The 288,358-nt window shown below is 39.4% G+C and overlaps 3 protein-coding genes across 5 annotated transcripts; 2 read left to right on the forward strand and 1 right to left on the reverse strand.

Moving 5' to 3' along the window:
- Positions 1-26,291: 26,291 nt before the first annotated feature.
- On the forward strand, positions 26,292-46,670 carry LOC127573669 (magnesium transporter protein 1-like). The gene is made up of 10 exons (XM_052022079.1): positions 26,292-26,493; positions 32,102-32,271; positions 32,378-32,495; positions 36,128-36,268; positions 38,031-38,171; positions 38,832-38,921; positions 40,039-40,102; positions 41,265-41,339; positions 42,957-43,047; positions 45,145-46,670. Exons 1-10 carry the CDS (start codon positions 26,410-26,412, stop codon positions 45,158-45,160), a joined length of 990 nt encoding a protein of 329 aa, XP_051878039.1. The 5' UTR covers positions 26,292-26,409; the 3' UTR covers positions 45,161-46,670.
- A 10,007-nt stretch (positions 46,671-56,677) lies between these two features.
- Positions 56,678-210,072, forward strand: atrx (ATRX chromatin remodeler). Of its 3 annotated transcripts, none has more exons than XM_052020767.1 (35): positions 56,678-56,784; positions 73,161-73,273; positions 89,604-89,656; positions 91,923-91,969; positions 94,809-94,939; positions 95,570-95,686; positions 96,760-96,869; positions 97,656-97,723; positions 98,639-101,556; positions 104,388-104,463; positions 115,941-116,074; positions 117,388-117,576; positions 117,782-117,893; positions 119,264-119,360; positions 123,607-123,813; positions 128,733-128,877; positions 134,402-134,511; positions 136,469-136,615; positions 138,654-138,831; positions 147,310-147,447; positions 150,931-151,106; positions 152,919-153,036; positions 159,571-159,701; positions 162,938-163,026; positions 165,653-165,819; positions 166,175-166,328; positions 167,766-167,866; positions 173,989-174,097; positions 175,532-175,709; positions 177,449-177,643; positions 192,570-192,719; positions 197,180-197,305; positions 198,124-198,219; positions 204,039-204,167; positions 205,506-210,072. In XM_052020767.1, exons 3-35 carry the CDS (start codon positions 89,642-89,644, stop codon positions 205,809-205,811), a joined length of 7,164 nt encoding a protein of 2,387 aa, XP_051876727.1. In that variant the 5' UTR covers positions 56,678-56,784; positions 73,161-73,273; positions 89,604-89,641; the 3' UTR covers positions 205,812-210,072. The 3 variants fall into 3 exon arrangements, with proteins under 3 accessions (XP_051876727.1, XP_051876726.1, XP_051876725.1); XM_052020766.1 differs by lacking the exon at positions 56,678-56,784 and adding an exon at positions 57,182-57,282; XM_052020765.1 differs by lacking the exon at positions 56,678-56,784 and adding an exon at positions 57,188-57,293.
- A 17,964-nt stretch (positions 210,073-228,036) lies between these two features.
- Positions 228,037-236,868, reverse strand: fgf16 (fibroblast growth factor 16). Its single transcript, XM_052021959.1, has 3 exons — positions 236,450-236,868; positions 234,714-234,817; positions 228,037-228,282 (listed from the first exon to the last, which is right to left on the reverse strand). The coding sequence occupies exons 1-3, from the start codon at positions 236,733-236,735 to the stop codon at positions 228,037-228,039; spliced, it is 636 nt and encodes a 211-aa protein (XP_051877919.1). The 5' UTR covers positions 236,736-236,868.
- Between the last annotated feature and the right edge of the window lie 51,490 nt (positions 236,869-288,358).

Raw genomic sequence — 288,358 nt, forward strand, 5'->3', positions numbered from 1 at the left:
GGGCTCTTGCTCTCTTTTCTGATTGCTGCTGGGGTCGAGACCACAGGTGAGAGGGTGCACTTCCACAGGGGTCTAGGAGCGTCCTGAGTAGATTCCCAGTAGCGTAGAGCCATTGTTTGTCCTGATTCAGGGGGTCCAGACAAAATATTTGTTTGTTCCCTGATCGTTTGTACTAATTCATTGTGTGTGTGTGTGTGTGTGTGTGTGTGTGTGTGTGTGTGTGTGTGCGCGCGCGCGCGCACTTCACCCCTGTTGCAACTCCCCCCATGTTTTGCGATCACCCTAGTGTGAGCGTGCATTTGTTCCTTCACATTCTGTTCCCGCGTCAGTCTTTGTGAATAAAATCCTCCTTTTAAAGTACAAAGATTGTGTGTCCAGATACCTTTATCTTTAAGACATCAAAAGAACCTTTCTCATAACAGCCTCCAGATAGCAGTGTGTTCACAACTTGCTTTTATCCTTTTTTCAATTTATGTTTACCTCCAACCAAAATGCTGGAAATACTAGACATTATCATACAGCATCTGTGGAGAGAGAGAATGTTTCAGGCCATTGATCTTTCATCTGAACGAGGTACAGGTAAAAGGTCATTGACCTGAAAAGCAAACTCTGTTTTTCTCTCTGTGAGTGCTGCTTGACCTGCTGCATATTTCCAGTTTTTTCTGATTTTATTTCAAGTTTCCAGCATCCACAGTATTATGTCTTGGCATATATTTCCAAGTCCCTGGAAGAGTTGAAATTTATTGCATCCTGATTATGTCCAGTTCAGTTAGAGCTAAATACAATGAACACGATGATTTGTTGCAAATTGCCCAATTCCAGGATTTAGTTCCATGTAATGGATTTCATTAAATGAATCACTAACTATGCAGTGATGGGGAAGCAGAGAGGGTCTTCCAGAAGTAACCTGCTGACAAATTCCTTGATTTTGTCTTAAATGTAACTTTACTGTAAGCTTTGTAGAGCATCATGGGAGAACATACAATATTCTGGTAGTTGTTTAAGCATTTCCAGTAGGCATCTTATGTTGTACTACATTTCTGGTGCTGCCACATCAAAATACAGTAAAACTCCAATAATCTGGCACCCGTAGGACTTTGGACTGCTGGACCAGTAGATTTTTTTAACAGACTATTGGATGTTACTCCTACTAATACCTAAACTTCTATTTTAGTTTGTTTTCATGTTACATAGAGGTTTAATAAATTTTCCAGTGAGTGGGAAATGTACAGAAACTGTGAAACCCAACTCTGGCTGCAAACTTAGTCATATCCCTGATCCCTAGTGTTCTGCACTTCAACTCCCGTTATGGTTGCCCATCCAGTGCACACTCCGACCATGGCTCTGGCCGCACCCCTGACTCATGTTCCAAACTAATGAGTGAGCCAGATGCCAAACCATCAAGATTTCTAAATAATCAGATACCTGCATTTCAGAGTTTTACTGTAATTATCCAGTATCTCATTAACTGTGGTAAATGACAATGTCAACATCCGTGGAAAGCACATTCACAGACATAAACTAGGTAGCTGTTCAGCTTATCACATGTCACCTTTCTATCTTAATACAACCGACAAGAATAAATGGAAATTGAGTGGTTCACATTTAAAATTCCGCATGCAATAAGTATTGTAATATGTGTAATATTAGGTTAATGTAGCACGTGACCATCTACTCTCTGTACACATTGCAACAATGTTTAAGGGAGAAGTTTCCAGAAAGTTGCTGCTTGTCTTTGTGCATTAGGCACACAGCAAAGAAAGGAATAATGTTTTCCTCAAGTACTCATTGGGATCTCTTCTGGGGAAGGTATGACCTGTACAAAAGGGACAGGTTACACCTGTACTGGAGGGGGACCAATATTCTTGCGGGCAGTTTTGCTAGAACTGTTGGGGAGGGTTTAAATTAGTTTGGCAGGGGGATGGGAACCAGAGTGATAGGTCAGAGCTTGGTTCATTTACTGTACAAGTAGGTGCAGAGTGTAGAAAGACTGTGAGGAAGGATAGGCAGTTGAAAGGGCAAAATTGCAGTCAGTTGGATGGGCTTAAGTGTGTCTACCTTAATGCCAGAAGTATCAGGAACAAGGCTTATGAACTTAGAGCATGGGTAAGTACATGGAACTATGAGGTGGTGGCCATTACAGAGACTTGGCTGTCGCAAGGGCAGGAATGGCTGCTGGATATTCCGGGGTTTAGATGTTTCAAAAGGGACAGGGGTAGAGGTAAAAGAGGTGGGGGAGTGGCTTTGCTGATCAGGGACAGTGTCACAGCTGTAGAAAGGGAGGACGTCCAGGAGGGATCGTCTACTGAGTCAGTGTGGGTGGAAGTCAGAAACAGAAAGGGAGTGATCACTCTATTGGAAGTATTCTACAGACCCCCAAACAGCAGCAGAGACACTGAAGGGCAGATCGGGAGGCCGATTCTGCAGAGGTGCAAAAATAACAGGGTTGTTGTCATGGGTGATTTCAAACTCCCTAATATTGATTGGCACCTCCTTAGTGTAAAGGGGATAGATGGGACGGAGTTTGTTCGGTGTGTACAGGAAGGATTCCTGACACAGTATGTGAACAGGCTGACTAGAGGAGAGGCCATACTGAACCTGGTACTATGCAATGAGCCTGATCAGTTTTCAGATCTCTTGGTGGGAGAGCATTTTGGAGATAGTGACCATAACTCCTTGACCTTTACCATAGCCTTGGAGAGGGATAGGAGCAGACGATATGGGAAAGTCTTTAACTGGGGGAGGGGGAATTATGATGCTATTAGGCAGGAAGTTGGGAGCGTAAATTGGGAACAGATGTTCTTGGGGAAGTGCACAGCAGAAATGTGGAGGTTGTTTAAGGAATACCTGTATGGGGCTCTGGATAAGTTTGTCCTATTAAGGCAGGGTAAGGATGGTAGAGTGAAGGAACCGTGGTTGACACAAGATGTAGAATATCTTGTCAAGAGGAAGAAAGAAGCTTACCTAAGGTTTAGATAGCATGGATCAGAAAGGGCTCTGAAGAGTTACAAGGTAGCCAGGAGGGAGTTTAAGAATTGACTTAGGAGAGCTAGAAGGGGGCATGAAAAGGCCTTGGCGAGTAGGGATAACCCTGGGAATTACAGACCAATGTGTCTTACTTCAGTGGTGACAGGATTTATGGGCATTTAGAGAAGCATAGGCTGATTAGGGACAGTCAGCATGGCTTTGTGAGGGGCAGGTTGTGCCTCACGAGCCTGATTGAATTCTTTGAGGATGTGACACATTGATGAAGGTAGAGCAGTGGATGTGGTGTACATGGATTTTAGTAGGCGTTTCATAAGGTTCCTCATGGAAGGCTTACTCAGTAAGTCAGGAGGCATGGGATCCAGGGAAACTTGGCTGTGTGGATTCAGAATTGGCTCACCCATAGAAGACAGAGGGTGGTGGTAGATGGAGCGTATTCTGCTTGGAGGTCTGTGACCAGTGGTGTTCCGCAGGGATCTGTTCTGGGACCCCTGCTCTTTGTGATTTTTATAAATGACTTGGATGAGGATGTGGAAGGGTGGGTTGGTAAGTTTGCTGATGATACAAAGGTTGGTGGTGATGTGGATAGTGTAGAAGGTTGCTGTAGATTACAACAGGATATAGACAGGATGCAGAGTTGGGCTGAGAAGTGGCAGATGGAGTTCAACCCAGATAAGTGTGAAGTGATACACTTCGGGAGATCGAATTTGAAGGCAGAATACAAGGTTAATGGCAGGACTATTAGCAGTGTGAAGGAACAGAGGGATCTTGGGGTCCATGTCCATTGATCCCTTAAGGTTGCCATGCAGGTCGATAGACTTGTTAAGAAGGTGTATGGAGTGTTGGCCTTCATTAGTCAGGGTATTGAGTTCAAGAGCTGCGAGGTGATGTTGCAGCCCTATAGAACTCTGGTCAGACTACATTTGGAGTATTGTGTTCAGTTCTGGTCACCTCATTATAGAAAGGACGTGGAAGCTTTAGGGAGGGTGCAGAGGAGATTTACTAGGATGTTGCCTGGGTTGGAGAGCATGTCTTATGAGGACATTATGGCTCAAAAAGAAGTGTGTAAAATGTGGATTGAAAATCATTTCTACAAACTGTGCACAATGAAGAGGATATTGAAAGTCCCTGGAATGAACAAAATGAGCTGTGCAGAGATACAGACAGGGTCGGATTCAGAGTACAAGTTGAACACAGTGTTGATGCAAAGGCAGGCTGTGTTTTTTCAACTTTATTTTAGAGTAACATGTAAATTTCTTCTTAAGAAAATCATCAATCCCGTGATGGTGCTGTTAAAACCAACAAGATGAGACTGAAGCCGACTGGGAGGTGCTCTGAGAGGTTAGGAAACTCAAAGAATCAAGATACTTATAATGTGGATTTCATCATAGTAGACCAGAAATACATCACTCCTGTAGTTGGAAGTAGTATGTTGAGCATATGAGGTTGATCAAAATATATCGTGGCAGGATCCTGGAGGTGGCAAAAAGAAATCGGGTACACTACTACCACAGACCTGCCACTGTTGAAGATGAAGCCTGAATCATACCAACTAGAAGCGCTAGAAGAGAGTGGTGGCTCAAGCCACACTACTCCCTAGATTATACCAGGTCACAGTGGGGGAGGGCATCTATGATTGGAGGAATGGACATTGAACAGCATCTGGAAGGATAGTCCATCAACCCATGTATCCAGAGGAGTTTCTAACAAAAGAGAGTACATTGCAACTGGACAGTTATTGTGGATATTTGTCTCTTTTTGTTTTTCATCATTAAAGCAATGTAATATATGTGGCTTCTACAACCTTGGCTATATATTCCTTCAAGGACTGGAGCATGTAACAAACAGCTTTCTGTATTAATTACAACAATGCTTAGGGAAAAGCTTCCGGAAAATCTCTCCCACTGGAGAAGCTGTCTGCTAGTCTCTGTGTAGTAGTCACACAGCAGAAAAAGGATACAAGTTTCTTTGTAAGTTCTTATCTTCAATAAAGCACTTAGTAAGTTTATCTTACTAGCTCTCCTCCAGTATCCTGGAAAGAGATAGTAATGAACAGTGCACTATAGCAGCAGTTCTGAAAATTAGACTACAATCCCAAATAATCTGGGCAGTGGCCTTACATCACAGGACATGCACCACCAACAACAGGAGAATTAGAGTTGGGAAAATAACTTACATTATTATAAGTTTCTCCATCCCCAGCCACTCAGACCCTCAACACTCAAGGATCCAGGAAAGCAGAGGGATACCACCATACCACTACCTCTGGCCTCTTCATGTCAGAACTAAGGCAGATCTAGTCTAGGACCAAAAATCTCTGAAAAAGACCATTATTAAAAGGAGTTTTACAATTGCCCCTTACAGTTATTATGAGCTTGGCTCAAACTTCCTTCTGAGCAAGCAATTGTTTCTTTGGATTACTCTTTTAGCTCTGCCACCAATTCAAGCTGGCTACCTTTTCCAGAACCCATCGCAATGCTGAAGGCAAAGTTCTAGGAAATGCAGCATAAAGTAACCATCTGATTTAGCTTGGGCAGGAATTTCAGCAAGACACCCTTATAAGTTGTGGTATTTAAATATTGGGCTGTTCCACTAAACCGTGGATCCTCATTGTAACTCTCTTGTTTAATTTTTGATCAAAGGGTTAATGAACCAAGGTTCCAGAGGCATTAGTCCCATAAACTCATCCTTGGGGAATAAAGAATTGCTGTCATGGACAAATAACAAATCAGTTTACATGATGCAGCTGGACATTACTGGTTGCTAGATCTGACAGACATCGCTCACTGTTGCTGGAAAAATTCAACAACATTAGTTCATCAAGAACGTTTCACCTTGATGCTCAATGGCAGTCACTTTCCAATTGAATCAAACAACTGCAGCTCTTAGTGGGACTTTACACTAATGGAGATGGTTGAGAGGGATTAAGTGAAGGGAAATGAAATTTAGAGTTGAAGAGATAGTGCAAGATGATAACGCAGGGTAACAAATTGGATAATGTCAACAAAAGTGTGACAATAAGGGAAAGAATGTACAAACTTAAACAGTACATCTGCAAGTAGAATTAAGAGTAGGAAAAACTGGTAAAAAGACTAATTAAAAGCTATTTAACCGAATGTATGCAACATTTGTAACAAGACTGGTAAATTGATGGCACAAATATAAAAACAAATGGATCTAATAGACTTTACAGAGACATGGTTAAAAGGTGATCAAGACTGGCAATAGAATATTCCATGAATACTTGACATCTTGGAAGCATAAGCAGAATGGAAAATGAGGTGGGATAACTCTGAATAAAGAATGACATCCCTACAGCGAAAAGAAATGATGTTGACAGAAGACTAAGATGTAGCATTAGTTTAGGTTGAGATATGAAATAGCAAGGAAACAAGATCATTGGTCGGAGTGACCTGGAAGCTTCCTAACAGTAGCTGCACTGTCAGATAGAGTATAAATCAGAAATAATGTTGGCTTGAAAGAAAGATTTGCACTAATCATCAGTGACTTTAATCTTCACATTGATTAAAGAAAACAAAGTGGCAAAAGTAGCCTTGAAAATGACTTCATAAAGTATATTCAGGGCAGATTACCATTTGTGAAATCAACCTAGTAACAGGCTATCTTAGATCTGTTCATGTGTATTGAAACAGGATAAATTAATGATCTTGTGTTAAATGATCTCTGGGAAGAATAATCAACACATGATAGACCACATTGAGTTTGAGAGTGATAAAGTTAGGTTTGGATAAAGTCAACTACAAAGGTATTAAGTCAAAGATGGGCCAAGTGGACTGGGAAAATAGATTATAAGGTAAGATGTTAGACAAACAATGATGGATATTTAAGGAATATTTCATAACTCAAGGAAGATATATTCCACTGAGAAATAACTTAGCAAGAAGGATGACCCAGTTAATTATTGTCATGTGCACAAGTACACTGAGGTACAGGTATAATGAAAAACTTGCTTGCAGCAGCACCACAAGCATGTAGGTACAGACAACACACAGAAAATAAATTATACATGTTGTACAAGACAGTGAAAAAAGACTTGCAAAAACAAGACCTTAGTGCAAAAAAGACAAAATCAAAGATATCCATGGTAGTGCCAGAGGTTATCCATTGTGTTCCATTGCTTAGGTAGAGTTAGGGTTGTGCAGATCACTTCAAGAATCTGCTGATGGTTGTAGGAAAGTAGTTGTTCCTGAACTTGGTGGTGTGGGACTTCAGGCTTCTGTGCCTCCTGCCTGACAGTAGCAGCGAGAAGAGCACATGACCTAGATGGTGGGGATCCTTGATGATAGATGCCGCCTTCTTGAGGCAGTGCCTCTTGTAGGTGCTGTCAATAGTGGGGAGGGCTGTGGCCATGATGGACTGGGAAGTGTCCACTTCCAAGAAAGTAGAGGCGCTAATGCACCTTCTTCGTGATTGCATCTATGAGCTAGGCCCAGGACAGCTCATCTGAGATGTTGACACCCAGGAATTTGAAGCTGCTTACTCTCTCCATCTCTGACCCACTGATGAAAACTAGTATGTGGTCTCCCGACTTCCCCTTTCTGAAGTCAAAGATTAGCTCCTTGGTTTTGTTGACGTTAAGCGTGAGGTTGTTATTGTGGCACCACTCAACCAGACGTTCTATCGCACCCCCGTACGCTGACTCATCACCACCCGTGAACACACACCAGCCTTCACTGAGGGGTCAGTGGTGGAAAGAGTGAGCAGCTTCAAGTTCCTGGGTGTCAGCATCTCAGAGGATTTATCTTGGACCCAACTTGAGACCAATTATCTTGATGCAATCATGAAGAAGATACACCAGCAGCTCTATTTCATCAGGAGTTTGAGGAGATTTGGTATGTCACCAAAGATTCTTGCAGATTTCTAGATATATGGGTGGAACGCATTCTGACTGGTTGCATCACCATCTGGTATGTAGGCTCCAATGCGTGGATCGAAAGAGGCTGCAGAGGGTTGTAGACTCAGTCAGCCCCATCACGGGCACAACCCTCCCTGCCATCGAGGACATCTTCAAGAGGTGGTGCCTCAAGAGGGTGGCATCCATCATTATGGACCCTCTTCATGTTACTACCATCAGGGAGGAGGTACAGGAGGCTGAAGACCCTCAGTCAACATTTCAGGAACAGCTTCTTCCCCTCCACTATTAGATTTCTGAACAGTCCATAAACCCATGAACGCTACCTCATCATTCCTCTTTCGCACTATTTTTTTTATTTTTGTAACTTATAGTAATTTTTATGTCTTGCACTATATTGCTGCCGCAAAACAACAAACTTCATGACATATGTCAGTGATAATAAACCTGATTCTGATTATTTGATTCGACCAATAACAGTGGTATCATTGCTGGATTTATAGATGGTATTGGAGCTGTGCTTAGCCACACAGTCATGGGTATAAAGAGAGTAGAGCAGGAGACTAAGCACACAGCCTTGAGGTGCACCTGTGTTGATGATCAGTGAGGATGAGATGGTGGTACTGATCCTTACTGATTGAGGTCTGTTGGTGAGGAAGTCAAGGATGAAGTTGCAAAGGGAGGTATGGAGGCCCAGGTCTTGAAGCTTGGTTGGTGATAAGTTTGCAGGAGGTGATAGTATTGAACACTGAGCTGTAGTTGATGAACAGCAGCCTGACATATGCATTACTGTTGTTCAGATGATCCAGAACTGAGTGGAGAGCCAGTGAAATAGCATCTGCTGTTGACCCCTTGTGACATCACATTGAAAGAAAATGCATATAATGTGAAGATTAATGGTACACCAGAAGATTGGGAAAAGTAAGAAATCAACAAAGGATGACTGAAAAGAACAGGGAGAAAGTAGCTTATAAGAACAAACGAACAAAATATAAAAACAGTAAGAGCTTCTTCAACTATATAAAATGGAAGAGAACAGCAAAGGTAAACATTGGTCCCTTTGAGGATGTGACTAGGGAATTAATAACGGGAAATAAGGAAATGGCAGAGACTTCAAACAAACCATTTATATCTGTCTTCAAGGCAGAAGACACTAAATACATCCCAATAATAGCAGAACACTTGGGGAGTAAAGGGACAGAGGAACGTTCACTATTGCTACAGAACAGATACTAGGTAAACTAATGGAACTGAAAGCTGATCATCTGTATCCTGGTGTCTTAAAAAATAGTGGTTGCAGACAAAGTGGATGCATTGACTGAGATTTTCCAAAGTTTCCTAGATTTACGAAAGGTCTTACTGGAAGCCTCAAAATCTTAAAAAAGCTCAAATGTAATGCCCTTGTTCAAGAAAGAAACAGAAAACAGGAAAATATAGCCAGTTAACATCTCTCATTGGGAAAATAAGAAAAATAAATATTGATTAAAAGATTTTAAACTTTAAAATGCTGCTGTGCAGAGGGAGCCGGGCATTCTCGGACATGAAACATCGAAGTCAGCATGCAGGTACAGCAAGTAATTAGGATGACAAATGGCCCTTATTGCAAAGAAGATAGAGTATAAAAGTAGTAATATCTTTCCCAATCTGTACAGGGTGCTGGTGAGACTACACCAGGAGCACTGTGTACTGTTTGGTCTCCTTATTTAAGCAAGGATCATAGTTCAGAGAACTTCACTTGGTTGATTCCTGGGATAAAACACATGAGGTAAGGTTGAGCAGGTTGAGCCTATACTCACTGGAGTTTAACAAAAGGAGAGGTGATGTTATTGAAATATATAGGAATCAATAAACTCAGAAACTATGCACCCATGAGAACACCCCATGGATCCCACATGGTGTTTGATTTCAGACTGATGCACAAAGGCTAAATTTCATTGTTTCATTATTCCCACTTTTAACACCACACCATGTCCCAGTAAACTGATCATGTTCACGTACAAAGATATTTAAGGACAGACCGAATGAATATTAAGCCAACTTATAGAGAGAGATGCATCATTGCTTTTCTGTGTGCCTTCTACACCACAGGCAAACCAGTTTTGCTAGTTCAGAACACAGAACATAGAACAGTACAGCACAGTACGGGCTCTTCGGCCCACGATGTTGTGTCGAACTATATTATCACCTCCTCCATGATCAATCTAACCCTTCCCTCCTGCGCAACCCATAACACTCCATTTTTCTTACTTCCATGTGACTATCTAAGGGCCTTATCAATGTCCCTACTGATTCAGCCATGACAACCACCCCCAGCAGTCCATTCCAGGCACCCATCACTCTTTGTGTAAAGAACCTACCCCTGACATCTCTCCTGAACATTCCTTCTCTGACCTTAAATGGATGTCTTCTCGTATTTGTTATTACCCCCCCGGGGAAAAGGTGCTGGCTGTCCACTCTATCTATGCCCCTCATAATCTTATACGCCTCTATCAAGTCAACTCTCATCCTGCCTCACTCTGAAGAGAAAAGCCCTAATTCGCTCAACCTTCCTCATAAGACATGTTCTCTCATCCAGGCAGCATCTTGGTAAATCTCCTCTGCACTCTCTCTAGAGTTTCCACATCCTTCCTATAATGAGGTGACCAGAACTGAACACAATACCCTTAGTGTGGTCTAACCAGAGTTTTATAGAGCTGCAACATTACCTCACAGCTCTTGAACTCAATCCCCTGACAAATGAATGCCAGTACACCATATGCCTTCTTAAGCACCCTATCAACTTGCATGGCAACTTTGAGGGATCGATGGACTTGGACCCCAAGATCCCTCTGTTCCTGCACACTGCTCAAAATCTTGTCATTAACCTTGTACTCCATCTTCATGTTCGTTCTTTCACAGTGTACCACTTCACACTTTTCCAGATGGAAGTCTATCTGCCACTTCTCCGCCCAACTCTGCATCCTGTCTATATCTTGTTGTAATCTACTACAACCTTCTACACTATCCACAACCCCTCCAACTTCATGTCATCCGCAAACTTACTAATCCATCCCTCCACCTTCTCATCCAAGTCATTTATAAAAATCACAAAGAGTAGGGGTCCCAGAACAGGACTCTGTGGAACACCACTAGACACCAGCCTCCAGGCAGAATATTCTCCATCTACTACCACCCTCTGCCTTCTGTGGGCAAGCCAATTCTGAATCCACGCAGCCAAGTCTCCATGGATCCCATGTCTCATGACTTTCTGAATGAGCCTACCATGGAGAACCTTGTCAAACGGTGTACTAAAGTTTCTAGCTATTCTACACTGTAATATTTGTATTAATAACATAGAGCATAGTTGGTCATATGCTACAATTCTTAAAGAGGTACACTCCCAATATTACATAAAGCATATATGTTACATGCGATTTAATCTGTATTTTATGCAAGTACTTGCCTTTGCCTATTCACTAACTTGGTACAGAGATGTGGATGTACGATTAATACAAGTGAATCAGAATCATCAAACCAAGGAATTGGTGATACTTACCCCTTTCTGTCAATAGAACAATTAATAAAAAAATAGCTAGAGGACACAAAGATGATAATGAATATTGTAGACAATGTACAATGCAAGGCAAGAAAATGATAAAGATTACAAAATATGCCCCTGCAAATATCAAATATGAGATCATAGATGTTCAAACAATACAGCATGATTTCCATTCTAAATTGTGGTGTAAAAGAAAGCTTTCCTTTTAACAATAGTTACTTCAGAAAAATCTTTTGCCTATTACGCATATATGTCACTTCAGAATCTGAAAAATTATTATTGCCAGAATAGAAGAGTTAATTTAAAACTTGGCAAGAATTTATCTTTATGTGTACTGGCTTATTTTGAGAATGAAGGATCATTCTAGATAATTTTCTAATTCTGCAATGTCCATTTTTCAAATATTATAGCAAACCATTTCTGCAGATGTTATACGCAAAAGATGTATCTATCTGGAAGCTGACAAGGCCTTCCGGCTCTCTAAGATTTAAAGGCAACATACTTTACTGTGCAGTTACTGCAGTTAAGAACTGTTTACAGAAACTTCCTTAAGGTTACCCAAGGGCCATCATGAATACTAAGAGTACCGTCACATGTATCCATTTTACGTGTATCTGTGTATACACATACTTTCATTGCAAAATGCTTTCCCTCTTTTCAGCAGATGAAGCACAATCTCTTGGAAAGTGATTACTGAATGTCTGTTGCAGGTGACATAAAAATTTCAAATCTACAGTTAGTTCAGATTTATATTTCTGATACCTGATAACAGTCCTTAAAACCAAACTGCATTGAATTGCATAAGAAAATATCCCTCTTTTTCCCACTAAGAGGAGAGGCAGTGGTAGGCGAAAGAGATAAGTGGAACAGGATCAATTTCTGTTACATCTTAATAAAAGTTGTTAACGAGTTGATTGCCATTGAAGAAGCTTGACAGCATCCAAGACAAAGTAGTCTGCTTAAGTGGCATCACCCAAAAGCCGAAACATATCACACCATTAGTAGCAGGCAGTGCTTGCAGTGTATGGTATCTACACTTCCCAGGCCTGTGACCTCAACCACCCTAAAGAACAAATAGATGTGTGTGGGAATGCCATCAGTTTTCCATCCTTGCCAAGTGAAATTTTGTGCTCTGTACACATATCACTCTTCTTCTATATTGCTGGCTCAGAATTCTGGAACTTCTTACCTAACAGCTTGGTGGGGAGATACCTTCAGCAATACAGACAACAGAGATTCTAGTATAAGGCTCAGCACCACCATCTCAAGGGTAACTAGGAATGGGCAATAACTGCCAGGCATATCAGTGACATCCACATCACAAATTAATTCCTAATAGACCATATAAATAGATGATAAAAAAGACCAATTGCATAATTTTAAATAGGTGACTGAATTATGCCTGTAGCCTGGCACAAGATTTGCTTAAAGGCTTCCATTGAATCAAGTCTCTTTGTGCTATAAATGTCCTGGGGGTGGGGTTGACATATTTGATAAGCTTTTAAAACTTTTCGGCAAGAGAGAGTGCAGTATAATTTGGTTATGAAATATTGGGCGTGTAAATGTTCAAAATCAAAATCTCCTTTGGGGCAGATTTCTTCTGACCACCATGTATTAGTGACATCATAATGACAGTGGGAATTGTTTACCCTGGTTGTTCTTTCAGAATGAATTTGCAGTTTAGCTGGAAATAATGACACAGGAAACCTTGCTGTTTCCATTATGATTTTTTAACACAATGTGCTCAATGGAACTTTTTTTCCTTTGCATATAGTACAAAGCTCCCACTTCACTTTTGGTAAATATTTAGAATTATTTAATCCTCACCCAACCTCATAATTAAAAATGGGATTTAATTGTCCAATCTAAAGTTATTTTGAGAGTTTGTGATTATCACCTATAATTCACAATTCACCCACCATGAGTTAGTTTTTGTACTTCTACAGCCCGTTTCCTTTTTTTAGAGACAAAGTTGGAACTGTTTTTGATGTAACATAATGCCCCAGAATTGTATGAATTGCGATGAGGTTTCTCAGAGGCTTTAACCTTTTAAAATTGGAAACATCTGTAAATTTTCCACTGGGACGGCTGCCTTCACGGAGAATGAGTTGATCAGTCAAGAGCATCACGTACCTTTTCTAATACCAAACATATGCTCAAGCATTTGCAAAAAGCTTCACTTGAGCTGTGATAAAATAATTATTTGCTGAAAATTGCCAGTTGGTTTGCTTATATAACTTACAGGTATGAGGCAAATAAATCATGTGAAAAATGTGTGTGGTACATAATGTTAAAATTTCTCCCTGCAATTTATCATCACTTTCAGTTTACTTTCATGCATTCAAGTCAAATAATTATTCAGAACTTTGCTGGACTGGGCAATACATCAACGAATTGTGGCAATAATATCCAAACATTTTACAGACAATTAGTATGAGTGATATTGTTACTGTAAAGTTCAGTAAAAAAGACCTGAACAGCAAAGCTGCAAACAATATAAATAGCTGCTAAGCTTTACAGTCTGGAATTTCTCACTTATAGGTAAGAATTACATGCTCGAAAATAAATGGCACAATTAAACATGGAAACATAATTCATGAGACTAGTTTTTCTTGGAGGTTTGTCACAACAAAAGAGGAAACTGTGGAGTAAGTACTTAAGTCATTCCTTATGAATCTCCGTAACTTTCCTGGGACTTCTGTCGCTACCCTTTTTGAAAGCAGTCACAGGTAATTATCGCGGCTCTCTTGCAATTAAATTTATGACATCTGCAATTTTCCTGGCTTAACACTGGTTTTCACACCATAGCCACTTAGATTTAAGCATAGAGCCATGGCAGCAGGCTGATTTATTGACTTTAAATGCATTTTCTGATTACACTTAAATGAACTTCTACTGCGTTTGTTACTCAGTGCGTGTTGAAAGACAAGTTCTTAAACCACTACATTACTAAGGCAATAATAATGAATTATTTGAGATTCATTTCATTTAAGTACTATATTAACATAGTTTCTGTTTAAACAGTAATTGTTGCTTTGAAGACTATAATTATTTTGAAGCAGTGTTAAAAAGACTGGCACAAATTGTTGACCACCCAACTTCCTGTGTTATCTTGTATTGTTAACTTTTTTTTCTCATCTGCCAACATCACCCCTTAATGTGACCTCAAACCCAAACTTGTATCCATCGTTCTCAAAATGTTACAATCCCTATAATCCCATTTCTAGCTCTGCCATGACACCAAAAGTCACAAATGATATCCAATGTGTCACCTGTAGCAACTGTGTTTTCCTGGCTACCAACTCCATGCAATTGTCTGAGATTGAATCGGGCCGTTCACCCGGAGATAAACTTCAGGCTACATAGTTGTACAAAAGTTACCTACTCCTTCTTATTCTTGTCAACCTGCCTGCAGTATTTGATATAATTGACCAAACCCGCCAACCTTGCCAGCATTTTCCAGCTGGATGGGACCACACTCACCTACATTCATATTCTTGCATAGCCAATTGTAGTCAGAAGTTCAGTCTCTAAAACTTCGTATCCTGATTCTGCGTCAGCTACCTCCAGTGTTTCCTACAGGTCTCTTTTCAGCCCTTATTTCTTATCCACTCAGTGTTTTCTGAAATCAGAAGTGTTTTCCAAATGTACTGAGCTTTACCTTACTGGCACTCTCTAAACCCTCCACTGCCTTTCTAAACCACCAGAATACTTGTTTGGTATCTAGTACTGGATGTGCAGAGAGCTCCTACAACTACACATTAGTAAGATCAAAACAAGACCTTGGTCCCTGTCACAGATTCCATTGCCTAGCCATTGACCCCTGTCCCTCTTCCAAGCAACTGTTCTCAGCTTTGGTGTCATCTCCTGGCTGTTGTCTCATGTTCCATAAACTTAGTGGGGAGGGATTGGTTCTCCTATCTTATTATCTCATTTTGTAGTTATAGAAGAGAAATTTAGTGGTGTTCACAAAGCAATATTATTTCTTTATGACAGTCATTTGTCCTTTCTGTTAAGCCAGGTTTTATATATTTAAGCTTTCTTGTTTAATTAATGGAAGTTGTTTCATTTATACTACTGGTTCTGAAAGGCACCACACCAGATCACAACTCCATGCAAATGCACCTAACTAGCTTTTTCACCTTTGGTAGGAAATTTCAAAATGAGATGGGTGAATGAAGGGGAGATCTGAAACATTGGCCAGCATAGATGACAGAGTGAGATGATATTTTTTCCTCTCTTAGCTTTAGGTCACTGAAGCCTTGTTACAATGCCCTTCACCTCACCCAAACAGAACCAGTGATCAACGTGGAATTTTGCTGTATTATCTGTATCAGTTCCACATTGCCAATAGATTCCATTGCCACTGATGAGGCCATATTGGTTTCAAATCATTGGGCATCATGATTGTTTAAATGTGTATGAACTCAGGAAAGAGGAGATCCCTGTTGCAGATACAGTGAAATATGTTATTTAGCAGCGAGGGGTCAGTAGTGATGTTGGACGTCCCACATGGCAGAGTAATAAGAAAATTAAAATCTCATGGGATCCAAGAGAAAGTGGCAAGAGAAACTGGATCCAAAATTGGTTCTGTGGCAGGAAGCAATTACTAGTGGTTAATGCTTTAGTGATTAGAAGACTCCAAGTAGTAGGGTTCCCCAAACTCAGTACTAGGTCCCTTGCTTTCCATAGTCTATACCAATGATTTAGTCTATACCAATGATTTAGTCTATACCAATGATTTAGGGGCATGATTAAGTGATTTACAGACGATGCAAAAATTGTCATTGTAGTTGATAAAAGGAAGAAAGCTGCATACTGCAGAAAGGTATTGGCAATTAATAATAAAGATTATGCAGTTTTAGCATATATGGAAAGAGAAACATGGTTAACATTTCAGGCTGAAGGCCATTCATCAGAATTCTCTTCACAGATGCTGCTTCCTTGCTGAGTATTTGTTTGTGGAAGATAGGTGTCCAAAAGAGTGGCAAATGGTATTTGATCTGGAGAAATGTGAGGTAATGCATTTGTGAAGGGTAAACAGGGCACACGGATACACAATAAACAGAGGACACTGAACAATGTAGAAGGTTCGAAGAGTGCATCTGCATAGATCCATGTAGGCAGATAAAGGGATTAAGAGCAAACATGAGACATTCTCCTTCATTGGCTGATGAAAAGAACACAAGAGCAAGGAGATCCTGCTGGAACTATACACTACACTATTTAGACCACATTTAGAGTTCTGTATGCAATTTTCAACACACCATGCAGTGGACGCAATAGCACTAGAATTAGGACATCACTGGGTATGAACAAGTTCAGTGATCAAAAATAGCTGAGCTTGTCTTCTTTGGAACAGGGATGGTTGAGATGAGATTTCATTGTTTTATGTAAAATTATAAGAGTATTGGATAGGGGGAAGAATGAAGGAACTTTTACCCTTAGTAGAAAGGTCAGTAACCAGGGGCATACATTTATGGTAATCGGTAGAAGCACTTAAAGAGAACTGAATAAATAAATTTTCACCTGAAAAGTGGTGGTGGCCTGAAACCCTTTAAGTGAATTGGAGGTGAATCACATGAAGGTGCCTGAATAAGTATTTCATGAAAGTACCTGAATTTGATGAGTTGTAACAAAGCTATTGATCAAGATTTGGGAAGTGGGACGAATCTCAAAAGTTCATTTCCAGACAGCATACTGGAACAACTTACCAAGTAGCTTCATCCTTTGTTATAAGTTCTATAATTAATTATTCAGTGGCTGGCTAGGTTTAATTTTATTGCCTTTATTATAAATTTAATACCACCAGCTGTGTTTAGATGGTGTTGCCGAAGATGGACATGGAACTGGAAATCTAGGGATGAATGAAGGCAATGGAATGAATTTCAGAGGCTGAGAACAGCACACTGAGATTTATCACAACTAACCAGGGATGAATTTCTCAGCTTCAACTTTCAACATGAAGCTGGAACATTTCCACATGTTACAGCACCCTCATCTGGCCAACAGGTGGATTTACCTATTCATTTTTACAATGAGCACCAGCTGAAGGAACAGGGGGAATTACATGGCTGACACAGGTGCACATGGTTTGCCTTCCATGGTTTTATTGACAATTACTATTAATGACAAATATGCTGTCAATGCAATCTGTTTTTGGTTAACCTTATGTTCATTGTTTGGCAGAACATGCTTACATTTTTCTATGCTTAGTGAGAGAATGCTAGATAGTTACACTACTGGGTTGATGTAGATTAAAGCTCCTTCAGTACTAACCCAACAATGTGTATTAATCCCTAGTTCTGAAAAGCCCCACTGGTGCACTTGCATGGCATTTCCATTTCACACTGCAGCTGTCCTGTTGCCTCTTTCAGTGATGCCCTGTTTATAGTAACAAATGTGAGTTAAATTTACCAAAAAATCATCTGCTGTTTGCTGCTATAAATGACCTGAATTATCACCTTCCGAATTGCATTTGGATCAATGAAGACCGCTGGAAAAATGGCTTCAGTCCAGGGATGTGAGAGAGATCAGTCCTGTATAAACAGACAGGTGGAGTTTGTTCCTGAATTCTTGGCCTCGCAACAACATGGCCACTGCTAACCCTATTGCTACCACCATCCAACAACAAGGTTGCTTTCTCATTTTGTTTTTTTTTTTAGCACCTATGCAGGCAACTTCTGTTGACCCAATAAATTTAAATTTGAACTTAAAACAGCCTAAAAATTCTGTTGGGCAGGAAAACATTTGTGTGTGCTAAGCAATAAAACTTTATCAGAAAAATCTGGGGCTAGGCATGCAGTGGATATCACTCACACAACTGGTGCAGTCTCCTGCATGGTGCTGCTTTAAAGCACCTGAATTTGTAACAGAGTCTGTATGCCTGGATATTTCACTATCACTTCATTTTCAGTTTTCAGTTCAGTGGTAGTATTCCTATTTCTAAATCAGAAGGTTGTGGGTTCAGGCCCCACTCTGGAAACTAAAACATGTAGTCTAGGCTGACGTTCCTGTGTGGAAGTGAGAAAGTGCAACACTGCTGGAAATGCCATCTTTCATATTAGACTTTAGAATGAGGCCATGACTGCTCAAGGTGGATATGAAGGATCCCACTGCATGATTGAAAAGAATAGCCAGACCACCTTTCCTTCATAGTTCAATGGTTTTAACAGCTTCATTTATATTCAGCAACTGTTCTTAATTCCACAATTTAAATCTTGTCTTTACATAGAATAAGCTAGCATAGATCCACAGCACAAGTATTCCAGATCTACATAAATAACAAGGAGAATAGACTTGATTTACTCAAATTGCTGTTCCTATAACTTATTTCTTATTGGTTCCTCACAATAACGGAAGGGTTAAGACCAGAAAGTCATTGACGTCGCCTTTAATTAAAAACAGAACATGATGATCAAAGAGATCAGGCTGCATTTTATGAAGAAACAGAGTTAATATTTCAGTGATACCTTTCATCAAATGAAATGTATACTCATTCCTCTGGAGTGTAAAGAACTGTTCTTCAAAAACACTGCAATACTTCCTTGCCAACAAGAAATAAAGGCAAATCAAAATATTTATTTTTTGAATTACTTCAAGATTAAGGCAAAAGAGACATGGAATGAACATTTAAGCCTTGATTATAACACAGTCAAGTAGTGTAGTGGTCAGCATAACACTATTACAGCGCCGGTGACCCGGGTTCAATTTCTGCCACTGTCTGTAAGGAGTTTGTACGTTCTCCCCACATGTCTGCGTGGGTTTCCTCCGGGTGCTCTGGTTTCCTTCCACATTCCAAAGAAGTACGGGTTAGGAAGTTGTGGGCATGCTATGCTGGAGCCGAAAGTGTGGCGACACTTGCTGGCTGTCCCCAGAACACTCTACGCAAAAGATGCATTTCACTGTGTGTTTTGATGTATATGTGGCTAATAAAGACATCTTATCTTATCTTATCAGTACGAAGTGAGTGAAGTTTAAACTTTCAGGCTTCATTTCACCTTCACAACACTTACTCTTACTGTGAAAATGGTCCTCGGCAAGATAAGTAACAGCGAAGGAGTGGGGAACAGAAATCATCCTTGAGAAATCAGAAGCAGCACCAATGATTCATAGCTACTTCTCTGGCCCATACAGAACCATGAAGAAGTGAAAAAAGTAACCAACTTACCTGGGCCTCTTGTGACCAGGATACTGCCTTCTGCATTCATCACAGCCTAACTTCACCATGTAAATTAGGACCCTATTTAGCTGGGAAGATCCCCTATTTTCAGGCAAGTTGGAGAAGGGGATAAATGGGCTGGAGGGAGGAAAGCATTCAGGATCTAGTGCAATCCACACTCCTCCTCTGCCTTCTTAACCACTCACCCACACTATTCTACCAATTTGCAGTGGAGTGGAGGTGGGGTTGAGGTATATAAACCAGACCTCAAAATATACCTCTTAATTTATATTAAAGTCATTTAAGCTTAACTTGTTTCTACAATGCTTGTTTCTAATTTTAATTTCAAAATTATTCCAGGATATTGCCATTAAAGACACAGGACATGTCTCGTATCACAACTTCCTGAAGAGGAGCAGGAATCACCACAGTTTACAAAGATGCAGCAAACATTTCATTCTGAGAGACGTACATTAAGTGCAAAACCTAAGAATATAAATTTTAGAAAAATCCAGAGGTCTAACAAATGCCTTTTTGATAGATTACCTCTACCCGTCTGCCTAATCACCATAACCCTTAATCCAATTGCTTCTTGAATTTACTTACCCAGCCTGATTCAATGGTTTTCCTTTGTAATGCATTCTATAAGGTTATTGTAGTTTAACTGTCATGATTGTAACCTATCAGTTTTTTATAATCCTAACTACCTGATGTTATTCTCTTTCCCAATCCAAGTTAACTCGTGGCCATGGGATGCATCTCCACTTTGGAAAGTTTTAAATTTGGCAGGACAAAATAAAATCTTCGGTGTGCAGTTATTTTATTTCTGCAAAGAACTTCAAAGAAACAAACAACTTTAAGCTTACTATAAACAGTTTCTTCTAAATAAAATTAAAACACATGTAGATCTCAGTGAAACTTGACTTATGTAAAGTAAAACAAGTCAATTTAGTAATGTTGATTGAGCAATGTTTAGAAAACTCTATTTGCATTTCCACTAAATACATAATAATGTACAAACTTTTATCTGATTAAATGTGCTTCTAAACTGACTCCTGTCCCAGCTGAAATAAAAACAGAAAAATATTGGAAAGATCCAGCAGTTAGGCGTCATCTTCAGCAATAAAAGTGGGTCATCATTATGTAACGTTAACTCAGATCTTCTCTCTTCACAGATGCTGCCTAATTGACTGAGCATTTCCATCATTTTCATTTATTTCAGATTTCCAGCAAGTGGAGAGTTTAGCATTTCACAGTTCCAGCAATCTATTTCTCTTTTGTCCTTATTCATCCTCTATCTACAGCTCATCCTGATCTATCAACTGCAGTTTTCACTACGTTCTGCCTGCCAGCATCACCAGCTTTTAAGCTATTCAGTCTCCTCCATATTTTTTTCTCTCCACCCTACCCCCTTGTTTGCAGTTTAAAATTTGTTTCTTTCTAATTCTTTCTCACTTATAATGAAAGGCAATCAACCCAAAATGTTAACTCTGATTCTCTCTTCACAGATACTACTTGATGATTTGCTGAGAATTTCTGGCATGTTCTGTTTTCATTTCAGATTTCCAGCATCTGAATTGTTTTGCTTTTTTATTTCTACCCAGGTGAATCTTTAATTTTTTTTTGAATTTAAAGATCTACCTGGGTAGAAATCAAAAAGCAATCAAGATTACATTTATGGGGCAATGATAAATAAGACTCTATGGTTGAGTTTGTGGGCATCTTGCCATTTGTTTAATTTAGGACACTTTACTGGTAAACAGTATTATCATGAGTTTTACCACATGATGATCTCACACAGCCAAATCTCTTGTCTCCTGCACAGTTGTTTTTTTTTAAACAGCAGACTGGAATGTCTTAAATTATCATTGTAACAATAAATCATTTGAGCTATAACAGTTTATTTAAGTGAAATATTTTTCAAACTAAATGAAAAAGATTCCACATGCAAAATTTTTTAGTGGTGTAGATATCAACAAATTCCATGGTTACTATACTGATACAATATTGGTGATATTTCTGTTCATTTTTATAAATGGTTGAATTGAACAAAACAGTAACAAGGCCAAATCCATTAGATATAGCAAAATTTGAGTGAAATATCACCAAATACCATGACAAAATATGATCCATTGGATGGATAAAACTGTTTAAGCAAATTTTTATGCAGAACAAAGCATTTCTAATGTCTAACAGGTGCAGAGTTCCCAATGTCCTATAAAACTTATCATGAGGTTGTCATGTGCTGCAATGCACAAGTATTGCCTGCAGTTCATATTTAGGACATGTTAGAAATTTGTGCCATAAAAGCTATATTTGACAGGTCAAATTTATTAACTCTATCATCAGGCCCACAGCTATTCTGAAATGCACAATCTTGCTACAAAACATAGATATTGCATTTAATATAATCAAATACTGATTAAATATTGTAACCATGGAAAATTATTAACTAAAGCAATAGCTTGCAATACAAAGCTTTTCATTACCACAAAGCAGATTATAGTCAGTGACGCATTTGCACTGTTTATACTTTCAAAGTGTAGTCATTGTTGCAACTTAGGAAACTTGATTGAAAAATGTAAGTTATTTAACAATCTAGTATTTAAGAATATTGTACTAATAGTTAAAAGAGAAAATGGACCCAAGATGTCAACACTGAGCCCTATTAAAAATATTTTCAAAGTTTGATCCTCAAACTTAACTCAATTAGCAGATATGACATTGATATTATGTATATATTATTAATAGACAGAATCATACAGAGAATTGAAAGGACAACCTTTTGGACTTTATGACAAAAAAGGGTTATGAAACAAAACTGTGTTTACCAGTAACATTACCAGACATTCAGAAGTGCCATGTCTCTGATATCTTTAATGATCCTGCGCATGCAAATTTTTATTGTTATTCAAATAAATTGTGGGACAGAAGTGCAAATAATTTGCCTGGAGGGGTGGCCATTTGACCTATGTTGCTTTCACTGAATTTAAGCTCTTTGTGGGGTTTGGCTTTCTATTGACCTGTCTTTTTATGTTTTCTCCCCAACATTTTTTTCCTGATTTTTCCTTATGCTCTTTTACATTCAATTCCTACAGAATATATAGAAACTATCTTCCATGTTTAAGAGCATATTTTAAGAGCAATCCATGTTCAGATTGCTCTTAAAATAGGAAATTTTCTGCAGTTTTCTTTAATGTAATTAAACCAGGAAAGTTGGAAATACTCAGCAAGCCAGGCAACATCAGTGGAAAGACAAAGTTTGAGCATCGACTACTTGATTGGCATCCCATCAACCTTCCTAAGCATTCATTCCCGCCACCACAGGTACACAGTAGCTGCAGAGTGTACCAGCTACAAAATGCACTACTGTTACCAGCCTAGGTTACTCTGATAGCACCTCCCAAACCACGACCTTTATCGCCGAGAAGGGCAGCAGACGTATGGGAACACTATGCTGGCAATCTCTCAAGGATGCTGAGATGGATCATCACTCATCGAATCTGGATGAGCATGTTTGCGAAAGCTTCAGCCTTATCTTTAGTACTCATATGCTGGTCCCCGGCAGCATTGAAGATGTGGATGTTCTTGGAACCTCTTTGTTGCATTAACTGTTTCACTGTATACCACCACTCATAACTACGTGTGCCAAGACTACTGTGCTTTGATCTGATGCATTGATTGTGAGTTTACTTACCTGTATCACCTGCTTTTTTTTGTGTAGTCCTATGTTGCAGTTAATAGTAGATTTCTAAGTATGCCTGGTGTTGATCCGAACTGTTAGTGCTGATTAACTAATTAACCTAGTAATTAAATGCCTAACTAAACTAATCCCTTCTGCCTACACAATGCCCATATCCCTCCATTCTCTGAACATTCCCCACACAAAGCCATGCTGACTGTCCCTAATTAGGCCATGATTTTCCAAATGCTCATAAATCCTATCCCTAAGAATCCTCTCCAATAGCTTCCCTACCAGTGACTTGCAATTCACTGGTCTATAGTTTCCAGGATTATCTCTATTTTCTTTCTTGAATAACAGAACAATATTAGCTACTCACAAGTTCTCTAGGACCTCGCTTGTGGCTAGAGAAAACATGAAGATCTTGGTTAAGGCCCCAGCAATCTGATCTCTTACCTCTCTCAATAACCTGGGGTATATCCCATCAGGCCCTGGGGACTTATTCACCTTAATGTTCTTTCAGAGGCCGAACACTACCTCTTTTTTACCTCAAGATGCCCTAGCACATTAGCATGCTCCACACTAATCTCACTATCCTCCACATCCTTCTCCTTGGTAAATACTGACACAAAGTACTCATTTGGATCTCAGCCACATTCCCTGCCCTCAAGCACATGTTCCCTCCTTTATCCTTGGGTGGTCCTACCCTCTCCCTAGTTATCCTCCTGCTCTTGATGTATGTAAAATGTCTTGGGATTCTCTTTAATCCTACTTGCCAAGGACTTTACATGGTCCCTCCTGGCTCTCCTAGTTCCCTTCTTGAGTTCTTTTCTAGCTTCTTTATGATCCTTAAGTGCTCCACTTGATTTTAGCTTCCTAAACATTACCTATGCTTCCATTTTATTTCTTGACTAAATTCACCACCTTCATCTTATAGAGCAAGGGATGTGCCAGGCCATAACATTACCAACTATTGTGGTGTACATTGCTGCTGCTGCTGATCATCCACTGCACTTCATGGAGGTTCAGTTTTCAGTGCAAAATGTTCTGAATCTATCCCATTTAACACAATTGTAGTGCCACAAAAAACGATCTCCATAAACTTATTACTTCTACCAATGGACAGACACATCTACAACAGATAAATTGGTGAGGATGGAGCCAAATAGGTTTATTCTTTGTGTTGGTTCATTGACTACCTGCTGCAAACCAAGTCACTCAGAATTTAGCCAGTTTTATCAGTAATATTGCTTCCAAGTCAATCAGCAAGAGTGGCTTGAAGTTCCCCTTTCAGAGAAGCTTCTGGGTCCTTACTACTTTCAGTGCACCTTCAAGTGTTCTCCAACATGGGGGTACTGATTTACTGTTAAATAAATGTATTTTACTGCATTCATTCACAGAGATTCCCTTGCTTTTCCCCCTTATTGCAATATGGTTTACAAAATAAGTAATCAATTCAGAAAGAAATATTGCCTTTCGCAGGGGTGCTACAAACATTGCAAATGTTTTCTGTACTGAGGGCTAGATGGAGGGAACAAATCAGGTGTAACTGCCAAAACCATGACATTGAGGATATTGAGTAGTTTTGCAACAGAAAGCTCAAATACATAAAGAAGACAATCAGCTGACTCAGCATCACTGTGAAGGATGAACTTCAGTTGCATTCAAGGGCATACGTTGCATTGACAGTGGCCACATAGGTGATAACAGCATTCAAATGCTTCACATGTGGGACTTTTCTTTCTGGCACTTTCCTCTTTAAAAGTGGAGCTGATATGTTAAGTTTTTAGTCGAGTTAAAATACTAGCCAAAATCCATATTTACACTTTGTTACCACTAGGTTTGCCAATTCCATGCTCTCCTGGCCAGCCTGTCATCTTCTCCTCCATTAATTTGCACCCATGCAAAACTCTGCAACCCATATCCATCAGGTGTTGTTTACTTTTCACCCACGTTTGAGGCCTACATTGACATTGGGACTGGTAATGCAATGATTTTAAAATTCATATCCTCATTTTCAGATCCCATCATGACTTCAATCTTCTTTATTTTGGAAGCTTTCTTCAGTCTCAGAAACCTTTGATATTGCATTAATCTCCAATCCCAGCCATTTTTTATCTTCTTTCATTTCTGGAGGCAAACGTGGACTGAATTACCTTTTACCATAAATTTCTATGGTTCCATAAATGGAAATACGGTGGAACTAGGATGGACACACAAAATGAACTTCATAAGGCTGTTAAAAATTGCATTGCACCTTTTGTTTTATAAGTAAATAGGTAAAGAGTAAAACCATGTAGGTTATGGGAAACCTTTAGAGCTTATAAAGACATATCTATCTCCAGCCTCACACTGTAGGATACCCAGGTCTCAGAGAGTACAGAAGGAGAAACTGGAGAGATTTAGGTTGTTCTTCTTGGAGCAGAGAAGGTTAAGGGGAGATTTAGTAGAAGTTAAAAAGTCATGTAACTGCCCTTATTTCATCTATTAGCTAAACAGCACCAAAAGCATTGTACCACCTGCACAATCTTGGATTCCACTTGATCGAAGAGATTCCCTTTGTCCTCTCTGTAATTCAAAGTACCCTTGAGTTTGCACTTTTTTCCAGTTCTGAGGAAGGGTCAATGACCTGAAATGTTGACCCCACAGATGCTGCCTGAGCTGCTGAATGTTTCCAGCACTTTCTATTTCTGTTTGTTTAAAAAAAAGTAACAGATTTCAATACAATAGGCAGGGAGCAACTCTCTCCTCTGGCAGGAACTTCTGGTCACTTCTTGAACTCCTCCAATTTCCAGCATCTCATCACTGGCATCTGTGCACTCAAGTTACCGTAATGCTAAACTTTGGAATTTCTCTGCAAACCTCGATACCTCTTCTTGAAGTGCCTTACAACCTACCTCTTCGACCAGTAGCTGCATTTAGGGTTAATACCAACTTGCTCTGTTGTTGCTATAGCATCCCTCAACTCTTGAGAGCCACAGGAAGGAGCCAATCACAGACGTTCAGACGAGGTGACCAATCGCATTGCCCCCCCCCCCCCCCTCCTCTAACCGACGGAGCCAGTCACAACATGCCAGGGAAACAGCCCCATCGTGATTGCGTGCGTCTGACATCACGGCGCTGATTTGTCGCCCATAGCGTGGCCGGGTCGAGCAGGGCGGGAGGCGAGGATGGGAGGTGGTCGGCTCCTGGTGGTGCTCGTCGTGTTGTTTCTGTGCTGCGGGGTTCCGTCCGATGGACAAAAGAAGAAAGAGGTTTGGAAAGCGTGGGGGTTCATTCGTTACTTAAAACAAGTGGACAGGGAACGAGTGGGGCAACCGGAAGAGGCGGCACCGGTGAGATGGCAGCAGGCAGGAGGGGCCGAGTGAGCTGCCTGAGGGACACCAGGGTGTCTGGTGGTGGAAGCTTCACCTCACCTCTCCTGTCAGACACTGCTCCAGCACTTCTCCCTATTCTGGATATTTATAAATAAAAACTGTCGAGTAAGCGGGGCAGGAGCAGGAATGAGAGAATCCATCTTGCTTTTCCCTCCAGCAGACTTCTCACATTTTTTTAAAGATCACTGATTAAAAATTCCCTATCGAGATCTGTGTTTGCTGTTTGCAGATTCTGCGCTGAACAAATATTCAAAATGAAATACAAACAAAATCCTGGGAATACTTGAGGGGTGTTCTATGCAGAGAGAAACAGTATTGAGTCATAAAAGTTAGAAATAAACCGGCTATAAGATGTAGAAAAAAAGAGAAAGAAAAATATAGGTTAATGGAACTTGATAAAACTGTGAAATTATGTTCAAACTAATGTGCTGAGTGAAGTGACAGAGTAATGACAGAACTAGTTCAGACTCTCTCTAAATATTTGTATTTCAAGGAAAGTTTTGTTTCCTGCTACAGTATTAGTGAAACTAACAGGGAGTAGGGGCGATTAGCCTTCTACCATTGAACTTAAAGTAGTTATGTAGGGATTATCTTCTTAAGCAGTCCCTCAGGGCCAACAATGTCTTGCTTCTGCTCCAGTTTTGTTGTCCTGAGCTGGATGAAGAGTCCTTTGTGGGATATTCAGACTCTGGCATGGGTGGGGTGCAGGTGGTGTTTAATGGGAAATGTACATCCCTAGTTTGGGATGTGTGCCTTTTCCGTTATTGTGCATGGCCTCTGCATGTGGCTGCCAGAGAGACTTCCCGGATGATCTATTTTTGAGAATGTTCTTGGGGTCTTATCTTTCTCCTCCTCCTGGAAATCTCTTGCTATGTCAGAGCTCTGAGCAAAGTGCTGCATGTGTCAAGCATGCAGATGATGTGGTGTGTTTATCAGAACCACTTATGCTTGTTCAGAGCCTTGTACTGGGATGCTGGGCTAGAAGGAGAAACTAACATTTGTTTACCTATCTTGCCACATGGATTAGGAATTATTTTCAAACATAGATTGGTGATAGTTCAATGTCTTGAGGTGCTTACTGTAGATCACCTATGTCTCCAAAGTGCACGGAACTGTGGGGATCACTGTTCAGTGAACCATGAGCTGGTTGCTGGGTTTGAGGCCTTGGTCTTCAAACATTCTTTTCCTCTGATGGTCGAAGGTGAGCTGCATGCAGGAGACTATGATGAATTTTGTCATCAATGTCTTTGGGGCTCCAAGACATGAACAGTGATTCACATTTTCACTGGTTTTACTAGAGATCTTTATCATTGGGAAGCTGCTTAGTAAGGTTCCTACATCCTAGCAAAGGAGTCATTGGTGACTTGGAGAACTGCATCTCTGAATGTGTACATATGCAATCATTATTCATTTGCTTGTAACTTTATAGGGTCATAGAGCAATACAGCATGGATTCAAGCCCTTCAGCCCAACCAGTCTATGCTGACCACAGTGCCTACACAGTTAGTCCCAATTTCCTGTGTTTGGCCCATATCCCTCTAAGCCCCACCCCTCTATGTACCTATCCAAATGCTTCTTAAATTATCCTATTTTACCTGCCTCAACCAATTCCTTTGGCAGCTCATTCCATATATTCACCACCCTCTGCGTGAAAAAGTTGTCCCTCGGGTCCCTTTTAAATCTTTCTCCTCTCACCCTAAACCTATGCCCCCCGCCCCCAGTTTTGGACTCCCCTACTTTGGGGAAAAGACTGTTACCATCCAACTTATCTCTGCACCTTGTAACTTTAAACATTTCCATAAGGTCACCCCTCATTCTCTTATGTTCCAAGGAACAAAGACCTAACCTGGCTAACCTCTCCCTGTAACTCAGGCCCTCTAGTCCTGGCAACATCCTCATAAATCTCCTCTGCACTCTTTCCAGTTTAACCACATCTTTCCTGTAACAGGGTGACCAAAACTACACGTACTCCTAGTGCGGCCTCACCGACGACTTGTACAACTGCAACATGATGTCCCAATTCCTATCTTCAATGCCCTGACTGATGAAGGCCAGCGTGCTAAAAGCTCTTTTCACCACTCGTGATTCTGCTTTCAATGAACTCTGCACTTGTACTTCTAGGTCCCTCTGTTCCATTACACTCCCCAGTGCCCAACCATTCATAGTACAAGTCCTACACTCATTTGACTTTCCAAAATGCATCACCTCACACTTATCTGTATTGAAACCCATTTGTCACTCCTTGGCCCACTTCCCTAACTGATCAAGATCCCCCTGTAATCTATGATAACCTTCTTCACTATCAACAACACCTCCTAATTTAGTGTCATCTGCAAACTTGCTGATCAAACCTTGTGCATTCACATCCAAATCACTTATAAATAACGAATAACAATGGCCCCAACATTAACGTCCTGTGGCACACCACTAGTCACCAGACTCCATTCCAAAAAACAACTTTCAACCACCACCCTTTGCTTTTTACCTCTGAGCCAATTTTAAATCCACTTAACTAGCTCTCCCTGGATTCCATGGGACCTAACCTTCTAGACCAGTCTGTCATGCTAGACCTTGTCGATGGCCTTGCTAAAGTCCAAATAGTCAACGTCCACTGCCCTACCCTCATCTACCCTTCTAGTTACCTCTTCAAAAAAAAACTCCAAAGGATTCGTCAAACATAACTTCCCATGCACAAAGCCGTGCTGACTCCTCCTAGTCAGACTGTGTATCCAAATGCTGGTAGATCCTGTTCCTCAGACTTCCCTCCAGTAACTTCCAAACCACTGATGTCAGGCTGACTGATCTGTAGTTCCCTAGTTTGTTCTTACTACCCTTACACAATGGAACAACATTAGCCACCTTCCAGCCTTTGGGAACTTCACCAGTGGCTAATGATGAAGCAAATATCTCTGCAAGGGCCTCTGCAATTTCTTCTTTAGCCTCCCACAAAGTCCAAAGGTGCACTCGGCCAGGCCCTGGGGATTTATCCAGATTAATGCACTGTAAGGCTGCAAACACCTCCTCCCTGGTAATGTGAATATTCTCCAAAAATCTCCACGTCTTTCCCTTATCTCTTGAGCAACCATGATTTTCTCCTCAGTAACACAGAGGAGAAATATAACATTAAAAATCCCACTCATCTCCTGTGGCTTGATATTGGCAGCCCTGCTGATTATCTAAGACAACCTACTCTCTCCCTGGCCACCCTTTTACTCTTAATTTGGCTTATAGAACCTCTTGGGGTTTTACTTAACCATACTTGCCATCTCATATTCTCTTTGCCCTCCTGATTTCTCTCAAAAGAGTATTCTTAATCTTTTTATAGTCATCAAGGGATTCATTCGTCTCCGACTTCCTAAACCCAATGTGTGCTTCCTTTTTCTTGACCCGAGCCTCAATATCAGCCAAGGCCTCCTAAACTTGCCAGGTTTACTCTTCACCTTAACAGGAATGTGCTGACCTTGAACTCTTGATATCACACTCTTAAAAGCCTCCCACTTGCCATTCGTTCCTTTCCCTTCAAACAGGCTTACCCAGTCGACCTTAGCTAGATCCTGCCTAATTCCCCCCAAATTAGCCCAGCTCCAGTTTACTACCCTAACCTGTGGACCTGTCCTATCCCCTTCTATCACTATCTTTAAAACTAATAGAATTATGGTCACTAGAGCCAAAGTGTTCCTTGACTGCCACTTCAGTTACCTGCCCTGCCTCGTTCCCTATGAGGAGGTCCAGTACTGCACCTTCCTGAGGAGGGCCCTGTATTGACTCATGAAACTTTCCTAGACACATTTCCCAAATTCCACCCCATCCATGCCCTTAACACTCTGGGTGGCTCAGTCAATACTGGGGAAATTAAAATCTCACACTAATACAATCCTATTACAACTACAGGCAATTTCTCTACACTCCTGCTCCTCAAGTTCCCGCTAACTACTGGGGGGAGGGGGTGTCTATAATACAGCCCTACTAGAGTGACACTCCTGTTCATTTTTGAGTTTTACCCATATGGCCTCCCTGGATAATCCCCCAAGAATGTTGTCTCTAAGCACTGCTGTTATATCCTCCCATATTCCTTACCATGTAGCTTATGTTGGGTGATCTTGGTTCTGGGGTGAAGATAACAAAGGTTGAACAGGTTCCTGCTTGTCCTGTGGAGTTGCACCATTTTCATGTAAAACATGTTGGAGGTGAAGTGTAGTATTGTAGAGAGAGATTGAGAAGGGTTTTGGTGCAAAGTCACAGCCTTGCTTGATTGCCTTTAGCTGAGGAAGCCATGAAAAAATTGTCCCCTAATTAGAAAAAGTTGTCTCATAAGGCCACTCACATTTCATAGATGAAATATTGGAGTTAATAACTATCTGTATTTAATTAGCTACAAGAACTTTAAATCACAGGCTCTAGGTACAACAGTAACTTGCATTTGCATTGTACATTCAATGGCTCAGCAAATCCAGAGTGAGACATTTTCTTGTGGAGCTGATAATGCAATAAGGCAAAGTTTGTCCAGAAGGTTCCTTGGAATATTAAAGTGCATAATGCAGTTGGTGTATACATTGATTCAAGTTGATGACAGCTCAGAATTGCACCATTTTGCATCATTTACAATATCTGTCTGATAATGAATAACATCTTGCCACCAGTGCTTGCTGCAGATCTCAAATGCTGGAAATGTTTTTAATGTATTTGAAGCTCTGATTTCTTCCTCCCTATGCAGCACAGGTAAAAGACCAATTATGGCATCGCCTACCTGTATGCTTGATATATTTTAAGTGAGTTTACTTTGGTTTACCCAGACTTATATAGTTGTGCTATGTTCTGACAACTATGGAGAATATAATTTTGAAGATTTAAAGGTACATCGGTTAAGTAACGAAAGAATCTTTACTTTGAATTGCCATTCAGAAGGATTAAGTGTTTGCAAACCAGAAACCTTCCAGCAGAATGTGATACTTGTAATTGATGGTAACCAGATAGTTCAAGCTTGTGATGATGATTTTGGATATTTCATAAAACTAGGTTTAAAAACTTAAAGCCAAAATGAAGGAACAAATTTGACATGCCTTTCTTAAAGTTATTCATTAAAATAAATAATTTGCTCATTATTTGGTTTTCTGATTCAGCCTTTGAAAATGTTAGAATTATTAACTAACCAAATTAGAGAACACAATAGTATCAGTTTATAAATGTTTAAAATTTTTCACTTCAGTGTCAATGATCAAATTTTAAGTTTGTCTCTGGAGTTTGTTCCAAACCATATTCTGTGTCACCCATAAAGTTTAGAGCCACTGATGATGTGTCTGTGATACTTGTATCATGTAGAAGATAATTACCCAGTTATGGTATTTAGTCTTTATGGGAAGAGATACCAGTCCATAAGATTAAAATGGCCATTTCTTATGCCTATTCAGTTGTTTGAAGATTTGCATGTTATTAATTAAATAAAGATTATTGACACGATTGTACATTGTCATTTTTGGCTTGTTAGACACTTCTATCTGAAAAAGTTGGGCAGTTGATGGAATGGGCAAACAGACGAGCTGTAATCCGGATGAATGGAGATAAGTTCCGTCGATTTGTGAAGGCTCCACCGAGGAATTACTCTATTGTGGTGATGTTCACTGCTTTGCAGCCACAGCGCCAGTGCACTGTTTGCAAGTACGTGACTACCTTTTTTAAATCATATTGTAAATGTACTACAATGAGATATCTATTATGTTGAACTTAACTGAGGAAATTTATGTCTTATTTTAATTCTTGAAAGGCAAGTGGATGAAGAATATCAAATCCTGGCCAACTCCTGGCGTTACTCAAGTTCATTTGTAAATAAACTTTTCTTTGCTTTGGTGGATTTTGATGAAGGATCTGATGTATTTCACCAGGTCAGTTCCAGTTTTATTATTAAATTATTTTCAATATTTTGAACAATTGTTATGGTATTTGAAATAATTGTTGGTATTTCCCTTGGAGTCAATGTAGTAGCTTGTGGAGGGCAGCTTTATTCTGACATCAATTTAAAATTCATGTTGAGATATATTGACCTGATCATCACCTTTAACATTTTTTGTTTTATTTTTAAAAATCCATTTCTCTTTGACTGAAGAGCTTTGCATTCAAATGGAAAATGCCAGAAATTCACAGGTCAGGTAATATCTGTGGTTCGAGATATAAAGTCAACATTTCAGGTTCGTCCATGACCTTTCAAAACTGTAGGAAACTTGGAAATCAAATATGAGAAGGGGGAGTGGTGGAAGGAATGCAAGGAAATTGAGAAAGTGAACGGCTGGACCATGTGAAAATGAGAGCAATATAGAAGATGACAGAAACTGATGAAACTTTGAGTTTTGTATAAGCAGGGAAGCACCACTGATGTAGTAGTCTTTGTAATTCTGATTTGGAGTAAATGAGTGAGGCTGTCTAACGTGAGATTAAAAATAGAAAATACTAGAAACATTCAACATGTCAGGCAGCATCTATGGTTAACACCTCAAAAGAATTCAATGTGAGAATAAGTTCAGCCAGGCAAAGGGGAATAGTAGTGGAGGGGGAATCAAAGAACCCTTGGTTATCCTGCTGTGGGATGGAGAGATTAGATTAAATGTCCAAAGTGAAAATGAGCCAATTGTGACAAGGCAACTGGAAACTGATAAAATAGTCATGGGTGTGATGGGTGTTAGAGAGGTATGTGGGAGCAGGGGGAGACTGAACAAGGGGAAAGAATAGAGTCAAGGCAGGAAGAAGCAAGGGTTTTTTTTATTTGGGACAAGAATGGACTGAAATGATGTGTCTAGCTGGACAATCCTGCATGTGGATCGTGAGGAGGGGGTAGAAGTAGGCTGTGTGTGACTGGGAGACTGAGAATGAGGCTGTGGTAGGGGGGAGAGATCACTCAAAGAAATGAGCTCTGTGTCTGTGGGAGTCACTATGGGAGACTAATGGACTTCTTAGCAAGGTAGCGATCATGTCACCAAACAACGGCACTGCTCTTGTCATCAGGTTTGATGACAACATTGGGGTTGGTCCTTGGTGTGTGGAGTTTTGCAAGTTCAGGGGGAGTTGGATCGGAGTACATGGCGTGGAATAAATTAAGGTGGGCAATTGTCACTTTGGCAGTTTGTGATGAAAAGATCTAGAGTGAGTAACTGGCCAGAGTAAGGTCTCCAGGTGCAGCTGGGTTTCTGAGGATGGGAGAAAGGGTCCACAGTCTGGGAGGAAAACCTCAAAGCAAAAAAAATCGGCCACTTGTACTTCCAATGCCAGTATACTACATTTGGTGCACACAATGTGACTTTCTCTATGTTAGGAAGCCAAATGCAAATTGGGTCACTGCTTTCCAGAACATCTTCATTCAATCTGCAAAGATGACCTGGTGTATGTTGCTTGTCACTTCTCCGTTCCACTCTCACTTCAACCTCTGTCTTTGGCCTTACCTTATTCCAAGGAACTAAAAAGTAATTTGGAGGAATATTATCTCAATTTTTGACTTGGCATAATACAGTCCTTGGGACTGTAACCAGCCTTTCCAGTTGTGTCAGTAGAGGCCAGTTCTGATGAAAGGTCATCCACTTAATACAGCAACTTCTTCTCTCCCCGCAGATGCTGCCTGGTCTATTACATACACTATTTTGGATTTGCAGTATCTTCAGTAGTTTGCTTGTCCAGCATATTTTTCTTTGCAGTTCCAGGATTAATTTTTATCCTTTTCTCTCTTCCTGTTTTCAATCATTGCTATGTATTTACCAGTATTCACCAGTGAGAAAGACCTTGACGTTTGTGAGGATGGCGTACAACAGGCTGATACGCTAGGGCATGTTGACGTGAGGAAAGTCGGGGTATTGAGTTCAAGAGCTGCGACGTAATGTTGCAGCTCTACAGAACTCTGGTTAAACCACACTTGAAGTATTGTGTTCAGTTCTGGTCGCCTCATTATAGGAAAGATGTGGAAGCTTTAGAGAGGGTGCAGAGGAGATTTACTAGGATGTTACCTGGATTGGAGAGCATGTCTTATGAGGATAGGTTGAGTGAGTTAGGGCTTTTCCCTTTGGAGAGAAGGAGGATGAGAGGTGACAATGAGGTGTACAAGATGATAAGAGGCATAGATTGAGTGGACGGTCAGATTTTTTCCCCAGGGCAAAAATGGCTAACACGAGGGGGCAAAATTTTAAGGTGATTGGAGGAAGGTATAAGGGAGATAAGTGGTGGGTGCGTGGAATCCACTGCCGGCAGAGGTTGTGGGGGCAGATACATTAGGGACAATTAAGAGACTCTTAGATAGCCATGTGAATGATAGCGAAATGGGAGGGAAGGATTAGATAGATCTTGGATCAGGATAAAATGTTGGCACAACATTGTGGGCTGAAAGGCCTGTATTGTGCTGTTATGTTCTATGTATTTACATTTCATCCAGATAAATCGTCAACAGTTCCCAAACCTTCAGCACTCTCAGCCAGCATTAACACCATTTGTGGTATTCATTTTCTCTTAGTCAAGAGCCCGTAGCAGACGGTTCCAATGTTTTCTCTACCTCTCTCCCTGCAATTTAAAAGTTTTATCTGATCTGTTCTGATGAATGGCCATGAACTTGAAATGTTCACTTTCTTTCACTATCTATTGAGCATTTTCAACATCTTGTTCTATTTCAGATTTCCAGCATCTATAACTTTTTTGTATTTTGAGCCTTGTAATTTTTTATGATGTAGAACACTTTATCTGATGTAACATAACATTTTCTAAGTTTTTTTGCATATAAACAGTTCAGCATTGAGAAATAGATTGTGCTTTATTGATCTTGTTAATTGAGCATAACTTTTTTCCTTCTCTGTCAGTACAGTGCATATAGGGAGGGAGTTTGGAGTCCACTGTCTTTGTGATAGTGTAACTTCTGTAGATTTTTTTTTAGTCGCCATCAGTTTTTTTTGAGACAGGCCAGTGGAATAGTTTGGTAGATAGCTCTGCCTTCATTTAGCTGACATTCCTTTTTAACCCACTAAGTCTCACTAAAGTGCATGACAGAGATCACTATCATGAGCAAATTGGTGGGGGCAGAGTCCTGTACCTGCACGGTAGCGTAGTGGTTAGCGCGATGCTATTACAGCGCCAGCGATCGGGGTTCGATTCCCGTCGCTGTTTGTGAGGAGTTTGTACGTTCTCCTGTGTCTGCTTGGGTTTCCTCCGGGTGCTCCGGTTTCCTCCCACATTCCAAAGATGTACGGGTTGGTTAATATGGGTTTAAAATGGGCAGTGCGGACTCGTTGGGCCGGAAGGGTCTGTTACCACGCTGTAAATAAAATTAAAAAAAAACAGACTCTTGGGCTGAATGGGCTGTTTCTGTATTGTGAATTCTCTGTGAAGAGTTTGCTGCTGTAGCTGAGAATGGCTACTTAAGCAAAGTGCTGAAGGGCTGCAGGAACAGAGGAACTTCAGGTCGGGAAATGTTATTGCAGTTAGAGAAGGTGGAATATAGTCTTAAAATGAAGAAACTTAACTATTTTTAACTTTTATCTTTCATGTCCAGCTCAATATGAATTCTGCTCCAACATTCATGCACTTCCCAGCTAAAGGGAAACCAAAGCGAGCAGACACTTACGAGCTTCAAGTTCGAGGATTTGCAGCTGAGCAGATTGCACGCTGGATTGCTGATCGGACAGAGATAAATGTAAGTGTATGTGTGTCTCTGTATGTGTGAGTATGTCAATCTTTTCTCCCAATTATCTCTCATTCCAAAACAAAACCCTGAAATATTGGGAAAATTGCACCTTCAAAATCAGCAGCAGAACAATATAATTTCCTGTACTTCCTCTTTTAGCTGAATACCTGCTATGCATTTCCCAGAGTTTATTTATTCTGTGCTTTTTTTATTCCCCATTAAAGCACTAACTTATCTCTAGAAGCTGTTTCTGGTCTGCATTAAAAAGCTAAAGAGGCCTTCCCCAATTCAGTGAGTGGACGAGTCTTTCAGACCAAAAACAATCCAGGTTTGAGTTAAGGTGGAGGAGTGTTTGTGCATGTCAAATGAATACACAGATGTCCTCCTTACTGAAACCTCAATTGTCCTGCAGTACTTCAATCAAATTCATGCTTGAATGACAGACATTTGACTGAGGTACTGGAGAACAATTGATGTTTTGGGTAAGGAAATTGGTGAGGAAACAAAGAAGAAAATTTGAACCATTTTATGCATCTATGACTATATTTCTCCAATTCCCTGAGAGTAATGACTTGCATTAACATAAAATGCCACACCTCTACTGTGCTTGGGTAGTCATTCTTGGTAAGTGTCAGCAGGATGTTTTGCAGCAATACAATGTCTTTGATTGCACCTCCCAAATTTATGACATCCACCATATAGAAGGATGAGGAGGCAGTAGGTATACAGGAACACCGTTACTACTGGGGTCACACAACCTCTTGACTCAGATGTGTGTTTCTGTTTTTTTTATTATCACCAGATTAAAATTCCAGAACTTCTGTGTTACAGCATCGTGGGAGCATTTCCCCTTCACACTGCAGCAGTTCCAGGCAGTGCATCACTATCTTTATCATACTAAGTAGGAATGGGCAGTAATAGGCAAAAATGCAGGCCTGCATGTGGATATAAATCAGTTTTTGTGGTGCCCATGAGACTTGTGATGCTCTTTAGGAAACGTTTAGCGATAAACCTATGCCAAGGAGATTAGTATTCGTAAGTGTGTTTTTAGCAGATATTGGGTAGGTCAGCACAAACCATGTATGCATTGGAGACTTCTTTGAATGGATCAATAGCACACTGAACAAGCTCACAGACGTGCAAATGAAATACAAATTACAGTCTTTGAGGATTCTTGCTATTCAGTGTCAGTAAAGAGTTTGCATTTATATAGTGCTTAACACATTCTTGTGCATTTAATTTTTGAATTGTTTTTAAAATGTAATCACTGCTAAGTTGCACATGGTAAGGTTTCGCAAATATCTATGAAATAACCAGTGACTCTGTTTTGAAGTATATTAATCCACACATTTAGATAGCTCTATGCTATAGTAGGGAATCTATTATGTTCACTTGTGCAGGCAGACTTAATTTGGTATCTCATCTGAGAGAGAAATGAGATGTTTAATGTTATTAGTATAATACAACAAGTTGTTCATGGTGTATCTCAGGAGAGACTAAGTTAACAATCCAGGTTGATGATCTTTCAACAGAATTCTAAAAAGTTAGAAATGAAATAAACTTTAAGTTTAATTTCTACTCCACACATGCTGCTTGACTTGCTATGTAATTTAGTTTTTGCTTTTTATTTCAGGTTTCCTTTTGGGTGTAATTTGACACATTGATATCATGTATAATTAAATGGAGTACTTTAGTTTGTAATAGATAAAACTATTACCTCAATAGTTGTAATGTCATAGCAAAATGAAAATGAGTTTTTTATTTGAAACAGATTCGTGTGATAAGGCCACCTAACTATGCTGGTCCTTTGATGCTGGGATTTTTACTTGCCATAATTGGTGGACTCGTGTATCTAAGGCGGAATAACCTTGACTTTCTCTATAATAAAAATGGCTGGGCTTTCGTTGCTTTGGTAGGTGAAACAATTTACTTTTATGTTTTCCCTATGGTTGGCTGTGAACAGCTAGATAATACAGCTTCAATTCTGTTGAAATTACATGACTAAAAATAATTCATTAAAAACATTAGTGCTTTAAGAATAAAAATGAGAGATGCAGTACATTGGACACTGGCATTAAATCCATGAGATCTTGTTTTAATCTAGTTCAAATTGAGAGGATCAGTAGTTTCTTCATCCACAACAAATATTCAGTATCTAAAAATATGAGTTTCCTGTGAACGAGTGCCAATCAGTCCCTAGGGCTATAAAAATTAAAATGTGGCATTTCATCCTCTGGAAAATTTGGATGATAGAATATAAAAATATTCAGTTTAAAATTTTTTTTTTGTTTCTACAAACTTGCTGTCCAAAATTATTTTCTCTCATTCCTCTGTGCTCGAATTATTGTTTGAATTTGCTCTGTCTGTTTCTTAAATTACACTGGTTAAGGAGATACTGTGTTCAACTTGGGTCACAAATGCATTATTTCCCCTTGCTGCGCATTGTCAGCTTCAGCTTGTAGTAACTTTGTGGGCAAACATTTTTTGATCTGAATGTTGCTGTGGCAAGTTTTAATTAATGTATTGTATCAAAACTTGGCATATCCATTTTCTGTTATGTTTGTACTTGCAGTGTTTTGTACTTGCAATGACCTCTGGTCAGATGTGGAATCACATCCGAGGTCCCCCATATGCACATAAGAACCCTCATAATGGTCAAGTGGTAAGTAATTCAATCTACCTTAATTTTCATTGTATGCCTGTTGGTTGTGTTGGATTGTTACAGCTTTCAATATAAGTGTTAATTTTCAATATGTGTGTTTTTTAATTCTTCCTTTCCATGATTGGAATGGCATATTTTTAAAATTTTATTTTTAGTCAAGCCATTTAATTTTTGATACTGTTATCTACAAAGTATCATTGGTGATAGAATCTACATAATAAGATGCTCTACCATCATTATGTTTCAAAATGGGGGAAATCATGCCACATAAAAAATTCATCTTTATCTTCTTGGAAAAACGGAAATTTAAAAAATAGAAAAAAATTCTGTCTTCAGTAAAGTTTAACATTTGACATTGATGTAACTCACCACTAGGTGGTGCTCTAGAGATTATCGCACTTTTTTGGCAAGAAATAACAGCGGGACTGAAGTTCTCCGGGGGAGTTCAAATGCTGGCTATTATTGCATTATTTCTGGTATTTCTCAGTGGAAATTCTGGTAGGTTTTGGCACTGTCACATGAATATAGAAGCTCCATACCTACCGACTGAGCTCTGGAAGTAATTTCATTGTGGAAGGGGTGCTTGCTGAGACTCTTCAATGTTTATGCTGAGGGGGCTACTTTCTGATCCTGCCCCAGTTTAAACTTGGTGGAAGATCTGAGAGCCCATTCATTTGAATGAAGGTTGGGAGTTGCAGGAAAGAAAAGCATGAACAAAAGTTACATTTTTTAATTGAGGTTTAATTTTTTTTCAATAAACTTTTGAGTTTCTTGGTTGATTTTTTTTTAAAGTGGTTCTAGCATTTTAGTCATTTTTTTAAGATTTTATGTTTCTTAAACATTGGAACTATTTTGTAGAAGTGTGATGAAGGAAGAAACAATGTGATCTGATGTCAGTTTGTTCTGATATATTAACCACACCCAGACTTGTGTTATATGTTCCTCTAAACAGATTGGATGGGGGTGGGGGGGCGGGGAGCAGGAATGCTTTCAGGCTGAAGAGAAATTTTGGACCAGATGTACTCTACAGCTTGTAGTGAACATTGTAAAGTTGCAAAATGTTTGAAACTGAAATCTTATTGAACCTTTTGATCCTTATTGCCTTTATCATTTTCAGAGTTACATTCATGGAAGCAGTCAAGCACAATTTGTAGCTGAAACGCACATTGTTATTTTGCTGAGTATCCTTTGCCCTTGATTCTGGAACATCTTTATAAATATTGAAGAGCAATCTGCGTTCTTCTGGGAATAGGAAATGATTCTTAAAATCTAACCGTCATTTGCACTTCAGTTGAAATTATTACCTATGTTTGCGGCAAGATGTATTTTAAATCTAGATGTCATCATCGCTATAAAAATGCGCATTGCTAGCAAGCCTGACACTCTGGGGGGGATCTCTGGTTATACTATCAACCTGAGATTGTGTGCTTGATTTGCTGATTGATTGATATTGGGATGGTTCTGCTGGAGGACTCTGCCTATATTCCTGTTCCCATTGCTTTTTATTCACGTCTCTGATCTGTTTTCCTGATGTCTCTTAAAATTTTCCTCATTGTTTTATTACATTTTCAGGTTCTGGCATCTGCAAAGTTTGAAATTGTGCCTTTGGAATCTAAGTCCTGGTCATTGAAATCTATTGAAAAGAACAATGGTACTAACATCAAGTCCACTGTACTTCCTTCAAGTCTCAAAAACAGTTCTTCACAACCACCAACCCCCGCCCCCTTCCTGCTTTTTCTCTGGCTCTTGGCAAACTGCAGCTCCACTTGAGTACTGTTCCTTTAATCCCATGAAATTTATTTTTAAAGGTATATCTTTTGAAAGTCCACATATATATTTCTGCCCCTACTCTACTACTGTCATAACAATTAGTTTTTAAATAATTACTGCTGCCTTTAACTTTGCTCCCTAATCTCTCTCCTCCTATTCAGTGGTCTATAGAATACATCAGCAGAACAGCTCCTCTATTGTTAATTCTAGGCACATAGATAGTGTTTTATCCCTTCAACTGTTTCATCCCCCTCTGATGCTATGACAGGTTCTGTGAAGATCCATTTTAAAAAAAAGTTTGTTTTCCTTGTATCTCTTGAGGAAATTAGTAATATCAATGCATCAGCTTCATTTTGTCACAATTATGACTTTCTCATTTTGATAAATCTAATGCCATGTAGATCTCACTACATGCAGGTGTGTTTTGCAATCATCTCACCTTGTCTTTAGTAACTGGTAATTTAGCACTTGAGGTTTTGAATGACAGTTGTATTTCTGTAGCACAGAACTTGTCTTTATCAGTAAATGCATCCAAGGAATGTTAAGGATGTTATTACTTAACCAACAATGCAGATGCCGCTATAACATTAGGTATGGTATTACTTCATGAAGCAGCCACATCTGATATGGATATAGGCAAACGAAGAAGTAAGTACAGAATCCTGCTGTGTGATCAGTTGTTGCTTTATTGAGGATAATTGTTTGATTCATCTGTCTATTGATGAGAATTAATTTATTTTACTTTTACTGTAAATCTTTGAGTGTGAGCAAACTATCAAAATATATATTCTCATTAAAATCTAGCTTACCAATTATGACAGATTTGCAATCATCCAAATGTACAGTGCTATTTTAACCATTCTTGAGGACTTTGACTTCAATTGACGTTTGAGCGGTAGTGAGTTTTACATCCAAATGAGCATGTTTACTGCAAATACAGAGTACGCCATATCTTAAGTTGATGAATACACAGGCACAGTAGATTTAATGATAGTGTGCACCTGCAGAGAATTGCAATACTGAAAGTTCTTGTGATTTTTTTGTTTGCATCAAAATGTCATCTATTATCTTGTCAATCTTAGTATAAATGCAGAAAATCCACTCTCATGGGTAGACTCATTCTAAGCAGCAACATTTCTTCACAGTTAGCCTTTCGTTCACAGATAATAGTGGTAAAGATGAGCATTTGTTTGAACCTGTAGTGGCTGCAATATGTATATTGTAATGGATTTAAAATTTGATTAAATTTCCTTTGGCACTAAATGTTAATATGTTTTATGAATAGAAGGCAGACATTTTGGCTGGGAAGAGATGTTAAAACTCTCATCATTGGCATGCTGTTGGAAAAGGGAATACAACTATTTGGTTTGGTCACCACTGGCAGTTTCTCTTAAGAGCTGGCGGTATTGCAGAGTGCCAGTCATCTTAAATATGTTAGCCCCAAACTTGCATAATAATTATTGGCCCTGATTTTCCACTGAAAGAGCAGAACTATCTAGATCTGTTGGCTTTTACCCATTTGACTGAGCAAAACTCAGGACTCCTGAGCACAGACTGAAGTCTAGCCTTGCATTCCAGTTAACTGTCAGCACACACACTGTACCAGTGGGCTTAACGTGACTCCATCAGAACAAAGTGCGATCTTAGCAGCATTTAGGCAGGGAAATTGCCTATGTAAATCAATGGAAAGGAATTTTTGTTCGCAGAACAGAAGCGATTTTCCTTTTTATTTTTAATCCATTTAAATTTTTATTTTTTTAGTATCAGCTTTGATCATGAATCTCAGCACAAATAGTTAATTTAAATGATAACCTTGATAGTCAGTCAGCCTTGAGGGTGGAACTAGTTGTTTATGCTCTAAGGAATCTGCACTTGGCTTTGCTCAGCTGGTTGCAGCAGTCCTTGCTATTAGAAGACTGTGTCAGGGGCACATTGAAAGAAATGGCAAGCTCCAAAAGGCTCAGGTGGCTCATCGTGTTGATGAAGTTTCAGTCCAATTATTTTTGTTACAGGACAACTTTAACTTCACCCTGTTGTGCTGCTCAACATCTGAAACCCCATCTTCATTGTGTGTGTGATTCCAATAAGCTATATTACTAATGAAGCTGCAGTGATTTGTGTATGCATTGTGGCAGTGCAGTTGATTATGGGGAAAATGCGTGATATTTCTGCTGAAACAGTTCAATTGCTGGTCTTGTGAAAGGAACTGAATAGGAACATGTATCTAACCTGACATTCAAATTTGTTTCACTCTTTGCCCTGCAGTTTTATGTGTGGCGGGACTAGGACTGGTTGTGTTTTTCTTCAGTTTGATGTTGTCCATTTTCAGAGCTAAATATCATGGATATCCATACAGGTAAGATGTTGATGCATACAGTTAATGTTCTGAAGTTACTGACTGCTTAATATAAAATTAAAAACCTGTGTTTGTTTGACATGTATTCATAATGTGCCATATTCATTTTAAAGGGGAGTTCCAATTGTGATGTCATTTCCATAGCAGATTTCCTTCAACCAAAAGACACCAAAATTGGTGGCCTAGTGGACAGTGAAGAAAGGTGTCTAAGATTACAAGTATCTGGATCAAATGGGAAAGTGGGCCAAGGAATGGCAGATGGAATTTAACTCAGACAAGTATGAAATGTTGCATTTTGGGAAGTTAAACCAGGACAGGATTGACTCAGTAAATGACAGGGTGCTGGAGAGTGTTGTAGAACAGAGAAGTAGGGATACAAGTATATAGTTCCCTGAAAGTGGTGACACTGGTAGCCAGGCTGGTAAAGAAGGCATTTTGCATGCTTGCCTTCATTGGCTGAGGCATTGAGTACGGGAGTTCAGACATCATGTCATAACTGCACAAGACGTTGGTGAGACCACACTTGGAATATTGTGTGCTGTTCTGGTCGCCTAGCTATAGGAAGGATATCATTAAACTGGAAAGGGTGCAGAAAAGATTCACAAAGATGTCACTGGGACTGGAGAGCTTGAGTTGTAAGGAGAGACTGGATAGGCTGGGGCTTTTTTTCCCCGGATCAAAGGAGGCTGAGGGGTGATCTTATTAGCTTTATAAAATCATAAGGGGCATAGATGTGATGAATGGTTATAGTCTTTTTACTGGGATGGGGAGTTTCAAAACAGAAGGCATTGATTTAAAGGGGACTTGAGGAGCAACTTTTTCCATAGAGGGTGGGTATGTGGAACAAGCTGCCCAATGAAGTGGTAGAGTTGGGAATAATTACAATATTTAAAGACATTTGGACAGTTTCATGGATAGGAATGGTTTAGATGGATATGGGCCAAACACAGGAAGTGTGACTAGTTTCAGGAAGGCACCTTGCTCAGCATGGATAGAATTGGGCTGAAGGACCTGTTTCTATGCTGTATAACTCTGACTCTTATGACTCCTCCGCCCTCTCCCACTTTCTCCCCCCCTCACCACCAATCATTATGTTTGGTAACTGACCTGGGGCTAATAAAAATTGTGCTATTATGCTCCTGATATCTGATAAGAATGGAATTGACCATTGGTCCTTTTACCTATTTTTAATCTGAAACTTGAGCTAGGTAGTGCTTCATAGCACGGATGCTGATCGGACAGACAATTTAGTCTATAACGTGATTGGAGGGCTTGGGCAAATGGAAATTCATCGCATTCTGGTCTGAGTGGTTATTATCTGGATAAAAAAGGGGAAAATTTACCACTGCCTCTGTACTGGTTTTGGCTGATTAAACATCAGCACAGAAGTACATGAGGACAACCTGGACCCGAGCTCTGGGCTTTAGATAAGGGGATGTATTCCTACGTGATAGCAATTGAATGAAATGTCAAAATCTGCTTTTCAGTGATTGTTAAACATGATTGCCATATATATCACATATCCAGATAATTTTATAGTTTTTAACAAAAAGCATATTGATTCATGAAGGAGGCTTGTAAATGTTTGAGGTTGGAGGAAAAATAGGCACATCATGAGTTTGTAATTAAAAGGATAAAGATATCCTAGCAAAGTTTTTGAAGTTTTCTTTATTTTTGTAATTTTTTTTTTCCTGTGAGAATTGTGATCCATTCTTTAAAACAAAACATCAATTTACCACCAATTCTTTGGCTGGGACTTCGTTACTACTGGGCCAGATTGTTGCTGCTCTACAGGAAATGATAAGAGCCAGGGTTTAAGATGAGAAATGAGGGATTTTAGGAAACTCTGTTGCCAGCTGCGAAGTCCATAAAATTTTCGAGTCTTATCACACCTGCAAACTGAAGAAATACTGAGCAAATAAAAAGTACTCCCTGAAGTTTCATCTGCTTTTATAATTGCACTGTGGCATATGTTTAAAATATCTTTGAATATTTTTTGTCTTAAATTTGTTTTATTGTGCTGCTAAGCTACCTATTTGCATAATGTTCATGGAATTTGCTTTAAACTTTTCCACTTTATTATTTTTGCCTTTTTAGCTTTCTTATAAGTTAATCCTGGAGAAACGGGCAGAAGCTGAAAGAACAGCACAACACCGCACCGTAGTATGAGAAGTTGAAATTAAACATCAAATTGAGCAGTTTGTTATATTCCAGAATACCTCCTAATATAATTCCATTTGAGGTCTCTCAGAGGAAGACTTGAACCAAAGAGAGCCTGTGGTGCCTTAGGTTTTTGTTGGCCAACAAAAAAAAACTTTAAAAAAAAAGTAGGTATTTACTAATAAGATTTTGGGTGTTATTGGGGCAAAATAGAAAATTATCAAAAATTAATCTGCAGCTTTTTTTTAAAAAAAAAAGTAATTTCTGTTGAATGAAGTGCCTTAAATGGAATTGTTCCAAGATTCAGGTCTTAAAGGGCTGATTTGCATATGGTTGAACTTGTGAAGTGTGATTTTTGTTCTGAAATATTTTAAGTTGACTTAATATCACATTTCATGGTGTATATTATGTCAACTTCTTTAGCATACACTGTGAACTTGGCTATTATTAACATTTACAATAAAGTGATAACTTGATGCCCATAGTATTTTAATGACCAGGTCAGTGCTTCAATCTCTAAAATTTAATTTTTTCACAGTCCACTTTGTGATCATCTAGGTAAAATGTTAAGACATTGAATGTTGATTCTGTGAAAAATTTATGATGCAAAATGTTACTACAACTTGGATAAAAACAAGAAATGAAAACACAAAATGCTGGAAATACTCAACAAATTGTCAACCTGAAATGTTGACTCTTTCTCTCTCCATGGATGCTGCCTGGCCTGCTGAGTAATTCCAGCACTTTGTTTTTATTTTGGATTACCAGCATCTGCAGTTTTTTTATTTGTATTTTTCAGAATAAAAGTGTGCATGTGTGGTGCATCTTGATGTCTGGATTCCTAAACAAAGATGTTAGTTGCTAAAAGATCATGAAAAAGCAGAGTGAAATATAAACTTAATCCTCAACTTTTATATTAGATGTAATTCATATAACTAGCTACTTCTAAACATTTTAGTTAGATTTAATTTTTGTTCTTCATTTCTGAATGCATTTGTGTTTGCTATGTGAAGCATCACAGGAATGAAATTAATTGTTATACCCAGTGCAAATCATGCAATACCGTTTCAAATATAGCTGAAGTTTGCCACTTCACAACATAATACAGTCAACACTGCTAGAAGTATACATTTTGATGGAATCTAGCTGAGGCGTGAAGCTGCTCATGTTGAATTGTTTCCCAATACTTCAGGACTCCATCAAGGAGGTGGTGCATTCAGAAGAAAAGGGAAGAGGAGTAAAACTGGGCAAAAGTTATTTCTAATTAATCTTTATGTTTAAAATATAGCAGTAGTGTGCTTTTTGACTCTAAGTAAAAGCTGCTGGTCCTCTCAAGTTGCTACACTGGATTGTAGCAAATTTGTTTTCATATTTGTGAGCCAAGTTTTGTTGCTACACATGTAGTGTCAAAAATAATACGTAACCTTCAGTTCCCAATAAAAACTGTAAAACTTTGGAAATGCTGCCAACAGAACAAAAGAATTATTTCATCATACTTGTTTTAAAATGACCATGGGCTTTTCCTTGTTTGTTGATTTCAGTTGGGGTGGTACTGCGTGTATCATTTGCCTTGGACTTCCCAGGCTTGGGAAAAGCAATTCAGCAAGGACTCCTGTTTCTGATATTTTCCTGATGTTTTGCTGTAAAATACATGTAAATGCGGGTGAGCAAGATGAAGAATGGCAGTGGTCAGGTGGCACCAGAGTTAAATAGTCAAATCCTGAAATTATTGATGCATCTGATTTTTCTTCTATTACTTAAGAATATATTGAACAATAATCTAGATGGCCATACGAGATTCAAAATAGTATTTTAGGAGATGGCCTTGACATATGGCTTCTCCTGCGATTCTTTAGTTACAGTTTGGCTTCTCGTTGATAGTTTCCAAGCCATTTCCTTTACACTTATTTGATTCTGCATTTTTAATTATAATTTTCTGCTGTTTGATTAAGATGCAGCAAAGTAAATATTAGACTTACGGGCAACACTATAGAAAAGACCACCAGATGGCTTTTTAGTGAATTACTTTCTCTTTCACAAGACATGGGTGTAACAGGCAAGGCCAATATTTTACTGCCCATGCAGAGATTCCCTTGAACTAATTGCTAAGCTACCTCAGCCTCACATGAGTCTAGTTCAGTAATAACCACGATGTCATTTGGACCCTTGCATTGTGACCATTACACTTGTGAGTTGGAGGGTAGATTTTTGCTGGTGATGTGTTTATTTTAAAAAGTGCAATTAAGGAAGTGATTACAGGAAGGTCATGCTGCCTTCCCTTCCCTCCGTCTAACACGCCCTTTGACTATAGTCATGTCATCTGGTTTCTTTCTCTGGGCTGTCTCCTTATTGCTGACAAATGAGGGTTCCTGACTTTACCCTCTAACTTCCCCCCAACTCCTATACCTGGCCACTAGCTGACCCACAGGCAATCTCATTTTCCTAGTATTATCTTTTCCCATACTCTAACCATTCAATTCCTGCACCAGTGACGGAACCTAATAAATCATGCAACATATTCCACTACTATTTCCAAATTCCCATTCCCCAACATTGTTATGATCCAAAACCACAGCCCATTGCTATGAAGGATTAATTCTCCTGTTTACAATTGGTCTCAAACTACTTTTCCAGCCTTGCTACTGCTAAACCCCACATACCATCAATCTTTGTTATATGTAACTTTTCTGGGTCTTATGATTTTTTAAAAAAAAATTAGAATGAACATATAATTTTGGTTTTCATGCCAAATGGGCAGAGTAATGGAGCTCCAAAGTAATGCTAAAAGCCACGTAATACTGCGTACTAAAATTGCCTCAATAATTTACGGCATTATATTCTTAAGATGGTGAGTCAACATCCATAGGATGTAATAGTAGATAAATTACCTTTCTGATCAATATTTAAATGTCAGGCCAGTTCTGTAAAATGAACATTTTTGAATTGGACTGTTTGGTATCATGATAGATCACCTCATTCAGGTATATGCAGCACAAGTCTATTGAATTGCATTAAATGAAAACCCTACTCTCCATGTGCACTCCTCCTAGCACCACTTTCCTGTGTATTCAAATCCCTTGTTCACATGCATTGTGCATTTTCACTGCCTTGTATTGCCTGAATTTTGGATGAGTTAAATTGTAAGGACCTGGAAGTATCTATTAAATTGAAGCCATGTGAATACTGCCTTCTACTGGGTGGGGTTGGGGGTTTGGGGGGTGGGTGGGGGGAAGAGGGAGAGAAGATGCATCTTGCTGGGAATTATTTTAATTATGTATTTTGTATTTCCAAAAAGCCAATATTATGGTACTCTTTACCATGTGATTTTAACAATGCATTGTCGATTGCTTTTTTTTGGACATAAAACAATCTATTTGATTTATAGCAGCTTTGTAATTGTGCTACAGAAATGCTTTCAATAACTGATTGAATATCTCTTCTAAACTCTCAAATGAAATTTAAATTTGCTTCAAATGGTATTATATGCAATGCTACATACTAATTTTTAATTTATTTTCCCAAATGACAATTTTTTTCTATAGCTTAATTACTACTTTAACACTTGCCTTCATATGTAATTTAATATACTATGCATGTTCAGTTCATTATCATCTGAAGGCCAGTAAAAATAAGGAAGTGTAATGGACCTAAATTGCTCTGGTACCTTGTTCACCATTTCACTCCTGCCTGCTAAGCACCATTAGTAATTGGGTTTGCTTTATATTTTTCCACTTTAAGTTTTAGAATCAGCTGTATACACTTTGTCCTTTCTAATAAATCATGGCAGGATTATTGTCAGTTGTTTTAATAAACCATACGGGCTTGTACAAATTCTACTGAATTATTCTCTAAATTTGCTGTATTAAAGTTGCATGAAGTGCTCAAAAATCTCATAATGTTCAACACAAACTTTTCACTAATATTTGCAGAACCACTAGTCTCCAGACATCAATTTATTGAGAATAAAATTTGCAATGAGGCAAATTCCAAAACCAGAAACAAATTTCTGTTAATTCTGCTCCTGCTTTTGTTTTTTTCTGCCTATGTAGGACTGATAATCTGATAATAAAATTACTTGGTTTACATGTTTTGTTGCAGAGACATCTTGTAGAGAACAACTTCCATTTATACAGTATCTTTAATGAACAAAATATATCCTAAGGTTTCTTAACAGAAGTTGATACAGAGGTATTCTAGGAGATTTTAGCACAGATGACCAAATGTGGAAGGATTAAACTGGAATGAGCGATGAACCAAAATTACAATGGCTCAAACATGTCAGAAGGTTCAGAGCTGAAGGAGTTTAGAAAAGAGCAGAAAGGCATCATTATGCTTAAGAGCCTTCAAACTAAGCTATTGTGAAGTTGTGTATTTTCAGTTTGTCCAATATGGGTGATTCCCTTTTGTTTTGCACTATTTTTTAAATAATTTTATAGATTTTTGTGTCTTGCACTGTACTGCTTCTGCAAAACAACAAATTTCATTTCATATGCCAGTGAGCTGATTCTGATACACCTGAGAGTGTGCATGCTGCAGGTTTACAGAGACAAACCACATGAATCTCCAGACTCTAGGAATGTGACCTTCAATATCCCTAGAACTTGCTGCTTGGTGTATTTGTTTGTTAGTATATTCTGTTTGAGTTTTGTGGGCCTGGAGGTTCAGGAAGAATTGTTCCAAATATATTTCTGCTGTTATGTGATAAATCCTAAATTGGAAAATGAGATTCATTCATAATAGCAACTCAAAATATATATTCACACTAATGAGAATAAGCATTACATTTTGTGATCTAAAATTTACATGCTACCTATAATAAATGTTTGAGTCTAAAAGCCACAATGAATACACACCTCTGTCTTATAGGACTTTAACTAATTAAAATGATGCAGCTTATCAGCAGAAAGCTGGTACTCAGCCTGCTGTTGCTGTATTGGAATGACTATAACCATTAGAACACTGGCTGAGAAGATTTTATGATGCTGAGTGCTAACTCATTGTATCTTCAAATAGGATGACTTGGCCAAGCTAGCTAATTATTGAAAACCATTGCCATGTAATATTTTGGATTTGATTAGCACAGATTTTAACTCTAACATTTGGTCACTTCCTATTTTCTATGTTCGATAATGTCAATGAGAAAGCCCTGCTTAGCACTCTTGCATTTGAATGTGTGAATTAGGAGCAGACCATTCACAGCTGCTCTACCATTTAATAAGATCATGACTGATCTGATTGTAACTTACCTCTGCATTCCATCCACCTTGTTTATCAAGTATTTAGTTACCTCTGTCTTAAAAAGATTCAATGAGTCCGCTTCCATTGGTCCTTGAGGAAGAAAATTCCAAAAGCTCTCAACCTCTGGTGTCCCCTTATTTTTGAACACAAGATTCCACTAGGAAATATGTTCTCCACTGCTGAGAGGCCTCAGGTTCTTTCACGTTTCAATCACATCCCTTCTTGCTCAGCTGAACTTCAGTGGATTTAGGCCTAACCTGTCCAACCTTTTTTCATAAGGCAACTCACCCATTCTAGCTATTAGACCAATAAGCCATCTTCTAACTGTTTTCAATGCATTAACATCTGTAAATAAGGATACCAATACTGTACATAGTATTTCAGATTTTTTTTACCAATACCCTATATAATTGAAGTATAATTTCCTGACTTGTATTTAATTTTTCCACAATAAATGATAACATCCTGATAAATTTCCTTGCCTTTTGCAAATCATGCATTAGAACACCCAGATTCCTCCCCAGACCTCTGCAATCTCACACCATTTAGATAGTTTTTTTTACTTTTCCTACCAAGACAATTTCACATTTTCCCATATTGTACACAGTTTGCCAGATCTTTGCTCATTTATTTAACCTATCCATATCCCTTTGTAGCCATATATACTCTTAATAACTTGCTGTCCTACCTATATTTGTGTCATCAGCAAATTTAGCAACGATGTCTTCAGTATCTTCAATGAATACACATTAGACTGCAGTCACTCAAATTAGAAATACTTCTGATCAAAATAATTTTAGATTATTTGTTCCATATTGATTTAAGTTTTCATAAATGTCATCAAAAAAGTTGGGCAACTCTTGTTTGCATCAGGGTTGTTTTAAATTGCATCCCATCCTAATTTGGCAATGAGTCTAAATCCTGAACTCCCTACTCAACAGCACTTTGTGGGTATATTTGCCAGAAAGACTGCAGCAATTTGGCTCACCACCACCTCAAAGGACAGTTATAGATGAACAATAAATTGTTGTCTTGCCAACAATGCCTGCATCCATTTAAACAAAAAGTGGTGACACTTGAGAAATTGTGGTGTTAAAGATATTGTTAGCCTGCTTTCCTGAAATCATAGGAGTGCAGGGCATGAAGTGACATAACTGGAAGTGATAAATTGTGCAGTAAGTTCCAATTCACATAAGGAACAGCAGGAGTAGACCATTTGCCCCCCCCCCCCCCTTTGTCAGCTATGCCATTCAAAAAGACTATGGCTGATCTTTCACCTAAGCACCATGTTACCTCAATAAACTCCTTTAGAATCTAAAAATGTCATCCATATACTCGAATATATTCAGTGACCAAACCCCCAAGGCCTTTGGGTAGACAATTGCAAAGATTGCCTATTTCTGTCCTGACCCATTTATTCCTTCTCTGTTTCCTAACACTCTCTATTCCTCACCAGTACATACTCCCAACACCACCCACTCTAATTTTGTTTAATATTCTTGCGTAGGGGATGTTATTGAAGGCCTTCTGGAAGTTGAGATGCACTGCAGCTACTAGTTCCCCAAATCTGTTCTTCTAGTTCCCCTTCTCATTACAACCTCAGAATGCTCAAACAGTGGTCGAGAAAGGTTTCCCTTTCACACATCCACATTAACAATGTTAATCATTATTTCTAAATCCCCAATTACCATTTTCCTAATTACAACAGATTTCAGTACTTTCCTTACTACTGATACACTTACTGGTTTATAGTTCCCTGCTTTGTCTTGTCTCTTAAATAGCGTGGTTATATTTGCAACCCTCCAATCTCGGGAATCATCCTAGAATTTGGAATTTTGATGATAACCAGTGCATCCATTCATAATCTTAGGATGCTGCTTATCAGGTCCTGGGGATTGATCACTTTTCAATCCCATTGACTATAATATTAAATTATTACTAATCTTATTTTCCTTCAGATCTATATTCACTCTCAACCTCTGGCTTTTGTAGTTTGCTTTATTTAGATTTGAGATTGAAACAAATCACTTTCCATTTTTATATAAAATCCTATTATGTTGTGACCACTTAACTACCAGATCATAAATTAACTTTTATTCATTGTAATTACAAGATCTAAAATATCTTGTTCCCTTATTAATTCCTTAATGTAATAATCTGGAAAACCATCTCTTATACATGTAATAAGAGTCCTGCTAATTTGGTTTGCCATTCAATATGTAGACTGAAGATCTCCATAGTTATTGTGTTATTCTTATTGCCTGCACCTTTTTGTTTGATTTACACCATCTTCTGTATTACTGCTACTATTTTGGGGCCTATATACAACTCCAACCAATGTTTTCTGCTGTTTCTTTGCTCCAACAAAAACAATTATACCTTGATTTTCTGACCTAAGATCATTCCTCTCTACTGCCCTTATCCAATTCTTTAACATGAGCATTTGTATTCTCCTCACAGCTTGCCTTCCCACCTACATTTGTATCATCTGCAAATCTGGCTACAGTATATTCACTTCCTCGAAATCATTAATTCTGATCCCTGAGGCATCCCACTGGTTACTGAACATGACTCCCTTATCCCCATTTGATGCTTCTTGCTAGTTAGGTAACCCTCTATCAATGCAAATATTTTATCTCTAATGCCATGAGCTCATATCTTAACCATTTATGTGGCATCTGTTTTGCCCTCAGTTTATCTTGCTCTTTCATGACTCATCCTTAATCCTCCTTTGCTGGGTTCTGAATTTGCCCAAACCTTTGGGTCTCTCACAACTACTTATTTCATCTCTTATTAGCAGAGCTATACACTACCTTTTTCTGAATATTGAGTTCCCAGTTTTAATCTCCTTCTAACCATGTCCCTGTAATGGCAGTCATGTTGTACCCATGTATCTCTATTAGTGCCGATAGTTCATTGATTTTGTTTTGGATACTGTGTGGATTTAAATACAGAGTTCCTACATTTTTTTCCTACTTTTTATTGCATTAAACCATTGTGTCAATTGTGTCTCTACTTCCTTCTTTCTCTTGTCTTTTTTTCTTTCATTTCTATCCTTGTTTCCCTCTGCTCTAGCTTCCTGCTCAGGTAGCCATCCATCTGGTGTACTACTTTACACATGATATTTATTCTAGTCCTGCGTGGGTGTAACCTCTCAGCTAACTAAAGTCCCCATGCTAATTTTGCTTCACATCTCGCTATTGCACCATTTTAAGAAAATGCATGTATTGACCAATCCTTGTTAACTATGTTGAGAATATTAGTACGTTTAAGGAAAAAGAACAGATTGCTGAACAAACAACCTAATCCTTGTTCCTGAACCCAACAACTACTGTACCCCCTTTCATCCATTAGCCCCCCCAAAATGCTATCCGTATGACCAAGTTATTTTGAACCCCACCCCATATCTCCTAATGTCTCACTGTTGTAATCAACATTTTTATTTTGTCTAATTACGCTTCTAAACAAAAACTTGCTTCGTTTTTCTACTTGAAGTAAAGTGGGGGTGGACATTGTTTAAACCAACAAGAGTGGTGAGGCAATACATATATTATTCTGTTAAAATCAAGTAAATCAAAAGCCTAATGTAAGTACACACCATATTTGATATTTGCATGGTTTATTACATAAAGACAGTATCAGTTGAATGAGGTGAATTTGAACCTAACTGTACCTTTGTAGGATTACTAACTGTGGAAAAACAACATCTGCAAGACAAAATGTACAAATGACACTAATATCCAATTCATATTACAACCAGATATTACTGTTACCTTCTTAGTTTAGGCTACATAGCTCTGTATCGGGTACCATGAGGGCATTTGAAGGCCCCTAAGCAAAGATGCTCAGAGCACCTACAGAGTTGATCACCACTATTATACCACCTAAGATCACCCAAAGCGAGGGATCTAACAATCGATCAATAACTGATTATGAGGATGACTTGTCTGAGAGTAACCGAGAAATCATTGACAATTTCTCACATTTGGATGCAAAGGTCTCTCTTGATATATTTAATGGATACCTCTGCATATAATTCCAGCCATTTCAGAGCATTATCATCATCATTGTCTAAAGCACAAAGGGCATTAGATAGTTGTTGGGCATGGTTCAACATAATCCTCATCAACTTCTTTGTGGATTGACCACTGTGAATATATTATAGGTGACATAGATTCTGCCATCACACTTGGCAATAATTAATTAAACTTTTAGAAACGTTTTCCATTTGCAAGACATGAATAAAACAAAAACAGAATCAGGCTAAATGTCAATGGAGGTAGAAATAAAAAATAGAAATAAAGGAGTAATAATAAAAGAGTTCATATTAGGAAGATGAAACTGGCAGTATAGATATCAAAAGATATCTGGTCATCCATTGTGATCCAATCTATTAGAAACATCTAGAGTTAGTCAACACTTTATTCAATATCTTTTCTGTTGTGAAGGTTCAAAGTTCTTATGGGAGAGAACAGAGAACAAAGCTTCTTATAAATTTGAGACTTTAAGAAGTTTATCAAAACCTCAAGAGGAATATTGAGTATTGTAGGCACAAGGCTCATTTTTTGTTTACTAAAATAATGAATCTGGTTTGCTTCCCTGTTGATCTGTACCCAACCTTACCCAACAAATCCAGGGTTGAAGGTCGCATATTCAGTTAATCAATACCCCATTGATGATCCATTGGTGACAGGTCTGGACATGCTCCTCCTGTAAATATTTTATTTTTCCATTTAAGTATTCATAAATTTAAACTCTCCTTTGCCTCTGACATCACCAGTTTAATAAAGCCATCCTTTTTCCTAGTTTTTCTTAATTCATACTAACCATCTTCTTCTGTGCTGTCAATAAATTCCTCTGCTCATTTATACCTTCCCTACAGTTGACTACTTGTCACTACCATTTTGAGGCAATTGCTCTTGGATTACCATTTAAATTTCAACATGTTGCTTCTCTCTCATCAACTGGTGCCACACTCAAGTATTTAAAGATACGCATTAATCTTTCAAAAACTGGTGCACATAGTGGGTTTAGGTCTTAGACTGGCTTCCTGAGAGAGTACAAGAGAGATGCTGATTTGCATCTGCAAATAGGGATCTTCATAGTACCATAAAATGCTTATGAACCATGCCAATATTAATAGACATCATGTATGGTGCAGCAGGCAATTAGGAAAGAAAATGATATGTTGACCTTAATTGTAATAAGATTGGAATTCAAGAGTAAAGGTGTCTTACTATAATTATAAAGGGCCTTGGTGAGACCATACCTGGAATATTTTGTAGTAGTATTGGTAGAAGTATTGGTTTATTATTGTTGCATGTACCAAGATACAGTGAAAGGCTTTTGTTTGCATGCCATCCAGTCAGATCATGTCATACACGAGTACATCAAGGAAAGACCTCCTAATCTAAAGAAGGATATACTTGCTATTGAGGGGCTGCAATGAGGATCCACCAGACTGGTTCTTTGGATGGCGACTCTGTCAATATGAGGAGTAAGCTCAGCCTCTATTCCAAAGTTTAGAAGATAGGTGACTTCATTGAAGCATACGACGTTCTTAGAGGCCTTGACATGCCAGATATCAAAAGGATTTTTGCTTTGGTTGAGATGTCTAGGACTAGAAGTCATGACCAGGGTCAAAATAAGGGTTAGGCCATTGAGGACTGAAATGAGAAGACATTTCTTCATGCTGAATCTTTGGAATACCTACTCCAAAGGGCACAGTGTCACAGTCATTGATTGCATTCAAAGCTGAGATCAACAGATTTTTGGTTATCAGATGAACTAAGGGAAAAGGAGACAGGGCAGGAAAATGGTGTTGGGTTAGAAGTCATGTGTTGAGCGACAGAGCAGGATTGATGGGTTGAATGGCCTACTTCTCCAAATATGACCACAAACAACACAATAATGATTAATTTGACCAAAAATGCAAAAGAAATGTTGAATCCTCCTCACATTATTTATATCCCATGAATCTATATTTTCAAAAATTGTTCTAAAATTCCAAACTAGACTTTGCTCCATCACTGAACATCCCAGTTGCCATAGCAACACGGTTACCAGGTAACTTAACCACTAACCAATCAATACATTGAAGCGGCGAAACCAGCCACTAGCTTGACATATTACTGCCAAGAAACCATCTATCCGTGACGTCCTCGTTAGAATCCCCCTTCCGATTGGAGCAGACGGCTCGTCACATGACGTTTCTTCCTCGCTGACAGCCGTGGTCGCCATAGGAACAAAGCCTTCCTTTCTTCACGGTAATGGTGGGACCCTTGAGTCGGGAATGGACCGGACTAATTAGGGAAGGACTGCGGTTGGGGCGGCGACATGGTGAGTGGTGGGGGGAGGGACATTTCCCAAGCTGCCGAATGGACCGTTGTCCGGTGCGCGGTTGAGACGGAACGGAACGGGAGGCTAGGCCGCAGAGTGAGGCAGGCACATGCCCTTGGGAAAGGCCAATGGGCGAGGAGGATACTGGAGGCGGCGGGGCCAATTGGAAGGGCAGTCGGGGGTGTGGTGTTCGCGCCAGGATTGCGCGTCGGCGGCGGCGAGGGGGGCAGCGGGGGGGGGCGGGGGCCGAGCGATGGCGCCGCATTGTGTGTCCGGGGCTCTAGGCAGGCGGCCGGCCGGCCGGGGCAGCGGTGGGGGGGGGAGGGACGGGACGGGACGAGCCTCCCGCAACTTCGGGGGGGGGCGGGTGGGGATGGAGGGGGGGGTAACGCAGCAGGCGAGCGAGTGAGTGGAGTGAGTGAGCCAGCGCCGCCGATGAGAAGCAGAGCGCCGCACCTTCCGGGAGCCGCGGGGAGAGATGACAGCGGAGCCGCGGAGGTACTTTCTAGGTGAAAAGCCATACGTTTGTCGGGGGTTGTACGGCAGCGGCGGAGGAAGTGGTGGTGGGGAAGGAAGGAAGGGAGGTGGGGGAGGAGGAGGAAGGAAGTAAGAGCAGGTGCCGCCCCCCTCCCCCCCGCGGCAGGCCGGAGCGCCGCTTATCAGGAACGTCGCCATCCCCAGCAATGTCCCCACCCCACCTCCCCCCTCCTTCCCTTCCCCCGGCAGTTTGTTCCACTCCAAGGCCCCATCTTCAAATAAAATGGCGACGTTACCGCCTGGTGTACTCACCCCCCTTTCCACCCCCCTTCCCCTTCCCCCCCCCTTTCCACCCCCCTTCCACCCATCCTCAACCCACATTCACCGGTTACCACCCCTCTCGTTATAAAACACATCCGGGAGGGAGGGAAGGAAGGAAGGGGGGGGCGACCTGGAGTCTTGGAAGGAAATCCCCACTAGGCGCCCGTGTAGGGGAGACACACACACCTGTACGGAAGTCTTAAAATGCTGGAAATCTAAAAATAACAGCAGTAAATGTTGGGAACACTCAGTAGGCCAGGCGGCTGCTGTGGAAAGAGAAACTGTTTACGCACACATACATAACGGATCTTGTGTCTGGGCCTGCTGTTCAACAGCAATCGGCAGGTGAATCGGCCGATTCACCATTTTGGATCCTAAGTGGTTGCCGCCAGGTAGGGGCATGCAGGTTAGGTTTCTGTTGGTTGGCCCTGCTCTAAACCCATACAATATTTTTGTTTGAGTAATCAAAGTTAGACCTTCGTTGCACTTGTGTGTGTTCTTGATCACGGGAAGTAAGTAGCCTTGAGCAATTTGCAATATTAAAACTAAACTGTAAATAAATGTAAAATTCTTTCATTATCAGAAATGCGCTACAGTCTTTCTGTGAGATCGCACTAAAGCATACATGCTATTTATTATTGCCCTTGTCTATTGTTTGAAAGACCTCAGAAGATCTTCAATCTATCCCAGGGATAAGTTTGTTGTTCAAGCATTCAAAAATGTTGAATTTTGACTTGGCTCTCTTGTAAATGTCCTTGATTTTAGGACCTCCAGTAGCTGGAGGGTGCAAAGGTGTTGTTTACATATGAAGTGAACATTATAAAGTTGTAAACGTGCATTTTTATTAGGAAAATGTTGTTAGGGAGTTCACCTACAAGATTTTCAATGTAATACCAAGTGACCTTCTGTAGGATCACACACAAATCAAAAACAGCATCAGATAAGGTTGCATTTGAATAGGAGAAATAGGATGAGAAGAGAAATTACCTTTAATCTAAATCTCCATATAATTTTAAAATTTACAGTTCAATAGAACCATTCACACAACTTAATATTTGTGAATCTCTTTCTACTCAATCTACATCCCATCTTTTGCCTTGTATCTCTTACCTTGTGTATTTATCAAAAAAAGGGTGCTCTCTGTGGCAGTGAGTTCAGCATACTTGTGCTTCCAAATGATAAATGAAGCTTTAGTCTGCAGTCCAGTATATGCATGGGATCCAAAGAAGAGTCCAGGAGTTATCACCTTAGATCATGGCCAGAATTTCACAATCAGCATTAGTAATACATATGATTGTGCCCAGATAATATTTGTGGGAACTTGTGTAAATTGGCTGATTTATTTGCCTCCTCAGAATCGCAACTCCACTTCAGTAGGCATGTTGTCATTATTGGAGTGTTTTGTGACATAGACATGAGAAACACCATATGAATGCGATTATATTTTACACTCCAGCACCCACCGAATGGAATCACTTCCACTTCACATTGATTTACTTGATCTACTTAATGCATAAGTGTACTTCTCGCTCCCTGTGTTTTGGTGCAGTATTGCACATTCATTAGATGTGCCCTCAGTTCCATAGATGTAGTTTGAGTCCACATGTTTTACATGTATCGCAAACAGTGCTCCCAGCACAACTGCTGGCATTTCTTAACACTTCTTGAAAGTTCAGAAAGTTTCCATTAACTGCTGCTCGAGTTCATTGTGGTACACGTCCTTTGATTAATATCATGTATTTTTTATATCACATGAAGCACTTTTGGAAAATTCATGTGTACCACATCCATTATAATACCCTTGTTTACTCTTACCACTTCTAACAACTCAGTAAGCATGACTTCGAAGTGGTTGGTGGTTGGATGAATGTTTCCATACACTATCTAACAAATGGAATTACAATGGAAAGCTGCAGAAAGTTGTGTTGTAATCAGTTGCTGCAAGTTATTTCATTAATAATTTTGTTTTGTTTTGCTGTTCTTTTCGATCTCATGGGGGTTGTAAGTAGCTGTTAATGGTCTTTTTAAGATAAATTGTGTCAAATGTATAGGATTATTTTTCTTGGGAAAGCATTATTGCATCTGTCATCTATTCAGTAAGGAAATGGCTAAAATGTAATAAATTACTATTTAGTTATTTCTGAAGCGTGACTTCAAAAATGACTGATTTATGTTGACCAATAAAAAGAATATCTTGAAACTAGTGTGAATATCTAAGTCTGACTTGGGAATATATTTTGGCCAGGGGTTTAGCATTTGGGTTTTTTTTGTTTCATTAGGACATGCTGCCTTTGCTGGCAAATTTATCTCTCATTTTCTGATTATTCTTGAGAAGATGGTGGTGAGCTGCTTCCTTGAACCTGTAACCTATGTGATGAAGGTATTTCTGTGGCACTGTCAGTTGGTAGAAGCTATGAAGGAACAGTGATTTATTTCCTTGAGTATGGAGGGCAACTTGCCAGGAAGGTTTGCAGGTGGTGGTGCTTCCTTTGCCATACTGACCTTCTGAACAATAGAGGCTGTGCTGTTGGAAATGTCTTTGTGTGAGTTGTTAAAGTGTAGATGACACATCTAGCTGTGGTTTGCTGGTGTTGGAGAGAGTGATGTTTATGTTAATGATAATCTCAATCAAGTGGGCTGAATTATCCTGAATGTCATTGGAGCTGCAAACGTAGACAGTGGAGGGTCTGCTATCACATTGCTGACTTGTAAAGGCTTTGGTAAGTCTAGAGTTGTCGTTGTTGCAGAATACAAAGCTCTAACCTATCGAAGGACATGTCGCTGATTGAATTTCCAACTGTGATATCCTTAATGTTAATTACTGAGAGATTTGGAAGTTGTATTTAGTGGCACATAAACTTGTTTGAAATGTTCATTTCTTGTATATGCTGGGTGTGAATTTTTTTTGCTGCTTATCAGCCCAAGCCAGAATATTATCCACATACAACAGGACCTGAACATTTGGAGACATAAGACTGCAGATGCTGGAATCTGCAGCAAAATACGAACTCAGCAGGTTAGGCAGCATCTGCAGTGGGAACTGGACAGTCGATGTTTCAGGTTGTGACCCTTCATCTGGACTAAGTGAGTGGAGGGGAGATACCCAGTATAAAGAGGTAAGGGGTGGGGTAAGAGCTGGCAAGTGATAGGTGGATCCAGGCGAGGAGGGGTGATTGGCAGATGGAGGAGGGAAGTGTGGAAATGGTGACAGAGGCTTGGGGGATGATGGGTGGAGGCAAACAAAGGGCTGCAGATGGAATTTCACAGGAAAGGAAGGTGGAGCATGGAACTAAATAAGTTGGCAGATGGGAACAGTGAAGGGATGGGGCCCAGTAGGAGGAATGTGATGGGCAGATGGAGTTGGTGGAGGAGGGGAAAGAAACGGGGTGATGGGGGATGAGAGATGATGGATTTGTGCAGGAGGAACTGGGTGACTAGGAGGAGAGAGAAAAAGACAGAAGGCACAGGTTAACTGAAATTGGAGAATTCAATGTCCATGCCATCAGGTTGTAGACTACCCAGAAAGAACATGAGGTGCTGTTCCTCCAGTTTGCATTTGGCCTCACCCAGGTAGTGGAGGAGGCCGAGGCCAGACATCTGATGGGTTGAACTGCAATCACAAGCAAGCATCTCCACTTCTGGCCTTTTAATGGGGGGAGAATCACTGGGGCAACTAAAAATACTTCAGTATAGGGGATGGCCCTGAACATCATCTGCAGTGATGTCCTTGGGTGGAGGTTGACCTCCAGCAGTAACAACTGTTTTCTTTTGCACTGGCTCTGCCTCTCCAACTGGAATCTGTCCCTGATTTCCATATTACAAGGGCTCCTTGACATTGCGGGTGGTCTTGATTGCCACTTTTCTGAAATTCTACTGTATTGTCCATGTTTGGATAAAGACTGATGAGGCCTGGCAGAACATAAACTGAAAAGTAGTGAGCAAGTTACTGACCATTAAGTGCAGCTTGATGGCATTGCTGATGTCATCTTCTCCCATTCTGCTGATTGAGAATAGATTAAAGGACCAGTAACTGGCAGGAGGAATTATCAAGCATTTTGTGAACAGGACATGGGTGGTCAATTTTCCACTTCATTGGGTAGATGTCAATGTTGCAGGACCTGAATAACTCGATGCATGGCTGGTTCTGAAACTGAATGCAATGTCTTCAAGGCTTGCAGGCTTTGTGTCCAATGAGCTGTGATTCTGTAATTTCATATGAAGTGCAACAGGTGGGTTGAAGACGGCTTCTGTAGTGACAGAAGCTGAGATGGATTATCTACTCTGCAATTCTGGTGGAAGATGCTTGTTCTTTCTCTTGAGAAAAGTACTCAGAAAAAAATCTGACCAATTAAAGATTGATAATGTGCCTAGAAAAAAAATTGTTAGCTGTAGTTCTAGGTGACCATTTTCATGAGCTTAAAATGTAATTCTTGTCCCCTTAACAATGGGGTGTATTACAACTAAGATGGGTATTATGATCAGTTCTTTCAAAGAGCTAGTCCAGGCAGCAAAGCTTTCCTTACTGTTCTGTGGGCATACTTTGTAATGAAAGGTGGAAGTACCAATTGTAACTTCACTGGAAATCATTGTCTTCTGTTGTTTAAGAAGTACATGCTCTGCAAAATGCTTTCCACATGGGTTGTATTTTGTGAGGAAAAGAACCGCCCAATTCAGCAAAGCATCACCCAGTATGTGAAATCGATTTCAATTACACTTACTGGTTTGTATTTCAAAATAAACATTTCTAGACATGGGTTGCGGGACTGAAGCATGGAAGTTTGTTTTCCTCAATTCCTCTTTAAGCTCCTGATCTCTTGGGAGAGTAGAGTTCCATGTGTGCCTATTGTCTTCTGTTATCTTGTTCTAGGTGACCATTTTCATGAGCTTAAAATGTAATTCTTGTCCCCTTAACAATGGGGTGTATTACAACTAAGATGGCTGTTGTCCATATGTCCTCCCTGCAAGAATCCAGGCCTTTGTAGTCAATCTGCAGGGAGCAGGCAAAGATAATGTCCTTTTTGTTGCATTTGTTGCTGTCAGCTAATTTAGTGTAGAATGAAATCTGGAAGTTTTCTGATTATTTGTGACCTAAGCTAAATATCCATCAAAGGAGTTGTAACACTTCTGGCATTTGTTTCTGAACTGAATGCTTGGCTTGGTGGTAATAGTATTTTCAAGTTTGGTTCAAGCTTTATTCTTGGGCTTAACTATATAGACAACCAGACACTACCACTGCCTCTTGTTGGTACTGTTTTGGATGAGATGTTGAGCCTCCGTCCTGGTCAGCTTGCTTCAGTGGATGTAGAAGATTTTGCTGTGCTTTTCATTGAAGAATGGGGAATGTCCTTGTTGTAATGTTATCCTGCAAAATACCCATGGAACTTTTTTCTGTTAGTATATTTTATATTCTACCATTTCAACATTAGATAGTTGAAGTATTCTAATAATTTAGTAGTTTAAAATGGTTTGAAAGATTTTTAATCCTGCTTAATTCAGCATGTATTACTTGTTCAGAAGAAACACTTGATCTAAAACTGTAAAATGTTCAATATTAAGATAGAAATTTCTTCCTTTTTGTATTGTTTTATCCAACAGGACAGGCATCGTCTGTGGAAAGAGAAATAGAATTAATGTTTCAGGTTAAAGGGGCTTCAAATCTGAAATAATAACTGTTTTCCTTTTCACAGATGCTGCATGACCTCCTGGGTGTTTCCAGCAGTTTGTTATTGGTTTAGATTTCAAGCATCTGAAATTATTTTCCCCCCTTAATTTTTACCCATGAAGGACGAGCATTTGTCTGACACCCCCGCCCCCACCCTCCAAGTTTCTGCTGTCCTTTAGTTAGTGACTTGCATGTTCTTAATTTGTAAATGCAAAGGGACAATTGGGAAATCTGAAAACACAACTTAACCTGCACTTTGCCTTGCATGCTGCCAGGAAATTTTCGGTGTTGCTTGAGCAAGTGATTAGTAGTAGATTTATTTAGTACGTCGGTGTCAAAATTCCCATGGGGAAACCGGTATTGACACTAAAATTGTAGGAACTTTGCACACATTCCTGTTGCCACAGTTGCTATAATTTTGTTTCCTGCAATTAGATTTTGGTGTGTAATAGTTGTAGATCCTAATTGCAGGGAAGATGTAACCATCTTTCACATTTAAGTGAAACTCAAATCCTATTTCCACCTCAATCAAGTTGTCAGCCACCTCTGATCTGTTCCAGGGCATGTGGCCAGCATTTATGCAGACACACCAGATGCTGTGACTTGGCTCTAAAACCTGGATATCACTTTACAAGTTGCTACCATCACCGTGTGACAGATAAGAAAGAAATCAGGCCCACTTCCTGTTGGTAGTGCTATTGCACTGCTTACCAAACAAATCTCTTAAGATTCTTTTCCCTTTGTCATCCTGCTGTGCAATTAGATTCTTTAACCTGCAGCTAAGCTATGGGGTCTGCTGGCTGTTATTTGTCATTCATGGCTTGCCTTTCTTGTTTCTTCCTTATCGATCCAAAAACAAGTTACAGTTGTTTTGAAGGGGAAAACTAGTGGTAAATGAATGCGAAATTAGATATTTGGGGGTATGAGTTGAATGAAAGTTTAGGTTGGGTTACAAGTAAAACTGAAAAGGAAACTTGGAAGTTACAGGAGAGTTTGGTGAGAAAACAGTAAGTGAGGAGCTTGTAGTGGAATTGAACTGGATGAGCGAGAGGTAAAGGAGGAAAAAGGGAAGGCAAGGAGAATTGCATATTTGGGTGAAGCAAGTCCTAGGGGATTTGGGAATGAGAGACATGGATTACATAGCGAAGAAGCAGAAGTATCAGAGGGGTATGTATTCAAGAGGAAACTAGATCACGAGATTTGCCTGAGAGTTGAAGGCAGCATGAAGTGGATTGTAAATGTAGACATTGAGTTACAAGAAGTAGATGAAGAGGTGAATGAGGAGACAATGACATTGCGAGAAAAGAGCAGTGGTGTGAAGTGATGCAGAGCAAGATTAATAAATGTGTATTGAGGATAATGTTATTTTCAGAAGGGGTAAGCTAATAGAGGACTAGCCAAGGCTCTGCTGAAAAACCAGGTGATATAATCTTCATAGAATTCTATCCATTTCCTCAACTAACAATGAATTAGACAGTGAATGAGGACAAAAATCTGGAATTTGCCCTCTATCAAACCATCTATGGCTCAAATGTCCCAGGGCCCATGCTGCTCAGTGTCAAGAAAGGATAGATGTAGTCAGCACCTACTGGAAGGAGTGTTTCAAAGAAATCCTCAACTATGTCTGTCCTTTACGTACATGTCCTTGACTTCACCCCGAAGCAAACTATCTAGTCAAGCCTCACTGCCACTCCAGACCAACAAATTGATAAACCCAGATATCAATTGAAAATTAAGGCCTCAGGAGCAGGAAGTACCCCTGCTAAAGTTCAAAAACTTGGAAGGGGTGAACTTCTATAACAAATTCTCAGCCTTGTCTCCTGTATCTGAGCAGAGGGGATATGCCAGGGGACCTGGAAGGTAGTATAATGGATGCATCTGGTTGTAATATTTTCAGAAAGGCCTGTCTACCATCTGCCACAGGGAACATTCTCTCCAGGTTCCTTATCAACCATTGCCTCCCAGTGACCCAAGTGTTGCTCCCCGAGTTGCAATGTGAAATCTGTCCATCTAGAGGCAGAGTAAGCATGATTATCACCATGTATCAACTACAGGGGAATATAGGGAACAACATTAACCACTATACCTGCCCTTTTGTGGCCTCAAATTTTTGAGACTCCATCAAGATGGATCATGGCGCATCCTTCTCAAATTTCTGTCCTTTTAGAATTTGTATTCATCTGGTACATGATGGCATGCAAGTTGTGATTTTATCTAAATGGTCCATAACAGACTTTTTATTTCAGACTGATTTCAAGTCAGGCTGTGATCGGTCTTGCTGTAATTCCAAACCTTCCTTCCAACAAGATTTCTGCTGGAATGGAGCAAATCTACAGGATAGATGCGAGTCTTTCGTGCCATGTTGTTTCCACCACAGAACCAAGACCACTCCAACCTCTATCCAACTACAATATGCAAATGATTCCTGCTGATGTGCACATTTGGATGCAGAGTTTCAAGTTATTGTAAAGTCTGTATGCTCATAGAAACATGAGAATAGACAGGCTTTGCACTAAAGACCTGCAAAATAGAAGGCCCTTACCAACCTGTTCCTGCTGAGCAATGCAGCCTGTTCCCTCAGCCCAAGAATAAATATCCACATCAGGGCCTGAGAAAACATGGGCCACTTCCCATTTCTTAATAGGGGCAGATGTTGATAATGAAATTCACTATCCCTTCAGTGTGCCAGCACAGCCTTTGCCAACTGAAGAAAGCTGTTTCAAGATCAAGACCTCAACTCCGCACACACAACCACACACCCCCAGGTCTATTAGCAGCAATGATTCCCACCTCCTTCACATCTGAGACCGGAATACATACGGTAGGTTCCCCCAAATATTAAAGAGTTATTGCTAAATCTGTCTCTGCAAAGTCCTAAATCCACTGGCAGGATAAGTGACCCCATGTTGGCATCCTGTTTCTGGTCCACTTCCTCAGCATTGGGGCTGGAATTGTACTCAATTCGGTTTGACTTACTCCCAAGTTTGTCATTCTTACTCCCAAAACGGGCATCCCAAGCTCCATGGAAGAGATTACCAGATTGATGCAGGAAATGTTTCGAGGATATTCTGTCTCTTATGAACTAGTGTAATAACCCTGCTGACTTGTGGAAATCCACAGGCCCGTGATTGTTTTCAAAAGAGGAGCATTTGGAATGGGACTGAGAATCGAGGCCATTTGTCCGCAACACTTGGAAGTAGCGATTAGCGTAATGCTATTACAGCGCCAGCGACCCAGGTTCCATTCCCGCTGCTGTCTGTAAGGAGTTTGTACGTTTTCCCCGTATCTGCGTGGGTTTCCTCCAGGTGTTCCAGTTTCCTCCCACATTCCAAAGACGTACGGGTTAGGAAGTTGTGGGCATGCTATGTTGGCGCCAGAAGTGTGGCAACACTTGCAGGCTCTCCCCAGAACACTCTACGCAAAAGATGTATTTAACTGTGTTTCGATGTACATGTGACTAATAAAGATACCTTACCTTAATCAGAGGAAGGAACATGACCAACTTCCAAACAATCTGCCCTGTCGAGCACCACCTGCCCCACCTTTAACAGTGCAGCTCCCACATTGGTCTCGTCAGCCATCTAGAACTGGAGTAACCTCAAGGGACTGCCTAAGGAGAAAACATCGTTAACATATGTAATACTCCAAACCTTCCTAACAAAACCTCATTGTTTCTTTAACTATCTGCTGTCTTCACTTATTAACCCTGTCCTATCCTCTTAATCACCAGAGCAATACCATAGGTGTAATTATCTAACTGTAGTGAAGAAAATCTAAATACAAACAGCAATAGCCTAATTTTTGTGTTGGGAACCATTATAAGGCTATTGATGTTCATGGTAATGAAATAAATCATACAGCATTGATCCCGAGAAGTTCAAATCCTAGATCCTGAAAATAATACATCCCCATGTGCACAAATGAACATGGAACTCTGGAAGTTTTTAGTTTTTCTCCACGGGCTGTTGTCTAACAGTACATTTCATCAGACTGGCTTGAAATCTGCGTTGAATAAATAAATTTAGTGTCCTTAACCACTTAGTGTAGCACAAGTGCATTTATTTGTAAGTGAACATTTAATCCCATGTTTTCGTTTCTCTATATCTGTCCCAAATTTCTCTTCCCCATTTGCTTTTCATATGCAGTTTTTACAATGAATATTTCTACATCCTTTTGTTTGTACATACTTCTGATCTCCTATGGAAGATACCATGCTCAAAATGTCTCTCTGCATTTTGTTGTTCAAAGATCTCTAAATGTTTGTGGACAGCTGTTGATGTAATGAATTCTGAGTGCAATTCCTTTGCTATTGAAATAAAGTCCAAGTGAAGGTTTGTGATGAACTTGTTTTGAAGAAAGAATTGCGAGGAAAGGATATTATTCTTTACTGGGGATTGACTCTAATTCATTTAGCACATAGAGCAATACAACATGGATACAGGCCCTTAGGCCCAATGAGTCCATGCTGAGCACGGTGCCCACCCAACTAGTCCCAGTTTCCTGCATTTGGCCCATATCCCTCTTAAGTCCCTCCCTTCCCTCTACCTATCCAATTGCTTCTTAAGTGATATCATTCCTGCCTTAACCACATCCTCTGGCAGCTCATTTCTTATACTCACCACCCTCTGTGTGGAAAAGTTGCCCCTCTAGTCTCTCTTAAAACTTTCCCCTCTCACTCTAAACCTATGCCCTGTAGTTTTGGACTCCCCTACCCTGGGGAAAGACTGTTACCATCCATCTTATTCATGGCTCTCATAATTCTAAACATTCCTATAAGGTTGCCACTCATTCTCCTATGTTCCAAGGAATAAAGACCTAGCCTGGCCAACCTCTTCCTACAACTCAAGCCCTCTGGTTCTGGCAACATCCTTGTAAATCTTTTCTGCACTCTTTCCAGTCTAACCACATTTTTTTTTATAGCAGAGTGACCAAAACTATGCACAGTACTCCAAGTGTGACCACATCAATGACTTGTACAACTGCAACATAATGTCCCAACTCCTATACTCAGTGCCCTGACTTATGAAGGTCAGTGTGCTAAATGCCTTTTTCACCACCGTCTACCTGTGACACTGCTTTCAACAAACTATAAACTTGTACTCCAAGGTCCCTCTCTTCCATTACGTTCCCTAGTGCCCTACCATTCATAGTACAAGTCTTACGCTGGTTTGACTTTCCAAAATGCATCACCTCACACTTATCTGTATTGAAATCCATTTGCCACTCTTTAGCCCATTTCCCTAACTGATCCAGATCCCCCACCCCTCCGTAATCTGTGATAATCCTCACTGTCAACAACCCCTCCTGATTTCGTGTCATCCGCAAGCTTACTGATAAAGTCTTGTGCGCTCGCATCCAAATGATTTGTGTAAATAATGAATAATAAGGGTCCCAACACTGACCCCTGCAGCACACCACTAAGTCACTGGCCTCCAGTCTGAGAAACAGCCTTCAACCAGCACCATCTGCTTCCTACTTCTGAGCCAAATTTGAATCCACCTAACTTTCTGGACCGGCCTACCATGCAGGACCTTGTCAAAGGCCTTGCTAAAGTTCCAGTTCATAGAAGGCTGATGGTCTAATGTGTACTTTTTGGGATTCAGTGCCCAATAATTCTAAGAGAGTTTGCTCCATATGAACCAGATGCCAGTAAGTAAAGGTAACCATTTCGCAGAACACCTGTGCTCCATCCATAACCACGATCTGCATCTCCCTGTTGCCAGTCACTTCAACTCCCCCTCCCACTCCATCACAGATAATTTAGTCTTTGGCCTCCTCCACTGCCAGGAGAATTCCAAGCGGAAACTGGAGGAACAGCACCTCATTTTCCGTCTGGAACCTTGCAGCCTAATGACATGAACGTTGAATTCTCCCACTTCAAGTAATCCCCTTGACCAACCACCCCTGCCTCCCCCACCCAACCATGCCTCTTCTTTTCTTCCCTTTCCTAGCCTATCTCTTTTTACTACTCTCCCTTTTTTCCCGTACCTTTGACCCATCCCCCAGAGCATCTTCTCTCTCCTCCTCCCCCACACCTGCCTATCACTATCTCTTACCTGCATCTACCCATCACCTTGTGCCCACCCTGCCTCCCCTCTTTTGTCCACCTATCACTGCTCTACTTTTCCCTCCTATATATTGGGCTTCTCCTTTTCCTATCTTCAGTCCTGAAGAAGGATCCTGACCTGAAATGTTGACCACCTGCTTTTCTCCACTGATGCTGCCTAGCCTGCTGAGTTCCTCCAGCATAATGGTGTTTTTCATCTTTGACAAAATAAAGTGCTGATTAGATTTTTATCTATATTAATTTGAAAATTAATAAAAAGATTGAAAAAGAAAGATTTTTTGGCTTGTGCACAAAATTATGAGCATAACAAAATATCAGAGTTGTATTTCATGTTTGCATTAAGCACAGATCTAAGAAGGAATTTGGTTCCATCAATTTCCATGTGCAAATTTAAGATCGTCAATTAGTAAAATTTGGTTCTGCTGAATTTGAAGTTGGAGAAAGACATTTATCTTTGCAAAGCAAAATCTTTCCATATATTTATAATTTTTTTCTGGATTTTCTTTAAAAACAGAACTTGCCAGCCCTTGACTATAGCTTTGGGGGGGGGGGGGGGGAGGTGGTATTATATGAGTGTGAGTTTTTCATTTCATTCTGCTTATTGCTTCTGAATATCTGACTTGTCTTGCAGTTTTCTAAATTCCTGTTGGTACATTATTTTCAAATTGCTGTCTTGACACTAATTGCTGTTGTGCAATTCAGTTTATTAATGTGTGAAACCACTATTGCAGAAGAACATAAAAATGACAATTTCTAAAGAAAACATGAGAAATAAATAATGAATGAAATGTTTTAGGCTTTTAAGATTCTCTACTACAAGTTTGAAAATGTAGAGGCACACATGGGTGTATTACAGTTGAATGTGACTTTGTAAAGCTTGTTGACTAGAGTTGATCTTTAGATAGGACAACAGATAACTCAAAACAGCTGAAAGGAACTTCGCAGATAAAAGGCAAAACTTGTTGCCATGACCTAATAACACTATAACGGATCCTGTTCTTCCTTTTGAGTTCACCTGGTTCACTGGAAAATTTATTATACTACTGTGTAACATTTTGTTTTAAGTGAATTAGAAGAGTGTTGGGACATTAATTGACATAACATTCAATAATGTGAAAATCTGCCAGTCTGGCACCACCAAAATCCCTGGGTGTGCCGGATAAATGGAATTTTACTGTATCAGGAGTTATAAACTGAAGTGAAAAGCAGACCTGGATTTTGGTAATCTCTCTTGCTGTTGGATCCATTTGTGCATTTGAAGTTAAATAAAGCAGGAATGTTAATGCGTGCCTGAAAGTTTAACATGGGAGGAGGGGTTCTGTCTAAGGAGACTCGGGCATGGGAGCGAGGGGTTCTGTTTAAGGAGACTCTAGCATTTCTAATCGTTTGGGGGGGGGGGTGAGGGTAGAAGAGAAAAGGTATTCATTTCAAATAACTCGTTTCCTTACTGTCCATAACAGCCTCTAAGAGTCTTTTGACCCTTTCAGAACTCTGTATATATTTGAATATTTATTGTTAGCTTTGATAGCCTCTCGTTGCATTCAGGCAAGGGTATTTTATCAGCTTTGTGCTGTTTATTTATCAACCATGGTTCCTTCAAATCACAAGTAGAGACTTAGCTTTTTGGGGATATGTATCTGTTTATATTGTACTAAATGGCTTTTAAATACTTCCAGTGTTTCCTGTAGCCTTGGCCATCATCAGCTCAGTTGAATTAACAATGTCAAGTTTAAGTTTGCCTTGCCAAAATTTAATTTTAATACCTTGATTTGTGATTCAGCCTTTTCTCTCTGAAACCTCTCATGAATTTTGTTGGTATTGTGTTCGCCATTCATAAGATGTTTATTTTTTATCTGTAAAAGCAATTTCCTAGTACTCATAACAGAAGTGATTCCCTTTTCAGTTATGTTGTAAGCTGCCCTGTCTCTTGGGCTGTGCATGCTTGGCTTTTCTGATTCTACCCATAATACTTCTGTCTAATTCACGTGCTCCAGTAATGGTTTTCCTCTTGCATTTTGACTCGGTTTTTATTATTACTGATTTTCTGCACATTTCTATAGGACAATTTGATTTCACAATGATGGTTGGCATGGTAGTGTAGTGGTTAGCGTAATGCTATTACAATGCCAGCAACCCAGGTTCAATTCCTCCCGCTGTCCATAAGGAGTTTGTATGTTCTTCCTGTGACTGCATGGGTTTCCTCCGGGTGCTCCGGTTTCCTCCCACATTCCAAATACTTACTGGTTAGGAAGTTGTGGGCATGCTACGTTGGCACCAGAAGCGTGGCAACACTTGTGGGCTGCCCCCAGAAGATGCATTTCACTGTGTGTTTCGATGTACATGTGACTAATAAGGAAACCTTATCTTATTGGTGATCTCTATTATTGGGAATGTCAGATTACAGTTAATGGACTCTGCGGATGGTCTGATTTATCATGCTTCTAATGCATTTCACTTCACTGGTTCCTTGCAGATGGACCCAACACTGGAAACCCATGTGGGTCCATGAAATTGTTATCCTTACCTACCACTCACACAAAAAGGTTTAAAGCTTGTATGTGCAACTGTGGTGGGGGGCAGTCAATCTCTCTGGCACTGAAGAATTTTCTACGCTGGAGTTGCATTCTTTTATAATTTGATTCCTATAGGGATAGGAAAACAGCTCTTCAATCTGAAAACACAATCCACATAGTCATACACCATGGAGACGAGTCCTTCAGTCCACCATGTCTATTCTAGCCATAAGGTACTCAGTACTACTTCCAATTACCATCAGCCTATGCCATGGCCCTTCAAGTGCTCATCTCTATACTTGAGTATTGTGAGAATCTTTCTGCACCACCAGTGTGCTCCAGATTTCAGTCACCCTTTGGGTGAAAGATTTCTCTTATCCCCTCCATATATCATTCATTGGGTACATTCTAGCATTATTTGGCCTCCCAAAATACATCGCCACATTTATGTTTTCAGAATTAGATTCCATCTGTCATTGCTGTGTCTATCTTACCAACTCATCAGCATTTTCATGTAGCTGACGACTACCCTCCTCACTATCAATAACACCACCAATTTGTGTCATCTGCAAACTTACTAATCTTACCTCCTACATTCGCATCTCTTTCCCTCTAACTTTCTGCATGTGATTTTACAATTAACTATCCTAAATTACACTTCCCTGAATAGACTGTCAATAAGGTTACTTCAGTCCGTTTGCTTGCTTTTTTCGTTTTCATGCCTTTTAGAAGGCATCAGTGAGGAACCATCCTCTATGAATGCTCAAGTCCAAGAAGAGTCCAGGGGAGTTGTGATCTTAGTAAACAGTATCCATTCACTACTGACCTCAAAATTTGGGCCAGTATTTTATTTTTGATCACTCAATGGATTTTTTTTTAATTACAACTGTTAATTATTCAAATTATTCTGTTCTTGTAATGTTTCATATTTTAAATCTTTGTAGTTTGACCTTTCTACTCTTGGAGGCTATTTTCACATCTACCCACTCCTTTGCTGGCTTTGAGGTATATTCTGCACATCCATTTATTTTTCCATTGAGACCTTTGTTCCATTTCATATGTAATTCGTTACAGTTTCAGGTTCAGAGTATTGTGCCCAATTTAAGTCACTATATTTTAGGAAGATGTGAGCAAATGGAGAAAATAGTGATCCAGAACCTGCTTACTGTGACTCGATGCCTGCACAAACACTGAGATCTATATTTGTCGACAGTTAACTCATTTGTATTTCTCTGCCCACATCTGCTTAATTTGGGTGTCTGCAGTTGCACGTTTAAATACAAATAGATTGGATAACATAAGCACGTTTTAAAAAAAGAAAATCTTATCTTTACAGTGAAAGCAAGCTGAATACATTAGTGCAGAAGCTTCACGAATATCTGGCTCAATCAACAGAACAAGCTGAAGAAACCCTGTCTTCTCCAGACCTGTGTGTAAATCAATTTTCAGGTAAATCATTTAAATTGAATTTATCAACTTTAATGTATCAGACATAATAGGGAAGTTTGTGAATGATACAAAGTTGGCTTTGTGATTGATGGGGTGGGGCAGAGAAGCTTTTAACTTCGGAGAACGTAGATAGTCTGGTCAGTTGACATAATAGTGGCAAATGGAATTTAATCCAAGGAAGCAAGTTCATTTGAAGATGTGCAACAAGGCAAGGGAACGTGCAATAAATTTGGGAGTATTGAGAAGTCTGGAGGAACAGAGGGACCTTGGAGTTTATGTACTCAGATCTTGAAAGATGGCAGGACAGAGTGGTTAACAAGGCTTATGGATACTTTTTATTTGTTGAAGTGCAGACCTTAAAAGCAGGGAGCAGTGCTAATTTTGCCAGAGCTTGAATGTTGAGTACTGTTCTGGTCACTACTGGAATTATGTGATTGTACTGGAGATGATATGGAGGAATTTTGCTAGTGTATTGCCTGGACTGAAAAAATTTAGCCAAGAGGAAAGATTATTCCAAGAAAACAAGTCTATCCAGAGGAAGCTGAGGGGAGACTTAGTTGGTGTGTTCAAAATTATAAAGCATGGGTTGTTTTTTAAACTCTTATTTCTTCTAGCTGATGGCTTGAAAACCACAGCTCGTATATTTCAAGTTTGTAGTAGAGGAATATAGGGGAAATGAGGAAAAGACTTTTTCGCCCAGACGATAATCAAGTTCTGGACCTCTCTCCTGAATGATGATGGAAGTAAAAATCCTCACCACAGTTTTTTTTAAAAAAACCTCAGTGTGTAAAGGCTGTGATCTGCAGGATTACAGATCATGTGCTGAAAGGCGGGATTAGGTTGGGCTGCACTTCAATTGGTACGGATAAATGGGCACCTTTTGTTAATTTTCTATGAAATCATTAAGGTGCAGGCTGATCCTGTTAATTTATCACAAAAATATCTGGTACTCACTAGGTTGCAGGTAGGAAAAAGTTTAGCAAAAGTTATTTCTTATTTGGAAAGTTCCATTGAGATGTTGGTGTTTTTATTTAAACCTGATTTTTTTTCTTACTTGGGCAATATGGTTCATTGTTTCAAAACTGAATAGAAGATTAACTTGGAGTATCTGGCTGCACAGAACCAAAGGGACCAAAGTAAGAGATATTGGTGTTGGTTAGTTGGATAAGGAATAGCACGTGCATGCTAGAGTTCTGTACAGTCTGAAAGGAAAGCAAAACCTGTTCTGAATTTAGCATACATCCTGGAGATTCTAAATAGTTTAAAAAGGAGCTGCTCTTGCTTCCTTTGGAGGGTGGAATGAAGAATAGCCAGAGGTTGTAGTCCATGTTTGAAAGAGGAGTTGAGGTCCAGTCATCTGAATCTCAGGATATTTGGAGAAAATTTTAGATCAGGGTTTCCAAAGATAATCTCTGGATTATTACCAGCACTAAATGTAGTGTGTATTGGTGAGGTAGGATAAAACATCCAGTCCAGCTGGAGAAAATGGTGCTGGAGGGAGGACTGAGGGAAAATGGTAGTGTTATCGCAAAGTTGATAAAAGTGCAGAAAATATTGTAAAGGTGATTGTTGTTTTGAAGTTTGGAGAATATGTTAGGTTCCCCAGGTTAATGGGACCACTGTTTCTCTTGATGAATGGGGCATGCAATTTTCTTCTTTTTCACCCAATTTACTCTGCATTTAGGTGCATGTACCCTGACTTCATGTGCCCAAACCCTTGCTATAAACCAGTGAGATGTGCTCTCTTCAAAGGGTCTTTATATAGTCTCTAGAGTCGTACAGCATGGAAACAGGTCTTTCAGCCCAACTCGTCCACGCTGATTGTGTTGCCCAGCGAGCTAGTCCCATCTGCCCATGTTTGGCCCATAGCCCTGTAAACATCTCTTATCCATGTATTTATCTAGATGGCTTTTAAATGTGCCCCCTTAACCACTCATTCCAAATACTCACCACCCTTTGCATGGAGAAGCTGCCCCTGATGTCCCTTTTAAATCTCTCAGCTCTGATCTTAAACCTATAGCACCCCCTCCCTGGGGGGGAAAACCTGTGCTTTCACCCTGTCTGTGCCCCTCACGATCTTGTATTTCTCTATCAGGTTACCTCTCAATCTCCTACATTCCAGGGAATGAAGTCCTAGTCTGCACAACCTCTTTGTAAAGGCCCCCCTAAGTCCAGGCAACATCCTGGTAAATCTTTTCTGCACTCTTACTAGTTTAATAACATCTTTCCTATAACAGGGTAAACAAAACTGTATACAATATTCCAAGTGCGGCCTCACCAATGTCTTGTATAACTGCAACATAATTTCCCAACTCCTATATTCAGTGCCCTGATTGATGAAGGTCAGCATGCCAAACATCGTCTTCACCACCCCAGCTACCTGTGATGCCACTTTCAGTGAACTATGCACTCGCACTCTTAGGTCCCTCTGTTCCATAACACTCCACAGGGCCCTACCATTCACTTTATAAGCCCTACCGTGGTTTGATCTCCCAAAATGCAGTACCTCACATTTATCTAGATTGAAAGCCATTTTTATCATCCACAAACTTACTAACCGTGTCTTGTACATTCACATCCAAATCTTTTGTGTAAATTACAAACAACAAAGGTCCCAGCACCAATCCCTGTGGCACACCACTAGACACAGGCCTCCAGTCCAAGAAACAACCCTTGACAGTCACCCTCTGCTTCCTACCACTGAGCAAATTATGAATCCAATCAGCTTTCTCCCCCTGGATCTAAAATCATAGAGATTTCCAGAATCATGGATTGAATTTTCTGCCATTCTATCAAATTTGCATTGACTTTGAATGGCTACAGTAAGGAAGGGGCTATTTGACCTGTCAATTCCATATTTGTTTAAGAGCAATCCAGCTACTCCCACCCCCCTTCACCAATGGAAACAGACTCTCTGAATTTATTCTAAGTGCTGCTTATCAGATCTGGCAACCTTTTCTGTTCCAAGGAATAAAACCCCAGTTTCTCCAGCTTAAGCACATACCTGAAGTATCTTGTCACAAGAATAATTTTGATAGACCTGTTTTGCACCCAATTCAAAGCCTTCACATCTTTCTTAAAGTGTGGTCCCCAGGATTGGATTCAATACTCCATTTATGGCAAAACCAGTGTTTTTTTAAATATATAGTTTCATCATGATTTCCTTACTCTTGCACTGAGTGCTTTTATTTATAAATCCCAGGATCTTTTACTTTTTAACCATTTTCTCAACCTGCTGTGCCATTTTCAATGTTACTGTGCCTGTCACATATAGAAAGAGGTCATTCAATGCCATTATCCTACTCTCACATCTAATGTGTCTCATATACCCATTAACATCTGCTTGATTCTCCCACTACCTATTTGCAGTAGCCCGTTAACTTAGGAACCAGCATATTTTTGGGATGTGGGAGGAAATCCACATGGATACCAGGGAAAAATCTGCACAGTCCACACCCATAGCACTGGAAGTCAGAATTGTAGAGTGGTTACTGGAGCTGAAACAGCTGTATTACCTGCAATGCTATTCTGTCACCTACAGTTATATCCACAGGTTCTTCTCTTGAACACCTTTTAGAATTGTGCCCTCTAATTTTTTTTTGTGTACCCTTCCTACTAAAATGCAACACCTTGCATTTTTTTGGCATTAAATTTCATCTGCTATTTATCTCAATGCAGTCTATTACTAGCCTTCTCACAGTTCACTATTCTTCCAAATTTTGTTTTGTGTGTATTTGGAGATTGTGCTCTGTACATCTGTGTCCAAAGTATTAATAAAAAGGCAATGACTTTAATATTGATCCTCTATTTGCTTCCCTCTAGACCAACAAGTAACCATTCACTATGATTCTGTTTTCTGTTATTTATGCAATTTTCTATCCATGCTGCTGCAGTCTCTTCTATTTCGTGGTCTGCAAAATTGATACCTATAAATAGCAACTTATCAAATGCTTTTTGGAAGTCCAAAGTCACAAACAAGGGGAACATAACTGCAAAATGAGGTGTTAGTCATTTACAACGAGTGCATAAAATTTTCTTCTGTCAGAGGGTAGTGAATCTCTGGAATTCTTTGTCCCCATGGGTGTTGGAGGCAGGATCATTAGATATATTTAAGATGGAGATAAATATTTGAAAGGTCAAGGAAATAAAGGTTATGGGGAACTGACACTTATGAGGAACTGGAAAGAAGAGAAATTGAGGCCAGCGTAGATCAGCCATGATCATATTGAATGGCGGGACAGGCTTGAGGGACCAGGTGGTCTACTCCTGTTCCTATTTCCTGTGTTTTTATATAAAAATATACCTAGTCATCTACATTTCCCTCATCAACTTATGTTGCTTCATAAAAAAAACTCTATCATGCAAGTTAGACATAATTTGCCTTTAACAAAGCCATATGGTGGCTCTCTCCAATCAATCAATACCAATTCTGTCCCTCATTATTAGAACTTTACCCCTCATCGAGCTTAGTTTTTATATTCATCCACGGTTTGGGTATTCCTACAAGATTAGCATTTGGAAGCTGACAGTGCATTGCCATCTTGAACTGCTGCAGCCCTTTTGGGTAAGGTATTCATGTAGTGCTGTTGGGGAGGGAGTTTGGACTTGGACCCAGCAATGATCAAGGACCATGATTTATTTCCAAGTGATGTGAACGTTGTACAACTTGGGGAACTTGCAGTTAGTGGTGTTCCTGTGTAGCTGTTGTCCTTGCCTTTCTTAATGTTAGAAGTCGCATATTTGAGAGGTTCTGTCTGAGTAGTTTGGACAAATAACTGCATTGCATTTTGTATATGGTACACACTTCTGCCATTGTCTGCCAGAGATAGAGGGAATGTATGTTAAAGTGGTTGATGGATGCCTATCAAGTCAACTGCTTTGCCCTATGTGGTGTTTAACTTGAGAACTTTTGGACTTGTACTTGCCCAGCAAAGTACAAATGTTTCATTATGCTTCTGAATTGTGCCTTGTAGATGGTGAAAGGACTTCTTGCATGATACTTGGTCTCTGACCTCTTGTTGTAGCAACCACATTTGTATGGTCAGTCCAGTTGACCTTCTGGTTGAGGGGGAAATTGGTGATTCTAATACTGTTGAATTTCAAAGGTAAGTGGTTAGACTCTATAGTTGGAGGTGATCATTGCTTGGCACTTGTGGTGTAAATGTTACTTGCACTTATCAGCCTGTGCCTAAATGTTGTGTAATTCTCGCTACATGTAGGCATAGACTTGTTCCTCTGCTGAGGAGTTATGAATGGAATTGAGCATTGTGCAACATCCCCACTGTTGAACTTATGATGGAAGGAAGGTCATTGATGAAGCAGTTGAAGATGGTTGAGCTTGGGACACTGCCCTCTGGAACCTGTGCAGTGATGTCTTGGGGCAGGGTAGATTGATCTTGAACAAGCACACTTGTCTTCCTTTGTGTGAATTATAACTTTAGCCATTGAAGTGTTTTTTTTCCTTTAATGTCCATGGACTTCAGCGTTGTCAGGAAGCCACACTCGGTCAAATGGTGCCATGATGCTCAGGGCCATCACGTTTGCTTCACCTCTGCAATTCAGTTCTTTGGTTCATTTTTGGACCGAGGCTGTGATGAGGTCTAGAGCCAGGTGGCCTGGTGAAAGAAAATAAGTGTAAGTCAAGATATTGTTAGGAAAGTGTTGCTTAACTTAGTTCCATGTCCCACTTTTTCCTCATTCCTGCATTTTGTTTCTCTTTTTAATATTTAACAATTTTTTTGGACGTCCCTGTTGACTCTGTATTCATCATGCTATCAGGCTGTGCATTCCAAGCCCCATTCATTGGCCTTGAATCTTTTGTTTAACCAGTCACCTTAAATTGGTGCCCTCTTGACACAGCACATAGCAGTGGGGAGGTTGACTTCACACCTGGTTGCTGACACTGTAATGCCGTTATTAATGCATCTCTCTATATATAATGCTGTTATGCCCCCTTTTAGTGCTGATCCGTTAGCACTCTTGTGTATTGGAATGCATCCTGAGTGCTAAGCAAAGTACTAGTGTATTCTTTATTCCATTTAAACTATCTCAATATCTTCTTGCAACTGTTTTTCCCCTTACTGGTATCTCGGGAAACTGAGCAACATGCTCTTCAATACCTTTAAAAGCCATAATTATAATGTCCCTAGAGTTGAACAAATTACTCATTATAATCTAGTTGGTGTACCTTTTACAACTGATGCTTGAATTTTGATGACCAGATAGTGAAAATTAGTTTTGAATGCCTTCTGTAAATCACTGAATACTGCATATACAGCATTGCCCCTGAATTTGAATTAGTCACTTTTTTTTAAAGAAAAAAACACTTGCCTTGAGTAGTCCATGATTAAGAATTGTATTGATATTTACAATATAAGAGTTATGTTTTTATTTGTACCTCCTAGGTGCCTTTCTACAGCCAATGATTATGGTGTCTTCAGTTGTACTTACTTCTGATTCTGTGTTAAGTTGAAACTGGCACCTGTCTGCCAGTTCTATTATCTTTGTCTCTGAAATACTTTGGGTTTCTGTTTGCCCAACCTTGTCAGCTAATTTTGAAATTATTTACTGATTTACATAAGAGCAAATGGGTGGCACAGGGGCACAGCTAGTGAAGGTGTTCATTCACAGCTCCAGCAACTTGGGTTCATTCCTGATCTCCAATGCTGTCTTTGTGGAGTTTGCACATTCTTCCACTAATTGCTAAGGCCAATTAGTCATGGGTTTAATAATACATTTTCACTATATTCTGTACTGCCAACTTCCTATTACACAAGTTTATATGCTGTTTAAGATCTTGATATGTAATGATTAAAAATAAATATACAGTTTCTTGAATGTTGATTTCATATGTATAAAACAATTCCTTTAACAAGCAAGTATTTAAACTAATAATTGAAGGAATGGAAAACATTTAGATCCCTTTTTTTTAGAAAAGAAATCTATTAATGGGATGTGGGTGAGGCTGACTGCTACCTACTGCCTTCCTCAGCTGATGAATCAGTGCTCGTCCATGTTAAAATACACTGAAAGAAGCATAAAGTATAAAAAGCACAGAATATACTCTGAGGGCCTTCAGTATCCACCAGCAACAGACAAAGTTGGCTGAGTCCTGAAGGATATTGCTGCCAGGTAGGGTCTACAGCAGGAAGTGACTGAACCAAGGTGAGGGATAAACCTGCTCACCCTGATCTGTCTATGATAGATCTGTGATGGTGTTTGTAGAAGTGACCACCACACAATCCTGGCGGAGACAAAATCCCATGTTCACACTGCGGATAACCCTTTGTGTTGCGTGATACTGCAAACTTACTAAATGGGATCAGCTTGGAATACATCTGGTAGCTCAAAACTGGGCATCTATGAGGCAGATATGTACACTATTACAACCTGTAATCTCAATACCTAACATCAGCATTACTGTTAAACCAGGGGAGCAACTTTGGTTCAGTTTGGATTGCGTAGAGGCTTGCTGGGATTAGTATCAGGCATAGCTTAAAAAAGGTATAAAAAGGTAAAAATAGCTTAAACCAGGCCAACCTCAAGAGTGTGCTAGCAAAGTACTACCAGCACGTCTCCTGTCCCACCAGGGGCCCTAACACCCTTGACCATGGTTATATAACCATCAAAGATGCCTTCTGAGCCCCTCGCCCTCACTTTGATAAATCAGACCACCAAGCTGTGCTCCTTCTCCCTGCATACAAATAGAAACTGAAACAGGACGATCCAGTACAGAGAGTCATGCAGTGCTGGTCTGAGGAAATAGATGAGCTTCTACACAACTGCTTTGAGTCAGTGGACTGGTCCATGTTCAAAGACTCAGCTGCCAGCCTTGATGAGTATGTCACCACCATCACGGACTTTATCAGCAAGTGTGTTGAGGACTGTGTACCAAAGAGGACAATACGGGTGTTGCCAAACCGGAAACCATGAATGAACTGGGAAATCCACTCCTTACTGAAGTCGAAGACTGCTGCATTCCAATCAGGTGACCTCCGTAAAGCTATGAGGAATGCCAAGAGACAATACTGGTTCAAGATAGAGTCTCAGTCCAGCCGTCAGTTGTGGCAGGGCTTACATGCTATAACGGGCTACAAAACGAAGTCGGGCTGCATAGTTAACAACAGCGCATCCCTTCCTGATTGGAGGCACATTCTATGCATGTTTTGGACAGAACGGGAGTGGTTTGTCACCACCCACCCTGACAGCCTCCAATGCAACTGAACCTGTGGTCACCGTCGAGGATGTAAGATCAGTCTTCCGGAGCGTGAACCCAATGAAAGCATCTGGCCTGGATGGTGTCCCTGATCGTGTGCTCAGATCTTGTGCTGATCAGCTGGCGGGGGTACTTACAGACGTATTTAACCTCTCCCTGCTTCAATCTGAGGTTCCCACCTGTTTTAAGAAGACTACTATTATCCCGGTACCTGAGAAAAACAAGGTAACGTGCCTTAATGACTACTGACCTGTGGCTCAAGAGACTGGTCATGGCATGCACGAACTCCAGCCTCCCAGACTACCTCGACCCATTGCAATTTGCCTACCGCTGAAACAGGTCAACAGTGGACGCCATTTCCCTGGCTCTACACTCATCTCTGGAGCATCTGGACAGTAAAGAGACCTACGTTAGGTTATTGTTTATTGACTACAGCTCCACCTTCAATAATATGATTCCAAGCAAACTCATCACCAAACACTGAGACCTGGGGCTCAACACCGCCCTCTGCAACTGTATACTTGATGTTTTGACCAACAGACTGCAATCAGTGAGGATGGGCAACAACACCTCCAGCACTGTTATTCTCGAGACTGGTGCCCCACAAGGCCATGTCTTCAGCCCTCTACTCTACTCCTTATATACACTTGACTGTATGGCCAGATTCTGCTCTAACTCCATCTACAAGTTTGCAGATGGTACCACCGTAGTACCGTGTTTCAAATAACGATGTGTCTGAGTACAGGAAGGAGATAGAGAGCCAAGTGACATGGTGTCATGACAACAACCTTTCCCTCAATGTCAGCAAAACAAAAGAGCTGGTCATTGACTTCAGGAAAGAGGGCGGTGTACATGCACCTGTCTACATCAGTGGTGCTGTGGTTGAGAGCTTCATGTTCCTAGGAGTTAACATCACCAATAGATGCCACAGCCAAGAAAGCTTGCCAGTGTCTCTACTTTCTCAGGAAGCTAAAGAAATTTGGTATGTCCCCTTTGACACTCTCCAACTTTTATCGATGCACCATAGAAACCATCCTACCTGGATGCATCACGGCTTGGTATGGCAACTGCTTTGCCCGGGACCGCAAGAAATTGCAGAGAGTTGTGGACACAGCCCAGCACATCATGGAAACCAGCCTCCTCTCCATGAACTCTGTCTATACCTCTTGCTACCTTGGTGAAGCAGCCAGCATAATCAAAGACCCCACCCACTCAGTTCATTCTTTCTTCTCCCCTCTGGCAGAAGATACAGGAGCTTGAGGGCACATACCGCCAGGCTCAAGGACAGCTTCTACCCCACTGTGATAAGCCTGTTGAACGGTTCCCTTCAACGATGAGATGGAGACTCGACCTCACAATCTACTTTGTTATGGCCTTGCACCTTATTGTCTACCTGCAATGCACTTCTGTGTAGATGTGACACTTTACTCTGTATTCTGTTATTGTTTTTACCCTGTACTACCTCAAAGCAGTGTGTAATGAATTGAGATATACGAATGGTTTGCAAGACAAGTTTTTCACTGTACCTTGGTACAAGTAACAGTAATAAACCAATACCAAAAGATTAGTTGCCGATTGTGTGAATCTGTGATTCAAGGCTGCTAGCCTGCTAAACAATAAATCAGAATGTAGCTCTGTAATCCTGTCATAAAGAGTCAAGAATTGGGCTGCACAGTTAAATGCTTACCAGGAAGAGGAGGCTCTATGGACATCCATGTACTCAGTACTGGTGGGGCCCAGCATGCGAGTGCTAAAGAGAAGGCTAAAACATTCAGAACCACTTTCAGGCAGAAGTGCTGAAAATTTATGGGATGATTTATCTCTGCTTCCTTCTGCAATCTCCATTACAGAAGCCAGTCTCCATCCAAATGGATTCACTCCAGCTGATATCAATAAATGACTGGGAGCATTGGCTACAGCAAAAGCTATAGGATCAGACAACATTCCAACTGTATTACTGAAGACTTGCATTCCAGAACTAGCTATGCCACTAGCCAAGCTGTTACAGTATTGCTGCAACACTAGCAACTACCTGACCATGTGGAAAATTGCCCAAGTGTGTACTATTTGCAGAAAGCTAGATAAATCCAATCAGGCTAATTGTTGCCCTGTCAGTCTGTTCTCAATCATCACAAAGTGATGAAAGCTGTTGTCAAGTGCCACCAATAACATTCTCACTAATGTCCAGTTTAGGTTTTGCCAGGACCACAGTGCTCCAGATCTCATCAAGGCCTTAGTTCAAATGTGGTTCAAACAGCTGAAGTCTAGAGGAAAGGTGAGAACGATGGCCCTTGATTTCTGTTCTGACAAAGGACCATGGATCTGCATTGTTAATTCCTCTTTCCACAGAAGTTGCCTGAACTGAATATTTCCAGCATTTTTCTGCTTTTATTTCGGGTTTCCAGCATCTGGTGTAGTTCGGTTTGCATTTGACAAAGAATGGCATTAGGGTGTCCTGATGAAACTAATTTTTTGTGAATGAAATGGAAATCACTTCAGTAATTGGAGTGATAGCTGACACAAGAATATGGTTAAGGTTGAAGGTCAATCATCCCAGCCCCAAGACATCATTGCTGGAGTGCTCTTGACCTTCAAAGACCTTCCTTCCATCGTAACATCAGAATTTGAGATGTTCACTAATTATTTCATAATATTCAATTCCATTTGCAATGCTGTAGTAGATGAGGCAGCTCACCCCTGCATCCAGCAAGACTTTGACAATGTTAGGGTAGTGGCTGATAAGTAGCAAATAATGTTCTTGTCACGAAAGGGACTCTGACTTTGTAGAATTTAACCACTTACCCTTGATGTTCAATGACATTGCCATTTCCTGATTTCCCCACCCTCATAGCCTGGAGTCACCATTGACCAGAATCTCAACTTGACCAGCACATGTATACCATGGGTACAAGAATTGGTCATTGGCTGGGTATCTTCTGATAAGTGGCTTTGCCCCTTGGTCTTTCCATCATCTGCAAGGCGTAAATCTGGAGAGTGATGGAGTGTTCTCCAATCAACACCATCCATGACAGCACCCTGTTTGATTGGAACTTCATCAACCACCCTAAACCTTCATTCCCTCCACTATCATCATACAGTAGCAGTAGTATGTGCAACCGACAAAATGCACTGCAGTTGCTTGCCCAATCTACCCTGACAGCAACTTCTAAGCTCATGAGCTCTACCACCAAGTAGGACACAGGAATGTCACTACCTGAATGTTCCCCTTCAATTTGCACACTGATTTGGAAATTGTATTGTCTTTCATGATTGCTGTATCTAAATGCTGGAACTCCCTCGCCAGCACTGTGGGGAGCACCTTCATAAGAAAGAATCCAGTGGTTCAATGAGGCTGCTCACCACCACTTTGTCCAGGGCAGTTAAGAATGAGCAATAAATGCTGGCCTTGTCATTAACAGTGATATCCTGAAAAATGAATATAAAGAGAAAAAATTCCCTTTTGGTATTAAGGACAGCTTTTCTGTGGAATTCAGCTCTTTAACCCACAGAAGCATGGTGAGTGGATTATACTGATTACTGCTTGATAGCACTTTGGGTTGTAATTGGCTATTTTGTGTTTATCATTCTCTTTGAGGAGAAGGACGTGGATGATGACTAGATTAGGGAGAGGTTTGTTGATATTTTAGGGCATGTCAATATTAAGAAAGAGCTGGTGTTAACTCTTGAAAACACTTAAGGTGGATAAGTCCCCAGGGCCTGATGGAATCTATGCCAGGATACTGAAGGAGGCAAAGGAGGAGATTGCTGGAGACTTGATCAAGATCTTTCTATCCTCTAGCTGCAGGTGAGATCTTAAAAGACTGGAGAATAGCTAATGTTCTTTTGCTTAAGAAGGGCAACAGGGACAAACAGGGTAATTTTAGGCCTTTCATCAGTGGTAGGAAATTATTGGAGAAGATCTTTAAGGACAGGATTTACTTACATTTGGAAAAGCATGGACTTGTAAGGGAAAGTCTGAATGACTTTCTGCGGGGGAGGTCCTGTCTCTCAAATTTGATTAGGCTTTTTGAGGAGGTGACCAAGATGGTTGACAAGGGTAGGGCAGTAGTTGTTGTCTATGTGGACTTTACTAAAGCATTTCACAAGGTACCTCATGGTAGCCTGGTTGAGAAGATTAAGTCACATGGGATCCACAGTGAATTGGTAAACTGGGTACAGAATTGGCTTCATTATAGAGAACAGTAACAGTGGAGGGGTTTCACTCTGACTGGAGGTTTGTGGCCAGCAGTGTTCCACAAAGATCAGTATCGGGATCTCTGTTAATGATCTGGATGAAAATATAGGTGGGCTGATTAGTAAGTTTGCAGACATTACAAAAATTGGTGGAGTTATGGATAGTGAGAAAGGTTGTCAAGGGACACAGATCAGTTGGAAATTTGGGTGGAGAAATAGCAGGTGAAGCTTAATCCGGACAAATATGATGTGTTGCATTTTGGGAGGTCAAATGGAAAAAGAGAAGTACTGTAAGTGGCAGGGCACTTAAGAGCATTAACTTAGAGGGATCTTGGGATGCAAGTCCACAGCTTCCTGAAGGTGGCAGTACTAGCGGATAGGGTGGTAAAGAAGGCGTACAGCAGTCTTGCCTTCAGATGGGCAAGCAGTATAAAAGTTGGGAAGTAATATTGCAGCTGTATGAAACTGCTTCGGCCACATTTGCAGTATTGTGTGCAGTTCTGGTCGCTGCGTTATGGGAAGGATGTAGAGGCTTTGGAGAGGGTGCAGAAGAGTTTCACTGGGGTGTTGTCTGGATTGGAAAGTATTAGTTATAAGAAGAGGTTGGACAAACCTGGATTGTTTTTTTTCTGGAGTGTCGGAGGCTGAGGGGTGACCTGATAGAAGTATATGAAATTGAGGCATAAATAGGGTAGATGGTCTTTTACCCAGGGTAGAAATGTCAAATACCAGAAGGTATAGGTTTAAGGTGAGAGGGGAAGTTGAAAGGAGATTTGCAAGGCAAGTTTTTTTTACACGGTGATAGATGCTTGGAATGTGCTGCTCGGGAGGTGGTAGAAGCAAATTCAATAGCAACATTTAAGAGTCATTTAGACAGACACATGAACAAGCAGGGAATAGAGGGATACAGACCACATGCAGGCAGATGGGATTAATTAGATTGACATCATGGTTGGCACAGACACGGTGGGCCAAAGGGCCTGTTCTATGTAGGTTGCACGTTGTCAGTAAGTGTGGTTGTAATACTATACTGAAACAGCTGGCTAGAAGCATGTCTAGTTCTGAAAGCAGTTGCTTCAGTGTTATAGCTGGGATGTTGTCTGACCCCATAAGCTTTTCCTGTAACCAGTGCTGCCTGTCATTTCATGAACAAGTTCAAATCAAATTGATTTAGATCAAATTATCTGAAGACTATGGCATAGAATAGTACACCATGGAAACCTGCCATTCAGTCCACTGCACCTACGCTGACCAGTGGACACCCATCTCTATTTAGCCAATAATTCATAATAGCTATTTGTGCTATCCATCTTCCCACTTCTTGGGCTATATCCCTGTAGAATACAGCACTTCAAGTACTCAATCAAGCACATGTTACTGTGATCGGGTATTCTGCCTCTACTTTTCCATGTGGTGAGTTCAGATGCCACCATCCTTTGGGTGAAAAATATTTTCCTCAACTTCCACCAGTTACTTTAAATCAAACTTTTTTCATTTAATACAAGCAGTAATCTTAGAATTTTATTTTGCAATGACACAAAGTTCAACTTTCACTCAGGCTTAACTCCATATGATTGAATCTTCTCACTCTCCATGAACCTCTCAGCTTTTAAATTTCTTGCCCAGGATTCTGTGTGCCCAACAGATTTTTGCAGCATTCTAAATCGGCACACTACATTGCAGAAGTCAGAGTCATAGAGAGCACAAATTGGTCCTTTGGCTCACCAAGACTCTGTCGACCATTGAGCACCCATTTATACTAATCCCATTTTATCCTCCTATTCCCATCAACTTCCGCCTGGATTCTATTGACTCGTCTACACACTAGAGACAATTTACAGTGGTCAATTAACCTAACAATTTGCATGCTTTTATGATGGGGGGCAGGGAGGGGGAACCCATGTGGTCACGGGAAGAGCATGCAAACTCCACACAGACCACCTGAGGTCAGGATTGAAACCTGGGTTGCTGGAGCTGTCAGTCAGCAACTCTACCTGCACTACTGTGCCCCCTCATTTGTGGGGGCCTTAGGAGGAAAGTAAAAGTGATCATCCACTTCTCATTTTTGGCTGAAGATTTGTTGCAAATGTTTCGGCTGTGTCTGGTTCCTGCACTATTACGGATAGTGCTGTTCTTGGAGCTCCTGCCTCCCTTCCCTAACAGGTTTTTAATTGTGCACTGCCTCTGAATAGATGTAACAGGATTGCAGAATTTAGATCTGATGGATTTGCTTATGTATTTCTGTTTGGTACGGCTTTTGTTGTTTAGCAGACATATAATCATCTGCAGCAGTGACTGAAAAGCAAAAGCTGGAGTTCAGAAATGGACAGAAAAAGCTGAGAGTTCGCAGAAGGTCATGCAGCTTCTCTGGATAGAGATAAACTGTATTAATGCTTCAGGCCAATAACCTTTCATCAGAGCGAGGAAATGGTAGAAATCAGATTTTAAATAGCAGAGATGGAGAAGGGGTAGTGAGAACTGTTGGGTGTGTCTGTGATGGGTGAAGACCAAGAGAATGAATGACATAAAAGGTGTGGTTGAGATGAGGGAATGTGGTGAAGACTAGTTAAATCTGTCTGAAAGTGTTAAATGCAGCCAGAGGGGTAGAAACTGTTAAGGAAGAAGGAAGATATCTCAATCAGGTTTATTATTACTGAATGGTATGTCGTGAAATTTGTTGTTTTGCGGCAGCAGTATAGTGCAAAAATGTAAGATTACAAAATATCATGCAAAAGAAGAAGGAATAACAACACACAAAATACTAGAGAACTCAGCAGGTCAGGCAGCATCTATGGAGGGAAATAAACAGTTGATGTTTTGGGTCAAGACCCTTCATCAGGACCCTTCATAAGGAATAAGGAAGTAGTGTTCATGGGTTCATGCACCATTCATAAATCTGATGGTGGAGGGAAAGAAGCTGTTCATAAATCATTGAGTGTGGTTCTTCAGGCTCCTGTACCTCCTCCCCGAAGGTAGTAACAAGAAGAGGGCATGTCCCAGATGGTGAAGGTCCTTAGTGATGGATACTACCTTCTTGAGGCATCGCCTCCTGAAGATGTCCTTGATGGTGGGGGAGAGTTGTGCCTGTGATGGAGCTGGCTGAGTCTACAACCCTCTTGCAATCCTGTTCATTGGAGCCTCCATACCAGGCTGTGATGCAACCAGTCAGAATGCCCTCCACTGTATATCTATAGAAATTTGCAAGTGTCTTTGGTGACATACCAAATCTCCTCAAGCTCGTAACGAAGTAGAACCACTAGTGTGCCGCCTTCATGATTGCAACAATTTGTTGGACCCAGGATAGATCTTCCAAGATGTTGACGCCCAGGAACTTGGAAGCTGATCACCCTTTCCACTGCCTATCCCTCAATAGGGACTAGTGTGTGTTCTCCTGACTTTCCCTTCCTGACATCCACAATTAATCCCTTGGTCATGCTGACATTGAGTGCGAAGTTGTTGTTGCGACACCACTCAACCAGCCGATCTATTGTAAGCCTCGGAAGATTGGCATGGAAAGCTTTATTATCAGAATGGATACAATGAAGTGGGAGAATGAATCCTTGGAGGAAGTATTGGGATGTTGTGTAGTCAAGGTAGTTGTGGGAGTTTGAGCTCAATGGATTTTAGTCAGTAACTTACTCTCTGAACAGATATAGAGAAGTCAGGGAAGGCAAGGATAGAATGAGATATGGGCCATGTGAAAATGAGAGCTCGTTAGAAAATGGTAGCAAAGTTTAATTGTCTTTGCTGCCAATTAGCTTCATATTAAAATATCCCTAACACACCTAATTTTGGAAAAAATCAAACTTTTTTATGTTTTAAACATATTTAGCAAATATATTTCCTAGAAGATGGTTTGATTTCAACAAAACAGTTTTTAAAACTTTCTGGTTGAATGTGGGTGACTTTTTTGTTTTTCAGGTAAAGGGAACACGGCTCTTATTTCTATTTCAACACATATGGAGCACAAAGAGGTTTGTTCTACTTTTACTTCATAAAAGAAATGCATGGAAAATCTAGTGGCTTCTTGCATATTTGATTTAATTGCAAATTTTCTTTGCCTAACGACTGATTTTGCCACTAATTATGTAGTTTGTGTGATTTTGATTGCTTATTTTTAAATTCTAACCCTATAGTCCTGAGTTGAAAGGAATTGAATTAAATGCTTACTCACTCCTTGTGTTACATGCTGTTGCAGAGTTTTTTTCAAAACTTGCCTCTCGCATCATGCTGTTAATTCATTTGTGAGACTTGTGTGTCATACAGTTTGTTCTTTATGTTGTTATTATTCTGTATGCATATTTTTTCCAGGCTGATCCTGAGAGTTGATTACATTTTGTGTGTATTTCTGTGGATGATGTTTATTTTTTATTCTTTCTTACGTTCTGACGCATTCATTAAAAAATTTGTCCAGATAGACCAAAAAATCTAACACTTGCATTGTGATTGTTTTATTTAGCTCATCTACGTTCTTAACCTTTTCCTGCTTTTGGTTTTTGCATCTTGTTGACTGCAATGTTTTTTTAAATAAAAAATCTGTTGTTGGATTGGAGGGCAGAGGAACCTGTTTTAAATGGGAAAAGCAAGAATGTAAACCATGAACATAACTTATATAATAGATTGTATTTAGGGATTTGAAGATATAAAAGCAGAATGTAGGTGGCAGCAAACAAGTCCTACCAATATTTTAGTTTATAATTCATTTTGGATATTGGAGGATCAGGTCCATTTTTCTTTCATATGAGCCTTTGCAATAAATATAGAACTCAAATGGAAAGGCTCATCAACAGGTTGTAGTTGAAATAGTGGTGAATCTTTTGAAACTGATTTCTGCACACTTACTGACAGGAAAACATCCAGTAAGGAAAATGCTCATTTTAGAACATGCAAATGGAATAACTTTCTTCCTGTTTTTTCATTCAGTGAGGATTTGTAGTAGGAATAAAAATAAAACGTGAAATGTTACCAACCAGGGAATAATTTTTTTCTTTCCTTTCTCGTCACTTAAAAAATGGGTTCTTTTTGGAAGAATGAAATCAGGTCAAATGTTAAAAATGAATATAGACAATGTATGTGTTGTAATTTTGGGAACTGATTGTAAAACTGCCAGTAGTTTTATTGTTAGTAGTTGTAAACCAACTATGAACACTGATGGAGATTTCTCCAAGCAAACACAGAATTTATTTCTGTATTTTGTGTTAATACATTCAAATTTGAAGTTAGAACTTGCTGTCATTATTTCGGTGGATGAGGGTCTATTTATATCATGAGTGGAAGATTGGAAAAGATCCATTCATGACCTTTCCAAGCAGCAACGGCCATAGGAATCATAACTGATTTGGTATGTGCTTTACTTTTTGTTCCGGTAGATGTGGAGAGAGGGAATAAAAATGGGAATGCTTTTGAACTGGTCTAATGTACTCTGATGTAGCATTTCCAGATGTGTATCAAGTCATAGATAATTGAATGAGAAATTATTGACTGACCTTGTAGTCCTGCAGAGCAGTATTATTCAGGGTTGAGGTGATGAATTAATAAGTTTCTAGATAAGAAACCTTGGTTGGAAGAAAAAGTAGGGACATGCCTTTATTGCCAAAAAAAAGTGGGATGTCACAACAGGATGATTAGGAGGATTTTTTTTTAAATAGTTGAAGAAAATCCTTTGAGTATAGATTATTTTGTCCGTCAAGAAGTCTGCTAACATTTCTGTGGCAATTGAATACTGCAAGGATGTTTCCCTCTGTTCCGAGTCTTGAGAACTGAAGTTGTGTCCTTCAAATCCCATCCTCCCTCACTATAATGAACTTCCTCTCGCAACGTCATGGTCCCCATGTTCCATCATTGAGTAACCACTTGTGTATATGTGGGCAGAATTTTTAGATTTGTTTATCAGGCAGCATTTTGCATCTCTGCATTGAATATCTTTATTCTGCTCTTGATTTGACTACCTTTTGATGCATCTATCCTTTGTCCCCATTGGAAGATCCCTAAGATGACTAAACTAAATGGAATAATTTTGTGACTGTTTCCATCCTTGATATTTTGCCTAGAATTCAACATTTACTTTGTCTTAATCTTAATATTTTTATAAAAATGTTTTTTTACAATATTATTCTGAAAGTTAATTATCCATAGTTACTTTCTAAGTTTTAACTTATTAAAATTCACATCAGTTCATTTTAGTTACTTTGTGATGAAGCATTTATAAGCCTAAATTTAGTTGTCCCTTCTTGTTTAAAGGTCTTCAGTCAAAACTCAAAGTCTTCGGGATCATCCCGTTCAAGAAGGTTTGTATTTTAAAAGTACATAAGGAAATAACATGCAGAGGAACTGGATAAATATTTTCCATTCAATTGCACCATTGTGGATTGATGTTTCTATATAGTGATAGTTATTGACTGGGCTACTGCTATGTGTTCCCTAAGATTTTGGCTAAAAAACTTTGTCTATAGTGAGGCGTGGAACCATGTTTGTTGCAGGATGGACCCTACGTGAATTGAAGGGGAAATGAGACTTTTGGGGGGGAGAAAAGCTTTATTTTTCAGTTATGTAACTTCCATTAAATGTAAACATTTGCATGTCTTGAGCAAATGAAATTTACTTTCTGATGAAGCCTGTGGATGTGTCTAAGACCGTGCCAGAGGAAAATGAAGGCAATACAAGTGACACACCCCAAGCTTTCATCATGATATGAACCAAAGCTGCTGCTTGCACTGTTAATACAAACAGCTGCAAGGTATGCCATCTATACGAGGATAACATATTAACTCCCTTTGCAGATGAACAAATTTATGGCAACATCAGGTTCCTCCCATACCTATTATGGACTAACCTGGATGAGCCTAAAACTCTGAAAGTATTAGCCAGTGCACTCTTAAGCATTTGAAAACTAAGTTAATGATGCTGAGTAATACTGACCAGAAAGTTCATGATGTTATTTAATTGCAGCCATTGTAGTCTTAGAGTTCTTTCTAAAGCTTGCCTTAAAAAGTGAAAGTTTTAATTATTCCTTAAACATACTTAATCTGGATAGTTAGCAAAAAGATCTGGGTCAGCTGTGATGTCCTTGTTTTGACAGCTTGCCAGCAGATACTATTTGGGCTAATACATAATGCTACTTCACAGCCTGGCAGGGTCTGGATTCTGTGGAGATGTGTTGTGTCAATTAGTTACTTTATCAAAAGGTAGAACAGTGATGTAGGTAACAGAGCTGCTACCTCAAAGCTCCAGCGACCCAGATTCATTTCCTACCTGCAATGCTGTCTGTGTGGAGTTTGCGCTTTTTCACTGGGTTTCCTCTGGGTGCTCTGGTTTCCTCCCACATCCCAAAGATACGGGTTAGTAGGTTAATTGGCCACTGCAAATTTCCCCTAGTGTATAGGTGAGTGTTTGTGTTTGGGAGAATAAAATGGGTTTAATGTAAAGGGGTGCTTGATAGTTTGCACAAACTCTGGTTGAAGTGCCTGATTCTAGAACATAGCACAGCACAGTACAGGCCCTTCGGCCCATGATGTTGTGCTGGCCTATATAAACCTATGCTATGATCAATCTAACCCTTCCCTCCTACACAGCCCATAACCCTCCATTTTTCTTACATCCATTTGCCTGTCTAAGAGTCTTCTAAATTTCCCTGTTGTATATGTAAAAACAAATTACCTTTGACGTCTCAATAAACTTTCCTCCTCTGACCTTGAATTGATATCCTCTGGTATTGGCCATTGCCGCCCTGGGAAAAAGGTGCTGGCTGTCCACTCTGTGCCCCTCAATCTTATACATATCTATCAAGTCTCCTCTCATCCTGCGTCGCTCCAAAGAGAAGAGCCCCAGCTTGCTCAGCCTATCCTCATAAGACGTGTTCTGTATTCCAGGCAGCATCCTGTTAAATCTCCTTTGCATGCTCTCTAAAGCTTCCACTTCCTTCCTATTAATGAGGTGACCAGAACTGAACACAATACTTTAAGGGTGGTCTAGCCAGTGTTTTATAGAGCTGCAACTTTACCTCGTGGCTCTTAAACTCAACCCCTGATCAATGAAGGCCAGCACACTGTACGCCGCCTTAACCACCCTATCAACTTCTGCGACAGCTTAGAGGGATCTGTGGACTTGGACCCCAAGATCCCTCTGTTCTGCCACACTAAGAATCCTGCCATTAACCCTGTACTCTGCCCTCAAGTTCGTTCTTCCAAAGTGTGTCATTTTTCCGGATTGAACTCCATCTGCCACTTCTCTGTCCAACTCTGCATCCTGTCTATATCCCGTTGTAACCTACGACAACTTTACACTATCCACAACACCTCCAACTTTCGTGTCATCTGCAAACTTACCAACCCGTTCCTCCACTTCCTCATCCAAGTCACTTTCATTAAAAAAAATCACAAAGGACAGGAGTCCCAGAACAGATCCCTGCGGAACACCACTAGTCACCGACCTCCAGGCAGAATACTCTGCATCTACTATTACCCTCTTCCTGCTGTAGGCAAGCCAATTCTGAATCCATGCAGCCAAGTCTCCATGGATCCCATGACTTTCTGGATGAGCCTACCATGCGGAACCTTGTCAAACGCTTATAGTCTATATATGCTGCATCCACTGCTCTACCTTCATCAATTTATTTTGTCACCTCCTCAAAAAAAAAATCTCAATTAGGCTCGAGAGGCACGACCTGCCCCTCACAAAGCCATACTGACTATCCCTTATAAGACTGTTTCTCTAAATGCTCATAAATCCTGTCCCTAAGAATCCTCTCCAATAACTTGCCCACCACTGACGTAAGATTCACTGGCCTATAGTTCCCAGGATTATCCCTATTACCTTCCTTGAACAAGGGATTCTGTGTTGTATTATGCTATGACAAATTTTTATAAGAATTGTCACATGTGAGATAGTCTGAGGACTGCCAAACAAAGGTAGGTACCTTGGCAGATTCGGTGAAGAGAAGCATTTGAGGTTTCTGGTGGTTTTCAGCTAAGTAGAAATACTGGAACTGGCATCTCCTATACTAATCAAAGTGGCAGTGCCAAAATGGCATGCCATGCACATTCCAGTGATCCATGATGTTATCATGCTTCTGAAGGTGAAACATTTTACAAACCTTAAACATGGTACTTAATTTTCTTTTGATTGTAGGAAACCCTCGTTTGTAACAAAGCACGTTGTATCAGATGATGAAACTTCAAATGAGAATACATCTGACTGTGAAAAACTGACTTCAAATATCGAGGACACAGATGATTTAGATGTGAATTGTCTGCCTAAAGGTAGGTCACACAATGAGTTTTACTTCCACACATTTCTTTTAAATGTTTGGGAAATACTGTAAGCACAAATCTGCACTTTTGGTAACTCAGTGCAGATTATAAAATGTTAACTGTTTGATAAATCTAATTTGAATATCTGGCACTGAAAATTGTAGAATGCTGCCAAGTTTTTTAATCAGAGCACTGAGGGGAAATGTAATATTAATTACTTTGTCAGAATAGATATCAAAAATGTTTATAGATTTTATCCAAATAGTAATAAGTATGGCATCTCTTGCTTTAAAGTGTGTAGAATTTGAAGCATTAATCTGTGGTGTGGAGTAGTGCCATGCAATTTCCGTTTGTGCTAAGGTCCTGATTTTAATGGTGCCTCAATGGAGACTTTGGCCAGACTATTCTCCACAGGACGCGGGGAACATCAAAAGGATAGTCCAATGTGGGTTCCTCTTGTCCTGCTGTGTGTAGCTGGTTCAGTACAACACTGACATCTGGCTAGGAGTAAGTCACTAGCTCCTTCAGTCTCCTGTTAACTTGCAGCTTTTCTCTTTAAGAAAAATATGTAACAATAATTGTCTATTTTTATATATGTTTAATATTTTACATATAACATTTTAAAAATCACCCTTTTAGGCACAATAGTTGTACAGCCTGAACCAGTATGGAATGAAGACAAAGATAACTTTCGAGGACCTGAATTTAGAAGCAGAAATCCTAAGAACAAAATGGAACCATCTAAGAAACGTGGAGGTAGACAAAATATTTTGTTTAACTGATAAAATTCTAATGACATTGCAGTTTTCTCTGAATAGTTGACTAAACTATTGAAATTATTTTGTCTTGTCTGGCCTGGTCATGGGGAAATAATGGTTTGGTTTCAATTTTAAGTTTGAAAATAAGGTTTAAAAAATTAAGGAATAATATTAAAACCTGTGATTGTGGTTTTGGACAAGAATGTGTCCAACAGGATTTGGTCATTTAATCCCTCAACCCTGCTCTTTTTATTGAGATCATGATTGGTTAGGAATGAGTCACCAGCTAGGACTGAGGAGGCGCAAGTTCTATGTTCACTTTCCTCAGCTCCATATCTTTTTAAAACTTTGTCTAGCAAAAACCATGAACCTCTGATTTAAGATTTTTAAATTAGCTGACGTCTTCTGTGTAAGTAAGTTCTACCATGGAGGTGTTCCCAACTTCTCTCTCGATTGTCCTGGCTTTGATTTTATGTATTCTTGTCCTAGGCTTCTCATCAGCAGAAAAATGTCTCTCTGTCAACCCTTCAAATTCCTTTAAAAATTCACCTTTTTGCCCTGAACATTCCAACAAATGTAAACCTTGTAATCTATCCTCGTAATCAATACCTTGGACCGGCAGTAATAAAAATGTGATTTTGTGATGGGCTTCCTCCAAAACATAAGTATCCTGTTTAAGTTTTCAGTACCCAAAATTATGTGTACAACTTCGGATATAATCAGACCAGCAGCCAGTATAGCCATTGTAATACTTCACCCCTATTACATTCAAGCCCTTGTTTGTAAGGGCTAGCATACCACTAGTTGTTAATCTGATTACTATGTTTCGTCATCTGTGTACATGGACAGCTGCTGTTTGGTGTTTTAAATACTTGATTGTTCAGAATGACTGATCTCAGACTTGCCTGCATTTACATGGGTCTTCAGTTAATGTTTTTAAAAAATGGTGTATCCCATAATTGCCTTGCACTGTTTGGTTATTAGTCCAGCAGCTAAGTGTGATGCTCATCAAATGAGGACATGGCGATTGTTTTATTGCTTCCACCTGAATCTGAATTGCTTCATTGCCAGATGAGAATCTGCATGGAATAGTCAGCTGCACTGCTTGTGGGCAGCAAGTAAACCACTTTCACAAGGATTCAGTTCAGCGGCATCCTGCACTGAAAGTTCTCATTTGTAAGGTAGGTGTTCTTCAATTTGTTGAATTTACGCCCTGCTCTAATGAAACATGAGCAACTATTTCTGATGTGATGGTCCGATATTTAAAGTAATTAAGTTAGTAGTGAATCTAAACGTGATTGAGAATGCTTCTGAGGGTTAATCAGGTTAATTTTATTTGACTGAAATGGAAGGCCAAGTTATTATTATGCATTACATAAAGTGTTGAAATCCATAGATTTGGATCAGTTTTTAATTGCAAGGAGCTGTTGGTGGATAGGCACTTGCTTTATCTTGTTGAGAATCTGCTATATAGGCACCATCCTAGGCCCAAGGAGATTTTGATACTTCATAATGTTGATTATGCTATAAAGTTTGAAGGTCTGAGATATTTCTATAGGAATACTGCCAAAACCTGGAATGAGACTATTGGTAGCTACTTGCTTAACAGAGCAAAATCCTGTTGAAAAGATGCTAGATGCTTGATTGGACTTGATAACCAAATGCTGACATTATCACTTAGAAGTCAATAGAAGGTTTTCTACCTCTAAATATAGAGCATGCAATGAACCTATTGGAATAAGTTCTGTAATTTTATTTTTTATTAATGAGTTTCTCAAAGCGTTGTCTCTGATCGAAATATGCCTCTTTGGAGCAAATAAGGGCAAGGGCTACAGTTACTGGGTACATTGAATTCAATCTACTTGGCAATGCATTGGCATAACTGAGTTAAGGATTTTAATAATACAGCTGTTTAAACTTCTTCATAATACATGTAACCATATTGAGTTCTAATGTACATTTTACAGAACTGCCATAAGTACTACATGAGTGATGACATTAGCAGAGATGCTGATGATATGGATGAACAATGCAGGTGAGTAGTGTTTTATTTTCCTTTGCTCATTGTATTCGTATGCTTAAAACTTGAATTTGGGTTGGATTGATTGGGCGGTTTATTGGTTCCCTCCTTGCACTAATTTAAAAAAAATGAAAATTTGAAACTAGAACTCTTAACAAACCAACTGAGTTTTTACATTAACAGTGCCTAAAACATCCTTGCACAAATATGATTGGAAAAGCATAATTGTCTAACTTTAAGGATCAGATAGCTAAGACTCAGGATGGCTCATAGATAATTGTTGGAACTTGGCTGATTCAGTTCTTGGACTACTGCAATTCTGGCAATGTTATTGTTTTACTTTAAGGCAGTCCTAGGTTTGTCCCACCCCTTTGGGGTATGTAGTCAGGATGCCATCTAAAATGTCCACTCGTGCTGGGCTGCTAAGAATGTTGTCTCAAAGTCACAGGAGATTTAAGAGGATTAGGGTGGACAGATCCTACCCACCTTCGTTACCGCTAGATGAAAGACGACCTTAAGTTTTGAACCAGTAAAGCAAAGGTATAACAAATCAATTTAATGGGGAATTTCTATTTCAAACTTGAGGTAATTATTTGTTTTTTTAAAAATGGTTTAAGACTGAGCTATCTTAGATATGACATTTATCTTCACAGGGCTAGGTGCTTTTGTAGCTCAGCACTTGGAAACAGGTTAAGTAGGGAGAGGGAATCAGATTCTTATTTCTAATTCTTAATAGTTTCAAGAAGGAGACTAATGTAATGTTTTTGTACTGAAGCTGCATGTACTGACAAAGATCCTTGCCATGCTGCTCTTGTTGCAGCTGTTGGCATGGGTCATCTACTAAAGAAAACCATTTCAAGAATCTAGATTATTATTTCTCCGATGCAGTCTTGTTTTTATTGTACTCACATTTGTTCTTCTGTGCTGCAGATGGTGTGCTGAAGGTGGAAATCTGATTTGTTGTGATTTTTGTCACAATGCATTTTGCAAAAGCTGCATATTGCGCAACCTGGGTAGAAAGGAACTATCCAATATTATGGATGAAAACAAAAAGTGGTACTGCTATGTGTGTAATCCAGAGCCTTTACTGGATTTGGTCACAGCTTGTGACAGTGTATTTGAGTGTCTTGATCAGCTATGGCAACAAAACAAGAGGAAGAAAGACTTTGAAAAGTTTAAATTTGACAATGAAAAATGTAAGTCTCCAGGCCCTCATGATAGTGACAAGTCTGTAGATCATGATTATAAAAATACTCAAAGAATTTCCAGTAAAGACTGTAATGGACAGGAAAAAGATACAAGTTCATTAAAGACGCTTTCTTCAGGATCTGGGAGTATTACATATTCTTACAAGGCATTAAAAGTACCAAAAGACATTCTGAAGAAGGCTCGCAAACTAATTGATACAACTGCCAACTTGAATATCAGCTTTGTTAATTTTTTAAAACAAAAAGACTTGGGTGAGTCTGAACCTAATGTAAACATGAGACAATTGAAAGCTTTTAAATCTGTGCTTGGTGATCTAAAGAAAGTGCATCTTGCATTGGAAGAGGTTGTAGATAAAGAGATTCAAGACTTGGAAATGGAACAAAAAATATCTACTGAATCCTTACAAGAGTGTGTTATCAAAGTTGAAGCACAAAAGTCCACTAAAAATGAGAATTATGTAGTACCTGGTAAAATAATTGCAGAAAATTCTGTTTCGGCAGAAGACAAATCTGATCAAATGGAAGTGACTCTGGTTTCAAGTGAACTTGATAAGGCTACTGAAGATGAAAAGATATCAATAGAAAAAACTAAGTTAATGCTTAATTCAGTGATGGACAGTGTTGAAAATGACAGTTCGTTAAGTCATCCTTTGGTCAAAAGTGAGTCTGATGCTGCACATGGGAGCACTAGTGTGGGGCTAGAATCAGAAATGGGTGAAGCAACTTTGCTTAACAGTTTAGATGAAGCTTTGCAGATGGGATGTGTTTCTTCACTAACTGGAGGTTTGTTTGAGACTTCTGACTCATTGCTACCAGATTTGGATACAGTGAATAATTCTGCAAGTCACTGTACAATGCTCGATACAGTGTTACCTAACGCACCTGTTGAAAGTCACAATAATTCTGGAAGATCTTCAGAGCTTGACTCCGATTCTAGTATAAAATGTCCAGTGAAACGTGAACTTTTAATAAAATTGACCCCAGTTTCACTGAAGAGGTGTAAGAAAACAGCGCAGGGTGTACGTAGGAAAAAATTGCTGAAGAGGCGTAAACGAGGTGCTGCTGGGGATGATGATAATGAAGTCAAGGCTGCTGGGGACGGTGACAGTGAAGCTGAAGCTGCAGGGAATGGTGACAGTGAAGCAGGGGATGGTGACAGTGAAGCTGAGGCTTCAGGGGATGGTGCTAGTGAAGCTGGGGCTGCGGAGGATGGTGCTAGTGAAGCTGGGGCTGCGGGGGATGGTGCTAGTGAAGCTGGGGCTGCGGGGGATGGTACTAGTGAAGCTGGACCTGCGGAGGACAGTGATAGTGAAGCTGAGGCTGCAGGGGGCGGCGATAGTGAAGCTGAGGCTCCTGTGGGTGATGGCAGTGGCGTGGAGGCTGTTGGGAATGATGGCAGTGAAGTTGAAGCAATGAGGGGTAATAGGGATGCTGGTGGAGTGGATAATGGGAGTGGTGCTCATGTCGCATCAGAGTCCGATGCAGATGATGAAAACCATGACGCTGGAGAAGACAGCAGTGGTGATGTGGGAAATGGTAGCCATGTTCATGCAGGATTTAGAGATGGCATCAGTGCTGCAGGCAATTTGATTAAAAACAAGAAGATTGTAGAGAAACCTCAAAAGAGCAAAGCAAATTTTTCAAAAAAGAAGAAAAAATCTAATGAAGAAAATGTTGAAAACGATACTGCAAATGATGCATCGGTTCTGTCAGAGGACACTGATACAAAGCGGTCACCTCGTATAAAGACTACCCCCCTGAGACGTCCTGGAGGGGCAGGGATTGTCAACTCTAGATCGGAGGAAGACACTGATAGTGGTGGTGGAAAAAAACGTAGGAAATCAAAAAATAAAATTAAGGACAATGAGAAAGTAAATTCTTCAGGTAAAGTCAAGGCTGGCCGTTCAAAAACATCCAATAAAAGTGTCAAGTCTGAGATAGAAGAATCTGATCCTGATAAATCAGATACATTGCATAAAGCTGGTGAGCAAATTACCTCTGACTCTGATGAGATACCAGAAGTACTGAGAAAGGCAGCAGGGAAATGTGATAGTTCATCTGATGCAGATAACAAAGATAGTGATTCATCCAAAAAGATTATTAAGAAGGCAAGTTTGTTTGGTCTGAGAAAGCGAATGCCACGAGCAAATAACACAGATGGTGTTAAACGGAAGAGGAAATGTTCATCCTCCAGCTCAGATTTTGGTGGAAAGGAAAGAAAAAGAACTAGTAAAAGAACTTGTGTTGCTAATAAAAAAAGACGACATCATTCTGACTCCTCGAACTATGATTCTGACCTAGAAAAGGAAATAAAGAACTTGAGTAAAATCAGTGCTGCAAAAAAATCATCTTCAAAGAAAGCAAAAAAGCAGGCAACAGAGGAAGATGATGAGGATGATTCATCTAAAGGTGATGAGAAAGTTGCTGCAAAATCTGTTCAAGAAAAGACGAGATTAAAACGCAAGAAAAGAGCAATGGAAAGAAAGCAGACCTCTTCATCCTCGTCAGATGGTGATGAAGCAGCTGAACAAATGGACAAGCACGATCTTCCTGGAGAAGGAAGCAGCGATGAGCAAAAGATACAGCCCATCATGGAAAACATTGTTCTTGCTACTGGATCTGGATTTTGCCAGTCATCGGGTAGGTGAATTTTTATTAACTTTTCTCAAGTGTTGTTTGTGTGCCTTGTATTTATGTCCTCATAGCATGGTACATTTAGCTGCTTTGGCTTTCTCCAAACACTTAGCAAGAACCTTAAAAACTGAAAATCATTTCTCTTAGTACAGATAGAAAAAAAGATGAATTTCTACTGAGCTAAAGTTTTGATTGAACTGTATGTTGAATGTTATTTTTGGCAGGTGGAAGAAAGTCAATGCTGGATTAAATACTTATTTTTAAAACTTGTTTTCAGTATCTGAGCATTGCTGGCAAGGCCAGCACTTATTGCCCATCTCTGATTGTCCTTAATAGGGTAATGGTGAGGCACCATCTTGAAACACTGCAATTCTTTTGGTGAAGATACTCGTATGGTGTTTGGTAGGGATGATAAAAGATTGGTGATGTAGTTCCAGGTTAGGATGGTGTATGACTTGAAGGAGAACCTGCTGGTAGCAGGTTATCCAAGTCTCTCTCTTACGTACCTGGTGCTTTTGTCGTCCTCAGTAGTAGAGGTCACAGGTTTCGGAGGTGCTGTAGGAGTTGCTTGGGTGACCAACTGTAATGTATTTTGTAGATGATACACACCGTGGTCACTGTATGCCACAGGTGGAGGGAATGAATGTTTAGGGTGTTGATTGGGTGCCATTCAAGGGCAGTCACTCTCATCTCGTGTTTGGAATTCAGGTCTTTGGTTAGTGTTTGGACCAAGGTTGTGATGAGATCTGAAACCAAGTAATCATGGCAGAACCCATTTACAGATATAATGGTTTGCTCTTGTGTATACATTCCTCACTTGGTAATAAGTAGTACATCAATTCGGATGAAATCTTTTCAACTCCTCAGGCTATTTACAAGGTGGTCTTTGATAACCATGTGATCTCTGGATATGAAGTTACTACTAAATGCTGGCATTAAGTTTTTTTTTAAGGATCTTTCCTCTTCATTTTTAAGTAGCTCTTTGAAGACAATATTGTTGATTAATCTTGACGATATTGAGTGTCATTGTAGTGAAGGATTGATGCTAGTGTCAAGCCAAAAAAAAGCAATGTGTTCTGAATGTCGATGTGTTCCAACATTTGGGAATAGACCTTTACTTTTCAATTAAATTTATTGTAATGTTCTGATACTTGTACAAGTAACTATACAAGTGAAAATATTTGTGTACAACTGTTAGTCTTGTCATCAAGATCCTGAAGGCTCTCAATGGGGTAGATTTGGAAAGGACACGTCATCTTATGGGGGAATTCGGTGATCTGTTTTTTTTAAAAAAAGGAAGCCACCCATTTAAGATGTGTGTGATTAATTTTTTTTGATAGTCATGTATCTTTGGAGCTCTCTTCCTCGAAGAATGGTATGAGCAGAATTTTTGAATATTTTTAAGGATTGATTGCTGATGTGCAAAGGGATGAAAGGTTGTGGGAACGCACAGTTGTAGTTATGATTAGGTCAGAAATGACAGTAGGCTTGAGGCCAGATAGCCTAATCTTGTTCTTAATTTATGTATTTGTAACACAGGTGAATATGAACAGTGTTGAACTGGAGAAGACCCTGCTCTACCTAGCCACTTTTGCAATTATGATAGTGTACATATTAATATATAAACTCCCCACAATACAAAAGTCTTCTCCTGATCAGAGCTTTGAACTTGGTTAAAAACTCAGGCTATTCCTTTCTTAGGCTGTGCTGAACATGGTGTTATCCATGACTTACTCAGAGGCAGGTGTGGCAGAGGAATCAAAACTAGTGCAGAAGAATAATATGGATCTGATAATTCTGTGCTGTACTTGTATTTTGTAAAAAGTAATCTTTGCCCTAGCCAGAACAGAAGGTACAGCTTTCCCTTAACCTTAGTCGCTTAGGCCAGATATATGATGATGCTTGGGAAAAGGATCACCATATAACATCTAATCTAGAACTGGCCTTGAACAAATTGAAATTGTGACAAGCACTTGAGATCAACTGAAATGATAAGATCTGTTTCGTAGAGTATCAGGTGCCTTTACATTATAGAAGCAATTTTGTTTGATTTATTGTTGTACTTAACTAATCAGCCACCATATCTTTCTCTGACCATATTTCTTTTGATATTGGATGCCTATTTTCATTCTTATTCTACATATATACTTAGTGTGGCCCATTAATTGTTTGTGTCTTTTTCCATTAATCGTCGTTTGGATCTGCATGACTATAAGTATTTTGACAAAAGCATCTCCATCATATTAAACTTGGGTCTGGTGATGTGTGCATACTGGATGCACAATGGTTACAATCATCACTCACTTATTCCACATATTATTTCTTTTCAACAGTTTATATTACATGGATTGTTTTTTTTCAGTTTCTGGGTTTTTAAATCATTTAAGTGCTGAAGTCATGCAAGTTCTTTATAGCCACTTTCAAATTATGGATTAACATGAAAAAGGTATTTTTGCAATTTTGGACTTAAAATCCTATTACATTTCTGCCACTAAGATTACAAATGGAACACTTTAAAACATTGTTTTGAAACTGAATGTATTAGGCTAAGCACACTCCAGCCATGTGTTTCTTTATGGTCCCCGATTCCATTGCCAAGAATCCTCTGGCTGCAGCAAGTGAAGCAAGTATTTAGGTGTGCTGGTTTGACCTCCAGCTTACTTTTGACTTCCACATTGCAATGTACAATTATGGAAATTGGGAACGAGTTGCCTTGTGCTCTCCAACATGCTGGCAGTTCTCCACAAAGCTGCTGGCCAGTGAACAGGACAATCTGGCCTAATGAAAGCACTGTAATTTTGTATAATGAGTCATAACTTAGTCTTGTGTCTTTACAGGTGATGAAGCAGAAGGCAATTCAAAAAATGTCACCCAGTGTGCCAGTGATGACTATGATGATGATCCTGAGAATAGGTAATAATTTCTACATTGTGAACTTTACAAAAACTTGCTTATTAGAAATGCATGTTGTGTAGTCATGGCCATTTCTTTAAGCACCAAAATTTAATTATAGCATTTGTTCCTTTTGTTTTAAACCTAAGCCCTGTTTTATGTTTGTACGAACACCTGAAATAGGTTCAAGCCTTTTAATTTTCACAAACCTTTTTTATAATAAAAAATATTTGTCCCATATTTTTAATGAAACTACGTGGTTCAAAATGTTAAAAATGGAATTTACTGTTCAAAACTCAGGTTATTTGTCACTGTTTAGTGCTAGTTTGCATGCATGTTTTATTGAATATTATCCATAAGGTTACCACATTTTTTGGAAGTACCTGGGAAAATTTGTGTTTCAAAATATGTTCATGGTGTTTTCTACCTCTTAATTAGATGTGCTTGCATCATGCCAGTAAAATTGGCCAAACTTTAGCTAATTACTAGATGAGGACTTTTGTTTAGAGTTTCATTGTGGACTGGGATTTCTAATTTTTTTCTTTGATTTGGGAAGAGTAGAAGATGTTTCTCTACTTAAAATTGTGTTATAAACTTGTCTTTTTATCTTCTATACATATAGAAAAGCTCATTTAACATTCTAATTTTTATAAGGTGAGGAAGATTGAAAATGTAACTTGCTCATTGTGATGCTGTTTTCGAGGGAGATGACTAGGTCATAATGCAGGCTATTAAAACCATTTATCTAATATATTAACTTGGGAAGAGGGAAAGGCAATTTGGGCCAACAAAGCTAATCATTTTCTTTCAATCCCAAGAATAACGCACAAGCTCTTAAAAATATTTTAAAAATCATATTTGGTAGCTTCTTGTGTAATTGTCACAGAGACTGGAGGTGGGGGCTTTGCTGTTCATGAGACGAGAATGAGAGTTCTGTGTCCCCAGTTTCTGAATTTGGGTTCAGGATTCTTTGGTATTTTGAAGACCCTGCAGCCTCTAGTATACACCCCACAGTTGTTTTATCCAGATTTTTTGGATTGAACTTTATTTGGTGGAGAGGGAGTTATTGGCCAATGAGCAGGACAATCTGGCGTGATGAAAACACTGTAGTTTTGTAATGAGTCATAATTTAGTTTCATCTTTGCCGTGTGTGTTGGTTGGGGCAAGTAGAAAAATTGCTTCCTACTAGGTGGGGGTAGGTTGTTAGGAGATTGTTAAACAGAATCACCAAATTAATGGGGCAATCAAAACTGAGCAGAGATATACCTCTCAACAGGCATTTTTGTGGTTGTTATAACTTCTGTCTGCACAGTTGCATGTGCATTCACACTCTAGAAACGTTACTTCTGGCTTATCTAACCACTAATTTAAATTTTTCAACAAAGGTGCTGGTTAAATTCAGATATAAATAAAGAAATGAGGGTTATCATTTGATGCAGCTGTTAACAGTAAATAGTTTTAATGAATACTAATGATGTCTTCCTGATGAGAAATGGGATTTGAATGCATCATGACCCCATGTGACTTTTTGACAGTCCTGACTTATGTTCAGCTGGTTAGAATATTGGACAGAATGGTCTAAAATATAACTTAGCCATCTTAACATAATTTTAAAATTATTATGTAGATTTAAATCTCGTCATTATCAGTGTTTTGTGGTATGCTGCCAAATACTTTGTATTGTATTAGATATTAATATTTTGTATTGCAAATCAAAGTAATAAAACAGTGCTTGGAAGCACTCAATTAAAATTAGTCTTACAGTGAATGTGTGCAAACTCGGACTGTTTTCAGGGAGAGAGACGAAATTGGCCAGATTTGAAGCACCCAGAAGGCATTCCAGGAAAGATTTTGTAGAGCTGTGAGTTAAACCACATGAAGAGTGGTATTCAAATGGGACAGACCAACTTCCATAATTTAAAACAAAAAATAATTCAACAGCTGTTAATTACTAAGCCATGAGCAGTTGTGCCAAATAGTAAAATTGACAGAATAGCTCAGTTTTTTAAAAAAAAGAGATTCAGTTTTGTGACTTTACCATAGCCTTTCGAACGTTTTCACATGGAGCTGCTTCAGTATATGTTAACCTTTTTGCTACGTCATATTTTCCACAATGTAAAATGATGTTTTAATGTTATTTTATGTTAACTATGTATTTCTAGACATTTTGGTGCTTGTTTTTTTTAAATTGTGCATAAAACATTTGCATTGGAAAAATGTAGAAAAGGCTGTCGTTTAAAAAGGCAGCTTTTTTTTTGCCTGGGACTGCAGATCTTAAGAATGCTATTATTGTGTTTGATATAGGGTGCAAAGATGCTGCTGGAAGTTTTTTTCTTGTTTACAGAAGGAAATAATTGAGATGTAATCACTGCCATCCAAAGTGAAATCAACCTACATTTTAAATTTTTAGCAGAGATTTTGTAGTATCTAGCTGAATCATACCCATGTCATTTGCATATAATAATCAATGAGCATAAATATTCAACCTTGTACTGTACATCTAATGGATTTAAAAATCTTCCACAGCATAAATGATTTTAATGTTTTAACATCAAATATTTTATAGATTATTTTCTGACTTCAAGGGGGTAAATGAGATTTAAGTCATTTCTTTGCTGTAATTCCTTTATTTTGATTAGAACATTGTCAAGATGAAAGTGTTCCACTTTTGAGTTGTTTTTGTTATGAAGTTTAGATAGGCTTTTGAACAAGAGATTGACTGAAAATGTTAAAGCAACTTTTAAAGCACACTAGCAGTGCATAATTTAAGAATTGGACAAACATAATACTTTTCACTGTAATAAACTGGAGTTTAAAGTTTTTCTTGACGTTTGTGTTACAAGTACCCTGCGTTTTCAGATTTCTGGAACTGCTTCAATATATGACAAATTTATTCTAGCTTGTATATAAGCAAGCAACTTCCTACTTTTAATGGTATGCAGTGAACGAATATAGGTACAGGGTCAAGTATGTTTCTAGTTTTGCTGCATCGGAATGTGAAGATTTTCTAAGGTATCATCATATTTCCATGTATGCGGAGTTAAAATTGGGCCAAAGCTGTTGTCTTCAGTTGATGCTGCCTCTAGACTAGTAAAAGTAAATGTAGCAATGCATTCAGATTTGGTCTTAATGAATTTTTTTTTTGCCCTTTGCATTAAAGTGACTTTCAGCCTCCTGCAATTAAAACGTCTTATCTAGTGCTCAAGTTCTTTGCATTTCTGATGGTTGAAAAGCATACTTAAAATTGACAAAAATGTAGACTTTTCTGTTGGAGAATACTATTTCCCTTTCTGATTGGAAACATGCATGAACCTGAAATATAAACAGGTTGGCATGAACAGCAGAGTTAAATTTAATCTGATGGAGCTCAAAACAAATGATGATCGCCTCCTATTTCTTGTATTCTTTTGCTTCTGTTACGTTCTTGTCAGAAGCTGTGAATATTGGGCAGCAAATGGAATTAAAATGCATGATCATCTGTGATCTTATTGAATAGTGAAGCAGGCTTAAGGACCAAGTGGCCTACTTTTCTTTTTGTACTTGTGCAGCTTATGACCAGTGGCATGATATTTGTTTGCTATTGCAGCAGGTAGAGAACCATTCACTTTGTCTTTTACCTTGACAGTGTTGAGATAGACCAAATATTATAATCTTAAAACTGGCACTAATTAACTTACTGGAAGTAGTGCACAAGCAATGTCAATCCACATGAATTTATACCAGTATGTTGCAATTGACTGTTGAAGTTGCAAAAGAGGACCTTAAATAAGTTCTTCCATCTTGATGAGTTTTGTTCAGCAATTCAAAGTGGTGCTATGTCCCTACACAGAGTATCTGGTCCATGGACGTGAAAATGTCTCCACATTCACCACTTCCCCCTCGTATAATTCAGTGGGGTCAGATAGCACTCACTTGTCAATAATAAGCGCAAGCAATCTTGGGCATTACCATCAATTAATATTCTATTTTTAAATGTTGGCATACCTACTTTCCAGCAAAATTTATTGATTACCAGATTTTCTAATAGAATTAGTTGAGTTTTGGCATTTTCAAATTTTTTCCCCAAAGCCCAGGAGTACTAAGATGCCTTGCATCCCTCTTGTTAATAAAGCAATTGTGAAAAATAAAGATGGGGTCACTAAGACATGGAAGTAAGTTTGTAGCAGGGAGGGAAAGAATGGTGGAAATACCTTGCCTTCATTCTACAGAGGAATTGTTGAATATTTGACTTGCTAGAGGCATACAAAGGCTTGTCAAAGTTGTTATTCTTTTGATAACACTTATCTGAAACAGTTTGTGATGTTTAAAGTGTTATAGAAATACAGACTGCTATTAATGTTTTGGAAATGAGATTTAACCAGTGAATCACTGGGATTTTGAGATAGCAAGGAAATAAAGGTTTTGATTAATTAGCTTCCTTTGAGGAAAATTTGCCAATGGACTGATGTGTGGCAAACATGATAAACCTTTTTTAAAGTGGCACTCGATTGTAAGGCATATCACTCAACTGAAAAATAAGCTAGTATGAATGGAGACTAGACTGTGACAAGATCTATAGGCACTCAGGAAAATATTGACCTAATTGGGACCACAATCTATTTAAAATTTTGGCTCTGCCAGGAGTAAGGGATTCCAGTTGTAAAAGACATTAAACTCTTCAGCATAGGCTTCAATTTTATGCAGTTTGAGGGTTGAGCTAAGGCAAGTTGGGCTACATTGATTTCATTAGTTGGTAAGTTATCACAGAAATTCAAGGTAATCATACAAGCATTGTAACGGATTTTGCAAGTGGTTGGAATATATAGAATTCCAGAGTATTGGTGAAATTAAATTACTAAAGAGAATTAATTACTGAAAAATTGTAAATTTGTAAGTGGAGAAGAGGTTAGTCTTGAGGTGAATGGCTTCTTTCTCTGCTGTAACGTTAAGTGATGCATTGTCTGCACAGCTGATATCGGTAAAGGCTGGAGATACAAGCTATCGTGGTTCTATTTTCTATGGCTCAGCATGATGCATTTACTAACTGAATTATCATGAGTCTTGGGGGCCCTAAAGTACTTCCAAATTATTTCTCTCTGATTGTGTTAGGATAATTTAAGTGGAAAATATTAGCAAGTTTGTTTTAGGTATGTCTAAAACTTAAACTAAGTTTTTTTTCTGAATTCAAGTCTCTGAATAGAGCGGTAGAGTTCAAACGGTTGATTGATTGAAAAATTGCATACTTGGATTTGCGAAAATGCCGTACCAAAAAACTAATACGTGTTTAAGCTGTTTTACTATCTATGTTTTGCATACATGGTTCTAAGAAGTTCATCAATATTCATATCTACAACATCACAACGTAGTGACCAAGTCTTTTATAAGTCAAAATGTCAATTAGAAGCTCTAATTTGAGATCAGCTGCATTGTTGAAAATTTTTCATTTTTAATTAAATATTTTAATTTACAGTTTGAAACAGACAATTGTAAACTGCAAGTAACTTATGGCTTCATTTCATCATAATTTATAGGGTTGAGTGTTGAAAACTTTGGTGCTTTCATCAAGTGCACAGTCAAGGAATTTTCTGTTAAAGTGGTTACCTGAGGTGGTTGTGCTCTCTTAGTTCAGTTCCCTATTCTTATGGGGCAAAATAGCTTTATTCATAATGCCTTGCCTTGTGCAGACTACATTACTGTGCTCTGTGTACTGTGCTTCCTGACCTCTTGTGTTACTTGGTGAAACCTGAAGATTAGATATGTTAACTTGATTGAATTTGTATTTGATTCAATTATATCAAATATATCAAATCTTTTGTAAATTTGTATAATTACAAGATGAAAAAGCAATTCTCTTGTGAAATCATTCAATGGTGAAATGCAGTAAAGAGGGTTGAGTACTTCAAAGTTCTTAATTTCTCATCATTTCTGCATGTAATTAAAATTTAAGACTTATCATTTCACATTTTAGGCAATGCATTTTACACAAGCAATTGAAAATTTGAATTGTGCATATTGAATTATTGTCAAGTAATTCCAGTGAATTTCTTTGATACTTCAATATTTGTATACTGTGCTGTGTATCTGCTGCTTAAATTGATCCATTTTTTTTGTCTGCAAATTATTTAATTGAGGAAATATGAGTGGTACAACTTGATTGAACCTGATCTGAAGCAATTACTTTTATAGTCTGAGGTTGTACCCACAAAAATTGTTTCAGTTCAGCCTGTGTTGAAGATGAGGACTTTGGCACTGATCCCGGCTGCTGCATCATTCCCTGAAAATTTTTAGAAAAAAATCTTCTCTGTTTCATCTGTGGGTTAAACTTGCATTCCTGAAGTAATATAGTTGAAAGGGGAGGGAAGCATATTTCTATTATCTTGCACAGTTGGCCTTTGTACAATGGATTTGCAACAAGGAACTTGCACAGGATCACTGATTTTTGAAATGCACAGTATGCTACCTGAAGTGCTTAAATGAACCTGAAACCAAATGGACGATGATTGGGTCAATTGACTGAAGAGTGACAACTAACGTTTGTTGCCCAGTGTATTGCCATGGATTGGGTTCTAAGCAGCTGATTAGCTGACTTGAAGTGAAAGTACCAGCTTCAGTCTGGTGGCCAGCTCAGGAATCGGAATATGCAGAAGACCAGAAGATACTGCACATCATCACACTTTAATACAGTGTAAGTAAAGAAAGCATAAGACAAAGGAAACTCAGCTATTTTTATCTTCAGGTGTAGACTTAAGTAATCAGACCTGTCTCTTGATTTAAGATGCTGCATGTATTTGTGTTTCTTGGTTATCAAGATTATCAGTTATCACTGTTGATGCAGTGGTCAGTTCTGTATTATTATGCAGCAAGTCGTCTTCACACAATTCTAAATGTTTGGATGTGAAATCTTTAATTTCACTAATGTATAATGAATTCCTCTGATAGATTTATTGAATTACATTTAATCATTATCCACAAGAGGGGCACAGACTTCTCACAGATGACAAAAAAGGTGGATGCTACTAAGGTCCTCTCCTTTGTACCCAATGTATTCCCCAAATAAATATACATATGCCCTATAATGTTCTAAAAGTATTAATATTAATAAACATTAAGAACACATTGACATTAATAAACACATTAAAACTTCTAAGTACCTGAAAGGAAGCATTAGGTAACATAGTTCTTCCATTAAAAGTATTGAAACTTGCAAACAATGATTAGTTTTGAAATCACATGGTGCAGCTGCATAAACGCAGGCTGCTTTCTATTCCAATAGTGCACCATAGGAAGCAACTTGACCTTGTGGTCTCAAAACTGATCACAGTATTTATATAAACAATGCTTGGCTCTTCCATGTGTACGTGTATAGAGATATATTTGTTCTAAAGAAAAATAGAGATTGGGCTTGGGGCTGACTGTGTGCAAGTACATAAATCAGTGGATAGCAAATCAATGGATAACGAGGAATGAATACAGCGGTAGTAAGATTCTTTTAAAATGTTGAAATGTCACAGTCGATCACTAGAGGCTGATAATCTACTGTTTAAGTGTCGCTCCTTGGTTAAAAGTTCTGCTGGAATTTCACTGCCTATTTTCTCTGGAACAACAGTCTGGGTATTTTAACCACTTTTTTTGTTTCCCAAAATTGCAGTCTTGTGTTGCTGGACTTGTTCCTTCATGTTAAAAACATCTTTATGTAGCCTTAAATTTTTGAGCTAATTTATTTTTACATCTCCGATAAAAAAAAATAATTGGTAAGCTTAATGGCAAATTGCACAAAAGTGATTGAAATTGTGATAAAGCTAAAAATGAAACTTGTATTGCCACTATTGTTAGCAGAAGAAAATGCTCACATGATCTGTCTGCTCGAGCTCTCAGAACTACTGGTGTCTAGGAAAAACTTCTGTGGCTGCTGTTCTGTCTCAGACTGATTACTTTGAAGGGCTAACTCGATAGCGTCCAGATAGTACATTGGATTAAGTATTTCCTTCCCACACACCTTTCTATAAATATTAGTGCAAATTTACTTGACTGTAAAAGCTGAGTTCAAATATTTTAATAGATATAGCCATACAGATGTTGAAGATGTTTCAATAATTTGAGGGTTTTTTTTCTTGCCAAACTAAATGACAGCAAAAAAACAATCCTGCATAGAATTGAATTTTGTGTGTCTACATTATGTGTAATAACTATGCAACACATAGTGCTTTATGGTAACCACAGGATATATTGGCTAAATGTTCATGATTACTACAACTGAAAAATGCAATAGTATTATCAATTTATTGCAGAAGTAGCTTAAGCTGTAAGAATTTGTGAAGAAATATCACGCTGAACAAAAGTAAGTGCTCATCAGTGGCAATGGATTGTGTGGAATGTTGAGCTTGTAGTGGAAAGAGAAAGTATCCTCAGGCTGAAGAAGGTTGATGAAAATGGGTATGGGAGGAAAAAGCTACAGATAATTTATAGCTTGTCTTACAAGAAAAGTATAGTGAAGTGATTCTTTACTGTGGCTGGTAACTGCTCAAATTGGAATTCTTTCTCGTTGGGAAAGTAAAACAAGAGACAGCTGGTTTTTTTAGGTTATAATTGAGTAGTGGTTAAGTTGTTTTGAATGTGAAGAGTGTGACAGCAGCTTCACTAAGTATCATTTTTGGAAAAACTCAACAGTAAGGAACTTAAAGTCAGACTTGTGGCTACATCTACTAACCTGCATGGTTGAATAAGCAATATCTTTCCCAATGCCTCCCCAACGTCAAAATCAAAAAAAAAATCTGGCACGAAGGACAGATCTTAAAAAGTGGTCCCTTTTGATTTCAAAGGAAATAGATGAATAATGGTGCCAGATACATGAAAGAGAGCCAAGTTGTTGCTCCTATTTATACTTGAAAGAAACATGCAGAAACCAACTGAAGAATGGAGATAGGCAAGTGAAGGTAGCCAGATTTTAGATGTGTAATGTAGATGGCATCACCATTGCAACAATTAATGAATTAAAAATGAACATTGACACAAATAACAGTGAAGGTTTTACAATGGATGACACAATAGTGCAGCTAATGGGGCTTCACCCTCGAAGCTCCAGGAACCCGGGTTCAGTCTTGTCTGGTGCTATTTGTGTAGAGTGTCTTCTCTTTGTGACCTCATGGGTTTCCTTCCATATCCCGGTGCATTGGAAGGTTATCTTGCCACCGTAATTTGAGTTGATAGGAATGTATGGAGAATAAAATGGGATCAGGGTAGGTTTAGTGTAAATCGATGCTTGATGATCTGTGGAAATGCTGGGCCAGTGCAACTGCATCTGTAGGGTATGATTATATAATGCTAGCAATAGAACTGTGGTTAGAAAATGCAGCAGTAGTTGCCATATTCAAGTAGTTGATTAACTCACAGCAAAGCATGAATGATCAGCAATTTGAAGGGACGATATAATAAAACACATTATAGAGCATGCAAGTGCATCTTTGCTAGAGGTTTGACTCCCTCTTGAGGCTGTTCCAAGATACTGCATGAGGAAAGATGAACAGTTTTCTATAATCAATTTTAAATTGTATTGTTGTGACAATGCCCACGTTGTCTTAAGTTTATTTATAAATTTATAATTTTTAAAAAGTTATTCTTTTGCATAACTTTGTTCTTTGGACTGGAATGTATAAACTCACTAAGAGCAAGAGTAGGACATTTGGTCTCTTGACCATCATCAACTATTTAGTAAGATGATAGCAGATATGATTGTAACCTCTACATTCCCCTTGCTATCTTCCTTCCAGCCCCCCTCCCCACGCTTATCAAGTATCTATCTTTTTCTCCTAAAAAAAAATGAAGACTCTGCATCCCTTTTTTGTTTTAAGCAGTGACCTCTGTCTAGGAAGCACCCACAAGGAAGCATCTTGTCCACACCCTTCCTGTCAAGACCCATCAAGATTTTTGTTTCAGTCAAGTTCTCTCTCTAAACTCCAATGAATACAAGCTAGCATGTCCAACCTTTCCTCATAAACCAGCTAGCCCATTCCAGTGTTAGTCCAGTAGACATTTTCTGAACTGCTAATGTCATAACATTCTTCTTTAAATAAGAAGACCAACAGTGTGTATAGTACTATTGGTGTGGTCTCAATGTTCTACATAACTGGGGCAAATCCTCCCTACTTCTAAGTTCAATTCCGCAGCATGACATTATGTTAGCTTTCTTAATTACTTGTTGTACCTGCCTGATAACCTTTCATGACTCATGTGCTGGGACATCCAGAAATCTCTATCTCAGTTCTGCAATTTCTTAGCAGTAAGGTAAACTAGATAGAAGTAGGTTTTTATTTTTTTAATTAGTATTATTTGCAGTATCCTTTTGCAGTTTTAAAAAGAAAAATCAGTTGAAAGTACTCTGTCCTTCCAATTAAGCTGTTAAGATTAATTGCATAACTATTGCCTGTGCTTTAGTGCATTCCTGGGGGCTTGCATTCTTTGGATGAACTGTTTTATTAATGTTTGGTACATGTTAAAGATCCCATTACACTAAGTAGTGAAGGATTTCTTGACCACCTTTTTTCTGTTACTGGCCCCTTACAAAATATAAATTGGCCAGTGATCTTATTTATTCTGAGATCTTGCTATTCATAAGTAAATTTCTATGTTTACCTGCACATGAAAAAGTGTACATTATTGTGTAGCTTTTCAGGATAACTTGAGGATCTAACAAATTGCTAGATAAATTCACTTATATCTTTGGTTGCCTTCTCTTTTTCCTGCTTCTGGCATTGCCTCCCATTTGGCATCCACCTTTTTAGTGGTTGGTGTCTATATTTTTTGAAATTTATGAACAATTCATTTAAGCGCTTCATTGAACTAAAACAAAATTGAGCAGTACAGGAATAATGAATTGTTGAAATTTTACAATGTATAACTGTAGCCATTGGTAAAATATAGTCAGTCAAACTTGAATGAAAGTGGAGAAGGACATGAACAGGGACCAGAGTGGGATTGCACTGTTTTGGAACACACGTCAATTTACTTGCTGTAATTTTAAGCTTATTTTAAATAAGTTAATGTGAACATTTAATTTTGATTTTATCAGCATATTTCACAATCTCTAATATGTTTACTTGATGGGTAATTGTAATTTTGGTAACTTCATATAAAGCAAAAAACCCAAGTATGCTGAGGAATGTTCCTTCATTTTGATTTTGGATCTTTTTTTGATTAAGCAGCTTCATTTTGATTAAGGTGCTGCTGGGTAATACCTATGGGTATTACTTGAATTACCTAAGAATTATTAGTGATTAGTACAAAACTTTTTGAATTTGTGTAACATTTAAAAATCTATACTCTATTCAAATAATTGTTTGCATTCACCACAACCCCCATTCCTGATTATTAGAATTTATGTAAAATTTTAAATTTGTGAAAATTAACTGTGTGTGATTTAATGAAAATCTTTGCAATCTGGTTACAAGGAACTGCTTGAGTGGTGCTGTTCACGTAGGTTTCAATATGACATCTTCAACTTTTTTTTTCCCCTCTTTTGGCAGAATTGCCAAGAAGATGCTGTTAGCAGAAATAAATGCAAATTTATCATCTAATGATGATAAATCTTCAGAGGAGGAATCTGAAGAAGAAAAGAAGAAATCTGACCAAAGAAATGAACAAGATGAAGAAGAAAATGGTAAGCAAAAAAAATTATCTGGAAGTGTGAAGAATATTCAGTCAGTCCTACATGCATTATTTGTCCCACTTTCTAGGACAGAGTTCTTGCATTAATAATAAGCTACTTGAGGTAAAATATCATAATGCTTCATTTGTATAGTGAGTCCGAAAAATAGCTGAAAATTGACAATAAGTTAGTAGTAGTACATAAAAGAAGAATTTATAAGAATACCTTTTCAGGAATTCCTAAAATGCCTTGCAGCTTTTGAATTGTAAAAATTATAAGTTAGTAGACCAGGGATCTAACTTTTTCACAACAAATTCCACAATTGTTCAAGATAAATGGCAGGTTGATTTATTATTACGATTAATTAATGGAAGTTATTTGTGATACAGGACAAATTCTCATTTGAACAATTCTTTAAGGTGATCTATAATCATCAGTGGGTGGGTGGACCCTCCAGTTTGAAAGACATTATCTTCTAGCCGTTGAACACTTCCTCAGCACTACATTAAAACATCTGTCTAGATTGGGTTCTTGCTTCTGTAATGTTTCAAGAGCCTGCAACTTGCTGAGTTGGAGCCCAGAGTGCATGTCTTTTTTTTTAAACATGTATTGAAAAATAATAGGGCATTTTGACTGGGAAATATTGTTCATATTTCAATGGACTAAAATGATATTTGACTTAGTGCTCATCATTTAATTTCAAATTTAAAAAAATGAAGATTAACATCAGATTCAGAATGGGGCTTGTATTTTTAGAATTAAAATACGACATGTTAAAATTTGCTTATGACTTACAGAAAGAGTTGGAAATTGAAATGAATGAGCAACATCTTTCTTGGTTAAATTGTCATGTAAAGCTAACAGTTCACCACCTACTTTGTATATGCAACAGAAATTAACATTTAACCCATCTTCCCCTTCCTTTAGGGGAGGAAACCAACATCTTTGCCCCCACTGGAGACGCATAATTCTGATTCCACAACTCTCATCTTTTGATCCCACATGCCTGATTTTTGTTTCTTTTCATATTTTGTTTTCCTTTCCAGTTAAATGTTAATTATTCCAGCATTTCTTTGGTTGAGAATTTCCTTTTCTTTTGGATGTTAAATGGTTGAATGGACCAAAATGTAGAAAACAAAATTTTACACTTGATTCCCTGGATCACAATCAAAGCATAAATAAAATAGTCTTCCATACGACTTAATTCTAAACAAAATAACTTAAACTACCTGTGTAATTGAGACTAAAACTGAAATTAATAGCTTAAATCCAAAATGATGCTTTTGAGTAACACCGAATATTCAATTGGTCCTTAATTGAACTAGATGAAGAGGAGGAAGCTGAAGCTGACTCTGATTCGGACTCTGACTTCGAAATGACAAAGAAGCCACGCTACAGGCATCGACTCTTAAGGCATAAACTCACAATGAGCGATGGTGAATCTGGAAATGAAAGGAAAGGAGCTAAAGTCAAAAATGGAGCAAAGGAAGGCACACGCAAGAACCGAAGGAAAGGTACATGGATAACATTTTATACAGACCATAAATGTTAGAGATCATAGTGTTGCTTTAGCAGGAGTCCTTAAAAGCACTGGACTAGTACTTTGATTTATTGCCTCTGAATTGATTTTGGTATTCCACATGATTCCAATAGGGAATCTCCGTATCTCTTTTTTTGCTAAATGGTAAATTTTACGATCTCATTTAATTTTACTTTCAGTAAGTAGTAACGAAGATACTACTGAACAAGAGAGTGACTCTGATTTTCAGGAATCTCAATCTAGTGAAGAGGAAAGTGATTCTGATGATAAACGGAAACGTCCAAGGACAAGGTAGATGATCCTTTTTACAATCAAACTTAATTGTGCAAGAAAAAAGTAAAATTTATTGGTCTTTCAATGAATCGTACAGACCCATCCTTTGTATTCCTTTCGGTGATTTGTGTTGTAGTGTTTCACTGACCATACAAGCCATATAATCTCAGGTTAGAAACTGGTCTTTGCTGCTTTCAGTCAGACTCCCAGTAAAGTGCAACTGTTCCTGCACTAGAAAAGGGAAAATTTCCATTTATCCCTAACCCTTGTAAGAATGTCTCCATTTTCTGACTCCTATTTAATGGAACACAAGCCATGATCCCAATGAATGGGTTTGCCACAGTGCAATCCATAGTGCAGAAGGAGTCAAGCAAAGATATGTCATTTCTCCAAACCTTTATTGCTGCAATATTGCACCTCACTTCCAATAAACATCCCATTGGTGTGGGGTTAACAGGACCAGCTGAAAGCTGCTCAACCTACGTAATTTTCACTCCAGAACCAAGGTCACTTCAGCTTCAGTTCATCAAGGTGCAATATGCAGACATTTCTCATCCTTGCCCTTATTTAGCTCCAAGTCGTCGTCAGCTTGTTCCCTGAAATATCTGAGAGAATTTTCAAGCATTGGCAAAACTTAAGTGCCTCTGTTACCTTGGCTGAGCTACATAACACCATCTCCTGACAAGCAAGATCCTGGAAAATGAGGGCCACTTTCCATGTCTCAAGAACAGCATTTCAGTGAAGGCAGAAATCACTTAAGCACACCAGCACATACCCGACTATCTGAGACAGAGTGCTAAAGATCAAGACCTCGAATCAGTACAAACTTAAGAGTATATCGGGTAGCTGTTATTTTGCCCCCTCCCACTATCGTGTGCTCCATTAGTGGGCCTCACTTGTATGAACCACATTAGACTCCAAAGACAGGAACTTGACTCAAACCTCTATCACATTAGAAGATTGCCGTGAGGCTTGGAGGATGTTCTCAAAGGTTCCTTTGGGCAGGGGTTGGGGGGGGTGGGGTGATGGTGGGAAGAAATGTAAGATCTTAAACTTGTGGGAAAATCTAGCCTGAGGCAGCTCAAAGGATGACATTGAGAACCTTTAAGTTTATTGAACCTGCCCTTTATATTTAGCCTTTCAGGCCTTGGCCTTCCTGTTGAATTGAATGCAAAATAATACTTTGAGGTATGACACTCTCATTATCGAAGTGCCTGTCCATCACCCCTTTCTCAATTTTCTTTACCTCATGCAGGTCCGAATTCTTTGTAGGTTTGCCACAGCAGAAATCTGTAGTTCATTGCTTAGCAGAAAAACTGTACCACCAATGTAGCTAAAGTTGAAGGTTCGAACAAAATTAAATGCATTGTTTTTGCATTCCTTTTCAGGGCATCTAAGAAAGAGGCAGAGGAAAACCAGCGCAGCTACTTGCAGAAAAAGAAAAGAAGGCGAATTAAAGTTCAGGAAAACTCATCAAGTGAAAAGGTAATTTTTATGCGTGCTAATTGTGAAATAAAACTACTGAGTTGTGCTGGACTGGTTGCTTGTATAATATGAACACTTTCTGAAACTCTGCATTTTAACCCCCACAGCACTGTAGTCAATATGTTGCAAGAATTATTGTTTCATTGGCATCTTTTTGTGAGAAACGACACACAAGCTCAACAAATTATTAATTTAGCTACGGCAGTCACTTATTTTTGAATATTCTAGGCTGTTCAAAAAATATTTGCTTATAAAATTAACTCATGCATTTAAATACTATGTAAGTGGCATTATTAACTTTCTATAATGTATCTATTGAGAGTTTTCCTAATATTCAGCTGTGAAACATATTGTATAATACAGCCACTTAATCCTTCAAACTGGTTATTCATAGCTGGAGAGAAACCATTTGTAAATATAAGAATTCTAGTAGCTTGAAGTTACCATACATTCCTGTACTCTTTTTAAAGAATCTAACAATCTGCTGTCCAGAAAAAAAAGGGTGTAAAAAGAATAGGAATAGACCATTCAGTCTTTCGAGCCTACGCTGCAATTAAATATCATGGCTAATCCTATATTCCATATTTCCTTGCAACAAAAGAGGTGCCCATTTCTGCCTAGGTTCTACCATTGGGGCAATTTGCAATTGCCAATTAACCTACTCACCCACACGTTTTTGGGATGTGGGAGGAAACCAGAGTAACTAGGAAAAACCCATGCAGTCACTGGGAGAATATGCCAACTCCACAAGACAGCAGCAGTGGTCAGGATTGAACATAGGTCACTGGAGCTGTGAGGCAGTAGCTCCACCAGCTGTGCCATGGTGTCGCCAACTCGTAATTTCAAATTTGCAATACCAGAGCCATTGATGGCTTTTGTCTATAAATCTCAAAAATATTCAGACTTACTCCATTGCTTTCTGTTGGTAGCAAATTCCACAGGTTTACCATCTGCTGAATTTCTCATTTCAGTCCTAAATATTTTGCTCTGTATCCTGAGATTGACTCCTCACTGTAGAACCCCCAGTCGGCAAAACATAGTTCCTAAAAACAGCCTGTCAAGCCATGTCAGAATTTTGTACACTTCAATGAAATCTCCTCCTTGTTTTTAAACTCTAGTGAATGCGGGCCTACTTGACTCAATCTCTCCATTTCAGGAATCAATCCGGTGAAATTTCGTTGCACTCCCTCTGACAAGTATATCCTTTCCTGTTTAAGGAGACCAAAACTGAACACTGCATTTCAGGTGTGGTCTCAACAAGGCCCTAAATATGCTGTGCAAAAATTGTTCCTTGGGCCTATTATGTCCCCACTCCAAGGGAAACAAACCCAAACTATCCAGTCTCTCATAGCTGAAATGCACCATTTTGGGCAATGTTATAGTGAAATGAAAACAGTGCTGGAAATACTCAACAGGTCAGACCACAGATGTGGGAAAAGAACAATGGCTAACGTTTCGCATTCTTGATGTACATCCATGACCTGATAAAGGTATTAAAAATTATTTGCCCTGATGGAGGTGTATAAAAGCTACAAGGGCCATGGATAGGGTGGATCATCTTAGTTTCATATATACAGCCCCTTGCACCCAACTAATCTTTGCCACCCAAGATGCCTACCTAAGCTAATCCCTGCATTTGACACACATCCCTCTAAACCATTCCTGTCCATGTGACTGTCTAACTGTCCTTCAAATATTGTAATTGTACCTGTCTCTACCACCACCTCTGGCAGACTATTCCATATACCTACCACCCTCTATGCGGGGGAGAAACCTTGCTCCTCAGGTCCCCTTTAAATCTTTCTCCTCTCACCTTAAATCTATGCCTCTCATAATTTTATAAACCTGTAAGGTCACCCTTCAGCTTCCTTCTTTCCAGGAAATACAGTACCATCCTATCCATTATCTCATTATAGCTCAAGTCCTCCAGTCCAGCCAACATTCCTATGTATCTTTGCTGCACACTCTAGTCTAATCACATCCTTTCTGTAGTGTGGCAACCAGACCACACAATATTCCCAAGTGTGCTCTGACCACTGTAACATGACATCCCAGATCCTGTACTCAGTGCCTTGTCAGATGAAGGCAAGCATACCATCTGCTGCCTTTACCATCCTGTCTACCTGTGTTGCCACTTTCAGGGAACTATGCACTTGCACCCCTAGGTTGTCCTGTTCAATGGTACTCCCCAGGTCCCTGCCATCTACTGTATGTGTCCTGCCCTGATTTAACTTCCCAAAATGTGTCACTTTGCCCTTCTGAGTTAAATTCCATCTGCTATTCCTTTGCCACTTTCCAAGTTGATTTAGATCCTGTTGTAACCTTAGACAATCTTCCTTCACCATCAATTTTGGTGTCATCTGCAAACTTGCTAATCATGCTACCCACGTTCTCAAATATAAATTCAAATAACAGGGAACACAGCACTGATCCCTGCAGCTCACCACTAATCTGGCCTCCAATCTGGGAAAAACAACCCTCTACCACCAGCCAATTTTGTATCCATTTGGCTAGCTCAGCCTGGATCACATGTATTCTAACCTAACAGATCAGTCTGCCATGTGGGACCTTGACAAAGGCCTTGCTAAAGTCCATGTAGACTACATCTACCACCCTGCCCTTGTCAATCCTCTTGGTCATTTCAGAAATAAACTCTATTAAATTTGTCAGGTGTAGTTTCCCATGCACAAAGCCATGCTGACTATACCTAATCAATCCTTGCCTTTCCAAGTGCAAATAAACCCTGTCTCTCGGAATCCCTTCCAGTAGCTTTCCTACCACTGATATGGGGCTCACCGGCCTGTTGTTCCCTGGTTTGTCCTTGCAGCCCTTAAATAATGGCACAATATTAGCCAACCCCTGGTCTTACTGGACCTCGCCTGTGGCTAATGAAAATTAAAAAAAAACCTCTACTAGGGCCTTGGCAATTTTTTTCCCCCCTTGCTTCCCACAATGTCTTGGGATACACCTGGTCTGGCCCTGAGTATTTATCCACCTTTATGTGCTTCAAAATCGTCAACACCTCCTCTTTCATCAGTCAGAATCTTTTTTTCCCCACTTTTGAAACAGAAAGGAACATACACCTGTTGTAGTTCCTCCATTTGTTACTTAAATATTAGCTGTTGCCTTTTCATTGAAAGACATGAAGCACCCTGATCTATCACAGACAATTCAGTAGTTTCCTTTTAGGACTTCTGTTTCGGATTAAACTGCTTCACTTGCCAATTTAATGACACATTCTATTGTGTGCAGGATCTTTAGGGAAGACTATACATAACACAATAGAATGTGTTATGTATACTCTTCCCTAAAGATCCTGCAGAACAAGATTATCCACTAATCCCTTTTTTCCACAGTACCCAATCTAGGATAACCTGTTCCCTAGTTGGTTTGTTAACATGCTGGTCAAAAAAAATCCTTCTATTCACTTTAGGAATTTATCCTCCACATTATTATTGCTAAATTGATTTGGCCAGTCCATATGTAGATTAAAATCACCCATAATTACTAGGTCCTATATCACCTTATTTATATGCATCTATTTGATGACGTCCTATATCACCTTATTTATATGCATCTATTTGATGACGTCCCCTACGTTACCTCTACTATTAAGCCTCCTTAAGACAACTCGCACCAATGTTTTCAGCCTGTTGGTGCTTCCTTGCTCCACCTAGACATCTAGATTTTTTTTGTCCTTTCTCGCCAAAAGCCCATGCTTAGTACTCTACAGAAATATAACTTTAACTTTGTAGAACTGGTCTCTGTTAGTGCAAACCTTCTCTAACTCTGGGCATTTGCTCACTTTTAATTTGACTGCTCCACTATTGCCAGCTGTGGCTTCAGCTATGAAGGCAACTTCTAAGGATTTCCCTTCCTGCTCGCCCCTCCCCCCCCCCCAACCCCCCTTCCCCCCTCCATTCTCCCTTTTTCAAAATGTTCTTTAGATTCTATATCTTTAAATAGAGTTTTTGGTCATGTGCTCCTTATCTGGTTGGGGTCTTTTTTTTGCATGATAACATTCCTTTGAACCATTTTTGGCTGTTTTTGTTCTGTTTATGAAAATTTTTAATGTTGTAATAAGGCTTGTCTCCTCAAGGAGAATAATATGAATATTTAGAAAAAGAGCAAATGGGAAAACTCCCAACACCTAATAACACTGTTTTTCTTGTAATTGTGTGCCTTTTTTTTTGTTTGCAGAATTGGAATGTATTTTAAACCAGATAACATTCATTTTATTATACAGAGCAACTCGGAAGCTGGTGGTAAAAGTAATAGTGATAATGAAGAGAATGAAGATGACCTAAAATCTCCTGGAAAAGGTCGGAAGAAGATAAGGAAGATTTTGAAAGATGGTAATTTGCGAACAGAAACTCAAAATGCCTTAAAAGAAGAGGAAGATAGAAGAAAACGCATTGCTGATAGAGAAAAAGAGAGGGAAAAGTTGAGAGAGGTATTACATTATCGATTACTTGTTTATACACATTGTTAGTTGTTTAGATGTAGTGTATTGAATCCTCCTACAATTGAGGTGAAGCCAACAAAGTTTGTCATTTAAGCTGTTTGTACTGTTTGTATTTTCATACTGTTTGTAATGTATTTCAAAATTTAATTCTGAGCAAAACAAAAAGGTTCTCTTGTTCTACTTAAGTATTTTCTATTTGAGGATAGCAAGTAAGTTAAGACTGGATGCAAGTTCAGATCTTTTGTATCTCAGATACTACCCTCAAGTACGTGAAGGGTAGGAGGATGGCTAGGGTAAAGGTAGGTCCGATTAAGGACAAAGGTGGGAGAATTTGCCTGGAGGCGGCAGAAGTGGGAGAAGTTCTCAATGAGAACTTCTCTTCGGTATTCACCAGGGAGAGGGGTCTTGATGACGTGGAAGGGAGTGCTGCTAGGGGTAATGTTCTCGAGGTTGTAGATATCAAGAGAGAGGATGTGTTGAAGTTGTTAAATAATATTAAGACAGATAAATCTCCGGGGCCTGACGGGATTTTCCCCAGGCTGCTTCGAGAGGCTAGGGAGGAGATTGTTGAACCGCTGCTGAGGATATTTGAGTCCTCGTTGTCCACGGGGATGGTGCCGGAGGATTGGAGGGTTGCGAATGTTGTCCCCTTGTTCAAAAAAGGTAATAGGGCTAGGCCAGGGAATTATAGACCGGTGAGTCTCATGGCTGTGGTGGCTAAGCTGTTAGAAAGGATTCTAAGGGATAGGATTTATGAACACCTAGAGAATCATGGACTGATTAGGGACAGCCAGCATGGCTTTGTGAAGGGAAGATCTTGCCTCACAAGCCTGATAGAGTTCTTTGAGGAGGTGACCAGGAAGATTGATGAGAGCAGTGCGGTGGATGTGGTTTACATGGATTTTAGTAAGGTGTTTGATAAGGTTTCTCATGGTAGGCTTCTTCAGAAGGTCAGTGGCCAAGGAATCCAAGGAAGCTTGGCTGTGTGGATTAGGAATTGGCTTGCATGTAGAAAGCAGAGGGTTGTGGTGGAAGGAGTGCCCTCGGATTGGAAGGCAGTGACTAGTGGTGTCCCGCAGGGATCGGTTCTGGGACCTCTACTTTTTGTGATATTTATAGATGACTTAGATGAGGGGGTGGAGGGCTGGGTTAGTAAGTTTGCGGACGACACTAAGATCGGCGGTGTTGTGGATAGTGTGGAGGGCTGTCGGAGCTTACAGAGGGATATTGATAGGATGCAGAGCTGGGCTGACAAGTGGCAGATGGAGTTCAATCCGGAGAAGTGTGAGGTGGTACACTTTGGAAGGACAAACTCCAGGGCAGAGTACTGGGTAAATGGCAAGCTACTTGGCAGTGTGGAGGAGCAGAGAGATCTGGGGGTTCATATTCACAGTTCATTGCAAGTTGCCTCACAGGTGGAAAGAGCAGTTAAGAAGGCCAATGGGATGTTGGCTTTCATAAGTCGCGGGATTGAGTTTAAGAGCCGCGAGGTGATGATGCAGCTTTACAAAACTCTAGTTAGGCCACACTTAGAGTACTGTGTTCAGTTCTGGTCGCCTCATTATAGGAAGGATGTGGAGGCGTTGGAGAGGGTGCAGAGGAGATTTACCAGGATGCTGCCTGGATTAGAGAGTATTGAATATGAGGAGAGGCTTAAGGTGCTAGGGCTTTATTCACTGGAAAGGAGGAGGATGAGAGGAGACATGATAGAGGTATATAAAATATTGAGAGGAATAGATAGACAGTCAGCGCCTCCTTCCCAGGGCACCAGTGCTCAAGACGAGAGGGCATGGCTTTAAGGTTATGGGTGGGAGGTTCAGGGGAGATGTCAGGGGGAGGTTTTTCACCCAGAGAGTGGTTGGTGCATGGAATCCACTGCCTGGAGTGGTGGTGGAGGCAATTGGACAGGTTCAAGAGCTTGTTGGATAGGCATATGGAGGAGTGTGGGATGGGGGAATATGCAGGAGGAAGGGGTTAGGTAGTGTGAGGGTGGTTTGATGGATGGCACAACATGGTGGGCCGAAGGGCCTGTTTTGTGCTGTATGGTTCTATGGATACATCATACACTTCAATTTTTTACTGATCTAACCTGACAATTAGTACCTTCTCAAATTTTTCTGGTGTTGATCAGTGATAAAAGTACAGGATTATGTATTTGATTTCCTACCCTGCCATCTGGCTTCTTCCAAGCATCAAAGGATTTGCCATGAAGGGTAGAAAATAAATTGTGGACATTTCCAAAAGGTTGTAAAGTGCAAGATGTATTTTATTTTTAAAAGCTTTGGATATTTATGGTTCTCTATAAATGTCTACATAAGAACATAAGAAATAGGAGCAGGTGTAGGCCACTTGGCTTGTTGAGCCTGCTCTGCCTTCAATAAGAACATGGCTGATGTGGCCATGGACTCAGATCCACCTACCTGCCTTCTCTCCATAACCTTTCCCCTACTATGCGAAAGACTATCTAACTGTGTCTTAAATATATTTAATGAGGTAGCCTCTATTGCTTCCCTGGGCAGAGAATTCCACAGATACACTACTCTCTGAGGAAAGCAGTTTCTCCTCATCTCCGTCCTAAATCTATTCCCCCGAATCTTGAGGCTATGTCCCCTGGTTCTAGTCTCATCTACCAGTGGAAACAACCTTCCTGCCCCAGTATTATCTATCCCTTTCATAATTTTATGTTTCTATAAGATCCCCTCTCATTCTCTGAATTCCAGCGAGTATAGTCCCAGGCAATTCAGTCTGTCCTCATAGGCTAATCTTCTCATCTCTGGAATCAACCTGGTGAACCTCCTGCACCACCTCCAAAGCCAGTATATCTTTCCTCAAGTAAGGAGACCAGAAATGCATGCAATACTCCAGGTGTGGCCTCACCAGTACCCTGTATAGTTGCAGCATGACCTCCCTGCTCTTAAATTCAATCCCTCTAGCAATGAAGGCCAATATTTCATTTGTCATCTTGATAATCTGTTGCAGCTGCAAACCAACCTTTTGTGATTCATAATTTTAACTATGTTAGAGATATTAAGGTAATTGTAGTATACTGTAAATAGCGTAGTTAATCCAGGAAATCCCCTGTCAAGTGCTGTCACTTTTGGGACAGTTGCTGAAGAGGTAATAGAATTCTGATTTGTTTCTGGTTATTTTGTAGTTCATGTCAAAACATTGTTAAAGGAGCAGATGACACTTGAAATTAACATTTTAAGAGTAAGGTTAATATTGACTGAATAATTTGGATATTATTGCAAGGAATTGCATCTTCATAACATTTGGAGATTGTTCATGAGATGTGGGCATTGCTGCTAAAATCATTTATTCTCTATCCGTAATTGTCATTGAGAAGAAACCAATGCCCATTCGCCTAGAAACACTGCTATCCATAGTGTGAGGATACTTCCACAAGTGAGAAATTCCAGGCTTTTGGAAGAAAGGGTCATTATTTGTATAATATAGGATGTTGTTTGACTTGGGCAACATGGAGGTGATAATCTCATGCGTTTACAGCCTTTTGACTTAGATTTGTGAGATGCAGTAAATCTATTAGGGATTCTTCTTCAGCACTGCATCTTGTAAATGGGAAATATAGCAGTTGTATTGCTCTGGTAATGGAGAGAATGAATGTGTTGGTTAATAGACAGGGTACCAATTAAATCAGGTGTTTTCTTCTGAACGGTGTCAAGCTGCACACGTCCAGACAAGTGGAGATCACCTATATGGTCTTGGAGAATGTTCCCTTGCACTGCCTACTCCTGACTTGTAGAAAGTAGAATGGCTTTGAAATGACAGGAATAAACCAGTTGCCAAAGAATACCTGGCTTCTGAAATTCTCTTGTTGCTACAATTTTCAAATAGCTTGCTAAGTTACATTTGAATTGTGACTCCCTTAACCCTGGTCAGAGCATTGGTGATAGGGAACTTGCTAATGAGAATGCCATTGATTGTCAAGGGGAGGTGGTTAGGCCGTTTTATTATTAAGTAGTAGTCATTGGCCTTTGTGTGGCCTGAATGTAACTTGCCTCATGTCGGCCTAGTCCTGAATTTTGTTCAGTATTACATGTGGGCTCAGACTTTATCATTGCAGAGAAAGTTGCAAATGGAACTGAGTGCTCCAGAATTGTCAGTGAACCTTCTGGTCTTCTAATGGACAGATGATCACTGAAGAGCATAAAACAATGCTGGAAAAACTCAGCGGGTCAAACAGCATCGGTGGAGCAAAAAGATGCATGTTTTGCATCAGGACTGAGAAGGAAGGTAGCCAGTATATAGCAGTACAAGGGAAGGGTGGGACAGAGGCCAATAGGTGATAGAACCAAATGGGGAAGGAATGATGGGAAAATGGAACCAGTTGGGGGGAAAGGTCATTGATGATGCAGCTGAGAACACTACCATGAGAAAGTCCTGCAACAATGTTCTGGGATTAAGATTGCCTCCCAACAGCCAAACCAGGAGACAGTGGAGAATTTCCCTTGATTCTCATTGACTTCAGTTTTACTAGGATTCCTTGATGCCAGACTCTGTCACATGCACTTTAAGCGCACTTTGGCTCTGGAGTTCAGTTCTTTGGTCCAGGTTATGAAATCTGAAGCCAAGGATTTGGATTTGTCCTGTTTTGTATGGACAGGATATAACTTTTTACAGGGTGAATGACAGTGTTGTGGTTGAACTGGAACAGCTTGGACAGTTAACCATAAAGTAGTAGTATTAATTCTGAATATTTATGGGTTTTATGCAATGGTAGCTTCATTGGTGCAAGCTTGCTATTAAATATAGCTACTATAAATTGCTTGTTTAAAGGCTTTTACCCTGACACTTTGTGAAACATTCAATTGATGAAAATTAATAAATTCATTTTCAGTGCACATTGTATAAAATCAAATATATTCACCAAATTTTAAAATTCACAGCAGGTGGAAGTATTGGAAGGTATGTCACCTATACAGTGTCCAATAACCACTAAACTGGTCCTTGATGAAGATAAGGAGACAAAGGAATGCCTTGTCCAAGTCCATCGAAATTTGGTGCGAAAACTGAAACCCCATCAAGTAGACGGTGAGTAAATTTATTAGTAAATAATAGTTAGTTGAGAATATGTTCCTTATATTGAAGATCTAAGATCAGATGTTGTCATGCTGATGTTTCTATTGACAAAGACTATTCTTCTGGTTTCTAAGGGCACCATACCTTTCCCAGTTATCACAGGGCATTTTCTGAGAAATATATAAATGGGTGCAAATCTTTGGCGTTCTCTACCTCCGTGCTATAGGTGCTCGTTCATTGACTATATTCAAGGCTGATTCAATAGACTTTGAGAAATAAGGGAAATGGAGGAAAATGGACATGAGGATCAGTCATAATATTGAATGGCAGACTAAGCTGGATAGCTCATTTGGCCTAATCCCCTCTCTGATGTACCTTGAAGTAACATCAGTCCAAAATTCATTACTGTGTACAAAAATCTAGTGTCATATTTTTCAGGAAGTGTTGAGGGGTCAACCATTATCTTCTTGCCAGAAGAGGATACTAAGAAATAAAGAAGGCAGAAAATTTAACCATGCACCATGAGTGGATAAGATCCATCCACAATATACCTGTGCATACGTGAACAGGAAGGGACACTATCCATTGCTTTGCAGGTGGTTTCAGACCAAATAATGTCAATTGCCTAGAAAACATGAGCAATGATTTTATTCTTTAACAGTTCACATCTCCATAATTTCGTGTTCAGAGTACATAGTGAAGGTGAATCTTTGCAACCACCATTCATCACTCTGTTTAATAAAATGCAACAAATAAATGCAGCCATAGAAAGCTCCTGAGATGCAGTGGAGTGCACCACTGGGTACAGAAGTAGTACTGTAAAACTCCAATAATCCTTGGGACTTCGGTGCTGAACTGGCTGATTTTCAGGACTATTGGATATTAATACACCAACATTGCTTTTTCTAAGGCATTACCCAGAGTAGTAAAATTTTCCAGTAAATCAGGTGAACTTAAAAGAAATGGAAAGTTTAAAACAAAAGGGTTAAAAGAGTGCAGAAAAGATGTAAGAGGATGTTGCCAGGACTAGAGGGCCTGAATTAAAGGGAGAGGTTGGCCAGGCTAGGTCTTTATTCCTTGGAACGTAGGAGAATGAGAGGCGACCTTATAGAAATGTTTACAATTATGAGAGCCATGGATAAGGTGGATGGTAACGGTCTTTTCCCCAATGTAGGAGAGTCCAAAACTAGGGGGGAATAGGTTTAGAGCGAGAGGGGAAAGATTTAAAAGGGACCTGGGGGGCAGCTATTTCATGCAGAGGGTGGTGAATATATGGAATGAGCTGCCAGAGGAAGTGGTTGAGGCAGGTTCAATGGTATCATTTAAGAAGCAATGGATAGGTACATGGAGGGGTGGAGCTTAGAGGGATGTGGGCCAAACGCAGGAAATTGGAACTAGCTGGGTTGGGCACTGAGGTCAGCATGGACTGGTTGGGTCGAAGATCCTGTATCTGTGCTGTATTGCTCTGCTCTGACTCAATGACTAAATGTGAGAATGGGACCCTGGTAAATTAAAGGGGAGCATGGGAACAGGCCCTGGCAAGCCTGGTACTGAACTGTCATGACTTCTGGATGGAAGATTTTCAGAGTTTTACTGTAGTTCATTTTATCAGATCTCTGCTTGTTAATAAACTGTATATGTAAGGAAAATTTATTCTGTTCTGCACAGCGCAGTTAAGCATTCAAATTAAGATGCAGAGGACAAGGGACAGCAGAACAATAAAGCAAGGAAGCAAAATTCATTTGGGGAATAGTTCTGATCAGGATAGTTGACTAGTTTGAACTCAATTCAAGTGAGCAACACCCTCATCTTCTTTCCATGATAGAATGCTTAAAACTACCCCTGACCTGTCAGCTATTCTAAATTTAGGATCCTTCTACTTTCCGTAAAGTAGCATTGCAATACCATTTGAAGTGGTAAATATATTTAATTATTTGTAAAAGTGAAGTGATCTGATTCTGATATCTATGCTTTTGGTTAACTGTATGTTCAATAATTCACTTGATCTTGAGACTGTCGGGGCATCTGGGTGGGAAGAGCAGCTGTCATGTATTTTTCTTTTAATAGTTGTGCTTGTGGAGGGGGCTCTCGGATCCAGATGCTGGAATAAAAATTTGAGCTATGCATGACATGCAGTAGTTGGTTCCTGCTTAATAATGACAAACTTGCTCAGTCTAAGGATTGTTTGAAAATGTGTAGCCATCTTGAGAGAAGGCCACCTGTTCAGACCATGTTGCAGGTACGCCAGTAATGCTGGACACCACAGCTAGAGGTTTGGTATGCTTGATGAGAGACATTGAGAATGTGTTGAATGAGTTGAAACTTAATGCTCATTGTAAAAGCAGTTATGATTTGACATTGACCCTTGCAACTGAGTGTCCGAGGTTCTCCGGTATTGCTCTTAATATCTCTGAGAGACATTATAATTCTGAGTGTGGTTCCTTCCTGTTTTAAGGCTGTTGTGGAGATGTGATTTACTGCATGGTATTTTCTGAAATACTATGATTGACGTGACACTAAAAACATGGGTGGTTCTTCAGAAGTATAGAGTGTAAGGTGGTGCTTAAAAAAAGAAATTAGGAGGGCAAAGAAAGGTCACAAAATATCCCTGGCAGATAAGATAAAAGAAAATTCCATGTTATTTTGTATACATTTTAAAAGTAAAAGGGAAAACCAGAGGAAAAAGTGGGGCTCATTACAGACCATAGAGGCAATCTGCACATTGAGCCAGAGGAGAGGGCGAGATTTTGAAGACTTTTCATCCATCTTCACTAAGGAGAAGGACATTGGTGATTTCAGTTGGGCTGGTGAATTTCTACAGCACAGAGATTTAATAAAGTATTGGATAACTTAGTGGACATAAAAGTGGACAATTGACAGAGAAATTAAGTACCTGAAATTGTAGACTCCAGATCGTCCATCTGTGATATTGATTCAGCTTGTTTTTATCCCCCTCTAGGACTGGGGGACATGCTCAGCCTGACCTCCTCGGCATATGTCTTCCTGCTCTGTATTTTGCATCCACTACATTCTTTTGTCTATGCTTTCACTAACTGCCCCCATTCACTTCATAGATAAGAGCTTATTCCCATGGTCATCCAGTTTTGCCCTATCAGAGATGTCCTTTTCTCCACCCTCCCTGCAGCATAACAAGCTTCTTTTTCTTTTTCAATCTTTTTATTAGTTTTCAAATTAATACAGATTGATATATAGCATCAATATTTATACATGTAATACAAAGAGATCAGGATAACAATCATGGCATAGATAATCATAAAGAACAATAAAATATAAAAAAATCTGTAGATCCAACAATCTCTTAGTAAATGAATATAATATAAAAGAAAGGAAAGAAAAAGATTTATTATATAAATTTTAAAAAAAGAAAAAACCCAAATCAATAAGAAAAATTATAAACAATATAAACTAAACTAAACAGAAAAATTTCAAAAAAAACGAACAACAAAAAAAGGGGGAAAAATGGGCTAAAATTTCTCAGTAGAAACAGAGCAATATTATGTTGTCAACTCCATTACTCTAAGTTGGAAAGTTATTGAAAGGGGATCTACATCATGTGAAAATAGTGAATAAATGGACTCCAAATATCTTCAAATTTAAGCGAAGGATCAACAGTACCGCTCCTAATTTTTTCCAAGTTTAAACATGATATAGTTTGAGAAAACCATTGAAAAGTAGTAGGGGGTATTGGATCCTTCCATTTAAGCAAAATGGATCGTTTGGCCATTAATGTAACAAAAGCAATCATACAGTTAGCAGAAGCAGATAAATGGCCAGACAAGCTTCTATTTCCTTTCCAGTTTTCCCCACAGATGTTCCCTGACCTGCTGAGTATTTTCTGTTTTTATCACATAGCCCTGCTACTGCATTAATATGTGCAAGAAAGTTGTGAAAGTGGAAGCTTGTTCTCTCTGTCTTCAGCTGAGCAGATCAACAAATGATGTGTGTGTGAAGAAAGAAGCAGCAAGTGTGCAGAATCCATTTGTTTTTGTTATTTGCTACATTTTTAGAACAGGAAATTTTAGAATGTTGGGCATGGCCACACCTACTAGCCCACAGAACACATGAAGTTTGCAACTCTAAGGCAGACATGACTTCTATGCATTTTTATTGCAAACGTTTCACCTTAAGAAAAGGAAAACACTAAATATGTACTGGCCACATAGCTAAATAATGCTGAGGCTGCATCCTGTTTACAGGTCTTGGAACTCTGATTATATTGGTCTTCAAAACTAACCTGAAAGTTATCCAGCAATCCTTGTAACCACCCATAAAATTCCTCATGAGTACAAACAATTACTTGGAGTTCTGATTATATGTTTACCCTACCCTTGAGATGGGAAGAGTGAAGTGTTTTGACACTTGGTCTCCTTACAGAATCTTTAACTTATTCCAGAAGCTGAATAGTGCCTTTGTAAGGTCAGATATAACCTTCCCTAGGAGTGCCAAATTGAGATTTTATAGTTGTAAATATGGTTGAAAAGTATAAGGTACTGCATCCCCTGCTCACCGTCAAGTCGTGGGCAGGACTTTTCCTTTAAGGAAAGCAGTAATAGACTCCAGTTCTGCAGACATATTTCTGACATTTCTGACTAATAACAGTGCACAGAGGCGTTATTAGGCTTGTCTTCAAGTTTCAGCTATGCAGTGAATTTTTTTGAATGGTTAATTAGTATTTGGATGGATGGAATTTACACTTTCTAAGTCTGTTCCTTCAACACTTTTATATTTCAACTATCCAGTTGCAAGGTCTTCACAAAAGGTGATACAATGAACAGAGAAATTCTGGAAATTTGAGATCACATTTCAATAGTCCACTATGGCGCATATTCTTCTTCTAGGTGCTCCATCTGTTGCAGCAATGAAGAGTTAATGCAGCAGTACGTCGCCATTTTCCACTGCTTTGCAAAGTGTATTCTCATGTGTAATAAGCATGCCTGTGACATGGGCCCTATATTCTTTGGGGAGATGGAGTGCACCCCATGTGTACGCACTGCAGTGGTTAAATGTAGCCTAACTGCAAAGGTCTGATGTCATAGTCCTGCTCTACAGTGCATGCTATATGGATAATATGCCAAGATTAGCGGGCAATGTGTATTGAATATCACTGTCCCTTCACCCTGAGGTCATGTAGCTGAATAAATAGTAGCTCCCAAACTTGCAAAAGCTTTTTGGTTCTCTTGCATTGCTATGAATCTCGAGAGCTGCAGTTGAACTGCAAATAAACCACATGCAGTTTGCGATGCACAGTCTGGCTATCTCTGAAATATATAGTCAAAGGAGAAACTTAATTTAAAAATATCAGATTGTTGTATTGCAACAAAGATGGAAGCCATTTTTATACATGGCTCATACACAAGCTTGTACAAAAATAAATTAAGAAAAATGTATATGTACATTAAAATGCATTTTATCTAAAGTATAACCTTTCTTTAATATAGGTTATGTTGTAGAAATATAGATGTTGTATCAGATTGTATAGTTTTTTGTAATTAAAACTGCATGTTCATTTATGCAGGTGTGCAGTTCATGTGGGACTGTTGCTGTGAGTCAGTGAGCAAGGCCTTAAAAGAACCAGGCTCGGGGTGCATATTGGCACACTGCATGGGACTTGGAAAGACACTGCAGGTAAGTGTAGAGTCTGAAATAACAAAACTTTTAACTAAGGAGCCCATATGGTTGTTTGCCAGATTTCAGCTTTTTTTTTATAGTCCTTTGCTTTCATCAGGATTTGAGAAACAAAACTTATAACAATGACATTACAAATACAATCCAGATTTACAATTAGGCTACAGTTCCAAGGTATCTTGAAGTTCTTAAAATCTGGCTTTTACAGAAAAGCTTTTAAACCTCGACAAATGAAGACCATCTTGCAGCTAAATTAAGCTGCTTAATGCATAGCATTTTTGAATGTAAATATGCACTGAAACAGGTGTACATTGTCATTCTAGTATTGCATAATGCTTGATTGATGATAGATTTGAAACTGTAAACAGAAAAGGCTGGAAAAATTCAGCAGGTCATGTGTGAAGAGAGAAACAGAGTTGATGTTTCAGTGATCTTTCTGATTGAATTAATGCATTAATTCTGTTCATCACTCTGCAGATACTGTCAGGACTGATGAGCATTTCCAGCATTTTCTATTTTACTGTGGTTTTATTGTATTTTGCTTTTGGCTTTTGTTCTTGCATTGAAGTATACAAGTGTGGAACAATACCCACGTACCTCAGATGCAGAAAGGAGCTCAAATTTCATTTTGTAAATCCCAGTTTTGTAAATCAGAGCTGCTTTGGCTAATTCTCCTGGTGTAGTTCTCAAGGGGGAGCAGTTAAGATAACAAAAAAAAATCCAATGTTTTCTCCTAATTGCAAAATTATAGCAATTGATTTCATATCTGTCATGAATGTAAATATCCAGCAGGTATTGCATGCAGATTTCAATACTAGGTTGGCTAAATGCAGCAGAGATGAGGCAGAAAGACCCCATTAATGATTTGGCCCCCTAAAAATATAAACACAGCATTTTTTAAAAAAAAGTTGGATCAGCCAAGTTTATTCAGAACAAACATCAGCTTACTACTGAGAAATGTTGCATTGAAGCAACAGATGAAAGGGAAGAGAACATTGGTTATATAAAACCAATTATTTTTTGTGAATAGGATAGCTTTTTAACATGAAAACTTGGGTGGTGAGCAGTGATGTAAAATGTTCAGAAAAAGATTAAGTTCATATATGGGATTAAAATTGAACAATTCAATCAATTGCAGTTTACAGGAAAGCTTTTTTTTTCCACTGGTCTTAACTATCCTACATGTAGCCCGATCAATATTTAAATTAGGATGTCAGTGTCAGCACCCACTTCTCAAGCAATTATCCAAAAACACATTGCACTGCATCTTGTCAAATGTTGTTACCCTGACTTTTTAACAGCATCGGTAGGCATCTAAATTGTGAAATACAGTATTTTTGTTTTGTCGGTATGAGATTTGGGTCATAGCGTCAATCTGTTTCTGACCAAAATATATGCACTCTTAAGCAGCACGTACATAAACCTGAGTGCATGACATTGAGTTCATAATGGAGCACTTTAGATCTTGCATAAAATTCAAATGTTCAGTGCACTTAATTGGACTTGTATAACTGCTACCATTGAAATTAATTTAAGTTTTAGTTTTATTTTTGTATTTGTGAATGGTTGAGTTCATCTTGGTGCTACAGCAAGTTATTCAGTGACTCTCAATCAAACTTATATTGAGGCGATTTGTTGCTTGATATGTCTTCCCCTCCAGAGGAGAGCAAGTTTAGCTCCAAATAAGATGTCCTCAGCATTGAAGTCATGTCAGCACTTTCAACTATTTCGATTATAACGAGTTCTACTTTAGTATATCTTAATTCATCCTTCCTTCCTTAGCAATTTTAGCTGTATTTTTTGTATCATTTTGAGTAACATTAAATATGATCCTGTGATTTTTTATATCCTGACTTTGCACATTTAGAGTAAAGACTTGAAATGGAAAATAGATAAAGTTGTTATGAATTAAGTTGGTCTTCTAAAATAGTTTTGTTTTGTTGTGGGTTACTTACAGGTTGTGACCTTTTTGCATACCATGCTGTTGGCTGAGAAACTTGAATTCAGTACTGCTTTAATTGTTTGTCCACTTAACACTGTTTTGAACTGGATCAATGAATTTGCAAAATGGCAGGAAGGACTGGATGATGATGAATGTTTAGAGGTATTTTAAATTTTTTTAAGCTTTATCTTCTTTTGGTTTTATTACATTGGATTAAAAATGTAAAATTTCTTTTCAAATAATTTGATTCTCTCATTTCTAATGATCAACAAAACAGAAACAAATGCAAATGAGATTACACTTTGAAACTATTAGTATGATAAAACTTTGGTTTATAAATCTAAATGCATTTTAAATTATTGCAATTGTAAAGAGCCTCTATGTGATATACTAATATAAATCAGTTGAATTGCTAGGGAAATTCTCAACCAACTTTTGTATGTGTTAGTTTCTGGTTTTCGCTTCTCTTTCCAACACCCCCAGATTAATCTTCCACCACTTTGCTTAATCTGCTCAGTTTCTCATTACGCTGGTTTAGCATCAGCTTCACACTCTTCCTGCCCTGCTGCAGATATTCCATGTCATTCTCTCCTCCCAGTTGGTTTCCATAGTTTTCAGCTTTCATTCGGTTTGGTCAATTTGGCAGTTGGAAGATAAGCATCAAGTAACTATTTCAACCTATTAAATAGTATCTTGGTTGCTTATTACAAATGTAATTCAAATTTTGACTGGTTTATTTGTGAGATATGATATTTTTAAACTTAATTAATAGACACCTACTGCATAGAATATACGGGATAGAAACAGGTCTTTTAGCCCAAATGGTGTGTATAGTGTTTGAGCTTTATGCTAGTTCATTCTCATTCCATCCACCTTATAATCAGGTATTCCCCATCCTTATTTGTTTCCTCTAATTCACTTCCTTTTAATGTAATTTATTTCCTCCTTTGATAGCACATTCTACATTTTAGCTACTGAGGGAAAAAATTGTTTTGGATTTCCCTATTAGTTTTATAACAATTGTGTATTTACGGATTCTTGTTTGGTGCTATGATCACAAATTTGAGTTTTAAAAGATTTAGTGGACTTTGTTGTATATATTTGAGGCTCCCTGAAGGCAACAGCACGGGTATATAAGATGGTTAAGAAAGAATATGAGAGCGAGGAACTATACAAATTATTAGTAAGGCCACAGCTGGAGTATTGTGTGCAACTCCATCTGCCACATCATATGAAGGATGTGATTGCACTGGAAGGGGTGCAGAGGAGATTCACCAGGATATGCCTAGAATGATGCATTTCAGCCATGAGGGTGGACTGAATAGGCTGGATTTGTTTTCTTTGGAGCAGAGAAGGCTGAGAGGTAAACTGATTGAGGTGTTCAAAAGTATTAGAGGCATGGATAGTGAGCAACTTTACCTCGTAGCAGGGGTGCCTGAGCAGAAGGGTTTATATTAGGTGCAGAGATTTAGAGGGGATTTGAATTTTTTTCACCTCAATCCTGAACCCGTTGTCTGGGGCGCACGGCAGAGTCGAACATTCTCTCAGCATTTAGGAAGTGTTCAGATGATCACTTGAAATGCTGAAACATAGGTCATGGGTCAAGTGCTGGGAAATAGGATTAGTGTAGATGGATACTTGATGGCTTGCATGGACACGGAGGGCTTGTTTCTGTGCTATGTGACACTCCATTAAACCTGTGTTTCCTATACATTCTAGTAATAAATAGGCATGTATTTAAAACTTTTAATGGGTAAAGTTGCTTCATTGGGAACATCTGATCTGACTAAAAATGTGCAAACACGAATATCGCCACAAGGAAATTACATAGAAAATGCTCTGAATTATTGGTTTATTGTGGTGAATTATTGGGTCTGCTGTTCAACACAAAACAGATGTAGCTCTTGCAGTCTTGTATGATAGCAAAAGTATATTTGAAAACCTGTGAAATTCCAGTTTCATTCAACACTAATAATTACCCAGGTAACTTGCCATTGTGTAATGTTGCTGCGCAATTAAAAACGTGTTTTTGTATTATATCCATTATCTTTTGTTTATTAAGTTGTCCTTTTAGAATATGTACTTCATTATTACAAAATGTTTTGATAATTTGTCTATGTATCCTTCATTATATTAAATCCTTGAAACTTTGGGATTTTGACAGATGTTCAACAATACAGTTTTATTTTCTGTCTTAAAGGTAAATGAATTAGCAACAGTTAAACGCCCTCAAGAAAGAGCCTACCTTCTTGAAAGATGGCTGGAGGAAGGAGGTGTCATGATTCTAGGTTACGAAATGTATCGTAATCTTGCACAAGGCAGAAATGTGAAAAGCAGGAAGATGAAAGAAATATTCCAGAAGACTTTAGTAAACCCTGGTGAGATTTAGTTTGATTTATTCCTCCTCAAACAAGTTTTGATAGCCTTGTAATTTTTCAACTACATGATGTAAGTAGTGTACAGATCCATATAGTACATCAACGTAGGATGCAGATTAGTCTATTCAGTGCTGGAGCCTGATCCACCATTCACTTAGATTGTGCTTGGCTTAACTGAATATACTTTTTCTCAATATTCCTTAATATCTTTGGTTAACAATATCTCAGTCTCAGATCTGTAATAAATAATTAACCTTTTATCAGCTGCTGTTTGTTGAAGTGTCATATATTTTCCATCCTTTGTGTCTACCTAGTTGTAATTTTTAGCTTATCATTTTGATTAAATCATGTATATCCTTAAGATGTAGTACCCAAAAATGTGCTCAAGTACTGTAGGTGTGGCATAACATGGGGTTTGTGTAGCTGCAGCATAAATCATAAATGGTTTTCCATTTACGTAGACATATGGCCTTTTATTAACTTTTATTTTCTGTACCTGTCCTTGAAATTTTAATAATCCCTGTACATAGCTACCACCTCTACCCCACCACAAAGACTTTTCAACTGTATTTGCTTGTTTTTGCTAATTAGAAAGTACTCTTCTATGCAAATTCAGAGGAGTGTTGAAGCTTGGTCACTGACTAGAAAGATGTTTTGACACAAAAGATGTTTGGGAGGGAATTTGGACTTGAAACAGTTTCAATCAACTGAATTTATTGAATGGTGAGGTAGTATTTAAAAGATTATGTCATGTCATACTGCCATTGTGTTCTGGGAGATTGTTAATGAAAGTTAGCACAAATTAAAATGCTTTATTTTATCAACTTAAAAAGATTTACTCAGTATATTTTAAATTGCCAATGCAATTGTAGCAATCCAATATAAAAAGAAAAATATGGTTTTTGAGACCAATGCTAGAACAGTTTTGGATTGGTGTTTATTATGTCGAGTTCTTTTACATACCGTTGCACTATGTAATGCTTGTATGAGCTGAGAGAAGAAAGCCTATTGGTGCAGTCAGTAACTTGGTCTGCACTGATTTAGTGCTGTTATAAATAACCATTTAGGCTTGAGTTTAAGTGCACATGTAATATTGAAATTAGTCTTAGCAAGCATTCTGCTAACACATTTTTTCAATTTGGGGATAATCCTTTTTAGACAGCTGCAAATTGTGGGAATATTTAAATGTCATACCCAGTCACGTCATTGATTTTGTTGTAACTAGAACTGACTTGCCACATTCTTTTGGTCTGTTTAAAAATATGATGTACCTTGTCACTGCATCTGCAAATGTAATTTTGTGTTCCGCATTATTTAAAATTTAATTTTTTCAAAATTCCATCTAAATCAGATATACTTTATATATCCGGAGTTTTGGTACTTGAATTCAAGAGAAGCTTTCTGATGGTCTCCATTCTAGTGCAGCTTAACTGCAGTTTAATGGTTATGCATTTGTTATGCATTCATAGCACTCCCAAGTCCAGATGCAGAGACTAAAGCTAAGCATTTCCCATATTTCTTACAACATAGAAGGAAGCCATTGAGTCTATGCTAGCTTATCCAGCCTATCAGTCTAGAGCACTGTGGGAATGTTGCATTCTTGGTGTTCTTTCAGACAAGGTTTTAAACTGAGGTCTGGCTTAGTCTGAATGCAAGATCTCATAGCATCTCTTTGAAGAACAGAGGAATTATCCATAGTGTACCAATATTTATCCATCAGTCAGCTTACTACAGCAGGTTATCATTATTTATTAGAATATCTTGTTTGCAAGATGGCTGATGTTGCTCCTCCTACATTCCAGTAGTGATTTTGCTTCAAAAAGTAGAGTGCTTCATTGACTATAAAATGCTTTGGAATGTTCTCTCAAAGGAAAATGAAAGATACCATGTAAATGCCAATAGGCCTTTCACAAGTATTGATTAATAAAGTTCAAGAAAGTTACTCCTTGCATTTTGAAGTGATCAAATTTTCAATATATCACCATGAAAATTACAGTTACTACAATTTCAGTTTAGTCACTATTTGATGAAATATTTTTACAGTGATGTGATCATAGCTCCCAAGCACATAAATCATAGTTTCATTTCAGTTGTACAAGTTCTATAAATCTGCTCTTCATATTTCTTGAACTACAGATTTTCCATTGGGTAATAAAAACATGTTGTCATCTAGTTTATCGTAATTTTGGTTTTGTACCATGCTAGAACCATGTATTTAATTCGTATTTCTAATTTTTCATTCTGTAGTTATGCTTATGATATTTCTGAATATTTTCAGTTTTAAAATTTGAATTTTTTGTGTATTATGCAGTTAGTTTTTGATACTCTTCAATGCTAGAGAGCAGGTTAAGAGGTTGCAATATGTATCACCTTACTTTCCAAGTTTGTGAAGCAACATTCCTTAGCTGCACATCAGCCATCCAATTGTCCTGATCTCATTACAGTTCTTGGAAAATAAAAAGGTTTGACAAAACAAACTATTTTCAATAGCCTAGAAAATATCATGATATAAACTTTAAAATATTGAACAAGTAATCCAACTTTGTTTGCCAGTGGCTGTAGCAGGGAAGGATATTAACATCATTTATAATTGCAAATGGTTGCCAGATTGCAGTAACTTTTGCAATGACCTTCATCTCCATAAAGTTGAAAAGTCAGCTGGTTCTTATCTTGAAGTTTTGACTTTTTCAAAAAAAAAGTTGCTTTTTTTTTGTCCAAAAAACGTTTTGAACTCTTAAAAGTAATTGGTCTTTTAAAACTTGATTGCTGTGATTGCTTTTCTCTGTGCACTAGCGGTGTTTTAGATAAAGGACTTTTTTTGATTGAACAATAGATTTTAATTTTATTTTCCTTTCCCTCTCCATCCTTGTTATTCATCAAAATAGGTTTATACATATTTTTCTCTCATTTTTCACAATAGGACTAGTTATTTTTGGAATATTGGAGTTGCTCTGTGGATTGTTATACATGAAATTTATCAGGAGAATGCAAAATGTAGCACTCTCTCCCAGTGTCTTATGCACACCCCAGACCATGGTAGCTTGACCAGCAAAACTTTATTGGAGTTCAGCTAATGTTGTTTCATTATTTAAGAAAGGCAGCAGGGATAACTGCAGGTTGGTGAGCCTTGCATCAGAGATAGGGAAATTATTGGAGAAAGTATTAGGATTTTAGTGGCTGATTAGGGATAGTCAGCATGGCTTTGTGCAGGTGGGATTCTTGCCTCATTAATTTGATTTTTTGAGGAGGTAACTAACATTGAAGACAGGGCAGTAGATATTGTCTATACAGACTAAGGCATTTGACAAGGTTCCACGTGGTAGACTGGTCCAGAAGGTTAAGGCACATGGGAACCAAGGTGAGCTGGCTAATTGGATCCAAAATCAGCTTGGTGATAGGAAGAGGATTGTAGTGGAAGGATGTTTTCCTGATCGAAAGACTGTGACCAGTGGTGTTCCATGGGCTTTGCTGCTGGACCTCTGTAGCTTGTGATTAACAAGATTTGGATATGAATGTTGGAAATGTGATGAGTAAGTTTGCAGATGACACAAAAGTTGGTGTGTTGTAGGTAGGGTAGGAAGGATATCCAAAGCTACAGCAGGATGTAGATCAGGAAAATTGGGCAGAGTGTTGGCAGATGGAATTTAATCCCGGCAAGTGTGAGGTGACTCATTTTGGGGTAGGACATGAACAGTCAATGGTGCACTAAAGAATGTTGATGAAGAGGGGGACACTGGAGGGTTCAAGTTCACAGCTTCTTGAAAAGGCAGCTCAAGCAGAGAAGGTGAAGGCATATGGCATGCTTGCAACTTTACAAAACAATGGTTAGGTAGCACTTGGAGTAGCATTTCTGGTCACCACACTATAGGAAGGATGTGGTTGTGCTGAAGAGAGTGCAGAGGAGATTCATGGGGATGTTGCCTGGATTGTTATGGGGAGAATTTGGATCGGCTGGGTTTGTTTTCCCTGGATCAAAGCATGCTGAGGAATAACCTGACAGGTTCTAAGAGGTGTAGATGGATAATCAGAATCTTTTTCCCATAGTAGGGGTTTTGAAAGCCAGAGTGCATAGGTCTAAGGAAGAAGAGAAGATTTTAAGGGGAATTGAGGGTAAGTTTTTTTTTACACAGAATTATTGATATCTGGGAAGTGCTGCCAGATGAGGTGGTGGTAGAGTCGGCTACAGTCATTACATTTCAAAGACATTTAAACAAGCACTTAATGTCCCTCAATGTCAACAAAACAAAAGAGCTGGTCATTGACTTCAGGAAAGGGGGTGGTGTACATGCACCTATCTACCTCATGGTGCTGAGGTTGAGAGCTTCAAGTTCCTGGGAGTGAACATCACCAACAGCCTGTCCTGGTCAAATCACGTAGGTGCCATGGCCAAGAAAACTCACCAGCACCTTTACTTCCTCAGGAGGCTAAAGAAATTTGGTTTGTCCCCTTTTGACTCTCACCAGCTTTTACCGATGCACCATAGAAAGCATCCTATCCGGATGTATCACGGCTTGGTACGGCAACTGCTCCGCCCAGGACCACAAGAAGCTGCAGAGAGTTGTGGACACAGCCCAGTGCATCACGGACACCAGCCTCCGCTTCTTGGACTCTGTCTTTACCTTTCGTTGTCTTGGTGTAGCAGCCAGCATAATCAAAGACCCCACCCACCTGGGACATTCTCTCTTCTCTCCTCTTCCATCGGGTAGAAGATACAGGAGCCTGAGGGCACGTACCACTAGACTTAAGCACAGCTTCTACCCCACTGTGATAAGACTATTGAACGGTTCCCTTATACAATGAGATGGACTATGACCTCACGATCTATCTTATTGTGACCGTGCACCTTATTGCACTGCACTTTCTCTGTAGCTGTGACACTTTACTCTGTACTGTTATTGTTTTTACCTGTACTACATCAATGCACTCTGTACTGACTCAATGTCACTGCACTGTGTAATGAATTGACCTGTACGATCGGTTTGTAAGACAAGATTTTCACTGTATCTCGGTACAAGTGACAATAATAAACCAATACCAAATAGGTACAACAAAGAAGGATACAAACCTAATGCGGGCACATAGAATTAGTGCAGATAGGCAAAAGGGTCAGCATGGACATGGTGGGCCAAAGGGCCTATTTCTTCGCTGTACAACTCTGATTCTACTACTGTGAAAACAATGAGATTTTTTTTAAAAATTGGAGTGTTAAATGAAACTTGCTAATATCAAAATCAACATGTTTTAGTTCAAGGGAAAATGAATAGTCAGGGGTAATGTGCGCTCTCTGAAAACTGATAAATTGAAATTAAGGACATAGGCAAGTTAAATTACCTTGAATCAGAAGTGGCCATCATGCTGGACTTCTCAGGAGAACTATAATGTTGGGCAGAGACTTAGCAGAATTAATGCAAGCAAAATAAGTGATGAATAATGACGTTAAAGAGTGACAAATTCCCAGGATGCAATGGTTTTTATCTCTGGATTTCTTTCAAATGGAGAACTTTTTAGGTTGGAAAATATTGCATGGCATTCGGCTACTTTAAGAAACATATGGTTTCCTGGTAATTATAGATCAGTTGACCTAATTTCCACTGTTGAGAAATTTCTGGAGTATATTATTATAAATACTTACTGACATTGGTTTTCAAGAAAAAAAGCAAACTGCTGATGCTGAAAATCTGAACTAAAAACAGAAAATGCTGGAAATACTCAGCAGATCAGGCAACATCTGTATAGCGAGAAAGAGTTAACGTTACAGGTTGATGACCTTTGATCAGAATTAGGAAAAGCTAGAAATCAAATGTTTCTTTTTCCATAGATGCTGCCTGACCTGTTAAATACACCTTTTTCTGTTTTCTTGATTTGAAATTTTTAGTCAGACAAAATTGTCTTTATATATTTATAAATTTTAAATGAGATGATTTTGGGTAGTGGACAGAAAAATGTAGTCTGAATTTTCAGAATGCATTTGACATGAGTCCCTTATAAGTAATGCTACCCAAAGGTGAAATTCAAGGAATTGAAAACAACTTATTGACCTGGTTATAGCTCTTGCTGAGTGCAGGATAGTGTTGAGGAAGCAGGGAGACTGCAGAAGGAGTTGGACAGGTTGGGAGAATGGGCAAAGAATTGGAATACTGTGTAGGGAAGTTTGTGGTCATCCATTTTGGTAGAAGGAATAAAGGCATAAACTATTTTCTAAATGGGAAGCGAATTTAGATATCGGAGGTGCAAAGGGACTTGGGAGTCCTAGTGCAGGTTAACTTGCAGGTTGAGTCAGTAGTAATGAAGGCAAATGCAATGTTAGCATTCATTTCAAGAGGACAAGAATATATAAACAAGGATGTAATGCTGAGGCTTTATAAGGCATTGGTCAGACCACATTTGGAGTATTGCGAGCAGTTTTGGGCCCCATATCCAAGGAAGGATGTGCTGGCATTGGAGAGGATCCAGCAGAGGTTTATGAGAATGATCCCAGGGATGAAAGGGTTAATGCATGAGTATTTGATGGCTCTGGGCTTTTGTACTCACTGGAGTTTAGAAGGGGGGGGCGGAGAGAATCTCATAGAAAACTATTGAATATTGAAAGGCCTGGATAGAGTGGACATGGATAGAATGTTTCCAGTAGTGGGAGAGTCTAGGACCAGAGGGCACAGCCTCTGAGTAGAAGGACATCCCTTTAGAACAGAGATGAGGAGGGATTTCTTTAGCCTGAGGTGGTGAATCTGTGGAACTCATTGCCACAGATGGCTGTGGAGGCCAAGTAATTAGGTATATTTGAAGCAGAGGTTCATAGGTTCTTGATTAGTAAGGGAGTCAAAGGTTATGGGGAGAAGGCAGGAGAAGGGTTAAGAGGGAAAAATAAATCAGCCATGATTGAATGGTGGAGCAGACTCGATGGGCCAAATGGCCTAATTTTGCTCCTATGTCTTATGGTCTAGGATACATTAAGGATGATGGCATGTGATGGATGATGACATCTGCCATATTTACCCCTGGTCCCAATCCACCTTCCACTCCTCATTTTACATGCTAACCACTTTACAATGTCATCTACAGAGATAGAATCAGCTTCTACGTTTATGCTGCTAACACCCAGCTCTAATTCTCCAGCTGCCTTTGTTAACTCTAGCAGGTAATTGAGACACATTCAGTTTTGGGAAAGATCTGATTTCCTTCAGCTAAAATATTGGCAAAACCATAATTGAATAATTTGAAGCATTAACATCATGCTCTGTTAAAGAATGTTTAGTGAAATATTATTAAAATCATTTTCAAAATATTCTAGTGTTTAAAAACATGTTGCAACTAAATTTTGTTTTCTGGGTTATAACGCAATTGAAATGGAACATTGGTTTCTATTACCTAGAGAGGACCAGGAGAGAATGTGGTGGGGGGGAGACAGGTACAGACATTGTGCCACACAAAGCACATGTTGATAAGATGCTGATGCCAAGTCACTGTGAAACATCAAATGACATTGATTGCAGATAAGCAGTATTTAGTGTAATTATCTTTATGAATCATATCTGTGGGGGGCAGGGAGGACAAGGTTGGGGCTTTGCTCATCAGAGAATTCAGATGAGTTTTGTGGACAGGTCTTTTTCTGGAATATTTATGAAAAGGTTTAATTTGAAATTATGTACTTAATCTGGCTCACTAAACAGCATGAAAATGGCTGCTTGCTGACAGATGGGATGCACTACATTGCCCCTCAGTGGCCAAAGCCTGTAAGTTCGTGAAATAAACTCTTAGTTGTATGCTGTATGAAGCTGCAGCTGACTTAGAACCTAATACTACCTCTTTAAATTGGAGGGGGGGGGGGTGGCGAAGTGGTGAAATAACTACAGTACCATCTGAAGTTTAATATGTTGATACTTGCTAAAAGTTTTACCATTTAGCCTTTTCATTGCTTATTGTAATAGAAATATATGGATGTTAATGGTTCATAAAACTTTCTTTTAAATATATGCAATTAATGTGTATTCAATTGTAATAATGTTTATTGTAGATTAAATATTAATGTATTGCTGGAATATATTTGTAGCTTATTATTTACCACATAATAAATTAAACCTTTATATTTAAATTATTTGTTTGCTAGAAGGCCTGTCAATCAGGTTTTCACTGCTAGCTCCAGTCCTATAAACTAAATGGAGGGAATAATTTAATGGGCATTTTACATAAATGAAACTGAAATTAAAATATTTTGATCTTTCTAATGCACTTATGGAGCTCCTCATCCTATTAACATACTACGTGCTAAGAATTTGTATTGGGTAAATTGATGCAGCAAGGTTGTATCACTAATGGTTCTTAATCAATGTCCTCCCCTAATGCTTAAAACAGAAAAAAACAAATGATGAAACATATGAAAATTCAAGACTAAGTTTGTTTCACATTACAGCAGTGATTTAATTCTTGGTTCTAGGATTTACAAATGTCTTGTGCATTATTTCAAATTACTTTCTCTTGCAGGTCCAGACTTCGTGGTCTGTGATGAAGGGCATATACTTAAAAACGAAGCTTCAGCAATATCAAAAGCAATGAATTCTATCAGAACAAAAAGGAGGATAATTCTTACAGGGACACCATTGCAAAATAATCTTGTTGAATGTAAGTGCATTTGTTTTAACATTTTCTTAATAAATTAATATCTCTGAATTACAGAATCATTTTAAACATGGAAGTTAATGCTTTTAGTTTTATGTAACAGATACAGCACAGAAATGAGCTAATCAGCCTAAATGGTTTTTGCCTGTGTTTGTGTTCCAAGTAAACCTTCCCAAAACCTAACTCTTTCAGCTTAACCATCTATTCCTTTCTCCTTGTTTATCCACTTATCCTTATAATCTGATACTGTACTTACTGCACCATTGGTAATAACATTGTGGCTAGGCTGAAGGCAAAAAATTGCTTTAAAAAAGCCTCTCATCATATAAATCCCAAGTTGCTGCTGGTATAGCTGAACTCATTATTTAAATTAATCCACTTTTCATATGTCGGGAATTACCACAATTAGATGCTAGGTCCAACTGATTTTAAAATGGTAAATTGGTTTATTATTGTTATGTGTACCGAGGTACAGTGGAAAAACTGTTTTATATGCCATCCGTACAGATCATTTCATCAAATCAGTACATTGAGGTAGTACAAGGGAAGACGAGAAGGCAGAATAAAGTGCTTCAGTTACAGAGAAAGTGCAGTGCAGGTAGACAGCATGCAAGGCCATAACAAGGTAGATTGTGAGGTCAAGAGGCCATCTTATTGTACTGGGGGACCATTCAGTAGTCTTATAACAGTGGGGTAGAAGCTGTTCTTCAGCCTAGTGCTATGTGTTTTCAGGCTTTTGTATCTTCTGCCCAGTGGGAGGGGGGAGAAGAGAGAATGTCTGAAGTGGATGGGGTCTTTGATTATTTTGAGAGCAGTATAGACAGAGTCATAGAACATAGAATAGTACAGCACAGGAACAGGCCCTTCGGCCCACAATGTCGTGCCGAACCAATTACATTAATAGTAAAGTGCCCAAACAAACTAATCCCTTCTGGCTACACAATGTCCATATCCTACCATTTCCCTCACATTCGTGTGCCTATCTGAGAGCTTCTTGAATGCCCCTAGTGTATTTGCCTCTACCACCACCCCAGGCAGCGCATTCCAGGCACCCACCACTCTGTTTAAAAATAAAACTTGCCCCTCACATCTCCTTTGAACTTCCCCCTCTCACCTTAAGTGTATGCTCTCTAGTATTAGACATTTCAATCCGTATTAGACATTTCAATCCTGGGGAAAAGATACTGGCTGGCTATCTATGCCTCAGATCTCCCTTCAGCCTCCACCACTCTAGAGAAAACAACCCAAGTTTGTCCAACCTATCCTCATAGCTCATCCCCTCTAATCCAGGCAGCATCTTGGTAAATGTCTCCTATACTCTCTTCATAGCCTTGACATCCTTCCTATAATGGGGCAACAGAACTGAATGCAATGCTCCAGATGCAGCCTAACTAAAGTTTAGCTGCAGCATAACTTCCTGACTCTTGTACTCAATTCCTCGACTAATGAAGACAAGCATGCCATATGCCTTCTTTACCACCCTATCAACCTGTGTAGCCACTTTCAGAGAGCTATGAAATTGGACCCTAAGATCCTTCTGCTCATCAACACTTAAGGGTCTTGCCATTAACAGTGTACTCTCTTTATGCATTTGATCTCCCGAAGTGCAAACCTTCACATTTGGCTGGATTGAACTCCATCTGCCATTTCTCTGCCCATATCTGCAACTGATCCATATCCCGCTGTATCCTTTGCTAGTCCTCTACGCTATGCACAACGCCACCAATCTTCATATCAACTGCAAATTTACTAATCCACCCATGTACATTTTCATCCAGTTCATTTACATAGATCATAACCAGTAGAGGTCCCAGTACAGATCCAGGAGGAACACCACTAGTCACAGACCTCCACCTAGAATAAGTCCCATCGACCACTACCCTCTTGTCTTCTATGGACAAGCCAGTTCTGAATTCAAATGGCCAATTCACCTTGTATTTCATGCATCTTAATCTTCTGGATGAGTGTCCCATGAGGGACCTTGTCAAGCGCCTTTCTAAAATCCATGTAGGCAACATCCACAGCTCTACTGTCATCAATCACGCTCGTCAAAAACCTTAATCAAGGCACGACTTGCCCTGCACAAAGACATGCAGACTGTCCCTAATTAGGCTATGGTTTTCCAAATGCTCGTAAATCCTATCCCTAAGTATCCTCTCCAGTAACTTCCCTACCACTGACATGAGACTCGCCAGTCTAAAGTTACCAGGATTATCCCTGGATGAAGGGCATGGTGTTTTCCGTAATGTGTTGAGCTGTGTCCACGGTCTTGCGGTCTTGGGCAGAGCAGTTGCCATACCAAGCCGTGATGCATCTGGATAGGATGCTTTCTATGGTGAATCTATAAAAAATTGGTGAGGGTCAAAGGGGACATGCCAAATTTCTTAAGCCTCCTGAAGAAGTAGAGGCACTAGTGCACTTCAATACAATGTAGAGTATGTGTAACACAAGTAGAATATCAAATAAAAGATTCTCTAAGAATTTATTGGAATATTTATAGTGCACACTAAAAATTGAAGCATTGAAGAGTATTAAGTGCTTCCAGTAGATCATTGAAAGTGGATAACGATAAAACAATTCTCCTTCCAACTTTTATGTGCAAAAGCATAAAACCCACTTCAACTGTGGATTTTACACACTTTTAGTACAAAGTAAATTCCCAGCTTGTCTGCAAAATTTTATATAGAAGTCATATTTTCTGGCATCTCACTTTAAAAAAAAAATTTATGGAAAACTAGATTGCATCACATTCCCAGTATCTAGAACCAGCTGCACTCTGACACAAAGTTCCATGGATTGCTGTTGCCTTTTCAGCATCTCATTTTGAATTCAAGTTGATTATTTTTTTACATGTTCAATATTAGAGTCATAGAGTTACACAACACAGAAACAGACCCTTTGGGCCCAACACTTCCTCACCAACCAAGCTGCCTTCCTGAGTTGGTCCCATTTGCCTGCATTTGGCCCATATCCCTGTAAATCTTCCCTATCCATGTACCTGTACAAATTTCTTGGACCTAGATTGAGGTAACATTCGCATTTGATTGCAGGTTGTTTGGCTGAGAACGGGGGCAGGGGAGGATTGGGGGGTGGGGTGGGGGCGGAAGCAAGTTGTATTTTTTTTTGTTTAGTAGTTTTAATTATTGAGAATGTATTGGAGTGGTTTTCATTTGAACTCTTTCATACTTTGAAAACTGGAATAAATATTTAAAAGTTTTGAAATGGTTCTGAGTGTCAAGGCTAGGGCTTTGTTGGATATCAAAGACTTCAGATGAGTTTCGTGGACAGTCCTTTTTCTGGTTCCTCAGCTTAACTCAGGTTACATCATTGAAGCCCTGTGCCACCAAAGGCCTGAACTACTAGCCCTACAGGACCACCTGAGATGGGAAGATTGGCCCTCCAAGTCAAGAGTAGCTGAGTTTGGGGATTGGGCAACTTGCAGTGTGGGAAGTCTGGGTCTAAATGTTTGGAATGTTTCTCCTGCAGATCATTGTATGGTGAATTTCATTAAAGAGAATCTTCTTGGCTCAATAAAGGAATTCAGAAATAGATTTATGAATCCCATTCAGAATGGACAATGTGCAGACTCGACTTTAGTGGATGTAAGAGTAATGAAGAAACGTGCCCATATCTTGTACGAAATGTTGGCAGGTTGTGTGCAGGTAAGTGCTAAAGTGAATTGTTTTTATCTTACCTACCCTTATTCCAGTTTGGGTACACATTGGCGAAGAACATAAGTAAATTAGAAGCAGTAGTAGGCTCTTCAGCCCCTTGCGAGTGCTCCGCCATTCAATAAGATTATGGCAATCCTTCTACTTCAATGCCACTTTCCAGCAGCAAACCCAAATTTCTTGTTTCCCTTGTATTTTCTATTCACCAACTAATTTTAAGTTCACGACAGTATGTTACACTCATTACCACTGTCATTTTTTAACCTCTTTTATGATAATTTGTTGAAGGCCTTCTGAAAATCCAAATACTCCACATTAACTGGTTCGCCCTTAAATAAAAATCAAAATATTGTAGGTGCTGATAATCTGCAATAAGAACAGGAAACACTGGAAATATTTAGTAGTTCAGGCAGCATCTGTGGAAAGTGGAAACTAATGTTTCAAATTGAAGACATTTTGTCAAAACTGGGAAGAGGAAATGATTTAACATCAAGCTGCAGAGAGGGTGGGGGGTGGGTGGCAGGGGATGGATAGAACCCATCCTCCGATAAGGTGAGGTCAGGATTACCATGGGGACAAGTTGTAGAGGGCATCTGGACGATGGGTTAATGGAGACAGTTAGACAAGAAAAAATTAATAGAATCTACAAAATGAGGGCAGTTACAGAGTGAAAATACAAACAAAAGAATGTTGAAAGTTGGGAAATGCATGACAGTAAGATGTCCTAGCAGATTAGATTGTTCTAATGGTAAGTGGAAAAATTGAGCCAATATCACAGACCGATGACTTCAACAGAAATGACCAATTCTGATACAGACAAAGAAAGCGAGTAGTTGAAGTTGGAGAATTTGATAACATCTAGAAGTTTGCAATACCCTGGATGGCAGTGAGTGTATTGCTGCTTCACTTGGAAGGACTGTTTAGATTCCTAGATGTTTGGAAGGGAAGGAGTAACAGGACAGGTGTTGCATCTGCTGCAGTTGCATGGGAAATTGCTATATGGGGAGTGGTTGGTGAGATCAGTAGAACAGATCAAGGAGTCACAAAGGGAATGTTTTTTTTCAAAATGCTGATAGGAGCAGTTCATCCTTTTCTCCTGTTCATCACCTCAAAAGGATTTCCAACAGATTTGTCAGATATGATTCCTGTGTCATAAATACAAGTGCTTTGTTATTTCTTCCTTAACAATGGAGTCCAACATTTTCCCTTTCAGTCATGTTGATCTGATTGGCCTATAGTTCCCTACTTCCCCACTCCCTCTGTTCTTCAATAGTGTGACTACTCTCTTTCTGTTTATTGTTTAACTTTGAAATCAGCTTTGTATGCTGCTATTTTCTGTGCTGTCTGCCAAATGTCTCATCTAAACATCCTGATGATTTTTTTTTAATGTGTTTGTCCCCTACATTCAAGAACCTCACATAAATGTTTTATACAACATATTGAGATTTTGTCCAGTACATTAAAGATTCTTGCTCTTCTTGATCTCCTTTTTGTTCATTTTTTTTCATTTGGATAATCATCTTCAGCCATGTATATCTGAACTCTCTGATGCTGTGCTTGATAAGGGTACTTTCTCCAGTGAAGGGGAAATGCAAATCACATATGGGCTGTTCACTTATAACCCTTGCACCTTTTCCTTTCTCAAATCAGAAAAATCAAGAAAGATTTCTTTATTAGTCACATGTACATTGAAACACACAGTGAAATGCATCTTTTGCGTAGATCTTGTTCTGGGGGCAGTCCGCAAGTGTCACCATAAAGTCTGTTTTGTTAATTTTGTGAAACCTGTTTTTCTTTTCACAGCGCAAAGATTACACTGCACTTACAAAATTCTTGCCTCCAAAATATGAATATGTTCTTGCTGTGAGAATGATGCCCATTCAGTGCAAACTTTATCAGTACTACCTTGACCATTTTACAGGTATGTGACACAACTTTTTAAACATTTGCAATTTTGATTCTTATAGCAACTACCTCTAATGGTTTCATTCAGTGAACATAAAACAGTACAGCACAGGAACAAGCACATCACCCCACAATGTCTGTGCTGAACATGATGTCGAATAAACTAATTCTCTTCTGCCTGCACAAGATCCATATCTTTGCATCCCTGCATATTCATGTGTCTAACTAACAGCCTCTTAAACACCACCATCATATCTGCTTCCACCACTCCCTCTGACAGCCCGTTCCAGGCACCTACCACTCGGGTGGGTGTGGGGGGGAACAAGTGGTTAACTTTGAAAGAATAGGAGCTATGCAGTATCTGATCACTTTTGCATGTTACACAAGATTTGTTTAATAACAGGAATCGTGCCTATTTGTAAAATGAGTGAGCTGCCTTTCCCAGGAAGAACAATGCTATTCAATAACTTGTGTATTTTCAGAATCACAGAGGAATTGTACTGTAATGTGTGGTGAGCTGGAGTTGGGTCTTCCTGCTGTCTAGACATTGTGGAGAGAGTAGTGGAATGTGGCTGTAGATCCAAGAGTAATTCTGTAGATCCAAATGTTTCATTGAAATGTTGGCATTTTTAAAAAAACAAAAATTATAGGTGATTTTGCATGTATTCTGGGCAGACTGGGTGTGAGTGTGGTGGCTGCCCAGCAGAGTCGGTGTGAGACCCAATAAATTTTCATTGGCCCGCATCACAATTGTGATTGGTGAACTGCCAGTGAAATATGTTTCCCAACCCCATGAGTAACAGGCTGATTTTTGAGGCAGGATGGTGCAACTGCTTTTTAGTAGCCCACAGCAGAGCTTAAACGCAGGAGTACTTAGCATCTGATATAGAAAGAATGACAGATTCTACTGCAACATCTGCAAGGATTTCAGATTTGTTAAGGTGATAAACCCATAAACAACTGCCAGAAACTTCTTCTTAAAAACTTACTTCAGATTTAACATGGAGAGGAGGATTTTAAATCTCTATAAATGGGCTGCTTTATGATATTTTGAGCCTTTGGGTTAGTGATAGAAGCAGGAACAAGTAATAGACGAGAGCAAAAACAAAGGTAGTTTCATTGTCCATTTGACTTCATTTGTTGTTTTGCATGAGGCTCGTACCTGGTTTAGTCAAGAATACTGGTCACTGGAATTGTCCACAGTGTGAATGAAGGAGCGAATGAAGGAGTTGGGGGACGTTGGAAACACATGTACAAACAATGAAACAAGTCTGCAATAGGTTGGAAGAGATGGTGTTCAGAGAGCTGCAATACTAAGGAGTGGATAACTATTGATATTGGTTTATTATTGTCACTTGTACCGAGGTACAGTGAATAGCTTGTCTTACAAACAGATCATACAAGTCAATTCATTACACAGTGCAGTTACATTGAGTTAGTATTGCACTGCAAGTAGGGCATGTATACGTTTAGCTGGAAAATTGGGCAAGTTAAACAGTGGCATTAAATGAATTTTTAATTTCAGAATAATGCTGCAGTATTCAAGATGCAAGAAAATGAAGGTGTTTAGTATTACAGAGTACTTTTGGAGAATTTGTTTACTATGCAGTGTCAGTATGAATGGGATAAGTTACACTATTTTGAAGTTAAATTTGAGGCTCCTGCAGTGTGGTGCTGACTCTGTTATCAAAATTTTGCCAAGTTGGTAGATATCTATCAATAATTTTGTTACGGTCTGTTTGTGATAAATGGATTTTAAAACTCAATTGATTAGCCAAAAGCTTATTGTGCAATCAGTGAACACTTTGAATCTGAGGCCACAATTACCTAATCAGCATAACTTGTGCAACATTTCACAAAGCTCTTTGAGGACAGTAACTTCTGAGCAAGATCTACTTAGTAATCTTTAAGAACTACAATGGAGCATTCATCTTGTGGCTTTTACTTAAATGATGTTTCATAACTAAAGTTGAACTTCATTTTCATTCAAGTTTGCTATGATATCATTGTGCATTTTAATGGCATACAGAGGCTTAACTATGGTGAATTTGAACCAGATGTCTGGTTTATACTGTGAAACAAGGTCATTTTGCCCAACTAGCTTGCTTAAGAGTATGGTGTGATTTATTGAAAACTGACTCAGCTTTTGGATTTTATTCTTTTTTATAGTCATTCCAACTATTTTTGTTCTGCTATTAAATAGTTACCTTAATAAAATATATTGTTTATACCAAACCAGCAACATAATGCATGGGAATTTCGGGCACACTCAGGGTTTCAATAAAAATTGTGGTCTGGTGTGTTGGGTGAGACTGTATTGTACCAGTGCCCTCCAATGCTTGTACTGCTGATTTTTGTGATCATTAAGGACATCTGTTATACAATGATTGCACTTGGGTCTTGCCTCACAGCTGCTGTAGATTTAGTGCTTGCCATACATCTGTGAGTGGTGCTTAGGGGTTCCTTCACTGACTATCTACATTTAAATAAAGCCATATTTATTTGTATTTTCCTGGGCTCAACATTTCCTAATGTTCTTCCAATCCTCCAAGGATGTAACTGCATTTTTTTAAGCTTGGGTTTTTATTCATGAGGTTGGGACAGAGTGTGAAAGACTTGTAAGGGCCAAATGAAGGCTTCAATTCTTAAAGGCTGTGTGAGATTTTCCAACTAAAAGGGTCTTGGTTTCGTACCCTGTGCTTTGTTTTTAAAGAGTAGACACGAGTCTTATTCAAAAAAAGACAAGTTGACCAGTGGACTTTGTCTGCTGTTAAACCTGTACTTGCACAAAGTGCTGGCAGCCTATGTATTTCAGAATGGGAGTTCACTATTCAACCTTTCGTGGACTACCAGTGGTAGCTGTTGGATTTGGTTCCTATTTAATCTTGTTTCTGTGTTCTTTGACTCCTACCTTGTATTCATTTTTATATATACTCAGCAAATTTGCTTTCAACTTATTTTAGGATTTGTCTCAAAAACCACTTGTGGTAAAGTATGCCATGTTCAAGTACTCCTGTGTGAACTGACTTCATGTTTCTCTATCTCTTTTGTTGCTAATCTTAAATAAGTGCTCATTTAGTATTCACTCATTAGGTACTGGAAGGTACCTTCATTACTTATTCAAAATCTCAACATGAAACCCATCAATGTACTTCCGTCATCCTCTCTAGCATTACTTTCTCTGCAGCATGTTTTTGAGCATTTAATGGTTAGATCTCTAATTCTGGAATCATTTCTAATCAAATAACCTAAAGCAACAAACAATTTGCTGAAGAAGTTCAGCAGGTCAGGCAGCATCTGTGGGGAGGGGTGAGGAATTGTCAACATTTCGGGTTAGAGAGGGAAGACAGCCGGCATAAAGAAAGGGAATGGTGAGACAGGCCAGTAGATTGATGGGTGAAGGATGACCATCCTCTCCACACAGTCCTGATGCAGGGTTTCGACCCAAAATGTCTCCACCACCCCACCCACCCACAGATGATGCTCGACCCATTGAGTTCCTCCAGCAGATCTTGTGGCTGCAGATTCCAGCGTCTGCAGTCTCTTGTGTCTCCAAATATCATTAACGTTCTTTGCTAGCTCTATCTTTACTATATTAGGCTACCCAGAAATGGATGACTACAATTTGTACAGTTTAACTACAGTAAAACACCGATAGTTCGGCACCCTTGCGACTTTGGTAGTGCTGGACTAGCAGATTTTTTGGGACTATTGAATGTTACATCTACTAATACTCACTTTTATTTCACTTGCATATTTCTCAGTAGTATAATTTTCTTATGAACCCAACGAGTTTAAAGGGAGTGGGAAAAATACAAGCCCTCAGCACTCCAGCTCCAAAGGCAAACCTACCCATTTCCTGGCCCCTGGGGTTCCAGAATCCAACCCTGACTCTGGCCACACACCTGTCCACAGTCCAGACTCTAGCCCTGGCTGCACTCAAATAATGGTACTTAAATAACTGAACGATCCTGGGTAGTTGGAATGCCTAGTATGGTTTAAGCAGTACCTCTGTAATTGTTGTGACAAATGTTAATGCCATTCATTCATTGTGGGTGGCTGTTGGGCTTAAAGGGAGCTATGTAACTGTTTCTGATGGTGCCTCATCAGTGGCCTAACTAGTGTTTTAAAATACAATGTTATAGCTTTGATTCTGTATTCAGGGGATCTAGATATAAAAATCAGAATCCTGTTTATCTTTAAGGCTTTGCCTTGAATAGATCCAGTTTCAAAGACTTTTATTTCTGCATCTCCCAGATTTCTGTCCCTTTGTGTTTAGTAAATCTTGCTGTTTAGTAAATACTTAATCGCACTTAATATTTTCTCTGGTTTATTCTAAATACATTCCTGCTCATTTTCTGGAATTTCCGACATTCTTCCTCAGTTTTACATTTTCATTGCTTGCTTTGATAGCATCAGAATACTTGAGTGTCCCATCTTGGGTACCCATGTTCAGATAACTTGTACAAAAGAAAATGAGAAGTCATACCTGGGGCACACTTCTATCTTACATTCTGCCATTATGAAAAACTTAAGCTATTTTTTGCCTTTATAATAACTCCCATATATGTGGCACTTTAATGCTTTCTGAAATTCTTTGCATTGCATAGAATCATTGCTTGCATTGCAGTAGGGACTTAATTAGTCCATTGTGTCTGTGACAGCTCTTCGAATGAGTTTTGGAGTTCCGTAAAACACCCCAGCTTTATAACCTAATCGTAACACTATAAATTTTTTTCTACCACTCCACACTAATTTCTATTGAATTATTATGAACAGTAGAACAAAGCCATTAGGAGCAGGAATATGCAACTCCACCCCTTGAGTTTGTTGGCCATTTAATGAGATCAAGGCTACTATGATTGTAACATCAACTCTGCATTCCTCTCCCCTCACTTATTAGGTAGCTATCTACCTTTGCCCTAAACAAAAATTCAAAGATTCTGCTTCAACTGTCTTTTGGCTGTTGTAAGCCTTTAGAAGAGAATAAATTTCACCTTGTTTGTCTTAAATGGGTGCCCCCTTATTTTTAAACATTGACTGCTAGTTCTAGACTCTGACACAAGAGGAAAGGTGCTTTCCACAGCCTTTATTTCAAAAACCCCTCAGGATCTTTAATGCTTCAGTCATATTCCCCCTTTACCTTCTAATCTCCGGTGAATAGTAGCCTGTTCCTTGTAACACAGACTGCCCATTCCAGCTATTGGCTTCCAGCACATTAACATTATTTCCTAAATAAGGGGACAAATTTTGTGTACACAACTTCATACGTTGCCTCACCAACTCCCAATATAATTGGAGTATAGCCTACCCCTCATTTTCTAATTCGTTCCTTGGCAATAAATGATAACATTACTAACCTTTCATGAATCATTCACAAGGACACCTAGACCTCTCTGCCTCCAAACTCTGCAAGCTTTGTAATATTCTTTTCCATTTTAGCAGGACAAATAATTAATCTTCTCACATTACACTCCATTTCCCAAATTTTGCCTGTCCAGTCTATCCTTAGTCATTCTTTCCAAGCAAGCAAAAATGACCATCTGCGCTTATGATTTTTTTTTTAAGAAAAGTAACTTCAAAGAATCCCAATGAAAATTAAAAGTAATGTCAAGCCAAAAGATTGAGGGATCACTAGAATCTTGTACAGAGGGGCAGTTTTGGAGGGGAGTGGTGGAAATAGAGAAGAAACTCACCTGTATATCTAGATGAAGATGATATTGCTCTTGGTACATAACAATGAAAGAACAAACTTGATATGCCTTTCACTACCTTGGAATGTCCCAAAGTGCCTTGTGTTCAACTTTTTTGTAAGGTTTAGTCACTGTTGTAGAAAATACGACAGTTAATTTGTCCATGGTAGTGTACAGTCAATGTGATGAACATATAATCTATTTTATTGAGGTTGGTATAACAATATGTGTATTAAGTCAGACAGTAGGGAGAGAGAAGGGAAATTTGAATGCAATTGATGGTAAAAAATTAGAGAGTTTGTAGTGGGAATGTTCACCTTTTCTCATTGTTTGATGGAGGAAATTGCAATTTGTTCATGGATGAACATTGAACAAGAATTCTGATAACATAAGAGAAATGGAGGGACTGATGCATGTTAGGAAGGTACTTTTGGATGTCATTTACATGCATTTGGGAGCTGACTTCATATTTGCGTGATACTACCAAGGGCAGCATGTAAGTGGGTGGCTGCAATTAGATGTCTGAAGAAATGGCGTGAGGGCAGTTGTTTATTGATAATTTTGGACTAAATAGTATATCAATTTCAAATAAATACTGATGTTATCTTCGAAGTTTTCTTGGGAATGTAAATTGAGTTGGCACTTTTTCTAAAACAAAAGCCTGTTACATAACTGAATATTTAAACATGATTACATAATGATTTTAAAAAAACTCATCATCATTTGGCAGGTTAATATATGCACAGAAAGATTTCTTTAGTTGGTGCAGTGGAAATTAGATATAACTACTTTTTAGTCTTTTTGTTTAGAAGTGTGGAAAAATGTTAATCTTTTAAAATTACAAATTTTGCTTTCAGGTGTAGGAACTAGTAATGAGGGTGGAAGGGGTAAAACTGGAACCAGACTCTTTCAAGATTTTCAGATGTTGAGTAGGATATGGACCCATCCTTGGTGTCTGCAGTTGGACTACATCAGTAAAGAGAACAAGGTAGAGTAAATGAATACAGTGAATTCTGTTGATTTTCATTTGTAACGTTTTCCAATGAAGTTAAAAAATTATTGCAGTATACGGTAATAAGTTGATTATTGCATATTTTAAATAGCCAAGTACAATCTCCTCTGACGCCCGTTTGATAAGATTAAATCTTGTTGCAACATGTAACATAGCTTCAAATTTGTCATATTTAGAGCTGTTTGAAAAAGAAATATATGTAAAATTAATGTGTTTGCTGTCATTCAAGGTTGAGTTTGGAAGCTTGCAGTAATGCCAGTGAGTTATGTGGCAGAATGATTTCATCATCCTGCCCTGAGTTTTTAACCAGAATACACCAATTTCCATTATGGTTTGCAATGGTGATAAGAGCAGTAATTTAACCACTGCATAATCCAGAGGCCTGGACTAACAATCCAGAGACAGAATTCAAGTCCCACCATGACTGCTATGAAATTCAAGTTCAGTTAATTTGAAATTTTAAACAAAAATGTCATTACCATTTTTTTAAGTAGTGAAAGATTTGGAAAAGTTGATTTTCAAAAGGACCTACGTATCCTTGTGCAAAATTTGCTGAAAGCTGTTGTGCATGTGCAAATGGTATGTTGATCTTTATTGCTAAGAGGATTTGAAGACCATTCTTACTATCGTTATAAAGGGCTTTGGTGAAACCAACCCTGGAGTATTCTGTAGTGTTTTATTCTCCTGATGTAAAGGAGGGTGTGCTAGTGTAGTGGGAGTGCACTGAATATACACCAGTCTTGTTTCTGTGATGGCAAGTCTGTCACATCAGAAAGAATTCATTTGACCAGACCTATGTTCTCTTGACTTTAGAGGAATGAGGGGTATCCTTAAGGAGAAGTACACATTTACTTAGAGGACTTAAGAGGGTAGATGCAGGGAGGATGTTTCTTGCTAAGGAGTCTTAATACCTACATCACAGAGTGCTGGACAATGGCCTTCTGCAACAAGAGTCTAATAACTTACCCTTGACACTCAGTGGCATTGCCAAATTGCCCACCATAAACATGGGGATGGCATTATTGAACAAATTCAACTGGCCCAGCTACATAAATGCTGCGACTACAAGAGAAGGCCAGTAGTTGGGCATGCTGTGGCAAATGACTCCCACTGATCTCCCAAAGCCTTTCCACCATCTGTAAAGCATCTGTGAGGACCACGACAGAATTCTTTCCATTTGCCTGGATGAGTGCAATCCAGACAACATTCAAGAATCTTGGTGTCATTGAAAGTAGCCAAAGTAACCAGTTTGATTGGCACCTCGTTCGCCACCTGAAACGTTCATTCCCATTGCACAGAGGCTGCAGTTTGTAGCATTTGCATAATGCACAGCAGATATTCACCTGGGTTATCTGACAGCACTTCCCAAACCTGCAAACTCTAGTGCCAACTAAGGACCAGTGTTTTAAGCACATGAGAGCACCACTGTCTGCATCCTTCGTCCAAGTTGCACACCATTGCTGTACCTTTATTGATGTTGGCTCTAAATTCTGGAACTCCTTCCTTTGCACCATATTGGGATGATATCAGTACCACCTTTAGCAATTAGCATCAGCAATAAATCCAAGCCTTGCCAGTGACATCAACATCCTGAAAAATTAATACATTTGTTTAAGTTTTTTGAGATTGGTGTAGTCAATATGTAAAAGGAGTTTCAATTTTGTAGAATTAAACTAAAACCTTTCCAAGACATTTTAAATATTAAAAGTTTTAAAGCTGCCTACACTTATCAAGTGAATACTTCTATATTATTTGCATCATTTTCATTTTTTAAAAAAAATCAGGTTATTCAAAGTTGATAGACTAGTCATCCAGTAGAACATCCTTGCTTTTTCTGTAACTGTTTTAAATTGCACTTTAAATATATTTGTAAATATTTTTATCAAAAAAATAAATTCCTTTCTAAGTAGCTACAGTAGTATTTGGAAGATATTTATTGATGGAGAAAACTGAGTGCAAAATATCTTCTGAAAACTTGCACAACTTTGGTACTTTGCTGCATTTGCCAATCTGTGAGCAACTGTGGCAAGAAATGTGATTTGATGATTGAGAAGTTTAACATGTTTAAAAATGGAAAAAAGACAAATAGAGTAATGATCATGTAAGCAGAAATCTGAATGTGGAGTGTGGGGTCAAAAGAGTGCCCTCTCCAAATCAAAAATAACATGTAATCTAACTTGATGGGAAGGAAAACACCTTTTCCCATGTCCATTCAGAATTGGGGTTGCTGTGATACTTGGTAATAGTTGGGTTAGTCACAGTTAAACCTGATCTTGTCCCACCTGATGGCTATGCCAGTGTTCTTCGAGCTGCAGTCACTATTACTGTTCAGAAAGCGGAATCTGAACTGAATATTTTTTTTAGAAGAATTAATTTTGTATATGAAAGCAGAACTCCTGAATAAGAATATTTGCATTAACTTTTTAAAAAAGTCTTTAAATTTGGAGAGGAATTCTATGTTAAAACTATTAGTTATGTTTTCATGGCCTTTGATGACTTTTTAGCTGATCGATGCATTAGCACAAAGTGGAGGTGGCAGTCAATCTCTAATTTGGATCTGAGTGTCAAGTTGGAATTTTGTTGAATTTCGGCTTGAATGTTAAACAGACCATATCTAAATGTTTAATGCAGCAAGATTATATGAAGTTTTTATTTGGAATTACAGGCTTCAGATATAGCATTTTTAATTTGCCATATTTGCCACCAGGTGTATTTACATTGCATGGGAAATGGGGTTCTTCAGATTCATGCATTGCACTGTATCTTTGTCATTTATAATCTACATGTGTTCACAGTAGTATTATTTTAATTATAATGGTTCCTATGCTAAAAAAGTGAAATACATTTTCTAGAGCTTTTCAAACAACTTTTGATTGCTTTGTCAACTTACCGTTAAGAACTGAATGTATTCAGCTTTTTTCATTTATTTTCTACCATTTGAATATCACTGACAGGTCCAGCATTTATTGCCCATTCCTAATTGCCTGTGGGGATGGTGATAAGCTGCTACCTTGAACTGCTGTAATCTTTTTGGTTGAAGGTACACCCACTGTGTTGTTGGGTAGGGTGTTCTAGGGTATAGAACAGTAACAAAGGAGTTCTGAAGAAAAAGTTGTGTGATGGAGTATAAACTATTGCTCATTGTTTTCAGTAACATTAAATATAATTTTCTTAAAAGTTAAAGGTGAATAATCAATCTCCTATTTATTCAGGGATATTTTGATGAGGACAGTATGGATGAATTCATTGCATCGGATTCAGATGAGACTTCAATGAGTCTTTCCTCAGAAGATGAGAAAAGGTTGTTTTTGCTTACCTATTTGCTTACAAAGGACATCTTGAATTATGTATGCAAATTCTTTTGATTGCACTGAATACACAATCGTATTGCACTTTCATAACATTTCAGTTCAATGTGACTGCAACTTTGCCAGTTCTTGACAAATTAAACCTGGTTATTTTGTTCATAATGCAGAATGGTGAAAATTTTAATAGTTCATATGTATTATGAGCATGCTTATCAGATGGTCTGTAATCTTTAAAGTGTGATTGAATGCCGAAAGCACTGATTTTAAACTATTTCTGGATTGGAGGTAGAGAAGAGCAAAACTACTTGGATAGTAGTGAACAATATTCTTATGGCAACAAGAACAGTACAAGTTAAATAGTAATTTTAGTACAGGAAAGGCCTGTTTGGGCCACCGACTGTGCTGTTGTTTGCTTCACATAAGTTTCTTGCCACTGCTATATCTAACTTTAACTGCATACCTTTCAATTCCTTTCTTAATTGTGTACTTGCCTAGATTTCCTTTAAAGGATTTGTGCTATTAACTTAATTTGCAGTAGCAAGTTCCACATTCTGAACACTCTGAATAAACACATTGTTTCTGAATTTTCTTGGATTGGTATTTTTAGTGATCAACTTTTGTGTCCTAATTTTGGTGTTGCACAAATGGAAATAGTTTCCTTATTAGTTCCCAATCTGACCCACTCATGTCTTTTGGAGAAGTAAATCTTAGTCTTAAGTCTTTTCTGATATTATAATGCTTCAGTCCCCTTAAATCATCTTTTTGATCATCAATATCAATTTTCATCAGTCACTTAAGTCTTTGATTGATGGAAATGAATGTGGTCAAGACATTGTGTCAAAGGTGAGGTTCTGAAGCTGATAGGTTGGAGAGAAACAATCAGAGAAATAATGGCTTGATTATTGTTTATAACACCTTCAAATTAACTTTGGGATTATTCAGATATTGTATTTTTTTTTTGTCCATTTTAAGCAGAGGCGAGAAATTGGGCAGCTAGTGATAATGTGACACTAGTCTCTGTCAAAATCTGATAATGCAGCTAGTAAAAGCACAGGTAGCCAATAGAAAGAGTGAGAAGTGCAAGATGCAGTATCTTCCATTGTTTGATGACTTAAAAGCTGGGTAACTTAAGTTTGCTTACTTAAATATAAACTTCTTCAAGGAAATCTGCATCCAAGAAATTTCAAACCTTAAGTAAGACAGTGCACATATGTGTAAAGTACGTGGATCTGGTGGCATATAAAGATTTAAACCCCTACATAAATAGCTATCTTGTCAATGCCACAGTAAATAAAAACCTCCCTTTGCATCTTCTGGTTTTTACAGCTGTTATTCTAAGTTGATATGGATAAAGTTGTGAATTTGTGGATCTTTAAACACTTGTAGTAATAGAACATAGAACACTGCAGCACAGTACAGGCCCTTCGGCCCACACTGTTGTGCCGACATTTTATCCTGCTCTAAGATCTATCTAACCCTTCCCTCCCACATAGCTCCTATTTTTCTATCACTCATGTGTCTATCTAAGAGTCTCATAAATGTCTCTAATGTATCTGGCCCCACAACTTCTGTCAGCATTGCGTTCCACGCACTCACCACTCTCTGTGTAAAAAAAAAACTTACCCCTGACATCCCCCTGATACCTTCCTCCAATCACCTTAAAATTATGTCTCCTCATGTTAGCCATTGTCACCCTGGGAAAAAGTCTCTGACTGTCCACTCGATCTATGCCTCTTATCATCTTGTATACCTCTATCAAGTCACCTCTCATCCTCCTCCTCTCCAAAGAGAAAAGCCCTAGCTCACTCAACCTATCCTCATAAGACATGCTCTCCAATCCAGGCAGCATCCTAGTAAATCTCCTCTGCACCCTCTCTAAAGCTTTCACATCCTTTCTATAATCTTGAGTCAAAAAAATGTACAATGAAACTTAACAGATCTATTTTATTTTGCTACTACTTGTAGTCTTTTTGAGAAATGTGTAATGATAATTGTATCAATTTGAGAAAGCCATGGTGGAGTTTTTAGATCCCTTTCATTTTGTGCAGTAGTAACTGAGTTTGTTGTGGAAAGAGTTTCCATTCAGTTAAATAAACTTCAGTCCAAAATGCAGTCACTATCTTTGAATTGTGAATAAATTGAAAGAAAATAAAGCAATCAGCATAATATTGCTGTCTCTGAGTGCACATTTCAATGATGGCTTTTACAGCTTGTGAGGGGAGGGAGCAAGCCATTTTTGTAGTGGCTAACAATATACTACAACATGCAAAAAAAATGCCTTCTGTGTAAAATGCTGAGTATTGAAAAATGAAAGCCATACTTGAAGTGATGAATTTCCTAAGGGAAGGCCTGTGTTTCAGATAAATGTTTTAGTTAATGTTTAAAACTAATCAAGTTTAGGATTAAAGCTTGCCAATGCTACACAAGTTTTTGAAAATAGTTGGGCAATTAACCACTTTGGAAACTTGTACCAGTTCTTGCAATAATACAGTGAGTTAGAGGACTTAACTGTTTTATGCAGTTTGAGATATTGTCAACAGTATTATTGGGAATATATTGCAGGATCTAACTAATACCATGAGAAATGCGTACTCATTACTTTTTCCACATAAAATTTAGTAAAAAGAAGAAAAAGCGTGGAAAGAAAAATGAAAGCAGCTCTAAGGAGAGTGGCAGTGACAATGACGTGGAGGTGATCAAGGTCTGGAATTCAAGATCACGTGGTGGAGGAGAAGGAAGTATGGAAGATAAATCTGTGGAATCTGTTGCTGGAAAAGCAGATGATGGTGAGAACATTATTTCGTAGTGTTAGTTTTATACTTAATGTTTGCATATTTCACATTATTAATATGGTGCTATACTTGTACTACAATGCATAAAATACTAATTTAGTGCATTTAGTTAAATTAAATTGATTTAATGTGGTATGCCTTTACAATTGCCATGGAGCTAACAATGGTATGGTCATTTTTGATGCAAATTTGGAACTAACAGGAGTTAGAACATTCTACTTGGTTGTAAAAATAATAATCCTGCTTCATTGTAGGTGGCATTGGGTGTTATATAATCCACTTTGTGTTCTATATATTGTCTACCATACTGTAAATATATTCCAAGTGATGTAAATTTTGGTGCTTGCAGCAAAGCCTTCCACTGGTTCCAATCCAGGTAGTCCTGCCGCTGACTGGTACAAAGAATTCATTACAGATGCTGACGCAGAAATAGTTCACCATTCTGGGAAAATGGCCATCTTGTTTGAAATTCTGTATATGTCAGAAGCAATTGGAGAAAAAGTGTAAGTTGACAGCACTTCGTTATAAACCCACAGTGTTTTATTGGTTTTGAGTGTGTTCGTCCTGAAGGTGGGATGACTTAATCTTTGTTTTAATTTCACTGCACTTCCCCAGCTCACATTGTCAGCTTCACACACCTTCCAAAACTTAGGGCCAAGATGAAATGATAAGATGTGGTGTACATGATAGTGAAAGATAAAATGCTAATTAACTGGAATAATCACAGTGCACTCTGGTTAGCAATTGGGAGTACTGTGGAATTTTGAAATGCATCTACTGAATTTAGTATTATCTAGTATGTGTGTTTGGAGGGGGGGTGTGGAGCTCAGTCGTGTTTATAATAGTTTGGTGTTTCTACTTGCAGTTGTGACTTTACTATTCATAGGAATTTGACCAGGAGTTTCCACTGTGCAGCAGAAACACATTCTTTTACCTGTCATGTATGGCTAGGCAATCCGAGGATTTGCCTGTAAATGTCAAAAAGATTAAAAGACAAGGAATTACACCTGTGTTGCACTATCTATAAGGACCAATGGTAATTTTGGGATGTGACTATTAGGATTTTTAACGTTTTCTTTTAATGTCCAGTTGTAATATTGAAAGAAAGGGTAAGATTCTGCACCTGAAGCTGAATCCACAAGAGTTGTAATGGCACAGAGACTCGATGGGTCAGATGGCCTCAATGTCATAAGAAAGTACGAGAAATAATGGAACGTTGCTGACTCCTGTTTTTTGCAGTGGCCATTTTGTTTGAACTATTGGACAGAGGATTTAGTTGACTGTTTTACCCCCTTATCTCCAATGATTATTTTGGGGTGATCTTGCATTCCATCTAGTGAGTCAATCAAATTGTTTCTTGCGTATGTTCCTAGGCAGTAGCAGAAGAAGTGAAGTATCAGATGGTCATGGGGCTGAAATCTGCAACTATTTGATTCAAAGGCATGCAATTCGCCAGTATTGCGAATGAAGTCAAGAATTATTTGGTCAGGTGTTTGCTTGAATGTTCTACCTCACTCCTTGTGGATTTATTGACATATGTTGGTTGATTTCTTTGTAAGACTACAGATATTTTACATACTGCCCTTCCTTGCGTTTTGAGATTTTAAATTAGTCAGGTAGCCTCCATCTTAAAAGCAAGTATGGGAATTTAGTTGCCGATGGTAATACAATATTTCTGTTATTAATTAGGCATGCTTTTCTCCTGAGTTTTCATTTGCAGTATTGGGGATTATTTAGTTGGGTAGTTTCTTTACAGTAAACTATACAGTAATGTAGAACAGGCTTTTATCTTTAATATTACTCAAAAATAATACCAATTATTCTGTGACTTCTCACCTCCGATCAATTCACTATCCTTGAAATTGAATATGTTAACCACTGCAAAAGAGAATGGAAAAATAATTGGTGTAAGTAACTAAAGTCAACATTTTTCATTTCAGACTTGTCTTCAGTCAGTCACTGATTTCATTGGATTTAATAGAAGATTTTCTGGAGATGGCAAATAGAGAAAAGTCAGAAGGCAAATCTGATATTTATAAAGGTAATTTTAAATGAACTTAAATTATTGTACAAATGCTATACATGTAATCCTCTAAGCTAACTTGTGTTTTGATCGCTGAATTATAGAAGATATCAGCCAGTTCTGAATGTTAGCAAAGATTATTTTAAATTAGTTGCAGATCATTGAAACTAATGTATGGATGAAGTACCTTTTGGTACTCCTTTAGGATTCATTGCGTTGAAATTAACCTCGTTGGTCGTCTAATATTCTATTTAGTGTGCATTTTGATTTATTTATCTCTTCTTGCTGTTTAGTTTACACACGTTTAAATACTTCGTAAGTGTTGACTTGAGAGTCTTTACCAACTTGGAGGAGGATGAAATGTTAAATCTACAACCAGCTTATCTTTAAATGAAGAGTGGTATTCTAAATGGGGATTGTTTATTTTCTAAGAGATGGGGATGGTGGCTGGAGAGAGATGAATTTTTACTGAGGTGAATAAAACTGAGAGGTCTAAATGGAATGAATAGGACAGATCCACCTCCCATACCAAAGTGGTCTATGATTAAGGGTCTTAGATTTAAGTTGAGGAAACTTGTTTTTACCCAAAGAGGACTGGGGAGCTTGGAACCTGCTGTTGCAATGATAGTTAAAGTGAAAAACCCTAGTCATCATGCTTATTAACAAAAGTACCTGGTTTAGCTTTTATTGCTGAATTTACAAGACTACAAGTAGAATTGAGAAGTAGGATTAGAGTGAATGGCTTTCTTTGCTTATCTAGTATTTGGCCTTTAAAGAAACAGGATTTCAGTAAAGGAGCAAGTATGTCTTGCTACAGTTACACAAGCCTTTGTTGAAACCACACCTGGAGTATTGTGTGAGTTGTGGTCTCTTTACCCAAGTATTTTCTTGCCATAGAGGAAGTGCAGCAAAGGTTCACCAGACTGATTCCTGGGATGTCAGGACTGCAGTATGAGCAGAGATTAAGTCGACTAGGTTTGTATTCACTAGAGCTTAGAAGAATGAGAGGGGATTTAATTGAATCTTACAAAATTTTGACAGGGCCAGACAGAGTGGATGTGGGAAGGATGTTTCCCCTGGCTGGGATGTCTAGAATGAGGGGTCAAGTCTCAGGTTACAGAGCAAAAGATGTAGGACTGAAATGAGGAAAAGATTCCTTCACTCATAATGGTGAACCTGTAGAATATGCTACCACAGAGCTGTTGATGTTATGTGCTAAATATTTTTAAGAAGTAGTTAGATAAATTTATAGATGAAAGGTGCATCGAGGTGTATGGGAAGAGAGTGGAAATGCAGTATTGGGACGGATGAGCAGCTGTGATCACATTGAAGAGCAGGGCAGACTCAAAGAGCCAAGTGGCCTACTCCTGTTTACTGTTTCCATATAATGTGGATGTGATGGGCTGAGTGGCTTTGTGCTGTAAATACCTGATTTGAAATGTTTACAATTAGGGTTAAGGTTAATTTATTCAATGTATTGGTTAGTTAACCAGTGCTTTATAGCCATAGGCTATATTATGCTAAACGTCTGGCATTAGGTTATTTTGCTTCACAACATAATTAATCTACAGCTGTTCTGCATTTCAGGCATTAGAACCTTGATTCCTGGAAGTATTACTTTGGGGATGTAATTTGTCTGGGATAGATTGTTCCTTATTAATACCATGCACATATGGGGAAATAATAGGGTTAATATTATAACATAAGGAGGTTAGATGTATTTTTCTTTTAAATTTGATTTTTATGCATAGGTAAAGATAAGAGGATAATTTGCTAAATTTGAAAAACTAGGCTGTATTTTCTGATTTAAATTATCAATGAAGAGTGGAACATTTAAAGCTACACTAATTAAAGACTACAATTTACAATACTATATTAGAAACAGTTTTAAGGTTTCAATGGAAGTCTGATTGTGAGGTGTAAAACAATAATAAGCCTAGAGCGTTATTTTCACTGGCTGCACCCAATATCATTAAGGGACTGTCACAAAGACAAATGGCTTATGTTTTGACTATCTTGGCCGAACATTACAATTTATGTGGATTATTTTGTGCTATATCAGTAACAGCAGAGAAGTAAAACAAACGTGGTCATTTTAGTGTTTTACTGGTGCTTTGCTGTAATGATTTGTTAGAAATGTTAGTAATGAAAGTTAATCTTTTTGAATATGATAATGCCTAAGCACATTTCCAGAGTTCTAAAAACTCTGGTAGCTAAATTAATGGGGAAACATGTCTGCGTAATGATATAGAAATGATGTAGCGCTGCCTGTGTAAAGTCACAGACCCGATTCTAATTGGTAGAGCTTCTCTGAGACGCATGGGAAACCTCTTAATTGACGTGTTGGGTGCAGCAAGATTTTGTGTAGCTAATTTCTTTTGTTTTTAAGTTTAAATACAAAGGCAGTGTCAACTGTTATTTGAACTTTCTACTTTGAATAAAACGTTAACACTAAGCATTTTTCCATTGAATGATATTGGGAGGTTGCCTTTAATATTGGCCATAATTGTAGCTTTTGGTCAACCTGTTGATTTTTTTTATATAACAAATATCATTGGAACCTTTCTCCCCAATGGTAACTTTTATTTGTTAAGATCATTGCCTATGAAGTGGAAACCCTGATTTTGTATATGGACTTGTATTTTAAAAAAAACTTGCATAATTCTGAAGGCAAGACATATGGAGAAAACTTTGATTACAGCAAAATTGTTGCTGCATCTAAATGCTTTTCAAGGGTTATTTTAAAGTGGTAGGTTCTATTAATGTTTGTTCAATTTTACAGAAAACAAATCGTGGGTCATGCAGTTTTCATTAACAGAAAATCTTTCTGTGAGAGGCTGAAAGTAAATAGAGGATTTCATCAACTAAGTCACAGCTAATAGTTTATTCTGTTACAGATTTTCTATTACAAGTTCTTCAAACATCTCTCTGTAAAGCAATGAGTTATTGTGCATGTTTAAAAACAATGTAACAAGATCTGTTTTAGAAATTGTACAGGGTATTGGACTAGTTAAGCATGAATAGACTAGATTTTTGGGGGGGGTGGGGGGAGGAATGGGGATAAGCTGGGAAATCAGTTGGTCTTGCCTTGTTTGGGAGGTGTGCTTCTAGAATACATAATACAGGATGAATTTAGTGAACACTTAAATGCCTTTACAGTCAATATTGATTTTCAAAGAACTGAAGAATTTACTTGGTTTGCTTGAGAGGAACTGTACAAAGGGTATTCACAAAATATTTAGTAAAGTTATAAAAATTAAGGCCCCTGTATTAAAATGAATGCAGCTACATGAATGAAAGCATTTACATTGGCTAAATAGAGTGGAGGTAAATGCACAATGATTCAGAGAAATAGGCAGAAAGATAATGTACTGTCTAAGATTGTATAATAGTACATTTTGAAAGGGAATAGTTAAAAAGATTCATGCTCTAAACACAAAAAATTAGGGATGTTTCCTTTTCATTGCTGGGTGGAGGGAAATTGTGTTAAGGTGGGATTGAAGTAGTTACTTCCAACTTAAAAGAAAAATGTTCTCCTTCAGCGCTCTGTACTTTGATCAGTAATCATTTGTTTAATTTCTTGCTTTTTTTTGCCCTTTTGATTTTTCTGCAGGTTAAAATATAAATTAAAATAAGCCTTTGTTTTAAAATCAAAACACCGTTTTACAGTGCACTAAATTGACTTCTTGATGGCTGCTTCTAAATGAATGTCTGTCTCGGGGTTGCAAGCCCAGGTTTCAGTTGCCATTTGCTTTGATGCGGGTACACCAACTGTGGGAGAATGGGCCCATGAATTTTTTAACATTCATTTTTCAGATCAAAATGTTAGTCAGGCCTGTATTTATTGCCCCTCACTCATTGCTCCTGAAAAGGTGGTGGTGAGTCTCCAACTTGATTTGTTGTGGTCGTTCTGGGAAAGGTCCTTCATAGTGCTTTTGGGGAGAAAATTCCAGGATTTAGATGTGCTGCTGAAGAAGGAATGGTAATATTTCCAAGTCAAGATGGTGCTTTACTTGGAAGGGTTATATGTAGTTGGTGCCTAAAGCCTTTTTTTCTTGATGGCAGAGGTCATGGGTTTGGGAGGTGTTGCCGGAGTAGCCTGGGCTACTTCATAGCTGATACATACTGCAGCAACTGTGTGTTGATGGTGGAGGGAATGAATGTTTTGGGTGTCTGATGAGATGCTGAAGAAGTGGTTTACTTTGTCCTCTTTGGCATTGGGCTTGAGTACAGTTGGAGCTGCACTCAGTCAAGCAAGTGAAGACTATTCTGTCACAGTCCTGACTTGTCCCTTGGAGATAGTGGAAAGGCTTTGGTGTATCAGGAGGTGCATTGCTTGACATGGGAATCCCTGGCTCCTGACATTCTCTTGAAGCCATTGTACAGTATTTATGTGATTGGTCCAGCTGAGTTTCTTGTCAGTGGTGACCATCCTCAAAATGCTGAGGTAAGTGATTTGGCAGTAGAAAGGCCATAGAATATTGAGGGTAGGTGGTTAGACTCTCTATTGTTGTATTTGATTGTTGCACAATACTTATGTGGCACAGTGTCAGCCCATTCCTGAATGTTGTCTTGGTCTTGCTGCACGCATGCATGAACTGCTTCAATTGCTTAGAAATTGCAAATTGAGCATTGTGCAATCATCAATGAATTTTCCCACATCTGACTGATGATAGAAGGATGGTTATGATGCTGCTTATGGTTGGCATAGGACACGACCTTGAGGAATTCTTGCAATGATGTTCTGGAGCTGGTGTGATTGACTTACAAAACTACAAGCATCTATATGAGTTATTCCAACCAGAGTGTTTTCCCAATGATGTCTGTTGACTTCAGTTTTGTTGGAACTTTTTTGATGTTACAGTCGGTCACAAGCTGCCTTTCACCTCAACTCTGGTCTGTATTTGGACCGAGGCTGCAATGAGGTCTGGAGATGGGTGGTTCTGACAAAACCCAAGCTGGACCAATTATTGAGTCCCAATTGATAACATTGTTGACGACACTTTGCATTGCTTTGCTGATGATTGAGAGTAGATGGGTTGGGAGGTAATAGTTGGGTTAGATTTGTTCTGTTCTTTTGTGAGCAGAACCTATCTGGGCAATTTTCCAAACTGTGTGGATGATAGTGCTGTAATTGTACTAGAACAATTGTGTTGCCAGAGATGCAGCTAGTTATGAAGCACAGGGTTTCAGTACGGGAAGTCCCTGGATTATGAACGAGTTCCATTTTTGAGTCTGTTCGTAAGGTGAATTTGTATGCAAGTCAGAACAGTTACGTACAGTTCACATCTAGCGTCAATTAGTCCTAAATCACTACAAACTTCAGTTATTTATTGCCAAATATTAAGATCCAAATGGAATTTTGATTCCAGTTTCATTACAATTCCACACATGATGTGAAGCAATCTAAAATACAGCATAACTTGTTATCGCCGGGACATGTGAAGTCATTCATTACAGTACAGTACTGTGGAGGTACAGTTACCACATCAAGTGAATTTTGTGTATTTTCTGACTGATGGACAAAATCAACTTAAGGACATCTGTAGAAATGGACCTCGGTCATTACCTGGGGACGACCTGTCGGGGGAGAGCGAGTGCTGGATAGATAGATAGCGAGGGAGATAGAGAGATAGATATGGTGGGTGGGGGCAGCGAGAGAGGGGGCTGGTGACCATTCATGGCGTCCCTCATCATTCGGAACTCCTCGAACATCCCTGCCCTGAAAAAGCGGTACAGACTGTAACACATGAAGTCCACGATCCAGCCGTTCGCTACCTCCATCACCTGGAAAAAGTCAACTCTGACAGGCAAACTGTTTTGTGCCCAATTCCGCGCCTTCTTCCTGCCGTCCGTAAGTCAGGCGTTCGTAACCAGGGGACTTCCTGTGCTACTAAAATCCAACTGGATAATCTGTTTCAATTCGAACTGTTGTAACCCTCAACTGCACACCTGAAAACTGATGCTTGAGATCCCAAAAAGCTGAGTAACACTGCTTCAAAAATTGTGCTATTATTCTGTTCCTTTGTTAAGAATTTTGCTAGAATTACAAAACAAGTTTGATTCCTGAAGAATCAGTTAATCTTAATTGTGAATATAAAAATAGTATTTCATTTACAACTAAGTATTTCAAATTGCAGGTGATGGGAAATGGTACAGAAACATAGATTACTATCGGATGGATGGATCCACAAGTGCACAAACAAGAAAAAAATGGGCTGAAGAGTTCAATGATGAAACAAATGTCAGGTATTAAAACTGGAAAGGTTTTTATTATAAAAAAAATTCTTCAAATAGCTGATTCATTTTCACCAATGTACAAGTTAAAATGCAGGAAAGTGTTAAAATGAGCTTCAGTAGTTTTTCAGAAACTTTAAATTGTTGAGAGATGAAAACTGATTACGGAGTACATCACTCAAGCTAATTCTACAGTTTAGGAATGCATATTTAAATTATTAAGCTATCCAAATTTATTAAATGCGCTTCTTTGGAGCGTCAGAGACTGAGGGGGTGATCTGATAATTATGAGAGCCATAGGTGGGTAGATAGTCTGTCTTTTTCCCCAGAGTGGAAATGTCAAATAGTGGAGGGCAGAGGTTTAAGGTGAGAGGGGAAATGTTTAAAGGAGATTTGTGAGGCAAGTTGTTTTTTGCACAGAGTGATAGGTGATAAGAACGAGGTGCTGGGGAGGAGGTAGAAACAGTTACAATAGCAATGCTTAAGAGGCATTTAGACAATCACATGAACAGGCAGGAAATGGAAGAGTATGGACCACATGCATGGACTCTGACCTCACGATCTACCTTGTTGTGACCTTGCACCTTATTGCACTGCACTTTCTCTGTAGCTGTGACACTTTACTCTACTGTTATTGTTTTTACCTGTCCTACCTCAGTGCACTCTGTACTAACTCAATGTAACTGCACTGTGTAATGAATTGACCTGTACGATCGGTATGCAAGACAAGTTTTTCACTGTACCTCGGTACAAGTGACAATAATAAACCAATACCAGATGGGATTCGTTTAACTTGGCATCATCGTCATGTGGACATGGTGGGCTGAGGGGTCTGTTTTTGTGCTGTACTTTATGAAAGCTTGAGCACTATTAAGACAAGATGTTGAACCTGTTCAGACTGTAGTTGGCTGAACAGTTTGAATACCTAGTGATTATTTTAGTCAGAGTTATACAGCATGCAAACAGGCCTTTCGGCCCAACTCACCCATGCCGACAAATATGCCTTCCTGAACGACTCCCATTTGTCCCATATCCCCCCTAAATCTTTCCTATTCATGTCCTTTAAATCTTTTAAATGTTGTAATTGTACCCACCTCTACCCCATCCTCTGACAGCTCATTCCATTTACTGACCACAGAGCTTTGTTTTTATTATATATTGAATTTGTTTACCTGCTAGTTATGCTTTGTAAATGAGAATGCATAGGATTTAACTCCTAATTTCCATGTACTTGAAAATTTGAATTAAGGTTGTATTTTTTTCTTATTCTCTCCTTTTTTTTCCATGTTTTTTGATTTTTTGAAAAAATCTATTTATAATGTGTAGGGAGCAAAATGAAGCCAGTGTAACATCAGCTTCTTGAAAGCACCATTAAAACTTTTGATACTCTTTTGAATTTAATGTGATGCTTAAATTTTAATATCTCTGTGCAATCATTTCCTACAGGGGCCGTCTATTCATCATTTCCACGAAAGCTGGATCTCTGGGGATTAATCTTGTGGCTGCCAACCGTGTCATAATTTTTGATGCCTCCTGGAATCCATCTTATGATATCCAGAGCATCTTTCGTGTTTATCGTTTTGGACAGACAAAGCCTGTCTTTGTGTACAGATTCTTGGCTCAGGTAAAAAGGATATGTCCATGCACATCTTACATATTTTTTAAATATTGTTTGAATTGAAATTATTCCACACAGATTCTTGACGAGTGGGAAATAATTTGAGGACAGTGAGAGGCTTTGATCCTTCTCCTAATTTTTCACAAAAATGAGTGCAAGTTCTTTCCTCTTTTTTAATGTTTCAAAATTGTAAAAATTTGTATCATCATAAACTTAATTTTTTTTGTGCAGGCATTTGTACATGTACTGCTATGAGAAGTTAGAATATTGTTCTTTCCTCAGTGCATTTAAAACAAAATGAATTGAAATCTGTGTATAGGGACATTAATTATTTTTGATATTATATGGTTTTCTCAAATTATGCAATTTTTTTTCCCCATGCTTCATGTTTTTAGAGTCACTTTTCATTCATTTTTCCTTTTATTGGTCTCCCTACTTTCCTCAGGGTATTCTTGGTTTTTCTGTAAGTTATGAAATATTCCCCTCAACCTAAATTTTTAAAAAGGCATAGAAAAGTAGTTTCAACCTTGAAGTAGAAAATATAGGTGAAGCAAGAGTAAAATAATCCTTGATTTCACTATTGGATTCAGCTGGTAATTGTTTAACTTTGGCAGAGTTGTATTAGCTTTAGCTTATTTCCCTTATGAAATTGGCATAGGGGATCTATGCTAAATTTGAAGTAATTTATGTTGAAGATTGAGTACTACAACAATTGATGTATTTTTAGATTTTAAGAACTTCCAGTCAGTTAGAAGGAATTTATTTTCTGGAGCTTATTTGTTTCTTTTTAAATTGTATCCAAATGATAGCTGAAAGCAGTGTGAAGGAGTTGAACATGAACACAGTTCCCTTGTACTCTTAGATTCCATATTTTGAATGTTTCCCCTTCTATAATGCCTTCAAGGTTCTCAAGTAGACAAACAAGGACACAAAACTTTTAAGTGATTAAATTTTTTGATTTGTCAAACTTGTGTTTTGATGTGAATTGTTAAATTTCTGTGCAGTTGCAGTGCATTGAGGCAGAATTTTTATCCTGAAATTACTAGCATTTTTGTGAAAAATAAATTTAGTGAAATATTTGTGGCAATACATTTTAATGGTTTATTTCTCAGCATCATCCTATTCTGTTGTATTTAATTAACTTGTGAGTAACATGAGTGAATGAATTTATTATGAAGTGTGCTGCTGATCTCTCTAGTAAAATATTTCATTGTATTTTACAACTATAGTTTAGCCACATCTAATCCATCAATTAGCTGTGATTTGAACTAGCTGTAACTAATGGAGGCAGGACGTGACTCCATGAGTAAGATATTTTGTAAATGGTGTCAATCAGGCAACAGCTACCGTTCCAAGAAGCATTTAAATGATCTAAAGGGAAACACATTTGAGCTCCAGCATCTGGCTTTTTCTGTTTAACCCTTGCAGGAACTCAAGAGTGACTTTGGAGTAATTATCACAGATCACCATTGAGGCTGATTAAATCTGTTTGATAATTTGATCTGCTAAACATGGCAGAAGTACATTTGTAATGTGTTGTAGTTGAAATCCTACATGTAAATTAGCAGGGAATAAACTTGGTCTATTATTCTCCAAGGCTGCTCGATCAAATAGGTGAAGCAAACTCTTTTCTAGTATGTGAATAGGATGCACAGATTGCCCTTTACAATTCGGTGGACTGTGGAGGGCATGGGGATAGAGTGTATCTGGAGAAGCATCAACTTCTATAATGTTTTTAAATACAGGGAACCATGGAGGAAAAGATTTATGATCGACAAGTAACAAAACAGTCACTTTCATTCCGTGTAGTCGACCAGCAACAGATTGAGCGTCACTTCACAATGAATGAATTAACTGAACTCTACACTTTTGAGCCAGATCAGCTTGATGATCCAAACTCTGAAAAGAAGAAGAAAAGAGATACTCCTGTGCTGCCAAAGGTTTGCTCCTTTCCTAATATCAATGTTTATCAATAGATATTTCTCATATTTATATTTTGCTTTCAAATAGGAGCACTTGATCAGGAATTTCACTTGCATCTTTCTTTGACAGTAAGATGGTGCTAAAGTGAAGAAGGGACATTAGAAGATAGAGCAATGGAAGATGATGAGTGAAGGTCAATGTTGTCTTCACAATAGAAGTGGAAAGAATGGTAGGCAAGGAAGAGGGACGATTAGGGGATACAGGGGGGAAACTAGACAAACTAAAATGATGAGAAATATAAAAATGCCTTGGTGTTGGGAAGGTTCTAAAATGAGCAAAAGATGCACAAAGAAATAGATAAAAATGAAAAGAGCAGGAGATTGAAGATGAAAAGCAAGAGAAATTGCCAGTGAAATAAGTACAATTTAGAACAGAGTTGATGAGATTGAGTGAAGTAGATGAGAAACAACAACAAACTGGTTGGAAATGGAGCTGGAATGGAAGAAAAGAAACACAGGTTTGGATAGAAATGGAGAAGAATGATGTAAGGTTTGCAGAATCTTTCTTGTGAGAGATGTGCCGCTAGGAGTATTTAATAGCTGACAGCTTGAGATTATTCTTTGGCACCAGGGCTGAAAAACCAATCCACTGTTTGGTTGGATAATAGTTACCATCATGTTATGTTGGTTATGTCACCCTTAAATGCTACAGTTAATGTCTGTGGATTATGCCAGATGTTTTACTATGGTGCACTTCAGATGCATTATAAATGTAGTAAATTCAAATTGATTTTAAGTACTGTTTCATTGTGCTTCTATTAAGTCTAGTTATCATATGGCAGGTTAGATCAAGAACTAATTTTAATATTTGACATTTTAGAAATTATAGGAAAGGCTTTGTGTACTTCTCTTGCTGTGATGTACAACTGTAGGTGCTGGAGTCCTGTTTTTGCATTTCATCTGAAGATGTAAATTTATAAAAAGTCTGGCACTTCAGCCTTAAACATTGTAAATTATTATTACTGTCATATTTTGCAGTTAGCCGCGGTGACTATGACTTGCAATAGCAAAAGTTTTAAATTGAGTAGTGTTCGTAATCACCCCTAGGTTTATACCATGAAAGATCTTAAAATTGTAAAAAGGTTTTCCTGAAAGATGCCCTTTGAGGGCTTCCAGTGAACATTTCAGAGAAAAAATGAAGTTCTGTCTTAAATTGTGGTAAGGAAATTTCAGAGTGAAAGCCATCCTGTTGCTGCTTTTTACATAGTTATATTTCAGTTTGTTTTAAAGCTTCAGGTTTTTTTTTTGAGTTTTGGTATTTTTAAGGACAGTATGAACTGTTTTCAAGAAGCTGCTTTCAGTAGAAAGACTGGAGTTGCAGTGGAATTTCCTTTGTTCCAGGTACCTGGTGTCTTTTGTATGGAAAAGGCTTACACTTGTTAGCATAGTTTGACAGCAATATTCTCCTTTCCCGCTTAAGTCAAAAGATATTAAGTCTTTATATTAATTTTTGACTACAGTAATTATAGTAACGCTGCATTCAATGTACAACACCAAACTTGGGGAAAGCACCACACCAAACTTAGAACATGGAAATTAGAACAGTACAGCACAGCAATGGCCCCTTTGGCCCACGTTGTTTCTGTTGACCATGATGCTAATTTAAACTGCACGTCTGCCTGAATGTGGTCTATATCTCTCCATTCCCTGTCTGTTCATGCTCTGTCTAAATGCCTCTTAAACATTGCTATCGTACCTGCTTCCACTGCTTCTCCTGGCAGCATGTTCTGTGGTTTTAAAACAAAACACTTCTCTCAGTAATCTCCTTTTAGTATTTGACATTTACACCCTGGGAGACTCTATCTGCCCAATCTATTCCCCTCATAGTTTTCTATACTTCTATGAGGTTGCCCCTCAGCCTCTGACACTCCAGAGAAAACAATCCAGGTTTGTCCAACCTCTCCTTTATAGCTCATACTCTCTAATCCAGGCAGCATCCTAGTGAACCTCTTCTGCATCGTCTCCAAAGCCTCCACGCCCTTCCTGTAAACCAATGACCAGAACTGCACACAGTATTCAAAATATGCCTAAGCAAAATTTTATACAGCTGCAACATGATTTCCCAACTTCTGTACTCTCCTAATTGATAAAGACAAGTATGCCTTCTCTCCAACCTTATCTACTTGCATTGCCAATTTGAGGGATCTACATGGACTGGCACCCCAAGATCTCTCTACATCAATATGCCTTAGGGTCCTGCTATTTGTTTTTCTTTACTCTCTTATATTTGACCTTACATTTGTCCAGATTAAATCCCATCTGCAATTTCTTCGACCATATTTCCAACTGACCTACATCTTACTGAATCCTTTGACAGTTTTCCCCACTGTCCACAACTCTGCCAATTTTTGTTGTCTGCAAACTTGCTAATAAGCCCAGCTACATTTTTGTTCAATCATAGTGGTGTTCCACAAGGACCTGCGCTGAGACCTCTGATTACAGACTGCCACTCTTCCACCACTACCCTCAGTAAAGGCCCTAGCAATCTCCTCTCTTGCCTCTCTCATTTACTTGTGATATTGCCCATCAGGCCCTGGGGAGTTAATGTTCTTCAAGAGCCCAACAGCACACACTCCTGATATGGCTTAGGATATCTGCATACCACTCCCTGATCTCGCTATCTTTGTCCTTCTCCTTGATGAATTCTGATGCAAAATACTTGTTTGATACCTCACTTCCTCTGGCTTCCAGCATAAATTCCCTCTCTGTCCTTGAGTGGTCCTACCCGCTCCCCAGTGACCCTCTTGGGGAATTTAAATTATCTGCCACTATGTTATCCACAGAGTGGCTTCCATGATCTAATTCATTGAAAAATAATGTGGAAATCATTTCATTTACCTTTAGATCAAGCTATAAGATTTGATTCCATTGACTCTTTTATTCCAGAATGAATAAGTTATAAATTATAGTCAAATTGGGAATTAAACACTTTTATTAAAGTTTGGTCCAAAGTAGAAATTTATTCTTTTCCAGTATGGAAGAACTGATGTGGCTCAAATGAATTTTTACCGTGGTGATTACAATTGACCTCATTGATTAGTCTAAAAATAGTTTCCTGCATTTACTCTGGTACTTAAAACAATTTTTCCTTTTGAGGCAGAGTTTAGAGTTTCCCAACTATACAGGTGAGCTTTATTTGCAACGTTACAAAAATCATTCATTTCATTTATTGTAATAGTGTGGCTCATTTCTAATGTCATTTATTAATCATATTGACAGTGTTGTAAGTTTGGAATTGCTGAGAGAACCAATTAAGTGGTCTCTCGCTGTCTCGCGCTCTCTCTCATTTGAAGATGGTCCAATGAATTGGGAGTTTCTTTTGAGATTTACTGGAAAGATTTGCATGGAGTGACTGGCAAATTTACATTTTGAAAATGCCATGTCAACATGAGTGAAAACTTAGGCAGTATTCACAATCTTAAGTGACATTTTCTTGGATAGTTAAATAGCTGCTGATGTCTAGAATGCACATGAGAATCCTCAGAAAAATAGTACCTGTTGGTACACCATTGAACAGTGAATAAGGATGTGATTATGCTGCCGGATTTGATACAAAACAGTTTCAGGTGTGGATCATAGTAAGTGTTGGTGTAATTCGGAAATTGATTCCAATCTGACTCCCAATCTTAGTAATACTTGGAGGTATGAAAAGCACCTCTGGTCACCCCACACTGTTCGAATTTTTTCCAGTGAATTTATTGGTGACTTCATAAATTCATTTTGAAATTGGTTTTGTGTTGTAAAAAAGTTTGTACCTTTTGAGTTCTCCAAGCAAGATAAATGAGCTGTGCAGAAAGCAAAATTCCAAGCTTGCATCCTAACTCCAATATGGATTGACTTTGTTGCTAAAGTTGGTGCAACTCCAAAGACGCGGGAGTATAGTTCCAGGTAAATAATGCTACCAGTAGTTAGAAAAATTGTGTTTCCTTCTGCTTCAGTTTTTTATCAACTAAAAGAATTGGAAAGATGAAAGTATTTCTCTCCTTGCATATTGCCAAGATTTGAGGACAGCTCACTAAACCTAAACACGACAAAAGAATAAAAGCAATGACTGATTTTTGGCATCATCTTCAGAGTGGTATAATTAATCGTTTGGTGAAATAAAGTAGTTGATACACTTTTAAAAGAAGTGTCTTGCTTCTCCAAGGTAGATGAAATATGATTTAACGTGCAACCTAGTCAATTATTTGATCAGTTAACTTAAGCTACTATATTCTGTTTGCCATTGTATGCAACTTTGAGGAACTACTGCTCACATAATAGCTAACGTAGAGCTTTCAAAACTTTATGATCAAACATTAAGCACTTGTATCATTTTATTTGATTATGGGATGTGGACCTTGCTGACATTACCAGAATTTGTGCATCAGCCACGTCTGTGGGTTTGGAGTCGCATCTGGGTCAGACTGGGTAAGGATGGTATATTTCCTTCCTGAAAAGGAATTAATGTACCAGAGGTATTAATGACAATGACATTTCATTGTCATTGTAACTGAGACTTTTTTAATTCCAAATTTGATTTAATTTGAGTTATTTAACTTGAATGAATCTGATACCAGCACCGGATTCACTGATCATCTACCATAGTGTAGCGGTCAGTGTAAGGCTGTTACAGCGCCAGTGACCCTGGATCAATTCCAGCCGCTGTCTGTAAGGAGTTTGTACGTTCTCCCTGTGTCTACGTGGGTTTCCTCCAGGTGATCCTGTTTCCTCCCACATTCCAAAGACGTATGGGTTAGGAAGTTGTGGGCATGCTATGTTGGTGCTGGAAGCATGACGACACTTGCGGGCTGCCCCCAGAACACGCTTTGCAAAAGATGCATTTCACTGTGTGTTTCGATATACATGTGACTAAGGAAAAGATATCTTAATGTAAGCTCCGAGCTGTATGGCATATTGTGATTACAACAGTCAGTCCATTTCAGTCTGAGAGGTGGAAAATACCAGAAGTGGTAAACAGAAGTGGATGGTTTTAGTCTGACAGCATCTGAAGGCAGTCAAGAAAGTGGTTGAAAGAGCTGGGTGATTTTTGGCTTGTATGTGAAGGCAGATCCTGTCCCTGTGGTCAATGTCACTGAAAGTTTGCACTGGGGGTGATGAAGGAGAGACTCTGAAGATGACAATGCAGTGGAAGTAAGAGGCTATTGTGAAACTTGTTTAAGGAAGGATGATTTGGCACTTGAATCTGGACGTTCGTGGACTATGAGAGGTCGAAGCTACAGCTTCCAGCCAACCAATTGGTTTTGCATTGTAAAAGAACCATGACACAGATCCCATCATGTTGAGCTTAATGTATTAACTCAGAAACATTAAGTGCTCTAGTTTTTTTAAAAAAAACCTTAAACCTCATGCATGCGCTGTTTGTTGTAGTATTGATAACTCATTGTGAACTTACTGCCCTTGGATCCAGCTCAAAGATTAGATGTTTGCTTGACTCTGAACTTATAACTATATCTGGAAATCTGCTGTGTCAGGAAGGGAAAAAACAACTCTAGTGTTTGCATGGATAATTGCTGCACCACATCATTGATCATAATAGCACCAATCAGATTGATCTAACCTGGATGTATCCTGGTAATTGGAGAACAAAATGGCCATGTAACATGTACCTCAGTTTTACAACAGTGATCTCATTATGTTTTAATATCACTGGCAATTTATAATCACTAATAGCAAATAGAACAGTATAGCTGAGGTAATTCTTTGTTGTTTAGATCATAATAGTTGATAAATTTAATTTGCAGCAAAGTAATAGTGATTATAGTTGGAGAACTTTGAATAATATCGGTATGATTCATCTTAATGAGCAATATATCTTGAGTTCACAATGCTGCAATATGCATTAGTATCGTAGAAAATTGTCACTGCATTAAAACTGATGGAAGCTCATTGACCTGTGAAATTTCATTATTTGTTTACTGGAGCTGAGGTTTATGAGGCTTTTGTGAATTATCACGAAGTCCTGCCTGATGGGAGGTCCAGAGAAATGGGCAGTTAAAGTAGGCTAGATTTCCCAGGTTAATTGATTATACTGGGTCAGGGCTCTAAAACTGGTCAGCCTGAGAAGGAAATAATGAGACTTCTATGACAGAGAAGATACATCCAAGGTCCAAATGTCTTTGAAATTTTAAGCTAAAATCAAGTTTAAATTCAAGGGAAGAATGTACACAGATATAGCCGTGATGGGGAAAAAAACACTGCTGGAGGAACTGAGCAGGTTAAGCAGCATTTGTGTGTGTTTGGAAGGGGTTGGTTGAGGGAGTGGGGAGAGGATTGTCAACGTTTTGGGTCAAGGACCTGCATCAGGACCTCTTCCCTCCTCTCCCAACCCCCTTGCCCCCAAACAGATGTCGCTCGGCCCATTGTGTTCTTCCAACAATTTTTTTTGCTCATATTCCAGCATCTGCGGTCACTATTGTCTGCAGTACTGATCAGTGGAATAAGCAATTGATGCGCACTGGAAGCAATCCTGATGTCAGTTTTAGAGATTAGCAAAAAATCAAGGATCATTCCTATGTTCTATTGCAGCCTGTGCTAAGATTTCTTTAAATCTTTTGCCTGTCCAGCAGACCCCAGTGGAGTTCTTTCATATGGTATGGCATTACTTAGATATCAGATGAATGCAAGAACTAAAAATAGAAGCAGGAATAGCCCATTTTTGACAGTTGCATCTGCACCACCATTTGTTAAGATCATGACTCATTCACCACTTTCTTGCTTTGACTCCATATCTCTTCTGTAATATCCAAAGAAAATCTGAAATCTGTGTCCACTCTGTCAGTCTACTTAATGGCTTCCTGAGATGCCAGGTAAAGAAATGAGGTACTTCTTGCAACAATGGACAGGTTGGTGTAATGTGTTCCATTGTTTGGGATATGGTCACAGGTGCATGTGGAGTCAACTAACATCTTCTATAAATGGAGCAGGTGGCCACATTGTCCAAAGTCTCTATGGATTGTATTGACAGCTTCTAGCTATCCTTAAGATCTAATCCCGGGATCTTTGTTCCCTTTATTGGATGCAAGGCCGTTCTTTCCATCTAGGTTGTGGATTTGTGACCACTGTACAGATGTTGGCTACTTTTCCTCATCTTGACTTTAAACCCTTTTGTGCAGTATGTTTGGGTGCAGTTGCATTGGTGCCAACTACAAGCATCCACTAGGTAAACTATGCATTGTAAGCTATGATAATTTGTTATCAGAGTAGTTGATCCTTGCATGAGTTGATATTTGAAACAATCTGTCATTTCAATTTAGTATCTCAAACACTCCAGTCCCCTAACAGGTGTGTGTGATATAACCACTGTTTGGTGTCCAAGAATTATAACTGAATGGACTTTCTTTTCAAGCAAAAAAAAAGTTGAGCTAAGGAAGAACTAGAGCCAGCCAAAAGAGCAGAATCCTGTATACTTCACATTTCCTCTGACAAAAAAAAAATCAAAGTATAGAACCAAACTAAAATGCCACCTGAAGACTAGCCATTAAAGATAAATCACCGGATTTGTTTCAGGTTAAAGTTCTTTCAATTGAAAGATCAGCTGAAGGTAACTAAATGTTAATGGCTGACTTTGTGCTGTATATTCAACAAGAATTTGACAACTGGAGTCGCCTATGAAACTACATTTTATTTCATCAACCAGTCCGTCCAGATTTTACTTGACTACTTGGTAAACATACTTGACAGGTTAATGAACTAGACCTTTCTTTACAAAAGATCTGTAACATTTCCAAAATCTTGCTATGAAAGAAGGCATTTTCGTTGGACATTTCAGTTAAGGCAGAGATTGCTGAGAGTCCAAAAGAGGATTTGAGTGGTGCTGGCAGTTATTTTTGAGGGATGGTTTTAAAGTCAAGCCTCCTGATCAGTTATGGTTTTCGAATGTTTACTGAATTGTTGCTGAAGATGGATGGAGAGTCCGAATATAATGTATCCAAGTTTACTTGTACTACAGTGCTGGGTGGGAAAGTAAGCCATGAGAGGGGAGAAAAGGCAGTGGTTGCAAGGGAATATAGAAAGGTAAAATGTGTGGACAAGGTAGTGACAGATGGAGGATAGCAGATGGGAGTTTATTCACTTAGATAGGAATTTTTTTTAAATTCAAGCTCAACAATTAAATGTAGGCTTTTAGAAAAATTTGGTGCTCGTGAATAAATTATGATATTATTATGCAGGTATAAAAACCAATTAGTAAAGCAAATAACATGTTGGCCTTTGTTGTGTGAGGTTTGGAATAGCTGATGAAGGAAGACTTGGTGCAATTGTATAGGGTTTTGGTAAGACCACTTCTGGAGTATAATGTGGAGTTTTCAAATCTTTATCTCAGGAAGAATAAACTGGACAGTGCAACAGTTGTTCTCGGCAGATAAAACTATTAGAAGTGAGTAGATTGGGCATATTCTGTGGAGTTCAGAAGAATGAGACAATTCATCTAAACATAAAGGATTCCACAGATGCTTGACTGCGTGGATGCTAAGAAGTTATTTCCCATTACGAGGAAGTCTAGAACTTAGGGGTATTGTCTCAAATCAAACTATCAAATATTTGGGGCTGAGGTCGGGAGTAATTTCCTCAGAGGGTTCTGAACTTTGGAGTTAAGTACCTCATACAATTGTGTAAATGTTTCATCCTTGAGTGTGTTCAAAACTGAGGTTTCTTGAAATCCAGAGGGGAGATAAGGGGAACACAATGGCACAGCTAGTTGAGTTACTGCCCACAGCTCCAGCAACCGAGTTAAGTCCTGATCTTCAGTGCTATTTTTGTGGAGTTTGCATGTTCTCGCATGGATTTCCTTCAAGTACTCCAGTTTCCTGCCCAGATTTTTAAATGGAGATCAACAATTAAATGTAGGGTTTTAGGAAGATTGTGCCCATGTGAATAAATCACAATGATTAATTTGTCAATGTAAATTGCCCATAGTGTAGGTGAGTGATAAAATCTGGGTGAGATGGGGGGGGGGGGGGGGGGGGGGGGGTGGTAGTGCAGGGGGTGTTGATTTAATGCAGGGAGAATAGGCTACAGGGAAAAGTAGAGGGAGTGGGATTGCTCTGGGCTGAATAACCTCCTTTGCTGTGAGGAAATACGGGAAGGACGATTGAGCTTGAAAAGTTGAGTTGAGGTAATTATTGGGCTGTGATCTTACTGATCAGCTAAACAGGCTCAAGGGCTGCATGGCCTACTTGCAAGCACCTTTTGAAATTTGTCTACTTTGCCTCAGCATATCTACATATGATTTTTCTTTCATTTAGATTAAAAATAAGGATGTTAGCTTTAGGATGGTGATTAATTTGTCTTTAAAAATGTACAAACACAAATTGAGAGTCTACTAAGCTGAGAAGCTAAAATCATCAATTTCTTCATATTCAAGGTTGTTCAGTTACAATTGAGATTTTTTTCACATTTATGAATTGTGGATGTTGCCTGCCTTTAATACCCATAAATACTAATTTTGCCAGAAATAGTTTATTTGGAATTGGTTTATTATTGTCACATGTATAAAGGTACAGTGGAAAAATTTGTCTTACATACTGTTCATACATATCAATTCATTACACAGTGCATTGAGGTAGTACATGGTAAAACAATACAGAATGCAGAATAAAGTGTAACAGTTACAGAGAAAGTGCAGTGCAGGTAGACTATAAGGTGCAAGGTCATAATGAGGTAGATTGAGAGGTCAAGAGTCCATCTTACTGTACTAGGGAACTGTTCAATAGTCTTATAACAGTGGGATATTAAGCAAAGCTGTGTTAACTAAAGACACATCCTCTGCATTTCAAAAATGCAAGTGAAGGTAAAGGAGTAAATGGGAGTTGGTCTTCAGCAATAATACTGTAGTCCTGCCTGCTAATTCACTCCACACAACATTGGCAGTTTCAATTATTGTCTCTCAAAAACCTGGGCCCAATGAACACCAGCCTTCAACGGCAATCTCAGCAAAGAAAAGCTGGATACTCTGTCCTTGGCTATTGTAATGAATTCAAGTAAAATGGTTATTAAGTTTGTGTCTTGTCTTAAATGATTTCTTATTTGTCATGAAAAGGTGTTTTTAGTTAGTTCTGAAAGTAGTCTCCTTAATTATTTGACCAGTACTGCTAAGAATTTGAATCTTGAAACTCCTAATGAGTCTCCAACAAAATTATGTGTTTTGATTTAACATGTAATGGAATATTGGAATTTAGATGGGAAGGAATTTATTAGTTTTGTTGCCTTCTGAATATTTTCAGAATTTGATGTTTGAAAGTGTGATTTGAACACTGACAATTTAAAATTTCAACCAGTGTAAATTGTAAATTCTAATTGCTATATTGTTACCATGAATGATCCAAGTTATTTTGGTTCTGTGATCAATGTGTAGTGGTCTAATCCTCAGACCCATTTCATGCTGTATAAACAATTTACATTTCTTGAAAAAAGTGTCATTCAGCTCTTAAGTGATGTAAGAATTGAATATGTATTTAAAGGTGCTTTCACTTTTCATCACCACCTGTCCAGAAAATGAGAGAGTTTGGACAAAAAAAAACAAGCCATCACAGTTGGATGTAATCTGAACCATATTTCATGACAATATTAGCAGAGTAGGCAAGTATTATGTTCCACAATGTTTTTCTTTTCAGAGGTGTTACCATAGATATAAAGAAATTTTTGCAATGTGTTTAATTTTATAATTGCATACATTTACCTGTACATGCACTGACCATTACAAACAAATTACTTTATTTCCTGCCAAGATATTGTTTCACAAATAGGTAAAAAGTTAATGCTTTCCCTGCTTGTCAGAATATCTGAAACTTAATTCACTTTAAAAAACATTACATACTTAAGTATGTTTTGAAATTATTATTTGTATGGCCATTTCAATAATATGCAGTGACTTTTTGTTTCACAATCATTACTGAAACCTATTTGACAGCCATTCTTGGGGCACAGTTTATTGACTTGAACCGTTTTGGTAGATCAGGCCTATTGCATGTGTGCTGCCAAACATGGAAACCCTGAACTGGAGAAGGATTTGTGATCACTTGCCTGCATGCAATGGGGGACGAAAGGAGGCAAAGTTATTTTTCTTAATTTCAATTTAGCTGAATAATTTTAATTATGTTTTGGTTTTTTAGATTTTTTTTCTCATTTTTAATAGTTTTTATATGTCACGGAGTGTCAGAGATATTTAAATATGTTGCAGAGCTTTGCCAGCTGTCAACTCTTTCACAGGTTCATTATGCACTTGAAGCCCTGTTGAAAATCAAGATGTAACCAGAATCCAGGAGGCCTTGGGCCAGTAAAATAGCCACTCCACATCTGGAGATTGTGGGCAGCAGCCCAAGTCGATAAGACTTTGACCCATGTCTAGTGAAGTCTTCAGAGCAATCTGAATTTGGAATTAGATATATAGTCTCTATATAGTAGACTTCTTTAGAATTGCTTCTCAAGATACTTGGATTTATGGAAAATATCCTAGTGGTTGACCAAAGATGGTCACTGCAAGCTAATACAGGTTGAAACTCTCTAGTCTGGTACCTTTGGTGCCTGTCATAGAAAATCCAGACCACGGAAATTGCCCCTATCATCTTTCTCCGAGCAAAAGTTATTTTTATAGATGTTCACTAGGTGTGTAAGGGTTCTGAGAACTGTCTGTAACCCAAAGTTTCTGTAAATTGGAAATACTGTCAGCTGAGATTGCCAAAGTTGCACTGGTATGTTAATTAGCTACCAATTAGTACTGACTTTGGTTAATTTTAGATCTTAATTAGAATTGGTTAATTAGTATAGATCCAAACTACAGATTCAAAACATGCCAGATCACAGGAGTTGCCAGACCAAACAGTTTCAACCTGTAGTTGGTGAATAAAGCATGAGAAGTAGAAAAGTAGTCACCATCACAGAGAAGTGACGCGAAACATGTTTGATTCTCTTTTCTGAAGCACAGCATCCTCTCTAGTGCATGCGCAACATTGATTAAATTTCTTGTGCAGCTTGTTCAAAGACTGATGTTGTATGGTTTTGAAAAAATTCTGTATCTTCTGCGCAATACATTTGCCATCCCACCTATTTCCACCCATGAGTCCTTCATTGAGATATAAAAAAAATTAAAGCAGTAGGCATTCAGTCCTTTGGGCATGCTTTTGAATATTTAATAAGCTTGTGACTGATCTCTATCCCAATGCCATTTTCCTGCAGTAACTCCATAGTTCTTGATTCCCTTAATAGCCAAAAGTTTGTTGGTTTCTGTCTTGAATATATTGAGCAACGGAACTTCCATAGCCCTCTTAGGTTCCGAATTGCAAACATTCAGTACCCTTTACATGAAGAAATTGGCTGATCTGTAGCCAAATGTAAATACCTGGCTTTTCTCCATCTCTTTTAATACCTTCAGTTAACAATATATCAAACTCAAAGTTAACAATTGACCTAGCCATTTGTGGAAGCAGTTTTCTAATTTCTACCATGTTCTGTCCCTGGTCCTAAACTCCTAACCAGGGTAGGTATATCTTTGCCTTATTTCATGACAATATTTTGAAAATTTCAATTGAATCATCTAACCTTTTTAAAAATTCCAGGAAATATAACCTGAAAATTCTGTAACCTCTGTAATTTAACATTGGAGTACAGATACCATTCTTTTAAGTATACATTGCACACTGTTCAAAGCATTTAGATCCTCTGATGCCCAGGATTGCTGATTAGTTAACCAGAACTTTGTAGAGCTTTTACATGACATCTATCCTCTTGTACTAAATGCATCTTGTTTTGAAGATGAGTATTTTAGTGACTTTTTTTTATTATTTTCATTAACTATTTGTTGATGTGATGTGAGTACATGGCCTTGGATTACTGCATTGTTTACGATCTCCATGGCTGACTTTTCACCATTAAGTATTCTATTTTCAGGTGCAATGAATGACTTGATTGAAATCCTTTTGCCACAGCTTTGCTCATTTTGCTTAATGGATCAATATCTCTGTCATTTAATCCTTTCAACTAAATGTCTAGAAATTGGTCAGAACTGCCAGCTTTCAGCTGTTTTCTTGCAAGTAAGACCCAGCCTTAAATGCATCTGTCACTACTATGTCACTGGGTTCCAGCTGGAATGCAATAGCTGATCCCAGTGTTGCTGGGATTCCCCTAGTACTTCAATGAGCAATCTGCCTCTGATACAATGCCTGTCAGCCTGCACAAAATCAGAAACTGCATTTGTTTCCCTGTGTATTCTTGGCCCAGAAGGTATGTTATTTATTTTACTTTTAATGTTTATATTGAGCCACTTTAGTTAACATTTTTAATATTTTTTAAATTATTTACATTGCATTCAATAGTTTTTAAATGTCTGAATATCAAAGCCTTTAAAAATTGTGGGGGAGAAAAAGCCTTCCAACTTTGAGACAAAATTGCACCTGCAGTTTTGCCGTCAATCAAAGGCTGTCGGAGCATTTCAGGGCAGGGCCTCAGTATGCTTCCTAAGGTCTCATGCATCACAGATCCTGGCAGGAACCAGCTAGCTACATTAGTCCTGTTTTCTCTTCTCAGCCAATTTCTTTGTGGACTATTTGGAACGTAGAACAGTGGAGCGCAGGAACAGGCACTTTGGCCCGCAATGTTGTGCTGAACTAATTAAACTGGCAATTAAATGCCTAACTAAACTAATCCCTTCTGCCTACACAATGTCCATATCCCTCCATTGTCTGCACATACATTGTCTGCAAAGGGCCTCTTAAATACCTCTATCATATTTGCCTCCACTACTACCCCTGGCAGTGCATTCCAGGCACCCACCACTCTGTGCTGGAACCATGCTGGCTATCTGTTTGACAGGAAATTTTCAAGATATCCAGTTACTCTATCCATGTATAGGTTCTAGTGATTTTACAATTCTCTAGTCCCTGAATCAAAATTAGTTTCTCCTATATGCTTTCCTATTTCTCTACTTTAAAATAAAACTATTGTTAACTTCAAATATGCTAGTGCTAATTCCTTAGGTTTCAGAGTGTTTCTTCTATGATTTGTTGCAGACTCATTTAGATTTTCATGAAGGAAGCAAAGAGCTGCTCAATATACAGTTGTGGTATCTACATTAATGCGTTTGTTTTCATCAATGGTGGTTTTGATTTTCCTGATAATTTAGGAAACTCTTAAATTTGGACATGGTTATTTTCAACTCCTGAAAATATAAGACTAGTTAACAAAATTTCAGGAAATGTTTAAATGTGATCTTACCAACTGCCATGTTCCTAGAAACTTTTGGGTAGGATTAGAGTTATGGAAGTGAGCTGCCCCTAGTGTTTCATAGCAGTTCGGGGGAAAAACTGAATCATGACTGAATATTTGGCAGTGGGGTGACTGCTTTGCAAAACAATTCCATTCAATCTGCAAGTTTGACTCCAAATTTCCAGTTACCTTTTGCTTTAATTCTTCAACCCATTCCTAATCTTGCCACTTGCATCTCGGCATCAAAGCCTAGCACAAGCACAAGGAGCAGGACCTCGCCTTCCATTGGGTCTTTAGTCTTCAGAATTTGACATTGAGTTAAATTATTTCAGAAATCAGCATTTCCAGCCTTCAAATATCTCCAGTATTGTTTTTTTTCCTTTTTTTTCCTGGCTGATTCACACACTTACTTGTTTTCTACTTGCACACCCTCCATGTATTCCTTTTGTCTGCTAATGCCATCACCCCTTTTGTCACTAAATGTTAACTTTGTTTCTCTCTCCACAGATTCTGCCTGACCAGAGCATATTCAGCCTTATCTATGTTCAGATTTCCAGCATCTGCAGTATTTTTGCATTTGGCACTTACAATGTCATTGCAAAGTTTTGTTGTTAAAAATGGTTTTGCAAATGCCCAGAAAATAGTCCAGTAGGTAAAACTATTGATTGTTTTTATTTTTTTAAAGGATCATATTTTAGCAGAAATACTTCAAAACCAGAAAGATTACCTTGTGGGTTACCATGAACACGATTCACTTTTGGATCACAAGGAGGAGGAAGAGCTAAGCGAGGAGGACCGGAAAGCAGCATGGGCTGAGTATGAAGCAGAAAAGAAGGTAAGCAACTTGTAGATTATCTAAGCAGTAACGTCCATAAGACACAGGAGCAGAATTAGGCCATTGGGCCCATTGTGTCTACTCTGCCATTCGATCATGGCTGATTTATTTTTCCCTCTCAACCCCATTCTCTTGCCTTCTCCCTGTATCCTTTGACACCCTTGCTAATCAAGAACCTGTCAACCTCCGTTTTAAATATAACCAATGACTTGGCCTCCACAGCCGTCTGTGGCAATGAATTCTACAGATTCACCACCCTCTGGCTAAAGAAATTCCTGCTCATCTCTGTTCTAAAGAAACATTTCTTTTATTCTGAGGCTGTGCCTTCTGGTCCTAGATTCTCCCACTACAGGAAACATCCTCTCTACGTCCATTCTATCCAGGCCTTTCAATAGATACAGGAGCCTGAGAGCACGTACCACCAGACTTAAAGACAGCTTCTACCCCACTGTGATAAGACTATTGAACGGTTTCCTTATACAATGAGATGGACTATGACCTCACGATCTGCCTTGTTGTGACCTTGCACCTTATTGCACTGCACTTTCTCTGTAGCTGTGACACTTTTCTCTGTTCTGTTATTGTTTTTACCTGTACTACCTCAGTGGACTCTACTAAGTCAGTGTAACTGCACTGTGTAATGAATTGACCTGTACGATCAGTATGCAAGACAAGTTTTTCACTGTACCTCAGTACAAGTGACAATAATAAACCAATACCAATATATTTGTCAATGAAATTCCCCCTCATCCTTACAAACTCTGGTGAGTACAGGCCCACAGCCATTAAACGCTCCTCATGTGTTAACCCTATCATTTCCAGGATCATTCCTGTAAACCTCTGCTGGACCCTTTCCATCATGTGCTTTCAAGTACCCTGAAACCTCATCCTTAATGATGGACTCTAACATCTTACCAACCACTGAAGTCAGGCTAATTGGCCTATAATTTCCTGTCTTTTTGCCTCCCTCCTTTCTTAAAGAGTGGAGAGACATTTGTGATTTTTCCAGTCCTCCGGAACCATTCCTGAACCTAGTGAATCTTGAAAGATCACTACCAAGTGTCTCCACAATCTCTTCAGCTACCTCTTTCAGAACTTTAGGGTATAGTCCATCTGGTCCAGGTGACTTATCTACCTTCAGACATTTCAGCTTCCCAAGCACCTTTTCCTTAGTAATAGCAAGTACACACACTTCTGCCGCTGTCCCCTGCCCCCCCACCCCGCCCCAAATTTCTGGCATGTTGCTGGTGTCTTCCACAGTGAAGACTGACACAAAATACTTATTCATTTCATCTATTTCTTTGTTCCAGATTACTACCTCTCCAGCTTCATTTCCCAGCGATCTGATGTCCACTCTTGTCTCTCTTTTACTCTTTATAAAGCTGAAAAATCTTTTGGTATCTGCTTTCATATTATTGGCTAGCTTACCCTCATATTTCATCTTTTCTCCCCTTATTGCCTTTTTTGTTGCCTTCTGTTAGTTTTCAGAATCTTCCCAATCCTCCAGCTTCCCACTAATTTTTGCAATATGGTATTCTTTTTTGCTTTTATGTTGTCTTTGACCTCACTTGTCAGCCACAGTTGCCTCATCCTCCCTTTTAGAATGCTGCTGCTTCTTTGGGATGAACTGATCCTGCGTCTTCCGAATTACTCCCTGAAACTCCTGCCATTGCTGCCCTACCGTCATCCTTGCTAGGGTCCCCTTCCAATCAGCTTTGGCCAGCTCCTCTCCCATGCCTCTGTAGTTACCTTTACTCAACTGTAATACCAATACATCTGATTTTAGCTTATCGCTTTCAAACTGTAGGGTAAATGCTATCATATGTATGATCACTGCCTCCAAAGGGTTCCTCCAAATCTGGTTCATTGCATAACATCAAATCCAGAGTTGCCTTTTCCCTAGTGGGCTCGACCACAAGCTGCTCCAAAAAGCCATCTCATGGGCATTCTACAAATCCCTTCTCTTGGGATCCAGTGTTAACCTGATTTTCCCAATCTACCTGCATATTGAAATCCCCCATGATAACTGTAACATTGCCCTTTTTACATGCCTTTTCTATCTCCTGTTATAACTTGTACCCCTGACTTCTGTTTAGACGCCTGTATATAATTCCCATCAGGGTCTTTTTACCCTTGCAGTTTCTTAACTCTACCCACAAGGATTCTACATCTTCTGATCCTATTTCACTTTCTAAAGATTTGATTTCAATTTTTACCAACAGAGCCACCCCACCCTCTCTGCCCACCTGCATGCCTTTTTGATAGGATGTGCATCCTTGGATGTTTAGCTCCCAGTTGTGATCTTCCTTCAACCACTACTCTGTGATGCCCACATCGTCCTACTTGCCAATTTCTAACTGCACTATATAAGCTCACCTACCTTATTTCGTAAACTGCGTGCATTCAAATATAACACCTTCAGTCCTGTATTCACCACCCTTCATCTCATATTTGTCTCCATGTTGCTTGAATGGTTCTTATCCATTTCTAAACTTTGTCTTATTCTTTATTCTGGCAGCTTAAGTAGCCTCTCCTACACTCTTCTTCCCTTTTACTTTATCCATACTTTTCCAATCTATTGAACCCACCCTACTACTATTTAGTTTAAAGACCTATTCTACAGCCCTGGTTATGCGATTCGCCAGGACCCTGGTCCCAGGATGGTTCAGGTGGAGCCTGTCCCATTGGAACAGCTCCATCCTTCCCCAACACTGGGGAATTCGTGCCAATATCCCACAAATTCAAACAGACATCTCCCATGCAAATCTTTGAGCCACGCATTTAACTCTCTGATTTTATTGACACTCTGCCAATTTGTACGTGGCTCAGGTAGCAATCCAGAGACTATTACCTTTTTGGTTCTGCTTTTTAATTTAGTCCCTAGCTGCTCAAATTCCCTCAGCAGAACCCCTTTCCTTGTTCTACCTTTGTCGTTGGTACCCACATGGACTATGGCAACTGGATCTTTTCCCCTCCCACTCCAAATTCCTCTGCAGGTCAGATGGAGATGTCCTGAACCTGGGCACCAGATAGGCAACACAGCCTTTGGGACTCTAGATCAAAGAAGCATAAATTTCTAGAGATTTACTGATTTGGCCTAAAATAAAAATTCTATAGCAAACTTAAAAGCAGATATCAATCTCTAAAATAGATCAAATTTCTCATGAATTATTACCTATCTTGAAGATTTAGCTTCTTGCAGGTTATCAGACCATGGAAAAGATTAGGCATATAGACAAGTACAGCAATACTATTGTAGGTTAAATAAATCAAGTTACTCAGATTATGAATTGCAGTATTTAATTTCCAATGTCAAATGTAAATGTTCTGAAATGAAGAATTTGGATTTTGTTGGTGTAGGCATTGTTGAAAAATCTGTTGGAAACTTTTTTTCAATATAAGATGGAGTTTTGTTTCTGGTGCTTAACAATCACCTGAATAATATGAAGTTGTGGCGACTCACCGTCTAGTCGGGCGAACCGGCTCGGCAGTCGGGTCACGCGGCGTCGGAGCGACGAGGCCCAAGATGGCGGCGGGCCTCGTCTTTCCGAGCGACGGGGAGAACCCGCGCGCGGGAAAGTCCTGATGACGTAGGACTTACGTCATTGCCGGTTTTTTGGGCGGGAGTTTCTCTCCCTTAAAGGGCCCGCACAAGGCGGGAAAATAAACCAGTTCTGTCTGGCAATCCTCTGAGTAGAGTCTTGTTTTATTCCGCGGTAGCAACCGCTACAAAGTCTTTTTTTTAAAAAAAGACTCGTAGATAGGCCCACTCAGAATGTGCAGTGGCCCAGAAAAGGAGAAATTGTTGTAGGACCAATCTGTTAGGAAAGAAAACAAAGCTAAGAGAGCATCAGATGTTTGTAAATCCTGCCTCTCGCAACTGGCAAACGTGAAGGTTGTCCATAAATTCTGTCGAATGGAGTGTTCAGAATGAGTACTGGTTGAGCTCATAATATCTATGATTTTTGTCATTGGTTACATTCTGCTGCAATTGTAGCAATTGTAACAATTGCACAGGAAATTTGGATTTAAATTTCCTTTGGCAAAATGGTCAACATTACTCATAAATTTCAGCATTGTTTGCAAATTACTTCCTCACAGGGACATAGATAAGACTACATTCAATCTTGCCAAATCAGATGTTTTCTGATAATACGTTTACAGAAATTGTGCTCCATAAAGATGGTCTAGTATTTAGGAGGAAATCACCAAAAGCTGTTTATTGAGCTAACCATTTTTTTTTACATTGCTACTCTTAGGATGCATAGTATTCTATGATATAAATAATTGGGAAGGAAATATGTATGGATAACTCTAATTTTCCTTCCTTTGCTGTCTGCATATGGAAATGCTGGGCTTTGTACAGTTATCAAATGACAAGGTGGATTTGGAGCTTTTGGAGTTTCATGTTACCAGTTTCAGAATGATAAATTTGCCTTTTTCTCTTTCCTTACTTCCAGGGTCTCTCCTTGCGAACTAATGTCGCAACTGGGATTAATTTCCCTGGTGCCAATTTCAGCTTACAGGCTACACATTTTCCTTTCAACATAGCAACTTTGTCCGCAATGAGTAATCAACAGCTGGAGGTGGGTAATCTGATCCACATGTAACTAGTGTTCCCAATACCTTGATTGGGTGATTATGTGAGGTTCAAAGAACTATGTATAAGATTAACTTAATCCAGTGTAATATAAAAAGTGCATTATAAAAGGATGTTCTATTTTAATAAATTCTAAGTAGAAAGGTGCTGTTTCCAGACTTTTCGTGGTAAAATACTTCATCCATTGACAAAATTGTTATTTTCTATGTGATGGCAAGTATTTGGCTGGAGGGCTGACCATAGGACTCATTTTGGAGTCAAATGTTTTTAAATTTAGTGCAGCATTCAATTATTAAATCACATTTTACTTTCACCCAAATGTTGTGAAGTTTGGATAGTGGTGCAGGGTTGATAAGATGTGGACATTACACCCGTGCATTGGATGACTTGAATAAAAGCGGGATTCCTGATTTTATTTATCCCTTTCTGTTCCAAAATCTGAATGTTGAAGTCAACTGTATTGCTGTAGTTCCGCACTCTGAGATATGATTTACTTGCACAATATAGCATTTGTAGGATCAGATTAAAGTGCTTTAGCAATGCTTGTCAAGCTGATGTAAGTGGTGCAGAGTATGTGGGAATCTGGTCTGGAATCGTGAATAAATGTAAATATTCTGATTAATCTTATAATTCAGTTCAATAAATGAATGTCACATAATTATACAGATTGGTCCTAATATTTTTTACATGTGGTTGAATTTTTTATCAAGTGAAAATTTGAAGTATGAAATATTTCCACTTAAACATATAATGTAATTGTGAATTTGAATGTTCCTTTTCACTCTTATTTTTTCCCTCTTTAAGGATCTTATCAACCAAGGCAGAGAGAAAGTAGTTGAAGCCAGTACTAGTATAGCAGGTGTGAGAGCAGAGGCTCTTGAAGACCTAATTGCACAAGTGGTAAGAGATTTGAGTACTTATCCCGAAGTCTTAATATGCCATTGTTAATGTAAATGACCTTGTTATAACATTAGATATCTTCTTGCTATCAAAGCCCTTGGTAATGCAGTGGTGTATAGCTGTGCATTGGTCAAAGTCTCAAAAGTGATGCACCTGGAGTTTTCTCATAATAAGTGCTTCAGAGAATATAACTTGAAAGATTTGGAAAAATACTTAATGACAATGTGATAATGCCCAATTTTTAATATTATTAATCTTTAGCTTTTATGCCTTTTCTGGCACAAGCTGATTACACACACATGGTTTGTGTGAAATCATGATACTTTCTGGTGAATGAGGAGGATATTGTATTATTCAGTGAATAATGACAACTGTAATCAATGCACTATTATGATCTGAGGTGAAATGTTGTAAAATTCTGTGTGTTCATTATACAATACAATGAGGAATGTGAAAGGATATCTATAAGTGCTCCTTTACTTAAAAACTCAAATTACATTGTCCCAGATACCTTAATTTCAATGATTTTCTGCTGCTGCTTATGTACTAAATATTTGTTATGCTTACAAAACCTATTAAGTCTTTTTCAAACAATCTTTGCAAGAATTTGGTTACTTTGCCAACACCTGGCTTCAAGTTCTGTGCCTGCTTCAGGAAATGTCAGTGTCACGCCTGGTTCCTCCACTACCTCTTACTACACTATTATTTCGTAAGCTTAAATGTCATGCTTTCAGTGGAATTTGAAGAGACTGCAGGGACCAGGTCAAGAAGGCTGATCTCGTATTTTAAATGATAAGATGAGTAAGTTGCCTAATTTGGTGCCTTCTCACTGGTGGAAAAAACAAAGCTTAAGCAGGTTGATATTTAAAAATTCATGCTGAAAACCATTCTTTAAAATGGAAATTTTTGGAAAACAATGAAAGCTCTCAATCATAGTATCTTGAGGAAAGCAGCAGGATCCTCAGGCATTTTAAACTGTTGAATAAAAAGGGGGATAAGAGATGTCCAGGCTATTGTAGGTATGCTGGCATCAACTCCTGCTTCCTTTGCCTTTTACAGTCTTGTATCATCAATAACTAGGTGAGTTCCAATGCTTGCTTTTATCTAACATTCATTCAGCTGCGGGGCCAAAAATGCAATTGCTGGTCCTTGTATATAGCACTGACTTTCTACCCAGTGTACACTGACTCGTTACATTTTGTCACTTGGAAAATGAACATGGAGCAATGAACACTGATTATCAATACATGAGAGTTAAGCACAGATAGTCATATAATTCCAAAATACAGTGTATTTTCACTCCATATCAATCTAACTCCCCCTTCCCACACCTGACTCCCATCTGCCCATCATCCTTCACCTCTCCTGGTTCCACCAGCCCCTGCCTTGCCCTGCCCTCTTTCTTCTTTATGCTGGCTATCTTCCCTCTACACTCTCAGTTCTGATGCAGACTCTTGACCTGAAACACTAACTACCCCTTTGCCTGCTCTTATCTTAACTTGTGTAACCCCTGCCAACAAAGGTTCTTTTAATCTACCTACAACTCTATCTTTGCAATTAGGTCGGTCCACAAATTCGGAAGAATATTCACCTTGTTTATGCAATGTCCTTTCATAATCTAAATCTTTAAACCCTGTTATTTGAAGTTTCTTAAATATACTTACAAATAGAAGTCATTCTGGATATGTCTTTGAAACTATCTGTACAGAGCATGAAGAGTGATTTTTCCCTCAATTTACCCAAGTGCTTTCTTTGCAAACCTAGGTTTATTGGGGAGCAGTGAATAGTGTGTTACCTGGTGCTATTTGCCTCACTGAAATATGGAGAGCTGTTGCAAATATTGATGATAATCATACTTGTGCTTTTAAATGGTTGTGATTCTTCTAGAACATAAGATAGAGGAACCAAGGGTATTCTCTCCCCTTGAGCCAGCTCTGCCATTCAACGATATAATGGCTGATCTGATTTTGGCCTCAGCTATGTTTTCCTGCCTGGTCCCCATAACCCTCAACTCCCCTATAGATGAAAACCTTGACTATCACAGCTTTGAATAGTTCCTCCTCATCTTTGTCTTCAGTCGGTGATCCCATAACCTGGGGCCGTGTTCCCTAGTTCTATGTTTCCTCTGCAGTGGAAATATCCTCAACATGTATTTTGTCATTCCTCCTCAGAATCCTATATATCTCATGAGATCATCTCTGATTCTTTGAAACTCTAATGAGTTTAAAACATGTCTGCTCGACCTTTGCTCATGTCAGCTTTATGAACCTTCTCTAGTGTTACGTAACAGCAACAAAAGAAACACACCGAGTCGTGTATTAGTGTTAGAAACTATTTTATTAATAACTACTTATGATAATAAGAAAAATAAAAATGTTAGATATTAAACATTAACCCCAAAATGAAACCCGAAGTGTGTGTGTGTGGCAAATTCCCAAACTCCAAGTCCAGGAATAGTTCTCAAAGTTCAGTTCAGCAAGCCATAAGGTGAAACGTGAGCAAAGGCTTTTGGAAAAAGCACAGTTGACTGAAGAAAAAATGTAGAGAGAGAATAGAGAGAAATTACGAAATCCAAATGTTCCACGATGGAACCCATACGACACCTCAGTCACTGATGACCTCCACCGATTTGTTCCGAAGTATTTGCCACCCCGAAAGGCATTTGAGACGTGGCCGTCCACAGAAATACCTGTTTCCTTCTACAGTTTAACGACAAAGTGGACTCCACTGGATTATTCCAAAAATCCATACATGGATTGTAGTGACAGACACAGTTACTGTTTTTCATCCATTGATACAGAGACCAGCAGGCAGTGTCTCTCTCTTCCTCTCTCTCTCCTGACTGCCAAAATGTCAGCACGTCGTTATCTCCTGCTGTTGTCGTAATGACACCACTCTCTCGCTCTCTCTCTCGCTCTCGCTCTCTCTCTCGCTCTCTCTCTCGCTCTCTCTCTCTCTCTCACACAAAACTGTACTATCCCTTAAAGGGACATTCACCAAATTGCAAACTAATCCATAACACTAGCCTGTTTCTAATACAAGTATATCCTCCCTTAAAGGGGGGTTAGGTACAGGAAGAACAAAAATGTTCACAGTACTGCTTGTATGGTCTCAGTAACAATCTTTTTAGTAGTAGCAAAAAATCCCCACCCCCATACTCAATCACTCAATCTGCTTTGCAACGAAGGCCAACATTAGATTATTTTGTACATGCATGCTAACTTTGTATTTCATGAATGAACACACGTGGATCCCTTGATCCAGCAGCATTCTGTTGTCTTCATTTAAACAACATTCTGTTTTTCTGGACTTTCCACCAAATAACTTTGCATTTCATCATCATTGTCCATCTGCCATACTTTTGCTCACTTATTGTCTCTTTACAGGCTCCTTGCATCCTCCTTTCACTATACTTTACCATGGCTCTTTGTATCATCAACAAACATGACTTCAACACCCTTAAGCATCTCATCCAAGTCATTAATATAGTTGTAAATTCTTGAGGCCCAACACCAAGCCCTCTGCTACCTCACAGATCGTCAACCTGAAAAAGTTTCATTTATCTGGACTCTGTTTTCTGTTAATTAGCAAATCCTTTATCCATGCTAATATATTAACCCCAATGTCATTAGTTATTTGTATTTTAACTGTTTATATGGCATCCTATCAAATGCCTCTGGAAATGCAAATATACTTTATCTAATGGTTCTACATTATCTGCTCTGATTTTTACATACTCAAGAATGCTAATAAATTTGTCAAACTCTATTACCCTTTCGTTTGGTCTAGCAATTGCAGCATGGTGTTATTACAGTTTTCTAAATATCCTGCTACTACATTGATAGTAAATTCAGCAATTTCCCAGTGAAATGTCTTGGGTTAACAAACCAGGTAGTTTCCTGCTTTGTGTCTCCTTCTTGAATAGGAGCATTACATGTCTGTTTTACAAGTTCAGTGGGAATTTTCCAAAATATAGGCAATTTAAGAAAATTACAACCAATGCATCTGCTGTTTCTGCTGTCACTTTTAGCACACAAGTGTGGGTACCAGGTCCAGGGAACATCAACCCTTTGACCCACCAGTTTGCCTAATGTCTTTTCTCTAATGATTTATTTTAAATTCCTCACAATCTTTTTGATGCTGAATTTTTCACTGTTACTAGGATGCTTTGTTTCTTCAGTGAAGACTGATGCAAAACAAACTCCTTTTTCCAATTATTAAGTCCCCCTTCATATCCTGTAATGGTATAATTTTTTACATCAGCAGCTCTTTTTGTATATTTGTAAAATCTTCCTGCTATTGTATTTATTACTAGCTTAATCTTGTGATGTATTTCTGCCATGGTTCATTATGGTAGAAGCTGTTCCATGACGGTTACAACACTGGCAACCCCAACAATGTTGAAAATTGTCCAGTTGTGCCCTGTTCACAAAAGGCAGGACAGGTCCACCCTGGCTTATTACTGCCCATTTTACTCCAGTCCTTCAGTAAAGTGATCGAAGTTGTTGTTAACAGTGCTACATTTGGCACTTACTCACCAATAACCTGCTCACCAATGCTCAGTTTGAGCTTTGGCAGGGCCACTCAGCTCCAGAATTCATCACTGCATTTGGTCCAAACATGATGAACCAAATGGGTGAATTCCAGAGGTGAGGTGAGGGTGACTTCCCTCGTTGAGGCAGCATTTGATTGTGTATATTAAGATGCCCTAGTAAAACCAAAGTCAATTGGCACAAAGGGGAAAACACTCCAATGGTTGGAGTTGAATGTCACACAAAGGAAAATGGTGTAGTTGGGGGTCAATCATAAGAGTTTCAGAACATCTCTGCAGAGTTTCTCAAAAGAAATGTCCTGGGTCGACCATTCTCATCTGTTTCATTCGTAAGGTCAGCAGTGGGGATGTTTATCGGTGATTGCAGTGTTTGATTCCATTTACAACTGAACAAATGAAAGAGTCCACATTTCTGTGCAGCAAAACAAATAGTCAAGCATGGACTGAACAGTGGCAAGTAACATTCATGCCACAGGATTGTCAGATAATCACCCTCTCTAACAAGTGAACCCTGCCTTTTTGGCATTGCATCAATGCCATCACTGAATTCCTCCATCCTGATGGTCACCATTGACTAACAACTCAACCTGACCAGCCACAAGTACTGTGGGGTTCAAGAGCAGGTCAGCGACTGGTTATCCTACCACCAGCTGCATGTTGCTGTCTAGGTCACACACCATTCTGACTTGGAAATGTATTACTGTTACTTCCTTGTACCTTAAAAACGAGATGAGTGGGATTACAGCATGGTTGTCCTACAGTGTGGGGCTTTTAATTGCTTCTTCCTAGTGACTCATTCCCACCCAAAATTATTCTATATCTCGATCTTCTGTGTCAAGATTAGTTCTCACTACTCCACTGATGTCCTTTATTAACAGAGCTACCCCATGTTTTTTTTAAATGTATTCTTGCAAAGCATCGTATAACCAAATTTTACAACAAACTTAGCAAATCAAGAAAATGAAAGATTTGACTGTATTGGGCTGCTTTTTCTTAAAACCTTTGTGGGGGGGTGGTGGGGGGTGAGCTGTAGAATGTTTTAAATGGGAGTAGTAATTCTATATTTTCGTTGATTTTCACTGACAGATTGGTTTCAGTTAAGTGTATTCTTTTGCTGAGCATTATGCTCATTGGATATGGAAATTATTTAAAAATTCACTTGCAGGCTGAATTTTCATGAACCATTTAAGGGAACCGCTGCTAGTTTTTTTGTTTGCTCTTCTATTTCAGGTTTGTAGTCTTTTTAACAGCTGTTCCTTTTCTTTAGTGGAAAGAGAATCCCAACCTGACTGAAGAACAGGTTCAAGCAGTGTCACTCACCAAGCAAGCAACCCAAGAGTTAGAAATAAAACGTAGAGAAGCTATGTACAATGATATCCTTTCAAAGCAGCAGCTGGTAAGACCTTTTGGTCATTGAAACCTGTTTTTGATGAATAAGCATTCTGGTTCATATGACAAAAACTTTTTCAATCTTTATTATACCAGCCACATATGGTATGGGTAAATATGTTTTGCTATATCTACCCTTGTCAATTTCTTATTTAAAAAGATCTTAATTGTTCATTGAAATTGGTGTTCCAAGTGGTTAGTTTTAAACATTTTTAAAATCAGTATGGATGAGGAAATATTGTTAAAGGAAGATGACATTTTATAGCTTTATCTTGTTGAATATATTCATATCATTTATCACAGGTTTTACGTTTACAATAAATTGTAGTTCTGTAACTTGATTACTGCATGAACAAAGCTTCAAATAGTTAAAAGTGTAGGAAAAATTGAGTCATAATTACAAAATTTAAGTACCACGTTAAAGTAATCACAATTTTTCGGTAGACCTCACTGCACAAGTTACAAAGAACAGATGCAAATGCAATACTTCATTTCAAATAATTTTTTTTCTAGAAATATGTAAAGACATTAAATTTTACAATCATACTTGATATTTTTATTTAATCTTATCAGAAAAATATATTTTAATCTGAAGTAGATAAACCTTTCACATGCAACTAAATTAAGTCCTTCAACTTTTGCTCATTATTTATTAAGAATCAGGTATTTGACTCTCACAACTGAACTATTTCTGTTTTAGCAGTAGTCTTCAAGGTTACATGTAAAATCACTTGAATCGATTCTTGTTGCCTTAGAAGGGCTGGAATTATTGAGCAGCCAACGAGAGCTAAATTTTTTTCAGGATCTCATTTGCAGTGAATGTAAGAGCTGCTATTGCACAAAACGTCCATTTTATTTTCATTTGTCTGAGAACAGACCTAAAAAGTAATTGTTCAAAGCATAATTTTTAATATGCCTCTGCAGGAGACGGGATTCAAATGTTATTTTTTCCAAAGCCACAGACTGCCATTTTTGTAGCTGATTTAGAATCAAGGTTGCTACAAGAAAGATTTCCCCTTATAACACTTCCTAAGGGGGATATAAACAAGCCAGGTAAAGTGGGGATGAGATAACCAAAGTACCTTAATTTCTAAACTGCCTTTTACTAGAGTGATCAATACTTTCATTTGTAACTAACAATTCTCTGGGTCTCGTATTCAGCACTGAAATGAATCTAACAAGGTAATTACCCCTACAGTATGCGGACAAGTCGCATTGAAAATTGGGATTTTCAGAAACTTGCATTTGGATTTGTGGGTTACCCTTTAGAAGCATATTTAGCATCCCATCTGTAGTTTGAATATTGCATGCAATTTGCATTCTTTTATCTCTTTTCCATTCACAGCTGATACGTTCAGTACAACAGATATTAATGAGCCGAAGACAGCAGCAGATGAACCAGATGGCACAACAGCAGCAGCAACAGTATCCAATGTCTCCGCTTTTAAACCAATTTATGTCTTCAAGAAATCCTGGCCCGATACTTGGTTATCCACACCTCGGTTTAAGAGGACTGTCTATGTATCCACAAACTGCGCCTGGCATACGGCCACCTCCTTTGCAGAGAGCACCACCTGCACCCATGCAGCTGAAGGGACAATCTCCTGGTCCCCCACAGCTGAAACAAGGAATAAAAAATTCAAAGAAATAGCCAATATTATAAGAGATTTTACCAGAAAATACAAACGTAATATTGTGCCTTTGCTATGGTAGCAAGCACATTTCTGAACTGAAGAAAAACAAGTGACCAATTTATAACTGGGACACTACTTGAGTGCATAGAATCGTGCTGAGATATTCAGTGGTAATACTGTCATAGGAGATTCCAAGGAATCTTTAAACATTGTATATAGCCTTAATAAATATGTGACTGGTGAGGAAGAGAACCAGTTTTCTTCCAAGTTTTTATTTTCCTTTTTGCCAGTTTTGTTTAATTCTGATGTATCTGAGCAATTTGAAATATTTTGGGGAGGTGGGAAGTTGAGAGTCCAGAACTCACTGACCAACGAAAATGTATTTAAAAATGTCATCTTTTACACATGCTTCCTATATAGCAGGAATAAGCCCAAGTTGACAAAAGGACAATTCATTATTGTTGCCCCTTCCAAAAATATTTTTGGGTGATGATTTTGTCATGATGATGAAGATTTTTACCCCATCACAATTGAGTTCTTCCACCTCTTGTTCCAAAACAGGAAAATTTCTGAACTGCTGAAACTTCTAGAACAGGTTTATCTTAGATGAATCAAGATGCTATTATTTGCAAGTGTCATTTGGTAATTGTTATGAATGCCAGCTCAAATTTCTGAATAAAGCCTCCATTCTCATAGAAATTGAGGTTAATTCTTTTGCAGTCCCACTGTGCAGTGAATTGATTTAATGATTTTTTTTTCAGCCTTTGTAGTGCAGAACAAGTGGTTTTACTCTACAGGCTAATTTGTGGCCATTGAACCCAATTTGAAATTAAATTCATCTTGCCTTGTGCTAGATGATGGACAGTAAGACAGAATTTTTACTTAGGGTGCAAAGTTGTTTCCTGGATGTCTTTAACTGTGGTTGAACTGGAGAGTGCCCAGTCATGCCCTGTGAGTTACTATTCATCTGGTCTTCACCAAATGTTGATTCAATTAATGCAACTTGATGCATTTGTTACTTTGCTGGAATTAGTCTCTACTCTAAGAATGCCATCCTTTTCAGTCAGGACTCCGTTACAATTATGATTTGAGCAATTCCTGATTCTGCAGGATCTGCTTCAAATGGCTACATTTGATTTTTCCTGGTGCTAGTTATGGCATTGTCAGGGAATGTTGTTTGACATCTACAGATATCTGTAGTCAATGCATAGCCTTGGTATGAGCACCATTTGCTAACCCTTGCATTCCTGATGTGAAGAAACTAACTGTCCTTGGAACAAAAAATATTTCTGTTTGTCTTCAGCAACATTATAGTTCTAGAAATGATCATTTCATTTAATCATTCTCACCACAATTGATTGACTTCATTTCCTCAATTAGAATAAGGATCTGTTCTTTGATGTTCTACTATATACCCAAGTGTTCCATCAGGACTGAGATTATGGCTTTATTGATAACTGAAATTGGTCCTTGACAACCTGGAAAGCTAACATCCAGCTCTCGTAACTTGCATTTATTACATGGCAACTGAACCGTTTTTTTGTTTTATGTAGAGATTATTGTTTTTGTGAGCTTCTAGATCAGCTATAGATGACAACTGTAATGATTGAGACTGTTGGTTCCCTAAATTCTCTCCCTGTTGAATGTGATTTCTGCATCTATGCCCATGTAAAATTAGGCCATGACCACCTTTTGGCTGTCTCCAAGAAAGTATTTTGATTTCAGTGCACAGATGACTAACAGTTCACATAGATGAAGTCTATCCTAAATCTGTAATGCTAAACAATGCACATTCTGCTTTAGGAACCAGAGAACAGTTATTAATATATTCTGCATTATTGCCACTATGCAAATAGAAAATTGATTAGATGAAATTCACCAGAAACCACCTTCAATATCATGGACTAGCCTTGAGGTCATTTCGTACAGTATCTGAATAGCTGGCTTGAGGGGAGACTGACCATCTTACATTAGTTTTCCATCAAGAAAATCTTAATTCATTCCGCCTATTAGATGCTGCTAGGTCAAGCTCCTGTTGTATGTTGTTGACTTTTGTTTAATGAGGGAATCTAGATTATCTCGTAAAGTGCTCTTCTCTTGAATAAAAGCATCTCCATGATTACCAATCCACTCAACCAATTCTGTTATCTTTTGAGTGTATTAAATGGAGTCAATTTGTGTTGCTTGTTTTCAATTCCTGGTTCCAAAACAGGACATTGTCAGCTGAAATCAAATCTTGTTAGGTTTTGGTGGAGAAACAAAAGTCCTGATGTCATTACATTTTTTTTTAAAGAAGTCTTAATGGGATTTTATTCCTATTGAGAACCTTGACTATCTCCTGTGTATGTGGAGGATGCTTCTCTTCAAAGACTGAAGAGCACATTAAGGACAGGTAATGTAAATTTCAGAAGCCTGTTGGGATGTCTGTTTTCATATTATGTAATCACATGACTTTTTGTTTCGTACATACGATTAAAACAGTATAAACTTGTATTAATATGGTAATGCACATTTATTTTGCACCTATACTGTCAGCCAAATGTAAACCAAAAATAAAATTACTCTGCACTCTGGCTGCAACTTTGTTAAAATCTTTACAATTCAAAGCTATTTAGCTAGTGAAATGATTTATGAAAGATGAATGTTTTCTAATTACATCAATGATTCGTGCAAATATGTTCAAATGATTTTATTAGGAACTTGCAGCAGCAAAATGTAACAGTTTAAAGTTTTTATTTGCTGTTGTGTAATATAAAAGACATTATTTTCTTTAAGTTCATTGTATTCACTATGCAATTGATGCAAGATAATAAGCCTCTTGGTCTTATTGAAAGATGAGACTTATTTGGCTGATAATTTAAAAAATAAAATCCATTTGCACAGCAGCTATTTGCTTTCAATGGCTAATTTTTCTTTTAAATAGACCAGCCATCCACTTATCCCCTTATCAATTGATCACCTCAGGGTGCCCTTCTTGGGGATTGCTAAACTTGTAATAAGTTCACATCCATACAAATTCTTCCATAAACTGCCGACAAGATCTTTGGGGTGCGGGAGTGGAAATGCTGTGTATGTTAATGCTGTTGTGATAGACATCATATTTGTTCATTTGGTGGGATGACATCTTCAACTGCCTGCATGACAACCAATTCCTCTCTCCCCCCTCCCCCCCCCCCCCCCCCCCCCCAGCCAAGTCAGTATTGAGCTAGCCAGTCATCTGAGTCTTAACCACTTTCGCCCATCATTTGCAAAGTTGATGTAATACGTAATGTGTGGTTCATTTATAGGGGCTTTGTCTTCTGAATCTCTAAACAATTAAAAGTAAGTGTCCATGCAGTCAGGAAAATCTTAAAATGTACTTGGGCAGTGGGGATAATTTTCATTTCCTTGGTTTTGGTACTCAATGAGCTTTATTTTCTTAGTGCTCTCTTCTACTGTAATTGATTTTCTCTTTTGGAATTTTCTTTTTGTAACAAGAGCAACAATTGCCAGCAGACTTTTTACCAGATATTCTGACAGTACTATTCAAAGATGTTGCTTTTATTTTTCTTAAATAAAAAGAAAAAATAAAGCCATGGATACCACATTGATGGTATTGAGTTAATACGTGAATTTTTCAGATGAAATACACAGTATAAAGTTTTGACTGCTTGGTATGTTTCACTTTAAACTTGCGTTGTACGTTTAAATCTATCTGTGCTCTGTTTGGCACACAATTTGACCAGGAAATAGTTGTGAAATTTATTATGTTTGTGGTTGGACAACAAACTATATCACCCACACTGTTCATTTTTATAAAGTTAGATGTGATTTACATAGTTGCTGTTGCTTAACTGATAAATATGTTGCAGCTTGTATTAAGACTAAAAATGGCGAAAAACCATATTTTCTAACTCGTACTGTCCTTAATTTTGGATGTAAAGCATTCTTTGCTTAGTTATATGTTTTGTATCAGACGTGCCCTAGTTGAATAGCAAAAGGCAAGCCCTAAACTATCATTTGCTGTTGAATTTCAACAGCTGTGAAGATGTAACAATCCTGCTTGCTTTCTACATATTTTAAATTGTTTCAACTGTATTTATTCACTACCGTAAATACTGTAGAACTGATGCAACTTCATCCCATAGGGATTATTGTGTGTAAAATAAGCTCTGGCAGTGTGTTTTAATAGAAATTGTAGTGGATGAATAAGTACGCACACTGTGTTGTCACCTTTGCAAGTGGTATCAAAACATTGAAATTTTAATATTTAATATTCAATAAAAATGACAAAATGAATATGCCTAGGCTATTTATTAAATTGTTTCCTAGAAATCAGTTTGTCTAGTTATATTTTCCTTGGTAAGGTCTGCATTTTTGCAATATGATGCTTGTGATTGAGCATTATTGCAATTAGTGGATTTTGGTCCATTCCTGGGAGCAAATGAAATCTTTTGGATTGTCCTCGTCAGCCTTTAGAATCCATTGCAAGTTATTATAACTTGTTCATTATGTATCTTAAGAAAAAAGTGATTTCTAGTTAGAAGGGATTGTTTGATCTCTTTTGGTCAGGTTTTTTAAAAAATTGCACCTCTTCTATTGTGAAGGAAACATCACAAAATGCTCAACATTTTCCTCAAAGCTCAGAGACATTTTGGGATGCTGAAAATGAACTTTGAGTGAAGAATAGCGTTCAAATCTTTGGTATTTGTTTTACCTTCAGTCGATGAGACCCTAAAGCAAACGAGTATAAAATGATCGTCATTGCTAGATCTCGTATTGTGCCACCTCTGAGGAATCTTGACTAAGGTGTGTTTTGTCATTTACCAGGTGGCTAAACAGATGCTGCATAGATGGAACCATTTCCATCTCTAAAAATAATGTTGGATGCTAGTATACATCTGCTCAGTCCTCAGGTTGTGGATCTTGCTGTTGATATTTTCATAAAAGTATATCAGTATATAATGAGAAGTATGTCCTCAACCTTTTACTGCCTCATCTTTAATTATCAAATAAAATGGTTACAGATACCAAACACATTAAAGCAAGCCTGGAAAATTATCTCCTGAGTCTAATCCATTGTACCCCCGCCTGGTGCATCAGTAGTCCTCAAAAGTAAGTGACCTCACTTCATTGACAAAGGTTTTGGATCCTTTGGCCAGGGTTAGGATGGTGGGTATGTCTATCAGTCACCAATTTTAGTTAAAAATCTCATGTTCTAATACGTGAATTATTAACAGAGGAGAAAATAAATGGGAGCAGGAATTAGACCCTGCAAGCTTGTTCTACTATTCAGCACGATCATGGCTAAATGGTATATACTATTCTTAACAGTCCAAGAAATAGAAGGTGTGGCTAAAGGCAATGAAGGTGCCAGGTTAGCGAGTTGAGGTTCAGCTTGCTGAATAGGTAAATGAGTAGATCTGCGGAGAGCAGCTTGTAACAAGTTGCTACACACCGGTGCCATCTTTTTATTCTATAGTTTTAAAGCATTAAATAACATCTGCACAGAGAGCTTGCAAGTGATTATCCATCTATGCACCAATACAGCATCACTCTTTTATTGATCTCTTTTTGAGTGCAGCCTGCAACTCTTGATAGACACATCATTTAAGAATTTCAGACCACTCACCGACTCTCACAAAATTTTGAAAGATCATCTTTTAATTGAAAATTTGGGACTTTCAAAAGGGATTTCTGGTTAATATTGATCAGATTCGGGTAAAAGTGTTAATTCTTAAATACACAATCCATGTAGGTTGATTTGGATATTGGAGGAAATGATGGAAATTTCTTATCAAATTGTGCAGTGCTGCATGAAGCAGAACCATGAATGGAAATCCAGATGCAGGTAGCCCCTGCATTCATTGGGGGGGGGGGGTGCGGGGCGGGATATGCATTCCTAGGAAATGGTCCATATGATTTTCTGTAACGAAGCTGTGTCATCGCACATGCATCAAGGAATGAGTTGTAAAGAGAAATCCTGTTTTTTTTAATGCACAAGTTCTGTGAGTGAATTTTATTCCGTATCTCAAATCTTGGGTACTGTTTTGTGAATTCTGTAAGAGTGAATTTCCATAACCCAAAATGTCTGTAACGTGGGAGGTCACCTGCATTCATGTACTGCAGTTAGTGGACTTGCATTCAATATAGAAGAGAAGTGTCCATTCATTGTGCAGTTGGGGTGTGATGGAGCTATGTTTAACTAATTTGGAGGTATGGTCCAATGCCAAGAAATGATTTTGCATCTTAACAAAGGGTGGGAATGGAGCACTGGCTCACATGTGCCTTCTTTCCCTTAAAGAAGTTGTGAGGCAGGTGAAGATACCAGTCTTGCTCTTGAGCAGGCAGGGTGATGCAAAGGATTATGCCATTGTTTCATATGTGTGAAATTTGAATGTACTACCTCTAGCAGTTTATGGTGGCTTTGCATACCATTGGGCACTCCAGGTTGATAAACATCCAGTTTGGTACTTGGGCCAAAAAGATAACAAAATTCCAATTGCACACATCTTCTACCAATAAGAGCATGAATGGGCTTGGATTTTTCATCCTTTTTTTTCCATTCAGTTTGGAAGGTGGGGAGATTCAGGGTTTTTTTTAAAAAAAAGTGTTAAGCAAAAGCAGATATTTTCAGTTGGATTTTAAAAAACAGCTGCATGCGTGAGATGCATTAATGTTCAGTCTATAGATTACAGTCAAAACTAAATTGATAATAAATTGTAGGGCTGTTCAGGTTATACTACAATTATATTTTTAACAATATCTTCATGTTTATTAGGATTGCAAATATTTTTGATCTTATTTCCACATTTTTACCACAATCACACACCACTAACCAACTTATTACACAAATGGGGATTGGTCAGTAATATCTCTGAGTGTTTAAATAGCTACATTCTTAAAGCAAGATGAATGAAAATGTCAATTCAGCATAGTTGACATTACTGCCATGGATTTTTAAAACGGGGATTGGGGCAACTGTGCTCTAGCTTATGCCTTCAGGATGGATCTGATTTTTTTTTTAACCAGTGGAAAAACTGAAACATTAAATTCCTAAACGTACATAGAAGCTGCACAGCCCCTGGAGAGTTCTTACTACTTTTACATCATCCAACTACAGTTAATCAGTACATACCTAACTTTTTTTTGTCTCCAAACTTGGATGTTTTTTCAGCAGTTGTCAGTGGATGAAGCTCACTCTCAATTATCTCTCGCATTTATTATTCAATAAATTCCACTCCCAATTGGCACATTCTAATTTGGGGGTACAAACAGACATAAGCCAATGGAGTGTCTTCCACCTCTCATTGAGATCAAAGCTGACATGCAAGTTAACTCCATCTACTTACTTGGCTAGAAAAAAAATAAAGTCACTAATCAAGGCTGCTTTTATTTTCTCAAAGATTGTGCTCTTTGTGAAGAAGTGTTCCCTCACTTTCGTCTTGAATATCCTGCCTTTGATTTTAAGGGTTGTCACTTTTCATTATTTCCTTCCATTTTAAGAATCAAAAAACATACAGTAGTTCCTCAATTTACCAAAGATCAATTTACAAATTTTTTGCTACAACACGATAGCACTTATGTGATGTCTTCCATTTACAAAGCTATTTTTTACTATGATAAATAGTGGGGTTCTGTCGGAATATACTCTACTGAAATACCCAGAATGCGTTTCACTCAGTCTTTTCAATTTGTGCTTTCAAGGAATGTATCCCTTTGTAAGTCAAGTAATTGCTGTATTGTGATAACCTGTTTAATCCTAACTACTTACTGATACTGGCAACTTGATTTCTGATCTGTCACGGAATTCAAAGTAGTCCAAAATTGCTCTCGCTTCAGTGATACAACTCTGAGGGATCTACACTGCTCCATTTCTAATTCCTTTAATTACTCCACTTGTTCCGTGCCTTCTACTGTCAAGGTTCTAAACTCCGAAATCCTTCAGTAAACCCTTTTTTTTAAACCTTCTCCTTAATGAACTTTAACATCCGTGCCCTTAAAGAATTACCACTCTCTACCTCCATCAATTATTCCTTCTATTATTGTTGGTACGTGAAACCACACCAAGGAGGAGGTCAGAAAACAAACTAATATTGAGAAGAGAATGGAATTGATGTAATATGCCAGATGAAATTCCAATCATTAAATGTGAGATGAGGTAACATTTTATTATTTTAAATATAGTAATAAGGCAAAATGCGTGATTAGTCTAGGGGCTCTGGTTCACTGCACCTGATGGTCATTAAAGAAATTAATCTTGGGCGTGTAATGCAAGAGGTGGAGAACATTGAAGCTGATGAAAATTCTGCAAGTGTGCCATTACGCCACAATTCAGTTTTTCTTGGATTTTCCCTACAAGGAAATCATTGAAGGCTTGGTTTGATTTCAATTGAACACCAGTAATTACAGATAATATAAAGTGATTTTTTTTAACTTATAAAAGGGCAAAATATTTTCAGTGATTGGGGGTTGGAACAAAACAACAAAGATGTAAGACTACATGGAAAAGATTTAGGGTTTCAAAGGAAATGAAGAGGAATGAGAGATGCTGGAATGCGCCATCAGATTTCGTGACTGAGCTCAGTTCAGCCCTAACGAATGCGGTAGGTTGTTGAAGGGTGAATGAAGAGGAAAATGAGAAAACCATAGCCAAGTGTTCAATAAAAACCTAGTTAAGAACGAGTGTCTGCTTCTGTGCACCATGGGTTGGAAAAGATGCCAAGGCTTAGGAGAGGATACAAATGAGATTTAATTAAATGGTACAAGAGATGATAAAATTTCAACTGTGTGAAGAGAGCAAAGAAACAACTGGTTCCCAAAGCCAAAAATGTTAAATTAAGATTTAACAAATCTTAAAAATCATGTGTGGATTAGAGGAAGTAAATAAGTTGCTTAATGTGCCGAAAGGTCAGAGAACGCAGGTGTAAGGTAAAAGGAGTCTGCATGAAGAAAATTGTGTGTCAAGTTGTGATCTGGAATGCACAACCTGAACTTGAGTAACTTTCAAAAATGAATTGGATTAATTTTTAAGGATAGAAAATCTGAAGATGTATATGGCAAAAGCTGGGGTTGAGAATGGGAGATGTTTTCTTCAAAGAGCAGACATAGGCTTGATGGGTGGCTTCCTGGTGAAGATAATTTTGATTCCAGAGGGTTTAAGACCACTGCTCATGAAAAGTGCAAACACAGGCCAAATTGTCTAGTTCTGCATTGTAAATTTTCTGCCAGAACATTTCTTGTGCAATCCTTGCTCTCTTTAGATTTATCAAGAACTCATTAAGAGTTTTCCTTTGTCACTGTAATTTACCACCCCCTCTTAGCAAAGAACCCAGGAGAATATTCAATGCTTTACCAGATTGATATTTTGAGGGGAACAGATTTCCATTCCTTCTGTTGGGCTTGCCTGAGACCTGAACTTGTCTCCAGAGGCTCATGTCTAATGTTCTGACCCTGCGGTTTTGTGTGATCTCAAATTCCTCAATTCTAAATCTTGCATTTCTTCCTGCTAAGAGTAAGTGAACTTGATTCCTCTGTCAGCAGCTAGAAGCACAAAAGACGTTTGTATTTTAGGTAGCATCTTTCTTCACAAATGACCTAAATATTCCCAGAATTATTTGTTTCCATTTCAGATTCCCAGCATTTAATTTATTTTTCATTCATTCCTTTGTGGTTGGCCTACCTTATTTTCCTTGGCTCTCAGATGGTGGCAGCCCTGAATTGCATCTTTCAGATTGTGTGATGTTAAGTATTACCCACCACACTTTCTTCTTCTCTCGCTCTCACTTGCAATGCTGCACACTTCTTTTTAAGCTTTTCCCTCTTCTCTACTTTTGCTTCAACCCCTTTCAATAATGGCAGTGCCAAAAAGAAAAAAATCAGAAGACACAACTGAAAGGGAGATATTAAATGTATAATGGGGGTGGGTGGGCAAAAGAGGTCCCAAGAAGTTCCCTTTTGCTTTCTGCACTATCTGAGCATCCAGTCATCCTAACTATGTGCTTTCAATACTTATTCACCTCTCGTTATGGACTTGCATTCTCTTCAATTCTCTGCCCTGAGAGTCTTAGCACTTTTTCCAATCCCCTTCTAAAATTATTTTTTATCAAATATTTCCCCAATAACACTATGATTAATTCAATTTGGATTAAGCCAGTTAAGCATGACGTAACCTTTATAAATCTTTGACTATCCACAATGAGTCCACTAGTTCCCACTGTAAATTTCAGCTGTCCACTCCCTAGGACCTTCAGTCCAATGGAAAATGTGCTACTAGAGTCCAGGGCTTTGGGAAAGAGCAAGAGTCATAGATTGTGGATAGGAGCCTAGATTCCAATCACTGAGGAACAACGTGTCCCGGTGAAATAAGGACAGAGAATTTAGGAAGGATTGGACCAGTGATGGGGTCAGAGTTGATGGTGAGAGGAGAGGGAAGAGTCTGTAAAGAGGACCAGGGATGGCAGAGCAGATGAGGGATCCTTTAGTAAGGCCTGTAGGTGAGGGTGACAAACGAGGTTGGAGTGGAGGCACAGGAAACTGGAGGCATAAGCCTCATGGGGAGTTGGGGGGCAGTAGGGGAATTACACGACTATCAGAGGATCGTGGGGCTAAGTGCATTGACCTCAATGGACGTGAGGGTTTGGGACTATCATGGGCTTGGAATATTGAGATCATGGAGATGCGGGGTCTTGGTGGGGGATGGGAAGATGAAGGAGTGAGATAGGCAGGCAGTATCTGGTCAGTGACATTTGGGTGATCAGCAAAGGAGAAAAAGATATGTGTGGAGTTTACAGTGATCCCACTCCTGAGCTAAACATGGGCTGACCAGCAATGATTGCAAGCTGGACAACCTGATCTCATTTCCCCCACAATGCTCTAAAGGGAGCTTTGCATAGGGAAAGTTGTGAAAATTGCTGCTCCAAGAAGGTGACTGGTTGGATTTCTACAATGGTGCCAATAGCCCACTGATTGTTGAGCCTTTGATTGGAAGGGGACACTAGCAGGGATGACGGTAGAGCAGCAATGGCAGGAGTTTCTGGGAGTGATTCGGAAGGCGCAGGATCAGTTCATCCCAAAGAAGCAGCAGCATTCTAAAGGGAGGATGAGGCAACCATGGCTGACGAGGGAGGTCAAAGACAGCATAAAAGCAAGAGAGGTCATAAAATATTACAAAAACTAGTGGGAATCTAGAGAATTGGGAAGATTTTAAAAACCAACAGAAGGCAACTAAAAAAGCAATAAGGGGAGAAAAGATGAAATATGAAAGTAAGTTAGCCAATAATATAAAAGAAGATACCAAAAGTTTTTTCAGATACTGTCTATAAAGAGTAAAAGAGAAGCAAGAGTGGACATCGGACCACTGGAAAATGAAGCTGGAGAGGTAGTAATGGGAACAAAAGATGGCAGACGAACTGAATAAGTATTGTGCATCGCTCTTCACTGAGGAAGACGCGAGCAACATGCCAGAAATTTGAGAGAGTCGGGGCAGAAGTGAGTGTAGTCGCTATTACTAAGGAGAAGGTGGTTGGGAAGCTGAAAGGTCTTAAGGTAGATAAGTCACCTGGACCAGATGGACTACACCCCAGGATTCTGAAAGATGTAGCTGAAGAGATTGTGGAGGCATCAGTAGTGATATTTCAAGAAACACTAGATTCAGGAATGGTTCTGGAGGACTGGAAAATCGCAAATGTCACTTCACTCTTTAAGGGAGGGAGGCAAAAGACAGAAAATTATAGGCCAATTAGCCTGACTTCAGTTGTTGTTAAGATGTTAGAGTCCAATATTAAGGATGAGGTTTCGGGGTACTTGGAATCACATGATAAAATAGGACAAAATCAGCATGGTTTCCTAGAGAAATCTTGCCTGACAAATCTGTTGGAATTCTTTGAGGAAGTAACAGGTAGGATAGACAGAGAATCAGTGGATGTTGTTAACTTGGATTTTCAGAAGGCCTCTGACAAGGTGGTGCACATGAGACTTCTGAACAAGATAGGAACCCGTGGTATTACAGGAAAGGTACTAGCATGGATAGAAGATTGGCTGACTGGAAGGCAGAGTGGGAATAAAGGGAGCCTTTTCTGGTTGGCTGCTGGTGACTAGTGGTGTTCCACAGGGGTCAGTGTTGGGTCCTCTACTTTTCACGTTATATGTTAATGATCTGGATAACAGAATTGATGGCTTTCTGGCTAGTTTTGTGGATGATGCAAAGATAGGTGGAGGGGCAGGTAGTGTTGAGGAATCAGAGTCTGCAAAAGGACTTGGACAGGTTGGGAGAATGGGCAAAAAAGTGGCAGATGGAATGCAGCATAGAAAAGTGTACGGTCATGCACTTTGGTAGAAGGAATAAAGGTGCAGACTATTTTCTAAATGGGGAGCAAATTCAGAAATCAGAGTTGCAAAGGGACTTGGGAGTCCTAGTGCAGGATTCCCTAAAGGTTAACTTGCAGGTTGAGTCGGTAGCAAGGAAGGCAAATGCAATGTTGGCATTAATTTTGAAAGGACTGGAGTATAGAAGCAAGGATATAATGCTGAGGCTTGGTCAGACCACATTTGGAGTATTGTGAGCAGTTTTGGGTCCCATATCTGAGGAAGAATGTACTGGCATTGGAAAAAGTCCAGCGGAAGTTTACAGGAATGATCCTGGAAATGAAAGGGTTAACATATGAGGGGTGTTTGATGGCTCTGGGCCTGTACTCACCAGAGTTTGGAAGGATGAGGGGAGAATCTCATTGAAGCCTACCAAATATTGAAAGGCCTGGATAGAGTGCATGTGGTGAGGATGTTTCCAGTAGTGGGAGAGTCTAGGACCAGAGGGCACAGCCTCAGAATAAAAGAATGTTCCTTTAGAACAGAGATGAGGAGGAATTTCTTTAGCCAGAGGGTGGGGAATTCATTGCCACAGATGGCTGTGGAGACCAAGTCATTGGGTGTATTTAAAGCGGAGGTTGATAGGTTCTTGATTAGTAAGGGTGTCAAAGGTTACGGGGAGAAGGCAGGAGAATGGGGTTGAGAGGGAAAAATAAATCAGCCATGATCAAATGGCAGAGCAGACTTGATAGGCCGAATGGCCTAATTCTGCTCCTATGTCTTGTGGTCTTAGAATGGTTACAGAATGGAAGGAGGCTATTCAGTTGTACTGGCTCCATTGTAGGAGAAAACCACCTACTCCCACTCTCCTGGACCCTCCCAAGATACCTACCCAGCTTGCTTTTCAATGCTACTATTCACTCTACTTCATGACTTCCTTTGGCAATGTGTTCCAGACCTTAACCACTTGTCGTCTATATAAAGAAAAGTATCACCTTGTATCAGTTTTGGCCAATCACCGTCATTCTTGATCCCTCCACTAATAGGAATGTTTTCTCTCAGTCTACTGGATGTACACTTCACGATTAAATTTAAGCACTTGATCAGAACTCGTTGTTCTCTCCTTCATTCCAAGGAGAATGAACCCAGCTTCTGCAGACTATCCACGTGGCTAAAGTCCCTCATTTCTGGAATCATTTTAATTCTGCCTCTTTTACAAAGCCCTCCCAACCTTCCTAGTGCAGCACCCAGAACTGGAAGCAATATTCTTTCTGTGGCTGACCCAGTGTTTTAGAAATGTTCAGCAAGACTTCCTTGTTTCTATATTCTAACTTTTGCAACCCAACCTCCAACATTTCAATCTAACCTTCCTACTTTGTATGTTTACTTTAAGACTCCTCTGTTCTTGTACCATTTAAAAATTGTGTCCCCAGTTTATATTGCCTTCAACTGGCAGATGGAGTTCAGCCCAGAAAAGTGTGAAGTGGTGCGCTTTGGAAGATCGAATTTGAAGGATGTGGATGTTTTAGAGAGGGTGCAGAGGAGATTTACCAGGATGTTGCCTGGATTGGTGAGCATGTCTTATGAGGATACGTTAAGTGAGCTAGGGTTTTTCTCTTTGGATTGGAGGAGGATGAGAGATGATTTGATAGAGGTGTACAAGATTGTAAGGGGCATAGAACAAGTGCACAGTCAGAGACTTTTTCCCAGGGTGAAAATGGCTAACGTGAGGTGCATAATTTTAAGGTGATTGGAGAAGGTATAAGGGGGATGTCAGAGGCAAGTCTTTTTTTTACGCAGAGAGTGGTGGGTACATGGAAAACATTGCCAGCAGAGGTTGTGGGGGCAGATACATTAGGGACATTTAAGAGACTCTTAGATAGCCTTCCATTTCTCTATCATTCATGTGGTTATGTGGAAGGAAAGGGTTAGATAGATATTAGAGCAGGATAAAATGTTGGCACAACATCGTGGGCAGAAGGGCCTGTACATTTCTGTAATGTTCTATGTTCTATAACTTGTTCTTTCTACCAAAATGTAACACCTCACAGTTCTCAGCTTTCTTCTATCTGTCATCAACTGCCCATTCCACCGTTCCCCTTGAAGACTATTACTTCTGTACTCGTGGTTCGCTGTGCTTCCATGGTTTGAACCATCAGTAAATTTGGAATATTGTGGTCCTGGAGACTGGGGCCCAGGGTCTTAGTGGGGGATGGGGAGATGCAGGAGTGAGATAGGAGGGCAATGTTTGGTCAGTGACATTCCGGTTTAGCAAAGGATGTGTGTGGTGTTTACAGTGGTCCCATTCCAGAGCTGTGTGAGTAAACATGGTTGCTCCTGGGGCTGACCAGCAATGACCATAGGTTGGATATCCTCATCCAATTTCCCCCTCAATGCTCCAAAAGGAGTTTTATATGGAGGAGGTTGTGAAAAGTCACTGATATCACAGTGATCTTAGTACTGACTCCTGGGAAACTCCATTCTGTGCTTCATTCCTCTCTGGAAAAACTACCTTTCACCACTGCAGGTCCTCCTCAGCTTAGGAACACCTGATTTACGTACAGCTCTTACATACGAACGAGCATTTGGGAGAACGGCAGGATGGATTTGCCGGTTGCTGTGGGGTTGCGGACATCTTTTGCCGTCTGGGAACTTTGTCCGTGGCCACATTTCCGACTTGCGAACTCTCCGGGTTACGAAAGGTTCACAGGAACAGAACCCTGCCATAGTCTGGAGACAGCCTGTACTTTAATTCCAGGTGCAGTAGATCTTCAGTCACATAACAATGGAAAAGAGCATTTGCCTAGGAATTCAATTACATAATGTTTCATGCCTTCCTCTGAGATTTTCTGTGTTTTGGATATTTAATTTAATTTAATAATCATTCCATGAAATGCTCTCCCTTTCTTTCTCTGCATAAGTGAAATGTAATGGGAGCATCCACGAACAGCTTTTACTTACAAGAGGTAGAATTTTCACCACTTTTAAGACACTGTCCTCATTTCCAGTTGTAGTAATGCTTAAAAAGCTCAGGCATCAACTAGAACAAGGCAGCCCACTTGATTGGTATCACATTTACCACCAGTGCCCAGAATCAAATTATTAAAACTTCTTCAATAATCCCTCCCAAATCTTCAGCATCTCCCCCCCCCCCCACCCCCAGATGGACAAGGGCAGCACAGGCTTGGGAACTGCAGCACCCCCAAGTCGCACTCCACCCTGACTCAGAAGTTGTTCTTTCCTCAGTGATGGATCAAAATCCTGCAACTCCCAACATAACTCTGTGGGAGCACTATCATTATATGGACTGCTGAGGTTCAAGATTGCTCAACACTACCCTCTTGTGGGCAATTAGAGATGAGCAATTAACAAATTCCAGTGACGCCCACCTTTTGTTACAATTATTAAACTTGAGGTGAAATCAATTCCATCAAATAATTTGGTAATTGTTAAACAACATGATTTTCTTTTTATGGAAATTTAAAATAATTCAGAATTTTGCACCGCAGTAACACACCTGGGTTCCATGACTTTGACTCAGCCTGAATGTCTGCTGCTTTGCTTCCAGTTTAAACTGAAGACCTTGCTCAACATTTAACTTTTGAAATGTCAAAAGTAAGGCTGATCTATCATTGATGTGAAAGTTGATGTCCGGTTTGAGTTTTGAATGTGCTACATTGTTCTGTCTGAAAAGGCCCCTGCAAGCATTTCAATTTTGCAGCCTCTGTACACAAAATGGAGCATTATGTGAATCTCTGAATGCATTTTTCTGTGTAGGAAATGCTTAGTAAGCAAGTACAGTGAAGAATAGTTGTATTGGCAGCTTTTATCTTTCCAGGAATCCCTATGTCTAAGCTTGCCCTCTATTTATGTTTCATTCTTTCCCTGTTCCATATATGTTTCCCGGCTGGGAACGTGGACAAATAATGATAACCAAGATTTTTATAAATGGTGAAATTTAGTTATTTGTTGCACATGATGTTTCAGTGTTGGCTTAAGCTGGCTAGATAGTCTGCTGAATTTTCAGTCATTTCACATTTATTAATAAAATGAGATCATGGGAACTGTAGTAGAAAAAAAATGGTTCTTCCAATGTTTTGTTTGAATAGAAAACATAAGGCTTATTGTGTGATATTTGATGACATTCTCGCATGACTAACAATTTGAAAACTTGAAAGGACGTTCTCACTGTTTTGAGGAGTAGGGTTACAATCGCCATTTCTAAGTCTAAAGCTGGACAACTGTTCAGGGAAAGGGTGGTGAATGATGGGCTGGATTGAGAGATTGGATTTGCTGCCTGGAAGTCTCCATGGAGTGTCCAAATTAGTGTTTTATATTACCCAGAATAGTTTTGTGGTGATGTGTTTTGCTCAATATATAGTGGGGAAATACTTGCCTGGAAATATTCTCTGTAAAATCTCCTTTGCATTTTAAGTCCATTGATGTTCTCCAGATGCAGCTCACCACTTTTGTTGTAGTTAATTTTCAGCCTCTGATTCTGTCTGTCTCTCTCTCTCTTCCTTTTTCTCTCTCCCTTTTCTTCCCCTCTCCCCCTCTCTCTTGCACACATTCACTCTCTCTCTCACATACGCGCCCTTTCTCTCTCTCTCTCTCTCTCTCTCTCTCTCTCTCTCTCTCTCCCTCTCCCTCTCCCTCTCCCTCTCCCTCTCCCTCTCCCTCTCCCTCTCCCTCTCCCTCTCCCTCTCCCTCCCTCTCTCTCTCTGACAATGTATAAATGTACATGTTATGTGGTGTGCCTTTATCTGCCAAAGTTCAGTTGCATTTTAGCTTTTGCATCCTGCACCTGTTTAGCTGGGATTTCGAGTTTATCGGACAACATGTGATCTGACAGGGAAATTATCAGTCAGAAGTGGGCAAAATTAATATGAAAGCTTCCAATAAAAATCTACTGAGGATATAGTTTAAAAACCAATCACAATAAGCAGCTGCTTAAAGCTACTAAAATAGCCAGCTGATGAAACTGTCCTCAACATTTACTTAAAAACCAAATGGCCACCATTCTCACAAGCCAAAAAACCTGGTGCTACAAATAAAACCAGTGGTATAGAAATAAGTTACAAGAAAATAATTAAGCTTATCTCCATAACAATATTAGGTGCAACTCTACAATATCTTATGAAAGGTTCATAGAAAGTTTATGACATTTTTAGCTAAAGGCATTGAACAAAGTCACTAACTTTAACTTCCAAAATACCTCTACTTTGTACTTGCAACTTGAAATTAAATTTTAAGATTAATGGAATTTTGGTGGAACAATTTTAACATGAAGCCCATGGGGTTAAAGGAACAGTGTTCATATGTAATTGACAATGGGTATGTAGAGTAAAATGGTTCATTTTCATGAGAAGGATGAGAACAGTGTAAACCAAATGGCTGAATTGTGAGGGGGATCAGGAGCAGAAGCATGCTTTGCTTTGTCCCAAGGACAATTATAACCCTCTTCCAGCTCGCAACAGCACCAACTGGTCCATCCTATCTCCATCCATTCTTCTTGATTCCTCAGTACCTCCCCAGTTTCTCTGCAACTTAAAATGTATTTTACCTTTACTTTTTCCTGGTTCTCATGAAAGATCATTGAGGTGGAGAAAAAAGAACAGAATGAGACATAAATTTGGATAACCTTCTGAAATTGTTGAATTCACTGTTGAGCTTGGAAGGCTGTAATGTACCCAGTCGGAGGATGAGAGCTGTTGCTCCAGCTGGTGTGGAGCTTTGCTGGAGCAGTACAGGAGGACAATAACAGAAGATTAGAATGTCAAGTGGGATTGAAAATCAAAGTGACAGGCAATTAGTCTCAAGGTTACCCTTGTGGAGTGGGTGAAGGTATCCCGCAAAATGTTCATTTGATTTCTCCAGTACAGAGGAGAACAGATTGTGAGCAGTGAAAGGGGGAATTGCAATTGCTGCATCAGTTGAAAGGATGGTGGGAAGGGAAGAGGTGGGAGGGCGGGTCTTGCATCTCCTAATGCTGCATGAGTTGTAGGAAGGCCTGGGTACTGTTGATGGAGGCAGGAATCACAGAACCCCCAAGAGTGGACCTGTATTTTATCCTTCGGTATGGGTGCCTATGTAAAGCACTGCATTATTCAGGAGCTAATAAACTGAAGACACTTCATCGTCTCACAAACTACTTTGCAAATACTTTCAGTGGAATTACATACTCTCCCTCTACTCAACATTTGCCCTCCTCCTCACAGCTTCTGACACAAGACAATGAAGAGCTCAGAAGATCTGCTCAAGTTTTATTAAATCTCATTTTATCTGACATCATTTATGAAATATTTCTGGTGCAAAATACATTAAAGGAATATATATTAATTCATTAAAGCTATCTGAGTGGTCAAATCTTTCTATGCTAAAACCAATCACACTATTCATCGATGCAAAAGGTAATCAACATATCTGCATCATTTTACAACAGATACCAAACTCTACAAGCAAGCTTCTAATACCAATATAGTACAAAATTCCTTCCGCACCTTGCATGCTTACACAGGACTCTTACCTTGCCTGAAATATTGACTGCAGACTGAACTTGCTTTGTTACAATGTCTATAGCTTAATAATAACAGTAAATGTGGGGTACATATATCAGACCTGTAAAAGGACAGGATAATGTTTCAAGAGCAGTCCCTTCAATATATCAACCAACTGCTTTTTTCTTTTAAGAGAACATTGTCAGAGATGTAAGCTTGTTGTCTTCAATAGCTGCCAAAAGATTGATTGGAATTCAGAGACAGTATTATTACTACATAATTCTGAAGTGTTTCCTCTATTTCACATTTTCTTGAGCATTGATTGGATAAATAAACTGCTATTAATTTTATATGCTGTCACTAACTGGTGTTAGCTGCTGAAATATTTTATTGGTTTCCTCAGACTCCTCATTTATGGGGTCATACAAACTCTCAAGGAAAGTTTAATACATTTTACAGCCTGCTAAGAAGTAGTTTTTTTTTAAATCTTTTTTTAGAGTATGGTCACTGCGGGATATGTAGATTGTTAAATGATGAACATCAGGGCAAGTACCGTGAGGTTCACCCTGAGGTGTACTGGTATATTACGATATTTCAACTGAATTAGTCACATTACTCCTTGGCAATTGCAGCTGATGCATTTGCTTATTATTCTTGACTGCTGTGCACAAACCAACCATGGGTTCAGATTCACTGGCTCACCTATTGAAATTGCAAACAAAATTTTGATTTTCTTATTACTCTGGTTACCCTGTCAAGTACTTCTTCATTCTCCCTTCATCTTCAATCTACTTCCTGAATAACATAAATTGCATTTTATTTTTCTTTTATTCCATTTTTTCTTTTGTTGCTTTAATGATATATTTTCCCCAATTGCTCTGTCTTAGTTTATCCCATAAAGAAATAAAACGTGGAATGGGTTACTTACTCTCCGCTCCACAAATATTTAAGTATCTCTGCAGCCACTGCATTGTTGGATTAATTCATGTTTATCTGGGCATTGGAGCAATAGGCCCACAGACATTAGAGGTTGCTGGCTTCTGAATTTGGCCAAAGTATTACAAGGCATGCTGAACATTCACCACTGGGACCTGAGCTGGTGGTCTTCCCTCACTGCTGATGTGAAGCTAAAATGAATTTGTGGTGCCGTAGTTTCAATCCCGTTCCGGTGAGTGCGAGTTCATTACATAAAACTGCACACAACAGTTTGGATCAGATTGAGAATCCCATTTATTAAAACATGAAGGACATATGAAAACTTTGCACTGTGGTTAAAGGACCATAGCTACATTCTTACGATAGGGGTGATATATTCTGCATCTGAAATGAACCCTAGATTGCTTGATGCTGCCACGAGGTAGCATCATTCTCAATACTACCCTTCCTCCTACCAATGAGCACAAACGTGCACTGAATCTGGGTTTGGAATGGAGGCAAGTTCCCTGGAAGTGCACCACATCCACCTTACTAACAGAGCTCACTGCATTGTTGAAACTTTACCTAAATTTTGCTAATTAGTGCACAGTTGGAGATACTGGCTGACATTTTGTCTAAAGAGCGCAGTCTATTTTGTTTTTAAGAGCATTTTTAAGTAACATGTTGATGGATCTGCTCTGGCAGGGCATGCAGTTGGTTGCTCTAAACATCCTGGGCAGATTGAAGTACAAGGCTACAGGATCAAATGGATTGAAAGGGTGGCTTATGGTACAAGGTTCCTGTGCATCAGCACGGAATATCATCAACAGATGATCAAACCATTTCCAAAACCACAGTCCATCCAAAGCAAGATCTGAAAAGGAAGCCTTCAAAAATAATGATGCTGAAAGCATTCCTTTGTCAACGAAGGTGGGGGAAAGGTTGTAAAAGTCTGAATGAAGCTAAAGACACAGTATGAAAATCCGGGGAATTTTTCATCAGAAATAGGCAATTTTTCTACTAATTTCATATAGTTCTGATATTTTGAAATCTACCTCAATATTGTACTTTTTTATATATGTACAGATAAAGGGAGATTTGATCATTTTTAAACAAATATATTCTTAGGTTTTTGTCTCAGTTTTAACCGGTACAAACAAGTAACCTACTGGGGGTTTAAAACAAATAAGATTTGGCTTATCCCAAACAGCTTTGGGGAAGGGGGGGGGGGGGCGGGGGCACCCTGCATGGGCTTGGGACTCCCTGAAAGCAAAACGCATTGAGGAAATGCTTGTATGCATCTGTATATTCAACCTGCCTTTCCGAAAGTGGTTACAGTTGAATTCTCCCACACACCTCTGCAAGTTAGGGTGCTACCATCTAAAGGTGGAAGGTTGTGACCTACTGAACTTGCGTTACTTGCAATGGGGAGGAACTTTAATATTTGATTCCATTTCAAAAGAGGTTGAATATTGTAAATTGTTACGCTGAAATGAATCAATAGTCTAATTAATGGTTGGAAAACTCTACAAAGTTGATCACCATCTGAAAAAAGGTAAGCTGATATTTTACTTTGCAACTTTTACCAGACTATGAATGTATAGGAATGAAAGCATCTGCATAGAACTTATCCAAAGAGGAGGTAGGTGAGCAATTGATGGTCAAATATGCTAAATACCAATATAAAGGGGAGTTGCAAACTGCATACTGAAAATAATAGCTTAACAATTGCTACATTAAGAAATATTAGGGAAAATTTGTAATACATTTACTTCTAGCAGAAATTTCCATCATAATTTCTATTTATTAAGAGTGAACAAGCAATGTTAATTGTACAATATACGTTTTTGCTTTAAACAAAGTATTTTTATTGTCAAACTCAACATTCATAGATCTTCATAACTTAAAAAGTGGTCATTTACATTTCAATAGGATCTAATCCTTCCAGATAGCAATCTGATCTATACATTGTCATTAAAAATATAGTCTATGTAATAAATAAATATATAAAATAAATATAATATTGACATTTCTATAAATAGTTTATTGTTGATTTGTACAGTGTCCATGGTAAATTTAGCCCATTCCAAAGACTGGGAACCTTATATCCTGGTGGCTCTTTTCTTCCATGTCGCATAGTAAATAACAGCTTTCAGCAGGTTCTCATCCACAGATCCGAAATATATCAACTTTTGATAAATATATAATTTTCAGCTCAAAGCTCCTTTATTTGCAGCAGCGTTTATCACCACTTAGTGGCCTTTCATTTCTCTCCAGCAATAAAAGTGTCCATTGTCTACGAGGCTTTGTTCCTCTCCTCCTCAACCATTATCTAGAAGCAAAATTCAGTGGAGAATATAGGTGTGTGAGTATAAAACAAAATCCTGGAACTGTGCACTCGATAACGGCTTGATAGTATTAGTAGTGGTATTGAATTCAACCAAAGTGGTCGTCTCAAAATGGCCACGAGGTTGTCGTTGGCACTGCTCCCCCGAATAGCTGAAGCCCCCGCTTATGTACAACACATGCAAGGCAGTGGAATTTATCAACTATAGTTTAAGAGGTCTCTGTATAATGTAGGTACTTTCTCAGGGTCCACGGGTCTAGGTAAAAAGTGAGTAAATTTTTGATGCCGTTTAGTCCTATATCCTTCCCGTGGAGATCCATCTTTATTCAAAGCCACGTAATAATGTCTCCCAGTATCCACGTGTTTATACAAAGTTGATGCGTAGGTATTATACCAGTTCTCTTCAAATTGTTCCCGGAAAACACACTCGGGCGTTAATTTTTTCTGTAAGAAAAAGATGTTAATCAGAGGGTATAGTTCATGTACTTTCATGACTACTTATTTCATTCAGTGTTTCCCATAAGCTGAAGTTTAATAAATGGAGGAGGTAACATTGAAGGCTTCACATCTTGCGAAGAATATTGTCAACAAGTTGGAGCTTACACCGTGCAATTGGAAATTAGTTCACCCTAACTATAGAAAATCCAAGATGCCAGCTATTTTGTAACAATATTCATTTTAAGTATTTACCTTGTAGGAGTGGGAAGATAATTAATTAATAGAATGCCTTCAGTATAAACTAATCTTCTAATGCTATTCAATTGAACACCATTAATGCTAAACAACAAATAGCTTTACATATACCATGGAACAGTACAGCACAATACAGGCCCTTTGGCCCACAATGTTGTGCCGACCTTTAAACCTCACCTAAGACTATCTAACCCCTTCCTCCCACATATCCCTCTATTTTAAATTCCTCCATATGCTTATCTAGCAATCTCTTGAATTTGACCAATGTACCTGCCTCCACCACCACTCTAGGCAGTGCATTCCATGCCCCAACCACTCTCTGGGTAAAAAACTGATATCTCTGATATCTCCTAATATTTTAAAACATTATTAATGTTTCCCAGAAAAAGTGTCAAACCTAGTAACAAGTTTCTATCCCCCTTATGTTAGAAGTCAAGGCTACTTTAAAATATGAGTTCTTTCCATCAGACCGAATTGGTTGAATAAACATGTAGTTTATAAAGTTATAGCCAACGATGATGAAATGAAGGCTATCAATATTGTCTTATTTATTATTTCAAATGAAACTGATTTGAATGGAAACATTATTTATTTGCTATTGCCATGTCTTGATCAACAAATTTTCAAGACTTTTCTCCAGAAAATGCAACTATCAATTCATTGGTAACTTGACACAGTGAGTCAGTCAGGGCCTCATTGAAAATGTATCACCAGGTTTATAACCTACTTGTCCTGGTTGGTGGTGAGGATGCTTGAGTTGATCTCATCATTTGAGTTGAGAAAGGGAAAAAATCACCAGCAGTATCTAGAGGAAAGGTATCTACGTGTGGGTGGCAGGTGAGCAAAAGGAATGGTTCCTGCAAACAACATTTGCTTTCAAGGTTCATTTGTGCAGAACAACCATTTAAACATGGTGCAACACACAAATTGCTGGAGGAGCTCAGCAGGTCAGGCAGCATCCATGGAGGGAAATGAACAGTCGACGTTTCAGGCCGAGACCCTTCATCAGGACTGGAAAGGAAGAGGGCAGAAGCCAGAATAAGAAAGTCAGGGGAGGGGGTGGAGCACGAGCTGGCAAGTGATAGGTGAATCCAGGTGAGGGGGGGGTTGGGTAGATGGAGGGGGCAAGAAGTGGGAAACTTGCATGGGTGACTGAGTGAGACGAGCATTTGTCGCTATCTTAAGTAAAGGAGTAGAGAAAGTAATGGGAAAGAGTTAATAGGGAAATTTGAAACAAATACCTGTTACTTTAATTACTATTATCTATATTTTTCATGGAGAAATATACTATTAAATCTTTTGGATTTTGGATACTTTATTTTAGCAGTTGGTATTGTATAGGTAATGTCTGAACTCCATGTGTTAACTTTGTGTACCCAATAAAAGATATTTAGTTATTCTTACTAAGGATGTCTATGGGCTTTTTAGCATCCAAAGGAAAAGAACAACACATCTCCAGTGGGAGGAACTTGCATTCTTTCCCCAACATAGAATAACATTTAAACCTCCGCTGCAATCTGGGTATGCTTATTCAGTTTCAAATAGTTCACTAGAGGGAGCACTGAGGAACAGCACAAACACCATACTGAGAGCGGCAGAAAGCAGGGAGCAGAGGGAATGAAGAACTGGTAGGACCAGTCCTACTCCTTGGAAACAAGTCTTCTTTTGAACAATCAGACTTGTAGTAATGGTAGAACCATCCTGTTCTGATGGAAGTGGCAATGTGGGGCCTAGAGGGAAGAAGAAAACTAGTGGGGGAGGGTAAAGAGCAAGACAGACTGACACAAAGCTTTGAATTATGTGTTTCACATAGTCAGAAACAGCTTTCTTTTATATAAGAAAGTCCCTGATGTAAGCCTACACTTATGTCCATTTTTAACCGACATTCTTGCAATTTAAATGAGGCGAAGTAGCTGGCAGATATCTTGATGTGCTAAACCATTACTTTGCTGAAGCTGTGGTAAGTCACCTGCTTCAATCAGTGAATTGCATGAAGTGAGATAAATATTTTATTCTGAATAACAGATTGAAGCAAAGAGCCTTATAAGTTTGTTAAAATAACATTACACCTTTTTTTATTGGTTCTGTGTGATTTCTAATCTGCATTTCTAAGCACACTGGGCATTAATTGAAGGAAAAATTGAAAGCAGCTAAGTGCATTTTTTGGGAAATGACTTTATAATTCTGCAGGAATGCCATTATTAAAAGCCTGTTGTTAAAACCTGCCTTATAGAACAACTTGCCACTACCTAAAATCCACTCTAGTAAACAGATTTCAAATGTTGATTAAACTAGCCCTTTGCAAATCCCATTAAATGTATAATAATGTGTATTAGAGAGAACATGTGGGAAACCCACTTAACAGAGTTATTTTTTCTACTCAGCTGTGATCATAACATCTGATCTGAAGATGTAGGCAATTAATTTCATATCATTGACACACTTGCCACTGAATGATGACTGGTGCCAGATCCTTCACCTGGCGACGCTAACATAGAAAGAAGTATAGCCAGTTACCTAATTTACAGGCCCTGATCACCCTTATAACTACTTACAGCATTACCCAGCCCAAAACAAGATTCATAGATTTGTATAGCAGAAACAGGCTCTTCAGCCACCATCTGAATTACTTTATTTGAAAGTGCAAATGTCTGATTAGATCTCTATTGTTAGTCCTTCTTTTACTCAAGATTACAGTTCTCTTGGAGATGTGAAGAAGTATCTACCAATACCAGGCACAGAGTGTGTTAGGAAAACAGTCATTGTATTGATTTGTAATCCCTTTATTCCTTTACAATATACATTTAAGATGACCAGTATCTTGGAAGTTTAAGACCTTTTAGAAGAGGTTTCCTGAGACAAAGTCATGTTCACTTAGAATTTATAATTTCGTCCTACCCTTTTGCTTTTCAAAAATGTTCCCAATATAGAATTGTATGACAGTGAATGATTATGGATAATATAAACGACGATTCCTGATACTAAAATTGAATAAACACGTACATCTTTATTTCTGCTTTAATTTTTCCCTTGCTTCACACAATCTTCTTGCCTTTATTTCATTCCTAATTTCTACTTTTACATTTGTTCTCCTGTTCTCAGACACTGGGGTCTTGGAGAAAAATTGCTTAAGGTTAAATATGATCTAGGATGTAATTTGTCCTATCATATTATTAATTAGCAACAAGTATTCAAAACAACTACATGCAAACTGTGAGTTAATCTGTCCCTGCTTTGATATTCAATGAGGGGCAAAAAGCTGATGACCATTAAAGTTACACAGATGTTAAGATTGAACTAGAAAGGGATCATATGTGGAATTCACTTATTCTTTTCATTTAAGGATAACCTTGCTTCCTTCCTTTTACCCTGGTTTTTATATGAAAAGACCATCATTCAGGGCAGGAAACTGAACAGGTGAATGAGCTGCTCCCAATGCAGACTGTTCAGAATCCAAAAGCTTAAAGGAATTGCCTTCGTGGGAAGCATCCACCCTCCAGTATCATGACAGAAGGTGGCTGTGTGGAGAGTCACAATCTCACAGCCTCATTCAGTTGGTGTTAAATGTTGGAAAGTGTAACAATTATAATAGCCTATTGGTTTTTAAACTGGACACAGCATAGCTCAATGGTATCATACCCTTGGCTGAATTAAGCCCCCAGAGATCTGAACATGTAGGTTAGGCAGGCCAATTGTACTGTTCTAAATTTCATCCTTAATGCAAAATAATAATTGAAGAAATTCCGAAGTATAGAAATGCTGTTGGTTTTCAGGTACCCTCGATGAACATCACTAATATAAATGTCCCATTCATTTATTAACTGCAGTTATGGAACCTTACTGTGTGCAGATTGACTGCCATGGTTCCCTCTGTTAAAAAAGTGACTGCCCTTCAAAAGTACTTCTTTGGCTGAAAGGTAAGGGGTGCCTGAGTACTTCAAAGCTGTGACATATAATGTGAGATGAAAGAAGTTACCTTTCACGCAATGCAAACCTGTTCCACAGTGAATGTCTTCCTGGACAATGTTAAGCCATATTCAATACAGAGGTTAATTCATAAAATGGAGAGAGACTGTATTGTTCTCGTTGTTGTAAAGCTGTCTATCATATCAATCACCAAAGACTGCAGTAAATTCCACGTCACCTAACAAAAGTGAATATTTTAGGAAAATCCTTCAGCTATTATTATCATTCTGTCTAACAAGGGCCAGGGATACAAAATAGTTGTGTGCTGCTTGACATGATGAAAAACGCTAGGTCTGATACATCTTCATTCTCCTGAAGTACCATTACAATTGTTGCTTGATAACAATGCTCAACTTCTAAAGGAAGGAACAAGTCTATACCACAGTTTCTGATGAATGTTTTGAGTCAAAGGGCGTTATTCCTTTTAATAGTGGGTTTACTATCAGCACAGGTCTGGACCAGCCAGGAAATATGCTTCAGAACTCTGCTGCTATGGCAAGATCACATTGCATCAGATGCTGTGTCTGCTTAGAGCAAGCTTTTTAACTCAGTACTTTTTAGAGGAAATTATATTCTGCACTGCCCTCCTTCCTTACCCACCCCTCTCTTTACAGTGCAGAAGTACTTCAAGTAACAATGGTTGTGTAATATGCTGGAGCAGCCAGGGTAGGAGCTTTCAAACCAGGGCACAGCATGGGTTCCATAACACTGGTACCAACTCAGAAATAAATGTACAAATTCATGTTTGTGTGTGTATAGTTTGTAAGTCACAATCACAACTGGCTACAGCCCTCCTGACTACTGTCAATAGGACCCAAGGGTGCTAAAAGAATCCCCACTCAAAACCTTTGAAATAATTTGTCACTGCCCCACTGGAGACCTGTTGCCTCCAAAGGGGCTATTGAACACCACCATTTCAAGTTGTCCTCAGCCCCTCCAACCAGCAATGCAGCCCCCTCAATTATCTTGTAGTCAAGGTCATGTTTGGGCTAACCTTAATTGCTGCACACTCCAGCAACTGGGTTCGATTCTGACCTCCGGTGTTGTCGGTGTGGAGTTTGCATGTTCTCCCCTCTTGTGTTCCTTTATCCCAAAGGTGTGCTGGTATTGGTTAAATTGCCTCTAGTGTGTTTGTGTGTGTGGGGGGGGGGGGAGGGGAGGGGAGGGGAGGGTGAGAGGAGAATCTGGGGGAACTGATGGGCAGAAGGAGGGAGAGGAAACAGTTTACAGGGAAATAAGCTGGTGAATGGGAATGCTCTGAGAGTCAGCAGAGATTCAATGGGCCAAATAGCCTCCTCCTATGTCATTACAGACATAAAATAAAAATTGCAAAGGAGCATTATCTTAAAGACAGAAATATGACAAATTTCGGGGTACAGTGGAATGAGACTGATGGATTATCAAGGGGAAAAAATCTGCTTCACTGATGGATGGGATACGGGCCAAATGGGACTAGCTTAGTGCATCTTGGTCAGCATGAATGAGTTGGGCCGAAGGGCCTGTTTCCGTGCTGTATGGCTATGAACTCTAAAGGTCTTCAGGGAAGAAAAACTGATGCTTCTGTTAAGGGCAGTCTGTGTTGACTCTTTAATTATTCCTTAAAATGGCCAAGCCAGCCTGTCCGTTGTAATTCACTGTGAGCAGCTCAGGAAGGTGGGACGTCACCACCTACATGGGCAATAAAGGCTGGTCTTCCCAATGACACTCACCTGCTATTAGTGAGATATCTAAACCAGTGGCAAAGGAGGTGACTGAAAGGGAACCTCAGAGAAGTGACAACGGTATTGTAAAAATGGGAAAGTTGGAAAATGGTTGCTCTAACTGGCAAGGGGATAATTTTCAAACTGATGGCAAAAAGTGTTGCTGGAAGAGGGCGACAGCGGAAATTCCAGATTGAGAAACCGAGATAAACAGCGCTAGAATCATTTAAGAAGGTGATGTGTGTGGGGGGAGGGTCCTGGATGCAGTGGGGGGGGGGGGGGGGGGAGAGATGAACCTTCTTATCTACAGCAATACCAAGGTGGTGATGTGCCCCCAGTGATCTCACCCTTATCCTTCTCCAGTTCAAGTCCACAAAGTACCTCCCCCACCCCACACCACATCGTTGAAAGTCTGGCAATAATTATTCGTTCCCAAGTTCCCAGTGTAAAGTTTGGTCCAATTGCACTAAGCATTACATCTTTGCTTGGCACGTGTGCTTAAGTGTGTGGACTTACCGACCCGTAGAGCTCGCCTCTGTAGTTCATCCCCAGATAGAGTCCCGAGTCCACACCGCGGATACTGACCAGTCCTACCGCCAGGCTTATGAACTCCAGGATCCCTGAACAACACATCAGAAATGGGAAGCGGTCAACGATTACAGCCACGGAACCAAGAATGAGTGCAGCAAGTATGCTCCGCCCGAGGGGACTGTTCAAATAAAAATCACTATAAGATCTGGGGTCGCACTATTCCCCGGGGTCCGAGTGTTCAGAAGTGACCACATCCACCGCCCCACCTGTGTAGCACCCACTGACCACGCCAGTCACCCTACAGCCCACAGAACTCCCCACCAACAGTGGACACACGCATGCATCGGTACAGAAAGCTTTTACCATCCGCTGCACAGAGTTTAGAAAGTAGCCCCTTGTTTGCCTTTCAAACCATCGCTAAGCAGTTAACAAGGAAATATCAGCGATTACTCATAAAAACACGTTTAAAACTAACTGCAGTATATACGGTGTCAGTTCCTAGGATCTGGTTCTAATCATGAAACCTTCTACGCGTTCAGCTTTCACTTGTTGGATTTGTTTGACTGGCCTTAAAAATGGTGTAATGAGCGCTGAGAAAGGCTTCATAATCAGCCTCCATGGAAACTCTGAGAAAAGAGCATTTTTTTAAAAAAAAAGTTCTCTGCTCGTGTTTAATAGGAACGGCGAGGGATTTGTCTGCGATGATTTATGAGCCAGTTAGGGTGTTGGGTCCGAACGGCTCTGCGCCTTGAACCAGACTCGCATTTCCATGGGGATGAAAGACACCTGTTCCAACCTTTGGAAGGAGTGGGAGAGACTGGCTGGGGGTGGGGGGGCCAGAGCAGAGGATGCTAACTACTGCGAGTTAAGGACAGGAGGCACATTCTTCTCCGCCCTGGGTGTGACGCGGACATTCGCTCTGTGGCTCGGCATTTGACTCCCCGCTTCCCGTCGGGTCCAACCCGCCCGATCTTCCCCTCCAGTTTAACTCCGCTCAGTTATACATCTGCCCATGAATCGCGTCTCTGTGTCCGCCTCCCTCTGCCCCCTACACTGGCGGGCTTAGCTGTTATCTGCCCCCCGGCTGTGTTCGACCCTCACCCCTCGCTGCCTCCCCCCACACTCTACACCGCGTTTGAGTTATCTACTCAGTTTATCTCCGTCTCTCTCTCTCTCTCTCTGCCTCCCTCCCTCACCAACTCTACATCACTAGAACAAGGCTATAAGAATTCTCTCTTCTCCGCACAGTCCGTTCACCGATGGCCAGGACTCTGCGCCACACTAAATGCAATCCAAATCATCACCGCCCCGTGAGCAACAAACGTACTCTGCAATTGCAGCGTTAAACCCGTAAGACAGACATAGTGCAAGTGTTTCATGAATATCCCGTGCACTGGCGGAGGACTGTGCCTCAAGCAGCGCGGCGGCCGTTTCATTGAGCCCAACGAGAATGGGTTCAATCCAAGAACGACTGGCCCCGGTGCAATGAAGCCCGGCTGCTCGCCTACCCCCAGGTGAACAAGCTGAATCCACCTTGGTGACATGTGTGGAGCGAGGGCTCGGCGGTGAAGGCACCGTGACCGAGTTCTCCCTCCCTGATCTCTGCTCAAGTGCAAACACGTCTGCGTGTGAAGGTGTTTCTAGACACCAGTTGCTGGAGAGAGAGAGAGGGAGGGAGGGAGGGAAGAAAGAGGGTCGCCCCCGTTGCCGCTGCACCTTACCGAACCGGCTGTGGTCTTGCCGGGTGCCGTGCACGGTTCCGTTCGGGAAGATTTCCAGGTGGAAGCCCGTTCTGCAATAGAGCTGTCTCCGCCTGAGGATTCCCTTCAGGTGCGCGAAGTCGGTGGGTGATCCTCTCTGGAGCCTGCCTTCGATCTGCCCGAGCCTTTCGTTCAGGAACCCGGGGGAATCGGCCTGGGCTAGCAGCGGCATATTCCCAAGAGAAACGGCGTGTATGTCTGCGTCCACGGCTCCCAGATAGCTGCCGACCTCGGCCATCAGAGTCATGGGGCGGCCGGGCCAAGGGGCGATCAATTAGAGCCGCGATCACTTTTTATTAACCAGCTCGCTGATACGGAAAGTCTCCCAATGCAGCCCCCTCGTGTATAATAACAGGCGAGACGACTTTGTTTTGACTGCACTGTTTATAGGGATCCCGGCGCATTAATCTCCGCTTAAATTTCATAACTGAAGTCCAGGGGAATCAGATGAAAGCAGCTGTTTATATACATCCTCGCACATTGACAGATTCGATATTTAAATAAGCCCCGCCTGGGATCCCCACGGCTAATGGTCTCTGAGATTCATTGGGTTCGAACTGCGAGACCTTCAACCCATTGTTAACTGTGTAATACACACACATCCCCCCACCACACAAACCCAACACATGCACAAAACACCCCCACACACAGTCCCAGCGTATATACACAACACTACCCCACACACAGTAGATATGCATAACATGCCCCAAACACACATTTACATATGTAATACATTTTCATACACAGATACAATATGTGTACATATCACCTCCACAAACATGGACATCACTCACACACGCAGCTACAATACATGTAAACAACACCACCACACAAATGCCTCACCCACACACACAGTATCCTAAGTAAACAGCTCGCACACAAAGCAACCTCCTACACAGCCCAGAATACAGGCAGACTATCTCAACACCCTCAAATATACAGTGACATATCAACACACCACACACACACACACCAACAAACACCTGCAGACATACACACCAATATCCCCAAACACAAAGACAGATAAACAACACCCCTAGACACACCAACACCCCACAGACACACCAACACCCCAGACAGAAAGACCAACATCCCAAAATACAGACAGACACACTAGCACCCCCAAACGCGAAGACAGACTCACACACTAACACCCCCAAACGCGAAGACACATACCAGTACACCCAGACACACGGGCCAATACCGCTAAACACTCAGACACACATGCGCACACACACACACACAACACACACACACCCCAATCACAAACACTTAGAATTACACAGACCCCAATCTCTCTCACACACCCACACATACATAATTACAGACAGACCCCAATCTCTCTCTTTCACACCCACATAATTACACAGACCCCAATCTCTCTCACACACACAAATACACACAATTACAGACAGATCCCAATCACACAAAAACACACACACACAATTACAGACCCCAATCTCACACACACACAATTACAGACCCCAGTCACACATACACACACAAATACACACAATTACAGACCCCAATCTCTCACACAATCACAGATCCCAATCACACACACACTAATACACACAATTACAGATAGATCCCAGTCACACAAAAAACACACACAATTACAGACCCCAGTCTCTCTCTCACACACACACACAATTACAGACCCCAATCTCTCTCTCACACACAGTCACAGATGCCAATCTCTCTCTCACACAAACACACACACACGATTACAGACCCCAATCTCACACACACATACATACACAATTACAGACCCCAATCTCTCTCACACACACAATCACAGATCCCAATCTCTCACACACACACACAATTACAGACCCCAATCTCACACACACACTCACACACACACAATTACAGACCCCAATCTCTCTCACACAGTCACAGATCCCAATCTCACACACACATACACACACACACACAATTACAGACCCCAATCTCTCTCACACACACAATCACAGATCCCAATCTCTCTCTCACACACACACAATTACAGACCCCAATCACACACACACACACACACACACACACACACACACAAGAAAATCTACAAAATCCACTGGTGCATAGCAGCATTTGGCAGCGCGGGCTCCTATACACGTCTGATGAACTCATCCAACTCTAGACTGCTACTTACAAAAACACTCCAGGTTGTAATAAGTTGTAGCAAATCAAGCTGCCAACGTGGCTCGTTAGAATTTTTTTTACCATTTCAATCCGCTTCATCGCTAAGAAAGTTTGAGAAGGAAAGATATTGTTTTATTTTCCACAGGGGTTAATGGTTTATCAAAAGCTTTGGGTCACTTGGATTCGTAAACCCTTCAAGAACTGGAGGCTGGAACAAGGGGCTTTGAGGGAAGCATCTCGCACCTTGTTGGTCAGGTGTTTTCCCGGCTACATTGCCCCTCGGCCGCCCCCTCCCCCCTTCGCTATTTGGTCTGTGATGAACTGTGCCGGAGCCGAGCTGAGTTAATCAGAACTCAGCACCTGGGGCTGTTAGGGCAGTTCGCCTTCAGCCTCTGATACGGCGCAGTGTCGGGGAACACAGGTACTGACTGCAGTAAAGGTCCCTCCACCGACTAGCTCGATAGAAGTCGCTGTTGATCACATTCGCCTCAGCGCTAAGTTACAGACTGCACGCTGAATTTCTCCAGTTAAAACTAAGCAGAACATGAGAGGCACTTGCTCATAACAAGAACCCCTCCCCCAATACACACACACACACACACACACACACCTTTTTGTACTTAACACACATTAAGCAATAATACTGGTTTCAAATTTGAAGGCCCTTACACGGAGGCGCTTTTGATAATGAGTAAAAGTCAGGAAAACTATCACGGGGAAAAAGACAATAATTTCCAAAAGCCGGAAGTTGCCACAAGTTTTCGACAGGTTTTGTTGAGGTTTGGTCATGGAATGGTGTGTTTGCAAATATAATGTCACTGGTAAAGTCTTTAAAACGAGTGTTCTGCCTCTGAAAATTATGCGACAGATTTTGCCTCAGTTCGGCAGTAATTCAGATGCAGTGATATTAGCTTTTGTACAGAGGGGATCTGGCCAATTGTTGATAGTCCATTGTTCTACCGACTGGATAAGCCACCTGTCCTGTCGGGAGCTGAGGTTAAGGTAGACCCACAGAAATCTGAAACTATAATTCTTCGGTGGATAGGGTCTCACTCAATTCGCTTAAAGTATTTACGTTTTACCTGAGTTACGTTTTACTGAAGATTAAAACAGGTGACAAAAAAGCTCCTGCCCAGATCCAGAAAGAAAATGATCATCACTTGAATGGTTTCCCAGGTACAGCAGGGAAGAGCAACGCCCTAGACTTGCTCAGAGTTGGATGGTGTGAGACAGGCTGTTGGTTTTGGACAAAGGAACCACAGTCTCCACTCTGGCACAGTCTTAAGGGGAATATGGCAGTGTAATAGTTACTTCCTGGATCAAAGTTCTACACCATTGATCCAGAGACACGTTAGGGTCCCCGTGAAAGCTGGGGAATTTGAATTCAAGGAACTAAATAAAATCCAGAATTAAACAAAAATCTAGTCTCAGTAATGGTAGCCACAAAACTGCCAGCTTGTTGTAAAATCCTATCTAGTTTACAACATTCTTCAGGGAATATGTGACTCCAGACCCAACCATTGATCTTTAATGGCTTCCTCAGTAAAGAGACTTATTTTTATTGCAAAAATAGATTTTATTTATAAAAAAATATATACAAGAAATACAAAACAAAAACAGCACGTGGCTTTCTTTACATTCATAGTGTTATCCGGTCTATATTTTCATTGTGTTATCAGGTCAATACATTTGTAGTGTTAATGCATTCTACATACAAAGCACCATTACCACTCATGTGACCTCTTTGGATGATACACAGTTCAAGTGTTTGAGGGGCTGTTATACAGGACCCAGCCTCTCAATGTCTCGGGGCGGCGAGACCTTAAACTACAATCCTCCCCCACAAATCCTTTGCATTGGCTGCACCGAACTTCAGTATGTCCCTTCGCATGTAATCCTGCAACCTGGAATGTGCCAGGAGGCAGCATTCCCTTATGGACATCTCACTGTACTGGAAGACCAACAAGCTCAGTGTCTTTCACTGAGTTGACGATCCTTCATCAGAACTTGATGTTTGTCTTGGTACATGTCTCTGGGAACAGCCCATAGATCAGACAGTCCTCTGTTATGCAGCTGTTTGGAACCTCAACAAGGACCTTGCATCCTTCTCCAGACCTTCTTTGCAAATCCACAGTCCACAACCATGATCATCTCATCCACATCGCAGCCATCTTGAAAGCAGCATGTGTTATGGGTGAGACTCTGACTGTGCAGGAAGGAACTGACAGGCAGGGCCCCTCTCACTGAGTGAGGTGTTGGTGTTTGTTGGTGAGTTCTGGCAATGAGGCATTCTGCCAAATGGTCTGTTCGGGAAACCATCCAACATGATCCATTGTGTTCTTCTCCCACAAGGCCTGCGCGATGTTCTATGCTGACCGCTGCCTGATAGACAGGGAAGGACAATTGAAAATGAACAACAAATACTGGCATTTGTAGCCACATCCAGATCCTTGTGAACAAATAAACCAAAGACACTTCTCCTTTGTGAATGTGAATATACCTTTATGTACCATGAAGTATGACTTTTGTTGTATCAGCCACTGTTGTTATTGAAGTAGTTTGCCTTCTGTGGAGGATCTGGTTAATGTTTACATAGTTTACCAAACAACAATGTAAAGAAAAACTGACAGACACAACTGTTATGGAGAAACAACCATAGTCAGAAAATAAAAAAGTGTAAGATATTAATACAAACCAGTCTTCTATTTCAAACGTAACCTTACACAGTAATCTGTTTTGAAACTAAAAGAACAGCAGTAATCAAACAGACATCATTGCCTGCACAGAGAGCTGGCTACCACCCACAGTGGGATGCCACCTAAGAGATTTGTTCTTTTAAAGAGTATAAAACACTGATGTACTTTGAGATTGAAAAGATTCTTCTGAGAGAGTCTTCTTGGAGATTCTCCCAGGAGATATTTCCACCATGTCTCCTCTGTATGTCTGCTTGTTGTACTGAATAAAGACCTTTCACATCTACAACTCCAGTCTCTGTGTGGCTCATTCAAAATCACAATAGTAAGATTGCCACAAATTTAGTATGCAGCTGCTGAAGAGACAGAGTGGCAGAAATCAAATGTGAGGGAAGGATGAGTGGAGTTCTGGAGATAGAATGGTAAGGTGGAAGAGCAGGTGTTGGATGTGGTGGATTTGTTGGTGAGCACAAAATGTAAGATAAGTTCAGACATTGGCTGTGCGCATGGAATGGGTGCAGATGTTCTTGAGAGCAAATTGGGGTCCCTGGAGGAAGCAAGAGAATACAGTCATGTGGCCACACATGAAAAGGAGAAAGCAATGCTACTACTAGTACTAGGACTGAAGATGTAAAAATTATTAGTAAGTTCAGTGGCACCAGGGATATTGTGAGGATTGTGATGAGAGAATTTTTCCAGAGCCTTCAGAGGTTTTCACGAGTTACATATTCAGTATGGGTAACCAGGTACCAGGAGGAATGATGGTGAATATATTGTCAGATTAAAGGCACAGGTTGAAAGGCCCAACTTTCAGACCTTTTTGGATCAGGTAACGCAGAAGGTTTGGTGTGTGGACAGTCAGACAAGAGGATTCAAGCAACACTGTTTGGCCAGCTGGATCTGATGTTTGCAGAACATACAGTTGAGCCACTAATATGGAAAGGCCTTTGAAGAATGTGAAATAGTCTTGATCAAGACACAATCCTGAGCTGCAGGCCAGGACACAGAGGTGGTAATGATAGCCTGGAGTTCTTTGTGGCTGAGTCATGTGGATGCTACAATTGCCTTTGGTATTGGTATTGGATTATTATCTTCATATACAGTGGAGAGCTTTGGCAGGAAGGCAACGGGTTATGTGATGGCCAAGGTGAGAAGGTAGTGAGTCATGTGAGTACAAAAGGAAGGAGTCTTCCTTTGCCTATCACAGAAGCCACCTGACCTCAAAAAGGCACTGTTGGCAGTAGTTCCCATTAGCCTCAGATGCAAAGGGGCAAAGGTGTCGAATTGTTGAGGTAAATGTCCATGCCTTGGAACTGGAGGGTGAAGAAATAGCATAGACCATGTCAAATGGAATTTTCCTCTCCTTCTCCAAAAGGAGTTTTGGCCAATATGTTAGGAAACCACTTATCAACTGAAAACATGATCAGCATATGTATTGATACTGCTGCAAACTGATCTGCTATAAAACAGAGTGTGTTCTCACAATATCTCAGATACTTTTCATTGTGGCAGAACAAGCTGCTGTCAAACATCTATGCAGGAGGCACTCTCCACTTTATGAAGGTGATAGACTGTTGGAATGCTAGTGGAAACAGTTGTGTCCAGTTACCTCTTGTTGTTATGGGCCAGAGCTAGGTACCTACATTCAAGGATGTGGATTAGATTGGATTAGTTTACCTGATTTGAGGGACTGTTTCCTTTACAATTTACAGCATTGGATGGTGACAAGATCCTGGAGCCACTCAGGCTGCAGGATGCATTGGCCCCACTCAAGAAGATCGCTTGTCAGGTGACTCCAGAGGAGCCATGAAGCTCGGAGCTCACAGATATAAACACACCAGACCAGTAAATGCGGTTCCGACAACATGACCATGTAGAATGAGGATTGTTCTAAAGCTGGGAAGATGACTGAAAGTGTGTATGACAAAGAGAACATGATAAAATCAAGAGACTCTCTGCTTGGAAGTAAGTGTGATAATGGCAGATCAGAGAGCAATGCACCAACACTAGCACAGATGAGGTCCGAGAGTCCATCTGTGGAGGGGATAGTGGCTTGAGAGAGAAATGAATGTTCATGAAGTTTTTGAGATGGGAAAATCTGGAAGTTTGGTCAATGCATACAAAAGATGCTTGCTGAAGATAATCTCAGAAGATCCATGGTCAGAGCCAAAAGCTGCAGTGGAATTGTGCAAAAGAATGTGGAAAAATGATGCTCCCAGATATGAAGCTATGGAATGCATTGGAAGCATCAATGAAAGAACATTCACACATAGAGTGTAGGTGGGATCTGGAACGCACTGCCAGAGAAATACATTACTCTAGCAAATACTCTCACAACATTTAAGAAGCATCTAGACAAGCACTTGAATCACCAAGCCATAGAAGGCAATGGATCTAATATGGGGAAATAGGATTGGTAAAGATTGGTACAGTAGCCTGTGTGGATGTGGTGGGCCAAAAGGCCCAATTCTCTGCTGTAGCACTCCATGACTCTATGAATATACCTTCTGCAGAATTAAAAGTGTTGTATGACTTTTTCTTAACACCTGTAGTGTTGACTGCATGCCACCAGCAAGAGCTGTGCATTTGTTTACATAGCCATACGGCAGCAAATAAAGGAGATACCAAAATCTCCATGGTGGAAGTGTCTGCAAAGGCCGGAGCAGGGTGGAAAGGAGAAGTTATGGAGTGTAACACGAAGACAACTAGGAATGCAGATCAGGGTGAGAAGTCCAGGAGTGATGAACAGTCTTTAATGAGCAGTCTGAGTCTAAGGTATGGTGATGACAGTGATCTTGCATTTTCTGGGTGATGGGAGCACTCACAGTCATCAGTTGGGACTAGTTTGGAAGTGGGCACTCATATGATTAGATGCGATTGGACATCCAGTTCACCAGAGTGTTGGGACAGTGACAGAACATTGCTGGAATCCACTGGAAAAGTACAAGGTGAGAGTCTCAACACAAGGTGTTGTAACAAGGCTATTCCAATCAAGTTGGATGGTGCTGCTGTGGTGGAAGAAATTGTGGCAGTTTTGGAAAAGACCCTCACAAGGCACTGCTAAATGGCCTGAAACAGGCTCATCTTGAGGAGAATTGTGTGGTCACGCAGAGGTGATTGAATCAGTTTGAGGTCTCAAGCTTGATGTTGCCTCTGGTTTGGATGAACTGTTGTCGACTCAGTGCATTGTTGCCAAACTGCATGACTGATGATCATGGATTGAGTGTTCTGGAAAGGTCAGAGGTGATGACCTCCTACATCAAAAGTGCCAGAAGAGGAAAAGTCCAGTGCCCATGAGGAACTCATGGACATTATGTCCATGAGAGTAGTGATGTGAAACAAAGTCTGTGTGAATGTAAGAAGACAGAAAACATTAAATCATAAATCGGGGAGGCTTTTAAGAAGGTCTTGGATGGGCACGCGAATGAGAGGAAAATGGAGGGTTATAGGATTCTGTAGGTAGGAGGGAATAGCTATGTTAACACAACATTGTGGGCCGAAGGGCCTGTTCTGTGCTATATTGTTCTATGTTAGAAATTGTTATTATTGGTTTGGTGATGCTTGGGAATTTTTAGTAACAAAGTATCATTGTAATTATTGTAGTACTTAATGGGGTATTGGGCTTTAGGGATTACAATTGACATCTCAATTGTATTCCCATCTCAATTTAATTATTCATAAACATCACATGCATTTCATAAAGTAGTGTTGCCATGCAAGGTGTGGGACTTGTCAGCAGGAAGTCTACTGGAGGAGTCGTTTAATGGGTTTATCATTATTAGGGGCACATATATTATATTGTAGTGTCATCGTTGAGAAGAATAGGAATTTTAGCTAGATTTATAGTTGCTGGCTTTATGCATGTTTTGTAAATAATTATTTGTGTAATTTTATATTAAGTTTTTCACTGTTACCTTGGTACATGTGACAATAACAAACCCATTTGTATGTAAGTAGTTAATTGATAGAATAATTTAATAGATGGTTATTGTCGTTAGGATTTGATGCTTTGTTTTAGGGTAGTTGGCGTGTGTGAATGCATCTTTCAGAATTGTCTTCTGTATGTTTGACGTGGTACATTGTTGCAACGGCCAGGTTTGTTGAGTCCTGTCTGCCTTCAGTAAATAATGAAAAACACGATGATGCTGGAGGAATTCAGCAGGCCAGGCAGCATCCGTGGAGAAAAGCAGGCTGTCAACGTTTCGGGTCAGGACCCTTCCTCAGCGGCTTTATCCTGCTTTCTAAACAGCAATATAAAGAAAAACCTAAGGTGGTGAATTGAATTGGGAATAATTGACAGCGCTCTCCAAAATGGAAGGAAAAAGCGAAGCACGCGTTTGGGCTTCCAGGGACTGAATTGGTGTAGTGGATTCTCTCTGCAGGAGAGAGCTTTGCTTCGTCTTACTCCAGAAGTAAACAGAGCCAACATTCCCTATTTGCACTAGGCTGTGGAAATGCCTTAGGTTGACTTTAGCTTCATAATTACACTCTAAGGGACTTATAAACTACCGTCGACTTGGTCTTGGCTGGTACTCCTACCCTGCCTCAACTTCAATGGCAAGGAGTGCAAGGTAATCTCCAGACATTTTGTATTTATAGGAGACCTATTGCTCTCTTTTTAAAAAGTTTGTATAAAAACAGCGAGGACATTCAGATGCCGGTGCGCCGAGCGTCCGTTGGAGAATAATCGAGTGCCGCTTGATCCTTTCGTCAAGTTCTGAGCCATTTGATCGTCAGAACATCAGTTTTCAGTGGACATTATCTTCAGTCGATTCATCTTCAAGAGGGTGGACACGACAACCAGAGCAGTGAGGGCCCGAAGGCATAAAAGGAGAGAGTAATATAATTCAACATTGTCTGTTCTGCCGGCTCTGTGTGCAGTGAGTGACAAGGTGGAAATCCGAAACCCTTGGGTTAAAAAGAACAAAAAAAGTCCCTTCTGGAATACATCCACAAAATGTCAATTAGACCCTCTTCCCCAAGCCTGCCAAAAAATGACCTTTTCTATTTCTTGGTCTGAGTGGGATAACTGGCCATTTTTCTGGGAGTGGTAGACGCGCCAAATGGTTTATTAAGTGTGAGCATCAGACCACCGCTTTGTCTTCACTGACAAGGCCATGCATGTCGAATGTGAAAGTGGATACTGCAAGTGCTACTGTTTGAAAAGACAGCTCTCTCATTCGGGTTGGGTGAATTCTCTCTGCTCATTCTCCCGCGCTGCTTCAAAACAACAGCCTTCTCTTTACTCAGCTTTTATAACGGATTTTATAAATATGTGTGTGAGACGGAGGAAACAATTACAGGCCAGGCATTCATCCCAGTTTTATTGCAGTTCCCAAGCGTGTAATTTGACTGAGGAACTACCTGTTTAGGGGCACCTGTTACCATGAATTCTTTGTCCACAATCAATAAGTTTGATATTAAGTCCAGATTTGCTGTTGCGTTGTTTTATGAACCTAGATCAAGGCATTAATGAAAACAAAGGAAGACTGCAAGGCGGATAAAAAGGACCCCTGTCGATTTGTGAAGAACGCGGAGTTAGTTCCAACAACTTCCAGTTGCCTTTAAGGGAGGTATTTAGCAGATTCACTCCACAATAACCTGGCTTGCTTTTAATCTTAAATGCACAATACTTGTTTGCGCCTTTTTCTGCTTGTTTCGACTGTTGTGCGGTATCCTGTCTCCATCCTCATGCTTTCACCAGGGTGACATTGGATATGTTTCTGTTTTCTATTTCAAAAATTAAACTTTATTCGTAATAAAAATACGTACAGAAGAATAAACACAGTGCAAAGCTCCTTACACTCTTAGTGTCATTTGGTCAATCCATTCGGTAGTGTGAGCACATTTTTTTTGTAGATAGCACTGTTGCCACTCATTTCTGTTAAAAAATGGTCTTTAGGGAGCAGAAAAGTCAATGGGTGGAGGGATGGCGATTTTGTCAATCAAACCTCCTCAGTTCCGACATCCACCTCAGTCCCCCATCACCCTGTTTCTCGCCTCCACCCTACCACTCCATCTGCCCGTCACCCACACACTCCTCTGTGTGCCCCTCCCCTCCTGTTCCCAAATGCCCACTCCACTTCCCTTATTTGATGCCATGCTCCACCTTCCTTTCCTATCAGATTCCATCATCTGCAGCCCTTCGTTGCCTCCACCTGTCACCTCCCAGTCTCGGTCCTGATCTCCACTCTTCCCTCCTCCATCTGCCTCTCACCCCTCCTCACCTGGATCCACCTATCGCTTGCCAGCTCTTGGTCCACCCCTTCCCCTTCGCCTCTTTAAACCGCCCACCTCCCCTCTATCTTTCAGTCCAGATGAAGGGTTTCGACTCGACTGTCCATTTCCCTCCACAGATGCTGCCTGACCCTCTGAGTTCCTCTAGCGTCTTGTTTGTTACTCCAGATTCCTGCACTTGCAGTCTCTTGTGTCTCTTCAAATATCCCCCCTGGTCTGAAATGCTGTAATTGCGTGAGCATTGTGATGAGATTTGCTAGCTATTGAAGGGAAATGTGACGCCAGTATCAGTCCTTCTCCCTATGACTCTGGACTGTTACACAAATTCATCCCCACTACGGCATCTCTTCAGCTCCAGATTGCTTGGAGCACTAAACATCAGATGTTTCAAACACTGGAGAATTGTTATCGCCCACCCTGTTAAAGTGAGTCCTCATTTACCTTGTATTATATTCTTTCCGTGCTGCCCTGATGTGGAACCAAGTCAGCCCGAGGGACTGCCTAAGATGGAAGAGAACTATTCCATTCATTCGGTAAACCGTCCCACTTCCATTTGACGGACGATCTATAAGTGTGTCCCCATTGGCTTTGGCCGGGTGTATGCCAGGAATAGTTGAAGTTTGTTTTATCACGTGCTTTGTTGACATTTTATGGTGGTGTTGTTGTGTCTCTGCGGGACCATTGAGACATCCACATTGATCTGGGCATCAAAGTAATACAAGGGTGTTTGTGGTAGTGGGGAGGTGGAGGGGGAAAGTGGAGACCGTCGTTTGACACTGAGCGCTAAATTAAATGGGTGGGACTCAGCTCCCAACACCCAACTAAAGCACAAACTCCTCAATGCAGACGATTTCATGAGATGGTTCCCCTAATACTGAGGCCCGTGACGGCACAATACTTTTATTCACCGCACAAGAATGCTGCTAGCATGTATTATTTTTTTCAACTCGCCTGCGTCGGGGGTGAAGCCAACTATCTGTCTCCAGGAATGATGGATGGCGAGAGTGAAAAGCAGAAAGCACATCGCGAAGAGCTGTTTGGGGAGCCGGTCTGTCGGTCGCATCGGACTGGGGGACGGGCTCCTCAACAAAGGGACAACCGGCGCGGCTCCTCGACCCGAGGATCCCGTGGCCACACCTCAGTCAACACCAGGGTAACGGTGGAGACACAAGAGACTGCAGATGCTGGGATCTGGAGCAACACGCAAGATGCTGGAGGAACTCAGCTGGTCAGCAGCATCTGTGGAGGGAAATGGGCAGTCGACGTTTCTGGGCATATTCAGGGTCTCAATCCGAAAAACGTCGACTGTCCACTTCTCTCCACAGATGCTGCCTGACCCGCTGAGCTCCTCCAGCATCTTGCTTGTTACGTGGAGAATCATCCCGACATAACTTCCCAAAAATAGATAGCATCCGATTTTCCTATAGGGATATAACTCCGTTACCAGGCAAGAGATGTTCCCTTTCTTGCACTGGATTTGGATCATTTGCTGGGGTGTTTGATTCTGACTATTTGATTGAACATGCCACTGCAAACCCTTTAAGTAGATGGCCAGAAAGAGATGATTGAGGGGGTCACGATGAGACTCTTAACCCTGCAGCGCACACGCACCGTAACCAGAATGAAGCTTTTCTCACTCCACCCATCTCTGCTTGCGTTGTAAATAGAGTGCCTGACCTGACTCTTCGCTGAGATTCCCCAGAGGTGGCATTCTCACAATGTTTCAATTTAACAGGGCATGCTAAATCCATTGTGTGTCAGAATTCACGGTTTTTTTTCTCTTGGCTGTCATGGACCGTTTTGAAAATCTGCTTTATCTCAAATGTTCAGCGGGCAGGGATTCTCCCCAGTCATGCTGTATAAACATTTCTATTTCTGACTGCTGAGGGAATGCTATGTGCTTGCTTGTGTGTGTTGATGCATCCTTCTACTGGGCAGGATAGCTAAAAGTTCCAGCCAGGCTGGAGCCAAGCAATGTAAAAATTGTTCTGCCTGGTTGCAACCTGTACTCGTCCAAGACCGGCGGATAGAAATATAAATTCACCATTAGACCGTTGCCAGATTTAGGAAATCATTGTATCCTGAGAAGCACATACATTGGTGCTTAGTGTTGGTGGGACAAGCAGTGATAACGATGGTGTTGCTCCTGTATTAACGCCACTGGTCCAACACAGCATGATTCTAATTAAAAATGCAGAACTATTGTGGAAATCAGGACAAGGGCAAGAAGAACACCACTATCTGGAAGTTGCCCTCCAAGCTACACACCATCCTGACTTGGACATATATCGCTGTTCCTTCACCGTCGCTGGGTCAAACTCCAAGGGCAATAAGAACACCACTATCTGAGGGTTGCCCTCCAAGCTACACACCATCCTGACTTGGACATCTATCGCTGTTCCTTCACTGTCACTGGGTCAAACTCCTGGAACTCCCTCCCTAACAACATTGTGGGTATACCAACACCTCAAGGACTGCAGCAGCTCAAGAAGGCAGCTCACCACCACCTTCTCAAGAGCAACTGGAGATGGGCAATTAAATGTCAGAGCCTGTGAAGCCCACATCCCTTGTATGAATATAAAAGAAAGTCAGGTGTTTGTATATTGATATCTCGGACTTACTTTCCAATCTAGCCCGAATTATGGGATCATTTAAATTTACAGCAGAAGCGGACACTTGGCCCACTATGTCCTTGCCAGCCAAAACTGAACTTTTGGTTATTTGCAGTACCTTGATCACAGTTCTTTGTCCCGCAGGTTATGGCTCTTTAAAGGATGAAGGATGAAAGTCTTCTCATTCCAACCTGAATAAAGCTGTGATTTTCATTCCATTTCCCAAAGGGCTTGACTTCAGTACAAAGCTAGCTGATTTGACACTGATTGGCAGTTCCATTTGGGGAAAATGTTGGGGTACTGGTGTAATCACTGATAGAGTGGTGAGGTAGTTGTTGGGTTTGGAGATGGATGGTAAATATCATTGTGGTGGAAAAAGGGATGCTCTTCAAAAGCTGAGGTTATAGTTTGGCAGGGTATTGGGAGGTGTAGTTATTCTGTACCTGAATTGAGAGCAGTTCTGTTCTCCACTGTCAAGAATATCTTTTCTAATGCTCATGAGAATAAAATAAATCATAGAAAATATTGAACATAATAATTCTGTTCTCCCTGTCATCCCGATTTCCCCTCATGTTCTGTGGATGGAAGAAGTTTAACGGGTTGGAGACTTCAATTCAATCCATATATGTTCTTCAATCCAATATCACTTCAATCCATATATGTTCTTTAGAAGCATGACTATGTGAAAACAATATTTCAAGGGTGTATATAATCTATAACACTAAGTCCTATAAACCAGGTTTGTATGTAAATCATAGAGCTTACTCTGTTGAAATGAATTGGTATTCAAACCATACCTTTTCTACTGGAGCTCAAGAAGCTGGACCTAATTTGTGTTTTTGAGTATTATACCTACAACTGTTGGACTAATGGATTTCAAGATTTTGCTGTTTAGAATAGGAGCAACATTTCCCAGTCACTGAATACAACACTTTCCTCCTTAGAAAAGGCCCCTAAATTATCTCCTCAGAAGAAAAAACTATCAGCATATTAGAGTTTATTTACTATTTCATATTACTTACCCAAGGAAAGGGAAACAAAAAACTAGAGGGGACAGGTTGAAGGTGAGAGGGGAGAGATTTAAAAAGGGACCCAAGGGGCAACTTTTTCATGCAGAGGGTGGTGTGTATATGGAATGAACTGCCAGGTGAAGTGGTAGAAGCAGGTACAATAACATTTAAAATACATTTGGACAGGTACTTGGATAGGAAAGGTTTAGAGGGATATGGGCCAAATGAGGGCAAATGGGACTAGCTTAGATGGGCATCTTGGTCAGCATGGAAGAGTTGGGCCGAAGGGCCTGTTTCCTTGCTGTATTAACCTATGACTCTATGACTCTACTATTTCTTCATCATTACACCACAAGTCTTAAAGCTCCAGCAATTCATAATCCATATGAAAGAAATAAAATTGTAAAGAAAACACTGCTATTTTTTTTAAACACAGCATTTTCTTGCTGGCATTAAAATGTACTGATAAAACTAAGTTCAGTAAAGACACTACACGAATGTCTCAGGGACCACGTCAGTCAAAAGTTTATTTAATTGCTAGCCAAGACTCAAGCCAAAAGTACTTAATGCTTTTATATATCTAACAAGTCAGACCTTAGAATATTAATAAATTATATGATAACACTCCTTTTTAAACGATATTCTAGTATATGAATAAATGATTCAATCAATTCAATTGTGCTTTAATCATTTTTTTGGTGTTAAAATAGTCTCAATTTCATGATCAGTGAAAAGTGAGGGCAACTCGTGCACGCTCCACATTGAATCAGAATGGGTTGGAATTTGACTAGGAGAAAAAGTAGTATTGTAAAGGTAAAAAAAATCACTAAGATAAATAGAAAGATAAGACTGAATGCAGGACAAATAACTATGTGGTATGCTCCTGAGGTGAACTGATTGACTAGTCAGATGTGAGTGGAAAACATGGACCAATGGTGAACTCAAATTGATTTCTGGAGGACATAATTGGCAAAGTATTTTTTAGTATAATGCTCAGATATTGCAGGCATATAATGTTACATGTCACAATAAATTGTGGAGATGCATTTTTGATCATTTTGATAAGGAAAATGCCAAATAATTGAAAAAAATTAGATGCCAGACAAATTAGTAAATATGGAGGAATCAAAATGTATTCTGAATAAAAACTGCTGCAAGAAAGTCTATTTCTAACCCAAAATTAGTCTGGCTCTTGGTAGGCAAATGTCCACTTTATGCATGTGATCTGAAACTGTACCAGCATGTCTTGTGGTTTAGTCTTTGTTTCTTTGGTTTAAGAAACATCTTCATAAAGGTAGGATAAACAATTGTCTGATTACTGATGTTATTTCATTAAAGAAAGCCATTTTAGAAAAAAAACCTTAGTAGTTTGTTTTGCATAAAAATGTAGTTACCTGTTAATTTATCAGATACATGGTAAGCAGGTAAGAGAACTTCAGCATGAAAGCTCAAATTGACCTTTCTGCCTTTAGACTAAAGAAATTGACCATGCAAACAGCAGATCTATATCTAGTGGCACCTGCTGGGAAATTCAAGGGTTAATTTTGACTTTGTACAATAGTGCAAAAAGGGGTAATAATTCTCACTAACTCAGGAGGGATGTAAAATAGACTGCTGATTTATTATCACACATTTCACACTGTGACACGACAGAATTATCCCCAAAGTGGAATGTTAGAGCATAGGATTGGCTATAAATTTTACAAGGAATTAGCAACTTAAGAAAAGTTTTTAAAAAAATTACAGAGCTATGGAAAAAGATATAGAGAAGTCAGAATAAATGGTTTGCTTTTTTTGAACAAGCTCTCCCAAATATGATGAGACAGACTTCTTCCATACTTTAGGTTAACTTTAGATATGGGAATGACCATTAAAATAGGATGCATGGATTTATGATTGTCTGGGCTCATACTTGAAGAATAGCTATTTGCGCAAGGTTTTAATGTTGGCTCCTGCAATGGGATAGCAACTTGGCTTTCTGAACTACTTCAGGAGAGAAGAGAGAGCGAAATATATAAAATCATTGATTAGGAGATCAAAGATTGATTAGGATATCAAAGATTAATTTAGGAAGAGTCAGCATGATTTTGTGCAGGGGAGAACATGCCCCATAAATCTGACTGAACTTTGTGAGGAGGTAACTTAGAAAATTGATGAAGGCAACATGGTAAACATGATTCATACAGACATCACTAAGGCTTTTAACAAAATCCTGTATGGTAGGCTGGTCCAGAAGATGAAAGCACAGGGATCCAAGGTGTGTTGGCAAACTAGATCCAAAATTGGTTTTGGGTTAAGAGGCAGAGGGTGGTGATGGATGGGTGTTTTCCTGACTGGGAAGTGGTTTGATGCTGGGACCTTTGATGTTTCTAATAGATATAAATGACTTAAATGAGAATGTAGGTGGGGTCGGATTAGTAAGTTTGAAGGTGACACAAAAATTGGTGGAGTTGTAGATAGCAAAGAAGGTTGTCTAAGGATACAGCAGGACATAGGTCAGCTGGAAAGTTAGGTGGAGAAAATGGCAGATGGAATTTAATTCAGACAAATATGAGATAATGCACTTTGGGAAGTCAAATTCTGGTAGGACATATTCTATATGGCAGGGACCTTAGGACCATTGATATGTAAAAGGACCTTGGGGTGCAAGTCCAAAGCTTGCTGAAAGTGGATTGGGTAGTCAAGAAAGCATTTGATTTCCTTACTTTCACTGAGACTGAGTTATTGAGTCCAAGAGTTAGGATGTCATGTTGCAGCTGTACAAAGCAATGGTTAGAGTGCATTTGCAGAATTCTGTACATTCTGATTACCAGACTACAGGAAGGATATGCTAGCAATAGAGAGAGAGTACAGAAGAGATGTTGCTTGGAATGTAGGGCTGTAGTTATAAGGAGAGATTGGATAGGCTGGGTTTATTCTCACTGGAATGTAGGAGGCTGAGGGGTGACCTTATAGAGGTTTATAAAATTATGGAGAATAGAGACATATAGGACTGGTTGTCAGCGTCTTTATTCCCAGGGCAGGGGATTCTAGAACTAGAGGGCACAGATTTTAGTTAAGAGTGGAGAAATTTAAAGCAGATCTGAGGAGTAAGTTTTTCACACAGAAGGTGGTGGTTATCTGGAACGAGCTGCCAGAGGTGGTGTTAGAGGCAGATACAATTACAACAGTTAAGGGACATTTGGACAGGTACTTGGATAGGAAAGGCTTAGAGGAAACAGGCCTAATGCAGGAAAATGGGATTAGCCTAGATAGACATCACAGTCGGTATGGCTGTAGTGGGCTGTAAAGGCCCATTTCTGTGCTGTATATTTTTATGATTCTATGATTCAAATATCTTTTACAGTAAAATGAATGGAATGGTGACCAGAGAGAGCAAATATAAGTTAGTGGTCCTATACTGTAGAGGATGATTAATTGTCATTTTTGTCAACAACTTTACCAAGGTGATAGAATGCCACATGGTTTGTGCGTATTAAAGACACATGGTTATTTTACAGGTTCTCCTGGGATAATGCAGGACAATGCTTTAGGTGTAATAATGATAACATCAAAGAGTTGATCAAATGTTGCAATGCAATAATGCTTAATTCCAATAATATACTGTCATAAAAGGGAATATTTAAAACCATCACTGCAATTGCCTTTGCAATAATTTTACTGACATCGCACCATTTCAAGCATGCAACTGCTGCATAGAACCAGAAAATCTGGAATAAATGAAGTAAAACGCACCACACTGTAAACAAAAATAAAGAGCTGCCAGTAAGTTTAAGGTAGTAATATAATCCTGGTGCTGTGCTAATGTTTATAACTTCCTTGAGCTTTATTTTTGCACTTTATGACATCATCAGAAACACGATTGAATTCCTTTGCTTCTACTTCACTGCAGGCACTTCATTGGTTTACATATATTCCATTGCCTTGCTGTATTAACAACAGAATTGTCAACACAGTGCTTTATACAGATGGTGCAATCATTAACTCAACATCTTGTACAGATTTACAAAGGTCAAAGGAGAATTAGAAACTTACATATACCACCCTTGCTACGGAGGGGGTTGAGCTGAACATTTTGTAAATTATGGCAAAGTTTGAAAGTAAATTCTTAGTTGTATATAAACGTGACCTTGAAATACTGATTTGTTATGAAGAGTGCTGAAAATTATGTTTGTGTTCCTGAAAATGACATCACTTATTGAACCAACAAGGTCAAATCCGACCGAAACTGAATTTCTTCTGTAAGAGCTATGAAGATATTCCAAACATTGAAATCTCAGCTGTTTTAGTGAATGTTTATGATCATCTTCTAGAAAGAAGTTAATACTTGAAAATCTGGGGAGTTGAGGAGCTGGGATGTTGGTGAGGAAATGTAGGAACCTGGAAAGTAACCTTTTTTTTACGTAGATTACATAGAACAGTACAGCACCAAACAGGACCTTCAGCCCACGATGTTGTGCCGACATAGCTAATCTCTCCGACCTACAGAATGCCCATATCCCTCCATTTTCCTCTCATTCATGTGCCCATCCAAGCCCCTCTTAAAAGCCCCCAATTTTACATTTTGTAACTTGGAAACAAGCAATTGTAAGATATATAAACAGAGAGGAAATTGTTAAATGGCATTTCAACTAATTAATTTAACTCACTCAACAGTCCTATTTTATTTGTTTCATGTTTGGCAAGATGCAATACAGCACAGCATAACCCAGTAAAATGCCATATAAACAGGGTTTGTTGTATCAGTTTAAGAATTTCACTGTGAATCTGCGAGCCTTTTTGCCACTGAATGCACTGTTAGTTAAAAGTATCCCAAAGATTCAGCAAAAGCGTCTGCTGAGGCAGATTTCACACTTAGTGATTGTTGTATTGGTGACCCAGATTGCTTACTCCCTGGCACCTGGTTGAAAAAGAGCCCAAAGCATCATTAATTCTTTGCTGGACAATGTTCCACATGCAGACAAAATCAATTGTAAAATGAACTTAATGCTTTGATTACCCTAAAGGCTTCTCTCTTTTTTTAGAAAAGCATTCATTGGGCAATAGTATGCTAAAATGAATAAATTCAGGCTGTTGCGATTCATTTAAATATTTTATCCACTTATCATTCATTTAATACTAGGAAAATTCCACCTGAAAAGAAAGCAAAATGATTTGAGCATGGAAATTTTAGTTTCCTAAATATTTCATTCTTTAGTTAGTTATTTGATATCAATTGATTTGGGCTTGGTTGGCTCTAACAGAATGTTTCATTAATAATGTAAATTATAAATAATTGAGAAACCCTCCTGCTAGAAGTGTTGATAGAAGTTTTGGCATTATTTGGCAGAATTGTTACAATTTTATAGTTGTCTGCTTCTCCCATCAGAATGTTCTGTAAGACAGTGTTTGCGACTGATGAAGGAGCATTAGGGAAAAAAGAATCACATTGAGAAGTAGAGATGATCACCCATGTTCATTGTAGATTTCAACAGTGGATCAATTGAATTGTTAAAAATTAACATTTTCAGCAATAGGAGACTCCTTTTAGAAAACAAACCTCATGTCTTTAACATGGTTATTCCATTTTAGGATTTCATATGCTGAAAGTAAAGGAATATTGTGCCTGCCCACAGTTTAAGTTATAATCTCACACCCGATTGCAGTTTGTTTCATTACTTACTTTCAAATATCTTTGGTCTTTTTCTTTACCATGGCTTTTTTTTTGAAGCTGTTAATTACCTTTTGCAAGTTTTCATCATTGGCATGTATGGGTGCACCTCTATGCATGGGTTTCCACACATAATATGCCCACCAGCTCCCCTTCCCTCATCCCTCTCCTCAGCCCCAATGAAGGCCTTCTTAAAATAAAAACTTTTTTTAACATTGATTTACACTGATGTTTCATAATATCAGCCTTGAATTCTGTATTACAAGTGCACCTTTTAAAATGGATATACTGTGTATAGACCACTCATCATTGACTATTTTAAGCACATAGTAGAAAATAGCAGTCAGTGATGTAACTGAGTAACTCGGGAGAAAAATCGGAATAGTGAAAATGTGGTTGACAATCAAGGCTTTTGACCATGCTGGTATTATCCATTGTCATTACCAATTTAGTTGTCATTTATTATAGAAATGGAAATATGAAGCATCTGACTGAATTGGTTTTAATAGCCAAAAATGATAATAATTGAGAAAACATCTCTGAATAAATGAAAAATAAAAGCTGAAGATATTAAGCCCTTAGTATGTCACAGTCCATTGGAATTGACTAACTAGGTGTGGATGGATGTGAACTCCGTTCCTTTGTTGTGACCTTAGTCAAATGAGTCCAAAAGGAGGAAATGAAAACTGAAGGGTGATTTTACATGAATTAAGAGGTGCACAAAGAGGAATGAAATGTATTAACAGAATTCTGTTGGGCAATGTTTCACCTGAAAAATCATTATATTCTGCCTTTAAGTGGATACTTGTTTTACATAGAATAATTTGGAATGTCAAATATTACACAAATACAGATCTATAGAGGCTGTAAATTAGGCTTCAGAGACCTGGACAAAATCCTCTTTGCCATTGGCTGTTAAGGTGACTGTGGCAATGAACTTTAATGTACCTTGCTCCTTCCAAACTGAAAGTGATGATCTTTGCAACATCTCTCCAGTTTACCATTCAGTCTTGTACAGGGGAGGTTACTGACTCTCTCTATTCAAAAAGAGTACACTGCATTTCACTTTTGATCACCAGAAACCAGCTGGAAGGGAGAGTACAGTTAGTCCCCACCTTAAGAATGAGTTACGTTCCTGAAACCAGTCTGTGAGTCTATCTGTATACAAGTCAGAACATGTTCTTAATGTCGATCTTATGTTTGCTAACTAGAGTGGTATTGAAGTGTTAAGAAGAAATGTTCTAGTGTTAATACCTGTAAAAGTAGCCCAATAACTGATGGCATCTGAACTGGTCAAGACATTTCAATGGCATAATGTTTCTGAGAGAGCCACTGTCATTTGTTACTCTTTTGCTGGAGTACACTGGCCCTCCCCCCAACCCACTGCTGCACTCAGCCAATGAACAGCTGGGTTGACAATAGCTGGACACTGCAATCATGGATGTAAGTAAGCAGTGTGTGGTTGATACATCAAATTCAATGAGTGCAAGTTGATTGAGCATTCCTAGGCCCTTTTTCATAAATGACCACATGTAGCCTCCTTGGTTTTAAAATGTTTCACTCCATTAATTTGGAACAAAAAATCTAAATAACATAGAAAGTGGAAGACGTATGAGTTCTCAAACAGTTGTATAATCAAACCATTTGGATATTAATAACATGTATTGTTACTTGAATGGACTAATTATGTTACTGTACTGTACATTTTATTATCTCTCAGCATTCAATCATTCTGAATGATTTTATATCTCTATGCAGGTCTCCCTGGTGCATGTCCGAAAGCTGATACAATATCCAGCACTGGCCTCAGTCTCACATAACTTGTGATCACTCCCACTTTGTGATTTTCCTCTTGGTCTTTTTCTCTGAACCTGACCAAGCAGTAACTTTCCTCTGTCAATCGGTAAGTCATTTGGCTGGGCTTGCTATATTTCTTGGTTTGATCTTGTCATGTTGGTTTAGGGTTGAAGATTATAGACTTCAGGAAGGGGAAGTCGGGAGAACACACACCATTGGGGGGGTCAGCGGCGGAAAGGGTGAGCAGCTTCAAATTCCTGGGTGTCAACATCTCAGAGGATCTATCTTGGGCACAACACATTGATGCAATTACGAAGAAGGCACACCAGTGGCTCTACTTCATAAGGAGTTTGAGGAGATTTGGGATGTCACCAAAGACTCTTACAAATTTCTACAGATGTACAGTGGAGATCATTCTGACTGGTTGCATCACCACCTGCTATTGGAGGCTCCAATGCGCAGGATTGAAAGAGGCTGCAGAGGGTTGTAGACTCAGCCAGCTCCATCACAGGCATAACCCTCCCCGCCATCAAGGACATCTACAAGAGGCGGTGCCTCAAGAAGGCAGCATTCAACATTTAAGGGCACTCGCCACCCGGGACATGCCCTCTTCACATTACTACCATCGGGGAGGAGGTACAGGAGCCTGAAGACCCACATTCAGTGTTTCAGGAACAGCTTCTTCTCCTCTGCCATCAGATTTCTGAATGGTCCACGAACCCGTGAACACTACCTCGTTATTCCTCTTTTGCACTACTTATTCATTTTTGTAACTTATAGTAATTTTTATGTCTTGCACTGTACTGCTGCCGCAAAACAAGATATTTCGTGACATATGTCAGTGGTAATAAACCTGATTCTGACTCTAGGATCTGATGACTCAATCTCATTCTATGTAACTCTGTTTTTAGTATCCATGTTTTGGCATTAGTGTGGAAACGTGAAAAGACACGTTTAAAGTAGTCTAGTCTAGGTCTCAATAATGTTATTACTTTGGTTTCAGATCATCAGCAATTCATTGCATAGATTCCGTTCAGGCTGCTTATAGAGACATTGTTATTGCAAGAGAGAAAGTGTGACTGGGAAATTCCATGATCAATTAAGCCTCTTTATGCAATTGACTGATATTAAATTGACAATGCATAATCCTTCACTTGCTGCATTTCTATTGAAAATACCCTGCTCAGGTTGGAAGATGTTGCTGTAGTTTTCTATTTAGTTCAGTTTCCTCCTTTCACTAAATGGGCTGTCTCCTGAGTAAACTAATGTTTCTTCACTGCACATTCAATTATTTAATGCAACCCCAGATATAGACTTTGCCTTGCATCCAACTCATTGGCACAGAGTTGTTAGTAGTGATGCTATTATTTTTATTTTATCTGATTTTGTAATCACCAGCACTATGAATGGGGGGATTTTCATTTATGGAGCATCAAAGCTGGCCCCGAGGCCATGTGTACTTACCACCATTCATGTCCCAAGCACGTACTAAAGAAATTTGCAGCCAATTACTTCTGTTTTTTTTCAGTGTAATCTTTGTTGGAACAAAGGAAATATGATGGCCAATTGTGCACAGCAAGCTCCAACAGCAAAGTGACAAAGTCAAAGTTGAGTTTATTGTCATATGTGCAATGAAAAACTTACTTGCAGCAGCATCACAGGCGCATAGCATCATATAAGCAGCATTCACAAGAAAAACATAAATTAAGCATAAATTATACACTATTTTATAAGAAAGAACACAACTTGAACAAAAAAAGTCCATTTTAGTGCGAAGTGATCAAAGTGGTCATAGTATTGCTAAACTGTAGTGATCCTGGTACCGAAGAAAAGCAAGGTAACATGTCTCAATTACTACCGACCAGTGGCTCTGACGTCCACCACCATGAAGTGCTTTGAGAGGTTGGTCATGGCACGCATTAACTCTAGCCTATCAGACAACCTGGACCCATTGCAATTCGCCTATCGCTGAAACAAGTCTACAGCGGATACCATCTCCCTGGCCCTACACTTAGCTCTGGAGCATCTGGACAGTAAAGACACCTACGTTAGACTATTGTTTATTGACTACAGCTCTTCCTTCAATATAATAATCCCAAGTAAGCTTGTCACCAAACTCCGAGACCTAGGACTCAACACCTCCCTCTGCAAAATGGATCCTTGACTTTCTAACATACAGACTGCAATCAGTGAGGTTAGGCAGCAATACCTCCGGCACGATTATTCTCAACACTGGTGCCCCACAAGGCTGCATCCTCAGCCCTCTACTCTACTCCTTATACACTCATGACTGTGTGGCCAGATTCTGCTCTAACTCCATTTGCAGATGATACCACCGTTATAGGCCGTATCTCAAACAGCGATGAGTCGGAGTACAGGAAGGAGACAGAGAGCTTAGTGGAATGGCGTCATGACAACAACCTTTCCCTCAACATCAACAAAACAAAAGAGCTGGTCATTGACTTCAGGAAAGGGGGCGGTGTACATGCACCTGTCTACATCAATGGTGCTGAGGTCGAGAGGTTTGAGAGCTTCAAGTTCCAGGGAGTGAACATCACCAACAGCCTGTCCTGGTCAAATCACGTAGATGCCATGGCCAAGAAAGCTCACCAGCGCCTCTACTTCCTCAGGAGGCTAAAGAAATTTGGTTTGTCCCCTTTGACTCTCACCAACTTTTACAGATGCACCATAGAAAGAATCCTATCAGGATGTATCATGGCTTGGTACGGCAACTGCTTTGCCCTGGACCACAAGAAACTGCAGAGAATTGTGGACACAGCCCAGCGCATTACGGACACCAGCCTCCCCTCCTTGGACTCTGTCTTTACCTCTCGTTGTCTTGGTGAAGCAGCCAGCATAATCCCACCCACCCAGGACATTCTCTCTTCTCTCCTCTTCCATTGGGTAGAAGATACAGGAGCCTGAAGGCACATACCACCAGACTTAAGGACAGCTTCTACCCCACTGTGATAAGACTATTGAACAGTTCCCTTACACAATGAGATGGACAATGACCTCACGATCTACCTTGTGACCTCGCACCTTATTGCACTGCACTTTCTCTGAGCTGTGACAATTTACTCTGTACTGTTATTGTTTTTACCTGCACTACATCAATGCACTCTGTACTGACTCAATGTAACTGCACTGTGTAATGAATTGACCTGTACGATCGGTTTGCAAGACAAGCTTTTCACTGTACCTTGGTACAAGTGACAATAATAAACCAATACCAATACCAATACCAATTAGGGTTGTGCAGGTTGGTTCAAGGACCGAATGGTTGAAGGGAAGTAGCTGTTCTTGAACCTGGTGGTGTGGGACTTCAGGCTTCTGTACCTCCTGTCCAATGGTAGCTGTGAGAAGATGTCATGGCCCAGATGGTGGGGATCTTTGATGATGGATGTTGCCTTCTTGAAGCAGCGTCTCCTGTAGATACTACTAATGGTGGGGAGGGATGTGCCTGTGATGTATTGGGCTGAGTCCACCACTCTCTGCAGCCTCTTACGTTCCTACGCATTCAAATTGCCGTACCAGATCATAAACTATTGGTAGTCTATGGCCTTGTAAGGACAAGATGATATGACTTTAGGTGTACGTTGAAGAATAAATAACGGGCTAGGATATGAGAAGCATCCCCCAGCTCTTCCAAAATAGCCAGCAGGCAGGGACTTGGCATAAGCTTTCATCTGAAAGATGGCAAATCTGACGAAAAAGCACCTCTGCACTGAAAGTGAATCTTAAAGTAAAGCTTTCTTTACTGCACCTTATCTCTAATCTGACTTTTATATTTCCTATATCAGTCATTTTGTGACTTCTCTGGGTGAAACATCAACTTAATGCAATTTTCTTATGTGGACAAATGCCCAGTTGAAACTCAATGGGACAAACAGCCTTACAGTCATGAGTGTATCAGGACTTTCCCTTTAGTCTGGACTGGATTGAAACCCACTGAAGCATCTGAATGCTCAGCAGTTGTCCAGTTTGAAACCACAGTGGATATTTCACACTTTAAAAAAATATTTCTTCCTATATGTCAGATTGACATTCCTGCTCTCGCAATCAATTCTATTACATTGCACAATAATCTATTTCTCGAGCACATTGCCAGCTAACGTTGTGGTGCTTCTCAGAATAGTATTATCTGGCACATGTTCGTTTGGTAGTTTGTATTGGATTTCTCAACTCTTTCCTCTCACAAGCTCTTCTCTCTGCTCTCCAAAAGACTGAAGTGAACAAGTCCAAGATCGTTAATCAATGGTTTGATCATGTGCTGCACCAGATAACTCTTTGTTATTGCAACATTCATGTCACCATCAAGTTTTTCCTGGCAACCACCCAGCCTGCCAAAGCAATCTAAAACATTTGACTACCAAGAATCTCAATGAGCATTATCAAGCCTGTGGAAGCCATTGCGTATGAAAAATGTATTCTGCATCCATATCTACATTAAGTTCCTCTCAATTTTCCATAGGGAATTCCATTCTCCTTGGAACAGTATCATATCCTTCAGTGTAATATTGCTTGCTGTACATGCATTATCTGTTAACTTAGAAGTGCCTGTCAGTCAGAGGTGCATAAGGCTACTCCATGCTTTTGGACAGAAGCTGTGTAGACTATAATCAATGTGACATAAATTAATTTTTACACAGATATTAAATGGTGCTGTGAAGTTACCTGTTACAATGGAATATTAAAGTTCCCAGATACATGTTATACTAATATACTAGCTCTAGCGTTAGTGCCAAACAAACATTGGGATGGAGTTTTTAGGGATAATCCCCATGTCTGTGCTGTATTTGGGGACATTCCAAAAAGCCTTACACCCAGAAAGAATGATTTAGCAAAGCTATGATTGATTCCTTCACTGGTCACCTGAAAGTTGAGAATCTACAGGTGGGTGAACGATTTCAGTTTGGTCAGTGAAGATGCGAATGTGCATAAAAATCCTAAAGAAATGAAAGGTACTGATAAAACAGCCATAGTGTCTTTTATTTTGGTGTATTAATTGTGCAAGACAGTTTTGTCCTAATTCTTTTAATGCAAAATAGCTAGGAAGGAAAATAGTATTGGCAAGTGCCTCATCACTTTGTACATGTGTGAGCTGCAAAACAAAAGAAAAACTTGTACACTCTTGTATACATTAGAACATTTTAATGGTTTTCATATATAAATACCCAGTGATAATTTATGCAGCATGTAACTAGTTTTAAGAATCCAGTGCCAAATGTATAAAAAGTCCTTTATTTAAATTTTAATACCAGATCCATAGGCAACAGACCTTCTTGGTCATTAAATCAATAAGTCTTCTGCCTGCATTAAACAGTTTGCCACTGTGACTTAAAAGTGTCTAAGTTGTAAAAGTAGAAGACTTCGGAGAAAGGCAAATATCTTGTGGCACCAGTAACAAAGCATTGAGGTATCAGGATGAATAAGAACATTAATCTTAGACTTCACAGCAGAAAGATTGCTCATTTGGGAACTTCTGGCTGTCATTTGAGAAAGAGGCTCCAATATCATTTTGGCACAGACAATTGTAAGCAGATTAAAGATTTGACTACATACGGCAAAAAATATTGTCTCTGCAGAAAACTTACTTAGTGTTTGTTAACTGAGCATAACCTTCAGCTTTGTCTTAATTAACACAAATAAAAATCCACAAAGATGTTTATAAAGTGGAAGAAATAGAGGATTTTAGCTCATGCTAAAAGTCACAATTGTTTGGTATCCCTGGACTGTAAACTATGAGTTCAGCTATGAAATTTGAAACATCACCATCATGATCTACTACTGATTTTATCTATGTGGAGATTTACAGTGAGAGCTTAGACATTTAAACCAATCTCCACTCATAAAAGAGACCCCCAAACTTATGATGTTTTTACCCTTATTATGCTGTGGTTATTGGGATGCCCACATGTTATTGAGATGGGGAAGACCATCAGAATTGTTATGAGGACCACCAAAGAGTAGGCCTGGCTGCTGATGTGATACCTTTTGCCTGTACTGGTCAGCATATGCATTAAGCCTCAACTAAATTAAGCTTAAACTATTTGCATGCAATTTGACTCCCATTTTGGATCCATACTTTTTATGGTTTATGTGATTTAGTCTTTATCCATTCAGTACAGTATTCTTCATAAAGAAAAATTGTGGAGAGGTACAAGAAAGATTCACTCAATATTTAATTATTACTGTAAGCTGTTAACATTATGTTTTTTTGTTTCTGAAGATGTAATTGCAAAGCTACTTTACAGGTATTTAGAATGGGAAAAGAATGCTGATGTGGTGACATAATGGTGATTGTGTCTTCAAAGAAATGTAGGGAACTGCAGTTCTGACTTTAATACAATATAAAGTTTGCATCACTTGAATGCTGATATGTAACATTACAGCCCCAGGACATTTATGTAATTTTCTGTGTTGTTAAGGTAAAAGCCACAGTTGTAGGTATTTCCTCTTTGCTTCAAGCTTTCCATTGTGTCCTGAGACTGGGAATCATTCATTCTCTCTTTTGATGAGAGGAAGACTTGGATTAAAGGTATTTCTAAGGTTGTGTGAACAGATAAAGGTCTATGCAGTGCTTGAGAGTATCTTTTTAACTTTTCATCTCCCTTCAATGACATTATCCTCTTTCCCCTAGCAACCCAGCTGAGATATGGCCAAACATACCAACTGATGAATGACAGTCTAGACCAGGATTTAAAACAAGGTGTTTGAAATGAGATGTCAACATTTTCATGACAAAACTCATGGGCTAAACCTATGAATTTTAGTGTGGTGAAGCTATTTCGCAGATCTGATGACAAGAATCTTTAACTAACACAAATCAATACTGCTACTGAATTATAGATGGTGTTGTGATGCTGCCTCAGCTTTTTATGATTTACTAATTTGGTCAGCAGACTGCTTCTCAGGAGCAACTCTGAAGATCAAATCTGTTGCACTTTTGATATGCTGTACTTAGGTTACCAGGGAGTTACTGAAATGCAATATAAGTGGTCCCTCAGTAATTTCTGGATTTCAGCTGTTTTATTTATTTTAAAGACGCAGCTAGAATCAATTAATCATATTTAATTTTGACATTTGGAAAGTTCAGTGTGAATGGCAGGATAATCTTTCAGTAATTGTGTTTACTTTCAATCTAATAAACTGTGCAGTTCAGCACAGATGGATTTTAAAAAGGCTACCTTTGCCCGTATGATGATTCATTAATCAAAGATCATAAAATTGTGACAGATAAAGTTAGAAAGATCCTAAAGTCTTCTCATTCTCTCATCCAAATGTTTCTTAAAATTGTCTATTGCTCCTTTGCCGCTCTACTATATTTCTTGAAAACCTATTCTAAAAATAAATGATTATTTGGGCAATGATTTTCTTGATGGTGAATGTGCCTTATATTAGTTTGAAATTATGTTCCCTTGTTGTTGAGGTTAAAGTAATATTCCAGGTTACCTATTACTCCCAGGGAGGGTGTTATGGGTGTGTTAATGGTCTGTGACTTTCTCACAGAAAGCAAGAAGGAATGGAATAAATAACTTGTCCCACAAAAAAAGGAAGATATTTTCATTTATTTTAGTCATTTCAAAATAAACCCTTCTTATCTTATATTCTGATTGGGTAACTTACAACCCAATGATATGAACACTGAATTTTCCAGTTTCAGGTAACCCGCAAAACTAAATGGATGGGTGTTCTCCTCCCACAAACACTCACCCATCCATTTAGTTTTCTTTGTTCACCTATTCCAGTCCCCTCTCCCTACCTGTTTTCATCTGCCCAAGATCCCCTCCCCATCTTGTTCCACCTATCACGTACCAGCCTCTATCCCAACCCTCCCCTCGTACTGATATTTATTAGCAATCTTTTTCTCTTTCTTCTCAGTCCTGATGCAATATCTTGACCCAAAATGTCATCTTACACCTTTTTGCCTCCAGATATGCTGCTGGACCCACTGAGTTCTTCCAGTGTTCTCTCTTTTGTTCTAGATTCCAGCCTCTGCAGTCTCTTTTGTCTTTGTAAAATAAACTCTGAACTGAAGGTCCTGCCTAAGTCTGAGGTTGAAGCTTCTTCAGTTATGACACAAGGGATCTGTTGTTGTGATTCTTCTTTATACTGCACCTATGATATTTTTAGTATTGGTGACCAAAACATGACACAGCACTCAAGTTGTGATCTGACCAGTGCCTCGATAATTTAATCATGCATGCAATAAAAGTCACTAGATTATAGATTCTATCCAAAAATAATTTGTAATGCAAAATAATTTGGAAGGAAAACTTAAGGTTTTGACATATAATGGTTGCTGCATGGGGGAATTTTCTGCCTGTTCTCCAATGTTCCGGCAGTTCTGTCCTTACAGCCAGAAAAGTCTTCTCATTGAGATCAACCATACTGCCTGATTTTAGAGAATTTTCTATTGTCATCTAACTTTTTTCACTTTCTTGACAACAGGACTTGAAAAATTGTGTGCCCCACTAAATTTTACACATAGATAATGTTTACCAATAACTCATAACTAAATGAAAATAGAAACAAAATCTGCAGATGCTGGAAACCTAAGACAAAAACAGAAAATGTTGGAAATACTCAGCAGTTCAGGCAGCATCTGTGGGAAGAGAAACAGAGTTAATGTTTCAGATTACAGACCATTCGTCAGAACTGGAAAGGAAACAAAAGTAAGGCTGTAGGGAGGGTTGGGGAGGGGGTGTCTCTGATAGGGAAAACCAGGGTGACCATGGGGATAAACTGTAAACAAGGTTATCTGGTCAATGAGTAAATAGAGCAGTTAGGGAGTGAGAATGTGTCATTCTCTCTTCTATCCTCTTCCATCGGGTAGATGAGGGCTCCACCAGACTTAAGGACAGCTTCTATCCCACTGTGATAAGACTATTGAACGGTTCCCTTATACGATGAGATGGACTATGACCTCACAATCTACCTTGTTGTGACCTTGCACCTTATTGCACTGCACTTTCTCTGTAGCTGTGACACTTTACTCTGTACTGAAATTGTTTTTACGTGCACTACCTCAATGCACTCTGTACTAACTCAATGTAACTGCACTGTGTAATGAATTGACCTGTATGATCGGTATGCAAGACAAGTTTTTCACTGTACCTCGGTACAAGTGACAATAATAAACTGATACCAATACCAATACCAATACCAATACAAAAGAATGTGGGAATTACAGACCGAGAAATCAAGTTACCTGAAGTTGTAGATTTCAATATTGAGTCTAGAAGACTGCAATGTGCCCAGATGGAAGATGAGCTGTTCTCCTTCAAGCTTGCATTGGGTCTCACTGTGACAGTACAGGAGGCCACAGACCAATAGGTCAGAGTTGGTGAGGGATGGGCAATTAAAGTGGCAGACACCCCTGTGGAATGAACACAGATATTCTGTAAAGCAATCACGCGACCTGTGATTGGTTTGTCCGATGTAGATCACATTGTGAGCACCAAATGCAGTGCACTAGGTTGGAAGAACTGCAAGAGAATCGCTGCTTCACCTGAAAAGACTGTCTGGGGCCCTGGATGGTGGGGAGGGAAGAGGTGAAAGGACAAGTGTTGCATTGCTTGCAGCTGCAAGGGAAAGTGCTGTAAGAAGTGCAGTGGTTCCTAGGAATGGAAGAGTGGACCAGGGAGTCATGAAGGGAAAGGTCTCTGCAAAGGGCTGAAAGGGAGGGAGAGGGGAAGATTCTGGCAGGAGAATTTTTAGAAGGTGGTGGAAATTGCAGAGAATGATCCCTTGAATGCAGAGGCCGGTGGGGTGGAAGGTGAAGGCCAGGATAACTGTATTTTTGTTTTGTCCTGGAGTGGAGGGTATGAGAGCAGAGGCACGGGAAATGGATGAGACGAGGTCAAGGGCTTTGTTAACAATAGCAGAGGGGAAGCCATGGTTCAGAAGGAAAGAAGACATTTCAGAGGTACCTGTATGGAAAGTCTCAACATTGGAGTAAGTACGATGCAGACAGAAGGACTGGGAGAGCAGAACAGAGTCCTTAGAGGAGGCAGGATGGGATGAAAAGTAGTCGAGGTAGCTGTGGGAGTTAGTAGGCATGTAATGGATGTTAGCAACTAGCCTGTCTCCTGAGATGGAGACAGAGAAAAGGAAGGGAAGAGTCAGACACTGACCATGTGAAGATGAGGGCAGGGTAGAAATTGGCAGGAAGAGCAATGAAATTGTTGAGTTCTGCATGAGTGCAGGACTTATAAGTAATAATCTTCATAAAGAATTGTAATATATTTTAAATATACAGCATTTTTTGCAGCTTCCCAACAGATTGGCTAAGGACATGATCTAGACTAGACAACATATTAATTAGCCTATCCATCCATAATGCACCAGTCAAGATCTTTAGATTCTGAAGGTCAGCCTCAATAGACAAGGAGCCCCTTTAGAAATGCTCTGAGATTCTTCACAATCTTGAAAAAAATCAGCAAAAATCAAGTGTGTTTTGGATTCATCAAGTGACAAGTACTTTGCCAAAAGACTGCATGCTTTTCACACATTGTTTTTGAATGCAGGTTCCTTCTTGTAGTTTTTGCTTTTGATATCTAACTTCCTGAGAGCAACATAGATCTGCAGGCAGTGTTATTTCAATTTTCCCTCAGTCTCTGGATATTGATATCAATATCCTACTTATGCTACGGAACCTGATGTGCTGACAGATACATGTTATTGAGAACAATTTTCAGTTCAGTATCAGCAACGATGTTAAGATAATAAATATCAAAAAGTCTGTTGATCAAAAGTCAGACTCATTCTTTTCCCAGTGCTTCCTCCATGGACTTCATCCAATGTATTTAATCTCCCTGTGAAAGATTCCACATTACAAACCACAGACTCCTGCGGCTATCTTTACTACATCTCCTTCCTGTTTCCTGTATTGACTGCATTCCGTTCTCCCAATTTCTCCATCTTCATCATATCTGTTCTTGATGACAACACCTTCCACACCTGTGTTTCCAAGATGTCATTATTTTTCCTCAACCATAGTTTTCCCTCCACCATGTTTGACAGAACTCTCAATTTCATTTGCTTCATTACCTACACTTCTGGTCTTACCCCATTTATTCCCAAGACAAGGAAGGGGTTCCTTTTTACCTCATCTTCCACCATATTTAACAGATAGTCCTTTGTAATTCATTCTATCTTTGATGACATGTTAGCACGAGAACATGTTTCCCTCACCTCTTACTGTTCCCTCCTTGACCTTCTGGTTCATTCTTACATCCCCACCACCATCCACTCCCCTTTTCACAGCAACTACAACAGATACCGCATGTGCCCTTTTACCACTTCTCTTCACACCTTTCAGAGATCTGAGCGTATCATCCAGGTGAAGCAGCAATTCGCCTGCACTTCTTCCAATTTAGTATACTGCGTTTGGTGCTCCTACATTGGGTAGTTGCTTTGCAGAACACTTCTGCTCAATCTGAGCTGCCAGTTACTGGGCATTTTAATTTTCCATCCCATTTTCACTCTGACTTTGTTGTCTTTGCCCTCTTACAGTATAAGCTCGTAGAACAGCACCTCGTCTTCTGACTTGGAACATAATAGTCCTCACTGCTTAACATTGAGTTCAACAATTTCAAATTAGCAGTCTTTAACTGGCTGGTTCTGATGAAAGGTCATCAACCTGAAATGATAACTCAGTTTTTCTCTCTCCATAGTTGCTGCCTGACCTGCTGAGAATTTTCGTTTCATGTTTTCAGCATTTGTAGTGTGTATCCTACAGATTCAGCATTTATTTTTCTTTCTACCCCCTCTGTTTTCTTTCATTCTAGTTACAGCTTTTCCAGAGAGATCATCTATTTAACAAACCGTTACCACCCTCTCCCAGCCCACACCACCACCATTAGTATTATTAGATTCTCTTCGTCTCTGTACTATCTCATTTTGTCTCCACTCTCCCCCTTCTCAGTAACATAAGGCTTATTTGATTTCCAAGCTTTTAAAGTTCGAATAAAATGTTGTTGACCTGAAAGGTTGAATGCATTTCTCTCTCCATATATGGTCACTGACCTGTTGATTACTTTCAGGATTTTCTGTTTTACTGAAGGTTCCACAACTGATGTCAATGCACTGCAAACCTGCTTGAGGAATGAGGAGATGATATCTTTGGCCAATGGTTATATAAGCCCAATAGGATAACATAGTCCACTATGTATTTGCAAATGAAAATTAAGAAACTGCAGACATTGGAAATCTATAATAAAAGCAAGACATGCTGGAAATCCTCAGCAGGCTGGGTAGCATCTGGGGAGAGAAAAAGCCCCGAGTTTCCAGTTACCCACCACTTTATCCGCAACTGTATGATTTATAATACTTGCCCTTTTACCTCATCCCTTCCACCATCCAGGGACCCAAGCAGTCCTTCCAAGTGACACAGCAATTCTTTTGCACTTTTTCATTTTAGGTTGTTGGATTTGGTGCTCATGATGTGGATTCAACTACGTTGGAGAAATCGTGTACAGACTGGGTGATGCTTTGCAAGGGTGGTCCTGACCTTCCAGTCGTCTGTCACTTTCCCTCTCTGTCTTACTCCCACTCTGACCTCTCTGTCTTTGGGCTCCTACACTGGTCCATTCAAGCCTATTTGTAAGCTTGAGAAACAGAAGCTCATTTGCCATCGAGGAAAACTGCAACCTTTGGGACGCAATGTTGAATTCAACAATTCTACATAACCAGGCTTTCGTATTTGTGTCAGAATTGGACAGTTCTGACGTAAGGTCATCTACTTATAATGTTGACTCGGTTTTTTTCTCTCCACTGATGCTGTTTGAAGGTATTCCCAGAATTTTCTTTTTTTTTTCAGATTTCCAGGAGCTACTGTGTTCTGCATCTTCCAGTTCCAACACGTTTGTTTTTTCTACTTCTCTCAAACTGTCCTCACTTAGATATTAACCAGACAAAGAATTTTGTTTCCTGGCATACTTTGGTTCTCCTCTCACCACAGACATTCTCTTTGTTCTTTCCACCACTCCCCCTCTCTGCAACTTAAAACACACTTGTTTTTCAATTTTTGCACATTTGATGAACGGTCATTGATCTGAAAGGTTAATTCTGATTTTTTCTCAACCGATGCTATCTGACCCATTAGGTATTTCAAAACAATGTTATAAATGTAATTACAAAAATAATATTTCAGTTATTGGAAAGTACAACTTTTTCCAGTATATTTGAATATTGTTCTCTACAATGTGTGGTGTCATGGTTGGATAAATACCTCATTACTTTTGGTTCGTTGGAAAGGTATTTTACTTGAGGTAGGATCGCTGTTGTGTATTAACTTCTCAGATGTTACTCGTTGTGAAAGAATATACCATAACAATTAAATAGAATGGCAGTATTTTTGTTGAAAGCAAGTAGGAAGGAGATATCCTTTCTCATTCCCCAATCCAGAGAGTCTTACCTTAAACTGGAGGTCCAACATCCTCTGGTATCTTTTGGAGTGTCATTTATTTTTGCGTGACTACACATTGAATGTCAATAGGTTGCTCAAATGTCACAGTTTTATCAGTGAACTGAATTCTACTGGCATTGAACATCCAGACATGAGAAACTTCTGGAAGGAATCCCCAGATTTTGAACCTCATTCCTTCTCCTCTCCCCTCTGCCTTGGGCCATTGGGTTCAGTTACATGAACTCTGTTGCCATTGGATTTAGTTACATTAACTCTTGTTTCTTTTTCACGGATGCTGCCTTACTTGCTGTGCGTTTCCAGTGGTTTCAGCTTTTATTTCTGATTTCCAAGAATTTTTGATTTTAAATGAGTACTTTAATTTAGCTTTGGGAATTTCAATTTCAATAAAGCTGAATCCAGACTTGTGTGCGGTTGGAATTTATTTTCGTTCCCCAGCGTTAAGTGGATGCTATTGCACTGGCTGTCTTCCTGTTGTCCCTGTTCCTGATATCCAATTCCAAAGTAACAAGCAAGAGGTTTACTTGCTTATTATTGTCACATGTACCGAGGTACAATGATAAACTTGTCTTGCATAACATCCATACAGATAATTTAATTACAACAGTGCATCGAGGTGGTACAAGGTAAAACAATAACAGAATGCAGAATAAAGTGTTACATATATATGATGATGGTATATCTTTATTAGTCACATGTACATCAAAACACACAGTGAAATGCACCTTTTGCATAGGGTGTTCTGGGGTCAGCCCGTAAGTGTCGCTACGCTTCCGGCGCCAAGATAGCATGCCCACAGCTTCCGAACCTGTACGTCTTTGGAATGTGGAAGGAAACCGGAGCCCCCGGAGGAAACCCACGCAGACACAGGGAGAACGTACAAATTCCTTACAGACAACGGTGGGAATTGAACCTGGTTTGCTGGCACTGTAATAGCGTTACGCTAACTGCTACACAAGCGTACTGTTTACAGTTACAGAGAAAGTGCAGTACAGGTAGACAATAAGGTGCAAGGCATAACAAGGTGGTACGTGGGCCCCAAGTGTCACTACGTGCCGAGGTTCTAACTGTCCCTGGTGTTGCGAAGGATGGGCCTGGCTCCGATGCCGCGCAACATCCCAGTCAGCTGGACGTTGCCGCACTACCTGTCCTTCGTGAAAATGTTCTTCCAGACCAACAACTTTGACCCCAAGTCCATCAGGCAGTGGTCAGCACGGGACATCCTGCAGACACTGGATATTGTGGGGTGGTTCATGGAGCAGACTGTCCAGACCATCTGGCAGAATGCCTCATCACCAGAACTCACCAACAAGCACCAAGATCTCGCTTGGCTGGCGGTGAGAAGGGCCCTCCCAGTCAGATCCTTCCTGCATGGTTGAAACATCAGTCCCAGTCTGCGCTGCCCCCGGGAGGACTGCGCTGGGGACGAGATGGTTGCCCACCTCTTTGCGGGCTGTGGGTTTGTGAGGAGGGTGTGGCAAAAGATGCAAGGGTCCTTGTCACATTTCATCCCCAGCAGCTGTGTAACAGAGGATTCTCTAATCTATGGGCTGTTCCCGGGGGGACACACACAAACGGACACCAACTGCTGTTGGAAGGTCATCAACGCGGTGAAAGACGTCCTTTGGTCTGCCCGAAACTTGTTGGTTTCCCAGCACTGCGAGATGTCCGTAGAGGAATGCTGCTGACTGGCACATTCCAGGCTGCAGGAGTACGTGCTGAGGGACGCACTGAAGCCGGGTGCAGCCAACGCAAGGGCTCGGTGGGGAAGGACTACAGTTTAGGGTTCTTCTGCCACTGGAGAGGGAGGGGCGGGGTCAGGTCAGAAAGCCCCTTAAGTATTGTAAGTACGGGATTGGGGTAGCACCCCAGGAAGCCACACGAGTGGCATCAGTGCTGTGTTTTTTTTATATAAAACGGTAACACTAATGATTGATCCGTACATGAATGTAAAGATTTGCACTGTTTTATTGTCGTATATAGTTTGTTTTTTATGATAAATAAAGTTTATTTTGGAATATAAAAAAATAACGAGGTAGATTGTGAGGTCAGTTGTCTTATAACAATATAGAGGCTGTTTAATACTAGCTGCCAGAATGAAGTCCTATCTCAACCAGACAAAGTTGCCAAAGTCAAAGACAGACTTATAACCCCTCCCTCCAGTTCTGAGGAAGGATCTCTGACTCAAAACATTAACTGTTTACTTCCATAGATGCTGCTTGACTGGTTGAGTTCTTCCAGCATTTCTCTTTTTGTTTCAGATTCCAGCACGTGCAGATTTATTTATTTTCTTCAGACATGAGATTATGCGCAACTGAAATTAAAATAAATGTATTAATTGGTAGAGTTAAACAACAAAAAAAGAGAACTTAAGTGCTTACATTTCCTTCTTTAGGAAGGACTTCTGAGATGAGTAGTGAGATGTTTGAATCAATTTTCCAGAAAGATGTTTGTTGCTGGATTGTATGTAATTGTAAATACCTTGGAGTAACATGGGCAGGAATCAGTTCAAAATGATGTTATGGACAATGCGAGCAGCATTTGAGTAACTTCCAGCTGTTGTCTGAAATGTGGGTATAGATTACACCCTTGAAATCATTTCCCTCCTTCTGAAGTTTATAATGTATTCCACAGTTTTAGATGCGGTTGTTGTGCTGACTTTAATTTGCTTTGGTGCCAACAGCAGCTGTCAGTATGACTGAGAGCTGTCAACACACTCTGGGTCCTTGAAGTAAAAGGAATCTCTCCAAACCTGGCGAAAATGTTGGAAATCTGAGCTAAAGGCAGAAAGGACATTTTAGATGAGAACTTTTATCTGGGCCCTTGATGAATCTGAGATATTTTCTATTTTGTTTTATTGAAAAATCTACAGTGGTTACCAGGCTGTTTTAATACTTAAGCGGAGAACAATATATCTGTGAATATATTGCAATGCTGAAGTTATATCTTACATGAATTGGTCTCTAAAAAACTACACTCTTTGTTTATCAGTTTGATGTTGAATTTTTTTGTGCTATCAGCCGTGTGCTCCTGAGCATATCGAAGCATCAGCATGATTATAGTTCACGACATTCTTGGAATATTCCAATGTCTGCAATGATCTCCAAGCTACTGAATTTTTACATTTTATGAATGGTTATGTTCTGAACTTCTTACAGACTGTGCAATATTCCATCTTTAAGGAAATAACATTGCAACTAACTTTATAAAGTAAAACATTGTTCAGGTATTGAAATGACTCAGCAATGAGATTGTTAAATGCTACAGAATCTCATTTGGGCTTTCTCTCTCTCATACTCACTGTGTCCTAACCCCTTCGTCCTCTCCCCACCTACAAATAAAAGGACAAGAGCTTTCATCTATCATTCTCCAATAGAACATTAAAACAATTGATCTGCAGTGAACACTTGATAATTGTTCTGAAGTTCATGTCAGCACCACACACATTCACTAACAGATCATTGGATCTACAGATTTTTTTTATATTCTATTGTTCTTTATGATTATCCATGTCACGATTGTTCTCCTGATCTCTTTGTATTACATGTATAAATATTGATATATTAATCTGTATTAATTTGAAAACTAATAAAAAGATTGAAAAAGAAAGAAAGCACCACACACCACCCCAACCACTCCCTCCTGCCCGCACGTCCTGGACATCTAGTGAAAGCAGTAAGGAGAGTAACAAAAAGCATCCACAAGCAAATATAATGTCTTCTGATAGACCAAGAATTCCATCTTATAATAGTTAAATAAACAAAAGTATTTTGTATCCATTGCAATCTAATGTGCAGGATGAGCAATGTAGGATCATTGCTACTATTACATGTGCAACTGACTATTCTTTCTCCAGAACTGTAGCCGGGATGGATATTTCAGAAAAAAATGCTAACTGTATTCTTCAGTGCATTGGATTTGAACTTCTGCCTATTTTTGGTGGAAGTTGTGGAATCCTTTTCCAGAAATAATTTCCAGGAGTAACTATGACCTTTAACTACACCAGTGTGGAGAGCACTGTTTCTGCAAGGAATTCCAGTGCTTTTAACCAAGCTGTCCTTCCAATGAATTCCTGGTAAAGGATTTAAAATGTACTCATTCAAGTCCTTTGGGAGCTTATATTGCTGTCTTCTTTTTTTCTTCGTTGGGTGGTCTGAGATTGAATAACTGCTGCTGTGCTGACATTTGCGTGTGATTTCCCAACAAGAATTCTGTTCTTTTTCCTTTTGACCCCACTGTTGCTAGCCAGCTCCTGCCATTGTCACACTTACCTTTGGACGAATGATCTGCTGTTCCTTTTCCTCAGACCACCACTGTTGCTTGCCAGCAAAGCTCATTAAATGGATGATTATTGGAGACTGGGAACTCTTGAATGTTGCCCTCTTATACAGGAATGTATGGCTGTCAACATGATAAAAATGCTCAATCTTTTTAGGAACCTTGTGCAATAAATGGACCAGTTCAAATAATATGACAACGGGGATGATTAGTGGGCTTACCAAGATGTGTGGAACAAAGGACACTAGGAGTCTGACATATGGATATGATCAGGGGATGCTGGGTAGCAACTAAGCACATGGGACCTCCCAGTAATCATTGCACAATAAGACCCATCCATGTATCTAATATATATGAATATGTTAATAACTCCATCCAAAAGTGGTTAAATATAAATACCTACAAATGATATTTTTAGCATCTTTAGATTTATATCATTACATTATTAGAGGTTTTTTTATTTATTCATTTTTTGGGATCTGGGTACAGCTGACAAGGCCAGCAATGATTACTCACTCCTAATTGCCCTTGAGAAATTAGTGGTGAGCCACCTTCTTGGACCCCTGCAGTCCTTCTGATGAAGGTACTCCCACAGAGCCTTTGGGGAGGGTGACACAAGATTGAAACCCACTGAAGGAATGACAACATTTTTCCAATCCAGAATGCTGCGTAAGTTGAAGGGGAACCTGCAGGTGGTGGTATTTCTATGTGTCTGAAGTCCTTATCCTTCTTGGTGACAGCATTCATGGGTTTGGCCAGTGCTGTTACAGTGCCCTAAGCGAGTAATTGCTGCATATTTTGTTGGTGGCACCCACTGCAGTCATGGCGCAATGGTTAGAACATGAGAGCAGAAGAATTGTGAGCAAGAGTAGGCCATCTGCCCCCTTGAGCCTGCTCCATCATTCATCAAGATCATGGTCGATCTTTCACCTCAGCTCCATCTTACTGCAGCAATTCCAAATCCTTCATTACCCTTAGTATTCAGAAATATATTGATCTGTAATCACAAGGAAGGTGAGTCAGCATCTTTACTTTCCTAGAAGGCTAAAGAGGTTTGGCATGTCACTGAACACTCCAACATATTCCTACAGATGTCCTGTTCAAAGTATCCTGACTAGTTGCATCATGGTCTGGTACGGCAATTCGAATGTGCAGGAATGTAAGAAGCTGCAGAGAGTAGAGGACCCAGCCCAATACATCACAGGTACATGCCTCCCACCACTGGTAGTATCTATATGAGGCATTGCCTCAAGAAGGCAACATCTATCGTCAAAGATCCCCACCATCCAGGACATGCCATCTTCTCACAGCTGCCATTGGCAGGAGGTACAGAAGCCTGAAGTCTCACACCACCATGTTCAAGAACACTTACTTCCTTTCAACCATTCGGTTCTTGAACCAACATGCACACCCTAACCACTACCTCAGTATAGCAACACTATGACCACTTTGACCACTTTGCACTACAATGGACTATTTTTTTGTTCTAATTGTGCTTTTTCTTGTATAATTTTGTGTAATTTATGTTTTGTCTCTGATGCTTTATGCCTGTCATACTGCAGCAAGTAGGTTTTTCATTGCACCTGTGCATACATGTACTTGTGCATGTGATAATAAACTTGACTTTGACTTTTGACTAAGTTTTGAAAGAACTCAATGATTGAGTCTCTATACTGCCTGGTGCAGAGAAATCCAAAAATTCACCACCCTCTTGAGTGAAAAGAACCTCTTCATGTCAGTCCTAAATGGCCAACCCCTTATTCTGAAGCTCTGATCCCTTGCTTCCCTTCTCAGCTAAAGGAAACATCAATCCTGTATTCACTCCTTTGAGCCCTGTAGGTATTTTGTAAGTTTTAATGACATCATCTCTCATTCTTCTAAACTCTAGAGAATACAGGCCTAGCCTGCTCAAACTCTTCTCACACTGCAAGCTGCCATTCCAGGAACCAATCTGATGAACCTTTATTGCACTTCTTTAATGGAAAGTATATCTGTTTTTAAGCTAACCAAAAATGGGCAAGTATTTTAGAAAGGTAAGAAGGAAAACATGTAAAAGACAAATAAAAGGATAATTTTATGCCAATGTTTATTTTTAAAATGATACCTAGTTTCTACTATTTATAATCATTGCTTCACTATGTGGAACTTTCATGTCATGAACTGCTGCAGGAAAACACGAAAGATAGCAACATAACGACTTAGAAAAGTGGATCAGGAGTTGACCATTCAATTCATTGAGCCTTCAATATGATCATGGCTGATCATCTGCTTCAGGACTGTTCCCACCTTCTCCCCATGTTCCTTTATTCATTTACTTCCTTCATGAATAAATTTAAAGATTTGCCTTCCACAAGATCACCACACTCTGGATAAAGAACTTTCTCCTGATCTTGTTTCTAAAAGGCACTTTCCTTATCCTGAGGCAGTGAACTCTAGATCTGGACAATTGAGCCATTGGGAATATCTTCTGTTCATCCAGTCTATGTAGTGCAGTTAGAATTTTATAGGTTTCTATGAGATCCCCTCTCATTCTTCGATTCAACAGTGAGTACTATTTGATGCAACCTCTCCTCATGTATCAATCCTGCCATCCCGGAATTCCTTCTAGCAAACCTTCACTGCACTCTCTCCATGACGAGAGCATCCATCTTCGGATTGGGAGACCAAAACTGCACACAGAAACTCTGGATGTGCTCTAACTGAGACCCTATTCAGACGCAGCAAGGCACTGTTGCTCCTGTACTCACATATACCTGCAGTTAAGACAAATATGCCTCTTGCCTTCCTGAGCACTTGCTTTCAGTGGCTGGTGTCCAGTAACAAGGACACCACCCAGGTCCTGTTACATCTCCCCCTTTCACCTTTCAGATAATAATTTGTTTTTCTATTTGTAGGTAAGATATCTTTATTGGTCACATGTACATTGAAACACACAGTGAAATACATCTTTTTGGGTAGACTGTTCTGGGGGCAGCCCACAAGTGTTGCCACTCTACCGGCGCCAAAGTAGCATGTCCACAACTTCCTAACCTGTACGTCTTTGGAATGTGGGAGGAAACCGGAGAACCCGGAGGAAACCCACGCAGGCACTGGGACCAAAGTGACCAAAATAGAACCAAGATGGATGACCTCATGTCGATCGTGTTAAGCTGCATCTACCATACATTTGTCCACTCACCCAACTGCTCCCTCTCTCTCCTTCTGATCTGCCCAGTTCTTCCTAAACTCACCCCAGCCCCCATCACCCTGTTTCTTTCCCCTCCTCCACTCTCTCCATCTGCCCAGCATGGAAGGAATTTCTACAGGAAATAAGGAAATTGCAGGATAGATATATTCCAAGAAAAAAGGTTTTTAATGGAAAAAAGGCACAAATGTGGATAATGAGAGAGGTGAAGGCTAAAATAAAAGCAAAAGGGGCGGCGTACAAAGAAGCAAAAATTAGTGGGAAAACAGAAGACTGGGAAGCTTTTAAAAACCTGCAGAGAGAAACTAAGAAGGTCATTAGGAAAGAAAAGATGAATTATGAAAGGAAGTTGGCGGATAAGATTCGAAAGAATACTAAGAGTTTTTTTAAATACATAAGGTGTAAAAGAGAGACACGGGTTGATATAGGACCAATTGATAATGGTGCAGGAGCTATTAATGGACGATAGAGAGATGGCAGAGGAATTGAATGAATATTTTGCATCGGTCTTCACCGTGGAGGACATCAGCAATGTGCCGGTTAGTCAGGAGTCTCACGAAATGGAATTGAGTTCACTTAAGATTACTAAGGAGAAGGTGCTAGGAAAACTAAATGGACTAAAGACTGATAAGTCTCCCAGACCGGATGAGGTGCATCCCCGGGTTCTGAAGGAGGTGGCTTTAGAGATAGCGGAGGCATTGGCGATAATTTTCCAGAAATCGATAGATTCCGGCGTGGTTCCGGAGGACTGGAGAGTCGCAAATGTAGTTCCGTTGTATAAGAAAGGTGGGAGGCAGCATAAAGGAAATTACAGACCTATTAGTCTGACGTCAGTGGTGGGAAAGTTATTGGAATCTATCCTCAAAGACGGGGTTACGGAATACCTAGAGGCGCAGGGCAGGATAGGTCCTAGCCAACATGGTTTTGTGAAGGGAAGATCCTGCCTGATCAACCTATCGGAGTTTTTTGAAGAAATCACAGGTAAGGTGGATAAGGGAGAGGCGGTAGATGTTGTGTATTTAGACTTTCAAAAGGCCTTTGATAAGGAGCCTCACAAGAGACTGATTAATAAGATGAGAGGTCATGGAATTACGGGTAGGATAACAGAATGGGTGGAGCATTGGCTGGTTGACAGGAATCAAAGAGTGGAAATAAAAGGATCTGGTTCTGGTTGGTTACCGGTTACTAGTGGTGTGCCGCAGGGGTCGGTGTTGGGACCGCTCCTTTTTACCTTGTACATTAACGATTTGGATGATGGAATAAATGGTTTCGTGGCTAAGTTTGCGGATGACACCAAGATAGGGGGAGGAGTAGGGAGTATTGAAGAGATAGGAAGGTTGCAGAGGGACCTAGACAGTTTAGGAGAATGGGCAAGGAAATGGCAGATGAGATTCAATGTAGGGAAATGTGCAGTTGTACCCTTTGGAAGCAGAAATAAGCGGGCAGATTATTATCTAGGAGGAGAGAAAATCCAAAGCACGGAAGTACAAAGGGACTTGGGGGTACTCGTGCAGGATACCTTAAAGGTTAACCACCAGGTCGGATTGGTGGTAAAGAAAGTGAATGCTATGTTGGCATTCATTTCGAGAGGTATAGTGTATAAAAGTAAGGAAGTGTTGATGAGGCTCTACGGGGCACTAGTGAGGCCTCATTTGGAATATTGTGCGCCGTTTTGGGCCCCACATCTTAGGAAGGATGTGTTGACGTTGGAGAGGGTTCAGAGGAGATTTACGAGGATGATTCCAGGAATGAAAGGGCTTACGTATGAGGAGCGTTTGTCGGCTCTTGGACTGTACTCGCTGGAGTACAGAAGAATGAGAGGGGACCTCATAGCGACATTTAAAATATTGATAGGAAAGGACAGAGTAGATGTGGCTAGGCTGTTTCCCTTGGTGGGTGAGTCCAGGACCAGAGGGCACAATCTTAGAATTAGAGGGTACAGTTTCAAAACAGAGATGAGGAAAAATTTCTTTAGCCGGAGGGTGGTGAATTTGTGGAACTCCTTGCCACGTACAGCAGTGGAGGCCAGATCAGTGGGGGCGTTCAAGGAGGAGATAGATAGATATCTAAATAGTCAGGATATCAAGGGATATGGGGATAAGGCCGGTAATTGGGATTAGAATAGTTTTTTTTTCTTCCCCCATTCCCCATTTCTCATTTCTATTTCCCTTTCCTTGGAGCAGACTCGATGGGCCGAATGGCCTGCTTCTGCTCCCTTGTCTTGTGATCCACACACTCCTCCTACTGGTTTCCCTTCCACCACCCCACGCCCTCATTCCCACTTACCCTCCCCACCTCCCTCACTTGATTCCATGCTCCACTTTGCTCTCCTATCACCTTCAGTACTTAGTTACCTCCATCTATCACCTCCCAGCTTCTGGCACTATTTCAACTCTCCACTCCCCCCATCCACATATCACCCTCACTGCCCCCCTTTCACCTGAATCCACTTATTGCTTGCTAGCTCTTGCTCCACCCCTTCCTTCCATCTTTTTATACGGGCTATCTCCCCTCTATCTTTCAGTCCAGATGAAGGGTCTCAAACCGAAATGTTGACCATCCATTTCCTTCCCCCGATGCTACCTGACCCACTGAGTTCCTTCAGCTTCTTGTTTGTTGCTCCTGATTCCAGCATCTGCATTCTCTGGTGTCTTCATAATGGCTGCTTGTCCAAGCAGGTTGCCTAAACATGTCTCACTTCATAAGTACATTAAATGATTTGACGCACAACTGAGATATATGCACCTGAACCGAATAAAAATGTTTTCTGCGTAATATCAACAGCTGCAGGAATTCGCCAAAATAACTGAACATTTTCCTCTGGCAGATTCGCAAGGAGCTGGCCACGTGGTATTGTGTCAATTTATACGCAGGCAGTAGGGGTGAGGTAGGGGGGTATTGAGATCCTCTGAAGTGAATGACAAGGTTAAATGTTGGGTTTTCCCAGCTTTTCAGGCAGGGCCAAGTGTTGTTTCCATATGTGAGATCTAACACTTACGTCAGAGGAGGCATGAATATGAATATTCCAATTTATTGTTAAAATACATATTGATTGCAGTCATAGAGGCATAAAGAGATACAGCATGGAAACAGGCCCTTTGTCCCACCAAGCAGTTAGTGTAATGTTATTACAGTGCCAGTGACCCGGGTTCAATCCCCTCCACTGTCTGTAAGGAGTTTGTACATTCTCCCCGTGTCTGCATGGGTTTCCTCCCACATTCCAAAGGCATATAGGTTAAGAGTTGTGGGCATGCTATGTTGGTGCTGGAAGCGTGGTGACACTTGCAGGCTGCCCCCAGAATGCTCTACGCAAAAAGATGTGTTTCACTGTGTGTTTCGATGTACATGTGATCAATAAAGAAATCTTATCTTATGAAGATCACACTGATCATCAAACACTAATTTTTAACTAATCCTTTCGCAAACCATTTTATTCTCCCCACATTGCCATGAATTTCCTCAGATTTTACCCCTCAAACACACAGTAAGGACAACTTACAGTGGCTAATTAACCTACCAATTCACACATTTTTGGGATGTAGGATGAAAGCAGAACACCTGGAGGAAACTCAGGTGGTCACACGGGAAACATGCAAACTCCACATAGACAACACCAGAGGTCAGGGCTGAACCTAGTTCACTGGAACATGCAGCAGCAGTTCTACCAGCTGTGCCACTGCGCCACCCTGAACAAGTTCTTCTGTTTTGTGAAGGGAAAGTGGTGGCATCCCAAAATTAGTGATGCAGTGTTTATTGGGACCTTACACCCGGGTGCCTGGAGCAGCCATGGGTTAGAGCATGGGTGTGATGTCAGTAAAATCCTGCTTGCTATTTCTGGACTGTGTCAGCTGATAGCTTGGCCCAAAGGGACCAGAAGGATGGATCCTGCAAATCAGACAGTACATTTCACTGGTTAGACACACTATTGGCTCCTTGACTGGGAACATTCAATTCAGAGCCTTATTAGAGCCATGCTTCAGAAGAAAAAGATCATAGAAGTGAAGACTGACAACACTGAGTAACAAACTGCATAAAATTGTTTCTTTATATCATGTCTGGTTCTTTTACCATTCACCTGAAATCTCTGGTTGCTGACCATGGGAAGCAATTTCTCTTCATTTACTCAAACAAAAGCAATTAATATTTTGAGTTCCCTTATCAAATCTACTCCATATTCCTCCCCAATTGATAATATGGTAATATATCTATAATAATATATAAGTAACCAACAGCACTAATGGAATCAGTGATAATGAAAGCAGAAAATGCTGGAAATATTCAGCATGCCAAGTGGTTTCTGTAGAGAGAGGAACAGAGTTAATGTTTCAGGCTGATGACTTTTCTTCAGAAGTGTAATGGCAAGAACCTTAATACATTATACCCAGGTGTAAATGCTTCATTAGTTACTGGTGTAAAACAGGCAATATCCAATCAGTTGCCAAATTTATATCTCTTGCCAGTTTCATTTCTATTGAAGTTGTCAATCCAATGAAGATCTGCAGGTGTCATATTTGTCAGATTTTTAAATAAAAGTAACTTAATTTGATTTGAAATCATCATGCATTGATTTATTTATTTAGATCCTGGTTAGATTTTTTCAACTCTTTCTCCAAGAGGTGAAGCAGAATTGTAACAGTAACGGAAAAAAATAGTTTTGACAGGAAGTCACCAGTAATATCACAGCACAACAACCCAAAGCTCAGATCAGCAGAGTAATATCAGTTTGAAGCTGGTAGCTGTAAAGTGCAAAGTGCATTCAGCATGAGCCGTACACATAACTGGCTGCGAATTATTGTCTGTCAGCCAGCAGAGCAAACACATCTGTGGAGCTCCATTTCCCCAGAGATTAAAATTTAGTGGCAGGGAAAGAAAAGCTAGAACATCTGTTTGCACAAAAAGGCTTGCATTAGGTTTATGAAGTGACTAAGGTGTTCAATAGACCACCTGAGCATTTTAAAATCTGGCTTCACAACATACATGGGATGTGGGCATCTCATGAATACTGTCAGTTCCCTTGTTGCTCCTGAACCAGGTGGCTAGCTGGAGCTTTTCAGTGGGAAATTAATGACAACCATTTTGTTGTGGGGCCACACATAGCCTAGACTATCTGGCAGTAGGTTTCCTTCCATAAAAGACGAAGCAGGTGGTTTTCCTGATACTTCGATAGTTTTATTGATGGTAGCTTTTTAATTCCAGATTTTACTTAATCTTCAGTTCCTCTGCTGCCATGATTTGCACTTGTATCATTGTACAGTCAGAGTCTGGATTACCAATCCAGAATCACAACTGTTTGAAAGTCAGCAGACCCACTTGGATCCATCGGTTTATTAACACTTATCTCAGGATTCCTAGATTAGGTGGAAGTAGAGCCTCCCACAGTTAAATTCTGTGGCCTGGACACTTGCCTTGCACTGGTGGAGTCTCACTGGATGGCGCATTTTTAAAGCATCAGTGGAAACAAATGCCTACTGGGTGAACATTAAGTAAGTCTTGATATTTGATTTGTTTGCAAGTTTAAATGTATGTATTGGTTTGAACTGTATGTGTATTCTTGATGTATTGATTTTTAAAAAATTCTGACAAATAATTTTAATATTTAAATTTTTTAAGATTTTAATAACTTTGAATATTTTTGAATGTTTGTGTACATTCATTTTCAATTATAATTTTCACAGCTGGTGAACTTGAGAGTGGGACTTCATCAGGCATTATAGGCTTTGTGGGAAGGCAATTGGTCAGTTGAACTTAGAAGGGCTTTACACTGTACGGGCCCTCCCAAGTTACAGCACGGTACTGTTCCTGTGAACTGTTCGTAACCCAGACAGTTTGCAAGTTGGAAATGCGGCCTGCCATGTCCCTAAATGCGGGATACTTGACTGCAAAATTTGTGGTAGTGGGGGACTGCGTTTGCACTCTTCCCTGACATTCAGTCTAAAGACGGATTTAAGTATACAGTGGCATAAATGTGCTGCTCAAAAAAAAAGTTGGAAATGTGGCCATTGGTTTACACTACTGAATGTAATGACCATGAATGTAGAAGTATTTTTTGCACTGTTTCTTCCTTTGTATATATTTTTTATTATGAATGAAGTTTATTTTTGGAGTTAAAAAAAGATCTTCCAGGACAAGGCTAGCCCATTGCACTTCGGGTATGCTGATGCCTGCGATGTCCCCAAATGCAGGATACTTGACTGCAAAATTTGTGGTAGTGGGGGACTTCGTCAGTGCTCCCCCCTGATTTATGTTGAAAGATAGAACTGACTGTGCTCCCGGCCTGTGGGCTTCACACGTATGGTCACTGCAGAAGCGACGTTGTCATTGCAATATTCTCTCTGAAATTTCATACACCATGTCAATGTTTTCAATGTTGAGACTTTGTGTTTTCCTTCCACTGAATTTGTTCTTCTGCTGCATTAAACTTAAAGCCACAAAATGAAAAGATGGAAATGCGGCTGCGAACCAAGTTCTCAGCAGGCAGAATATGCCTGACGTTCCCCAGCAGCCAGCAAATCCATACCACCAGTCTTCCAAATGCTTGCCTGTGTGCACGGGCTGTACATAAGTCAGGTGCTCGTAACTTGAGGAGGACCTGTACTGTGCTGTATTTGGCCTTCCAATGGGAAACGGCACCTGAGCCCACACCAGGCTGCAGGAGTGCACTGATGCTCAGGGCAGCTAAGGCAAAGGCTTTGTGGGGAAGGGCTGCAGTCCAAGGTCCTGGACACCGAGGGTCTGGGTCCTGTGTGACATCCTTTCAAACACTTGATGGGTACATTGTTCACAGAGGCCACATGAGTGGCACTTCACTTCAGCTTCCTCCAGCACTTTTTGCATATTGCTTCAGATTCCAGCGACTGTTTATTTCCCTCCATAGATGCTGGCTGACCTGCTGAGTTCCTCCAGTACTTTTTGTGTATTGCTTCAGTTTCCAGCAACTGTTTATTTCCCTCCATAGATGCTGCCTGACCTGCTGAGTTCCTCCGGCACTTCTTGTGTATTGCTCCAGATTCCAGCATCTGCAGAATTTCTTGTGTCTATGTGACATTGGTGCTTTGTAAATAGGATGTATTAGTTTGATGGCACAATGAATGTAAGAAAGACATGTACTGATTATATGATATTTCCTGTATATATATTTTTATGAATAATGTTTAGAAGATCTACACTTTGGAAGATTGAATTTGAAGGCAGAATACAAGGTTAATGGCAGGACTCTTAGCAGCATGGAGGAACAGAGGGATCTTGGGATCCATGTCCATAGATCCCTCAAGGTTGCCGCGCAGGTTGATAGCATTGTTACGAAGGCGTATGGTGTGCTGGCCTTCACTAGTCGGGGTATTGAGTTCAAGAGCCGCAAGGTAATGTTGCAGCTGTATAGAACTCTGGCCAGACCACACTTGGAGTATTGTGTTCAGTTCTGGCCGCCTCATTATAGGAAGGATGTGGAAGCTTTAGAGAGGGTGCATAGGTGATTTAACAGCATGCTGCCTGGATTGGAGAGCAGGTCTTATGAGCATACGTTGAGCGAGCTAGGGCTTTTCTCTTTGGAGCGATGGAAGATGAGAGGTGACTTGATAAAGGTGTACAAGATGATAAGAGGCATAGATCGAGTGGACAGTCAGAGACTTTTTCCTAGGGCAAAAATGGCTAACATGAGGGCACATAATTTTAACGTGATTGGAAGAAGATACAGGGGGGATGTCAGAGGCAAGTCTTTTTTTCACAGAGAGTGGTGGGTGCGTGGAGTGCACTGCTGGCAGAGGTGGTGGAGGCAGATACATTAGGGACATTTAAGAGACTCTTAGATAGCCACGTGAATGATAGAAAAATGGAGGGCTATGTGGGAGGGAAGGGTTAGATAGATCTTAGAGCAGGATAAAATGTTGGCACAGCATTGTGGGCAGAAGGGCCTGTGCTATGCTGTAATGTTCTATGTTCTACGTTTATTATTGAAATAAATAAAATACTGATGCTCAGTACAAACACTTGATTATATTTACTGTATTTATAATAAATGCAGTCCATTTCTGAAAACAAAACAAAATGTGATCCCAGTGTAGGCTACTGGTTACCTTGCCATGCAATATCATTGATTATACTTCTGCAGTTACCTTACAGGCTGCAATGCACATTAGGATGTTCTGAGGTCATGTCTGGTGATGTAGAATTACACGTCCTTTAAAAAAAATGTGTTGGACGCTCTTTGCTTTGGCATGAGATGAAAGAGTCTAAAGTTTTTAACTCATTGGAAGGAAAGATCTAACATGTTCAGAATGACCCAAGTCAAACTGTAAACAAAGGTGCGAACTTTCATGCCTCTGTTTGTGATACCAATCAGAATACAACAATCTTCCCTTCCAGAGTTCAAAAAAGCACTTCTTGAATAAACATACCCTTTCTCCTTCAGCAGGTCAGGCATTAATGGATCTGTACAAGGCTGGAAAAACTCAGCAAATACACTGCTTCCACTTCTCTATAAATTAACTTCGCTCACCATCATCCCCCCACCCAATCACAGCTCTCCCCCCATCCCACCACACTTACAGACACACACCTACACTCACTCACTCAGAAGCAAAAATTACTATTGTTAAATGCACTCCCATCATACAGACATAAATCCACTTATTGTAATTGGATTAACACAGCTCTTAAGTACTGTCAGATCTATTTCACCCAAATGCATTAAACATTTGTCTCCTCATTACGGCAACAGAGGTCTCTATATTTGATTTTCCCCGAAAATATACTTTATTTCTTAATATATATGGTGAATACAATCAGGGCACTTCTTTTTCAATGTTCATTGTATCATCAGTTCAACACCTTCTCTTA

This window comes from Pristis pectinata, chromosome 8 (assembly GCF_009764475.1).
Source record: "Pristis pectinata isolate sPriPec2 chromosome 8, sPriPec2.1.pri, whole genome shotgun sequence".
Lineage (NCBI taxonomy): Eukaryota > Metazoa > Chordata > Chondrichthyes > Rhinopristiformes > Pristidae > Pristis > Pristis pectinata.

Bases quoted from the DNA above. Each gene is read 5' to 3' on its own strand.
- LOC127573669 (XM_052022079.1), top strand. From the start codon at position 26,410: ATGGGAGGTGGTCGGCTCCTGGTGGTGCTCGTCGTGTTGTTTCTGTGC. The intron at 26,494-32,101 runs GTTTGGAAAGCG...TTGGCTTGTTAG, and splicing joins ATGGACAAAAGAAGAAAGAG to ACACTTCTATCTGAAAAAGT. The intron at 41,340-42,956 runs GTAAGTACAGAA...TTTGCCCTGCAG, and splicing joins GGATATAGGCAAACGAAGAA to TTTTATGTGTGGCGGGACTA.
- atrx (XM_052020765.1), top strand. From the start codon at position 57,220: ATGAGAAGCAGAGCGCCGCACCTTCCGGGAGCCGCGGGGAGAGATGAC. The intron at 116,075-117,387 runs GTAAGCAAAAAA...TAATTGAACTAG, and splicing joins ACAAGATGAAGAAGAAAATG to ATGAAGAGGAGGAAGCTGAA. The intron at 159,702-162,937 runs GTAGAGTAAATG...CTATTTATTCAG, and splicing joins ACATCAGTAAAGAGAACAAG to GGATATTTTGATGAGGACAG.
- fgf16 (XM_052021959.1), bottom strand. From the start codon at position 236,735: ATGACTCTGATGGCCGAGGTCGGCAGCTATCTGGGAGCCGTGGACGCA. The intron at 234,818-236,449 runs GTAAGGTGCAGC...TGTGTTGTTCAG, and splicing joins GCAAGACCACAGCCGGTTCG to GGATCCTGGAGTTCATAAGC. The intron at 228,283-234,713 runs GTAAGTCCACAC...TTTTTCTTACAG, and splicing joins GAGGCGAGCTCTACGGGTCG to AAAAAATTAACGCCCGAGTG.